The sequence below is a fragment of the Dendrobates tinctorius genome, unplaced genomic scaffold (assembly GCF_039654945.1).
Source record: "Dendrobates tinctorius isolate UK_male_01 unplaced genomic scaffold, ASM3965494v1 ptg000075l, whole genome shotgun sequence".
Classification (NCBI taxonomy): Eukaryota; Metazoa; Chordata; class Amphibia; order Anura; family Dendrobatidae; genus Dendrobates; species Dendrobates tinctorius.
This window is the reverse complement of record NW_027361743.1, coordinates 40085631-40373988: the sequence shown is the minus strand read 5'-3', so window position 1 is coordinate 40373988 and position 288358 is coordinate 40085631. Positions and strand designations below refer to the sequence as shown.

General features: G+C 45.8%; 1 protein-coding gene across 2 annotated transcripts; it reads right to left on the bottom strand.

The window, feature by feature from the left end:
- Nucleotides 1-48731: 48731 nt before the first annotated feature.
- On the bottom strand, nucleotides 48732-287463 carry PDS5B (PDS5 cohesin associated factor B). Of its 2 annotated transcripts, XM_073583193.1 has the most exons (34): nucleotides 287157-287457; nucleotides 231369-231498; nucleotides 227794-227997; nucleotides 226478-226564; nucleotides 225453-225550; nucleotides 224426-224552; nucleotides 222579-222659; nucleotides 219022-219162; nucleotides 218683-218798; nucleotides 205245-205339; nucleotides 204828-204973; nucleotides 191105-191256; nucleotides 180050-180163; nucleotides 167634-167715; nucleotides 164171-164219; nucleotides 163546-163685; nucleotides 159829-159944; nucleotides 158460-158565; nucleotides 156715-156875; nucleotides 156456-156579; nucleotides 143193-143351; nucleotides 131844-131912; nucleotides 125730-125866; nucleotides 125037-125160; nucleotides 123144-123348; nucleotides 108522-108636; nucleotides 86133-86265; nucleotides 85930-86049; nucleotides 79097-79159; nucleotides 78721-78866; nucleotides 61984-62538; nucleotides 50785-50883; nucleotides 49888-50026; nucleotides 48732-49513 (listed from the first exon to the last, which is right to left on the bottom strand). In XM_073583193.1, the coding sequence occupies exons 2-34, from the start codon at nucleotides 231474-231476 to the stop codon at nucleotides 49484-49486; spliced, it is 4341 nt and encodes a 1446-aa protein (XP_073439294.1). In that variant the 5' UTR covers nucleotides 231477-231498; nucleotides 287157-287457; the 3' UTR covers nucleotides 48732-49483. The 2 variants fall into 2 exon arrangements, with proteins under 2 accessions (XP_073439294.1, XP_073439295.1); XM_073583194.1 differs by lacking the exon at nucleotides 61984-62538 and having other exon boundaries at nucleotides 287157-287463.
- Between the last annotated feature and the right edge of the window lie 895 nt (nucleotides 287464-288358).

Genomic DNA, 288358 nt, shown 5'->3' with positions numbered 1-288358 from the left:
GGCGGGGAATGATTCATTGTATAACTTTTTATCATTAATAAGAATCCTTTTTTGTATGGAGATTCCCATCATATTTTTCTATTTTTTTCTAGTTTCATTATAGTGATGTTTAAACCTTTAGGTACAACTCCCCGATCCCCAATTTGGGGATTTCTAGAAGTTATTCTAAAAATGCTGCAATATATCTAGCAGCAAATATTTAACTATCATAGAACACTCACAGAACTTAACTTTTCACTTTAGGGCTGTTTCGGATGAGTGTATTATATGGATGTGGGTTGTCTGAGGGAAAAGTCAAAACAGCACCCTGACCAATGTAATCCAATGGGGCCATCCAGATGACAGTTTCCTCACATGGATCAAGTGTCCATGAGAAAATTGCATTATAATCTTATGAATATCAGATGAGAATTGACTGTACAAGTCTATGGGTGCGCAAAAAAAATCGGATACCATACAGATCATTTGTAGCATATGATAAAAGAAACTGTATTTGATCACGGACAATTTAAAATGTTGATGAAGATGTATTAAAACAGATGTCACACGGACCTAAAATCAAAACAGAAAATGGAAATGGATGCAAACAAATTAATACAGATGAAAAATTGACCAAGTTTCCTGAATGAATCTTGGATGATGGTGGTGGAGAACCGAAAAAGTGGTTTATCAATATTCTATGGAATTTGCGACTAAATGTTGCCATCTACTGACTGATCTAAGTAGGGTGGAACTAGAAGATGGAAGAATTTTCAGAGGGATGAACTTGAAGGGAACATGTGGTATCTGTGGCGGTTATCAAATATAAGAGGCTGGAGTGATTTAGTTGACACCAACCAGTAAAACAGGAAGGAAGTGCGCACAGTGGAACGTAGAGGCAGAGCGACCAAAGAGTGGCTGGGACCGAGACAAGTAGGACTTCAAGGGTCAAGCACTGAAGCCCATCCTTCGGTCGTCAAGACCCAAGGTCCCGGACTTGGACAAGTATTTTTTTTGCTAAGGAGTCTTGAGGAGATCATTTGCATATTCCCAGTGCCTTCTGGGATAAGTGAAGAGTCTCCGCGAGCTCAACGATCACTGGGTTTTGGCCGTTGCAGCTGAAAAGAGGAAATCGGAAAACCAGGGGAAGAGTCTTGAGGAGATCATTTGCATATTCCCAGTGCCTTCTGGGATAAGTGAAGAGTCTCCGCGAGCTCAACGATCACTGGGTTTTGGCCGTTGCAGCTGAAAAGAGGAAATCGGAAAAACCGCGCGCCTATCGGAGTGCGAAATTTGGCTCATCTTTCATCGTTTTTAAGAAATCTCAAGATGGAAGAGGCCAGGAGCCATTTGGTGAGCTGCATTTCTTGCTACATGTTCACAGATTTACCAGTGGAAAAGCCAAACTTCACATGCCACAAATGCAAGCTTGTGTCCCTGTTGGAGGAAAAGTTGCAAAATCTCGAAGAGAGGTTAGCTACGTTGAAGATCATTAAGGAAGGTGAAGAGTTCTTGGACAGAGCAGAATTATCTCTTCATGTTACAGAAAGAGAAGAAATTCGAAGTGCACCTGAAGAAACAGAGGAATGGAGACATGTGACCCAGAGAAGCAGGAGGATCAGGAGGCAGTCAGCACCCATACTGCTCAGAAACCAGTACCAGGCTCTCACGCAGGAAAACGATGAAGAAATACATCAGGATAAGACTTTGCCAACAAACAGCAACCTTGTACGCCCTCAGAGTCCTCCTGGATGGAGAAAGAAAAATGATGTGAAGAAGAAACGGAGAGTGGTGGTCATGGGGGATTCCTTGCTGAGAGGAACAGAGGCCGCTATCTGCAGACCGGATATAACTACAAGAGAAATGTGCTGTCTTCCAGGTGCAAAAATTAAAGATGTGTCTGACAGGATATCAGGACTCTTCAGACCTACAGATGACTACCCATTCCTGCTACTACATGTGGGGACAAATGACACCGCAAGAAACGACCTGGAAATCATCTGCAGAGACTTTGAAGACTTAGGCAAGAAAGTGAAAGAACTGGGAGCGCAGGTGGTCTTCTCTTCCATCCTCCCAGTGGATGGCCATGGAACAAGGAGGTGGAATAAGATTCTGCAGGTGAACAACTGGCTACGTCGATGGTGCCGTCAGCAACGATTTGGATTTCTGGATCACGGAGTGAACTACTTATACGATGGACTACTTGCTAGAGATGGGGTGCACCTTACGAAGACTGGAAAGCATGTATTTGGAAGTTGCCTTGCTACACTTGTAAGGAGAGCTTTAAACTAGAACAACGTGGGAAGGGAAGCAAAAGACCAGAAAAAGCCATACACCTGACAAATGCTATTGAGAACTCTGCTATTAGAAGTGGAAAGGAAGAACAAAGACGAAAGAATCTAATTAATAAAAATATTGGAGAAAGAGAAACCAATCACAAACTAAAATGTTTCTATACTAATGCACAAAGCATGGGCAACAAACAAGGAGAATTGGAACTACTAACACAGGAAAAGAAATATGATGTCATTGGAATCACTGAAACTTGGTGGGACAATACACATGATTGGAATACAAGACTAGAAGGATACAACTTATTTGCAAGAAACAGACTTGATAAACGAGGAGGGGGTGTCGCATTGTATGTTCGAAACGCGTATATCTGCACAGAGATTGAAGCTTCAGAGACTGGGAGTTCTGTGGAAACTGTTTGGGTAAGAATACAAGGACAGAACAATGGAAAGGACACCATTGTAGGCATTTACTACAGGCCGCCTGTGCAAGCCAAAGATATAGATGAACTCTTTATGCATCAGATGGCCAAGTTCTCCAAAAAATATGACATAGTTGTCATGGGAGATTTCAACTATCCAGACATTTGTTGGGAATCTCTCTCAGGCAAAACTAACAGGTCAAGGAAATTCTTATCCTCTCTTGCTGACAACTTTATCTTCCAAAAGGTAAGGGAGAAAACAAGGGGAACTGCTACCTTGGATCTAATCCTTATAAACAGGGAGGAAATGGTTGAGGAGGTAAAAGTGGCTGGGACCCTAGGAGGTAGCGACCATGCTATTTTAGAATTTTGGATAACTAGAGGTGGAAGACCTGTGAAGACTCAGACGTCAAGGTTAGATTTCAGAAAGGCAGATTTTAAGGGATTCAGAAAGAGAATTGGAGGGATCCAATGGCTGGATATCCTTAAAGACAAAAATGTCCAGGAAGGATGGGAAATCTTGAAAAATGAAATTCTCAAAGCACAGTTGTTAACAATTCCGAAAAGAGGGAAGAATAGGAAGCATTTAAGGAAACCAGGATGGATGAACACAGAACTTAAGCACATGCTAAAAAGGAAGAAAAAAATGTTTATAAAATGGAAAGAGGGAGGCATATCTAAAGAAGAATATAATGCTGTCTGCAGAACCTGCAGGGCACAAATCAGATTATCTAAAGCTGAAAATGAACTGAGGCTTGCAAGAGATGTCAAAAGCAATAATAAAGGATTTTGGGGATATGTCAAAAGTAAAAGAAAAGTCAAAGATGCTATAGGATTTTTACAGGATGAAAATGATGAAATGGTAAGACAGGATGTTGAGAAGGCTGAACTTTTAAATTCCTATTTTGCATCTGTTTTCTCTCAGAAAGGAAATGCAACATCAACTGTTATTCACTGTCCTATTAAGGGAATAGAAGAATCCAGGATATCTATAAACAGAAAGATAGTGAGGAAACACTTAGCTAACCTAAATGAATTCAAGTCTCCAGGTCCAGATGAATTACACCCCAGAGTACTGAAGGAGATAGCAGAAGAAATTTTTGAACCCCTCTCCATAATCTTTGAAAATTCTTGGAGAACAGGAGAAGTGCCAGAAGACTGGAGAAGAGCAAATGTTGTTCCTAACTTCAAAAAGGGGAAGAAGGTGGACCCAGGCAACTATAGGCCGGTGAGTCTGACTTCTATACCAGGAAAGATCTTTGAACAAATTATTAAACAACAAGTATGTCAATACCTGGATAAGAATGAAGTGTTTAAACAGAGTCAGCATGGGTTTGTAACTAATAAGTCATGTCAGACTAACTTAATTTCCTTCTATGACGGTATCACTGATTGGGTGGATCAAGGAAATGCTGTAGATATAGTATATCTTGACTTCAGCAAAGCATTTGACAAAGTCTCTCATACAATCCTTATTGAAAAAATGACTAAGTATGGAATGGACAAGGCAACTGTTAGGTGGATTCATAACTGGCTTAGTGATCGGACCCAAAGAGTGGTCGTAAATGGCTGCACATCCAGTTGGAAGAATGTCTCAAGTGGGGTACCACAGGGCTCTGTCCTGGGCCCTGTATTGTTCAACATCTTTATCAACGATTTAGATGAAGGAATTGAGGGTAAACTGATTAAATTTGCTGATGACACAAAGCTAGGAGGGATAGCTAATACTAGAGAAGAGAGAGAGAGGATTCAAAAAGATTTAAATAAACTGGAGAAGTGGGCAGCAACTAACAGAATGGTTTTTAACAGGGAGAAATGCAAAGTACTACATCTGGGCAATAAAAATGAAAAAAGCATATATAGAATGGGAGGAATAGGGCTAAGTGACAGCACATGGGAAAAAGACATGGGTATACTAATAGATCACAGACTGAATATGAGTCAACAGTGTGATGCAGCAGCAAAAAAGGCAAATGCAATTCTAGGATGTATTAACAGAAGCATACAGTCTAGATCACGTGAAGTCATTATTTCCCTCTACTCCTCTTTGGTCAGACCTCATCTGGAATATTGTGTCCAGTTTTGGGCACCACATTTTAAAAAAGACATCAACAAACTGGAGCAAGTTCAGAAAAGAGCGACCAGAAAGGTGACCGGTCTGCAAACCCTGTCTTATGAGGAAAGGTTGCAGGATTTGGGAATGTTTAGTTTGCAAAAGAGAAGACTGAGAGGAGACTTAATAGCTGTCTACAAATATCTAAAGGGCTGTCACATTGTAGAAGGATCAACTTTATTCTCATTTGCACAAGGAAAGACTAGAAGCAATGGGATGAAACTGAATGGGAAGAGACACAGATTAGATATTAGAAAAAACTTTTTGACAGTTAGAGTGATCAATGAGTGGAACAGGCTGCCACGAGAAGTGGTGAGTTCTCCTTCAATGGAAGTCTTCAAACAGAGGCTGGACAGACATCTGACTGGGATGATTTAGCGAATCCTGCTTTGAGCAGGGGGTTGGACCAGATGGCCCAGGAGGTCCCTTCCAACTCTACGATTCTATGATGCTATGATTCTATGATGCTATGATTCTATTATATCACATCTTGGAACTCTTTCCAGGGGCACTATAAGAACTGGGACCAACTCTGCATGTCTTTGTTAAGCTCATTTTCTGGAGCATAGGTTATCTCCCTGAGTGTGTATGTTTGTGTGTTTATATATACAGTATATGATAAAAAGTAAAGGTAATTGACAGCCAAGATTGGAGACAACTCCAATGCGAGCTGTTGAACACCTTAAACTTCACAATCAATAGTGACCACAGCAGTCACAGTCTTGGCAATAAACTTGGCATAAATCAATAGTATAGGCGAATAAAATAAATTTTGTAATAAATTTTATTAGAGAAAAATGCTTACTCCATTCATGAACCACTTCATCACCTCCCCTAGAACTCGTCATTCACTGTGAAAAAAGCTCAAATCCTTCTTAATCAAAGAAAGAGGGAATACCAGCATAGTGAATTGTCAGATTACGCCTCCTATTACACTCTATGGAGAGTGAAGGTTTTAAAAAAAATTAATATATTCACCCCACACGTCCCCCACTGCAAATCCTTCCAACTCCTCTTTTTCTGTTAAGCACTTGCCAGGCTTCATTCGATGTCATTATGTGGATGGCTCCACTGACATTTTTCTTGAGCTAATCAAATCACAAAAATTCATATTCTACCAAATATATATTTTTTAAATTCATAGTGAATTCAATATCCTTAAAATCAATTAGTTTGTCCCACTGTCAAGCTCCTTGGATGACAAAAGCTGAGATCAAATGTAAAGATCACAGTCACCAACCTTATCTATTCCCCGCTGCTCCCATTCTAACAATGTCCAATGTTTGATAAAGCACAGCTGCATGAGGAAGAGGAGACTGTCAGGCAATCATGCAGTGTTAGAAGGTGAGCAGAGTGGTTAGTGAGAAGTTTGTTTTTTAACACCATTCTAATACCTTTCCTTTGCTGGACATATCCTCAAATATTTGTAAAATAACAATGTCAGATGATACTCAACTTCCCCAGCTGTTTCGGTGTCTGTGCTCTGAGGTTGCATCAACATTGCACATCAGCGCTATGGCCAATATAGACAGCATGAGCCACTGAGCTCAGTGATTGGTTGCATTGGAGATGCAAGATGTTGACGAAAAGTCACACTGCATCCCGAACACAGAGACCAGAACAACTATGGCAAGCCAGAGCGGAGGACCGCAAGTCCCATCTGGATTTGTTAGTTTACATGCTTTTTTACAAGCATTTGGGGTCCCAATGCTAAAAGTTGAAAACTTATTATAAGGGTATGTCTGACAACTGGCGTGATCACGAATTCCAGTGATGACTGACTCCATTAATTGCCAGAATAGCTGGTCCTAGTCTAAATAGAGCAAGTCAGAAATAGCACAGTGCTGTATTTGGCCATCTCCGACACCTCACTAGAGATTGTGTGTACAAATCTTCCATTCTGAAGACCAATGGAGGTCTCAACAGTTAGACCCCCAAAGATCTGCAAGTTATCACCTATCCACAGGACATGTAGTACAGTCGTTACATTGATAAATATCCCAATACAGAATATATATAAAATATGAGAAGTTGCGGAATAATACCAATTCCTTCTGTAATAATTTCATTTCTTTACTATCGCTTGTTAAATCTGAATTAAAGATGTGTTTAGCTGCACACGATACAAAAATAAACCCACCTCTGGAAATCCATCCTGTTGAGCTTCCTTGTGAGGCCGGTAGCTGTTGATAAAAGTGTAGCTCTGTAAAATGTAATTATCTGCAGGAAAAGCCAGTTCACACCAGAGCATAATTAGACTCCCCTCCACTTGTCAATGTGGCAGACTAAATCAGATCAAATATAGCCCTGATCTTATCTGCTCTCGAGACTGCATTACCTGAATCTTATTGCAAACTATTATTAGAACAATTAATAACAACAGAAATCTTGTCCTGTCGTTTCCAGTAATGGTTCTAATTTCCATTACATACACACCCTTCGGGCTCTGGAACAGTTATGACATCAGTAGGGGATAATTTTGTGTTCTGAACTATAAAACATTCATATTTATTATACAGTGTTGGACAGACTCTTCAGAAAAGCAGAATTTTGTGCTGCATCCATCATTATTTTATTCATTCACCCACAACGTATGAGATATGCTATAATTAGTCCTGACTATATCTTTCGAATTGCAGTTACACATCAGAAGTAGTGTCACAAAAACCACCCACTCACTGAACGAGTCAAAGCAAGTCCACGCAACAAAACCACACTCCTTGAGGCACCTTTTGGCCTTTTTTTTTTTTTTTTTAAGGCCAGCGGGAGGCCTACCATGGATAACACACTAGTACACCTGCACACCTAGCTTTCTAGCATCAAACACATATACTTGTAGCACTCACAGGGTAACAAAGCCAGACTATACTTCCCTCTTCGAGGTTGTGGGTACGATTTTTTTTTTTTAACAGCAAGGAACTAGCTTATTAAATTGTTTTTTATCAAAACCATTTTTATTATGACAATTACGATTTCCCAACAATACATGTTACATTCTTGTTTTACATATCACTGTAAATCCATCCATTTTCATGACGTTAAGCTTATTAAATGTTTAACCCCTTTCTGACATCTGACGTACTATCCCGTCCAGGTGACCTGAGCCCGTATGACCATGGATGGGATAGTACGTCATGCCCTTTAATGCGATACCGCGACTTAAGTTGCAGTGATTGCATTAAAATTCTGACGCCATCTCACCTTAGGGAAGATGGTGTCGGCCTCCCGGGCTGATCCCGCCCTCCCGAGCGCTGTGATTGGCTGTTCAATTCTGAACAGCCAATCGCAGCATTTTTCATTGGCTGAAACAATGAGGTCTCAGGCTAGGATCGAGTACCGATGTACTCGATCCTAGGCCGGAGCCTGGCAACGCCAGGCATCGGCAAAACCCCCCCGGATTGGTGTGATCGTCAATCGCATCGATTGTGCCAATCGCAGGGCACAGCGGAGGTATTACTGTGCTGTGCTCTGCCGGTACCGGCCCAGATCAGTGCTGTCATAGCATTGATCCTAGGCCAGAGCCTAGGACAGGCCCAGCAGGGCCTATCCTAGGCTGGAGCTTAGGACAGGCCCAGCAGGAGCTGGTTGGCGTGATCGATGTCGTCGATAGCGCCAGTCACAGGGCACAGCTGCGCTCATGCTGTGACCGCTCTGTGCCCTGCTGGTGACCTGCCTAGGAATCGGAGCTGTGAGCTCCGATCCTAGGCAGTTGCCATGGTCACCAGGGCCAGCAGTGATTGGTGGGATCGATATGATCATTCGATCCCACCAATGACAGGTCACAGCAACGGTGTGACCGCTCTATGACCTGCCAGTGACCTGTCTGACTGCTCTGTAGGGGTTCTCACGCTAGCTGAGGATTCCTGCAGAGCGGTCACACAGCAAGAGCTCCTGTGCTGGGTATTGTGGTGCTACAGCAGCCTGTAACACCACAATCCCTGTTGAAGAAAGAAGACAGAAGAAAGAAAAAAAGAGACACTACAACTGTGTTACCTGATCGATCTCTCTTAATCCACCCCAATCCCCCTCTTTTTACCCCCTCCACCCCTCTTTGCACACATTTTCCATTTTTTTCAGCCCCCTTTGCTCCACCTGACTACAACCCTAACTGTTGATCCCTGCCAGATCTCTCTTCATCCACCCCAATCCCCCCTCCTTTTACCCCCTCTATCCCCCTTTGCGCAGCCGCCGAGCGTTGATTTGTGACGCAGTTCACCGATCAACACTCGTTCTCGCTTTTTTCTCAGCCCCCATTGCGCCAACTCCGTACACACATCCCGCAGCCACCAAACTTTGATTAGTGACGCAGTTCACTTATCAGAGCTTGTGCCTGCCGTTTTCCATTTTTTCCCCTTTGCGCCACCTAACTACAACCCTATCTGTTGACCCCTGATCCTTGTCCGATCTCTCTTCATCCCCCCATACCTCTCCCTTTACCCCCTCCACCCTCCTTTGCGCAGCCGCCGAGCGTTGATTGGTGACGCAGTTCACCGATCAACACTCGTGCTCGCTTTTTTTCTCAGCCCTCTTTGCGCCAACTCCGCACACACATCTTGCAGCCGCAAAACTTTGATAAATGACGCAGTTCACTTATCAGAGCTCATGCCTGCCGTTTTCCTTTTTTTTCATCCCCCCCTTGAGCCACCCCCCGTGCGCACGTACAGCTGCTGCCGAACTTTGAGAAGCGAAACAGTTCACTTATCAGAGCTTGTGCCGGCTGTTTTAGACACTTATTTTCGCCATCTCTGTGCGCACACCCAGCAGCCGCCGAATTTTGTTAAGTTCACTTACCAGAGCTAGGGCCTGCTGTTTTAGACTTTCTTTTAGCTTTTTCTTTTCAGAATAGTTTACACCAATCACTATCCCCCTACACATAGTTATCAATAAAGTACACACAAAGCACCATATTCACACAAAAAATGTCCTGCTCATCAAGTTCGTCCCAACAGCGCTATTCAGTGGAGGAGGCAAATTCTTTCCTTGCCTCCAACACTGATAGCAAGGGACTTTTCGGATTCTTCATCCTCATCCTTCTCCTCATCTTCCTCCTCGGGTCCTGCGGAACCGCCACGCAGACGCCCCAGGACAGATGAGGCAGGGCCCACCATTCCCACAGCTGAACCAGCGGACCCCGTATGGACCTCGCCCCCCGAAAATTACAAGCCACTGATTCCTGATTTTGTGTGCAGAATCAGGAATCAAGTTTGACACCACCGGCCTTACAGAAATTGACTTTTTCAGTGTTTTTCTCTGAGGATTTTATTAACCTCATGGTGGAGCAAACTAATTTGTACGCTCATAAATTTTTGGAACAAAACCTGTGTTCATCATTTTCTAACTAGTCTCCTGTAGATGCAGTTTTGGGGCCTGGTCCTTCATATGGGGCTCCTGAAGAAGCCAGAACTTCGGCAATATTGGAGTGTTGATATTTTATATCATGGCCCGGACGTGCTTTGAGGCTATCCACAAATTCCTGCATTATACTGGTAATGCACAGTGTCCCACACGAGATGACCCCAACTTTGACCATCTGTTCAAAGTTCGGGCCGGTCATCGAACACTTCAACAAAAAGTTTGCTAAAGTGTATGTGCCCCAAAGGGAGATCTGCGTGGATGAGTCCTTAGTTCATTTTAAGGGAAGGCTCAGATTCCGTCAGTACCTGCACAGCAAGAGGGCCAGGTACGGAATCAAACTCTGCAAACTATATGAGAGTACCTCAGGGTACAGCCACAGGTTTAGAGTATACAAAGGGAAGGACACCAGGATTGAACCTCCTGAGTGACCCCCTGTCCTAGGAGTGGGAAATTGTGTGGGATTTGGTGCACCCACTGGTGGATAAAGGTTATCACCTTTACACCGATAACTTTTATACCAGCATCCCACTCTTCAAATCCCTCTTCGCGCGAGGTACCGCAGCCTGCGGTACTGTCCGCAAAAAGAGAGGCCTCCCAAAATCGCTACTTGGGTAGATGCTCAGAAAAGCTGACAGCAGAGTCCAATGTAGCAACCACCTGCTGGTGGTCAAGTACAAGAGGGATGTCCTTCTCTTGACCACCATACACGATGATGGCAGTGGCCTCAGCACTGTACGGGGTACCTCTACACAGGTCAGCAAACTGACCTGTGTACTGGGGTACAACAAAAACATGGGGGGCGTTGATCTCTCCGATCAACTCCTCCAACCGTACAATGCTTTGAGAAAGGCCAAGGTGTTGTACAAAAAGCTGGCCATGCACATCGTACAAATGGCAATTCTCAATGCTTTTCTGCTGTCACAATGTGCACACCACATCGATACATCTTACCTTCAGTTCCAGGAGGGAGTTGTTAAAGCCCTGATATTTGGCACTCCGGAAGGAGTGGGCCCCAGTACTTCTGGAACTGAAGGTGCTCGTGTCGTACCAGGTCAGCATTTTCCGGGGGTGGTCCCGCCAACTGGAAGGTAAGCCGCAAAAAAGGTGCAGAGTGTGTTACAAAAGGGGAATACGCAAGGACACCATTTATCAATGCGACACCTGCCCTGAAAAACATGGCCTGTGTATGAAGGATTGCTTCAAGTTGTACCACACCTCCATGCACTACTAATTTACTTTACAGGAAATAGTAGATTAGTTGGGGCACATCTAGATTTGTTCCTTGGGGGTCTAGTATCCAAAAGAATTTCACTTGTGTTTTTTTTTACTGCTTAGGCACATCAGGGGCTCTGCAAACGGAACATGACGCCCGTAGACCATTCCATCAATGTCTGCATTCCAAAATGTCACTACTTCCCTTTTGAGCCCCGACGTGTGTCCAAACAGTAGTTTCCTCCCACATGTGGGGTACCAGTGCTCTCAGGACAAATTGGACAACAACTTTTGGGGTCCAATTTCTCCTGTTACCCATGGGAAAATTAAAAATTAGGGACTAAAACAGTGGTTCCCAAACTCCAGTCCTCACGGACCCCAACAGGTCATGTTTTCAGGATTTCCTTAGCATTTCACAGGTGATGGAAGTATCATCAAGGCATCAGGAATTCTCTCACATGTGTAACACTATGGAAATCCTGAGAACATGACCTGTTGGATTCCGTGAGGACAGGAGTTTGGGAACCACTGTGCTAAAAGATCATTTTTGTGGGAAAAGAATAAGATTTTATATTTTCACATCCGGGCATTATAATCTTTAGTGAAACACTTGGGGGTTCAAAGTTCTCACCACACATCTAGATAAGTTCCTTATGGGGTCTAGTTTCCAAAATGGGGTCACTTGTGGGGGGGTTTCCACTGTTTAGGCACATCAGGGGCTCGCCAAACGCGACATGGCGTCCAATCTCAATTCCAGCCAATTATAGTTTGAAAAAGTCAAACGGCGCTCCTTCCCTTCTGAGCCCTACCGTGTGCCCAAACAGTGGTCAGCCTCACATATGGGGTATCAGCATACTCAGGACAAATTGGACAACAACTTTTGGGGTCCAGTTTCTCCTGTTACCCTTGGGAAATAAAAAATCGGGGACTAAAATCATTTTTGTGGGAAAAATTTTTTTTCATTCACGGCTGGGCATTATAAACTTTAGCGAAACACTTGGGGGTTCAAAGTGCTCGCCACACATCTAGATAAGTAACTTAGGGGGTCAAGTTTCCAACATGTGGTCACTTGTGGGGGGTTTCCACTGTTTAGGCACATCAGGGGCTTGCTAAATGCAACATGGTGTCCGATCTGAATCCCAGCCAATTTTAGTTTGAAAAACTCATACGGCGCTCCTTCCCTTCCAAGCCCTGCCGTGCACCCAAACAGTGGTCCCCCCCCCACATATGGGGTATGAACGTACTCAGGACAAATTGCACAATAACTTTTGGGGTCAATTTTCTCATTTTACCCTTGGAAAAATAAAAAAATTGTTGCTAAAAGATCATTTTTGTGAAAAAAAGTTAAATGTTCATTTTTTCCTTCCACGTTGCTTCTGCTCCTGTAAAACACCTGAAGAGTTAAACTTCTTGAATGTGGCTTTGATCAGGGGTACAGTTTTAAGAATGGTGTCACTTTTGGGTATTTTCAAAGTGACTTCAAATGTGAGGTGGTCCCTAAAAAAATGGTTTTGTAAATTTTGTTGTAAAAATGAGAAATTGCTGGTCAACTTTTAACCCTTATAAATTCCTAACAAAAAAAAAATTGTTTCCAAAATTGTGCAGATGTTAAATAGACATGTGGGAAATGTCATTTATTAACAATTTTGTGTGATATATTTCTCGGTTTTAGGGGCATAAAAATTCAAAGTTTGAAAATAGCAAAATTTTTACAAAATTTCCATTTTTTACACAAATAAATGCAAGTTATATCTTAGAAATTTTACCACTAATGTGAAGTACAATAGGTCATGAAAAAACAATGTCAGAATCGCCAATATCCGTTGAAGCGTTCCAGAGTTATTACTTCATAAAGGGACAGTGGTCAGAATTGTAAAAATTGGCCCGGTCATTAACGTGCAAACCACCCTTGGGGGTAAAGGGGTTTATACACAAAAGTTACAGTGCTTACAAAATATAAATGACATACACAAAATGCAAAACATTAACAAAGAAGAAACTTGTTGCTGATTGTATGGGTGAGAAATTCTGCAATGCCGAACTGCTGAAATTTGGACAGAGCTACAATCCTGGTGGCATCTTTGGGTCTGAGAGTTGATGTTTCAGAATACAAAAGTCCCATCCACACCCCTCACCTCTCTTCCTGCTCAGGTTAGCAGAGGATGGCTGGTTTCAGGAAAATTTATGTCAAATTTTCACATAGGAAATTCTTAGAGAAATAAATTGACGACCATGTTTCTAAGCATATTTTTATCATTCTAGACCAGTGTTTCTCAACTCCAGGCCTCAAGACCCACCAACAGGTCAAGTTTTCAGGATTTCCTTAGTACTGCACAGGTGATAATTTCATCACCTGCTCAAGCATTAATAGCATCACCTGTGAAATACTAAGGAAATAATGAAAACATGACCTGTTGGTGGGTCTTGAGAACTGGAGTTGAGAAACACTGTTCTAGACACACCAAACATGAGATGGATATACTAATAATTTAGGTCAAAAATTATATTTCTGTGGTTTTCCAAGGCCAAAAATCTTGGCTTTTGAAACCACAGAAGCAAAGACATTCACAGATCACCGATATAGCCAAGGATTGTTTTGAAATTGAATTTTTGTAGCGTTGATATTGAAATATTGCATTTTCATAGTGCCATGTGATATCCCCGGTGAAGGCTGGAGATGGCCAGTTTACGTAGGAGCAATAATCTTCAACTAGCACCTCAATGTTAATGAGGAAGCACACAATGAGAACATTTGCTCTTCCTCTAGCGTAAACTGTCGACTTCCAGCTAATGTAATTATCTCCATATTGGCAATGAATCTTAGGGTACTGTCACACTTAGCGATGTACCAGCGATCCCGACCAGCGATATGACGCGGTCAGGATCGCTGGTACATCGCTAAGTGGTCGCTAGTGAGCTGCCACATAGGCAGATCTCACTAGCGACATCGCTGGGGACGGGGGTCGCTACTTACCTGTCACACCAGGCGATCCTGCGTCCTCCCGCCCGGCTCCACGCGTCGCTCGTCGTCACAGCAGGAAGCGCCGCAGGAAGCAGACGACGAGAAACAGTCCTGGACATTCTCGCGCGATCAGCGATAAGCAGCGGGGGAGCGGGTAGTAGGTAAGTATCAGACACAGCGATATCGCTAGCAATATCGCTATAACGTCACTAGTTATAGCGATATTGCTAGCGATATCTCTTAGTGTGACAGGCCCTTTACAGTTGTGCAGTAATATTGTATTTTTATACACCTATTTCAGAATAAGTAGCCTATCATATATGAGGTGTATAGATTGATAGGCACTAGGGGCCTGGTAATGTATACAATGTCAATTAAATAACAATATAAAGTCTTAAAGAAAGTTATCAGCAGGAGTTAAGTTCACTATAATGGCATTTTGTTGTTGTAAATAATTTCTATAGCACCAACATATTCCACAGCATGTTACAAATCAAAGACATGAATACAGCATAATGGAAAAAGAGCAGGTTTAATTGCTGTATTCAAATTGTAATAAGAAGTCATGGGGTGGAGCGGTTTTCCAAAAAAGACAGGTTGGGTAGTTGCCCTCCTGAATGATTGTGTCACGCTTGCTAGTGATGCATGTTGTTCATAGACTCACTGTGCCATGGAGCCAGGCTTACCTAGAAGGGTGTAGCTGAGCAGCTACCTGGTTTTCGCTGGAGCTCCTGATGGTGGAGTCAGGTTTGAGCTGCAGGTAGTCTCCAGGTACCACTTCTAAGCAGACCAAGAAAAAGGAAAAAAAATCAGCTCACCCAACTGAGGCCAGGGATCCGAGGCAAGGACAGGTCAGCACTGCAGCTGGAATATCAATCGATTGAAGAAAAAAACGATCCAGCTCCAGAAATCCATTAAAACGAACGCAAGGATTAGAGATTCTTCTTGGATATCGGTCAGACGCCTCTCACACAGCCAAACGAGATCTTACACTTTGCACTGACGAGGGGCAGTACCCCGAAACACAGTGTCTGCAAATTGAGATTCTCGTTTGGCTTTTATCGTAAGTCATGTAACAAGGCTCGTTAAAGGGTCGACATTGACTTCTAGGATTGCTACTACTATTAGGTGGCACTCGAGTTCTAGTCCTCCTCTTTGAAGAGACGATTTGCATATTTCCCAGAGGAGCATTGTGGCTTTAAGTCTCCTCATCTCGGCATGCTTAGCATGTCAATCTCCGCAAGGAGAAACGATACTTCTTGGATATCGGTCAGATGCCTCACACACAGCCAAACCAGATATCACACTTTGCAATGATGAGGTGCAGTACCCCGAAACACAGTGTCTGCAAATTGAGATTCTGGTTTGGCTTTTATCCTAAGTCATTTAACAAGGCTCGTTAAAGGGTCGACCTTGTCTTTTAGGATTGCTACTTCCAATAGGTGGCACTAGAGTTCTAGTCCTCATCCTCTCTGAAGAGACAATTTGAACATTCTTAAAATCCATTATAACATAGTAGCCACTAACCCTACAGGGGAAAGTTTACACTGGCAGACGCGTTTCAGATCCCAAAGTCTTTAGTCATTGTAGCAGACTCCAGTATTGCAGCTGATGACCCTAAAGGGACAAGTGGGCTGACACGGATTGATTCAGAGTCACAGGCAAAGCTGGATTCGGAGACTGTTCAGACAGGTGAGGCTTCAGGATTCAGGTATCGCTGGAGCAACATCAAGTTTGGGATCCGCCAGAGCAGCTTCAGGATTTAGGTACCGTTGGAGCGGCTTCAGGGGAATGTATGCACTATTCAGGAATACGGGAATAGAATCAGGATAACAAATTAACTACAATGGATTAGGAGAGGGGACCTGGCAACAAACAGTTGCACATACAAGTGCTATAGGGAAACTATAGGGGTTGCTCATTAAATGTCACCTGCTTAACCCAGCAGGAAGTACGGCGGCATCTAAAAATCACTAAAATTGACAAATCCCCGGGCCCGGATGGGATACACCCCCGAGAACTGCAGAAATTAAGCATAGTCATAGATAGACCATTATTTTTAATCTTTAAAGATTCCATAATAACAGGGTCTGTACCAAAGGACTGGCGTATAGCAAATGTGGTGCCAATATTCAAAAAGGGGACAAAAACTGAACTTGAAAATTATAGGCCAGTAAGTTTAACCTCAACTGTGGGTAAAATCCTGGAGGGTTTTCTAAGAGATACTATACTGGAGTATCTGGAGAAGAATAACCTCATGACCCAATATCAACATGGGTTTAGAAGGGACCGTTCCTGTCAGACTAATCTGATAAGCTTTTATGAAGAGGTAAGTTCAGGACTGGACCAAGGGAATGCAGTGAACGTGGTGTACATGGACTTTTCAAAAGCTTTTGACACGGTGCCACACAAAAGGTTGATACATAAAATGAGAACATGGGGATAGGGGAAAATATGTGTAGGTGGGTTAAGAGCTGGCTCAGGGATAGGAAGCAAAGGGTGGTTATTAATGGAGCACACTCGGACTGGGTCACGGTTAGCAGTGGGGTACCACAGGGGTCAGTTTTGGGCCCGCTTCTTTTTAACATTTATTAATGACCTTGTAGGGGGCATAGAGAGTAGAATTTCAATATTTGCAGATGACACTAAACTCTGCAGGGTAATCAGTACAGAGGACAATTTTATATTACAGGAGGATTTATGTAAACTAGAAGCTTGGGCTGATAAATGGCAAATGAGCTTTAATGGGGATAAATGTAAGGTCATGCACTTGGGTAGAACGAACAAGATGTATAATTATGTGCTTATTTGCAAAACACTGGGAAAAACTGTCACTGAAAAAGACCTGGGTGTATGGGTGGACGACAAACTCACATTTAGTGGCCAGTGTCAGGCAGCTGCTGCAAAGGCAAATAAAATAATGGGCTGCATTAAAAGAGGCATAGATGCTCATGAGGAGAACATAATTTTACCTCTATATAAGTCACTAGTGCGACCACACTTAGAATACTGTGCACAGTTCTGGTCTCCGGTGTATAAGAAAGCCATAGCTGAACTGAAGCGGGTGCAGAGAAGAGTGACCAAGGTTATTAGGGAACTAGGGGGTCTGCAAAACCAAGACAGGTTATTACACTTGGGGTTATTTAGTTTGGAAAATCGAAGGCTTAGGGAACACCTTATTACAATGTATAAATATATTCGGGGACAATACAAAGACCTTTCTAATGATCTTTTTACTCTTAGACCTGTGACGGGGACAAGGGGGCATCCTCTCCATCTGGAGGAAAGGTTTAAGCATACGCACAGACGCGGATTCTTTACCGTAAGAGCAGTGAGACTATGGAACTCTCTGCCATATGATGTTGTAATGAGTGATTCCCTAATAAAATTTAAGAAGGGACTGGATGCTTTTCTTGAAAAGTATAATATTACAGGGTATATACACTAGTTTCCTTAATATTGCATTGATCCAGGGAGCTAGTCTGATTGCCATATGTGGAGTTGGGAAGGAATTTTTTTCCCCAATGTGAAGCTTACTGTTTGCCACATGGGTTTTTTTTTGCCTTCCTCTGGATCAACATGTTAGGGCAAGTTAGGATAGGATATGGGTTGAACTAGATGGACTTAAAGTCTTCCTTCAACCTTAATAACTATGTTACTATGTTACTTGTCAACTTGGGAGGGTGCCTTTTATACTAGATGCCTTCCAGCTATTGGCTGGGGGCATTTTCCAAGTGCACACTGCCCCTTTAAGGACAGGGGAGTGCGTATGCACTAGGCGTTCCACCAGGAGGCCTGTGTGGCGTGCACAGGCAGTAAGGACAGGAGCAAGAAACTGGCAGCTCACCGCTCATCACTGCATGGAGGGATGAGAAAAAAATTGAAACGCCAGAATTATGTTTTGCTATTTTTAGTCACCGTAACATTGCAATAAAAGGCAATCAAAACATCGAATCTACCCCAAAATGGTTAAAAAAAATTTAAAAAAAAGGATAAAAAGCCATCACAATGCCTCATACACAAAAAATTGATAATGAGTCTCTGCATTCGATTAAGAGTCTCGGAAAATGGCGACACAAGCAATTTTTTTTCTACAAATTTCAGAATTTTTTTCCACCAAAGAAAAAAAAACTTGGTATCTGCATATTCATATTGACAGGTTTTACCTTAAAGTGACATGGAAAATAAAAAAGCCAAATAATTTTTGAAATTTCAACGCACATGGAATTTTTTTCCTACTTTCTAATGCATCACATGACAAAAAGAATGGAGTCTTTCAAAAGTACACCTTGTCCTGCAAAAACAAGCCCTCATACAGTTAAGTACACGGAAAAATAAAAAGTTATGGCTCTTGGAAGACGGAGATGAGAAAAATGGTCATGAATGGGGTAAAAGAATGAAGAGCAAGAATTTGTCCATGTTTCCTGTGTAATGCATGGGACACATCATAGTCTGTAGTCACCAGCTCAGAGTCAATTGAAAATTCACTCCGAGTTGAAAATGGAAAACCTAAAAGGGAAAACTGAAAGACAAAACTGAGCTGAAAAGTGGGAAAACTCTTGAAAATGCAGGACACAAGTCATAAAATGTCCCAAAAATATATTTAGATCTCATGTACACACAGGGCAACTTATTCTGAACAGTTAAAGTACCGTCACACATAGCGACTCACCAGCGATCCCGACAACGATATAAACGTGTCAGGATCGCTGGTGAGTCGCTATGTGATCGCAGGTGAGCTGGTAACTAAGGCACACATCGGGTTTCTAAGGGATGTGCGTTACTTAGAAACCCGATGTGTACCTTAGTTACCAGCTCCATGCATCAGCGCGCTGGTATCTAAGGTACACAGAGGGTTTCTAGGCACTCAGCAGCGATCTCGCTAGCGAGATTGCTATGTGTGACGGGGCCCTTAAACTGTAACTATACTTTCGTGTGATACAATTGTTAGTCCTTTGTCAGTCTGTGGATAATTATCTACATTATAGTCCAAGCCATGATAGGCCAGCTCAGCTAAAATAGAATTTATAAGCATCACTAATTTTAACCCGTCTAATTGTAACCCCTTTTTTAATACCTCTGGAATGCTTTTCAATATCAATGAAAGGTTTTTACTCTTGTGACACACTGTACTTTGTTAGTGGCAAATTTAGTTTGATATGATTTCTGCTTATTTATGAGATTTTTTGAAATTTGGCCAATTTAGAAAAAATTACACTTAAACCAGATTGTCATACTAGCAAAAAATAGTTAATAAATAACATTTACCATATATCTACATTACGTCAGCTGAGCTCATTGAGTTCACTGCAAGAAATTTTTGTGAACTGCGGTGAACTTTCTCACTGTGCTAGCGGTGATCTCACTGATCACTGCAGTTCATCAGCCTGGCTCACACTGAAGTGAGCGGAGAACACAGCCTCAGTGGCCAGCGGTAACCTCGATGACATTACCACTAGTCACGGACACTGCGCTCCCAGCAGCTCATTATCCTGTGGTTTCAGCCTGGATGGTTGCATCTTGGTACCACCCAGGTTGAAAACCAATTATCGCAGACATGGATTACGGTGTGGGAAAGGTGAGGGATATTTTTTTAATTTTTACAGGAGACCTGGGCTTCAATGGAATAGGCATTAAGTATGTGTTTTTTATTTTCTGTTTTTTACAGGGGACCAGGGCTTCAATGGAATGGGCGTAAGGTGAGTATAATTGTGCTTGTTGTTTTTAAATAAATTTGCAAAACGATGTGTATTTTTATTTCAAATAAAGGACTTTATTCTGGGTATTTTATTCTTTTTACTGACAATATGACTATGGGATTAGTAATGGAGAGGCACCTTAAAAATATCTCTCCATTACTAACTGCCGAGTTTGATGTCACCTGAAAATAGAAAGGGGACATCAACCCCACAAATATAAACCCCACTTGCCACCACCGCAAAGCAAGTGGGAAGAGTCGGGCAAAGCGGTAGAATTGGCACATTAATTGATGCGCCTTTTCTGGGGGTCCAATATCCATGGCCCCTCACCAGCTTGAGAATACCAGCACCCAGGTGTCTGCTTTAGCTTGGCTGTCAAAATGGGGGGGACTCCTCGTCATTTTTAAATATTTATTTAAATCATTTTTTTTTTTAAAATGACGCAGGGACCCCTCTATTCTTTATAACCAGCCATGATAAAGCTGACAGCTGAAGGTTTCAGTCAGCAGCTGTCAGTTTTGCCATGCTGGTTATCAAAAATGAAAAGACCTCACGTCATTTTTTTATTTATTTATAGCGCAGGCACTGGCTGATGAACACTCCCATCAACTGCATATCCTCTTGCTGTTATTGGTGGCAGCAGGTATAGGCTGATGGGACTATTACTCAGGTGACACCTCTGAGTGGAGGTAACCTTTTTACCGCCAGTCACAGCTGCTGGAGCTCTGACTGGTGGTAGTAATCTTAAGAGCCGCTGGTGTTTCTCACAGTCATGCAGATGACAGAGTGGGAAACACCCGATGTTCCAGGTGCTGAACCCGAACAGTAACATGGACTTCTTGGAGAAGTTCATGTTCGGAGTCCATGCCTAAACAGTAGGTGTTCAGTACGGATCCCGAACTTTACTATTCACCCATCACTACTCTGAACGATATTTGCAGCTCTGTTTAAAATCCAAGGGGAATAACCATCTTTTTATGTTTAACTTTAGAATGGAGTAATTTCTTATAAAGCCTGTCACTGTTGCTGCAATTCCTCTTACTTCTTGTAAATACTCCCACTGCTATTGCCTTAACAGAATGCTTCGGGTGACTACTGGATGCATGAAGAATAGTATTACCAGATAAAGGTTTGGAATAAGTGGATGTGATGATCTTAGTATCAATGCTCTCCAATTGGAGATGAAAAAAGGATATCTGTGTGAAATGGATGTTAAAAGTAAAAGTGAGATTGTGATTATTATTATACTGAACAAACTGCGGTATGGCAGACACATGCCCCTAGATATGAAGAGTAAATCATCAATGTATCTGTCATACCAGGACAAATGAGAAAAAAACTAATTATCAGAAACAAAGAATTTTCCTCCCAAAAAGACATCACCAAATTATCCAAAGATGGTGAATATTTTGGCATCTATTTAAACAACTCTGCATTGTAGAAAAAAATTCTTGGAGAAAAGAAAATATTTGTGACTCATAAGAAAATCAGTGACAGAGCACCTGAGCTGTATAAATAGCAAAATCCCAACCACCCCTTTCCTGAACAAGTTACTCTATATGAAGGAAGCTACATCCTCAAAGAATTTATCTAAGGATGTTAAAAGCATCTTGAAGCTACAGGCGCTTCACAGAATTTTATAATATTGGCCACTAAAAGTGAAAACTTAAATTTTTTTCAACTAAAATGAAATTATGATTAGCCTTAATTTTTTTTAATTTTCATAAGTAGAAAATGGGCACCATTTTGGAGTGCAGATTTTGTCGAAATTGTTTGTAAAAGCCATGTCACAACACCAGAGCCTAAGTGCTGTCAGAACAGCAAAACCCAATGCTCCTCTGTTGCCTCCTGACCCAAACAAAAAAATAAACCCATTTTAGAAAGTACTTCCCCTAATAAATCATTTTAGAGGTGAAGTTGGTACCTAACAATCTTGAATTTTGACATCACAGGAGTTTCATAGAATTTTATACCATTGGGCCACGGACATAAAAATGTATTTTTTACCATTAAAGTTATGTTTTAGCCCAATTCATTTGTTGCTGTGCAGTATTGTTTGGCTACACGGCAGTGCTTAGAATGAAGGAGCGCTATGACTGTTTGAGTGCAAATTTTCATTTAACAGTTTGCTGGTAACATATGCAAATCTCCTAACGTGCCAGAACAGCACTCATGAGGCCCAATTTTGTAAATTACATCCTTCTGGGAATTCATCTACAGTATAGTGACTATTTTGACTCCACAGGTGATTCCAAGAAATAAGCCCTCAGCTTGTGTTGTGAGAGTACATCAGGGTACATTCACAGTTAAAGTTTTCAAAGGGAATGCCCCCCTGTCCTGAGTGGGTAAAAATGCTGCAACCACTGCTAGATAAAGGTTATCACGTCTAAATAGATACATTTTACACCAGCATCCCACCTTTTAAGACCCTCTCTGCCAGAGATACAGATGCACGAGGCATCATGCGAAGAAATCAGAAAAGCCTCCCTAAGCCGCTAGTTGCGCAACAGCAGAGTGGTTAGTATACTTAATATATTTGCCAAGGAGAATGAATTGCAACTTGACAAGTATATTAAAGCATATTAGTATGAAGTGTACAGTTTACTTTTTTAAAAACAAGACGTTCCCAATCATGACAAAAACTTGCAATCTATTGTAACACTGGGATCCCCTGTGTTAGTTACATAGACAGTTACATACAGAAAACTGGGAAATGGCACCCAATAGAAAATAGGTTTATGCTTCAGCTATGAGTCTGTCAAGTTTGGGTCGGGAAACTTGCAGCCAGTCAGTACATCATGAACGATACTCAGACAGCAAAATATGGATGTAGGAAGCAAGCGTAAAACAAAATAATCCCCACAACAAAAATGAAAACGGTGTTCTCAGGCTTGAAAAAATGAAACCATAATAAATCCATAGGTCAGCCCATATCTAAATTTTGATTACCAGAACACTTATTACGTAATAGGAGTTGAAACATGTTTTAGAATCATACAACCCAACATCCTATTGTCAGACACTTCCATAATTTGTATACTCTGACAAGCTCCAGCTTTGCAAAAAAACAAAAAGTAAAGGGGAATGGAATATACAGCGGGTGAAATAAGTATTGAACACGTCATCAATTTTCTAAGTAAATATATTTCTAAAGGTGCTATTGACATGAAATTCTCACCAGATGTTGGTAACAACCCATCCAAATCCACACAGGCAAAGAAATCAAACCATAGAATTTTTAAACTACATCATTGCCTCATTCTGCCAACACCATATTGTCCCCGAGTGCTCAGCCATACAGAAACTGAGGACTCACTGTCCCCTGAAGCACTGTGCTGCTGAAGGGTACTGTCATACTTAGCGATGTACCAGCGATCCCGACCAGCGATATGACGCTGTCAGGATCGCTGGTACATCGCTAAGTGGTCGCTAGTGAGCTGCCACACAGGCAGATCTCACTAGCGACATCGCTGGGGACGGGGGTCGCTACTTACCTGTCACACCAGGCGATCCTGCGTCCTCCCGCCCGGCTCCACGCGTCGCTCGTCGTCACAGCAGGAAGCTGACGACGAGAAACAGTCCAGCCTGTTCTCGCGCGATCAGCGATAACCAGTGGGGGAGACGGTCGTAGGTATCAGACAGTGATATCGCTAGCAATATCGCTATAACGTCACAAGTTATAGCGATATTGCTAGCGATATCTCTTAGTGTGACATGCCCTGAAGTCTGCTTTCACATCAGGGAATCCCAAGAGATAAGATATGGGGAGAAGACTCTTTGGCTGAGGTGGAATCAGTGACATTGCTAGGTGCTGGAGCAGCTGTTCAGTCTCTGGGTTGCCCACTACTACCTGCAGTCCTGTACTAACCGATCACTGTAAAGAATCTGCCTGGGACTTGAATTAATGCTGTAATTGAGCTTACTATGATCAAGTACCTGGCTACTGATGATTGTGAACAAGTAATGTGTTCCAATTTACTGCACAGTATTTAGGTGGGCAACTGCTTGTCATCCCCCAACCCCCCCTACTCTGACCATTTATCCTTTCACTGTGTGACCCAATACTGCAAAACTTGAGCTCTCCCATGTGGAGCACTTTTTTTTTTATAAACTAATGCCTGTCACAAGAGGTGTGTCAATGTCATCCCTGATGGTCCTGTGTCTTGATAACTTCTAAGTGTTGTCCTTCCTAAATTGCAGTGATTCGCTATCTTACGGGGAACTAGATTTTTACACATCATTTCTCCTAAACACAAGAAATTTCATGGGCTGTGCACCACTGACATGGAGTCCAACCAGAAATTCTGCTATGGAGATGGAAAGAATCTGCCTGTCATATCCAACGAGAAGTGGCATGCAATCAGGCCCTTCCAGACCCACCAACAGACTCCAGGAAACACACCAGGCACCCCCTGAGGAACAGATGGAGGAGGACAAGCAGACTCAAACAAGTATTCGATAAACTCCCATCTGCTATTGCATGTAGAACTGCCTCCCTAACTGGGAAACTGGAAGAAATCAAAATTGATGTGGGCCTACTCAGACACGAAATGCAGAAGCTGAGATTGAGGTTGCCTGAGGTGTAACATCGGTATCGGCTCTAGATGACCTCACAGCAGGGATGCCTAATGCTATACCAGACCTCAATGAGAGGTCAAAGCTTTGCCATCAAAAAGCAGATTACCTGGAGTATCAAAATAAACAATTCCACATTATCAAAATTCCTAAAAGAGCAGAGGGATAGCGACCTGACAAATTTGCTGAGAAATGGCTCAAAACATTATTTCCCATCGCACCTTTCTCCTTGGCCTTTGCTGTGGAACATAATCATAGGGTGCCCACAAAACTCTCCCCACCTCTGGGGGCACCTGCCAGTCCACTCTTTCCCAAACTCCTAAATTGCTGAGACAAAGATACAACACCTCACATTTGACAATGCCATAGTTTCGCTCTTCCTGGACTTTTCTGCTGAATTACAGAGGCAAAGGGCCACATCAGTCAACATCAAATGTCTCCTGAGAGATCTCCAGATACCATATTCTGTGGCATACCAGGATGGGTTATGAGTGGTTGACGGAGATCAGGTCTATTTCTTTACCGCTCCGAGACTGATGACTGGCTGACGAAAAAACGGGAGGTGAAGCTCTAGAATCCAGCACAGATAACTACATCTTCTGTTTTCCTTGATTTTCTTTTAAAAGTAATTCTGAAGTATTACTTGAATTTGAGTCCACCCCAAACAATTTACTCTGACTAGGAAGGACGGACTTTTCTCCCAATCTTTTCTAGCAGAATATACAGTCCCTGTGGTGATGGCCTTGATGCAACCATATGAACTCCTCTCTTTGTGCCACAAACATGGGACATTTGCTACCTAATGGCTCCAATTCGTGAGTTTAGCTTCAGTGGTTGTCATTGCATCCTTGCAGCTCTGAGGTCCTGGGTTCAAATCCAACCAAAGGACAACATTTGAAAGGCGTTTGCATGTTGTCCCCGTGTTTGCATGTTGTCCCCGTGTTTGCATGGGTTTTCTCCGGGTTCTCTGGTTTCCTCCCACACTCCATGGATTAGATTGTGTCGATGTCTGTAAAGTGCTGTTGAATTAAGGCCGCTATAGTGAAATGGTTTAACAATATCCTTGGATGATATCCCCACCACCTTCAAAAGGAGAAGAGCTGTACTCCTTTCAGTTGTTTTATAATGGCCAAGACACGTTTCTTATCGTGGAACGTAAAGGGGATTGCGAACATGCAGGAAAATGGTTCAAGTCTTTTTTCCCTCTGTAAATATATCCCCCCAGAGGGAGTGCCTTCAGGAGACTCTTCTCACCCAAAGCACAAGTAGTCTCTTGCTGAAGCCCTGGGCACAGAGGTCCTTACATTCCTATCACACATCATACTCTAGGGAAATTTCAGTGCTTGTGCATAAATCCCTCAGGTGGGAAGTATTATCTTCACAATGTGACACCTAATGTCGCTAATCTTTCATTTATGCACACCTTGAAGGTTCACCCCCATTGTAATCCTAGCTATATGAAATCCCCCTTTCAGCTAATTTGGAAGTTTTAAAAGAGGCTGCTCTTTCGTAACCAAATATCCCTCTGTTCTAACATTCTGCTTAGGGGACTTTAACTATTGTACCCTTTAAAAGATAAACTATTAACATTATGCAGGGTGGTGCTCCAAGGCGTTCATGTTTACAGACTTTTGTGGGTGAGTTCAGGCGATTGAACCTCAGGAGGGTGAGAAACGGTGATACTAGTGTGTTCGCTTTACATACCCTACCTAGAAACACTTTGTCTACAACTATGTGTTCGGAAGTGTAGAGACACTTCAGGTGTTGTCACACATGGAATATCTACTATTTTGTATATCTCATTGAATGTACTTCTTGTTCAATTCAATATGTAGGTTGTACAACTTGTCCTCTCAAACAGCGAATACGCAGACACATGTCTGATACTTTAAATCCTTCTGCAGTGAATGTTTCTGCAGTCTCGAGGCATTTTATTACTATTCATAATAGGTGCCTCGATTCTCTCACATTCACTGGCATTGAAAAGGTCTACAAACCAGTCAGGGGAGGGGACCATCGTAGAAAGATTCTCAATCGAGAGTCTTTCTGGATTTATAAATTGGGCACTAGAATACCGCATGGTATGAACAAGAGGAGAGATCCAATCATGCAGTATTCTTAGGTATCTCTTTCTCTTGTTCATGCCATTCAAATGTGTCTTTTTTTTTTTTCCTCTCCAGTAAATAACTTAGACATTTTCACAGTTGGATATACGAGGGGTACTTAACACAGGGTATATATTTGTACATATATATCTTTGAAAGAAAACTGTAAATGAAAGAAACAATGGTGTTTTTTTTTTTTTTGCTGCAGTATTTTTCTCTTTCTTTCCGTTTGTTGTAATGCAATCAATTCCCACCATTTGATAACATGCTACGTACAAATTGTCTGCAAATTATAAGATCCTTGTTATAACGCTATCAGAGTACATTATGGCTTCCTTTAAATACCTATATGGTTTTTTAACTGCTTTATATGTGATATATCAAGTAAGAAAAATTTCTTTATAAAACATTTTTTTTTTTTTTTTTTCCTTGATCTGTTTATTATTATACCCTTCGTATGTGTTGGTTTCCATGCATTGTACACTTTTTTCAAATTTGGTTTTGTCTATGTTAAATGTAATGGGTGTGTTTTTCACCTAATTGAATCACCTGTTTCCTTGACATGTTTTGCACTTAAATATCTGTTTGGAGACCTTCTTTACGCATTCCATGATTAAGCCCTTTCAGGGTGAAACGTGTAGGAAAGTGCTCCCCTCCATATGCCTCTTTATGTTGTTTTTACTTGATGGTAAGAAGATTTTATATTTTCAATAAAGCAATTGTTATTTTATCTCCTGGAGACGCTGGAAAATCTTTTTCTATGTTGTACATGGAATATCTAGGGGCCTTTCAGATCATTCCCCAATATTACTGGAGTTGCCCTCTCCCTGACCTGAAAGGGGTAGTAAATATAGGATACATCATTTCTGGTTGTCGTTAATTGGCAAAAAAAATACAATAACTGACCAAATTCAAGTGTTCTGGGAAACCTACACTGGGGAGGGAGAAGTGACAGTGACCTGAGAGGCCTTTTAAGACCTATTTCAAAAGATGTTTGAGATTTACCATCTTATATTAAAAGGCCTCCTCTCAGGAGGAGGAGGCATTTGCCTCACTAGAGGCTACATTTGTGGCAGATTCCTCTGTCCCAAATAAAGACAGCTGACTTTAGATTAGCAGACAATATCTACAACTTATAAACGAAAGTGGACAGACATCTCCTGCTCCCACTCTCTCTGCTCCTTCTCACTGCCGGCGATATCTCTCCAAATCCTGGTCCTCCTCACATTTCCACAGTCATTTCTACCTCCCATCCACGCCCAATCACAACTTTCTGTAACCACTCCAACCTTATACACATTTGCCCGGCCCCAGCTTCCCCAGTCCCATTAACAGGAGCTCTGTGGAACGCTCACTCTGTCTGCAACAAACTTTCCTTCATCCATGATCTTTTTATTACTAACAAACTTTCTTTCCTCACCATCACAAAAACCTGGCTCACCCCCTCTGACACAGCCTCTCCTGCTGCACTCTCGTATGGTGGATTCCACCTTTCCCACACCCCCCGCCCCAGCAGCAAGCATGGTGGAGTTAGTTTTCTCCTGACAGATAACTGCTCCTTCACCCCAATCCCACTGCCACCCTCTGTTACCCTCCCTTCCTTTGAGGTGCACTCTATGCGCATCTACTTCCCCTCCAGCCTCCAACTAGCTGTCATATACCGCCCTCCAGGGCCAGCCACCACCTTCTTTGACCACTTCACCACCTGGCTACTTCATTTCCTTTCAACTGATATCCCCACTATCATCTTGGGCAACTTCAACTTCCCCATTGACACTTCCTTCTCAGCTGCCACTAAACTTCTATCTCTTACTTCCTCCTTCGGCCTCACAGTGGTCTTCTGCAGCCACTCACAAAGATGGCCACACACTAGACCTCATCTTCACCAGCCTCTGCTCCCTATCTAGTTTCTCTAACTGACCTCTTCCTCTCTCTGACTACAACCTACTTACATTCTCTTCCCTATCCTCCTCAGGTCCACAATCCCCACCTCAAAACTTGCACACCCTCGCAGATATCTTCAACACCTCGATCTACACTGTCTGAATCCCTCCTCCCTCTTACAGACATACTGTAAGGGTAGTGTCACACTTAGCGATGCACCAGCGATCCCGACCAGTGATATGACACGGTCAGGATAGCTGGTGCATCGCTAAGTGGTCGCTAGTGAGCTTCCACACAGGCAGATCTCACCAGCGACATAGCAGGGGTCGGGGGTCGCTACTTACCTGTCAGACGAGGCGATCCTGACGTCCTCCCGCCCGCGTCGCTCGTCGGCGCCACAGGAAGCCCAACAGGAAGCTGACAGCGAGAAACGGCCCAGGACGTTCTCGTGCGAACAGCTATAATCAGCGGGGGAGCCAGTCGGAGGTAAGTATCACACATAGCAATATCGCTGCTGCGTAACAAAATCAGTGACGTTATAGCAATATTGCTAGCGATATATCGCTTAGTGTGACAGGCCCTTAAGTTCCCTACACAATGCGGATGCCGCTGCCGCTCTATATAACACCACAATAGCTGTAGCCTTGGAATCAGTAGCCCCTCTCAAACATACCAAAGCTCGCAAAATCAACAGACAGCCCTGGCACACCAGTCTGACCAAAGAAATGAGGCGGGCTTCCAGGGCTGCTGAGCGGAGATGGAAAAGATTCCGCTCCAATGAGGACTTTATCGCATTCAAACAGTCCCTCACTACTTTCAAGGACACACTTGCTGCAGCAAAACAAAACTACTTCTCATCTCCTCCCTGTCTCACAACCCTACACAGTTATTCAAAACCTTCAATTCTCTCCTTCGCCCCCAGCACCTCCTCCCTCCCCGCTCATCTCAGCTAAAGACTTTGCCTCATTTTTCAAGAAGATTGATAACATCAGAGACAGTCTTGGTCAACAACCCCCAGCGCCCTTCCTCCTAACTACCCTGCCCTCCTCCTCCAAAACCAACTTCTCCACCATTACAGAAGATCGACTCTCCACTCTACTTTCACGCACATCTCACTACCTGTGCACTTGACCCGATCCCATCCCACTTCATCCCAAAACTCACCAGTCTTCATCCCAACCCTAACCCACCTCTTCAACCTATCACTAACAACTGTTTTCCCCTCAAGCTTTATACATGCCTCAATCACACCTATCCTCAAAAAAACCCTCTCTTGACTCATCCTCTGTATCTAGCTATCGCCCTGTATCACTTCTCCCCTATGCCTCAAAACTACTGGAACAACACGTCCATCTTGAATTGTCCTACCACCTCTCTTCCTGCTCCCTCCTTGACCGATTACAATCTGGCTTCCGGCTACACCACTTCCACTGAAACTGCCCTAACTAAGGTCACCTACTAGCCGCCAAGGCCAAGCGACACTACTCTGTCCTCCTCCTGGACCTGTCCTCTGCCTTTGACACAGTGGACCATTTCCTATTACTACAGACCCTCTCATCTCTTGGTATCACAGACTTGGCCCTATCTTGGATTGCGTCATACCTAACAGACCGGACATTCAGCGTCTCCCACTCACACACCACCTCCTCACCGCAACCCCTATCCGTCAGAGTCCCGCAAGGTTCAGTCCTAGGGCCCCTGCTCTTCTCCATTTACACCTTTGGCCTCAGACAGCTAAGAATCTCACGGCTTTCAGTATCGCCTCTATGCTGATGACACACAGATCTAAATCTCTGGACCAGATATCACCTCCCTACTAAACAGAATCCCTCAATGTCTGTCAGCTATTTCATCCTTCTCCTCTAGATTTCTAAAACTTAATATGGACAAAACAGAATTAATCATCTTTCTCCCAACTCACGGGACCCTCCCAACAGACCTATCCATTAAAGTAAACTGCTGCCCACTCTCTCCAGTCCCACAAGCTCGCTGCCTCGGGGTTTTCCTTGACACTGATCTCTCTTTCAAACCATATATCCAAGCCCTTTCCACTTCCTGCCCAACTTTAACTCAAAAATATTTCACGGATCCGTACATTCCTCAACCAAGAATCTGCAAAAACCCTAGTCCATGCCCTCATCATCTCCCGCCTTGACTACTGCAACCTCCTGCTCTGTGGCCTCCCCTCTAACACTCTCGCACCCCTCCAATCTATTCTAAACTCTGCTGCCCGATTAATCCACCTGTCCCCCCGCTATTCACTGGCCTCTCCCCTCTGTCAATCCCTGCACTGGCTCCCCATTGCCCAAAGACTGCAGTTCAAAACCCTAACCATAACATACAAAGCCATTCATAATCTGAGTCCTCCATACATCTGTGACCTCGTCTCCCGGTACTTAAATGCACGAAACCTCCGATCCTCACAAGATCTCCTTCTGTACTCCCCTCATCTCCTCTTTCCACAATCGCATACAAGACTTCTCTCGCGCTTCCCCCCTACTCTGGAACTCTCTACCACAACACATCAGACTCTCGCCTACCATGGAAACCTTCAAAAAGAACCTGAAGACCTACCTCTTCCAACAAGCCTACAACCAGCAGTAACCACTGATCCATCAAACCGCTGCACGACCAGCTCTACCCTCGCCTACTGTATCCTCACCCATCCCTTGTAGATTGTGAGCCCTCGCGGGCAGGGTCCTCTCATCCTGTACCAGTCGTGACTTGTATTAAGATTACTGTACTTGTATGTATTATGTATACCCCTCCTCACATGTAAAGCGCCATGAAATAAATGGCACTGTAATAAATAATAATCTAGTCTTCACCAGACATTCTTTTTTAGAGCTTGGCAATCAGTCTTGGCATCTGCTAACCCATATCATTTATCTTAAGAATGCCTCTACTCCTGTTCTTTAGGTTTAGTGATTTGGATGGGGGAGGGTATCTGGTCCTTGTGAGATTCTGACTTCAATCAGGACCTGTACTCCACTCGAGTTGATTATCCAGGACACTCTAGAGGAATATCTGGACTGTATAAATCTCACTGCGGTCCTAGAGACCCCTGTTACTGAAAAAGAGGTAATAGAAGCAGCCAGAGGGATGACGCAAAGGAAGTCTTTGGATCCAGATGGACTCCAGCTGGAAGTCCATCTAAGATATTTAGACCAACTGGCCCTTCACTTTCTCAAACTATATAATTCCTCACTTAAACAAGGCTTTCTACTCGAATCTTTCTACAATGCCAAAATTGTGATAATACTAAAACCAGATAAGCCTACTTAAGATTGTGCATCATACAGACCCCTATCCTTATAAAACAGTATAAATTTTATCAAAATTCTAGCAAATAAACTAAACAGTATTTCACACAATTATTTACCCAGACCAGTGAGGATTTATTCCGGGTCAGTCTACATCCGATAACCTAAAGAGAGCGCAGGTAATTGTTCAGTTGGGTTGAAAAGGACAAGAAGATTGGGCCTTGGCATCTCTGGATGTTGCTAAGGCATTTGATTCGGTAGAGTGGGCCTACCTTAAGAAGGCCCTTCGACAATTTGGCTTTGGACCAGGCTTCAGAAGGTGGATTACAGTCTTGTATCGATCTCTGAAAGCAATTGTCCTGATTAATGGTTTTATGCCCTTGGTTGATTCCCTTGGGGAGAGGGACCAGACTTCACCCCCTTTGATTGACATGGAACCACTAGCTGTCAAGATCTGTCAGACTGCAGAGTATGAAGGGATTAAAGTGGGTTCCCATGAGGACCGCTTGGGGTTATATGAGGATTATTTAATCCTGTTAATGACCAGTCCAAGAGTTACACTGCCTTTGGTAATGAATCTGATTGATAAATTTGACCAGTTCTCCGGTCTAAAAAACTGAAAGAAATCCATGTTGTTACCTCTAAGCACTATGGAATGGAAAGGGATGAATTCTGCAGGTTATGCATATTATCCCTCTTTAGTTATCGATGCAACTCTGCGATTTAAATATATCCTCTCTTTTGTCATGCCTGAGAGAGAAATTAGAATATGGGGAGACCTCTGTCAGTAGCTGGGAGAATCAATGACATTAAAATGAGAGTGGTCCCTAAATTCCTGTATGTTCTGGTACATCCAGCCTCTATAGTCCCACAAAAGGTCTTTGCCATGATTAACTTCCATTCAGGATCCTTTATATGGGTATCAAACAGACACAAAATGAAAGACTTTTTTTGGAGGCCCAGGGATGAGACAGGTGCCACATTCCCAGACGACTTATACTACTTAGCTGGGCAACTTTGCTTTTTCTCTTCGCCACGACAGCACCCACTGAGAGAGGGGATCTGCCCCAGGAACAGGAAACCTACAGAGAGATAAATGGGGCGGTCCCCCTCGCTCCCTGAGTTTGGTTTCCTGTTCCTAGGAAGGAACCCACAGAGAAGAGGATTCCTGGCCTGGTAGCCGCCCGCGGCATTATATGAGCAACGGGGGCCCCAGAGCTGGAAGCAGCACGGGTGGATCCAGATTAGGAATCCCCCCTCTGCTGGTAATGCGGGTGAGGCCGTGGCGAGGAGTGCCTGGCTCACCAGGAGGTGCATTGGAGGAGCACCTGGGAAATCCCTAGGAGAGGATTATGCATTACAAAACGCGGCACAGCGTCGGGGGTCCGGGGAACCTGGAGAAGATCCCCCCCATCCCTCCCCCCACCTGAAGGAAAACCGGGGATGGCAAGGCCAGGGTGGAGAATGATGCCCTGAGCTTGAGCAGGACTCAGGGTGTGCCACAGGCGCTATGTTGGAATATGCAAATACCTTGCTATGTAGCGGTATGGCGATCCGGCAGTGCAGGGGCAGCGGTCAGGAAAGGACTGCAGGTGAAAGCGCGGCCAGGAGAGTGAATGGCCGGCACCATTGCAAGGAGGCCAGGCGACCCGGAAGTGGTAGGGGCACTTCCGGGGTAGGAAGAGGTAGCGGGCGACCGCACATGCGCAGTAGCGCAAGAAGGGAGAAAAAAAAAAAAAAAAAAAAAGACGAGGAAAGGAAGTGAAACCGGGAGGCTGCATAAAGGCACCGGCCAGAGGCACACCGGTGCGTAGCCATGTCATCGGTAAACGACCCGGTTTCACTCCTCAAGGGACAGCTAGGAGAATCCTCTCAAAGCGGTACCCGAAGAAATAGCAACATCATAAGGAGCAGCAGCTCCAGAAGAGAAACCAGCGGACGCTCTAGACAGAGCGAAGCTTCAGAGAAGAAGTGGAAGAAGGCACCTCATTCCTCACCTCAGCCTGAGCCTCGAGCCCCACAGCCGGTATCGAGCTGACGAAATTCACGGGTGAGTGTTTTGGGTCAAGCTCTTCGCTGATGGCGTTCCGTTCTTTTTTCTGTTTATATACCCTCAGGCCAAGAGAACGGAGAAAAATAAACACAGGGAATGTGCATTACGCTCCCAGCCCCTCCCAGATGGTCACCCTAAACGGTTATGTCAGTTATGTATTGATCAAACCTTGCGGGAGGAGTCCTCCGGTAGAAAGGAGGATATTCGTATGATTATCAGGGAAGAGCTACAGGCTTTAGGCGGTGCTAGTAGTCATGGTGGACAGACCTCCATTAGAGGAGTAAGGTCACCGACATCGGGGTCGCCTTCGGAGACTGGGGAACTGGATTCAGACAGGTCTCAGGAATGCCTAACCTCGGAAGAGGAAGAGCAGGCTTGCTTCCCCACAGACAGCGTGAACAATTTGGTCAAATCCATGCGGAATACCATGGGGTTATGTGACGTTAAAAAACCCAAAACTCCGCAGGAAATTATGTTGGCGGGCATCGCCCAAAAGAAAATCAAAGCCTTCCCCCGTGGTACCAGCTATTAAGGAACTGGTTAAAACGGAGTGGGAGAGACAGGGGCAAAGAGCATTTATTCCCTTAGCTTTCAAACGAAAATACCCCTTTGATGATGACGAGCTGGCGTCTTGGTCTAAACCTCCCAAAGTGGATGCGGCAGTAGCCTCCACCTCCCGCCGGTCTTCCCTACGAGTAGAGAACGCAGGAACTTTGTCCGATCCACTAGACCGCAGAGCAGACACTTTTCTCAAACGGTCTTGGGAAGCATGCATAGGAGCCTTTAAGCCGGCTATAGCAGCCACTTGCACGGCAAGGTCCATGATCGTGTGGTTGGACGAATTAGAGGATAGAATAAAGAGTGGAGCATCTAGAGATAAGCTCCTTTCCTCCATTTCCCTGATTAAGGGAGCAGCCGCCTTCCTATCCGACGCCTCAGCTGATTCCCTCCATCTATCTGCCAGAACGGCGGGTTTAACCAACACGACCCGACGGGCCCTATGGTTGAAGGGGTGGAGAGGTGACGTACAAACTAAAACCAAACTCTGTACTATGCCGTGTCAGGGTAAGTACCTGTTTGGCACACAGTTGGATGACATCCTGACAAAAGCGGGGGAGAGGAAGAAAGGATTCCCTAACCCATACATTCCCTTTAACAGGAGAGCCTTCAGGAAGCCTCCATTTGGGAAAAAGAAAGATTTCAGACCCCAGGAATGTTGGGGTAATAAAGATGCCAAGCAGAGAGGCAATTTGTTTGGAAAGCGTCCCTTTAGGTCAGGGGACAGGTTCCGGTAGCGATAAAACACCGGTAGGTGGTAGGCTACTAAAATACAGTCATCAGTGGCAAAAAATAACATCGAACCCTTGGGCAATTAATATCGTGTCATCGGGCCTAAGGCTAGAATTTGTTCGGTGCCCACCGAACTCCTTCCTATTGACTTCCCTGAAGTCCTCAATGCAACAAGCCTTGGAGATAGAGATAACGGGCCTCTTGGCTAAGCATGTTCTGATAGAAATGCCAAGAGAAGAGTGGGGAACAGGATTCTATTCTCCCCTACTTTTAGTACCTAAGCCGGATGGTTCCTTTAGAACGATAATTAATTTAAAAAAGCTTAATTCGTTTCTAAGGCTGCGGTCCTTTAAAATGGAATCAATTCGTTCAGCGATAAAACTCTTGTTTCCTAGGTGCTATATGGCAGTATTGGACCTAAAGGATGCCTATTTTCACCTCCCCATATACAGAGAGCACCAAAATTTCCTTCGTATGGCAGCCTTGATAAAGGGCCAGATACGACACTTCCAGTTCACTGCGATGCCGTTCGGGTTATCCATGGCACCCCGCGTTTTTACCAAGCTGATGCAAGAGGTGATGTCGTACTTAAGGCTAGAGGACACTTTAATAGTCCCGTACTTGGATGACCTGTTTATAGTGGAAAATTCGGTGTCCCAATGCGAAGGAAGAGTAGCTAATATAATCTCATCCCTGCAGACACTAGGCTGGCTGGTCAACAGGGAAAAGTCCAGACTGCAACCGGTAACCTGTCAGAAGTTCCTGGGCCTTCAAGTAGACTCAGTAAGTGAGAAATGTTTTTTTACCAGAAACAAAAACACGAACCTTAATTAGCAAAGTACGGATGGCATGTGATAAGAACTCGATAACCTTGCGAGAAGCCATGTCCTTATTAGGGTCCCTAATATCATGCATTCCAGCGGTACAATGGGCCCAATTCCATTCCAGAAAATTGCAGTGGGCCATTTTACGTGAGACAGAGAGGATACAGGGGTGGTTGAATGGGAGACTATCCCTGTCAACAGAGGTAATTAGCTCTTTAAGGTGGTGGGTAAACCCTAACAATCTAACAGGAGGCGTTCCATGGTGGATTATCCCCTCTAGAGTGGTTACCACGGAGGCTAGCCCCTCGGGATGGGGAGCCCATTTAGGAAAAAACATGGTGCAGGGTCGGTGGTCTGAACTCGAAACAAGAAGCTCATCTAACGTGAAGGAGCTAAAAGCGATATATTTTGCTATATCTGAATTTCTTCCGCAGCTAAAAGGTACCCACACGAGAATCCAAACAGACATCACCTCAGTGGCATACATAAATCGGCAAGGAGGTACGCGATCAGGACCACTCATGTCTATTGCGGAAGATATTCTAGAGATGGCCGAAATACATCTCCACTCCTTATCCGCCACCTACATCAGAGGAATAGACAATTCCAGAGGGGACTATCTCAGTCGCCAAACTTTACACCAGGGAAAGTGGGTTCTCAGCCGACACATCTTCAGAATAACTGCCAAATGGGGCAAACCAGATATAGATCTGTTTGCGACAAGAGCCAACAGACGCGTAGAAAAGTTCGCTTCACTGTACAGGGAGGACAGTCCAGACGTCCTCGATGCCCTGCAGATACCCTGGACATTTCGACAGGCCTACGCCTTCCCTCCAATGATATTGCTACCGACAGTAGTCAGGAAGATAAGGGAAGGGGCGAGAGTAATCCTGATAGCCCCTTTTTGGCCCAAGAGGCCGTGGTTTTCATGGTTGAGAGCGAAGTCGATAACCGACCCATGGATTCTCCCTCTACATCGGGACCTTCTTTCCCAGGGACCCTGTCACCATGCCCGAGTCAAATCCTTGCACCTAGCGGCATGGAAATTGAAAGGAGGCTATTAAGATTAAGAGGGTTTTCAAATAATCTTATAAACTAACACGCTACTAGAGAGTAGAAAGGCTTCAACAACAAAAATTTATGTAAAAATATGGAAGAAATTTTTAACCTTTCACACCGCAAAGCTTTCCAGTGAGGTACCCATTAGAGCCATTCTAGAATTCCTGCAGAGGGGCCGTGAATTAAAACTCTCGGTTAATACCCTAAAAGTTCATGTATCGGCTCTAGGAGCCTTATATAACCATAATGTGGCAGGCAATAGATGGGTAACTCGATTTATTTCAGCTTGTCAGACGGCGACTCCAGTCCACATCCCCCAGGTGCCTGCGTGGGACCTCAACTTGGTCTTAGATGCCTTAACTCAGGCCCCATTCGAACCTATGCACCTAGCATCATTAAAACACCTTTAATTTAAAACTGCTCTATTGGTAGCTCTAGTCTCGGCGAGAAGGGTAGATGATCTCCAGGCACTATCGTTAGATCCCCCATTCCTGTCAGTAAGTCATGACAAACTGGTATTAAAAATAGATCCGTCATCTCTTCCCAAGCATGCTACCAGATTTCATAGAGCCCAAGAAGTCTGCCTTCCCTCCTTCTATGTGAACCCAGTGACACCAGAAGTTAAATTTCACACACTAGATGTCAGAAGAGCAGTCCTGACCTACATAGATAGAACCAGTCCCTGGAGGCAGTAGGTCTCTCTTTATTCCCTTCCAGGGTAACAAGAAGGGGTCCAGAGTTACGAGAAGCACACTGTCCAGGTTGATCAGAGATGCAATCACGATGGCATATTTGGCAAAGGGAGAAGACCTTCCACAGGGAGTAAAAGCGCATTCTACTCGAGCCATATCATCCTCCTGGGCAGAGAAAGCAGGCGTTCCAATAGAGCTAATACAGTATGTAAGGCTGCAACTTGTTCTTCTCCATCTACGTTTTATAACCACTATAGACTAGATTTATCCTCCTCGGACGACTTAGCCTTCGGTAGAGCGGTCCTTAGCACGGTGTACCCTCCCAAGTGACTATCTCTGAAAGTCTCTCAGTGGGTGCTGTCGTGGCGGAGAGAAAAAACCAGATAACTTACCGGTAATACTCTTTTGTAGAGTCCACGACAGCACCCGTTCACTTCCCTCCCTTAATTTAGAAACTCACACGTGGCTCTCCTTGGTGGTGGGAAAGAAAAAAAAAAAAAAAAGAGGATAAGGGATCTTTTAGTGTGTATAGCAAGTAATAGATGTGTCAACTGGTTAACTATCAAATTGACTAAAACATGTATGGCAGTTCCTCTTGGTTCTCTGTAACCCAAACTGAGGGAGCGAGGGGGACCGCCCCATTTATCTCTCTGTAGGTTTCCTGTTCCTGGGGAGGATCCCCTCTCTCAGTGGGTGCTGTCGTGGACTCTACAAAAGAGTATTACCGGTAAGTAATCCGGTTTTCTACAACACTGGATAGCAAATAATCATTTGCCTCATTCTGACCATTTTGCACATTGTTTGAGTCTTCAGAGACTATGACAGGTCTTGGAGGTACCAGAGCAATACTCAGATTACTTCTTGACAATTAACAGACTTGCAGTTCAATTTTGGAGAGCCACCAAAAAAGACTTAAATTTAAGGACACAGTAGCCGAGTCCCCCTCATGGCATAACAGTGGTCTTCCCAAATTGCTACATTCCCAAGATGCTCAATTTAGATCAAAATAAAGAGGTAAGACACTGGCACATGCATTTTTCCAAGATATTCTTGTTTCCTTTCAATGTAAAGTCCCAGACACATTCTTTAGGTACCTGAAACTAAGGCAAGCCCTAAATACCAAGATATTAAAAATTCTCTCATATCCTCATACACCACTTGGGATTCTATGGAGCCAGGGACCCAAGGGTTTGAGCTCTTTTTTTATACAGCCAATTACCAAGCAGATGTTCTTCATTGCCATTGGTGGTTGAGGCCAAAATGGAGCACAGTAATACCCTATCAGAGGACGATTGGAGTGAAGCCTTAACCACCCCAAAATGTTTCACTGGCAATAACAAGCTAGTCCAAATGTATACAGTCCATCAATGCTACCTGACTCCTAGCAGGTTATATAACATGGGTTGATCCACCACTGCAATCTGCCATAAGTGTGGGGAGGAGGCGACAGATGTTATACACCTAATGTGGTATTGCCCTCCTATTAGCTATCCCCGAGATCAACCAACGGCTTGTACCAATCTACCCTAAAGTGTGTTTATTAGGAATCCTTGATGCAAAGACCTTGCCTCACAACCCTTGCACTCCTTAGGGAAATATTGTTTTCAGCTCGCAAGGCTTTGGCCATGAGACGAATGGATGGATAGAAGACCCCCAAGAACTTCACACTGGGTCAATATGGTAAATACAGCAGCTGTCCTGAAAAATTTGATATGGAAGCCTTGGTTTGATTTCCCTTTGGCTCACATTAATTCCCAGGTGATGAGTACTCTCTTATGATAAGGTATGTGATATTTGGTGCCTTACATGGGTGTCTTTTGGTTTTGGTTAAGATATTAGACCTATGGTATGTTAAGAGCCAGGGTTACTTTGCTAGACAGCATTACTTGAACAATGAGAAATAGGGATTTTTGTGTACTCACCGTAAAATCCTTTTCTCCGAGCCAATCATTGGGGGACACAGACAGTGGGTGTTATGCTGCTGCCACTAGGAGGACATTAAGTAAACCAGAAAAAAAGTTAGCTCCTCCCCTGCAGTATACACCCTCTCGCTGGCTGGGATTTCTCCAGTTCAGTGAAAAAAGCAGTAGGAGCATAAACAGTCAACAATAACCATAACTAAGTCAAAGCCTAAGAATGCTACAGTGAGCCAATAGGCTAAACAGGGTGGGTGCTGTGTCCCCCAACGATTACACAAAAATCCTTATTTCTACTACGCCTTATTGGGGGACAGACAGTGGGACGTCCTAAAGCAGTCCCTGGGTGGGGAGCATACATCTGCTAATACCCCATGTACCACTGAGGTACTGCCGATCACCGGCTGCGTCTGCCGAGAGCTGCATCCACAGAGGCCTGAGAATGAATTAAGCAATGTTTGTAAAGGTATGCAGGCTGGACCAAGTCTCAGTCTTGTGGACAGGCCTGAGAATGAATTTGGTAACGTTTTGTAAAAAGTATGCAGACTGGACCAAGTCACAGCCTTGCAGGCCTGTTCTGTTGAGGCCTGGTGCCGAATGGCCGAAGAGGCGCCCATTGACTAGGTGGAGTGCGCCTTAATCCCTGCTGGGACAGGCGCGTTCCTGACAGTAGGATTCATGACTCGCCAAGCGAATCCACTTGGCTAGCATGCTTTTGACGCGGCTAGACCATTCCTATGCCCCTCTGGAAGCATGAACAGGGCATCTGACTTATGGAAGGGAGCTGTCCGCGAGATATACCGTCTCATCACCCTAACCACATCCAGGGTGTGGAGGGCTTTCTGAATGTGATGGACTGGCGCCGGACAAAAAAGGCAAAACAATTTCCTCGTCGAGATGGAAAGAGATGACCTTGGGCAGGAAGGACGGGGACGTCCTGAGAACTACCTTTTCCTGATGAAAATTTAGGAACGGAGAACGGCAGGACAGGGCTGCCAATTCCGAAACTCGTCTGACGTAATTGCCAGTAGACCACCACCTTCCAAGAGAGGACGGACAGTGACACGTCCTGCAGCGGTTCGAAAGGAGCCTCCTGTAAAGCCCCAAGAACCAGGTTAAGGTCCCATGATTCCAATGGCCTTCTATAAGGAGGCGCCACATGGGAAACTCCGAGAATGAGCGTCTTGACCTGATGTTTGGTGGCAATTATGCGTTGGAAAAGTACTAACAAGGCCGAACTTTGGCCTTTGAGCGAGCTAAGCGCGAGGCTTGATTTTAGTTCAGATTGAAGGAATTCCAATATGGCCGGAATGAAAAAACACCAGAGGTGAACGACCATGATCCTTGCACCGCGAAAAGAAGGTTTTGCCAAGTGCGGTGATAGATGCGCATGGACACAGGCTTCCTAGCACTAATCATGATGGAAATCACGTCGTAAGAGAACTGAGCCTGTGGTAAAAACCAGGATTCAACGGCCACGCCGTCAAAGACAGGACCTCGGCGTTCTGGTGGAAACTCGGGCCCTGCGAAAGTAGATCCATGCAATCTGGAAGTCGCCAAGAGACATCGACAACTAGTTGTATTAGTTCTGCATACCATGCACTGCGCGGCCAATCTGGCGCGACTAGGATCACTGGTACTCCCTCCACTCTGATCATCTTGATGACCCTCGGAAGCAAGGAAAGAGGGGGGGGGGGGGGGGGGAGATGTACGGGAACCAGAACCATGGCAGAACTAGGGCATCCGCTCCGATAGCGCATGGATCGCGCGATCGGGCAACGAATCGAGGAACCTTGTTGTTTATTCTTGAGGCCATGAGATCCACATCCGGAGTTCCCCAACAATGACAAGTCTGCTGAAAGACTTCCGGATGAAGGGACCACTCTCCCGAGGCGATGCCTTGGCGACTGAGAAAATCTGCCGTCCAATTTTCTACTCGGCCCAATGGAAGATGTGACTCACTTCGCGCATGGCCATCCTGCTACGGATACCTCCCTGGTGGTTGATATACGCTACAGCCGTGCCGTTGTTGGATTGGTTCCTGATGGGGTAATCTGCGAGGAGATGGAGGAAACTCCGTAGAGCTAATCTCATCGCTCGCATTTCCAAAATGTTGACGGGGGGGACATGACTCTTGGGTCGACCAGCAACCCTTGTGCCGTGTGGTGACAAAAGAACGCACCCCAGTCGAGAAGATTTGCGTCGGTGGTTACTACCAACCATTTTACTGGGAGAAAAGACTTCCCCCTGATTCAGGGAAAACCTTAGTGTCCACCACCTGAGGGCTTGCCTGACCCACAGGGAAAGAAGGATCCAACGATCCAGGGAGTACGGGTTCTTGTTCCAAGATAACAGCAATGCATGTTGTAAGGAACGGAGGGGGAACTGTGCCAGTGGAACTGCTTCCATCGCTGCCACCATCTTTCCGAGAACTCCCATGCTGAAATGAATAGAGCGAGAAACCGGTGGTTAAAGAGTCCGCGCTGCCTGTAGTAAGGCTTGGGCCCTTTCTGGAGGGAGAATGACCAACTCGCAGGAAGTGTCCAAGATCATTCCTAAAAAGGGCCTCAGCTGAGCTGGTTTTGGGAAACTTTTCGAAAATTATGTTCCAGCCCAGGCGAGAAAGTGTATCACTGTTATGTCCACAGATTCTTCGCAGGCTGGAAGGGACAGGCCCTTGATGAGCAGGTCGTCCAGATACGGTAACACCGCCACTCCCCACGAGTGGAGAATGGCCATGACAGCCGCCATGACCTTAGTAAAGATCCTGGGGGCGTTGGTGAGTCCGACAGGCAAGGCAAGGAAGTGTTGCTTGTGAATTACTGGTGAGACGGGCAGATCCGGAATGTGAAAGTAAGCGTCCTTGATGTCGATGGATGCTAGGAACTTTTCCATGGAAGTGACAATTGACCGGAGGGATTCCATTTTAATGTTGTGACATTGGTATTTAAATAAAGATGGTTTTTTATAAGGTACCATTGTATGGAAACTTCTTGTACATTGTTCTATGAGGTGACCACAAAAGTAATTATAACTTCAGAATCCTGTAGACTGATTCTATAAGAGAATCAAGCAACTCCTGATAAGATGGGGGATTCTGCGGGGCTGACGAGTCAGTCGTGCTCGCTGAGAACCTCAGAAAAAAGGCGAGCCAGAGACAGGAGGCGCCGATGGGGAGGCGCGAACGTGACTAGGGGATGCTGTTATGAATGGGTCACCGAGGAGGAAAAAACCTAAACATGCTAAGCCCAGAAAAAACAGAGAGGTTGGTAACTATGCAGATTGCAGATCCCTGATCCTACCACACAACTAGCAGCAGCCGTGGAGCGTGCCTACGATGAACCTAGACGCCTCGTCACAGCCGGAGGACTAAATAAGCCTAAAGCAAGAAAAGGGAAAACTGCCCCAGAGCAGACCCCAAAGGAATAGACAGCCCCCACACATGTATTGACGGTGAAACAAGATGAAAACACAAACACAGGTAGGAAGATAGGCTGAGCAATCGATGGGGCCCAAACAGAAAGGAGAGGAAAGGACAGACACTGTCTGCAATCTGCCCAAAACCCTACAAAATAATGTCCAACACTTCTGATAACAAAATTAACCCTGAAGTCACTAGACCTCCAACTATATCAGCACTCTGAAATATTCTGAGACAGAGCAAAAAGAGGCCAATCTAATAAGGGACAAAAAGCAAATTAGTGGAAATTCAGCACAGCCCGAGTCGGGGCTGGCTGACCACACAAAAAACTGAATAGAACAACAAAATCAAATGTGAACATTAACAGAGAAACTTATCTTGAGCTGACTGGAACAGAGCTGAGAACCAAGACCTGACAAGAAGGAATCACCAGCAACTGAATAGGGCGTCGGCTGTCTTACATCCAATCTGAGACTCCTGAGATTCAATAGTCATCCTCATTCTCAGGTGGCAGATCTCCACCGATCAAATCAGCCTCACTACCTCCCGTTACCACCAGAGGGAGTCTGGAAGGATAACTTACAACTGGTGAACCAGAGAATGAACTCACAACAGGATGCGTCATGGGTCAGCTTTCCAGAGACCTGACCATCCCTTGAACGAGGATGGCCCCTGCTGGTGGTTCTGACTTAAAGAGTCCTCCCGGAGGGAGAATATAGCCTGGGTCAGAGACTTCACCGACCGTGAGAGGGATGCGGCCCCCTCAGGGGTACTAAGCGCAGGAGGCCCGAAAGCAGCGCGGTGAGTGGCACTGGAGCGCAGGTCGGGGCGCCGGCCGGGTCACAGTCCGTGTATAACGGATTAGTCTGCCCACTGGGTAATGCAGACTTGCAAATGGTGCACACGGTATAAAAACGCAGTGTGCTTATTAACCTCCTGTTTAGCCTCCTTAGATTGAGGCATAGCGCTCCTGAAAGGGTTAACGGCAGTCTGTCTGCAGCTGCAGAGAATATGCCGGGAAGGGGTTAAGCTTTAATCTGAGGGCAGATGCAGCTTACCCACGGTCCTGTGTCCCCTAGGAGGAATAGCGGTGGTCCTGTGGTGTCACCCGGTATCCGGCTGTCCAGAGCAGGCCTAGCACTCCTGAAGGGGTTAACGGCCGCTGATGGAAAAGGACATGGCCCCCGAGATTAGAATTGTGCGTCTCATAAGAGGTGAGAGGCGCCAAGAGGCGGCGCTAGTCAAATTGCGGCCTAGTTGGCCGGAAAACCTGGGGACTAAATTTTTGGCCTACCCGAGCGTGCGGGGGGGCGCCGGTGCACCGCCGCTGACGCCAAGTCAGCGCTTCTCCCGGGGGTAAGGACCCGACCCCATACCTCCACTCCTGAGCTCAGGCAGGTCGCGCTCTGCATTCTTCAGGCTGCAGGGTCTTCATCCTCCGGGCGATGCAGCAGAGCTGGAGGAGTTCTTAAAGGGGGTATTGCTCAATCGATCCACCCTGTGGTAGGGGGATGGAGAGCTGTGGGGCTGATTCAGGGCATCGGAAAGCGCTGCTCAAGTCCTTCTCCATGCACTCCTGTGCTTCGTTCTTTTGCGCTAGCCCTCGTATCCGTGGAGTACCGACCATAAGGGAACCATTGTTAGAGGAATCAGCCCCATTCGTTGCAGGAAAGTGTACGTGAAGGGTTACTCCACGTGCTTGCCTGTTGTTGGTTTGGGGAGCGCGGGCTGTAGAAAGGAACCGTCGCCCCCTTCACTCCGTTAATTAAAAAATAAAAATTTACAGAAAATTCAAAAATAAAGTAAAAACGGTGGGGTCTGAAACCAGACCAAGTGCCTCCTACAGACACTAAGCAAAGAACTGGAGAAATCCCAGCCAGCGAGAGGGTGTATACTGCAGGGGAGGAGCTAACTTTTTCTGGTTTACTCAGTGTCCTCCTAGTGGCAGCAGCATAACACCGACTGTCTGTGTCCCCCAATGAGAAGGAGAAATATGATTTGTTCTTTTGCTCCATGAATTAACCTTGTTATGTTGTATAATCTTCAATAAAACAAGTTTATAAAATATTAGTGTTAATTGCTTTTTTTGTCAATTCAAATACAAAGTAAATGAACAAAAAGAAATCTAATAAAAGTTTGCCTTCAAAACAGCATCAGTTCTTCTAGGGACACTTGCAAAGCTTTTGAAGGTACTCGTCAGGGAGGTATACCAAGCATCTTGGAGAACAAGCCATAGATCTGTGGTTGTAGGCCTGCGCAAATCCGATCACTGTATATAGTCCCGGACAGACTCGATTATTAGATCAGGCTTCTGTGGGGTCATATCACTTCCATGCCTCCTTGTTGTTCTTTACGCTGAAGATATTTCTCAGCATTTAGGACACCATTAATCCTCAGCCAAATCCCCAACTCAATTTCATGAATTCCAGCCCCAGTCTTGCAAGGAACCTCCACCATTAACATTCGTTTACTGCTGCCTGAAGACACTTTCCGCTCTTCAGCCTTTCGAAGAACAAGCTGCCTTCTGCTGCAGCCAAATGTTTCACATTTTTTATCATCAATCCAGAGCACCTGCTTTTATTTTTCTGCAGCCCAGTTCATATATCTTCATAGACAGTTAAGTCGCCTTATCTCCATGTAGAAGGTATGGCTCTTCGGCCACGATTCTTCCATGAAAATCACAATTGATCAGATTTCTCCACATAGTAGATGAGTGTAGCTGGGTACCACTACTTGCTGCTCGATCTGAGTTTAATGGCACTGCTTTCATCTGATACACCGTTTCCATGGCTGATCACTTCATATACAGTCTTCGACGGTGTCCATTTCTTGGTGTCCTCAAAGTTAAAGCACCATTATATTACTAGAGGCACGAAACTTAATTTTTCACACTGCAGCTGCAAAAGAAAAAAAATAAATAAAAATGCTGGAGTGGTGCCAAAAATCTAAGTTTTATGCCTTTAGCAATATACTGACGAGACACAGTCTTCATCTGTTATCAGCGCTGCTATGGTTGGTCTTCTGCAGGTTGTGACTTGATGCATTCTTCCAGCTTGGCGAGACAGAAATCACAAGTCAATATAAGTTTGAGACCTGAACGGTGCTCTGTCAAGATTACAATGAGAGCTTGTGACAGTTATTTCTGACTTCCGATCAGTAAGAAGTTGCCGTCACAAGATGGCAGCGCCGGAAGAGGTGAAAAAGTAGGCTGCCAAGTATAACACTAGGTTTAGGAAACTTCGATTAGTGGCATCACTCCAGTGCTGAAATAAAAAAAAAAACAGCTGGAGTGTTGCTTTAAGAAATACATACACTCTTCACCAAGTAATACCATCAGGAAGGCATCTGGGTTCAAATTTGTTCTGCAGCAGGACAACAACCCCAAAGATACACCCAATATCAAAGACTATCTACAGTGTAAAGAATAGGGAGGTCTGAATGTGATAACATGGCCGCCACACAGATCTAATCCCAGCATCATCCAGTCTGTCTGGTGAAATGGTCTTTTGGCTGGATCAAAAATCATCATTCTAGTCATAACATCGACCAGTGTAAATAGGACTTGTGCTGCCAAAAACAATGGCTGCCTATGTGCACTGAATAAAATATTACAGATAATTCAATAAACATACGGAATGTGGCCGATCAAACAAGTTGTGGGTCAGCGGTCGTTTAGTGCGGAGAATCGTGTACTGTAAAACAGACAATTAGTGCACTGAATTATGTCTATCATTTATCATCTAAAATCAGAAAAGTGATTGTTAAAGAAAACTTTATAATTTATTAAAAATCCTCAATGTTCTCAAGAATGGAGGATTTTTTTTCTTTTCTACAGCTATTGCTAATTGTTTAGGTTAGTGGCCAGTCTCCTAGGCAAGGAGTGCAGCTGGCTTGATTGCTACAGTTGTGGCCAAAAGTATTCACACCCCTGCAATTCTGTCAGATAATACTCAGTTTCTTCCTAAAAATGATTGCAAACACAAATTATTTGTTATTATCTTAATTTAATTTGTCTTAAATGAAAAAACACAAAAAGAATTGTCCTAAAGCCAAATTGGATATAATTCCAAATCAAACATAAAAAAGAGGGTGGACAAAACTATTGGCACTGTTCGAAAAATCATGTGATGCTTCTCTAATTTGTGTAATTAACAGCACCTGTAACTTACCTGTGGCACCTAACAGGTGTTGGCAATAACTAAATCACACTTGCAGCCAGTTGACATGGATTAAAGTTGACTCAACCTCTGTCCTGTGTCCTTGTGTGTACCACATTGAGCATGGAGAAAAGAAAGAAGACCAAAGAACTGTCTGAGGACTTGAGAAACCAAATTGTGAGGAAGCATGAGCAATCTCAAGGCTACAAGTCCATCTCCAAAGACCTGAATGTTCCTGTGTTTACCGTGCGCAGTGTCATCAAGAAGTTTAAAGCCCATGGCACTGTGGCTAACCTCCCTAGATGTGGACGGAAAAGAAAAATTGACAAGAGATTGCAACGCAAGATTGTGCGGATGTTGGATAAAAAACATCAACTAACATCCAAACAAGTTCAAGCTGCCCTGCAGTCCGAGGGTACAACAGTGTCAACCCGTACTATCCATCGGCGTCTGAATGAAAAGGGACTGTATGGTAGGAGACCCAGGAAGACCCCACTTCTTACCCTGAGACATAAAAAAGCCAGGCTGGAGTTCGCCAAAACTTACCTGAAAAAGCCTAAAACGTTTTGGAAGAATGTTCTCTGGTCAGATGAGACAAAAGTAGAGCTTTTTGGGCAAAGGCATCAACATAGTTTACAGGAGAAAAAAAAGAGGCATTCAAAGAAAAAAACCACGGTCCCTATAGTCAAACATGGCGGAGGTTCCCTGATGTTTTGGGGTTGCTTTGCTGCCTCTGGCACTGGACTGCTTGACCGTGTGCATGGCATTATGAAGTCTGAAGACTACCAACAAATTTTGCAGCATAATGTAGGGCCCAGTGTGAGAAAGCTGGGTCTCCCTCAGAGGTCATGGGACTTCCAGCAGGACAATGACCCAAAACACACTTCAAAAAGCACTAGAAGATGGTTTGAGAGAAAGCACTGGAGACTTCTAAGGTGGCCAGCAATGAGTCCAGACCTGACCTTTTTGCTTCATTTTCTTTTGTGTTTTTTCATTTAAGACAAATTAAATGAAGATAATAATACCAAAGAATTTGTGTTTGCAATCATTTTCAGGAAGAAACTGAGTACTATCTGACAGAATTGCAGGGGTGTCAATACTTTTGGCCACAACTGTAGGTCTGGCCAGCATAAGTGCACATACTCTATTTGGATACTGCAGAGGAAAGACTGCCTCATCTTGCAGCATGGAGGATCGCAGAATGTTATGGTAGCAGTGCGGGCATGTCTCTGGAACGAACTGTCAATCATAGGAAGTCATGGGGCTAGGAAGTGGTGCACTCCTCAAGACTGAATGTGGTACTAACCCATTTACCATTGGTGTCACTTACTTTCCACATCTAACACTTCTGAGCAGTCTTACAATGTCAGGCAAAGTTTACCTCTACCTAAACAGAGGTAAAATTCTAGGAGCCAAATAGTGCACCAAATGAAAATCCAAATTACAACAAACTAAAAAAAACGGATAAAATAGGTAGCGTCTTTAATACATTATTTTCATAGCACAAACACTTTTAAAAATTATAATAGTTTAAAATTGTTTTTTTTCATACAGTTTTGCAATGCCACAATACAGCCAGCCAGGTCTGGCAACAATACTGAGGTGAAAAAAGACAGCAATCTAACCAGGTCAGGTTGTGTCACCCTATTGAACATTAGGTTTCTGAATTTAAAAAAAAAAAATGAAAAAAAAAAAGAAAAACATCGAGGGGAGCACCATGAAAGACCAAAAAATGTGGCCAAGAGTTCACAGAGCATTAAATAATTGAAAGTTGAAATACCCTTTTACTTACAACATAACCATGTCGGAATAAAATATGACACTTTCCAAAATGATTTCTTTCACAGTAAAAGGCCAAAGAAATTACTACACACACAATGGCAAATATTGCTTCATTTTCATCCGTCATATTGGAAATTCAGATGGCCATCCATTTTTTTTTTTTTGTCAGTTAAAGCTGCAAAATAAAAGCTATACAAGCACTTTATGAAGCATAAAAAAAGAACTATGTACAGATTTAAGGTCTACATATGTCCAGCACACGGTACAAACCACACAAAATATCCACAGCGAATGATAAACAATTGTGGCTGGAGTTGCAGGGGTATGAAATTCATTCTCGTTGTCAGTGCATGGCCCCACTGTGTACATGAACAGCCCCAGTCCGTTTTCATCATCTACATCTCTTCCAGGACAGCTGTGTTTGTTCCTTCATCGTTTTTTAGCAGATCGACGCCGTACCTGTGATGAGATTAAACTTTAATCATCTGCAACCTGCACGCAGCTCAATAATTATAGCTGCTGGATAACTAAAAGTATAGTGCTGTACCACTTCAAGTGGAATAAAAGCAACTAAAAAATTAATATGTATGTACAACTAGATAACGAGGCAAAAGGTACTTGGTGGCCACTTCATCAATTTTACAGGAAAAAAAAACAAACAAAGCAATTACAGTGACTAAAATTGTGTATAAGTATCTTAAAAGAATTCTCCCATTAAAAAAAGATCACCAGGGTATGCCATCACTTTATGATCAGCTAGGGTCTGACCTCTGGCATCCGTGGATGGACCTCCATTATGAAGTGCCAATATGCTTTGACACTATTGAACTTACAGATGCAGGTGTAACTTCTTCCTCATCTGTATCTTCTTCCCGGGATGCATCACTAAAAGCTGGGCTATTGTGAGATACATCCATTTCTTCATCCGAATCGGGCTCTTTACTTATGACTTTTCGCGGTCGACCTACATTACTAAAACAATTGACATAAAAAAATAAAAAGGTTCGGATTTCTTATGCCAAACAAGCACAACAATCCGACAGAATGCTTATATATGAATCGTATGCTATAAACTACTGTACAAATTTTATCATCTAAAGGGATTGTATGACACTTTTTTCTAGGCTTGGACCATTCTAAAGCAATAAAATAGAGACACTCACTACCCAGCGCTTCTGTGGATCCAGCGCACGTCGCTCTAGAAGGCAACAGTATGATCAAATGACTAGAAGGGTGCGTCATCAGAGAAACATAAGATGACAAGATCTTCTCGTCTTATGATTGCTGCAGCTGACCTGCTTCCGAAAGGGAGCAGACACCACTTTTGGTGCCGGTACAAACCTCTTTAGGGGCATGCTCTGGATCCACAGAGGTGTTGATTCTGCTTGTATTAAAATCATCCATACTTAAAGAAAAGGAATTCAGTGTTGGACAGCCACTTTAACTCTATAGCTACAAAAAAGGGTTTAAAGCCTTAAGAAAAACAGTGCATCAAATTTTAGACAAACCCTAAAGAAAATGGTCGACCTCATCTACTCACATGGCAATATTTTTTCAGCTGAAATTGAGTTGTCCACGAATGGGTACAATTATTTTTTTACTTAAATGCATATATAAATATAAATTTTCTTTGCAACTGGGCTTCATTAAAAAAAAAATGTTTTATCACTTTAACTATCAAATACATGCATTTCAATTACGGGGGTGGGTTGACAGGTTGAATAAATTACCCTTTTTTTTCCTGTGCTGGGCGATTTTTGGGTGGCCTGCCTCGTCTTTTCTGTGGTGTATTTTGAGATGTCTCCAAAGTTGATTCTGACTTGTCAGATCTAAAAGAAAGTTGCTTATTAGTACTATCGTATTATGGAGCACAAGTGTAAGACTATGTTCTGTTCTTACAGAGTTCAAGTGTTATTTTAGCATAATTTCTTTAAAAACCGCCTCAAAAGCTGCTTAAAAAATGCTTGAAAGTCTCATTTACTTTAACCCCTTCACTACCAAGGGTGGTTTGCACGTTAACTCCTGGGCCAATTTTTACAATTCTGACCACTGTCCCTTTATGAGGTCATAACTCTGAAATGCTTCCATGGATCCCGGTGATTCTGACACTGTTTTCTCATGACATATTGTACTTCATGTTAGTGGTAAAATTGCATTCAAATAACTTGCGTTTATTTGAGAAAAAAATGGAAATTTGGCGAAAATTTTGAAAATGTCGCAATTTTCCAACAATTCTTATTTTTTAAAGAGTAACAGGACCCTAAAAGATATTGTGCAATTTATCCTGAGTGCACTGATACCCCACATGTGGGGGTAAACCACTATTTGGGCGCATGGCAGAGCTCGGAAGGGAAGCAGCACCATTTGACGTTTTTGGCTGGAATTGAGATCGGACACCATGTCGCGTTTGGAAAACCCCTGATGTACCAAAACAGTAGAAACTCCCCACAAATGACACCATTTTGGAAACTAGACCCCCCAAGGAACTTATCTAGATGTGTGGTGAGCACTTTGAATGCCCCAGTGCTTCACAGAAGTTTATAACGCCCGGGCGTGAAAATAAAAAAATCGTATTTTTTCCACAAACAATCTTTTAGTCCCCATTTTTTTTTATTTTCCCAAGGGTAACAGGAGAAATTGGACCCCAAAAGTTGTTGTCCAATTTGTCTTGAGTACGCTGACACCCCATATGTGGGAGAAAACTACTGTATGGGGACACGTCGGGGCTCGGAAGGGAAGTAGTGACGTTTTGGAATGCAGACTTTGATGGAATGGTCTGCGGGTGTCATGTTGCCTTTGGAGAGCCCCTAATGTACCTAAACAGTGGAAACCCCCCACAAATGACCCCATTTTGGAAACTAGACCCCCTGAGGAACTTATCTAGATGTGTGGTGAGCACTTTGAACCCCCAAGGGCTTCACAGAAGTTTATAATGCCCAGGCATGAAAATAAAAAACAGGATTTTTTGGGTTGCTTACCGTAAAATCTGTTTCTCGGAGCCTTCACTGGGGGACACAGAGACCATGGGTGTATGCTGCTGCCACTAGGAGGCTGACACTATGCACAAAAAAAGGTTAGCCCCTCCTCCGCCGTATACACCCCACCGACCGGCAGGAAGTTCCTCAGTTAGTCAGAAAGCAGAATAGATTGAGAACAGAACAAACAACTCAACTGTAACAAACCGACAAACATAAGAACAGGAGTTGTAGAACATGGGAGGGTGCTGTGTCCCCCAATGAAGGCTCCGAGAAACAGATTTTACGGTAAGCAACCCAAAAAATCCTGTTTTCTCGTTCGCCTTATTGGGGGACACAGACCATGGAACGTCCCATAGCAGTCCCTGGGGTGGGAAACAAACTTCCATCAGGCCAGTGGACTCGCCACCGCAGCCTGCAGAATCCTTCTACCTAGGCTGGCGTCCGCCGAAGCGTAGGTGTGGACCCTGTAGAATTTCACAAAGGTGTGAACCGATGACCACGTTGCAGCCTTGCAAAGCTGCAGCGCGGAAGCTCTGTGGCGCACCGCCCAGGAGGCACCCACCGCCCGGGTAGAGTGCGCTCTGACCCCTGGAGGGGCCACTCGATGCTTGACCCGGTATGCCTCCAAAATTGCCGATCTGATCCAGCGCGCAATAGTGGCCTTTGAGGCTGGGTGACCTTTCTCGCCCCGTCAGGAATGATGAACAGAGAGTCTGACTTCCGCAAGGAAGTCGTCCGGGCTAGATAGACTCTCAATGCCCTGACTAGGTCCAGCTTGTTCAAGGACCGCTCCCGAGGGTGAGCTGGGCTCGGGCAGAAGGATGGCAGAACAATGTCCTCATTGAGGTGAAACGAAGATACCACCTTCGGAAGAAAAGAGGGCGGAGGCCGCAGAACTACCTTGTCCTGATGAAGGACCAAAAAAGGAGAGCGGCAAGAAAGTGCTGCCAATTCCGACACGCGCCGGATGGAGGTAATGGCCACCAGAAAGGCCACTTTCCAAGAAAGGAGGGAAAGGGAAACGTCCCTGAGAGGTTCAAAAGGAGGACCCTGCAGAACCTGAAGAACCAAATTAAGATCCCAAGGATCCACGGGCGCTCGGTACGGAGGAACCGTGTGAGCCACCCTGGAGGAAGGTTTTGACCTGGGGCCGGGAGGCCAGCGTTTTCTGAAATAAAATGGACAGTGCCGAAACTTGACCCTTCATGGAACTGAGAGCAAGCCCCGCATCCAGCCCTGCCTGCAGAAACGCCCGAATAGAAGGGAGCGAAAAAACCAAGGGCGCGATGTCATTGGTCTCACACCAGGAGAAATAGGCTTTCCAAGTACAGTAATAGATCTTCGAAGAAGAAGGCTTTCTGGCGCGGATCATGGTATGAATCACCCGATCAGAGAATCCTGCCCGTCTCAAAACCTCGGTCTCAACAGCCACGCCGTTAAATTGAGCGACCGAGAATTGGGGTGGCAAATCGGGCCTTGAGACAACAGATCTGCCCTGTCAGGAAGCTTCCAGGGAGCGTCCGCGAGAAGGTTGACAATGTCCGCGAACCAAGACCTTCTGGGCCAATTCGGGGCGATGAGGATGACTGGAATCCCCTCTGCTTTGATTTTCTTCAACAACTTGGGAAGAAGAGGCAGAGGAGGGAACAGGTAGGGGAGCTCGAACTGTGACCAAGGGACGGCCAGAGCGTCGGCGCCCACTGCCAGAGGGTCCCGAGACCTGGACACGAATTGTGGGACTTTCCTGTTGAGGCGAGATGCCATGAGGTCTACATCCGGAGTTCCCCACCGACGGCAGAGCAGATGAAACACCTCCGGATGTAGGGACCATTCCCCTGCCGCGAGACCCTCGCGGCTGAGGAAATCGGCGGCCCAGTTGTCCACGCCGGGAATGTGAACCGCGGAAATCGTTGGAACAAAGGTCTCTGCCCATTGAAGAATTCTGGACACTTCCGCCAGAGCTGAGACACTCCGTGTCCCCCCTTGGCGGTTGATATACGCCACCGCTGTGGCATTGTCTGTCTGAATCCTGACAGGCAGGCCCTTGAGGCGCCTTTCCCAGTGGACGAGAGCTAGATGGATCGCTCGTATCTCTAGGACATTGATCTGCAGAGCTGATTCCTGAGTCGACCATCGACCCTGAACAGTGTGATTGCGGAACACTGCACCCAAGCCGATGAGGCTGGCGTCCGTAGTGACAATCTGCCAGTGAACGGGAAGAAAAGACCGCCCCAAGAGAATGAGGGGAGACGTCAACCACCAGTTGAGAGACCGCTTGATCCGGCATGAAAGACGAACCGGACGATCCAGAGATAGAGCCGACCTGTTCCACCTGGACAAAATGGCCTGCTGGAGTGGCCTGGCGTGAAATTGGGCAAAGGGAACTGCCTCTATCGCCGCCACCATCTTCCCCAGGACCCTCATGGCTGTCCTGAGGGATGGAAATCGTGTGATCTGTAATAATCGCACGCCCTGCTGCAGGGAAAGGATCTTGTCTTGTGGGAGAAATACCCTTGACCGACGAGTGTCGAACAGAAGGCCCAGAAACACAAGGCGTTGAGTAGGGACCAGACAGGACTTTTTCCGGTTGATGATCCACCCAAAACTGGACAGGGTGTCTAGAACGATCGCCACACTTAGGCGGGCCTGTTGAAAGGAGGGAGCCTTGATCAGGATATCATCGAGGTAAGGAAAAAGAACGAGACCTCTGATCCTCAACAAGGCCATCAACGCCGCCATAATCTTCGTGAAGACTCTGGGAGCGGTGGCGAGCCCGAAAGGAAGCGCGACGAACTGGTAATGTTCGTGGTGAATCGCAAACCGCAGGAACTTCTGATGTCCGGGAAATATGGGCACATGCAGATAGGCATCTTGGATGTCTATGGAACCCATGAATTCCTGCTCCTCCATGGAAGCAATTACCGAGCGTACAGACTCCATCCGGAAGTGGCGAAGGCGAACTCTCTTGTTGAGTAACTTGAGATCCAAAATGGGCCGAACTGCCCCGTCCTTTTTCGGCACCACAAACAGGTTTGAATAAAACCCTGTGAAGCGTTCCGATTCGGGAACGGGCACAATCACCCCGGAACTGAGAAGAGAGGCGATGGCCGAACAGAACCCCGGGACCAAGGCCGGATCCCTCGGCGGACGGGATTGGAAGAAGCGATCCCGTGGAAGAGAAATGAACTCTATTTTGTATCCAGTTGATACAACCTCTCTGACCCAAGCGTCCTCTACTGAGGCGAGCCAGACGTCGCTGAAGAAAAGAAGTCGACCTCCCAATTGGAAGGGACCCCCGGGAGACCGATGGTAGTCATGCGGATGTAGACCGTCCAGATCTAGATCTGGACGGTCTTCCCTGGGAAGAGTGGGACCGCCAGGACGGAGTGGGCCTGAAGGAAACCTTCTTTCTTTCCTGACGTGCCTGTGGCCTTTGCTGGTTGGAAGGGTTTTCCGCCGTATTGAAACGGCGGAAAGTCCGAAAGGAACGAAACTGACGCCTTGGAGGAGGTCTGCGAGGCTTGGAGGGGAGAAGAGAACTCGTATCTCCGGTAGCGTCCTTAATAATCTGATCCAATTGTGATCCGAAGAGACGCACTCCCTGAAAAGGTAGATTGGTCAGAGACTTTTTAGAGGACAAGTCCGCCTGCCAGGCCTTGAGCCAAATTGTACGTCGGATTGCCACGATGTTACTTGACGCCTGAACTGCGCAAGATGCGGCATCCAGGGAGGCATAAAGCAGATAATCCCCCGCATGGGAAATCTGATTGGCGAGATCGGCCAAATGCTCTGGTCGTGCCTTATCCAGAATGCCCTGCCGAAGGTCGTCTGCCCAAGTGGATATGGCCTTTGCTGCCCAAGAAGAAGCAAAGACTGGACATACCGCTGACGATGCCGCTTCGAAGGCAGATTTTGCTAGAGATTCTATGATCCTATCATTAGAATCTTTTAGAGACGCCACACCTGACAGCGGAAGGACCGTATTATTAGAAAGTCTGGACACGGGAGGGTCCACCGAGGGAGAAGCGGCCCAGTTGTCCGTGAGCTCTTTAGCAAATGGGTACAGTACGCCGAGACGCTTTCCTCTTTGAAAGCGTCTGGTCGGATCTACTCTCTCCCTTGTAAAAATCTTTCCAAACTCAGAATGGAAGGGAAACACCCTGGATGGTGTTTCCGCCCGTCTGAACGAAACCTCCTGATCTGAGGATTTCGCAGGGGCGTCAGCGATGTCAAAGGTATGGTGAATCGCAGCAATGAGGTTTTGTACCGTAACCTTCATGTTCGCATCCTGGTCCGAATCCAGCTCTAAGACCCCTTCCGATTCCGAAAGCGCTTCGCCTGACTCGGGAGAGGAGGCCCGAGAGGGAGACTGCTGGGGACTATGGGGTGAGGTAGGACGAGGGGAGGACTCCGCCTGGAGGTCCTGCCTGGGCCTCTTGCGACTGCCGCTGGCTGGCTCAGATGGGACGTCCTGAGACGTGCTGGGTCCCGCCGAAGCTCCCAAGGGCAACTTGTCCAGAACGGCTACTAGGGACTGAGACACCTTGGTGAGGTCTGCCACTGACTGTGATAGAGAGGAGGCCCAGCCCGGCATGGGGGGCTCACTCACCACTGGGGCTATGGATGGCTCCTGAGCGGCGTCGGGCTGGATTGGATTGCTACAGTCCAGGCAGAGGGGAGTGGACTGACCTGAGGGAAGTTTGCGATTGCAAGAAGAGCACGCAAAGTACTTGACTAAGGTGCCAGAGGAGGCAGGGGGACGAGCGCGGTCAGACTTAGAATTAGACATACTGACGGACAGTCACTGAAGCCTTGCCGGAAGGTTGGGGGACAGGAGGCAGAGGAGGGTGTCAGTCTGCAGTATGCAGAGCTACTCACGGTCCGGTGTCCTATCGCAGCTTCCAATAAATGGAGATGCACGGTTCGTCCGGCTTGCAGGGGCACGGCTGAGGGAACAGCGTCCGGCTGACAGGCTGTGAAAATGGCGGCAGCCAGAGAGGAGCCGAGCAGGAAGCGCGCGCTTTCCTGCAGATGCAGAGGAGGGAGGTAGGCGGGGCTAGGCGCCGATGATAAAAATGGTGCCGCCCGCTAAGATGGTAGGTGGGAGGGACGGCGCCGCCTCCGGGACACTCAACCTGAGGGGAGAAGGCCGTGGGAGGGCTTAGAGCGGGCGGGAGGGAAGCCCGCCCGAGGATGGAGGCGGGGGGCGTGGCCGCGACGCCGGACAAGGCCCCAGATGAAGCCGGGGCCTGGATTAGAAGAGGCGGCCGCCTGTCAGCACAGGGCGGCGCGGAGGCGTCGCAGAACCGCCGCGGTGGCCGCTACTGAGGACAGCTAGGGCCCGGCAGAGGGGGGGGAAGAGCTGTCCGATAACCAGCCAGGGCCCAAATAGCTGCAGCGGCCGCCTGGAGACGACGCGGAGGCGTCGCAGCACTGTCACAGCGACCGCTGCCGAAGAATCCATGGAATGGCCTGGCGTGGAATCCGCAGGGGAGAATGGGACTCAGGTCTCATACTTACCCTCCTGATCCGTTTCATCCAGCGTACTGTTTCAAGGAGAGTATCCTGCGCCTCACCCGACCGGCCGGCTCTGGTAGGCGAGTGGGTGGGAGACGGGGAGCGAGGACCATCTGGAACGCCACATCCATGTTAGGGGTCTTGGTCCTGCTGTAGACTTATGAGGATACGGGGTGGCAGTACATGCCGTACTCATAGTCTCTTTGTGGGACTACAGATGTGACTATTCACACTGTATCCCTCCGGAAAAACCTGAAAAGAAACGACGCACATCGAGGTAGATATGGGTCTAATCAAAGACCCGTGTCCACCTCCTACTGACACTAAGCTAAACTGAGGAACTTCCTGCCGGTCGGTGGGGTGTATACGGCGGAGGAGGGGCTAACCTTTTTTTGTGCATAGTGTCAGCCTCCTAGTGGCAGCAGCATACACCCATGGTCTCTGTGTCCCCCAATAAGGCGAACGAGAAAAATCGTATTTTTTCCACAAACATGATCAATTAGTCTCCAATTTTTTTATTTTCCCAAGGGTAACAGGAGAAATTGGACGCCAAAAGTTGTTGTCCAATTTGTCCTGAGTACGCTGATACCTCATATGTGGGAGAAAACTACTGTATGGGCACACGTCGGGGCTCGGAAGGGAAGTAGTGACGTTTTGGAATGCAGACTTTGATGGCATGGTCTGCGGGTGTCATGTTGCTTTTGGAGAGCCCCTGATGTACCTAAACAGTGGAAACCCCCCACAAGTGACCCCATTTTGGAAACTATACCCCCTAATGAACTTATCTAGATGTGTGGTGAGCACTTTGAACCCCCCAGTGCTTCACAGAAGTTTATAACGACCGGGCGTGAAAATAAAAATATTGTATTTTTTCAACAAACATCACCTTTTAGTCCCCATTTTTTTTATTTTCCCAAGGGTAACAGGAGAAATTGGACCCCAAAAGTTGTTGTCCAATTTGTTCTGAGTACGCTGATACCTCTTATGTGTGAGAAAACTACTGTATGGGCACACGTCGGGGCTCGGAAAGGAAGTAGTGACGTTTTGGAATGCAGACTTTGATGGATTGGTCTGCAGGTGTCATGTGCGTTTGGAGAGCCCCTGATGTACCTAAACTATTGAAACTCCCCACAAGTGACCCCATTTTGGAAACTAGACCCCCCACGGAACTTATCCAGATGTGTGGTGAGCACTTTGAACCCCCAAGTGCTTCACAGAAGTTTATAACGCCTGGGCGTGAAAATAAAAAAAATCATTTTTTTCCACAAAAATGATATTTTTGCCCCCAATTTTTTATTTTCCTAAGGGTAACAGGAGAAATTGGACCCCAAAAGTTGTTTTGTAATTTGTCCTGAGTAGGCTGATACCCTATATGTGGGGGTAAAACACTGTTTGGGCGCATGGCAGAGCTTGGAAGGGAAGGAGCACCATTTGACTTTTTCAACGCAGAATTGGCTGGAATTGAGATCAGACGCCATGTTGCCTTTGGAGAGCACCTGATGTGCCCAAACAGTGGAAACCCCCCAATTATAACTCCAACTCTAACCCCAACACACCCCTAACCCTAATCTGAGCCCTAGCCCTAACCCCTAACCCTAACGGGAAAATGGAAATAAATACTTTTTTTTAATTTTATTTTTCCCTAACTAAGGGGGTGATAACGGGGGATTTGATTTACTATTTATGGCGGTTTTTATGTTTGGCGGCTGTCAGACGCTAAAAGACGCTTTTTATTGTAAAAATAGTTTTTGCATCACCACATATTGTGAGCTATAATTTTTCCGTATTTTGACCCACCGAGTCATGTGAGGTCTTATTTTTTGCGGGACGAGTTGACGTTTTCATTGGTACCATTTTCGGGCACGTGACATTTTTTGATCGCTTTTTATTCCGATTTTTGGGATGCAGAATGAACAAAAACCAGCGTTTCATGAATTTCTTTTGGGGGGTGCGTTTACACCGTTCCGCGTGCGGTAAAATTGATAAAGCGTTTTTATTCTTCGGGTCAGTACGGTTACAGCGATACCTCATTTAGGTCGTTTTTTTATGTTTTGTCGTTTTTTTTGCAATGAAAACAATTTTATATAAAAAAATAATTATTTTTGTATCGCTTTATTCTGCGAGCTATAACTTTATTTTTTTGCGGATGACGCTGTATGGCGGCTCGTTTTTTGCGGGACAAGATGACGTTTACAGCGGTACCATGGATATTTATATGCGTCTTTTTGATCGCGCGTTATTGCACTTTTTGTTCGGTGGTATGATAATAAATCATTATTTTTTGCTTCGTTTTTTATTTTTTAAGGGGTTCGCTAAAGGGGTTAACTAATGGGACAGTTTTATAGGGCAGGTCGCTACGGACGTGGCGATACCAAATGTGTACTTTTATTGTTTTTTTTTTTTATTTTGAAAAAATGGATTTATTGGGGAATTTTTTTTTTTTTTTACTAATTTATTTAGCGATTTTTTTAAAATTATTTTTAACTTTTTTTTTTTTTACTTTATTACCTTGTCCCAGGTGGGACATCACTGTCCTGTGACAGATCGCTGATCTGTCACATCACAGATCACTGTGACAGATCAGCAATCTGTCACAGGCAGTTCTGCAGACTTCCTTATGCCTGCGCTTTGCAGGCAGTGAGGAAGTCAGCTCCCTACAGGCCCCCGAAGTCCCCAGTCGCCATCTTGGATCCGGGGGCCTGTAGGGAAAGAGCCCCCCGCAGCAGCGCTGCACATTGCGCTGCCGTGGGGGGGCTCAGGGAAGCACGGAGGGAGCCCCCTCCCTGCCGATGCTTCCCTTTAACCCCCGGTACACCGCGATCGTGTTTGATCGCGGTGTGCAAGGGGTCAACGTGTCGGGGGCGGTCCGTGACCGCCCCTGACACATTGTGCCGGGTGTCAGCTGTGATAATCAGCTGACACCCGGCCGCGATCAGCGGCGCTCACCACGTGGGCGCCGCTGATCGCTGGGACGTAATATTCCGTCCATGGTAATTAGGTCCAGGGTCACATGGACGGAATATTACGTCCATTGTAGGTAAGGGGTTAATGATAATCTACTTTCCTTTTCCCTCTTCAGGTTTTGAAAAACACCTGGTGGAAAAAAACAAAGTGCATTCCACTTCTTTGAAGAGAATTTAGCCTTAAATATAGTCCAAATTTGACACAATTAAAAAAATTAAAAAACCACTTGGAATGCGAGAAGGGAAACGCATCTAAAGACACACTCCCAGGGCCTTTTTTTTTCCTTTTGCTAAATCTGTGTAAATGCATTTATAGAGTAATGAGGATGCTATGCTCACCAATAGTCGTATTCCACAATCTCCGGCGCCACTCCAGTCCATTTCTGGGTCAAGTGACAACTACTCAGACTTGCCAGATCACGCTGGTCTCTATGCTTGAGCTGAAAGTCTCTTTTACAATGTAAGCTTATGATATGACATAGTTCTGACGCTCTATGGACTTGCATTGTAAAAGCCACTTTCAGCTCACGCAAATAGACCAGCGTGATCTGGCAAGTCTATGTAGTCATCAAGTGACCCAAAAGAGGATCGGAGAGGCGCTAGAAACAGGGGAAGACAATCGGAAATGATATTATTGCACTTATTTTTTTAATAATCTTTATTTTTTATATAGCGCTAACACATTCTGTAGCGCTTTACAGTTTGCACACATTATTATCACTGTCCCCCGATGGGGCTCACAAATTAAATTCCCTATCAGTATGTCTTTGGAATGTGGGAGGAAAACGGAGTACCCAGAGGAAACCCAAGCAAACACGGGGAGAACTCCTTGCAGATGTTGTCTTTGGTGGGATTTGAACCCAGGACTCAAGCGCTGCAAGGCTATAGTGCTAACCAACTGAGCCACTGTGCTGCCCATACATCACACTATACTGGTTTAGAAAATAAGACTTTTAATGAGAATGATTCTTTAGAGTAAGAAAAAAAAAAGAATCAAAGTTACTTTCAGACACACTTCAGGGGGGGGGAGAATGGAGAACACACATTTCCTGAATTTGGGTCTATACATTTTCCAGTGCCCCTAAACAACTGTCTGAATATTGCCTAAGGCTACACGTGGCATATCTCAATGAATCTGAGTTTTCACAGCTAAATATCCATGTGTTACACAGCGATTCTGCTGTGCAGTCACCATGGAAGTCCTGTTTGTATATTAAAAGTTATTAAGATTATTTCCGCAACAGAATGCGCATGATGTGGAATTGACAATCACAACAAGCTTACTGAAATAGTTTCTGCTATACGCGGATGGCGTTTTCTAATCCATTTAGAGGTTTTGTACTGTAATTTGCTCTGGATTTCTGCCACATCTGAACTGAGTACAATAGGAAAAAGTGGTGAATGATAGACACTCAAAATTAAGACCTACCCACAATTAATTCAACCAGAAGTCCATAACATTTCCACTTACTTCTGTGCAGCTTTTCGCGGTCCCTTTGGTGCACCCCTGCCTTTTCTCTTCTGTTCTACATTTTCAGAATCTTGCTCTTCACTGATATGAAGTGCTTCCTCCTCATCCTCTTGGGAGTTTTCGATCGGGATGGCCTTTTTTCTACCTCTTCTGGGAGTCTTTGGTGCTGGCTCTTCTTTATTAGCAGGCAGTCCCTTAGCAGATTTTGGTGGTCTTCCACGTCTCGCTTTTTTAGGTGGGCTATTCTGTTCATCTTCAAACTCGAGGAGATCTTCTTTTAACCTTTTATCTGGCCACGGTTGGTCGTCCGACTCGGACGCAGCTGCTGCTCTCTTTCTACCTCGCTGGCCACCCCTGGGTTTTGATTCCTGAACAGATTTGGAGAGCTCATCCATGCTTAAACTGTCCTCTTGATCTAGAAGAGATTGCTTTTTCCGCCCTCTCGGCTTATCTATGTCAGAGTCGTCTCTTTTATCACCTTTCTTCACTGGCAATGGTGAAGACATCATTGAATAGTCTTCATTTTCACTCTGGTCAAGTTCTGTGCTGTCAAGTCTTCTCATAAAATAAAAATAAAGAATACATTAACATGTCACGCAGAGTCTAAGCTGTCAAGTGATCGGGAAAATAGACTGCACCCTTACAGGGTTCAACTGACTCAAGGGATGTAAAACATTAACATGCTCCTTATTAGCCTGACTTTTCTGAATAATCAGAGAGAAAGAGTGAGGAAGAGAGAGAATGAGAATGAGGCAAGTTAGCCGACTTTGTGAGAATAAGGGCAGTCACACATTTTATTCCCTGCCCATAGTCACACCATTTGGTAAATTCCTGCTAACTGGCATATTTGATAAATGTAAGACTACTTTACAATTCTACATTCTTAGTTTTCAACATTTTTTCTATACATGCACAAAACATCTGCAAATTACTGTATGTATAAAAACATGGCATGTCTGAAAATCTTGAACTTTTATGTAAGAGGTATTCTGCACTTAAAGCTCTGCTGGGATCAGACTTATCCAAAAACGCATGCAAACTCATGTTTTTAGCTAAAACGTTATGCTTTAATGTACAAGTGCGGCTGTTAAATTGTTAAGTGGCATCATTAAGTGTCTAATTAACGAAAACATTGAATATAGGGGTAGAAAATGATTTTTTTCCCCATATATTATTCAGAAATTTTGGTATGTCGAAAGTATGAACACGATCCTGGAATCTCTAGCAGCATTAAATTTTGTGTATAAATACTGAAACTTTGGAGCCCATATATCAAGGTCTTAGCGTATTTCTTGTAACGTAAAAACTTAATAAGGACTTATGCTTGCACTTCAGTTTTTTATTTGTGCTTTTTCAAATTCTCTTCTCTAGGGTTTTGTTTGCTTTTCTTTTTCTTAACAATGTGAACTGTGTTTTCCTTATCCAGATGTTTTAGCCCAATTCCTCATATGTGACTTTTCAAAATGTTCAAATTTTAGCGAAAAATTTGCCTAGTGTCGGTACGAGCCTGACATTAGATCAAAAAAAGGAATTTGCTGCTAAGGCCTGTTTCACACTTCAGTTGTTTTACGTCCGTTGCAAACCGCAAACTGTGAAAAAACGTATCTGTTTCCGTTTTGCAACAAACGGATGCCACCGGATCTGTTTCCTGGATGGATCTGCTGCAGCAGCTAAGTGCATGAAATATAAAAAAGGAACAGAGGTCTGGAAAAGGAGAGGGAGGGGGAGATAGAGAGACCGTTTAAGGTTAAAATGCTTGAAAGGGGGGGGCGTGGCTATGCAGCGGTGAGGGAAGGACGTACGCCGTGAGAGTTCCTGTCTATCCTCCACACATCCTGCACTTACTGCCTATATACAGCTCTGAACTGGCAGCGCACGGTGCCCGCTGGTATCGGGACCCCCCGGGGACTCTGAGGAGAGACGCAGGATGGCTCTGGTGAGCGGGAGCCTTGAAAGACGGGGGTGGACGACGGGACCAGCAGGGAGCGGCGGCCATCTTGGACGCGCGCTCTATCAGAGGGAGCGCAGTGTCCAGTCTCCAGCGTTGCAGCATCGCAGGGACAGCGACCTATATCCTTCAAGATCTGAGAGGAGTGCGGTGAGTGCCCTGAAAGACATGCCCTGAAAGACGGGCCCTGCATTATTCCCCCTCTCTACACTGAACCGCTGGCCTGCTGGCGCCATTACAGTGGGGGAATCTGCTCCCCCTCCCATTGCTGCTGTCTCTGAGAGTGTATGTCCCTCCCCCCTGCCATAGGAGCCTTGGTGATATTCTATCTCTGTCTGAGCAGACTTTGCTCCCAGGCTATAACTGAGAAGCGTGGCCCCTGCTGTGTATATATAATTGCAACAGGAAGATTTCTGGACTGTATGATTTCAGCTACACTGGGGTATTTCAAGGTTCTTAATCATGAATCGGTCTAAGGGATCGACGGCGGCAGAAAAATTGAAGGAATTTGTTAGACCTGACCCTTCTGAGAGTGCACGCTATCTACGGAATACCTCCTCACAATCTCAGCGCAAAAATCGTCCCTCAGGGGGTGAAGGGGAGATTGAACAGGAAGAAATGACCCTTAAACAGGCATCAGAACAGTTGATGCAGGCTATCTCCCTCACTAGGACAGCTCTGACGGAGAAAATAGAGGATGTCTACACTGAGGTGGGGAGACTCCGTCACGATATGCAGGCCATGAGGGGGCGCATCACGGAGGTGGAGACAAGAGTGTCCCAGGTGGAAGACACCATTACGCCTATGGAGACTAAGCTCACTAAGGTAGCGGGATCTATGAACGCCTGCAGGCAAAAAGCAGACGACTTTGAAAACAGAATGCGTCGGAATAACATCCGTGTCATCGGTCTGCCTGAACGCTCTGAAGGTCAGCACCCTGAGCAATTCCTAGAAGGCTGGCTTAAGGCCTCTCTGGGAGATGAATTCTCCTCGGTGTTCGCTGTTGAGAGAGCCCACAGGGTTCCCACCAAACCTTTACCTCCGGGAGACCCACCTAGACCCTTCTTGGCACGTCTCCTCAACTGTAAAGATAGAGACACCATTCTACACCTCGCACGACAAAGAGCCCCATCAAGTTCAACGACGCCGTGATCTCAATCTTCCCGGATTTCTCCATGGAACTCCAAAAGCAACTTGTGCAGTTCATCAACATCAAGAAGTGGCTCAGGGAAAAGAACATTGTATACTCCATGATTTATCCAGCTCGGCTTCGGGTTGTCCACGGGGGTTCCTCCGTGTTTTTCACGGATCCAGCGGAGGCTACCGAGTGGCTGCGGTCCCATAGAGGATCTCCTGCAAAGGAATCCTAGAGTGTCTACTTTCATCTGGATCCTTTCATTGCAGGCCTAATCGGAGCTCTCCTGACGGACACCCAGAGATCTACAATACCGGACACTGCGTTCAGTGATGGTATCCCCTTGTTTGTTTTTTGATAGAGGACCCAGACTTTGCTCCTATGTTACTAGGTTTATATTTTGTCGCCTTTTTTCCAAAAGCTTTAGTTTTAGCTTTAAGTGTTACTTAGGTAGAAGTTGCAGCCAATGAAGTCCTGCTATTTATGTGATGTCTCGGAGTTCTACCTAGGCACCGACACGCAACATGCCCAGATAAGTGGAGATGGGTTCTGAATTAATATGCATGATGTGGAATGTGAGGGGTATCGGAACCCCCCGGAAAAAGGTTAAAGTATTTTCACAAATCAGGCACTATCACCCTCACATTGTGGCTCTGGTCGAAACACACTTGACAAGGGATACGGCTCGGAGAGTACAGAAACCATGGGTTCAATGGTCTATACACGCATTTCACACCAGCTATTCCAGGTGAGTCTCATTACTAATACACAAGGACGTTAGATGGGAGGTCCGGGAGGCCCGGAGAGACTCTGAAGGGCGCTTCATATTTGTGTATGCACTGATCAACTCTAGGAAATATGCTATTCTGTGTGTTTATAATCCCCATCCAGCGGGTACGTCAATTCTCCAGAAAGCATTGAGTTTTGCTTTGAACTACCCAGACGCAGATGTCATTTGTATGGGGGACTTTAATTTGATTACGAATAATTGTCTCGACAGATTGAGACTGGATGATGGGACACAGGGTAGGACCCCGGCAGCAGCTACATCCCAATTATCACAGTTTATGGAGGGTAGTGGATGGTTGGACCTATGGAGGACGCGCCACCCAGAGATGAGAGTATACTTGCCATTCATCCACTAAGCACTCCTTATCTCGCATAGATTACATTTTTGGGTCTAGTGGTTTGGCGATGTGGGTGGATGGTATTGAACATGGAAATAGAGGGATTTCAGATCATAGCCCAATCATTCTTAAACTCAGGTTTGGCCCGCCAAGTGGTAGGATGACATGGAAATTAAATCCTTTCTGGTTGAAGTTGGTAAAGTCACCCGACAGAACAGTTGACCAATTACACAGCTTCGTCTCCTCCCACCCCGATCCCCGGAATGTAAATTTATTTTGGGACACCCTTAAGGCGTACTTGAGGGGCTGCCTATCTTCTACGATCTCCTACATCAAACGGGTGACGTCGGAGGAGGATGACAAAATAGAGCAACGATTGAAGGATTCAGAGGCCGCTTACATATGCAATCAAACTAGTGGTAATAGAGTGGAGTGGTTGGCTGCCAAAGATTATATACTCAACATATAGACACCAAGTCCAAACGTAAATTTTTTACTCGCCAATCCTACTTTGAGCTAGGGAACCAGTCTAGTAAATTTTTGGCCTATTTGGTGCGGCAGCATAATACAACCAACACAATATTACAGATCCGCAGCTCAGACGGTACATTGGTGTCCTCGACCGGAGAAATAATGATTATTATAGTTCACTGTACAGTTCTAAAAAATGACGTTGATAGCCAAGGGTGTCTAGACTATTGGATATAACATTTCCCACATTGAGTGCTTCTCAGCAAGCCTTTATGGACGCTGAATTCACTTTGGAAGAGATAGAAGATGCTATGAGGAACATGGCCTCTGGAAAAGCCCCTGGGCCGGATGGGTTTCCTATTGAGCTGTACAGGAAATACCGGGAGATTTTGGCGCCACTTTTGTTGTCGGTGTTCCGTGGGATCTGGGAGGAGGGGGGGTCATGCCGGAGTCCTTCTATGAAGCTAATATAATAGTGCTTAAGAAAGAAGGGAAGGACCCTCTGGACTGTGGATCTTATCGCCCCATATCTTTAGTAAATGTGGATTACAAAATTTTTACAAAAATCTTGGCTACTAGGGTAAACTCAATTATTTTGGAACTTATACACCCTGACCAGACTGGCTTTATGCCCAGTAAAAGCACCTCCATTAATATTAGATGGGTTCAATCATTGGTCCAATACAGCTCCCTGGTACCGGACAATAGGTGGGCATTGGCATCGTTGGATGCAGCCAAGGCCTTCGATTCCCTTGAATGGCCTTTCCTCCACGCGTGCTTGCAGAAATTTGGTTTTGGGGATAGGTTCCTAAAATGGGTTAATACATTGTATATGAAACCTAAGGCCTGTGTCATTGTAAATAGTTCCACTTCTGAGTCCTTTTCTTTGCACAGGGGAACTCGTCAGGGGTGTCCCCTTTCCCCGGCCCTCTTTGCTCTTGGAATAGAGGCTTTGGCAATTCGCATGAGAGCTTCCCCTAATATTATGGGTATAGAGATAGTAGATCAGGTGGATACCATAGGCCTATATGCTGATGACATGGTAATATTTATGGATAGGGCGAAGGAGACACTGACGGAGGTGATTACTACTATAAACGAATTCAGTAAATATTCCGGCCTGTATATAAATTGGGAGAAATCTGCTCTGATGCCTCTTTCTCATACCCCGATGCCACGACTTGGGACTCTCTCCTTGCTGCCTATTGTACCACATTTTAAATATCTATGTGTTTACCGGTATATCTCTCAGTCCAGCACGCTTGATCTGCAACTTAATATATATCCATTACTAGAAATGACTAAAGTCAAATTTGCGATCTGGAGCAAACTCCCACTGTCTGTAGCTGGACGCATTAATTTAATTAAAATGATACTACTCCCTAAGATCAGCTATTTTCCAACACAGTGCTGTGGTGGTGCCTAAGTCTTTCTTCACCAATTTGAATTCCCAGATTACGTCTTTTATATGGGGGAAGGCCAGGCCCAAGCTTAGGCTATCCACCCTACAAAGGCCAAAAAAGGGACGGGGGGGGGGGGGGGGTATTATCTGGCGGAACAGGCCAGAGCTATAAATAAGTGTATGCCCGGTAATCATCTTCCTAACTCTGAAAGCCGTCTGCTTCATGCCGCACATGTTGATTGCCCGCTGGGGTTTTTGGAATTTGGAGAAAGCAAATGTTCCACGTCTGCTACCCATGCTTCGTCTGGCAAGATTAATATGGAGACAGATTAAGAGGGTGGCTGGATTTAGTGATATAGCTGAAATGCCCTTATGGAATAATAGTTATTTTCCGACACTGCTTGCCCACCGTGTGCCGAGTTCTGGTCTCAGTACAATGTTTCTACGATAGGGGATTTATGGGACTGCGGTACACTATTATCTTTTGAACAATTACAAGCTAAGAGTAATGCCCCGAGGTCGCAATTCTTCCGATATTTGCAATTAAGATCAGCCTTTCAATCAAACAAGAGATATATCGGTATGAGTAATGCTATTTCGTCTCTACCCTTGATAGGCATTCTTAAATCACAAGGTCCCCAGGGTCTCGTCTCCTCTCTGTATACATACATGCTATCGGTGGGGACAGAATCTGCCATATGCTTAATTAGGGGAAAATGGGAAAGGCTCATCCCTGATGCGGAGGGAGAGGAGTGGGAGGAAATCCTGGAGTCACCAACTAAGGTGTCTCCGTCAATCAACAACAGAATGATACAACTTTATATTATAAACCAATCATATTTGACTCCGACTCGACTCTTTAAGATGGGTCGTTTCCAATCTTCGGAGTGTCCAAGATGTCATATCAGATGCAGATTTTATTCACATGATTTGGCTATGTCCAATTATAGCACACTATTGGAAAGAGGTGACATCATTATTGACCTCCCTGGCACAAATTCCTGTTCCCCTTGAGCCATTGGTTTGTCTGTTTGGGGTGTGGGATGACAAGACATGGGGACATTATACGGGGATTTTCTTACGGGAGACATTGTTTATGGTGCGGAAGGTGCTAGCACTGCGGTGGATGGGGGGTTCGGATCCCTCCCTTAGGGCATGGATTGAATTGGTGAACTCGATCATACCATACAAGCGTACGCTGTACCAAAACAGAGGGTGCCCAGGTTAATTTGAGAAGATATGGGAGAGGTGGAATTCCTCTCATCTCACGTTGTAGGACAGAGATATCGCACGATAGAGTTAACTATATGGACATAGGCTGCAAATAGTTGTTTTGTAGTAGTAGTAATGGTTTAGAGGTTGGCAGGCTTTATTATTTGAATAATAACACAGACTAATGTGAGGCAATTGACAGTATGTTTTATTCTATACACAACTGGTATACGTACACTGTTTGACATTAGTGCTCTGTGGAATGTATATGTATATGTGTTATATGGTATTTTTATCATTGTCAGTTTGCATATTGTATACCCTGGCTTTGGTTCAATAAACGAATTTAAAATGCTTGAAAGGGAAAATCTTCCGGGCATCCTTAGTTTAAAATAGCGGTCCGCCGCTAGAAAAAAACATTACATTGTCAGTCTACTCCAGCCAGCGGACGCTAAAATTCAAACAGATCCGTCAAAAAACGGATGCAACGGGCGACCATCAGTCAAAATCCGCCGCTATTGCAAGTCTATGGGGAAAAAACTGAGCCGCCCAAAAAAATGGCGGATCCGTTTTTTTTTTTTTTTTTAATAAAAACGGCGGATTTTGACTGACGTGAAACAGGCCTAAGCAGTAAACACTCACCGACTGGCACAAATCTCATTAGTGAGAAAAGCAGTAGGAGAAGCAACAAACCAGCTACATACAGGCCCAGCGGATGCCCATAGGCCTACTATAGGCACAAAACCAGGGAGGGAGAGGTACTCCCCAATGAACAGATTTTATGGCGAGTACCACAAATCCTTCTTCAATGGGGGACATAGGTAACCATGGGATGTCCTAATGCAGTCACAAGAGAGTAAACAGATTAGCTTATCAAATCAGGTCGGGCAATCACCGCTTGTAGTACCATTCTACCCAAGCCGGCATCAGCTGAAGCGTAGGTATGTACTCTGTAGAACTTTGCGAACGTGTGAAGGGATGACTAGGTAGCAGCTTTGCAAATCTGGGTTGTAAAGTCCTGGTGGAGAACGGTCCAGAAGGCTCCAACGCCCGGGTGGAGTGAGCCCTGATTCTCGGAGGGGGTGGCCTGTCGAATTCAGCAGTCAATGGTAGACTGGAAGCAAAGAGACCCCCTGTAGTGACACTAAGGAATGATAAAACGTATCAGAACGTCTGAAAGTAGAGGTTTTTGAGCAGTAGCAACATAGAGCTCTGATCAGATCCAGTTTGTGAAGACACCTTTCAAGAGGATGAACTGGAGATGGACAAAAAGAAGGCAGGACAATATCTTCATTGATGTGGAAAGAGGAAACTGGTGTGAGGACCTTTTTGTCCTGATGGAGGACGAGAAACGGAGAGCCACAGGAGAGAGCTCTCAGCTTGGCTACCCTTCTGATGAACGTGATGGCTACCAAAAAAGCAACCTTCCAGGAGAGGAGGGAAGATGTGATGTTCTAAATAAACTCGAAGGGGATTGCTGAAGAATGTTTAAAACTAGGTTAAGGTCCCATGATTCTATAGGAGGGCAATATGGTGGCGCCACTGAGATTTTCTCCTCTGGAAGGAGAACTCTGGAGTACCGTAAGTGGCATCGAACACAATGCCTAAAAATACTAGAGGCTAGACTGGAATAAGGGCCAACTAGACTACCCAGCCGAGACAGCCAAAGCAGTCCAGGGTAATCTGAAGGCTCTGGCAAGTCTTGGAAGGACGAACTCTTGATCAGGATTGTCCATATAGGGGATAATTATGATCCCTTTGGACCAAAGAACGGCCATCAGCTTCGTAAACATCTTGGGAGCACAGGCTAGGCCGAAGGGAAGAGCTGTGAACTGACAGTGTTCCTCCTGAATAACAAAAAGGAGAAATCTCTGATGTGGGACACAAATCTGAATGTGAAGGTAGGTATCTTGAATGTCCACTAAGCAGAGGAACTCCTCGGGTTCCATAGAGGTGACTACTGAGCAAAGGGTTTCCATCCTGAAACGACTTAGACGCACCGGTCTGTTTAGACGTCTGAGATGCAGAATCGTGAGGCGGGAACTGTCAGTCATTGAAACAAAAAGATTGGAATAAAAGCCTGAAAAGCAATTCTGAGAAAGATCAGGCAGGATGACTCCTGCCTGGAGGAGAGAGCTTGAATGAAGCCTCAGCGACTTCCCTTGGAGAGTGGGACATGAAAAACTGCATGCTGGGAAGGGAGGGCGTGGAGAAAAATCCATCACGCAGCCGGTGGTAATGATTTCTCAACTATGGATAGCCACGCATCACGGAAAAGAAGACGAAGGCCAGGTGGGGGTGACCCGTCATGTAGAAGAAAATCTGTTAGAACGGGACCCTGAGGGTTTGGAGGAAAGACCCCTTATGGGCGGGCATGAACGATGGTTTCCTTCTCTCACGCTGGGTGGGAAAACTGTCCTGGTGAGAGGAGGCTCTAGGGGAAAAGTGACGAAAGATTCAAAACTGAAGAACACGTCTCCTGTAAAACGGGCGTTTAGGCTGAGAAAGGTAGGTGCTCTTGCCACCGGCAGAGTTCGAGATGAGCTTATCCAGCTCAGACCCAAAGAGTCTTGGACCCTGGAAGGGGAGATGCGCGATTTCTTGGAAGCCAGGTCGGCATTCCAGGCTTTAAGCAAGAGAATATGACGTATGGCAACAATATTGCTAGTGGCACAGGCTGAACAGCTGGCAGCGTCCAGGGATGTCGCAAGATAGTATTTACCTACATGGGCAATCTGGTCCCCAAGGTCAGTTCGCCGGGGAGGCAGCTGATAAAGATACCCTGCCGGAGGCACTTTGCCCAGGCGGAGACTGACTAGGCTACCCAAGTAGAAACAAAGGTGGGACAAAGGGACTCGCCAGCAGCTTCAAATGCTGATTCAACAAGGGCTTCTAGCTGCCTGTCCTTGAGAGAGGAGCCATCAGGCAAGGACAGGACTGTTTGGGCGGACAGGCAAGAAAGCGGGGGATCCACGATTGGTGACTCTGTCCACTTGTAGTATATCCAATTGTTTTCCACGTTGTGCATAGAAAACATCCGGGAAGGGTGTTTTGCCTTTTGAATGAGACAAAGTAGTCCTGGAGGGACTTGTTAAACGCCGATATGAGGCTGTTGACCATATACTGAAGCTTAGAAGTCTGGTCCATATCTGGCTCAGAGTCTGGTTCGGACGCCAGGGCCAACTCGGCGGAGGTGTGGGATACCGAGGGTATCCTGGAGAATGCGGACAGGGAGCTGGACTAGGAGCTAGAGTGAGCCCGCTTCTTTCTTCTTACCCTTGATCTGCCCTTCATAGAGTTGCGGTGCCTGCGAATCATTCTGAGGCACGTTTGAAGCATTGGTGAAAGCAGACAGGTTAGGTAAACGTTACAGTACCTGCTCCAGTTACTGTGATACCATGGTTAAGTCAAATACTGATTGAAAAATACTAACAGCCAAGTCTGGGCGAGGGAGAGTGCTCTCATCCAGGCAGCTCCTGCGATGCTAACATATTGGAAAGACTGAAAGCTTAGAAGAAGGCAGAGGCCTGGCAGTCACTTAATTTTGCAGAGGGTGAAGGCATAGTGAATGACAGAGTGGGAGGGAGGCTCCCTGGGTCTGGGGATATGTAAGGGCCAGAGGGATACTGCTGAGAAGGGCTAAGCCTATGAAATAAGAAAAACAGCCTGGACAGAACCTACCCAGTCCTGGATGAGTAAAGCCTTGTCAGCTCCGATTTCTCAGGGCAGGTGCTGCAGGGAGAGTCTGGAGCCGTGGCTGGAGCTGCTAACACTGCAGAAACTGAGCCAGAGAAAATAGGGGCGGGGCAAGACAGGGAGCGCTGTGACATGAAACATGCATTCTAATAAAATAATAGAATGCACGAACAAGACTTCGAGCCCTGATTGGCAGGTATGAACGAGGGGGGGTGCACTGGCCGGCAGAAAGAAGAGCTGTTACAGGTCACAAAGCATGCGAGATGCCTCTGGAGCATTGATAGGCTATAGCGAGCAATGGAGGGGGTGTGGACCAGCCACAGGGAAATGAAAGACAGACGCTCTCATAGGGGGAAAAAAAGGCATCCAAGCAAAGTGCCGTGCACTGACTATATGATGTGCTGGAGATGGGGGCATCGCCTGGAACGAAGGCCCTAGGGAAGACTGAGGACTAAATTAGTCTGTGACATAATGCCTCCATCATGGCGCATCGGGAGTAGCTGGATAGGCCTAACTCCTCTGATGCACCCCCCCGTCACCAAGAGGAGGGACTGTGGAGAAGAAGGGGACAGTACCTGTAGGAAAGAACCTGAAAGAGAAAAGATTAAAAACACACAACAGGGTGACCTGAAAAGGAAAAGACAGCTGTAGGATCAGATCCAGGTCTGCCTCCTACTGACCGTAAGCTAAAACTGATGAGCTTTGTGCCAGACGGTAGGTGTTTTCTGCTGAGGTGAAGCAAATTTTTTTAAAACTTAGTGTCAGCCTTTTAGCAACAGCAGCATACACACATGGTTACCTGTGTCACCCAAGGAAGCGATAAAGAAAAAAAATCCTACGGCATCTTTGATTTTGCATAAAATTCATCAGTCCTGCATGCCCAATTTTGATGAAACCAGCACAAAAATGACAATGAATGTCATAAGGTAAAAAAAAAGTAATTTAAAAAAGCAAAGGATGAATCGGGGCTTATTTTTTGTATATTAAAATCAGCTATGCTCAATTTAAAGGGAATCTGTCACCACTTTTTCGAATATGAGCTGCCAGCACCAACATCAGGGGCTTATCTACAGCATTCTGTAATGCTGTAGATAAGCCCCCGTTGTAACCAGAAAGATAAGAATATAGGGATTTTTGTGTACTCACCGTAAAATCCTTTTCTCCGAGCAAATCATTGGGGGACACAGAGACAGTGGGTGTTATGCTGCTGCCACTAGGAGGACATTAAGTATACCAGAAAAAAAGTTAGCTCCTCCCCTGCAGTATACACCCTCTCACTGGCTGGGATTTCTCCAGTTCGGTGAAAAAAGCAGTAGGAGCATAAACAGTCAACAATAACCATAACGAAGTCAAAACCTAAGAACGCTACAGTGAGCCAATAGGCTAAACAGGGTGGGTGCTGTGTCCCCCAATGATTGGCTCGGAGAAAAGGATTTTACGGTGAGTATACAAAAATCCCTATTTCTCCTACGCCTCATTGGGGGACGCAGAGACAGTGGGATGTCCTAAAGCAGTCCCTGGGTGGGGAGCATACATCTGCTAATACCCCATGTACCACTGAGGTACTGCAGATTACCGGCTGCATTTGCCAAGAGCTGCATGCGCAGAGGCCTGAAAATGAATTAGGCAATGTTTGTAAAGGTATGCAGGCTGGACCAAGTCGTAGCCTTGTGGACAGGCCTGAGAATGAATTTGGTAATGTTTTGTAAAAAGTATGCAGACTGGACCAAGTCGCAGCCTTGCAGGCCTGTTCTGTCGAGGCCTGGTGCCGAATGGCCGAAGAGGCGCCCATTGACTGGGTAGAGTGCGCCTTAATCCCCGCTGGGACAGGCGCGTTCCTGACACAGTAGGATTCATGAATCGCCAAGCGAATCCACTTGGCTAGCGTGCTTTTGACGCAGCTAGACCCTTCCTATGCCCCTCTGGAAGCAGGAACAGGGCATCTGACTTATGGAAGGGAGCTGTCCGCGAGATATACCGTCTCATCGCCCTAACGACATCCAGGGTGTGGAGGGCTTTCTGAATGCGATGGACTGGCGCCGGACAAAAAGGAAGGCAAAACAATTTCCTCGTCAAGATGGAAAGAGGAGATGACCTTGGGCAGAAAGGAGGGGACGTCCTGAGAACTACCTTTTCCTGATGAAAATTCAGGAACGGAGAACGGCAGGACAGGGCTGCCAATTCCAAAACTCGTCTGATTGACGTAATTGCCAGTAGAAGACCACCTCCTAAGAGAGGACGGACAGTGACACGTCCTGCAGCGGTTCGAAAGGAGCCTCCTGTAAGTTTGGTGGCAATTATGCGTTGGAAAAGTACTAACAAGGCCGAAATTTGGCCCTTGAGCAAGCTAAGCGCGAGGCTTGATTTTAATTTAGATTGAAGGAATTCCAATAATGCCGGAATGAAACAACACCAGAGGTGATCGATCATGATCTTTGCACCACGAAAAGAATGTTTTGCCAGGTGTGGTGATAGATGTACATGGACACAGGCTTCCTAGCACTAATCATGGTGGAAATCACGTTGTGAGAGAACTGAGCCTGTGGTAAAAACCAGGATTCAAGAGAGGGGGGGGGGGGGGGGGGGGGGGGAGAGATGTACGGGAGTTGGAACCGGTGCCATGGAAGAACTAGGGCGTCCGCTCCGATGGCGCATGGATCGTGCGATCAGGCAAAGAACCGAGGAACCTTGTTGTTTAGTCTTGAGGCCATGAGATCCACATCCAGAGTCCCTCAACAATGACAAATCTGCTGAAAGACTTCCGGATGAAGAGACCACTCTCCCGAGGCGATGCCTTGGTGACTGAGGAAATCTGCCGTCCAATTTTCTACTCGGCCCAATGGAGAATGTGACTCACTTTGTGCATGGCCATCCTGCTATGGATACCTCCCTGGTGGTTGATATACGCTACAGCCCTGGCGTTGTTGGATTGGATCCTGATGGGGTGATCTGCGAGGAGATGGTGGAAACTCTGTAGAGCTAATCTGATCGCTCGTATTTCCAAAATGTTGACGGGGAGACGTGACTCTTGGGTCGACTAGCGACCCTTGTGCCGTGTGGTGACAAAAGACCGCACCCCAGTCGAGAAGATTTGCGCCGGTGGTTACTACCAACCATTTTACTGGGAGAAAAGACTTCCCCTGATTCAGGGAGGACTTCAGTGTCCACCACCTGACGGCTTGCCTGACCCGCAGGGACAGAAGGATCTGACGATCCAGGGAGAACGGGTTCTTGTTCCAAACTAACAGCAACGCATGTAGTAAGGAACGTAGGGGGAACTGTGCAAATGGAACTGCTTCCATCGCTGCCATCACCTTTCCGAGAACTCCCATGATGAAATGAATAGAGTGAGAAACCGGTGGTTAAAGAGTCCGCGCTGCCTGTCGTAAGGCTTGGGCCCTTTCTGGAGGGAGAATGACCAACTCGCAGGAAGTGTCCAAGATCATTCCTAAAAAGAACATCTGCTGAGTCGGTTTTGGGAAAGACTTTTCGAAATTTATGTTCGAGCCCAGGCGAGAAAGTGTATTACTGTTATGTCCACGGATTCATCGCAGGCTGGAAGGGACGGGCCCTTGATGAGCAGGTCGTCCAGATACGGTAACACCGCCACTCCCCGCGAGTGAAGAATGGCTATGACAGCCGCCATGACCGTAGTAAAGACCCTGGGGGCGTTGGCGAGTCCGACGGACAAGGCAACGAGCTGAAAGTGTTGCTCGTGAATTGCTAAAAAAACCCAGAAACTGCTGGTGAGACGGGCAGATCCGGAATGTGAAAGTAAGCATCCTTGATATCGATGGATGCTAGGAACTTTTCCTTTTTCCATGGAAGTGACAACTGACCGGAGGGATTCCATTCGGAGTTGCCGTACTTTGACAAACTGATTTAACAGTTTGGGATCCAGAATGAGTCGGATCGTCCCGTCCTTTTTGGGAACCACAAAAAAATGTTTGAATAAAAACCCATGAACCTCTCGTGATGAGGGCCCGGAATGATGACTCCGTCCTTTATCAGAGCCTGAACAGCCCGAAGGAAGGCTCTTGCCTTTTCATTGGGGGGATAGGAAAGGAAAAACAGAGTTGGAGGGGAGAAAATTCTATCTTGTATCCAGAGGACACCAGCTACCTGACCCACTTGTCGTGGGCAACTGTGAGGCAAGTGTGGCTGAAGGAAAGTAGGCGGCCGCCAACTTTGTCAGTGCTGCCGGAAACTGCAACAAGTCATTGGGTAGATCTAGGAGATCTAGCTCCCCTAGATCCAGAAGCCCTAGACCTGGGTTTCCAAGAGCGGTTAGGTCTGTATGAGACCTGGGAGCCTCTGTCTGCTCGCGGGGACCGACCTGATATGGAAGAGAAAGTAGAGGACGACCAACCAGAATTGTTGCGAGAAGATCGAAGACGTGTCGGCTGTTGGTTGCGAAATGGCCGAACAGCCCTTGTGTTGAGGAAGGAATTTACTTTTCCCTAACGGTAGTATCAGAAAAGAGCTAGTCCAGTTTCTCCCCAAAAGGACGACCCCTTTAAAAAGGGAAGAGGAGACAATGCTCTTATAGATGTGGCATCCGCCCGCCAGCCGTGGAGCCATAGGGCTCTTGTAATGGAGGTCGCATTAGCGGCAGTTTGAGCTGCGCAGTTGGCGGCATCACCAGAAGCATTTAATACAAAGTCCGCTGCATGAATTATCTGCCTGGTGACAGTGGTTGCCTCCGTAGGAAGAATGGTTCCCTGGAGGGAAATAATTAAGGCTTCTGCCCAAGCGGCCATTGCCTTAGAGACCCAAATTGCAACAAAAGAAGGCAAGATAGTCAATGTGACCCTCAGAAACAGATAGTAGCGTTTTAGAAGCAAGACGCGATACAGGAGGGTCCACCGGAGGGGACCGTAACCAATCCTTCATTAGGTCTGTATCAATAGGGTATTTAGCCTGAGTACACTGTTGCCCTGAGAACCATTTATGTGGCCGGTCCCTATGTTTCTGGACGGCTGGCAAACAACCTACGCACACACTTTGTTTTCTTAATGAGATAGCGTGTGCTGGAGCGGGACTATTTTCCTCATCCAATTTCAGAACCCTGTAGACTGATTCTATAAGAGAATCAAGCGACTCCTGATCAGATGGGGGATTCTGAGGGGCTGACGAGTCAGATTCGAATTCAGAGTCGTGCTCACCGAGAACCTCAGAAAAAGTCCTGCAGTGCACAGGCGCCGGGAGAGGTCTGGCGCCTGCGCACTGCAGTATTCTGCTCTGCCCTCAGCAGGGCAGAGCAGTGCGCCTGCGCCACGACAGGCAGCAAAGAAGAGGACGGCATCGTATGAAGATGGGAGGCGCTGGACCGCAACATCCATTGGACCAAGCCCAGACCGCCCCCGGTGAGTATAATATAACTCCTTTTTCTTCTATTTCAGGCTACATCGGGGGCTTATCTACAGCATTACAGAATGCTGTAGATAAGCCCCTGTCGTCGGTGCCGGCAGCTCATATTCGAAAAAAAAAGGGTGACAGACTCCCTTTAAAAGTTACAGATACAAAATTCTGTATATGCACGCTTACTTTAATTAAATGGAATTTGCCATAAGGACTAATGTGGCCATTAATATGCACTGGCTGCCATGTGGCTACGGTACTATAAAACTTCAGTTGATGTCTTGGAGCAAGGATTGGCAAAGGGTCAGCTATTTACATACACTCATTATCAGTCAGAGAAGATGTGAGCACATGATATAAAGATAGGATTGATATCGTTCCATACCTCCCCTTAATCCTTCCGGGAGAGCTTGGATTAGAGCCACTGCTTGCGTTGCTGACAGTCTCCATTCTAGATGACTTGGACTGTGTTTGCTTCCCAGCGGAGGACAGCGGCTTGTTTACTGCACCAAGAACATTTGTGGACTTCGGCTGAAAAAATAGAAAAAATTCAATATGAAACAGTTAAATAAAAACAAAATTCACCAGAAACTCAATATGGTTGATTATACAGTAAACCATAAAATACAAATACTATAATGCAACCTAATCCATTGCCAGGAGCATCAGACAACAGCACAAAGGTCAGTCCAATTGGAGCTGACGTGAATAACTATAATTATAATATAGCAAAGTGATGATTGCACAATTATTAATCTCACCTTTCCAGGAGTGAAAAATGCTTTCATATCGGCAGGAAGATAATTTTTGGTGTTGCTAAAATTCTGTGGAAGAACCAAAGGAACAAGATAAGATTTTTGCACAGAGACACAGTATAATAAATCAAATATTGCTAAGTACACATGTACGACAGAACAAAGCTACCAGCAAACTGTTATTGTTTTCATGGACCCCATTCATTAGTCAAAGGATAAAAGATTGTAAGCAGACTCAAACCAGAGACTGAGGATAAAAGAACAGTTTATTCAACTGTATAGGAAAGCGACCCTCAAAAAAATAAAAATAAAAAAGTAAAATGTCTGGAATACTTTTGATCTACATTTGGGGCCTTGTGATTGACGAATGTCAACTGTGGTCATTGGTTAACCCCTGAGTGATGGAGCCAATTTGCAGCTTAATGACCAGGCCAATTATAACAATCATCACTGTCACTTTATGAGGTTATAACTCTGGAACGCTTTAACGGATCCAGCTGATTCTGACACTTTTTTCGTGCCATATTTCACTTCATGTTAGTGGTAAAATTTCTTCGATATGACTTGTGTTGTGTTTAGTTATGAAAAAATGGAAATATGGCGAAAATTTTTAAAATTTTGCAATTTTCAAACTTTTTATTTTTATGCCCTTAAATCAGAGAGATAATGTCACACACAAAATACTTAATAAATAACATTTCCCACATGTCTCCTTTACATCAGCACAATTTTGAAAAAAAAAATTTTTTTTTTTTGTTAGGAATTTATAAGGGTTAAAAGTTCACCATTTTTACAACAAAATTTACAAAACCAATTTTTTAGGGATCACATCACATTTGAATTTACTTTGAGGCGTCAATAAGACAGAAAATGCCCAAAAGTGACACCATTCTAAAAACTGCACCCCTCAAGGTGCTCAAAACCACATTCAAGAAGTTTATTAACCCATTACGTGCTTCACAGGAACTGAAGCAATTTGAAAGGAAAAAATTTACATTTAACTTTATTTTTTTACAAACATTTTACTTCAGAACCAATTTTTTTATTTTCACAAGTGTAAAAAGAGAAAATGAACCACAAAATTTGTTGTGCAATTTCTCCTGAGTATGCAGATACCCCATATGTGGGGGTATAAACCACTGTTTTGGCGCACGGCAAAGCTCAGAAGGGAAGGAGCGCCATTTGACTTTTTCAATGCAGAATTGGCTGGAATTGAGATCGGATGCCATGTCGCGTTTGGAGAGCCCCTGATGTGCCTAAACAGTGGAAACCCCCGACAAATGACACCATTTTTCAAACTAGACCCCTTAAGGCACTTATCTAGATGTGTGGTGAGCACTTTGAACCTTCAAGTGCTTCACAGACATTTATAACGTAGAGGCGTGAAAATAAAAATCTTTTTTCACAAAACTGATCTTTTCGCCCCATATTTTTATTTTCACAAGGGTAACAGGAGAAATTAGACCCCCAAAGTTGCTGTGCAATTTGTCCTGAGTACGCCGATACCCCATATGTGGGGGTAAACCACTGTTTGGGCTCACGGCAGAGCTCAGAAAGGAAGGAGCGCCGTTTGACTTTTTCAATGCCGAATTGACTGGAATTGCGATCGGACGCCATGTCGTGTTTGGAGAGCCCCCTGATGTGCCTAAACAGTGAAACCCCCCCCCACAAGTGACACCATTTTGGAAACTAGACCCCTTAAGGAACTTATCTAGATGTGTGGTGAGCACTTTCAACACCAAAGTGCTTCACAAGTTTATAACGCAGAAATGCGTTAAAATAAAAAAATCAAAAATGATTTTTTTAAGCCCGCAATTTTTTATTTTCACAAGGGTGACAGGAGAAATTGAACCAAAAAAGTTGTTGTGCAGTTGTCCTGAATACACTAATACCCCATATGTGGGGGGAACCACTGATTGGGTGTATGGCAAAGCTTGGAAGAGAAGGAGCGTCGTTTGGGAATGCAGACTTTGATGGAATGGTCTGCGGACGTCATGTTGCGTTTGCAGAGCCCGTGATGTGCCAAAATGGCAGAAACCCCACACAAGTGACCCCATTTTGGAAACTAGACCTCCCAAGGAGCTTATTTAGGTGTGTAGTGAGCACTTTGAACCCTTAAGTGCTTCACAGAAGTTTATAACGCAGACCGTAAAAATAAATAATAATTTTTTTTTAACAAAAATGATTTTTTTTAGCCCCCAATTTTTTATTTTCCCAAGGGTAACAAGAGAAATTAGACCCCCAAAGTTGGTGTGCAATTTGTCCCGAGTACGCTGATGCCCCATATGTGTAGCCAGTATTCGACTACAAGCAAACCCTGTGAAGTCTGATCCTGCAAGATCAGAAATATCAGGTTAGTTTAGCCCCTTAATGACCACGTCAATTTTTACAATTCTGACAATTGTCACTTTTTGAGGTAATAACTCTAGAACGCTTCAACGTATCCCACTGATTCTGAGAATGACATATTGTACTTCATGATAGTGGTAAAATTTATTCAACATGACTTGCATTTATTTGTGGGAAAAAAATGTGCCCAAATTGCGTCCTAGTCCGGCTAGAAGCCGGGGACTAAATAACTGGCGCCGGCCAAAAGTGAGGATGCCGCTGGTCACCGGAGCACCTGCCCCTGTCGGGACCAAAACCCTGGCGCCGGCCAGGGTGCAAGCTGAGGGGGACCGAAAACGGAGGGGAGAACATCGCCGGACCGGCCGGGCGCAAGCCGATAAGGAGCCGAAAGTGGTGCACAAACGCCGCCGGACGTCAGGACACCTCTCCCCCAGAGACCAGGATCCCTTTCTGCACCCAGATGAAGCCTTTCGTCTACAAGCCGCAGCCACACTCATAGAAGCCAGCTGAATGATGTAGCAGAATTGGAGCTACAGGTATGCTGATCCTAGAGGTTCCCCTCAATCCACCATCCCCATAGACATGGGGGTGGAGACAGACTTTCTGCCTCCTTCCATCATCCGCTTTCAATTAGTGGTGATGCAGTGAGGGCTGCACGGATGCCATTGGGGGGGGGGGGGCTCTGTACATCCTGTGGGTTCACTCCCTTATGATCGGACAAGGCAAGTTGTCAGGCTATAGGCCTGGCTCCAGGAGAGGATACAAGGAGGCGACACTCCATGTGCTCGCCTGTTGCTGGTGTGTGGAGATCGGGACCATGAAGGAACCAGTCCCCCCTAAAGTGAGCTCAGGCATGGCTTCCAGTCGGCGCAGGAGAGGGTATGGGGAGGCGACACTCCGTGTTCTCACCTGTTGATGATTCGGGGAGATCGGAACCCTGAAGGGACCTATCGCCCCTTCACTCCGTGAAGGAAAAAATAACAATGTTCAAAAAATAAAAAAAGGAAAAGAATTACATTGGGGTCTGAAGAACAGACCCAAGTGCCTCCTACAGACACTAAGCAAGAACTTGGTCCGATTAGAGCCAGCAGGACGGTGTATACGGCAGAGGAGGGGCTAATCTTTCAGTGTTCACTTAGTGTCCTCCTAGTGGCAGCAGCATAACACCCATGGTCCTGTCTCCCCCAATGAGGCGTAGGAGAAATTGGGATTTAGAAGGGGTTATCTGAGTAGTGGACAGTTTATTTAAAGCCATGAGAACAAATTGCCTGATGTAATGGGACTGCTAAGAATTGCTTCTGGCATAAAAATATATAAGTGCTGATTTGGTAGCCAGGTATATGAAGTGATGGGCTTATCTTTGTTCACATCAGCAAAGAAGGACTTGCATATTTTATGATGAACTGAGGTGGAAGATGGCTCTTTGGCGTGTTTGGCTCTCTTGTCCAGAAAAGAACATTTATTCTGGCTTTGTGGCTTGGCAGCAAAGGTACAACAAGAGCATTTACAGATTTTGAATGGAAGAACTGATGACAAAAAAAAGTTACTCAATATAACTGGGTGGGAATAGCATTAAGATAAATTCTGCTTGATATGTAGAAAAAGAGAAGGAAAAAAATAAATCAATGTTCAGTGAAGACCTGAGCACCCAATACCACTACTAGAATATCTAGAGTTCAGGACCAAAATTACCTACACTGGATTTAATGGAATCTCAACAATTTGACACAAATCTGTACTGATGTGAATCCCTGCTTCATGTCTTAGGCAGTCGAGTACTTGGTATTGATTGTTACAGTCCCTACCAGGCTGTAAGATCCTGACCATCAGATTGTAGACGGACCACCACCTATGTAGGAAACAGAACCAACTAAAGCTTCAGTAAAATAACCTAACCTTTGTCACTCTGTAGATGACGGATTGCGGTTAAAAAGTCAAAAACTGACTAGTACAGAATATTTATGTGATCAAAAAAATAACTGGATTTATTTTGTGAAGTAGAATGATACATAAAATAAAAAGCAGGTTGTAACGTGAAGGGAAAGGTCTTCAGAAGGAAGAATGTTCCTCTGAACTGTGGTAAAGAATTAGTTCGCTCATGTTCAGCAGCAGTTGAACAGAAAGGGAAATCTGAAGATCCCTAGATTAGCAGACTAATGGAATGCCCTGATTTGACGCCCAGGAATGGAAATAAATGAAATACACCGTTGTATAAGCCACCCTGTGGTATTGCAGACAATGCAAACAGGTGGGCAGCAACTTGAAGATGGCCTGGTAAGAAAAGGCCAAGAACTTAAACCAGGAGAAGGATAGAAAGGTTTAAAAGTATCCACAAGCAGTCGTCTGTGGAAGTCAAGAAACAAATCATTCCTTGAGTGAGAAAAGAGTGAACCATCCAAGGCAAAATAAAAAGCCTGTATGGATCAGTCAGAAAAAGGAGGTCAGGGAATATAAGAAAATTATTTTTTGCAACCCGTGGAGAGACTTTTCCATGTGTAGCTGATGAAGATATTAAAGGACTAGACGCCCCCAAAAAGATGATCCTTCATCTTTATCCAAGAGCAGCTCTTTGAGGAAATCTGCCAAAATGAATCAGCATGGATGCAAGTACTTGGATAAGAATACAGTAATTAATCAGAGCCAGCTTAAGTTTGCAGAAAACAAGTCAGGCACGACTAATCTAATTTCCTTCTATGATGGAATCACTGACTGGGTGGATCAGGGAAATGCGGTAGCTACAGTATATCTTGACCTCAGCAAAACATTTGATAAAGTATCTACACTATCATTATTGAGAAAATAAGTATAGGATTGACAAGGCTACGGTTAGGTGGATTCATAACTGGCTCAGAGATTGTACTCAATGAGTGGTAATAAATGGTTGCACATCCAACTGTGAGTTCCAAGTGGAGTACCACAAGACTCTGTACTGGTCCCAGTGTTGTGCAACATTTTTATGAATGACAGAGAAAGGATTCAGATAGCTCTAGATAAGCTGGAACAATGGGCAGCAACTAATAGATTGTATTTTAACAGGGAGAAATGCAAGATTCTATAACTGGGCAAGAAAAATGAAAATACATAAACAGAATGAAAGGAATAGAACAATGAAAGGAATAGAACAAAGGAACAGCAGGTGTGAAAAAGACTTGGGTACACTAATAGATCACAGACTGCACATGAGTCAACAGTGTTGCAGCAGAAAAAAAGGCAAACAGTTCTAGGATATATTAAGACAAGCATAGAGTCTAGATCACGCAAAGTAATTACCTCCCTCTACTCCTGCTTGGGCCAGGACTTATCTGGAATACTGAGTCTCGTTCTGGGCACCACATTTAAAAAAAAAACTGAAGCAAGTTCAGAGAAGAGCTACCAGGATTGTGAACAAACTGCAAACTATGTTTTACGAGGAACGGTTAAAGGATCTGCTAATGTTTAGCTTGAAAAAAAGAAGGCTAAGGGGAGACTTAATAGCGGTCTACAAATATCTGAAGGGACGTCACAGTGTAGTAGAAACATTCTCATTTGCACATGGTAACTCGAGAAGCTATGGAATGAAGCTGAAAGGGAAATGATACAAATTAGATATTATAAAAAACTTTTTGACTGTGAGGGTGATCAAGGAGTGGAACAGGCTGTCACGAGAGGTGGTGAATTCTCCAATGGAAGTCTTCAAACAGAGGCTGGACAGACATCTGACTGGGATGATTTAGTGCATCCTGCATTATGTGGAGGGCTGGACACGATGAACCCAGAGGTTCCTTCCAACTCTAACATTCTATGATTCTAGTATTCTTGTTTCCAATGATTTCATCCACGGCTAGTACGTGAACCTTATTGATCAAGCAGTAAACTGGATACATTGCTTGAATGAAGAGGACTTATTCCAACAATGACATGGATATGAGAAAACTAAAGAAATGCTAATGCGTACTGGCCAAGTGTAAAGGTACTGTCACACTTAGCGATGTACCAGCGATCCCGACCAGTGATATGACGTGGTCAGGATCGCTGGTACATCGCTAAGTGGTCGCTAGTGAGCTGCCACACAGGCAGATCTCACCAGCGACATCGCAGGGGTCGGGGGTCGTTACTTACCTGTCACACTAGGCGATCCTGCATCCTCCCGCCCGCGCCCACGCTCGTCTCTCCACAGGAAGCGCCGCAGGAAGCTGACGTCGAGAAGCGGTCCTGAACGTTCTCGTGCGATCAGCGATAACCAGCAGGGGAGCGGTCGGAGGTAAGTATCAGACACAGCGATATCGCTAGCAATATCGCTATAACGTCACAAGTTATAGCGATATTGCTAGCGATATCACTTAGTGTGACAGTACCTTTAGCTAAAAGAAATCTGTTAGCACACAATGAGTGCATGTGGGGTTCATGAACACGCTGAATGTGTCAGGGAATACACAAATTTAACTACAATTTATGTGCAGGAAAAAAAAAGTATTCATGTTTAATAAGGGACCGAGTTTCTCAGAACATACCTTGTCTGGCTGTGTAAAATAACGTGCAGGTAATACTGGATCTTTAGGAGATTCTAAACTATAAGTTGTACTCTTAGAAATAATTATGTTCATTGCCACGTCACAAACTGTATACAGTTTCTGCAAAAAAAGGAGGAAAAAAAAACCACTAGTCACCAATTATGTCACTTCTTATTCATTACCAAAATGAAATTTCTCTGTACCTCGTTCATTTTGGGGTCATCTGGAGCTTGGGCATCTTTTGTCTGCTTTATGTTTTCCACCATTTTCCTAATGAAAGCATGGCTGTTGTTCTCATTTTTTGACATTAAGATCTCCAGGATGAACCAAAGACACCTGTTAAGAAATGTGAGATACACGGATGCATTAGGGTCCAAAAAGTCAGCGAGTAACCAGAGACAAACCAAAAAATGCACATGTACAGACTACATATTGGATGATTTTAGAAATACCATCAAATACTGTTTAGCAGGATCCTAGGCTCTAAAGGTTTTGATTAGATCATCAGGCTCATCTTTCTCATGCACCTACTCGGCTACCTCTTTTTTTGGAGGGCAAAGAGATGTCACCCTATCCATTGCGAATGCAGCTGCTCTCCAATCAAAAGAGGAAAGGACCAATTGGAGGTTGAATGATAAACAAATGATTACTCTATCTACACATACTTTATCTGGGTTGGCATCTGGGTTATCGTTTGTATCCAATACCAAGTTTGACCCATTTTTGTGGGTGAAAGAATATCTATTGGAAAAACTCAAATGGAGATTATTTTTTGTTAGCTATCACAAATTAAAAAGACAAAAATTAGACACCCTCTTGGACTCCCTGGCTGATGTCTCCCTGGCTGATGTGAGACTTTTGACTGAACTTCCTGAGGAACGCAGTAGAGGCGTGGGTGAGGGTCCTTTCTCTGATTTAAAGGGAACCTGTCACCTCTTTTTGCCACTATAAGATGCGGCTGCTGCCTTTCAGGGCTTATCTACAGTATTCTATAATGCTGTAGATAAGCCCCGATCCGACCTGCAAAATTAGAAAAATAAAAGTTTTATTATACTCAACCGGTCCGGCACCTCCCATCTTCATGTGATGTCATCCTCCTGCTTGCTTCGTGTCGCGCTCCTGCAGAGACGTACTGATCTGCCCTGTTGAGGGCAGAGCAAAGTACTGCAGTGCGCAGGCGCTGGGCCTCTCTCTGACCTTTCCCGTCGCCTGCGCACTGCAGTACTTTGCTCCTGCCCTCAACAGGTCAGATCAGTACGCCTGCGCAGGAGCACGACATGAAGCAAGCAGGACGACGACATGGCATGAAGTAGGGAGGCGCCGGACCCGGACCTGAGACAAACATTGGACCGCATCGCAACCCCCTCCCCCATCCCCAGGTGAGTATAATAAAACTTATTTTTCAGGTCGGCTCTAGATAAGCCCTGAAAGGTAGTGGTCGCATCTTATAGCAGCAAAAAGAGGTGACAGTTTCCCTTTAAAGGCAAAAAGTACAAGGATGCCTCCATCAGGAGAATACAGCAGTACAGATATCTTTCAGAAACTAGTGACCAAACATTTTAAAAATAACAATCCCAGATTAAAATCTTGTAAATATAATGTCTCAGTTAAGGAAATTGAAGCATTGCACTCTCTAGAACAAAACCCATGACATTGCAATAAAAAAAATTGTATAAGGGAGAATGTGATCATTTTAAATAAAATAATTTTCTGGATTTGTGCTGCTGTATACTCTCAGATAGTATAACACATGAAATTTTGGCAGGTGACCCTACACCAAAATATTCATCTACCCTTCTAAATATTCTCACTAAAGCAATTGACAATGCCCTTATCTCTAAAGGAGAATTTGACTTCATATTCCTTAAATATCCCACGATTGCAACGTTCTACTCATTGGCCAATGTGCATAAAAGGTCTTAACCCCTTCAGATCATACACTTCGCCCCTTCGTTAAAGCCCTGCCCTCGTATACCCGAAACACAACGGATCTGCCTACCAAAATTAAGAATATCCATCTTGAACCTGGTACAATTCTCGCATCAAAGTGGAGTCATTGTACAGTAGTATCCCACATGCAAAAGGAAATCAAGCAGTTGAGCATAGCACACAACAGGTTCCTTGCTGACCTACTCAAATTCATTCTTGGTCACAGCTATTTCCTATTTAATGGAAAATTCAACCACCAGCTCAGGGACACAGCAATGGCGAGACCCTGTTCCCCCACATATGATAACTTTCTCATGGGTTGGTGGGAGGATACTGTTGTGTTACGGGACGATGACATCAAATGGTGTACCCGAATACAATTCTGAGAGCGGTACATAGATGAAGTCCTCGTCCTATGGTCAGGAGACAAATACTCCGTTGAACAATTTGTGACTTATTTGAACAACAACGATCTCAGCCTCAGTTGTAGACAGAATTGCTTTTCTAGACATTTTAATCATGAAGGGTGCAGAAGGTTATCTCAACACCTCAATCTTTCGCAAACCAACGTCATCCAATTTCCTGCTAAGGTGGGAAAGCCATTACCCAACAAGCCTCAAGAAAGTGATCCCTCAGGGACAATTCTTGAGACTCAGAAGAAACTGTACTTCAATGAGGGAATTTGAGACACAAGCCAATAGCCTGGGGAGGAGATTTGCCTATAGAGGTTGTCTACTACAATTCAATGATTGCGGGGTACAGACATGCCTTAATTAGTAATAGTACAGAAATTATCACCCCTAAAACAAAAAGGTACCTCTAAAGATATTACCAGATTGATTGTGACTTATGATACTTAAAATTCTAAAACATTGAACACCTTGAGGAAACATTGGGACATTTTGCGAGCAGATGCGCATTTCTCAGAGTTTATTTCCCGTATCAGTTACATTCAGAAGAGAGATATCGGTAGGGGACTATGTTATGCACGGCCATTGCACTACCCCAAAACTACCGGGCACTTGATTCGACTTGATTGGGCACCTTCAAGTGCAATACTTGCAGTTTCTGTCACTACATCAATGTTTCAAAAACTTTTTCGAGTGTGGTAACTGGGAGAACCTACAACAATAGGGACTTCACAAATTGTAAAACAGCAGGGGTGGTATGCTTATGTACATGTCTTTTTAATTATGTGGGCAATACTAAAAGACGGGTAAGGATAGGTGAACACATTGGCGACATTAATCATAGGAGGGATATTCCTTTAGCACACCACATAGTCAATAAACACTAAGGGGACATAAAATAGTTTTCATTTAGGGTGATTGAGGTAATAGCTGAATGAGACTAGGTGATTGGGATTAAACAATTATAGAAAGAGAATCCAGATAGATATTCTGGCTGGTATCAATGAGTCCATGGTGAATAAATGAGCAACTCAGTCAACACCTATCTTGTGTAGCTAGTGAAGCGATTTATACCATTGTACAGTTATAATGTCAGAGTGTATCAGTCCAGGTAGGCCAAGACATTATTTACTGCTCTTGATTGGCAAGATTAATTACATATGTTCAGTGGACCTTTTCTGACAATCATCCAGCCGATTCCTTTATTGCTAACCTTATGATATTGGTCCTTTAATCTAGTGTCCATGGATATTACATAACTATTTGTGCCATAATAATGGACGCTTTTCTGTCCCCTTTTAACACTCTCTAGGGTGGGACAAGTTAGTGCCCCACCCTCGATATGTGCTGTCAGGCCACCATATGATGAGGGTGGTTTTGCATCCCACCTTTGATAGATATCTCTGGAAAAGCCTGCTGCATGGTGGAGGCGCACTTGCGCTCCACATCCTGATATTCGTCACTTTCGGTGGCGCGGGCATTATGGTGGAGCGCATTTGCGTTCCATCACCCGAGAAACATCACTTCAGGTAGCACGACTCTTTGTGGAGCACATTTGCGTTCCATTGCCTACTAGACGCGATGTGGGGCAGAGCAAACATCCACTTGAGATTTGTGATTATTTCTAGTAAGAAACTGGTGGGATAATTTAAAAAGGGAACAATGCATACTGAAACACATGCAGTGTTCCACTCAGGGCTGTGGAGTCGGAGTCGGAGTCGTGGAGTCGGAGTCGGTGCTCATTTTGGTGGAGTCGGAATAAAATGGACCGACTCCGACTCCTAAAATATATAATAAATTGGGTACAGTAATTCAATGTAGGATGTGCTGAATATTTTTTCATAGGAGTTTGGGAAAGTTATGAAATGTCCTATAAATGGCTGTTCTATTCCTGATCTAAGGCTACATTCACACACAGCGTTTTTCCTGTGTTTTTTGAGGATACGTTTTTCAGCTGCAAAAGCTGATCATCTTTTTAAAAAACTGCATCACCTGAAAGGTTTTTGAGCTCATAGATAATGTTTTCAATAGCAAAAGCAGATTAGAAATCTGCTCTATCTATCCATTTATCCATATCTGTCTATCCATATCGTATCTGTACCAAAAAGAATGAAAACCGGGTAGTACACCAATATATATTCTGTTCTATCTAAATATCTTGATTATTGGATCATAAAAATGATTAAATGTCTGAGGTTCACATTGTACTACAATAAATTTTTCATTTAAATATAAGCAATATGTGTGGGAGTCGGAGTCGTGGAGTCGGTGTAAGGGAAATTGAGGAGTCGGAGTCGCAGGTTTGGCTTACCGACTCCACAGCCCTGGTTCCACTATAATGCATACCATCCAGATGGCAGCAGATTAACACTTCTTCACTCAAAACATATCCCCTGATGAACCCCTTGTGGATAATTAAGGGGAGAAATGCGTCGGCTGGGGTACTCTACTATAAGATAAGTTCATTCTTTATATTTGTACCTTCGGATATGGGTTTATGTTAGCTGCATCCATTATATATTAATCGTATTATGGATAACATACAGTCCTGCTCATCGTTATTGGCACTCATGAAGTGTAAGTACATAATGTGTAATATCTCCTGAAATAAATGAATCAAGTGAAAGTTTTTTTGTATAGAGCACTCAAGTTAAATACAAAAGAGCCAGTGATAAACAATTTAAAACAAAAAACAATGGGTGGGAAAAATAGAAAAACCTAAATCTTGCTTTGACACTGGTATTGGCACCCTTTACTTTAAATTAGAATGGAAACACATTTTGACTGGCCTGTGGTAAATCATAAATTAACCCCTTAACCCACGGAGCTTTCTTCAGTTTTGCGGTTTCGTTTTCTGCTCCCCTTTTTTCCAGAGCCGTAACTTTATTTTTCCATCAATATGGCCATGTGAGGGCTTATTTTGGCGGGACAAGTTGTATTTTTGAATGACACCATTGGTTTTACCATGTCGTGTACTAGAAAATGGGAAAAAAATTCCAAGTGTGATGAAATTGCAATAAAAAAAATCCCACACTTGTTTTTTATTTGGCTTTTTTGCTAGGTTCACTAACTGCTAAAACTGACCTGCCATTATGATTCTCCAGGTCATTACACGTTCATAGATACCAAACGTGTCTAGGTTCTTTTTTTCTCACAGTGATGAAAAATAATTCCAAACTGCTAAAAAAAAATTGCGCCATTTTCCAATACCCGTAGCGACTCCATTTTTCATGATCTCTGGTTGGGTGAGGGCTTATTTTTTGTGTGCCATGCTGACATTTTTAATGGAACCATTTTCGTGCAGTTACGATCTTTTGATTGCCCGTTATTGCATTTTAATGCAATGTCGCGGCGATCAAAAAAACGTAATTCTGACGTTTTGACTTTATATCTCGCTACGTCGTTCAGCGATCAGGGTAATCCTTTTTTTATTGATAGTTCGGGCGATTCTACACGCGGCGATACCTAATATCTGTATGCTTGATTTTATTTTTATTGTTTTATTTTGAATGAGGTGAAAGGGAGGTGAATTGAACTTTTATATATTCTGTATATGCACGAGTATATTGAACACCGGATTTATTCATATTTTTATGATAACGAATAAAAGTTACTTTGTAAGTGATCAAGATTTCCTGTGGATCCTGCCGGAATTCACCTGTCTTCTGATTATCTCTTCCGAGGCCGCTCAGCCCAGTCCGTGCAGGATCTGGAACTTGGAACTACAGCTAATATGGGTGAGCTGATGAACTTTTCCTTTTTTTCTAAATATTTTTGAATATCCATACTGAATCAGGAGCCCATATAATGCTCCACACAGTTCATGATGGCCCCATAAGATGCTCCATACAAAATACGCCCCATATAATGCTGCACAAAGGTTAATAATGGCCCCATAAGATGCTCCATAGAATAATATGCCCCATAAAGGTTATGGCCCTATAAGATTTTCCATAGATTATGCCCCCATAAGATGCTCCATAGAATATGCCCCATAAGATGCTCCATAAAGGTTATGGTCCCATAAGATGTTCCATAGATAATGCTCCATAGAATATGCGCCATGAGATGATCCATAAAGGTTATGGCCCTATAAGATGCTCCATAGATTATGACCCCATATGCTGCTGCTGCAAATAAAAAAAAAATTACATATTCACCTCTCCGTCGCTCGGGTCCTAAGCAGTCGGGGACACTGGGCGCTATGGGGGACAGGTGCCGGTGTCACCGCTGGCTCGGGACCCTGGCTCCTGAGATATTCACCAGTCTCCATTCCAACGCTGCTCGCCACTGTCTGCCGCGTCCCTCTGTCAGTGACTGTTCAGGCAGAGGGCGCGGTGCGCACTAACCACGTCATTGCGCCCTCTGATGTCTGAACGTCACTGACAGAGGACGCAACAGACAGCGGCGAGCAGCGGTGGACTGGGGACAGGTGAATATTGCATATACTTACCCCCATATTGCCGCATATTCATGACTTTAATGAGCGGTACCACGAGACCACTGAAGGAAGGAAGACTGTGGGAGGAGTGGGAGGGAAAGGGGGGCTGCAGAGACCACGCCGGGGGGCAAGTATGATCTGACACCCCCGCTTCCCCTCCGATCCCCTGGCGTATATAACTCTCCTATAAGCCGAGAGGGGGGACTTTCAGCCCCAAAAAAAGGGCTGAAAATCTCGGCTTATACGCGAGTATATACGGTATACAGCGCTGGCAAAAATTAAGAGACCACTTTCAAATTTTCAGTTTGTCTGATTTTTCTCTTTATAGGTATATTTTTGAGTAAAATGTAAATTGCTATTTTATTCTAAAATATTCAGGATTGAGAGTCCTCAGTAGTTGATACCTTTTAATGGCTAACTGAAAAGATGGTAATACATTGCAAGCTTTCGAGACTACTCAGGTCTCTTCATCAGGCTAGACTAATACAAAATCTGAAGTCACATATTTATGCACAATACAGCCTAGAAAAAATGCAATAGATAAGACAAGTGACGTGAAGCAGAACTATCAATATGGGAGAGGGAGAAACATAAATATAAACATTGGACCAGTTCATAGATAAGGAGTCTGGATGTTTTATGGTCCTCTGATTGGGGTCTAGTTCTGTGTTGTGATGCCCCGCAAGGTTTTAAAAGGAAATTCCTTAATTGATGTAAAAAGACATAAATCCATGCGACACATTCATTCCAGCACTGAGAGTGTCAAAGTTCGTCATAAATCTGTACTCCCAAACTCGTCTCTCTCTCTGAGAATTGAAGTTACCTTTCAATACCAGTAATTTCATATCCACGTTGCTGTGATATATATATAGTTTTCATATTTTTAAAAAGCTTTTTTTTTTTTTTTTTTTTTTAACCTTTGGCATTCTTTAATAGCCTCCATGGGAGGCGAGAAGTTGCCACAACTTGATCGGCTCTGCTACATAGAGGCGATGCTCAGATCGACTCTACGTAGCTGAATTGCAGACTTACTATGAGCGCCGACCACTGGGTGGACTCACAGCAATCCGGCATCAACAGCCATAGAGGTCTCAAGGAGATCACTGGTTGTCATGCCGACAGACCGGTGACCCGCAATCATTTGACGCAGGTCACCAGTGTGCGTATTTCTAGCCGTATGAACTTTTTAAATGCCGCTGTCAGAGTTTGACAGCGGCATTTAACTAGTTAATAGCCGTGGGTGGATCACGATTATGCCCGCGGCTATTGCGGGCAAGTCAGCTGTTCAAAACAGTTGACATGTCCCAACTTTGAGGTGGGCTCACCACCGAAGCCCACATCAAATAGGGTAATAGTACGTCCGATGTCAGTAAGGGGTTAAATGCCGCTGTCAGTGTTTGACAGCGGCATTTAACTGGTTAATAGCCATGGGTGGATCGCGATTCCACCCACGGCTATTGTGAGCACGTGAGCTGTTCAAAACAGCTGACATGTCCCGGGAAAGATGTGGACTCACCGCTGGAGCCCACATAAAAGGGAGTCCGACTTTGGCGTAAATATACGCCCAATGTCATAAAGGGGTTAAAATGACCTGTGATTGTCGGTACCTATGTGACATGAATTAGCAATGAATGATGACTTCTATGTTTTAAAAAGCCACATGATAGTAGGCCCTGTTCCTTTGTCTCAATGGTGAAGGCAAAGGAGCACTCTGAGGATATCAGAACTGGTATTATTAGCAAAAACACAAGACTTTCAAGGGGTATAAAGCCATCTCCAAATACCTTGGTATCCCAGTTTTAACTGTGTGCAATGTTAAAAAGTTTGCCAAGCATGGATCCATTTATAACCTCCTTGGACGTGGAGTGGGGGTGGGGGGATTGACAAGAGATGCCTTCTCGAAAATTGGAGGGAATGGTGGAAAAAGCACCACGTCAAACAGCCAAAGACCTGAAGGCCAACCTGGAACAGTCTGGGGTCATGGTTTCATCAAGTACCATACACCGCACACTAACCAAGCAGAGCTTTATGGGCGAAGGCTAAGGAAGAAACCATTGCTGAAAACAAAAAAAAGAAACGAATGAGCTTTACCAAAGACTACCTTGACAAACCACAATCCATCTGGGATAATATTCTGTGATGAAAAAAAAAAGAAGCTTTTTTTTTTAGCAATGCAAAACAGTTTATAGATGACGCAATGAAGCTTATAAGGAAAAGAACACCCAACAGTTAAGCATGGTGGAAGATGAATAGTGCTGTGGGTTTGATTTGTTGTGACTGGTAGGGGAGGCCTTGAATGTATCACAGGAATCATGAAATCAGACAATTACCAAAAGTTTTAGAGCTAAATATCCTACCCAGTGAAAGAAAACTTTGTTTGAGTCGAAAATCATGGGTTCTCCAGCAAGGCATTGACCCAAAACACACATCCAAAAATACACAGAAATGGTTGAAAAAGAAAAAATGGACCGTTTTAAAATGGCCTGCAATGAGTCTTGACCTCAATCATTTAAAATCTTTGGGGTGAGCTGAAATCTGCTATTGAGAAAAAGAACTCTGCAAATATTCAAGAGCTTGAACAAACTGCAAAGGAAGAGTGGGAGAAAATACCAGCTGAGAAGTGCAAGAAGCTTATAGATGGCTACAAGAAATATTTGCAGGCTGTCATCAATGCCAAAGGGTGTGCAACCAAGTATTACAGTATACTGAGTATAAGCAGAGTTTTTCAGCATGTTTGCTGAAAAAGCCCGCCTCGGCTTATACTCGAGTGAGGGTCCCACAAGATGGAGGGGGAGCACCAGCGGCAGATCAGTGGGACACAGGAGGCAAGAGCCGGCTGCTGCGACTAAAGCCTGTGTTCGCTGCTTAAGACAAATGAATATTCACTGTGCTGCTGCTAAAGAGAAATGAATATTGACTGCTGCATGTGAATATTAATTTCTCTTTAATAGTGGGCACAGTCATCGCAGCCGCCGGGCGATCACAAGTGCCCGCTACTTAAAGGGAATCTGTCACCTATTTTTTTCCCTATGAGATGCGGCCACCGCCATCAGGGGCTTATCTACAGCATTCTGTAATGCTGTAGATAAACCCCCGATGTAACCTGAACGATAAGAAAAACGAGTTAGATTATACTCACCTGGGGGTCCGGCGCCTCCTATCTTCTAGCGATGACGTCCTCCTCCTTACTTATGCCGCGGCTCCAGCGGAGGCGTACTATATCTGCCCTAATGAGGGCAGAGCAGAGTACTGCAGTGCGCAGGCGCGGGGAAAGGTCAGAGAGGTCCGGCGCCTGTGAACTGCAGTACTTTACTCTGCCCTCAATAGGGCAAATAAAGTACACCTGCACAGGAGCCGCAGAATAAATAAGGAGGAGGACGTCATCGCTAGCAGAGGGGGGCTCCGGACCCGGACCGCGACACCCATCGGACCGGACCCCCAGGTGAGTATAATCTAACGTGTTTTTCTTATCTTTCAGGTTACATCAGGGGCTTATCTACCGCATTACAGAATGCTGTAGATAAGCCCTTGATGGTGGTGGCCGCATCTCATAGGGCAAAAATGAGGTAACAGATTCCCTTTAAGGGAATGAATAATCACTGCTCTCCACTCCCATGGGCGTGGGCCGCTGCAGGAAGCAGATAATGTGCCCGCTATTAAACAGCAATGAATACTCACTGCTCTTCACGCACATAATCCCAGCGTGGAGAGCAGAGAATATTCCGGCAGCTGTCCTCTGTTTGTAAGCAGCACATGACGTCACTGCCATGCACTTCTTACAATCATAAATCAGCTGCTGGCATCGGAACAAGACACTGTGAGAGCGCAATGTTTTGTTGTTTTGTTTTTTTTTTAAATGTTTTTCTGATGGGGGCCACGCACACCAGGACAGGGGATGAGGGGGCCATGCACACCAGGACAGGGGATGAGGGGGCCACGCACACCAGGACAGGGGATCAGGGGGCCACGCACACCAGGACAGGGGATCAGGGGGCCACGCACACCAGGACAGGGGATCAGGGGGCCACGCACACCAGGACAGGGGATGAGGCGGCCACGCACACCAGGACAGGGGATGAGGCGGCCACACACACTAGGACAGGGGATGAGGGGCCCACGCACACCAGGACAGGGGATGAGGGGCCCACGCACACCAGGACAGGGGATGAGGGGCCCACGCACACCAGGACAGGGGATGAGGGGCCCACGCACACCAGGTTAGGTATGATTGCAAGCACTTTATTGGGTGTTGGTGGTGGCTTGTTTAGGGAGGTCCGGTGAGGGTCAGTTGGGGACGGCTGACGCTGAGCAGAGGCGCCGTGTCGAATCCCTATGGTATCAATCTCCGCTGTCAGGAAGGGTCACTAAAGGGCAAGACACTATTCCCGTAGTAATTTCCATGTATTTTTTTATTTATTATTTCATGATTTTCACCTGACTCAAGACTTCTGTATGACCCTCGCATGTCTCGATTATTATTTTTATTGGGTCCTACATGGTATTTTAAATTTACAAAAAAACTATGTTCTAAGGGTTATTAATTTTGGTTTTCTAGATCACCTGACTAGCCTGCTTATAACAAGGATATATCTTCACTTTAGACAGTCAAGCTCAGGGAAGCTGACCAGACTGGATGCGTCTTGGCGCTAAAGAATGAGACAGACCAGAATCCCTCTCTGAGAAAAGTCGGCACAGGAAGTGTGCACCAAACTAAGTTTTAATGGTTGCTATGGACAATAGTCGTTTTGTGTGACCGAGTCGAAGATAGCTTAGTTATTTATGAGTAGCCACGGTCTATTTTGTGTAATTAGAGGACAAAGCTAGGGCTTTAGATTAGGAGTTTGTTTTTGGTGCTGTGGAAAGCAATAAAAATTGAATGTGCTTGTACTCAAGCTACATGGCCTGTGTGAATGCTATTTAAGGCCTAATGCCTACCGGAGAGAGTGAACCCCTAAAACGGTCAGACCCAAATGTCTTTTAGAAGAGTCCGCGGTGGTACGAGTCATCCTTCATTTTGATAGGAAGAAAAACACTGCATGGAAAGCCTTAAAGAGAACCTATCAGCACAATTTTGTTAATGAACAGTAAAGACAGCTGCAATTACGCAGTAATACAGTTTAAATTGATATATTTGATGAGTGGAGAACGACATAGCAGATTTCTTCTACAAAATCGTGCCAATAGGTTTTCTTTTAGGCTATGTGCCCACGTAGCGTTTTAAAACGCTCACTAAAAACTGGACTCCTTCCCAGAAATCGCGCGTTTTTTTCCGCGCGATTTCACCGCGATTTTCGCGTGCGATATTCAAGCACTTTCCAAGCGATTTGAAGCATCGCTTGGAAAGTGATTGACAGGTTGGTCACACTCGTCAAACATAGTGTTTGACAAGTGTGACCAGGTTTTTACTATTGAGGCCGCCTATGCGGCATCAATAGTAAAAGATAGAATGTTAAAATGCTAAAAAAAATAAAAAAAATCGGGGTATATTTACCTTCCGGCGTCCCGCGCTGCATTCCCGGGCCTCAGCGTTCCCAGTAATGCCTTGCGAGACCTGTGATGACGTAGTCTCGCGTTGCTATAGCGATCTCGCGAGACCGCTAGAGTCACGCGAGACTACGTCATTACAGGGCCTTGCCGCAAGGCATTACTGGGAACGCTTAGGCCGGGAATGCAGCGCGGGACGCCGGATGGTAAATATACCCCGATTTTTTATTCTTTTTTTTACAGGGGTATGGTACCCAGGGCCTGGAGGACAGTCTCCTCTCCTCCACACCGTGGGTACCAACCGCACATGAGATGCTTAACTTCCCGCATGGTGGGCATAGCCACATGCGGGAAGTAAGCGGTTCTCATGCATTCCTATGGGTGCGGAATCGCGGCAATTGTTTGCGATTCCACACAAAAGAATGAGCATGCTGCGATTTTTTCCGCGATGCGATTCCGCCGCGGAAAAAAGCGCAGCATTAGCACAGCATGTGCGGAATGCCATAGGAATGCATGGGGGGCGTTCTGTACACGATTTTTAAACGTTTTCGCAGCGTTGTCGCACCGAAAATTGCGGCAAAAACGCTTAAAAATCGCTACGTGGGCACACAGCCTAAAAGAATCAAACATCGTGGTTTCACACGAAAAAAGTTTTTTTATGTAAATTTTGACCTCAAAACAGAAGTGGATTGAAAAGTAATGAAAGCTTTATAATATATATATATGTACACATACATACACACACATATTATATATATATATATATATATATATATATATATATATATATATATATATATATATATATATATATATATATATATATATATATATATATATACACACACACACATATATATACACACACACACACACACACACACACACACACACATACACACACACACAGTGGGGAAAAAAGGTATTTAGTCAGCCATCAATTGTGCAGGTTCTCCCACTTAAAAAGATGAGAGAGGCCTGTAATTGCTGTAATTGACATCATAGGTAGACCACAACTATGAGAGTCAAAATGAGAAAACAAATCCAGAAAATAAACTTGTCTGATTTGGCAAGGCTTATCAAATTATAGTGGAAACCACCATGGTTACTTACCGGTAGCCGGTTTTTCCGGAACCCATGACAGCACCACATGAGAGAGGGATCCGCCCCGCCAGGACAGGAACCTACTGAGACATAAGGGGCGGCACCTCTCCCCCGCTTCAGTTGGGTTACAGAGCATTGAGAGGACTTCCCGGTTAGTTACATGTTTATCCAACACCACAACACTCAAAACACCCTACTAATTGTGCACACCATACAGTGAAAAAGGGGGGGAATGTACGGGTGCTGTCATGGGTTCCGGAAAAACCGGCTACCGGTAAGTAACCATGGTGGTTTTCCCTTCACCCATGACAGCACCACATGAGAGATTTTTGGAGACTTCGAAACACCTTAGGGAGGGACCACCGCTTGCAGCACCCTTCTACCAAAGGTTAAGTCAGCAGAGGAGGATAGATTTAATCTATAGTGCTTAAAGAAGGTTGAAGGTGAGGCCCAGGTAGCGGCCTTACAAATTTGTTCGATTGATACCTCTGCCTTTTCAGCCCAGGAGGTCGCCACGGCTCTGGTGGAATGAGCCTTGATGCCGTCAGGAATCGGGATACCACTAGCTGAATAGGCTACACTAATGGCTTCCCTGATCCATCTAGCAATAGTCCCTTTTGAAACCCCATAGCCTTTCCTGGCACCCTGAAAAGCTACGAATAGGGACTGTGACCTCCTCCACTGGCTAGTGGCAGATATATATTCTACAAGAGCTCTTTTAACATCCAGACTATGGAATTTTTCCTCCCCCAGATTTTTTGGATTTTCGCAAAAGGATGGAAGAACAATTTCCTGACCCCGATGGAAATCTGACACTACCTTGGGCAGATAACTGGGGTCTGTTCTTAACACTACCCTATCCTGAAAGACTTGCGTATAAGGAGGATTTACTGAGAGAGCCTGTAAGTCGCTTATCCTGCGGGCTGATGTGAGGGCTACTAACAGGATCGTTTTTAGGGTCAAAAACTTTAGGGGTAGCTGATGTAATGGCTCATACGGTTCTTTTGTAAGGGCTTCTAACACCAGGTTTAAATCCCAGGGGGCTATTCTAGGTATTGGAATAGGTCTAGCTCTATGGCAGGATTTAATAAATCTGGCTATCCACCTATCTGATGCCAGTTTGCAATTGTAGAGCGCCCCTAGTGCCGACACCTGAACCTTAAGTGTGTTTACTGCTAACCCCATCTGCAACCCAGATTGTAAGAACTCTAGGATGTCACTAATCGGAGGTTCTTTCCCTAACGGCTTACCCAAGAACTGTAGGAACTTATCCCATGTTCTGCCGTAGATGTTAGTAGTCACCGGTTTCCTGCTTTTTTGCAGAGTGGCCACCAGCCCAGGGGAGAACCCCCTATCTATTAAAAGCGACCTTTCAAATTCCACGCCGTCAGATGGAATCCTTTGACCTGAGCGTGTAATATTGGACCCTGAACTAGTAGGTCCGGGATTTCTGGCAGAACCCAAGGATCGGAGAGGGACATCTTCCGTAGCAGAGCGAACCAGGGCCTTTTTGGCCAAAATGGAGCTATTAGAATCACCCTGGCTTGATCGTTTCTGATTTTTCTTACCACAGTCGGGATCAGAGCTACTGGGGGGGAACGCGTAAGCCAGTCTGAAGTTCCACTGGATGTGCAATGAGTCCACTGCCCATGGGTTTTCCCTTGGGTTTAGAGAGCAGAACCTTTCTGTTTGCCTGTTGTGCTTGTTTGCAAAGAGGTCTATCACCGGTTCCCCCCAAAGCTGAATTAACTTTTGAAAAATGGATCGGTTTAGTGCCCATTCTCCTTGCCTCAGGGTATTGCGACTCAGGAAATCTGCCTCTATGTTTTCTGCCCCTTTTATGTGTAGGGCTGTCACGGAGTGTAGGTGATCCTCTGCCCTGCTCAGAATGTTTGTTGCTGCTTCCATTAAGGAGTGTGATCTTGTCCCTCCTTGGTGGTTGATGTATGCCACTGCTACCTTGTTGTCTGACATGATGCGTACATCTTGACCCTGGAGTAGCGGAATGAAGTGGTTTAGGGCCTTGCCCACTGCCCACAGTTCTCTCAGGTTGGAGGATGCCTTCCTTTCTTGAGGTGTCCAGGAACCCTGACCTATGAGGCCCCTTAGGTGTGCCCCCCACCCCGAGGAGCTTGCATCTGTTAAAATTATATCTGTCGCCTGTCTGTCCCATGGTATTCCTAAGGTCAGATTTGTCTCGTTCAACCACCAGTTGAGAGAGTCTCTGGTTTTTAAGGAAAGCTCCAGCTTTCCTTCCAAACGCCCTCTTAGCGATCTTTGTGCTCTTAGTATCTCCCTCTGGAGTTGCCGGGTGTGAAACTGAGCCCACCTGACCGCCGGAATACAGGATGTTAGGGTACCTAGCAGGGACATTGCTTTTCTTAATGTCATACATGGTTGGTTTCGGCCCGCCAAGGCCAGATTTTGCACCTTCTCTATCTTGGACTCTGGGAGCAGACACTCTTGCCTTTCTGAGTCCAGTATAAATCCTAGGAAGGTCTGTTTCTTTAGGGGTTGTAATTTTGATTTTTTGAAATTGACTATCCACCCTAACTCTTGCAAGGTGTTGATCACCTGAGTCAGCTGTGCTGTACAGTGGTCCTCTGAACTGCCCACTATAAGAAAATCGTCCAGGTATGGTATTATGACCGTATCGTGAATCCGGAGAAAGGCTGTCACTTCCGCTATGACCTTGGTGAAGACCCTCGGGGCTATGGATATGCCAAACGGAAGAGCCCTGAACTGAAAGTGCCTTAGTGTGCCCTGAATATAAAGCGCTACCCTCAGGTATTTCTGGTAATCTGGATGGATAGGGATGTGGTAATACGCATCCTTTAAATCGACTACGGCCATGAAGCCATCTTGATGTAGCAGCTTCACTGCCGTAGTTACTGATTCCATCTTGAAGGTCGGGTTCTTTATCCATAGATTGAGGCGTCTGAGATTTATGATTGTCCTGAATGACCGATCCGGTTTTTTTATTAGGAAAAGGGGCGAATAAAACCCCTTTCCTTCCTGTAAGCGTGGCACCTCGGACAGTACCCGCTTGTCTATCAGGCTCAGGATTTCTGTTTCTAAGGCCAGTTGTTCTTCGGTCATCTTCCTGATAGGTGTGATGACGACCACGGATTTTGGCTGACGAATAAAGGGGATTTTCAGGCCTTCTTTTAGGATGCTCAGAATCCAGGTGTTGGAGGAGATCTTTTCCCAGGCCTGGAAAAAGAGTGCCAATCTCGCTCCTACTGGAATACTGGCGTCACTGTGGTGACTTTTTGGAGGTGGAGGTGCCTCCACCAAACATAAACCCTGATTCTTTCTTCTTTTTATCCTCCCATCTTCTCCTGTCAGCGGGAGGACGTCCTCTATTGAATCTTCCCCTCCGAAAGGGCTGTCTCCTCTGATCCATAGGGAATCTGGGGAAGCCTTTTTTCTTATCGCCTGCTTTCTCCAGAATATCGTCCAAGTTTTTGCCGAACAGGAATCGGCCATCGCAGGGGAGAGAGCACAATTTGGCCTTGGACTGAAGGTCACCCGGACAGCCCTTAAGCCATAACGCGCGTCTAGCAGCATTTGATAGTGACGCTGCTCTGGCTGTTAATCGCATAGAGTCCGCCGAGGTATCTGCCAGAAAAGCCGCTGCCCCGTGCAAGAGATACATGTCTGATAAGATCTTCTCTCTTGGGACCCTTGACGCCAGCTTCTCTTCTAACTGCTGCAGCCAGATCATGAGGGAGCGTGCCGTGCAGGTGCCCGCTATCGCCGGCTTAAGACCTCCTGCTGTTGCTTCCCATGCGTGCCTCAAATATGAGTCCGCTTTTTTGTCTAGCGGGTCTCTAAGAACCCCTGCGTCTTCCAAGGGCAGGGTCGACCTTTTGGAAGACCTGGACACCGCTGCATCTATTTTTGGGACTTTGTCCCATATTTCCGTATCCTTGTATTCAAAGGGGTATCGCCTCTTAGAAGCGGATGGAAGGGCCCCCGATTTTTCAGGCTTTTTCCACTCCTTCTCAATAAGCGCTTGGATTTTCGCGTTTACTGGAAAGGTTCGTTTTTTCCTCTCCTGAAGCCCCCCAAACATGACGTCCTCTAGGGTTTTGGCCGCCCTTTCTTCCTGTAGGCCCATTGTGGTTCTAATGGCCTTTAGGAGGGCATCTGTATCTTCTACAGGGAAACATGGCTTACCCCCTGTGTCACTATCTGAGGAGTCTGAGGAGGATGATTTTTCCGCCTGAGATGATACTGATGCGGAATCTGAGGGGGAACTAGGGAAATCCTTCCTGCTTTTTTTCCCTTTTTTCAATAAGGACTTAATTGAGCCTTCCATTTCTGACCTGAGGGCAGATATTAGATTGGCTGCGAAACTAGGCGCTTCCTCCGCCATAGTTCGCTGAATGCACGAAGCACAGAGATCTTTTTGCCAGTCTCTTGCTAGGGGAGATTTACATATAGCACAATCCCTATTGTTCTTCTTGCTTCCTGCTTTTCTGGGCCTTTCCTACAGGGTGAAGCATACAATAGAAAAACCCCCTATTAATATACTGCTGACATTCACGAAGATCACTCACCACCCGTAATCAAGGGTACCGGATTTGGAGGCTGCGTCGGAGCACCTGACCCGCGCTCTTTGGACCTTGAGGAGTGCCCCGACCTGCGGCTGGGGCGACTGCTGCTTGAATGGCTTCCATGCTTTCTGCCAGAGGGCTGTGAGGGAGGCAGGGACGCTGAACGTTCCTGCTCGGACTCCATCTTGCACTGCCGATCTACCGCTGTCTTCCCCTTTTAATTTGCATGCCTCCGCCTGGTGAGCGTCTTCCTCCCCTCCCCCCTGCGACCGCCGGCCCAGCGCTTCAGAAAGCCGGCCGGCGTCGCACCCGGCGCCATTACACCGTCGCCTTCTGCTGACGTCAGCCGGCGCACCCAGCATTCCAAGCGCCGCTGACGTCAGCGGCCGGAAGACGCCAGCGTCTCTCCCCTGCCACGGGGATCGAGATGCGGCGTGCGCGAGGGGAGGGCGGCGCGGCGGGGGCTTCCCGGAGCCACCGGGATCCCATCCACGCCCGCACGAACCCGGAGCCCCAGGGACCCCGGGGACTGCGCTTCCAGGACCCGACGGCCGGCGCTACAGGTAAGCTACCTGTTCTTCCCGCGCCGGGACGGGCCTGGGTCTTCTTTCTCTTCGCCCATGACAGGCACCGCCACAGTGGGATTCCTTCCAGGACAGGAACCCAACTGAAGCGGGGGAGAGGTGCCGCCCCTTATGTCTCAGTAGGTTCCTGTCCTGGCGGGGCGGATCCCTCTCTCATGTGGTGCTGTCATGGGTGAAGGGAAAAATAAGTATTTGGTCACCTAAAAACATGCAAGATTTCTGGCTCTCACAGACCTGTAACTTCTTTAGGAGGCTCCTCTGTCCTTCACTCATTACCTGTAGTAATGGCACCTGTTTGAACTTGTTATCACTGTAAAAGACACCTGTCCACAACCTCAGTCACACACCAAACTCCACTATGGTGAAGACCAAAGAGCTGTCGAACGACACCAGAAACAAAATTGTAGCCCTGCACGAAGCTGGGAAGACTGAATCTGCAATAGGCAAGCCAACTTGGTGTGAGGAAATCAACTGTGGGAGCAATAATAAGAAAATGGAAGACATACAAGACCACTGATAATCTCCCTCGATCTGGGGCTCCACGCAAGATCTCACCCCGTGGGGTCAAAATGATCACAAGAACAATGAGCAAAAATCCAAGAACCACATGAGGGGGACCTAGTGAATGACCTTCATAGAACTGGGACCACCGTAACAAAGGCAACCATCAGTAAGGGTCCCGTCACACTAAACAATGCACCAGCGATCCCGACAACGATACGCCCTTGTCTGGGTCGCTGGTGCCTCGCTACATGATCGCTGGTGAGCTGTCAAACAGGCAGATTTCACCAGCGATCAGGTCTAGCGAGGACACTGGTATCCAAGGTAAATATCGGGTAACTAAGTGCGCGTGTCACTTAGTTACCCGCTGTGTACCTTGGATACCAGCTCCCAGCGCGAGCACGCAGCTATCCAAGGTACACAGCGGGTAACTAAGCGGCGCGCGCTTAGTTACCCACTATTTACCTTGGATACAAGCTCCCAGCGTCTGCTTACAGCGCTGGGAGCTCGCTGATCGTTGGTCTCCCGCTGCCACACACAGCGATGCGTGCTGGCCAGCGGGAGACCAACGATCAAAAAATGGCTCAGGACATTCCTGCACGATCAGCGATACCCGGCGGGGGCGGGGGGGGGGGTCTGGTCGCTGATGCGTGCCACACACAGCAAGATCGCTGATGCGTCACGGGGCCTTAACACACTACGCCGCCTGGGACTCAGATCCTGCAGTGCCAGACGTGTCACCCTGCTTAAGCCAGTACCTGTCTGGGCCCATCTGAAGTTTGCTAGAGAGCACTTAGATTATCCAGAAGAGTATTGGGAGAATGTCATATGGTCTGTTGAAACCAAACCAAAGCACCGTATTTTTCACTTTATAAGATGCACCTGATTATAAGACGCACCCCCAAATTTATGTTAAATGGAGATATGTCTTATAATGCCAGTGTCCGTCTTTCAAATCATATATATGCCCCTCTCTCTATATGGCCCCCTGCTGACATGCACACGGCCCCCGTCCCTATATTCCCCCCTGCTGGCATGCAGACGGGCCCCCTGTCCCTATATTCCCCTCTGCTGGCATACACACGGGCCCCCCCATCCCTATATTCCCCCCTGCTGGCATGCACACGGCCCCCAGTCCTTATATTCCCTCCTGCTGGCATGCACACGGCCCCCAGTCCTTATATTCCCCCCTGCTGGCATGCACACGGCCCCCAGTCCTTATATTCCCCCCTGCTGGCATGCACACGGCCCCCAGTCCCTATATTCCCCCTTCTGGCATGCACACAGCCCCCCCGTCCCTATATTCCACCCTGCTGGCATGCACACGGCCCCCCCTCCTTATATTCCTCCCTGCTGGCATGCACACGGGCCCCCCGTCCCTATATTCCCCCCAGCAGGCATGCACATGGGCCCCCCGTCCCTATATTCCCCCCTGCTGGCAAGCACATGATAAAATAAACACTTAACTCACCTTCCGATGATAGCTCCTGCTTCCAGCTCCCCAGTGACTCTTCCTGTGTCTGTGCTAACATCCTCCTCCTGCGAGGGCGCGCGGCAGCAGCTGCTCATTCAGGCACTTCATTGTAGCTTCAGGACCTTCTGTCACGTGACTAATAGGACCTGCGGTCACGTGATGGAATGAATGAATGATCCCAAGCACACTGCCAGGGCAACGAAGGAGTGGCTTCGTAAAAAGCATATGAAGGTCCTGGAGTGGCCTAGCCAGTCTCCAGCTCTCAAACCCGTAGAAAACCTTTGGAGGGATTTGAAAATACGTGCTGCCCAGAGACAGGCCCAAAACAATACTGCTCTAGAGGAGATATGCATGGAGGAATGGGCCAACATACCACCAACAGTGTGTGCATTCTTGTGAAGACTTACAGAAACCGTTTGACCTCTCATTGCCAAATAAAAATATTTATCAAAATATTGAGATGAACTTTTGTTAATGACCAAATACTTATTTTCCACCATAATTTGCAAAATAAATCTTGCCAAATCAGACAAGGTGATTTTCTGGATTTGCCTTCTCATTTGACTCTCATAGTTGTGGTCTACATATGATGTCAATTACAGGCCTCTCATCTTTTTAAGTGGGATAACTTGCAGAATTGGTGGCTGACTAACTTTCTTCCCCAATGTATATATAAATATATACATTTATGTATACATGTCCTTCCTGCTAGATCCACAATTGGCTTTAGCTAAAAAGGCTGCTTTGAAATTTGTAGTGACATTTTCAAAGTAAATAAAATTTTGCGAATGCATGCTATGCAGGCTTCCGAAACAAAAAAAAAAAAAAAAAAGAATATCATTTCCAATGATATTGCATAGTAGCAAATTCAACTTTCCTACCTGTGATAACACATAGGTGCAAAAACTGTGTTCAGTTCGCTGCAATTGCATTGACCCAGGAATAAAGTTAACGTGTCGTTTGCACCTCTATATGAGCACTGTTATTTAATAAAAGAAAAAAACAAACTCATGTAGTTATGCAGATAGAAACATTACAATGTCTTAGCCACCAGAATAAAGTGAGATAAAGGGGATTTTTTTTTTTAAGTGTGTTTTTTCCTACATACATTTTTACCAACCAAGGATGAGCAAACGATTCTAAGTTAATCAAATATGCTTACTATTTTAGAAAATTTTTATATTTAGCCAAATCAATTCACATAAATCCATCAAAATGACAGCCAGCAGACTATCTTTCAAGCTGGATTTGTCTGGGCTGTGAAGGGGATGAAAAAAAAACAAAAAAAAACCCATCTCTGTCCCTGCCAGTCTTCAACTGCTTCCTAATGTACCCACTCTGGTTTCTGTCTCCTCTAAACAGGCGCCGGTTGGGCTTCAACGCTGTGACCATGCAAGGTCACATGGGATGGCGTACAATGACAAGGCCATTTATTATGCTTTGGGGTTGCAAGACCTTAACGCATAATTCACTTTTTTTTTTTTTTTTTTTACTGCAATCAAGGAACTTTCAATTTGCATTGAGAATTTTCCGCTTGAATTAAGAAATTTGGCAGATGTGCTGACCTCTAGTTACAGCTGTAATAATAACCATCGACAGAATTAAAGCTAACATTTCATTTATACCACACAGTATGCTGGTGTTCATCAATATGAAACCTCCTTCAGACCTCTTGTTTTTATGTAGGAGAGGAAATTAAACAAACAAAAAAAATTTTTCAGTGTGCTCAATCCTATCTTCAACCATTTTTGGCCTGTTTGTTTAGATTTTGAGTGAGGCATCCGAGTACTATACATTAGTTTTACGATCTATTCAGTTTTATTTTTTGCTGACAATTGGTCAGAAAAAAGGTAAATAAATAATGGACACATGTGAACATGCCCAGGGGCTATAATAGGTATGTGTTTTCTTTATGAAAACCATGGACAGAGCAATGAATGAAAATTATGGACAAAACAATGAATGAATGAATGACACCTCAGCTGTAACCTAAGACAATCAACTACGCAAATACTTGTCAGTAAAAACGGAAGTGATGCATCTGCGTTACTGGTACTTTGATTCAGATAGTAGCTGCCATGTAAATAATTATAGTAGACTTACTCTTTAATATCTTTCAGTTGTTCTATATCTTGGATTTTCACATAGTCCGGATCATGCGCAAGAAGATGAATTGTGTATGGAACAACATATTCAGGCAAGAGAGACAGCAGCTTTTCTGGGAAAAATAATTGCCATGTTATTTTTAGTATGGTAACAAAACTGTGCACGGCTTTATACAGTATGTGTTCAATGTAACAGGAAATTTAGCAGCAAGTCCCAGTATTTCCTGCAAGTCACCCATTGTTACTTTACATTAAATCAAACCTATCTTTATGAGCTCTAGCATTTTCAACTTTGTTTTCAGCCAAAGTGATGGCTATGATATATTTTTTTTAAAGGGAACCTAAAGGTACTGTCACACTAAGCGATATTGCTAGCGATACTTACCTACAACCCGCTCCCCCGCTGGTTATCGCTGATCGCGCGAGAACGTCCTGTACCGTTTCTCGTCGTCAGCTTCTGTGGAGTGACGAGCGTGGACGCGGGCGGGAGGACGTCAGGATCGCCTAGTGTGACAGGTAAGTAGCGACCCCCGACCCCTGCGATGTCGCTGGTGAGATCTGCCTGTGTGGCAGCTCACTAGCGACCACTTAGCGATGTACCAGCGATCCTGACCGCGTCATATCGCTGGTCGGGATCACTGGTACATCGCTAAGTGTGACAGTACCTTAACACCAGGTTTGGCCGATATGAGATACGGTCACCACATTTCAGGGCTGATATTCAGTATTCTATAATGCTGTATATAAGTCCCCAACCTGTAAGAGAAGAAAAATAACTTATCATACTCAACAGTGGGGCGGTCCGGTCCGAGGGGTGTCGCTCTTTTGGTCCGACGCCGCCCATTATGGAATGCTGTATATCAAGGTGATTGTCGTATCTCATACCTACCAAACCTGCTGGCAGGTTTTTGCTACGTATTCTAAATGCAGCATAGTGTAGGGTCAGAGACCCTGATTCCAGAGATGTGTCAATTAGTGTGCTGTGTTTTCAATAAAACCAGTTTTATATCAGATTATCACCACAGGACCAGCTGCCTCATGCCTCCTAATCCAACCACACTCCCAGCACTGATTAGCAGCTGTCGCTATACAGTGTACACAGAAAGCTTCCAATCTGTTGTGTGGCCAGGGTTATACACAGCTCAGCATTCTGACCTCTACCAAAACAGGATTTTTGGGTTGCTTAAAATCTGTTTCTCGGAGCCTTCATTGGGGGACACAGAGACCATGGGTGTATGCTGCTGCCACTAGGAGGCTGACACTATGCACAAAAAAAGGTTAGCTCCTCCTCCGCAGTGTACACCCCACCGACCGGCAGGGAATTCCTCAGTTAGTGAGAAAGCAGTAGGAGAAGTAACAGAATAGATTGAAAACAGAACAAACAACTCAACTGTAACCAAATCAACCAAAGTAAGAACTGGAGTTGTAGAAAATGGGAGGGTGCTGTGTCCCCCAATGAAGGCTCCGAGAAACAGATTTTACGGTAAGCAACCCAAAAATCCTGTTTTCTCGTTCGCCTTATTGGGGGACACAGAGACCATGGGACGTCCCAAAGCAGTCCCTGGGGTGGGAAACAAACTTCCATCAGGCCAGTGGACTCACCACTGCTGCCTGCAGAATCCTTCTACCTAGGCTGGCGTCCGCCCTGTAGAATTTCACAAACGTGTGAACCGAAGACCAGGTTGCAGCTTTGCAAAGCTGCAGCACGGAGGCTCTGTGGCGTACCGCCCAGGAAGCACCCACTGCCCGGGTAGAGAGCGCTCTGATCCCCGGAGGGGCCACTCGATGCTTAACCCGATAGGCCTCCAAAATTGCCGATCTGATCCAGCGAGCAATAGTAGCTTTGGAAGCCGGGTGGCCTTTCCGCGCCCCATCTGGAATGACGAAAAGAGTCTGTCTTTCACAAGGAAGACGTCCTAGACAGACAGACTCATCGCCCTGACCAGATCCAGCTTGTTCAGGGACCGCTCCCGAGGGTGAGTTGGACTCGGACAGAAGGACGGCAGAACAATATCCTCATTGAGGTGAAAGGAGGACACCACCTTCGGAAGAAAAGAGGGCGGAGGCCGCAGAACTACCTTGTCCTGGTGAAGTACCAGGAAAGGAGAGCGGCAAGAAAGAGCCGCCAATTCCGACACGCGCCGGATGGAGGTGATGGCCACCAGAAAGGCTACCTTCCAGGAGAGAAGGGAAAAGGAGACTTCTCTGAGAGGTTCAAAGGGAGAACCTTGCAGAACGTCAAGAACCAGATTAAGATCCCATGGATCCACGGGCGCTCGATACGGAGGAGCCGTGTGAGCCACGCCCTGAAGAAAGGTTTTGACCTGAGGGCAGGAGGCCAAAGTCTTCTGAAATAAAATGGACAGTGCCGAAACTTGACCCTTCAAGGAACTGAGAGCAAGCCCCGCATCCAGCCCTGCCTGAAGAAACGCCAGAACGGAAGGGAGCGAAAAGCACATAGGCGCGATGCTATTGGCCTCACACCAAGTGAAATAGGCCTTCCAAGTACGGTAGTTTTGGAAGATGATGGCTTCCTGGCTCGGATCATGGTATGAATTACTCGACCGGAGAATCCTGCTCGTTTCAAAACCTCGGTCTCAACAGCCACGCCGTTAAATTGAGCGGCCGAGAATTGGGGTGGCAAATCGGACCTTGAGACAGCAGATCTGCCCTGTCTGGAAGCTTCCAGTGGGCGTCCGCGAGAAGGTTGACAATGTCCGCGAACCAAGACCTTCTGGGCCAATTCGGGGCGATTAGAATGACTGGAATTCCTTCTGCTTTGATCTTCTTCAACAGCTTGGGAAGAAGAGGCAGGGGAGGAAACAGGTAGGGGAGCTCGAACTGTGACCAAGGAATGGCCAGAGCGTCGGCGCCCACTGCGAGAGGATCTCGAGCTCTGGATACAAACTGTGGGACCTTCCTGTTGAGGCGAGAAGCTAGCAGATCCACGTCCGGGGTTCCCCAACGACTGCAGAGCTGAAGAAAAACCTCCGGATGTAGGGACCACTCTCCTGCCGCGAGACCCTCGCGGCTGAGAAAGTCGGCAGCCTAGTTGTCTGAGCCGGGAATGTGTACCGCGGAGATTGTCGGTACCGAAATCTCTGCCCACTGAAGGATCTTGGACACTTCTGCCAGGGCTGAGACACTCCGTGTCCCTCCTTGGCGGTTGACATATGCCACCGCTGTGGCATTGTCTGTCTGAATCCGGACCGGCAGGCCCCTGAGGAGCCTTTCCCAGTGGACGAGAGCCAGATGGATCGCTCGTATCTCTAGGACGTTGATCGGCAGAGCTGATTCCTGAGTCGACCAACGACCCTGAACAGTGTGATGGCGGAACACTGCACCCCAGCCGAGGAGGCTGGCATCCGTTGTTACAATCTGCCAGTGAAAGGGAAGAAAAGACCGACCCAAGTGGATAAGAGGTGACATCAACCACCAGTTGAGTGACCGCTTGACCAGGCATGAAAGACGTACAGGGCGATCCAGGGACAGAGCCGACCTGTTCCACCTCGACAGAATGGCGTGCTGGAGAGGTCTGGCGTGAAATTGAGCAAAGGGAACTGCCTCTATCGCCGCCACCATCTTTCCCAGGACCCTCATAGCTGTTCAGAGGGACGGAAATGGTGTGGTCTGCAGCGATCGTACATCCTGCTGCAGGGAAAGAATCTTCTCTCGTGGCAGAAAGACCCTTGACCGACGCGTGTCGAACAGTAGGCCCAGAAACACAAGACGTTGAGAAGGAATCAGACAAGACTTTTTCCTGTTGACGATCAACCCGAAATTGGAAAGGGTGTCTAGGATGATCGTCAAACTTAGGCGAGCCTGTTGAAAAGAGGAAGCTTTGATCAGAATATCGCCGAAGTACGGAAAAAGAACGAGACCTCTGATCCTCAACAAGGCCATCAGCGCAGCCATGATCTGGGAGCGGTGGCGAGACCGAAGGGGAGCGCGACGAACTGGTAATGTTCCTGGCGTATCGCAAAACGCAGGAACTTCTGATGTCCGGAGAATATGGGCACGTGTAGATAGGCATCTTGGATGTCTATTGAACACATGAATTCCTGCTCCTCCATGGAAGCGATTACCGAACGAACCGACTCCATCCGGAAGTGGCGAAGGCGTACTCTCTTGTTGAGAAGCTTGAGATCCAAGATGGGTCGGACCGCCCCGCCTTTTTTTGGCACCACAAAAAGGTTCGAATAAAATCCTGTGAACCGCTCCGAGACGGGAACGGGCACAATCACCCCGGAACTGAGGAGAGAGATGATGGCCATAAAGAACCCCGGAATCAAGGCTGGATCCTTTGGAGGACGGGATTCGAAGAAATGATTCGGTGGAAGAGAAACGAACTCTATCTTGTATCATGACGATACAACCTCCCTGACCCAAGCGTCCTCTACTGAGGCCAGCCAAACGTCCCTGAAGAAGAGAAGTCGACCTCCCAATCGGAAGGGACCCTCGGGAGTCCGACGATAGTCATGCAGATGTAGACCGTCCAGACCTGGATCTGGATGGTCTGCCCTGGGAAGAGTGGGATCACCAGAAAGGAGTGGGTCTGAAGGAAACTTTCTATCTTGGCACGCCTGCGGTCTTTGTTGGTTGGATGGGTTCTCCGCCGTATTGAAACGGCGGAAAGCCCGAAAGGGTCGAAACTGACGCCTTAGTGGAGGTCTGCGAGGCTTAGACTGAGGGAGAAGGGAACTCGTGCCTCCGGTGGCGTCCTTAATAATCTGGTCCAATTGGGATCCAAAGAGGTGTACTCCCTGAAAAGGCAGATTAGTAAGAGACTTCTTAGAAGACAAGTCCGCCTGCCAGGCCTTGAGCCAAATTGTACGTCGGATTGCCACAACGTTGCTTGCCGCCTGAACCGCGCAGGATGCGGCATCCAAAGAAGCAGAAAGCAGATAATCCCCCGAATGGGAAATCTGATTGGCGAGATCGGCCAATCGCTCTGGTTGTGCTTTATCTAGGATGCCCTGACGAAGATCCTCTGCCCAAGTAGCTATGGCTTTTGCTGCCCAAGATGAAGCAAAGCTTGGACATAACGCCGCTGAAGCCGCTTCAAAGGCAGACTTAGCTAGGGATTCTATAATCCTATCATTAGAATCCTTTAGAGCCGCCACGCCTGAAAGCGGGAGAACCGTGTTATTAGAAAGTCTGGACACAGGCGGGTCCACCGAGGGAGAAGCAGCCCAGTTGTCCGTGAGCTCTTTTGCAAACGGGTACAGTACGCCGAGACACTTTCCTCTTTGAAAGCGTCTGGTCGGATCTTCTCTTTCCCTGGTAAAAATCTTTCCAAACTCGGAATGGAAAGGAAATACCCTGGAGGGTGTTTCCGCCCGTCTGAACGAAACCTCCTGATCTGAGGATTTCGCAGGGGGGTCAGCAATTTCGAAGGTCTGGTGAATCGCTGCAATGAGGTTCTGCACTGTAACCTTCATGTTCGCATCCTGGTCCGAATCCAGCTCTAAAATCCCCTCAGAAGACCTGTCTGAGAACGCTTCACCTGACACGGGAGAGGAGGCCCGGGAAGGAGGCTGCTGAGACGGACTATGCGGTGAGATGGGACGAGGAGAGGATTCCGGCTGGAGATCCTGCCTGGGTCTTTTGCGCCTAACGCTGGCTGACTCAGACGGAATCTCTTGAGACCTGCTGGACCCTGCAGAAGTGTCCAGGGGCAACTTATCCAGGGCGGCTACCAGGGACTGAGACACCCTGGTGAGGTCTGCCACTGATTGAGAAAGAGATGAAGCCCAGCCAGGCATGGGGGGTTCATTCTCACATGGGGCCATATATGGTTCATGGGCGGCGTCAGGCTGAATTGGATTGCTACAGTCCAGGCAGAGGGGAGTGGACTGACCTGAGGGAAGTTTGCGATTGCAAGAAGAGCACGCAAAGTACTTGACTAGAGTGCAGGGGGGGACCGTAGAGCGGGCACAATCAGATTTAGAGTTAGACATTGTGATAACTGAGGTAGTGCCGGAAGGTTGGGGGACAGAAGGCAGAGGAGGGTGTCAGTCTGCAGATGCAGTGCTACTCACAGTCCGGTGTCCCCAGAGACAATGCTATCCGGCTTGTCTGCAGCTGCAGGTCAGAGCGAAATCCGGCTGACAGGCCTAGAGAGAGATATCCGGCTGACAGAACGGCATCCGGCTGACAGGCTGGGAAGATGGTGACCGCCTGAGAGAAATGGGAAAACGCGCGCTTCCAGGGGAAGAAGAAGGGCGGCGCTAACTGCCAGGCTGAAGGAGGCACCGCCCGCTGGCCAAGAATAGGCTGGGGTGCAAGAAGGAGGCGGTGGGAGGGCCTGGAACGGGCGGGAGAGAAGCCCGCTTAGAAGAAAGGGGCGGGGGGCGTGGCCGCGACGCAGAGGAAGGCCCGAAATGAAGCCGGGGCCTAAATTAATAGCGGTGGCCGCCTGTCAGCGCGGAGGTCCCGCAGCGCTGCCGCGGCAACCGCTCTGCAGAGCGCCGCTGCTATCTGCTGGGCCCAGGACTGAAGGCGGGGGGGAAAACGGCGGGCAAGGCCCCTTCTGACGCAAGGGCCAGGAATAATTGCGGCGGCCGCAGTGGCCACTTTGAATAAGATTGGAGCCACCGAGATGCCCATCTAGGGATGAGGAGGACGCGACTCGGCCCCCATACTTACCTCCGTCTGGCATTCAATAAAGGTACCTCAATATCCCACGCTGTCTGTCTTCTGTAGTGTCCGTGTCTCATCCAGACCGACAGGCTCTGGTGGGCGAGTGGGTGGGAGACGGGGAGCGAGGACCATCTGGATCGCTGGCACGCATCCGTGCTGAGCTCTTGGTCCTGCTGTAGAGACCTATGAGGATACGGGGTGGCAGTACACGCCGTACTCAGTCTCTTTGTGGGAGTACAGCTGTGACTCTTCACACTGTATCCCTCCGGAACCTGAAAAGGAACGACGCACCTTGAGGTAGATAAGGGTCTAATGAAAGACCCGTGTTCACCTCCTACTGACACTAAGCTAAACTGAGGAATTCCCTGCCGGTCGGTGGGGTGTACACTGCGGAGGAGGAGCTAACTTTTTTTTGTGCATAGTGTCAGCCTCCTAGTGGCAGCAGCATACACCCATGGTCTCTGTGTCCCCCAATAAGGCGAACGAGAAATCTGCAACCGATTCTATCACAACTGCTACTCACTGGATTCAGGGTTTGTCCCTGCATCAAACTGCTATCAAATGTACTTAGAAAAACCTGCTGACATTTCTTTTAAATTTTGCATCTTAACCATGAGGATTAAAAAAAAATATTTTTTTTTCTAAGTTTAGGTTACTTGGGAAATTAGCAATAAAAATTTTTTTTTGTTTTATGTGGCCAATTGAACTGAACACTGCTACAGTAAAACATTACAGAGCATCTCAAGCTCATACATTGTATAGGCAAATAAGAGATTTGTGAGGGCAGAGTACTGGGATACTACCATTGCTGGGATCATGGCATGAGCAGTCAATATTTTTTTTAAATCAGGCTAAAAATATATATAATCATGGTACCCAGCCATAAATCTTTATCACATATCTGCAGGGTACTAGATCTGTGGCGGTCCTAGGACCCCTACTCTTCTCCTTCTACACCTTCGGCCTGGGACAGCTCATAGAATCCCACGGTTTGCAGTATCCCCTCTACGCCGATGACACGCAGATCTACCTATCTGGACCTGATCTCACCTCCCTACTGACCAAAATCCCACAATGTCTGTCTGCTATCTCAGCCTTCTTTTCTGCTTGCTTTCTCAAACTGAACTGGACAAAATAAAATTCATCATCTTTCCCCCATCTCACTCTACCCCTCCACCAGACCTATCCATCAATGGCTGCTCTCTTTCCCCAGTCCCGCACGCTCAGTGCCTTGGGGTGATCCTCGACTCTGCGCTCTCTTTCAAACCACATATCCAAGCCCTCGCCTCTTCCTGCCGTCTCAAACTCAAAAATATTTCCCGGATTCACGCATTCCTCGGCCATGAAACCACAAACACACCCGTGCACGCCCTTATCTCCCGCCTTGACTACTGCAACCTCCTACTCTCTGGCCTCCCGTCTAGCACTCTGGCACCACCCCAGTCCATCCTACACTCTGCTGCCCGACTAATCCACCTGTCTCCCCGCTATTCCACAGCCTCCCCCCATGCCAGGCCCTTCACTGGCTTCCTATTGCCCGGAGGCTCCAGTTCAAAACCCTAACCATGACATACAAAGCCATCCACAACCTGTCTCCTCCATACATCTGTGACATGGTCTCTCGGTACCTACCTGCACGCAACCTTAGATCATCTCAAGATCTCCTTCTCTACTCCCCCCTTAATCTCTTCTTCCCACAACCGCATACAAGACTTCTCCCTCTGCTTCCCCCATACTCTGGAACTCTCTACCCCAACACATCAGACTCTCACCAACAACGGAAACCTTCAAGAAGAACTTGAAGACCCACCTGCTCCGACAAGCCTACAGCCTGCAATGATCCTCAGTCTACTGAACCACCACACAACCAGCTCTACCATCTCCTAGTATATCCTCACCCATCACTGTAGACTGTGAGGCCTTACGGGCAGGATCCGCTCTCCTCCTGTACTTGTGTGTCCCTTGTCTTACACATGTTTATTGTACTTATCTATATTTCCCCTTTTCACATGTAAAGCGCCATGGACTAAAGGGCGCTGTATAAATGAATAATAATAATAATAACTAGCTCTGTGGCGGTCCCCTGCTAGATCTAGCCTGCATTTATATCAGACATTTGCAGCAATGTCTTTTTGTTAGCCAAGTTAACATAGTAACATAGTAACATAGTTATTAAGGTTGAAGGGAGACTTTAAGTCCATCTAGTTCAACCCATATCCTATCCTAACTTGCCCTAACATGTTGATCCAGAGGAAGGCAAAAAAACCCCATGTGGCAACAGTAAGCTTCACATTGGGGAAAAAAATTCCTTCCCGACTCCACATACGGCAATCAGACTAGCTCCCTGGATCAACGCAATATTAAGGAGACTAGTGTATATACCCTGTAATATTATACTTTTCAAGAAAGGCATCCAGTCCCTTCTTAAATTTTAGTAGTGAATCACTCGTTACAACATCATATGGCAGAGAGTTCCATAGTCTCACTGCTCTTACAGTAAAGAATCCGCGTCTGTGAGTATGCTTAAACCTTCTTTCCTCCAGACGTAGAGGATGCCCCCTTGTCCCCGTCACAGGTCTAAGAGTAAAAAGATCATTAGAAAGGTCTTTGTATTGTCCCCGCATATATTTATACATTGTAATAAGATCACCCCTAAGCCTTCGATTCTCCAAACTAAATAACCCCAAGTGTAATAACCTGTCTTGGTATTGCAGACCCCCTAGTTCCCTAATAACCTTGGTCGCTCTTCTCTGCACCCGCTCCAGTTCAGCTATGTCTTTCTTATACACCGGAGACCAGAACTGTACACAGTATTCTAAGTGTGGTCGCACTAGTGACTTATATAGAGGTAAAATTATGTTCTCCTCATGAGCATCTATGCCTCTTTTAATGCATCCCATTATTTTATTTGCCTTTGCAGCAGCTGCTTGACTCTGGCCACTAAATGTGAGTTTGTCGTCCACCCATACACCCAGGTCTTTTTCAGTGACTGTTTTGCCCAGTGTTTTACAATTAAGCACATAATTATACAACTTGTTCGTTCTACCCAAGTGCATGACCTTACATTTTTCCCAATTAAAGCTCATTTGCCATTTATCAGCCCAAGCTTCTAGTTTACATAAATCCTCCTGTAATATAAAATTGTCCTCCTCTGTATTGATTACCCTGCAGAGTTTAGTGTCATCTGCAAATATTGAAATTCTACTCTCTATGCCCCCTACAAGGTCATTAATAAATATGTTAAAAAGAAGCGGGCCCAAAACTGACCCTTGTGGTACCCCACTGCTAACCGTGACCCAGTCCGAGTGTGCTCCATTAATAACCACCCTTTGTTTCCGATCCCTGAGCCAGCTCTTAACCCACCTACACATATTTTCCCCTATCCCCATTGTTCTCATTTTATGTATCAACCTTTTGTGTGGCACCGTATCAAAAGCTTTTGAAAAGTCCATGTACACCACGTCCACTGCATTCCCTTGGTCCAGTCCGGAACTTACCTCTTCATAAAAGCTTTTCAGATTAGTCTGACAGGAACGGTCTCTTGTAAACCCATGTTGATATTGGGTCATAAGGTTATTCTTCTCCAGATACTCCAGTATAGTATCTCTTAGAAAACCCTCCAGGATTTTACCCACAGTTGAGGTTAAACTTACTGGCCTATAATTTCCAAGTTCAGTTTTTGTCCCCTTTTTGAATATTGGCACCACATTTGCTATACGCCAGTCCTGTGGTACAGACCCTGTTATTATGGAATCTTTAAAGATTAAAAATAGTGGTCTATCTGTGACTGTGCTTAATTCCTGCAGTACTCGGGGGTGTATCCCATCCGGGCCCGGGGATTTGCCAATTTTAGTGATTTGTAGACGCCGCCGTACTTCCTGCTGGGTTAAGCAGGTGACATTTAATGGAGAATTTTTAACCCTGATCATGTTATCCGTCATGGGATTTTCTTGTGTAAATACTGTTGAAAAAAAGTCATTTAGCATATTGGCTTTTTCCTCATCCTCATCCACCATTTCATCCAGGCTATTTTTAAGGGGGCCAACACTATCATTTTTTAGCTTCTTACTATTTATGTAGTTAAAGAATATTTTGGGATTATTTTTACTTTCTCTGGCAATGAGTCTCTCTGTCTCAATCTTTGCTGTCTTGATTTGCTTTTTACAGAATCTATTTAATCTTCTGTATTTATTTAATGCCTCATCACTACCTACTTGCTTTAATTCTCTAAATGCTTTATTTTTATCTCTTATTGCACCCCTTACAGCTCTATTTAGCCATAGTGGTTTCCTCCTATTTCTCGCATGTTTATTCCCATACGGTATATATTGTGCACAGGTCCTATTCAGGATGCTAATAAACGTCTCCCATTTTCTTTGTGTATTTTTATGTCTCAGGATATCGTCCCAGTTAATTGCACCAAGATCATCTCTCATCCGTTGGAAATTTGCCTTCCTGAAGTTTAGTGTCCTTGTAACCCCTCTACTACACATCTTATTAAAGGATACATAAAAACTTATTAATTTGTGATCACTATTACCCAAGTGACCCTCAACCCTTACATTTGATATGCGGTCTGGCCTGTTGGTTAATATTAGGTCTAGCAGTGCCCCCCCTCTTGTTGGGTCCTGAACCAGTTGTGAAAGGTAATTGTCTCTCATCGTTGTCAGAAACCTATTACCTTTGCTGGAACTGCAGGTTTCGGTTCCCCAATGTATTTCAGGGTAGTTGAAGTCCCCCATAATAATGACTTCTCCTTGAGTCGCTGCTTCATCTATTTGCTTTATGAGGATATTCTCTGTAGCTTCCATTATTTTTGGAGATTTATAACAAACCCCTATCAGTAATTTATTATTTTTCCCCCCTCCCCTTATCTCTACCCACAGGGACTCTACATTTTCATTAGATTCATATATATTATCACGAAGGATGGGTTTTAAGGATGATTTTACATATAAACACACGCCTCCCCCTCGCTTATTTGTACGGTCATTTCTGAACAGACTATAGCCCTGTAAATTAACAGCCCAGTCATGGCTCTCATCCAGCCATGTCTCAGATATCCCCACCATGTCATAATTATGTTCCAACAACATTAACTCCAATTCCTCCATTTTGTTGGCGAGACTTCTGGCATTAGTATACATGCACTTTATGTATCTCTCTGTACCTCTATTCTTTCTTAAATTATTAACTGTTCTAACCCCACCCCCCATGCCACCTCCACCCCCAATGTCATTATTTGTGCCCAGGTCTCTATCTGCACTGTCTTCCCCTCCTATAAAAGGAATACCCTCCCCCCCATCCCTAGTTTAAACACTCCTCCAACCTTCTAGCCATTTTCTCCCCCAGCACAGCTGCACCCTCCCCATTGAGGTGCAGCCCGTCCCTAGCGTAGAACCTGTAGCCAACTGAGAAGTCGGCCCAGTTCTGCAGGAACCCAAATCCCTCCTTCCTACACCAATTCCTGAGCCACTTATTAACCTCCCTAATCTCCCGTTGCCTCTCTGGCGTGGCACGTGGTACAGGAAGTATTTCCGAAAATACCACCTTGGAGGTCCTTGCTTTAAGCTTACAGCCTAATTCCCTGAAATCATCTTTAAGGACCTTCCACCTACCTCTAACTTTGTCATTTGTGCCAATGTGCACCATGACCGCTGGATCCTCTCCAGCCCCTCCCAGTAATCTGTCAACCCGATCAGCGATGTGTCGGACTCGAGCGCCAGGTAGGCAGCACACCGTTCGACGATCCCTGTCTTTGTGACAGATTGCCCTATCTGTTCCCCTAATAACTGAGTCTCCCACTACCAGAACCTGTCTGGCCTGCCCTGCTCTCCTATTTCCCCCTTACTGGAGCAGACACTCCTCCGGCTTTCAGAGGACATGCCTTGCTGCAGCAGTGCTACTCCTGCACTAACACTCCCCTCATCTGCCAACTTAGCAAACTTATTGGGGTGTGCCAGATCAGGACTAGCCTCCCTGGTGCTCTTCCCTCTACCCCGCCTTCTAACTGTCACCCAGCTAGCTGCTTCATTGTCCTGCAGCTCCAACCTAGCATCCCCCCCTCATCTATCCCATTGAGCGTCTGCTCAGTGAGCAGAAGACTCCTTTCCATATTGTCTATGGATCTCAGTGTTGCCAGCTGCACATTTAGATCCAGTATCTGGGCTTCCAAATGCACAACGTGCTCACATCTTGCACAGCAGTATGCACACTCGACCGGCTGTTCAAGGATTTCATACATGCGGCAAGACGTGCACTGGATGGCATTGGCAATAGTGGAGCACATCCTAATGGGGTTTGCACCAGACAATAAGATAAGCAAAAATAAATTAATTAAAAAAAAAAAAAAAAAAGTATTAATATAACAGCAATTCAGTAAGACCTCCCTTGGAAACTCCCTGAATCTAAAGTCACTGAATTTCAAGTCACACACTTACCACAGTTCGCACTTACACTCAGGTCACACTCAGCTCGTTCACACTCGCTCAGGAAGAAGATTTAAAAGAGTTTTTTTTTTTTTTTCCCCTTTTACCAGCACACCACCTTGCTGCTCAATGCACTTCCAAAAAAAAAACAAACATAAATAAATTAAAAAAAAAAAACAACTTTTCATAACGGTATGAGAAGACAACCAGTGTCTGCCTCCTACTGACACTAAGCTTAACTGCATTAGCTTTGTGCCAGTCGGTGGGTGTACCCTTGCTGAGGAGGACCTAACTTTTTTGCCTAGTGGCAGCAGCATACATCCATGGTCTCTGGTGTCCTCACAATGAAGCGATAGAAAAAAAAAAAAAAAAAAAAAAAAAAAAAAGTAATCCCTACACAATGCTATATAAAACATAGATACCATATACAGTGCCTTGCGAAAGTATTTGGCCCCCTGGAACTTTTCAAGCTTTTGTTTTGGAAACCATTTTGTATCCAAATCCGGCTTTAAACTTCTCCACAACAGAATCACGGACCTGCCTGTTGTGTTCCTTGGTCTTCATGATGCTCTCTGTGCTTCAAACAAAACCCTGAGACTGTCACAGAGCAGGTGCATTTATACGGAGACTTGATTACACACAGGTGGATATTTATCATCATTAGTCATTTAGGACAACATTGGATCATTCAGAGATCCACAATGAACTTCTGGAGTGAGTTTGCTGCACTGAAAGTAAAGGGGACGAATAATATTGCACGCCCCACTTTTCAGTTTTTGTATTTCCACAAAAATGTAAAATAACCAATAAATTTGGTTTAACTTAACAATTGTGTTCCACTTGTTGCTGATTCTTCACCAAAAATTTACATTTGGTATCTTTATGTTTGAAGCATATGTGGGAAAAGGTTGAAAAGTTCCAGGGGGCCGAATACTTTCGCAAGGCACTGTAATTAAATTTAAGAATTATTAAACAAATAAAAATCATCTAAAATTAATGTTTCAGCTAGGCATTTAAAAAAACAAAGACTATCTATGTATACAGGTGTATATATATGTTTTTAAAACAGCTATAAAAGAACCATGCGAGACCTTGCAAAAAGCTACAGGGAAGTGATTGGGGCAGTCTGCCTTTGCAAATAGGTGTTCTCTCACTGCTGATGAACACATGAAGTTAATATACGAGATTATAATATATAGGCCGTCCGCCTGCAAAACTCTGGGATGTGAGATGTGTGTGACATTTCAACTCTGTAAAGCTCAGCTCATGGACTACAGTGGAGTTGGTACTATAGAAACATGAGTGGACCATTGCTTCTTATCCGATGCAACCTCATTAGCATCCAGGACACCAAGTTCAATGAATTATGAGAAATTTATTATGAGCCAGAAAAATATCTGCAGTCCCTTTCTTGATGCTTTTCACAATAAGTGAGCACTATGGAATATTCAGTAGGAGCACAGTGAACAGAAATGAGACTGATGCGGATAAGATAAGAGACCCGGCTCACAGATGAGGGATATGTAAGGATGGCATGTGACATTACTTACCGCTGACGGCAGCATGCTGCTTCAGATACTCCCTCCGTACGTTAATATTCTTCACCAGGCATTGCCTGGCATGTGCCCTTCTCTCTTTCACAGGATCTTTTGCACAAAGGGCACAAATTGCCATATATTCAAGTGGAAGCCTCAGTCTAGATAAACCTTTATGTAGCTTTTGTGCAAACAGCTGTCTGACTTGGTAACACTCATCCTAAGAACCAGGAGAAAACAATCATAAAGAGAGCCCATAGAGAACCTTATACTAGTAAAGCTGCCTTACACATTAGGAGTCAGACAGAAGCGGAATGCAATCTAATGTGTGGGTCTCAAACTGCAGATGTGGAAGAAGAGGGAGAGGAGCAAGAATGTCGAGTTTCAACAGCCTGATCGTTTGTTTGCAGCAGTGCTAAGTTTGTACGCTGGGATTCTGGTTTTTGCTCATCTGCGTAACCGCCACTGAAAACATAACTAAACCACAATGCAGGTCTTTGTGGGAGTTTTATCAATAGAGTAAGCCATCTATAGAGTGTAGTAGTTGATCGGCATATTTTAGAAACCTTGCAGCTCCCACGTACACACACATATACATCATATATGTGAGTAGCAATCACACAGAAGGGAGTGTGAAGAGCGCACCTCCTCACAGAGACACCACAGGCACAGGTACTGTACTCCGAATATCACTTTTAGGCTATGTGCCCACGTAGCGTTTTAAAACGCTCAATAAAAACCGGACTCCTTCCCAGAAATCGCGCGTTTTTTTCGCGATTATGATCGCGATTTTGCCGCGATTTTCACGTGCGATATTCAAGCACTTTCCAAGCGATTTGAAGCATCGCTTGGAAAGTGATTGACAGCTTGGTCACACTCGTCAGTGTGCCCAGGTTTTTACTATTGAGGCCGCCAATGCGGCATCAATAGTAAAAGATAGGATGTTAAAATGCTTAAAAAAATTAAAAAAATCGGTGTATACTTACCTTCCGGCGTCCCGCGCTGCCATCCCGGGCCACAGCGTTCCCAGTAATGCCTTGCGAGACCTGTGATGACGTAGTCTCGCGTTGCTATAGCGATCTCGCGAGACCGCTAGAGTCACGCGAGACTACGTCATTACAGGGCCTTGCCGCAAGGCATTACTGGGAACGCTTAGGCCGGGAATGCAGCGCGGGACACCGGAAGGTAAATATACCCCGATTTTTTATTTTTTATTCTTTTTTTTACAGGGGTATGGTACCCAGGGCCTGGAGGACAGTCTCCTCTCCTCCACACCGTGGGTACCAACCGCACATGAGACGCTTAACTTCCCGCATGGTGGGCATAGCCACATGCGGGAAGTAAGCGATTCTCATGCATTCCTATGGGTGCGGAATCGCGGCAATTGTTTGCGATTCCGCACAAAAGAATGAGCATGCTGCGATTTTTTCCGCGATGCGATTCCGCTGCGGGAAAAAAGCGCAGCATTAGCACAGCATGTGCGGAATGCCATAGGAATGCATGGGGGGCGTTCTGTACACGATTTTTAAACGTTTTCGCACAGAAAACGCTTAAAAATCGCTACGTGGGCACACAGCCTTACTCTATGTATTACTGAGATGAATAGAATACTGATTGGCCCAGGGCTTCACTATAGATTCACTGACAGAAAAGAAGCTTCATTTATACTGCCACTCTTGCCTTCAAAAATGTCAGAAGTAATGGAGAAAACTGAACAACCCAATAATAAACCATTCAAGGTGGTTCCATAGTAATGGTGGTGGTCGTGGCTTGGTAATAAGGGGAAGCTATGACGCCAAAATGAACCGTCTCTTTTATAAGAAGCAACGCCATAGTTTTTCTAAGACCATCAAATAAATAGTTTAATAAGAATAGCGTTCAAAAAAAAAAAAAAAAAAAAATCCTTACATTGACCACGAGGGCGCACAGCTGATACTGCTCCAGAGTGATGATTTCATGGTAACATGGCTCCTGTGCTAGCTTCACAATCGCACAACCGGCTGCTAGTCGGAGCCGTGACATGTCCGGTTTACTGAATGGAATAAAATATTATTTTAACTATAGGTAATAAAGGAGATGTTTACTAAAAAAAACACACTTAAAAGGATTTTCAGCCCATCTGTCAGTGATAGGTTAAAATAAAAGTTGTTAATCACCCTCCCAGGGTTCAGAGCTGCCTCTCTGCCGCTGCTACAGTGTTTGCGGATAGGCTGTAGTGGCAACTTAACAATGACAGGGCATATTATAGCTGCAAGCAATCACTTGGCCTCTCTACAAAGGCAAAGCCAATAAACCTAATGACTGGCTGCAGCGTTGATGTGAACAGCCTGCTATCAAAAAAAAAAAATTGGAGTAGCAGCAGAGATAACATTCTGGACCCAAGGACTGCAAGAAGCATCTCCTCCTATTATTGCTACCTAGCACTGGCCGATATGGTTTTTCAGCCTATTCCTAGAAAACTAAATTGAATAATATTTTACTGTGAACGCATATCATATGTAATATCATGAGAAAAAAAAAAGTTGTAAAGCTGTACAACTACTTTGAATTTGCGACTTTTTACCGATTCTCCCAATAATGTACTAACTTGTGACCATTTACCTCAACTTTCCATGTTCGGTTAGATCTCCATCAGCATGTAAAATGGCTGTTAAAAGCCGCAATGTGGAGGTTCCAGATTTACTAAGGTTATTTTTCATTCCCAATAACCAGCGCACCATCATCTTAATTGCCTGAATCTAGATGAATGAAAAAGAAAAATGAAGATTTTGCTTATGGAATAAATACATATAGTATTACATATAGTGTTATTTTATAACTTATCAATTGGAAATGAGTTATGGGTGAAGGTATATATTTTACAAGAGGGCTGGTGTATTCTCTTATTTGGAGGTGAGTAGAGGTAATATTTTACTTGGGGGAAACTGTGAATGAGAAGGGGTTGTCCAAGTAGTAGGTAACCCCTTTAAGGCTGGTTTTACGTGTCTGTATGACAGTGTGCATCGACCAGTTTCCAGACGGGTCGTTGGTCTCTTGACTGCCTATGAATATGTCTGTTCGGGACAAGAGACTCACAACCAGTCCAGAAACCAAAAATGTAGATGTGTGAAGCCAGTTCAACTGTGCAGAAAATCTGCATAATGATTAGGCACAAAAAATAGACCATTTATAATCAAAAGTATTGGACAGACATCATAATTAAAAAAAAAAAAAAAAAAAGTTCAGGTTTGGTTACCAGAACAATACCCAGACCCCATTCACTTGAATGGAGGGCCCAATCATCCAGTGTGTGCCACACGGTCACGTGCATGATGCGCCAATTATGACACTTTACCCGAATCTTCCCACTTGCCCTCTGGTGGTGCAAGTGGGAAGTCTCACAGTGCAGTACTGCTTTCACAGAGTTCACTGGGAGAAATGAGAAACTGCACCAGACTTTCTCACTATGCTAGAGGTGATCACACGGAGGTTCTCGCAGCTCAAGAGCCCGGCTGGGAACGCAGTCACAGTGACTGGCGGTAACTTCAATGACGTCATCGCTGCTCACTGATGCTGCACTTGCAGCAGCTCATTCCCCAGATCTTCTCTGCCTGGATAGTCGCATCTTGGAACTGTTCAGGTTGAAAACTATTTATCACCAGACATGGATTACGGTGTGTGACAGAATGACAGACAGGTGAGGGATATTGTTTTTATTTTTGTTTTATTACAGAATACGAGGGCTTTAGTGGAATTAGGCGTTAGGTGAGTATAACTGTGTTTGCTATTTTTAAATAAAAGAAAAGTGTGTTTTTTTATTTAAAATAAAGGACTTTATTCTGTTTATTTACAATACAACTATAGGATTAGTAATAAAGAGGTGTCTTATAGACACCTCTCCATTACTAAGCTGTGGGCTTGATGTCATCGGACGATACAAAGGCGACATCAAACCCCTCGGTTCCCTGAAAAATGCCCACAGGAAAAATGCCCACACAGAAAATTGCCAGCATGGAAAATTGCCCATTGCAGCATCACAAAGTTTAAGATCTATGATTTTTGAGGTGCAAGGTGAGAATGTTCACATGGTATGTGATAACTTGTGATTTAGTTGATCTAGTGCAAAACTGCAAAAATGAAGATCTGTGTTTGTAGCAGTCTGTCATTATCAGCAATAGATATAGTCTGCTCTCATCTCTCACTGATTGTGCCTTACTCCTCCCACCAGCCCAAAACAGCAGCACATGCAGAACCAGCAGCAGTGTAATCCAGAGGAGCTATCACTGCTATCAGTACTCACAAAAGTATCACTTATCTGTGGAGTTACATGGGACAGCAGGTCCCATCTAAAGGGCCTGTCACACTAAGCGATATCGCTAGCAATATCGCTATAATGTCACTGGTTTTTGTGACGTTACAGCGATATCGCTATGTCTGATACTTACCTCTGACCACTTCCCCGCTGGTTATCGCTGATCGCGCGAGAACGTCCTGGACTGTTTCTCGTCGTCAGCTTCCTGCTGTGACGACGAGCGACGCGGGCGGGAGGACGTCAGGATCGCCTCGTCTGACAGGTAAGTAGCGACCCCCGACCCTGCGATGTCGCTGGTAAGATCTGCCTGTGTGGCAGCTCACTAGCGACCACTTAGCGATGTACCAGCGATCCTGACCACGTCATATTGCTGGTCGGGATCGCTGGTACATCGCTAAGTGTGACAGGGCCTTTATACATTATCATCTCAGTGGGAGCCCACCAAAAGCAGGGAGCTGCTGGCAGTTGTTCCTGGAAGCCCAGAAGGCACAGCAGAAAGGTGAAATTCTGCCACTCGTACCATCTTGTGTACTTGCTGAGAATGTATGTTTTAGCAGTGGTGTAACTGGAGTCTGATGGGCCCCAGTGCCAAATTTGGACCTGCCCCCCCACACACACGTTGGTCAGATGTATGGGCCCCTGTACTGTTCTAAATTCTATAAAGGCTTATGAATTGCCCCTTTCATTATGTAGTGAAATGTCCCCCATCCTGGTATATATGCCCATCATTCTGGTGAATATGTCCGCATCCTGGTATACAGTATATGTCCCAATGCTGGTATATATGGTCCCCATCCTGGTATGTATGGTCCAAATGGTCTCCATCCTGGTATATATGCCCACTTCTTGGTATATATGTCCCCAATCCTAGTGTGTGTGTCCCCGTTCTGCCCCTAATGCATAATTAAAAACATTTTACTCACCTTTCCTCTGCTCCCACCTCACCCTGTGTCTTTTGTATCCACCGCACAGCCCGGCAGCTGACATCAGAGTGTGCGCCATTGTCATGCGCCGCTCCCTGTGACTGCACCTCCGATGTCAGCTCAGCTAACAGCCACTGCATGTGTCGCAGTGCAGCATGTATCGCAGTGCAGGGACCCGACGGGTCTCTGCAACACCATGCATGTCATCTGGATCTGCGTCTTCAGTGAGGACAGAGATCCAGCAGAAGCAGGCATCTGTACCCCCGTGCCTGCTCGTGGCCTTCATTGCTGCGACCACAGTCGTTGAACCTGTGTTTTTTTCTGTTGGTGAACCAATAGTCTTATCAATGTATGTTCCCCTCACCCTGTGTTGTCTGAGTGATGTTCTACCCATGGGGATCGAGTGCAGGCGTTCAGTGGGATGAGCCCTGGTTTTTGCGGGCTCTCGAAAGACAGCCAGGTCTGCATACAAGAGCACCCACTGACCCATGTGTCTCCATAGTGATGTCACTGACCAACACAGGAGTCGGAAGCGCCAGAGCAGCGCCGCTCTATTGATTTCAGTGGCAGTGAATCGGGTGCCTGCACTTCCTTCCCTGTTCACTTATGACTGCCAAGATTAAGGCCTCTTTCACACATCCGGCTTTTGTAATCCGGCACGATGCGGCGAAATTTTTAATAACCGGATCCAGCACCGGATCCGGTTTTGTCCCATAAACTTTCATGGTCGCCGCATCGTGCCGGATGGTTATGCACGGTTGTTGCCGGACACGGCAAAAATTAGCCGTCCGGCATCTGCAAAAAACGTTCTCTGCAACGTTTTTTGTCAGCGCCGGACCGGCTTTTTCCACAGCGCATGCCTGGACTCTGTGAATGTTAACCCCACAAGTGCCCGGCGAGAGAGAGATCTCTCTTTCGCCGGGCACTTGTGGGGTTAACACTAACAGTATCTGGGTGAAAGAGAGAGATCGCTCTGTGGGGTTAACCCCACAAGTGCCCGGCAAGAGAGAGATTCTCTCGCCTGGACACTGAGTGTTAACCCCACATGTCTCTCTCTCTCTCCACCCCCCTCTCCTCCCTTTCAGCAGCTGTCTCTCTCAGCGGCTGCCTCTCTCATCCACCGGTGTATATGTTCCTCCTGCGGCTCTTTTAAATCATGTCCGAGCCGTATCAGATGCCGCATACACATCCGGTGTCACCGCTGCAGGCCGGATCCGGCGGCCCGGCTTTTCGCCGCACGCCGCCGGACCCCACACACCGGATGTGTGAAAGTAGCCTAAGGGTGAACAGATCCTACGTAGTTATGTATCACACACACATACTGCAGGTGTAGGCAGGCATAGGATGAAAGAAAATGCAGAATGGATTAAGGGTTTCTAGGCCCATACACACCACACAGAGTGGAATTATTTTTAGCACAGTGGACTGACAGTGCTTAAGAACAGAATCTGTACTCTGGGACTAGGTATGAGTGAACCCAACCTGTAGAACCCGGAGAAGTAAGCTGGGCCCAGAGAACTGTGGTGAAATCCATTCTGCATTTTCTTTGCTGCCTATGTTGTGCTGTATTGTATTTCAATGGAGCCTATGGAAGTCAACTTGCTTTCCTTGTTGAAATTATTTCACATGTTCCAGCGCTTCCACAGCCCCATTGTTTCCAATTGGCAATCGTGTCATTCCTTTTGGTACAACCCCAGTGAACAATGGCTTTCCTGCTGTGCCAGCCAATTGTGTTTTGGTTAGTTAAAACATGCACTTTAATAGCTCAATCCCCATATTTTTTAATTTCTTTTCAATAAAAGTGTATTTTGAGTTCATCTAAAGTATTCTAGCCAGAGGAACAACAAAGTTATGATTTACTTGGGGTTTGAATATCTTGCATTTCATACTATCAATGCAGTGGTGACTTAGAAATGCCGACTGCATCGCTCTTCAAAGTGCCATTCAATTCTCAAAACAAAAGATGACAACGTAATTCAAGAACCAACAGAACATTATCATGACTCCTGCCCTCAAAAAGCAGAAGCAAATGTGCTTCTGTGCTGCAGAGCATCTCACCTATACCAGTATACTATCTCCCGTCCTGCAGAGCATTTAACCTATAATGTTATACTATTCTCTGTCCTGCAGAGCATCTCACCTAGAATTCTGTATTATTCTCCTGCCCTGCAGAGCATCTCACCTATACCTGTATACTATCCCCCTGTCCTGCAGAGCATCTTACCTATAATTGTATATTATTTTCCTGACCTGCAGAGCATCTCACCTATACCTGTATACTATCCCCCGTACTGCAGAGCATTTAACCTATAATTCTAGATTATTCTTCTGCCCTGCAGAGCATCTCATGTATACTTGCATACTATCCCCCTGTCCTGCAGAGCATGTAACCTATAGATCTATGCTACTCTGTCTTGCAGAGCATCTCACCTATAACCCGCTACTGTTTTCCAGTGGGTATTCATGTCTGTGGGCATTTTTCACATATCATGTGAAAATCCTCACCTTGCACCTCAAATATCATAGATCTGAAACTTTGTGATGATGCAATTGGCAATTTTCTATGTGGTCAGTTTTCCGTGTCGGGCAGTTTTCTTGTGGGCATTTTTCCTGAAGGCAATTTTCCTGTGGGCATTTTTCTGCTCACCAAACCCCTCATATATGAACCCCACTTGCCACCACTATCAGGCAAGTGGGAAGAGCCGAGCAAAGTGCCAGAATTATTGCACCTAATAGAAACGCCTTTATGGGTGGCAGGGCTATTTTTAAGCTGGTGGAACCAGTATCCATGGCCCCTTAGTAGGACTTTTTATTATTCTAATTATTATTTAAATAATTTAAAAACAACAGCGTGCAGACCCCTCTATTTTTGATAACCAGCCTTGCTAATGCTGTCGGTTGTAGCCCCCAGATGTCAGTTTTGCCAGGCTGGTTATCAAAAATACAGGGGAACCCAAACAGTTTTTTTTTTTTTTTAAATTATTTATTTAGAGCGCAGATGCTGGCTGATGAATACTCCCCTCAGTCGCTGTCTGCTCTCGCTGTTATTAGCGCCAACAGGTGTAGGTTGATGGGAGCAGTAGTCCCATCAGACGACATCAATGACCGGATGTCAACTTTATACCTTGGATCACAGCTGCACGCTCACGCTGTCACTTGACAGCGTGGAACCAGGGCTGTCTGACCGGTGGTAATGTTTTCACTGCCAATAAGAGGCAGTCTTTGCCGCACTGTCATGTGCATAACACTCGGTGTTTGGGGGACTAAACCCGAACAGTAACAGAGACTTCCTGGTGAAGTCTGTGCCTGATCAGTAGGTGTTCGGTACGGACCCCGAACTATACAGTCCGGGTTCGCCCATCTCTAGTTATAATCAGTTAATTGGATGATTGGAGAAAAATTAAAAAAAATAAAAATATGTACACTTCTTTTAAGATGTAACAATCACGTTATGGAGGACACAGGAGTAAAATTTCAGTTAATTTATAGGAGTTTACTCACCTTAACTAAAGTTTCCTGTGAAACTTCGTCATCAGTCACCCAGAGCTTGGTGGTTTTTCTACCTGGACTCTAATGAGAACAGCAAAATATTTAAAATATGAAAAGATATATAAAAATTATCTATTTTCTATTCAAAAACTATTCACTTCACATGCAGACAGGTACTCCCCCTCCTGAACCATGAAGGGCTGAGATAGAAATACTCATCATTCTCTGATTACACATTTCCTATAAATCCCTACATCTTATGTAGAAAAATATTTAGAATTGAGAGTCCTCAGTGGTTGATACCTTTTAATGGCTAACTGAAAAGATGGTAACAAATTGCAAAGCATTTTTATAAATTGACAGGTTTTACATTTTTTCTGGTTGTAAGGAACTACTGTGTTTTAGGCAGACCCCTAACCTAAGAAGCATCATTGTCAGAAGCTCCCTGTCCTCCCCAACAGCTGGTGGAACCTTTCCTTGGAAACAGAAAAAAATTTAAAACCTGTCCATTTATAATGACCACGGACAAGATAAAGATCCCCAATTCACATCAGGACTACAAGTTCCCAGGTACTTTCAGCTGCATCACATCTAATGTGGTGTACCAAATCATTTGTACTAAATGTACAACTGGGGGTCTGTATGTGGGGGAGACCGGGCAAAAGCTTAGAACAAGGATGAATTCTCATCACCACATAATAAGAGAAAAAAGAATGGATCTACCTGTGGCAAAACACTTGAATGCCTGATCATAGCACGATGGACATGAAATTACTGGTATTAAAAGGTAACTTCAAATCTCAGAGAGACAGAAGAGTCTGGGAGTATAAACTCATGACGACCTTTGGCACAATGCAGGAATGACTGTCACATGGACTTATGTATTTTTAAATCAATTAAAAAACAAAAAAGGAAAGCGCACATAGGGTGTATTGTCTTGAAGAACCACAATAGCAAGCAAGCCCAATCAGTTAGACTCACCTGCTGAAGTTGTGTGAGTCACAACAAACTGGGAATCACTCATAAAGGTCCGGTCGTCGCTGGTATCCCGCTGGTAGTAAATGAAACAAATCCAAAGTGGAAAAAAGAGCCGGGCTGAATAAACCGCGCTGACCAGAAAAAAACGCACCTTCGGCAGTCCATATAACAAAAAACTTCTTTAATAAGCCTACGCGTTTCGTGGCAAAACCAGCCACTTCATCAGGGCATGATGAAGTGGCTGGTTTTGCCACGAAACGCGTAGGCTTATTAAAGAAGTTTTTTATTATATGGACTGCCGAAGGTGCGTTTTTTTCTGGTCAGCGCGGTTTATTCAGCCCGGCTTTTTTTTCCCACTTTGGATTTAAATCAATTAAGGAATTTTCCCCTCAGACCTTGTGGGGGTATCACACAACACAGAACCAGACCCCAATTAGAGGACTATAAACCATTCACACTCCTTATCTATGAACTGATCCAATATTTATGACCACAACTGTTTATCACTCTCCCATAATGATAATTCTGAATATTTTTCTATCTACTGGCTAACACGGTACAAAGATATATATCTTTCATACATCTTGTGTATACGTTCTTACACTGCTACAAAATTCTTTCCAAAGGATTTACACCTCCATTAGCCTGATGTCTAAATAGTTTGCATGCTTCAAATGGAAAAAAAAGTGATGACCGTATTATGAATTGCTAAATGGGTCGATTTTTTTTTTTTTTTTTTTTTTTAGCAAGTGATTCACCAATTTACTTTTTATTCATTATTACACAGTATACTTGTTCATTTGTGGCGGATATTCAATTTATTCATGATAATAGCTAGAATCCATTGACCTGGATTTAATTCCGCACGAGTTCAGGACAGCGATTGCGCACATCCTCATAGCTATTAAAATTAAAATTTGCAGGATATGGTAAAAACCCCAAATGTCCGTCATTAACTGAAATTGTGGCATTGGTGAATGACAATTGTTTATCAGAGAAGACAATTGTTTCATCCACCAATAATACATTATCATATCTCAGGAAATGGGACAGCTGGCTATCAGTCAGACTAAACACTGTGGTCATAGAGATGTAAAAATATACGGTATAATAATCTGATATCACCCCTTCCCCTTCTTTTTCCCATAATATTTATGTTAAAATTAATATTATGTTTAACTGTCAAATGATTGAGAAAGATATTGTACCGATGTACAATGATTGTAGGCTATAATTGTTGTAAAATATGACATTATAAAATTAATAAAAAGTTTATGGTTGAAAAAGATAATAGCTAGAAAATAATAAAGATTAAAAGTGAACACCTTCTGTTCACCGAAACAGTCAGGCACAGAGTAAACATGAAAATGTCATAAGCTAAACACAGGCTCACATATAATGGGCAACACGGGGCCACGGTGGCATTTTGATTGTTGCAGCGGCTGTCAAATTAAAATGATTACTTATTGTTAGTAATAAAGCCGTTAACAATAAGCAATCAATCTGCACATTTTGTTGTAATTTATACTACTACAGCTGTAATTGTCAGGAAGCAGCTGTTCAGCAACATGCCAACCTTAATGTGTGACTGTACCCAAAGGTAATACAAGTGCTAAACATCTATAGAAAAATACCAAAATAAAACTAAAATAAACGTATATACTAAAATGTATTTTTTTTTTGTGGTGTTACACGATATAAATACAACAGAAAAACAGAAAAGGAAAATAGAAATTTTAGAAAAATTGTATAATCAATAACGCAAGTAATGAATTGCATTAAAAAGAACAATTCACCTCCAAAATCATTACTTACCTGCAGATACAGTTTAAATCACGTGTAGTCGGCTTGTTTGAGCAGCAGCTGCAGTGAGAAAATGATTTTTTTTGTGCCCATGCAGCCGCTCTTTTTCAGTCATCAGGACTGTGCAGTGAATTGTTAGTCTCCACTACATCGCTGTAGTCACTCCTTGGCACACTGACCGACAGCTTGCTCTGCACACACAGTACACATGTATGTTGCAGAGAACCTATCCTTACTATGCAATGAGTGGAGACTAACAGCTCATTGCACACACCTCATAATTGGAAGCGAGGGGATGCAGGGAGGAAATAATTTTGTCCCTGGAGCTGTTGCTCCAGTAATACAACCAAATATTTATTTGAAGGTAAATTGTGTTTGTTTTTTTTAGGATGCAACAAGTCTCATTTAAACAATTACACAATAGAACCCTATATTTACCTTAGTATGTATTTTAATGACCAGGGCCACCCTCAGGGCATTGCTGCCCTTACTGCTGTATGGGGCCCAGTGAGCAGAAGCAAATAGGGCCCACCCCCTCCATTTTTGCTTCTGCTCACCAGGTCCCAGAGAATAATAATGCAGAGAGCGCCGATGCACATCTCGGTATAGGGAGCTTTTCTGGTGCTGCACAGCCGTCAAATCAGAATGGCCGCGCAGCTACAGGGCTCCCTACGCCTTTTCTGTGACGCGTTGGTGACGGCTCCTAAGTGAGCACATCATCACATACGCGCCAGCGTGTATGTGCACCACTTGCCAGGATAGCAGAAGTGGAGCTGTCCCTGCAGGGTATCGTTTTGAGTTTTTTTCCCTAATAAAATGAATTAAATAAGTGTTGAGAGGGGGAAGCAAATAATCATGAATTGAGACTGGGAGATGGGGAACAGCAAATGGTGATGACCTGAGGGTGGGGGAGAGCAAATGAAGATGAATTGAGGGAGGTGAGAGCAAATGATTGGGGGTGAGTCCTGTTATTGTGCAATGCGGCACTGTGTAATTTTTCTTCATCTGACAGTGTAAACGTTGGTGGAAAAAGTGGGGAATGTGCTCTTGAAGCGTTGCTCTAGATAATTGTGTGTCATTTTCTGCAGAGATAAGTCCTGGCTGGAAGAAGTGATGGAGGTCTACGCTGGATGAAGAAAAGCAGAGATGAAGGATTTCAACTAGAGACGTCACTGGTGAGTCAGTGTATTACCTGGACACTTACACTATATACAAGGCTCATGTGTATTATAGTGTACTGGTAATACCGGGATCACCAGTGACATTATACACAGGAGCTATGTATATAGTGCTAGCGTACTGGTAATACCAGGATCACAAGTGACCTAACACTATATACATAGCTCCTATGTATAATGTCACTGGTGATCCCTCTACTACCTATACACTATATACAGGGCTTCCGTGTATAATGTCACTGGTGATCACTGTATTACCTGTACATTGACAATACACTATATGGCTGTGTGTCCACTGGCTGGGCCCAGTTCTTCTCAGCTCTTATCCACATGCATGTCACTTGACAAACGGTAATGTTTTAATATTACATTTAGGATTGTCCCAATTAGGGTCACTGAAGTGGTGGGATGACACTTGCATTTTTCTTCTTTTTTTTTTTAAATCAAAAACCATTAACTAAGTACTGTATATTATTTTCATGCACTATTGCTATTTACTGTAGAGTATATTTTATTAGGTTTCTGTCCTTGTTTTCTTCTGTTCAGTGGCCAGTGTGAACATACGCTTACACGCTGCATGAACACCAATTCATATCCCAGTTCATACCCTTGGGTTTTTTTTCATTATATCTTATGCACAGTGCTCCTGTGTATAATGGCACTGTTGATCACGGTATTATCTGGACACTGACACTATATACAGAGTTCCTGTTTGTAATGTAACTGGTAAGTCAATGTGTTACCTGTACAATGGCATTATACACTGTATATACTATGAACAGCGCTCCTGTGTATAATGGCACTTATGGTAATATTAGTATTGTGTTTTGCTTTGGTTTCTTTTGAAAGGTTAGTATTGTAGTATTCAGTCACTATGTGGTGGTAATATGTTGTCCTGCCATGGTGTGAAGGTATTTGTTCCTTTTATGTGGCATAATTAATCAATCATTTTACAAAATAAAAAATATACCTAAAATAGGGATTTTTGAGTACTCACCGTAAAATCCTTTTCTTCGAGCAAATCATTGGGGGACACAGACAGTGGGTGTTATGCTGCTTGCCGCTAGGAGGACACTAAGTAAACCAGTAAAAAAGTTAGCTCCTCCCCTGCAGTATATACCCTCTCGCTGGATGAGATTTCTCCAGTTCGGTGAAAAAAGCAGTAGGAGCATAAACATTCAACAATAACCAGCTACAGTGAGCCAATAGGCTAAACAGGGTGGGTGCTGTGTCCCCCAATGATTGGCTCGGAGAAAAGGATTTTACGGTGAGTACACAAAAATCCCTATTTCTCCTACGCCTCATTGGGGGACACAGACAGTGGGACGTCCTAAAGCAGTTCCTGGGTGGGGAGCATACATCTGCTAATACCCCATGTAACACTGATTTAACACTGTGGTACTGCCGATTGTAGGATGCGTCTGCTGAGAGCTGCATCCGCAGAGGCCCGAGAATGAATTTGGTAATGTTTTGTAAAAGTATGCATATTGGACCAAGTCGCAGCCTTGCAGACCTGTTCTGCCGAGGCCTGGTGCCGAATGGCCCAAGAGGCGCCCACTGAGCGGGTAGAGTGTGCCTTAATCCCTGCTGGGACAGGCGCGTTCCTGACACGGTAGGATTCCTGAATCGCCAAGCGAATCCACCTGGCTAGCTTTGCTTTTGAAGCGGCTAGACCCTTCCTATGCCCCTCTGGAAGTATGAACAGGGCATCTGACTTGCGGAAGGAAGCCGTCCGCGAGATGTATGGTCTCAGAGCCCTAACCACATGCAGGGTGTGGAGTGCCTTCTCAATGCGATGGACTGCTGCCGGACAAAAGGAAGGCAAAACAATTTCCTCATTGAGATGGAAAGAGGATACGACCTTGGGCAGGAAGGGGACGTCCTGAGAACTGCCTTGTCCTGATGAAAGTTCAGGAACGGAGGACGGCAGGAAAGGGCCGCCAATTCCGAAACTTGACTGACTGATGTAACTGCCACTAGAAAGACCACCTTCCAAGAGAAAATGGTCAGTGGCACGCCCTGCAGCGGTTCGAAAGGAGCCTCCTGTAAGGCCCCGAGAACCAGGTTAAGGTCCCATGATTCCATTGGCCTTCTATAAGGAGGCACCACATGGGAGACTCCCTGAATGAACGTCTTGACCTGAAGTTTGGTGGCAATTTTGCGTTGGAATAACACTGTCAAGGCCGAAATTTGGCCCTTGAGCGAGCTAAGCGCGAGTCCTGACTTTAATTCGGATTGAAGGAATTCCAATATGGCCGGAATAGAAAACACCAGAGGGGGATCGACCATGATCCTTGCGCCACGATAAGAATGTTTTCCAGGTGCGGTGATAGATGCGCATGGACACAGGCTTCCTAGCACTAATCATGGAGTGAATCATGTCATGAGAGAACCCAGCTTGTGCTAAAGTCCAGGATTCAATGGCCACGCCGTCAAAGACAGGGCCCCGGAGTCCTGGTGGTAAATCGGGCAATGTGAGTAGATCCATGTGATCCGGAAGTCGCCAGGGAACGTCGGCGATTAGTATCAGTTCTGCATACCATGCTCGGCTAATCTGGCGCGACTAGGATCACTGGTACTCCCTCTGTTCTGATCTTCTTGATTACCCTCGGAAGCAAGAGAGGGGGGGGGAGATGTACGGGAGCCGGAACCGGTGCCTCGACAGAAATAGGGCGTCAGCTCCGATGGCGCATGGATCGCGCGATCAGGCAATGAATCGAGGAACCTTGTTGTTTAGTCTTGAAGCCATGAGATCCACATCCGGAGTCCCCCAACGATGACAAATCTGCTGAAAGACTTCCGGATGAAGAGACCACTCTCCCGAGGCAATGCCCTGGCGACTGAGAAAATCTGCCGCCCAATTCTCTACGCCCGGGATGTGGATTGCTGAGATGGGCGAATGGTTGGTCTCTGCCCAATGGAGGATGTGACTCACTTCGTGCATGGCCATCCTGCTCCTAGTACCTCCCTGGCGGTTGATATATGCTACAGCCGTAGCGTTGTCAGATTGGATCCTGATGGGGTGACCTGCGAGGAGATGGTGGAAACGCCGTAGAGCTAAGGCCTGTTTCACACTTCCGTTTTTGTGTCCGCCAAACGGATCCGTTTCCGTTTTTTTGACGGAAACGGATGCAAACGGATCCGTTTTTAAAAAAACGGATCCGTTTTTTGACGGATCCGCAGTAACCGCTAATGGAAGTCTATGGGACAAAAAAAACGGATCCTGCAAAAAATGGCGATCCGTTTTTTAACGGAAAACAACGGATTTTGACGGATTTGAAAAAACGGAAGTGTGATACAGGCCTAATCTGATCAAACGTATCTCCAAAATGTTGATGGGGAGACGTGACTCTCGAGTTGACCAACGACCCTGTGCCGTGTGGTGACGAAAGACCGTACCCCAGCCCAGAAGACTTGCGTCGGTGGTTACTACCAACCATCTTACTGGGAGAAAAGACCTACCTTCAGTGTCCACCACTTGAGGGCTTGTCTGACCCGCAGGGACTGAAGGAACCGACGGTCCAGGGAGAACGGGTTCTTGCCCCAAGCTGACAGCAACGCGTGTTGTAAGGGACGGAGATGAAACTGTGCGAATGGGACTGCATCCATCAATGCCACCATCTTTCCGAGAACTCTCATGCTGAAACGAATGGAGTGAGAAAGCGGTCGGGATAGAATCCGCGCTGCCTGTTGTAAGGCTAGGGTCTTTTCTGGAGGGAGAATGACCAACCCACGGGAAGAGTCCAAGATCATTCCTAAAAAGGAAATCTGCTGGGCCGGTTTTGGGAAAGACTTTTCGAAGTTTAACTGCCAACCCAGGGGAGAAAGTGTATGTACCGTTATATCCACGGATTCCTTGCAGGCTGGAAGGGACGGACCATTGATGAGCAGGTCGTCCAGATACGGTAACACCACCACTCCCCGAGAGTGGAGAATGGCCATGACAGCCGCCATGACCTTGGTAAAGACCCGAGGGGCGGTGGCAAGTCAGAAGGGCAAGGCAACGAACTGGAAGTGTTCCTCGTGAATTGCAAAACAAAGGAACTGCTGGTGGGATGGGCAGCTCGGAATGTGAAGGTAAGTGTCCTTGATGTCGATGGATGCTAGGAATTCTCCTTTTCCAAGCGACAACTGATCGGATAGATTCCATTCGGAATCGCCGTACCTTGACAAACTGATTTAACAGTTTCAGATCCAGTATGGGTCGCATCGTCCCGTCCTCCTTTGGAACCACAAAAAGGTTTGAATAAAAACCTGTGAACCTTTCGTGATGAGGAACCGGAATGATGATCGTCCCTTTGCAGAGCCTGAACAGCCCAAAGGAAGGCTCTTGTCTTTTTCTTTGGGAGTGAGGACCGGAAGAAACATATTGGGGGGGGGGGGGGGGGGGGGGAGAATTCTATCTTGTATCCGGAGGACACCAGCTCCCTGACCCACCTGTCATGGACAACCGCGAGCCAGGTGTGACTGAAGGAAAGTAGGTGACCGCCTGCTTTGTCGGTGTCCACCGGAAACTGAAACAAGTCATTGCGTAGAAGATCTATGGGATCTGGCTCCCCTAGATCCAGATGCCCTTGGCCTGGGCTTCCAAGAGCGGTTAGGTCTGTTTGAGACCTGGGAGCCTCTGTCTCCGCGCGGGGACAGACTTGAACCGGAAGAGAAGGTAGTGGAGGACCAACTGGAATTGTTGCAAAAAGGACGAAAACGCGTTGGCTGTTGGCTCCGAAACGGCCAAGCAGCCTTTTGTTGAGGAAGGAATTTACTCTTTCCCCCTGTAGTATCAGAAATGAGCTGGTGTAGTTTCTCTCCAAAAAGACGACCAGTCTGATAGGGCAGGCAAGTCAACGATCTTTTAGTTGTGGCATCCGCCCGCCAGTCGCGGAGCCATAGGTCTCTTCTAATGGAGATCAAATTAGCGGCCCAAGCGGTCATTGCCTTAGTAACCCAAGTTGCCGCAAAAGATGGAAAAAGTGCCGCTCCTGAAGCTTCAAAAACTGAGCGGGCAAGGTAGTCAATTTGATGATCAGAGTGGTTTCTGACTGAGGAGCCCTCAGAAACAGATAGGAGCGTTTTAGAAGACGCGATACAGGAGGGTCCACCGAAGGGGACTGTAACCAATCTTTCATTAGGTCTGGAGCAAAAGGGTATTTAGCCTCAATAGACTTTTGCCCTGTGAACCACTTATGTAGCCGATCCCTATGTTTCTGGACAATGTCCTTAAACTCCGGATGGCTGGTAAATAACCTGCGTACACGCTTGGTCCTCTTAAATGAGATAGCGTGTGCTGGAGCGGGAATATTTTCCTCATCCAACTCCAGAATCCTGATGACTGATTCTATAAGAGAATCAAGCGACTCTTGGTCAGTTGGAGGATTCTGATGGGCTGACGTGTCAGATTCGAATTCAGAGTCATGATCGCTGCGAACAATAGGAGAGGGAGAGCGAGAGACAGAACTCGCCGATGCTGAAGCGCAAGCGTGACTAGGGGACGCGTCATGGGTCCGCTTCTTAGCCTGACCATCCCTTGAGCGAGTACGCCCCCTGCTGATGGACGGTTCCCCGCCGTCGCCAGAGCCCTGCTCGGGCGGTAAAGATGCTTTCTGACTTAAAGAGGCTTCCCGGAGGCAGTCTATGGCCTGGGTCAGTGACTCCACCGACCGTGACAGGGACGCAGCCCACTCAGGGGGGCTAAATGCAGGAAGCCCTGCAGCAGCGGCGTTTGAGTGCAGGCTGGGTCGCAGTCCATGCATAACGGATTAGTCTGGGCACGGCAGCCTTGCAAGTGGTATACACGATAAAAAACGCAGTGAGCTTCTTAGTCTGGTCTGCAGGAAAAGTGCCGGTAAGGGGTTAAGCTTTGTTCTGAGGGCAGATGCTGCTTACCCCGATCCTGTGCTGTGCCCCCGGGAGGAATAGCGGTGGCCCTGTGGTGTCACCCGGAGCCCGGCAGAGTGCGCGCCTCACAGCCCGTTTCCAGAGCAGGCTGAGGTAAATGTCATGGCCCCCGAGACCAGGATTGCAACCTCTCGTAAGGGACGAAAGGCATCAAGGCGTGGGGGCGGGGGCGCTAGCGTGGGCGGTGCCTCTCCTATATACTGACAAGCTCCTTACCTTAGAGAGATCATTCTCCTCAATGCCTAAAGCACCATCGTCCTTTCTGATAGATGCCTATAAGCTCTACACAATCTATATACCACACGTAACTGAAGAAGGTCACATTGAGCGAAACGTTTTTTTTCGTGTACTACAATAAACCGCCTTACAAATACCTTTAAGTTGAGTGCTAGGTTCATATTTGTTGTGTCCCCCAATGAGGCATAGGAGAAAAGAGTATTAGATATTTAATAAATGCTTAATAGGTTACAGTAAAGTAGGGCCCTGCCAAAAGAGTGACTTGTCTAACTTGTCATGGTGGCAGGTGTAAAATCTTTTAGCCAAATTAGAAGAAACGAAGTTAATTTCTTCATGGTAGCCGTACTTTCAATGCAGTGGCCAAACACCTTTAGAACACCGTTAACCTGCAGATTAACCCCTCATCAGGAGGATAATAGCGTTTAGGGACTTGACAGGTTTGTTTTAAGTGGTCTAAGGTCCCATTCACATATCTTATTTTTGAATTATTTGGATACCACACAAGACACATTAAAGTCTATAGGATACGTGCACTCCTAAGTCCGATTCAAGGACCAAAAATTTGGGAAATAAACAGACCACAACAGTCACAGGCTGGAAACCAGTAAGGCCTCTTTCACACTTCAGTCTTTTGATGTCAGTTCCAAACCGTCAAAGTGTGAAAAAAAGATCCGTTGCAGATTTGCAAATAAACTGATGCACCGGGCCGTTTTTTTGGACGGACCCGTCGTAGCAAGTGTACGGAATTTAAAGGAACAGAATATGAGAGAGAGAGAGAGAGAGAGAGAGAGAAAAATATTTTCTTTTGTGCCAGAACGGCTTTAGGGGTTAACTTTAATGAATGGAAATTCTTCCAGGCATGCTCAGTTTAAAAAAAGCGGAATCCGTTGACGGAATGCGTCATTTGACGGCTTTCAACGGATCTGCCACCCATAGGCTTCCATTCTAGCCAATGGCGTACTGTGAAGGATCCGTTGCAATCCGTCATTTCAACGCAGACAAAAAACGTTACAATGTCCGTTGGCGGACGCTAAAATTCCGATGGATCCGTCAAATAACAGATGCAACGGACGAGCATCCATCACAATCCGCCGCTAATGCAAGTCTATGAGAAGAAAACGGATTCCGCAAAAAAAAAAAAACGGATCCGTTTTTTTCAGGGCGGATTTCGACTGACATCAAAAAAACTGAAGTGTGAAAGAGTTCTTAGTAGTCATCCTATAGTTATCATAGTGGATCAAGAAGTATACATACAAAATAAAAAACTTACTCTATCTGTCATTAACAAGTCCTTTACCACAAAGTTTGCTACCATGGACTTGAGAGGACCCGCAAACTGATCAGGCGCCTGCTGTGCTATGTGACCAATGGTTATGAGGGATATAACGAGCTGCTCCGGATTACTGGGGTCGAGGCTTTTGTGTAATGGCTAAAGAGGGAAATAAAAGGTAAGGAAACCTCAGTAAAATCACAGAACATGAGAAGTACCAGCACAAAGTCAAGAAAATTTCATGTATATAAACTCAGAGATACATATCAGAAAATACAGAGAAAAAAGGAGTTTACCATATACAATAAAAAATAAGTATTTATTAATACAAAAGTTCATCAATTATATAAGTAGTAAAATCACATTGTAATTACAGCACACAGACACACATAAAAAGAAATTAAATATTAGACACTCAGATCTAAAATAACGAAACAATCTGTAAAGTGTATATAAAAAAAAAAATATTTAAAATGTTATGCCAAAAAATGTGTAATTAAGAACACTTGCATGAGCTCAATAAGGTTGTGCTTTGCTTTTCTAGTGCAGTTCTCAGGCTGAAGGGGTTATAAGTCACCTACCCAAATTGTTTCTATGGTCATGTTGCTCTCTGGAAGATAATGTCATCCACACCTTTATTTGTGCAATCTGTTTCTCTGACTCAAAAATTGCTGTTTCAATGCATACGCAAATGAGGCTTGCGTGCTCTGGGTGCGATAAGAGCACTTCCCAACAAGGCTATGGAGTCTGAGCCAGTGTACAATTTGGTGGACTTGGAGATGATATAAAATGGACAGAATCCGACTTCTAAAATATATAATAAATTGGTTCAGTAGTTCAGTGCAGAATATGCTGTAAATGTTTTGATAACAAAAGATGTGAAATGTCTTATAAACGTCTGTTCTGTTCCTGATCTAAGGATCTTGGCTTTTAGTGGAGATGAATATGTGCTGCACTTTATGTTCATGCTCAGTAGTGAGGCCATGCGGGGAGTTGGAGTCAGAGTTGGAAGACAAGGAAATTGAGGAGTCAGAGGTTTGGCTTACCGACTCCACAGCAGTGCTTCCCAATGCCTCGGACTCCCCAACTATATTATCCATCCCCCTGCTTGACTGTCAGCTCGCTGGCTGTGTAATCAGGCCAGAGACGACAGTCAGCAAAGGAAAACTGGGCTGGGCGGGAAAAGTGTTGAGAAGGCAGAGGTTCGGAAAGTGCTCTCATTGCACCCAGAGAACTTAAGACTCGCTTGCATATAAATTAAAATACATATCTTTTCTGTCAGGGGGCAAAAGAATAAAAGATAATGTCATCCACAGCTTTATTCAGTGAGAAACCGGACTATATAAACAGTTTGTTCTGATTGATTCCCTTTAAGAGCATTAGCAGGATTATTGGTGACTAGTCTAATGGGATTCAACAGAGAACCATAATCCCCGGCATTGGATCTAGCAAAAAGATGGTAGAGTGTTAAAGAGTGACCATCTCCTATCTCAGTAATGGGATAGTCTGTCTTCACTGAATACAGATTGTACATCAAAAATGAGAATTTTGATGACTGATCAATTCTAATGGAGAAACAATCAGATTTCTCTGATAAGATATATTACAAAGTTGCTTACTTTCATATGTAATATTCATTTACTCTTTTAAAAAGGAAAAACAATATTTTAACATCCCACAAGGCAACCATACAACAAAACTAAATACCACCTTTCAAAACCTCTAAAAAGCCATGCACTTAGGAAATACTACATGAGGAAAAAAACAATTGCTTATAGACATGGTTCCTGTGGCGATATAATATATTTAGCTTCCTTCAATTCAAAATAAAAGCCACTGAAGGTCCAAACAAAAGCATAGTTATGGAGAATGAGTGTACGGGCAGCTCGCAGAGAAAAGAATAGTATGGGATATGTAGTACATGAAAAGTACTGTGTGAGAAAGGAACAACAGTTGAGGAGGGAAATATGTTATATAAATGAGCCCAAGACCATCAGAGAAGCAAAAGGAACACGAGAGGTCTGTCTGAATACAGAGCACTCCAATCGTAGAGAGCAGAACATGAGAGAAAAATATGCAATCCTTCAGATAAATGGCATAACAGTAATTGGGCATATTACACCTGTAGTGTGCACATAGATATCCCGGGCGTCCTTCAGTCCAGATGCACGTTTCGCACTGCTTCTACTGGAGGCGCCTCCCGAAGAAGCAATGTGAAACGTGCGTCGGGGCAGAGGGACGCCCAGGATTTCCACGTGCACACCACAGGTATAATATGCCCAATCACTGTTACACCATTTTATCTGAAAGATTGCATATTTTTCTCTTGTGCACCTGATTTGCCAGTAGTGCGGCTTATATTTACACTAGCCGCAGCCTTATAGAAGACTGCAGTACCCAGGACATTGAACTCCCTGTTGTCCATACATAGCATGTATGATTACAGCCTATGTTAGCACAGGTTCAGATTCTCGTGACTGCTATTTGTTCTTGCTTTTTTCCTACAGTTTGCTGCTTTACTTTGTCAAATTTTTAGGTTATCACTACACTGATTATTTAATTGCACTGTTTACATATTTGCATTTTATATCCTTGGATTCAGGATCCATTATAAATTCCACAGTATTGGGTTTGGTTATTGGTTAAGAAGCTTGTATTACGTGGCACCCCATTGTTTTTTTCCCTTTTTTAATACTGTTGTATCAATAAAAACTATGAAGTACGTTTTGTTACCAGTGCATCAATTTCTTTTTGCATCAACCGAAATATTGCATGGGTTTATTACTATTGGACATCATTGTGTGATAATATTGTCCACATCATTGACCAACCTAGAAAGGGGCTTCCTAGGACATTTTCTAAACTAGATGGAGGCCCGATGCTATTGCATCAGGAGGGCGGTAATGTCACGATGGGGGCAGGCTTTGCAGCGTTGAGAGTCTCTCCCCCATGTGCTCACCCACCTATCCACTCTCTCTTTTCCCATGTGCTGACTTCTCCCGTCTGTGCTCTCTTCTTTGAACTGTCTACCCCATGTGCTATTCCCCTTGTCTGCTGTGTCTCTCCTTCCTGTGCTGCGTTCTCCCCTCATGTGCTGTCCGGTTTGAACTGTCTCCCCCCTGTGAGCTTTCTCTCTCCCCCATCTGCTATCTTCTCCTCTCATGTCATCTCTTGTTTGACCTGTGTACCCCATCACTAAACAGTCAGTGCACAGCATGTCAGGAGGAATTTCTATTTAAAGGGGTTTTCCCACAAACGAAAGTTCATTTTAAAAATGGTCTGTATCTGACCATGTACAGAACATACCACAGCTCCTGGTCAGGGGAGGAAGCAAAAGACAATACTGACATTACAGCAGGAGATGACAGATTATACATTTTGTGAAGTAAAATATTGTTTAAAAACAGTCAGTGAAATATTTTACCTCACAAAATGAATCCTCTGTGATCCCCTGCTGTAATGTCAGTATTGTCTTTGGCTTCCTCCCCTGCCCAGGAGATGTGGTATGCTCCGTACACGGTCAGACACAGACAATTTTTAAAATGAACTTTCGTTCGTGGGAAAACCCCTTTAATTTGACCGGCTTCCTCTGCCTATAGACACGTCGCGCATCTGCCGCCGGGATCAGCCGAATTATTCACTGCGCCTGCGTGGAATTCGCGCTGGCGTAGTGCGACGCTGTTCCACTGGTGGTACCGCGCAAGAGGTTGTGTGCGTGTGAGAGAGTGTCGGCGTGTGAGAGAGTGTCGGCGTGTGAGAGAGTGTCGGCGTGTGAGAGAGTGTCGGCGTGTGAGAGAGTGTCGGCGTCTGAGAGAGTGTCGGCGTCTGAGAGAGTGTCGGCGTCTGAGAGAGTGTCGGCGTCTGAGAGAGTGTCGGCGTCTGAGAGAGTGTCGGCGTCTGAGAGAGTGTCGGCGTCTGAGAGAGTGTCGGCGTCTGAGAGAGTGTCGGCGTCTGAGAGAGTGTCGGCGTCTGAGAGAGTGTCGGCGTCTGAGAGAGTGTCGGCGTCTGAGAGAGTGTCGGCGTCTGAGAGTGTCGGCGTCTGAGAGAGTGTCGGCGTCTGAGAGAGTGTCGGCGTCTGAGAGAGTGTCGGCGTCTGAGAGAGTGTCGGCGTCTGAGAGAGTGTCGGCGTCTGAGAGAGTGTCGGCGTCTGAGAGAGTGTCGGCGTCTGAGAGAGTGTCGGCGTCTGAGAGAGTGTCGGCGTCTGAGAGAGTGTCGGCGTCTGAGAGAGTGTCGGCGTCTGAGAGAGTGTCGGCGTCTGAGAGAGTGTCGGCGTCTGAGAGAGTGTCGGCGTCTGAGAGAGTGTCGGCGTCTGAGAGAGTGTCGGCGTCTGAGAGAGTGTCGGCGTCTGAGAGAGTGTCGGCGTCTGAGAGAGTGTCGGCGTCTGAGAGAGTGTCGGCGTCTGAGAGAGTGTCGGCGTCTGAGAGAGTGTCGGCGTCTGAGAGAGTGTCGGCGTCTGAGAGAGTGTCGGCGTCTGAGAGAGTGTCGGCGTCTGAGAGAGTGTCGGCGTCTGAGAGAGTGTCGGCGTCTGAGAGAGTGTCGGCGTCTGAGAGAGTGTCGGCGTCTGAGAGAGTGTCGGCGTCTGAGAGAGTGTCGGCGTCTGAGAGAGTGTCGGCGTGTGAGAGAGTGTCGGCGTGTGAGAGAGTGTCGGCGTGTGAGAGAGTGTCGGCGTGTGAGAGAGTGTAGGCGTGTGAGAGAGTGTAGGCGTGTGAGAGAGTGTAGGCGTGAGAGAGTGTAGGCGTGTGAGAGAGTGTAGGCGTGTGAGAGAGTGTAGGCGTGTGAGAGAGTGTATATGAGAGTGTATGAGTGTGAGAGAGTGTATGAGTGTGAGAGAGTGTATGAGTGTGAGAGAGTGTATGAGTGTGAGAGAGTGTATGAGTGTGAGAGAGTGTATGAGTGTGAGAGAGTGTATGAGTGTGAGAGAGTGTATGAGTGTGAGAGAGTGTATGAGTGTGAGAGAGTGTATGAGTGTGAGAGAGTGTATGAGTGTGAGAGAGTGTATGAGTGTGAGAGAGTGTATGAGTGTGAGAGAGTGTATGAGTGTGAGAGTGTATGAGTGTGAGAGAGTATGAGTGTGAGAGAGTGTATGAGTGTGAGAGAGTGTATGAGTGTGAGAGAGTGTATGAGTGTGAGAGAGTGTATGAGTGTGAGAGAGTGTATGAGTGTGAGAGAGTGTATGAGTGTGAGAGAGTGTATGAGTGTGAGAGTGTGAGTGTGAGAGAGTGTATGAGTGTGAGAGAGTGTATGAGTGTGAGAGAGTGTATGAGTGTGAGAGAGTATGAGTTTGAGAGAGTATGAGTTTGAGAGAGTATGAGAGTGTGTGCGACAGTGTTCCGCTGGTGTTAACAGCAGCAGTTTCCATATTGAGACACCCATCACTTGGGTGTCCCAATATGGCGCGGTCGGTGAACTTCCTCCGCTTGGAATTCTGGGATACGGTGACATCTGGACAGAAATTAGAAGAATTATATAGATAGATGAGGTATAATTTCAATCACAGAGATGTGCCCAGAGTAGATCCGACCTGAAGAAGACCTTGAGGGTTGGTGTGTGCTTGGGGAGGACTGCAAAAATTAAAGTTAAGGGAACAATTCGCAGGACCGTGGTTGTCAATGGCGATGCAGAGATTTGCAGGTGTTCGAGTAAAGATCGAGGGAAGATGTGGACAACATGATCACATCTCCCTGGAGCGATGTGGCATTAATAGGAGGATGCTGCCCTGAAAAGAAGCAGACAGACCGAAAGATAACACCCTCCCCTCCATTCAAGCCTGAAAGGGGCAGATGCATGGCTGGATGGAGCAAAATGGAAGTATGGCCTAGTCGGCCGAAAAGCCACCTGCTAGACACCTCCAGTGTGGAAAGGGCTCTCCAAAGGGGAAAAGTCTTAAGTTACTCACCGGTTAACGGTATTTTTCGGAGTCCATGACAGCACCACCTGAGAGAGGGGATCCGCCCTTCAGGAACAGGAAACCTACAGATACAAAAGGGCGGCACCTCTCCCACGCATCATTTGGATTACAGAGCACAAGAGGACCTCCAAGGTTAATGCATGATTTATGTACAGTACTATTATCTAATTTATCACCAGTGGACATATACAAGAGGAAGAAGTGCGCACCCAAATTAAACTAAAGGGAGGGAACATACGGGTGCTGTCATGGACTCCAAAAAATACCGTTAACCGGTGAGTAACTAAGACTTTATTCGGTCGTCCATGACAGCACCACCTGAGAGAATTAGAGAGTAATAACTACTTTAGGGAGGGACCACAGCCTGCAGTACCCTTATAACAAAGGAGAGGTCTGCGGAAGCACCCAGGTCTAGCCTATAATGACTATAAAAGGTGCTCGGAGAGGACCAAGTAGCCGCCTTACATATCTGGTCAATGGAGACTTCCGATCTCTCAGCCCATGAGGTCGCCATGGCTCTGGTGGAATGCGCACTCAGCTTCCCAGGTGCCGACCTGCCTTTTGAGGTGTATGCTATTGAAATCGCCTCTCTAATCCACCTGGCTAGTGTATTTTTGGACGCTCTAAAACCTTTCCTAGGGCCTTGATCGGTGACAAACAGGGCATTATCTTTCTTCCAGGGATCGGTAACTGCCAGATATTCTATGAGGCATCTCCTAACATCCGGGGTGTGTAGTTTCTCTTCCTTCTCGTTAGCTGGATTAGGGAGGAAGGATGGAAGGACTATTTCCTGTGTCCTATGAAAGCTAGAAACTACCTTAGGTAAGTACGCTGGATCAGGCCTAAGTATTACCCTATCGTCTTTAAACTGTATATAAGGAGGACGCCTAGATAATGCATGGATGTCGCATACTCTATGAGCTGACGTCAGAGCTACCAGGAAAGCTACTTTGAGGGACAGCTTTTTTATGGAAGCTGATGAGATAGGTTCAAATGGAGCTTCCGTCATAGCTGAGAGGACTAGGTTCAAGTCCCACGGCATGAATCTATCCTTCACTATTGGCCTGGATCTACCTGCCGCCTTAATGAATCTACCGACCCAGTAATTACCCGCGATGTTGCAGCTAAAGAGGGCCCCCAATACTGATATTTGTACTTTAAGGGTACTGGTGGAAAGCACCATGTCCAGACCTTTCTGTAGAAACTCTAAGATTTGAATTATAGGCGCTGAATCCCAGCGACTACTCCTGAGTTCTGAAGGAATTTTTTCCAAATTCAGACGTAAATTTGGGTAGTAATGATTTTTCTACTTTTAAGTAGGGTGTTAATCAGGTCTGGGGAGAAACCTTTATCTTTTAGCAGTGACCGTTCAAACTCCACGCCGTCAGATGTAGGCCAGCCACCTGAGGATGGAAAACTGGGCCCTGGGATAGGAGATCAGGGATGTCCGGAAGAACCCAAGGATCGAACACCGACATGGTCCTGAGGCATGAGAACCATGCCCTCCTGGGCCAAAATGGAGCGATAACTATAACCCTTGCTCTGTCTTTTCTGATTTTCCTCATCACCAGGGGTAGTAGAGATAGGGGAGGGAAGGCGTAGGCTAGCCTGAAGTCCCACTTTATCAGAAAGGCATCTACCGCCAGAGGATTCTCTCTGGGATTTTAGGGAGCAGAATTGTCTTAATTTCCTGTTTTCTTTGGTGGCGAAGAGATCTACCTCTGGTTGCCCCCACTTTTGTACAATCAGGTTGAAGATGGAGGTTTTTATGGCCCATTCTCTTTGCTTTAGCAGATTGCGGCTTAAGAAATCTGCCGTGATGTTTTTTCCCTTTTATATGTAGAGCTGTTAAAGATAGAAAATGCTGCTCTGCTAGATGGAACAAACGCTCTGCTACATTCATCAGGGGCTTGGAACGAGTCCCGCCTTGGTGGTTGATATAAGCCACGGTGACCTGATTGTCGGAGAACACTCGTACGTGATGGCCCTGTAGATACACAAGGAGCTTTTTAGCCGCCTGCTCCACTGCTGTCAATTCTTTCAGGTTAGATGACATTTCTATCTGATGATGCTCCCATAGGCCCTGGACCAGAATCTCACCCATATGAGCCCCCCAACCGGAAGGGCTAGCATCCGTGGTGACTATGCGGGTTATGTTATACTCCCAGGGTACCCCTCTGGATAAATTATCCTTGTCTAGCCACCACTCTAGGGACTCCCTTGTGTTTCGGGACAAGGTTAGCTGGCCCTCCAAGTAACCCCCATGGACTCTTTGATGTAATAAAACCTCGCCCTGTAGTTTCCTTGCATGAAACTGGGTCCACTGGACTGCCGGGATACAGGACGAGAGAGAACCTAGAAGGGACATGGCTTTCCTGAGGGACATGGTGGGGTTATTGGAAGCGTTCAGGACCTGGTAGTGTAGGCGAACAAGCTTCTCCGGAGGCAGACGGCATTCCTGTTTCTCAGAATCTAGGATTAGGCCTAAGAATTGCTGGACTCTCATCGGCTGTAATCAAGATTTTTTTATGTTCAGCAACCATCCTAACCGCTCTAGGGCAGACAATGCCCTCTGTAGCTGTTCCAAACAATGATCCGCCGTTTTGCCTACAATAAGGAAGTCATCCAAGTAGGGGACTACTAGAATGTCTGATTCACGCAGATGGGCCATAACTTCCGCTACCACTTTCTGCCACCCCAAAGGGGAGGGCCGCATATTGGAAATGTCGAACTGACCCATCTAACTAAACCGCCACTCTGAGGAAACGCTGATGAGATGCATGAATGGGTATATGGTAGTAGGCGTCTTTTAAATCTACACCACCATAAAGCAATTTTGAAACAGCAATTTTATTGTGGCATTGATTGTTTCCATTTTGAACGGACGTATGACCAGAAACTCGTTGAGGGTCTTAAGATTTATTATAGTCCTAAAGGAGCTGTCTGGCTTGCGGACCAGGAACAGAGGGGAGTAGAAACCTTTCCCCCTTTCTCCCTCTGGAACCTCTGTTAGGACCTTCTTGCCGCATAGATCACGAACCTCTGCCTCCAGGGCAGCTTGTTCTGATGTGGAAGACCTGAGTGGGGTGACCTTAAATCGATCTTGGGGAACCCAGGAGAATTCTAGTCATAGTCCCGCAGCTATCACCCCCAGTATCCAGTTGCTACTAGAGATCAGCGACCAGGCTGGGTAGAAGGCAGCTAGTCTCCCTCCTACCGGGGCAACTAGTCATTGGGGCGGCTTTTTAGTGTCGCGTGCTGGACCTGCCTGGTGCCCCCCTCCTCCAAACATAAATCCTGTACCTTTTCTTCTTTTTTCATCCCATCTGCCCTGATCTCTGGACGGCCTTCTACGGAAATATCCTTTCCTGGTAAAGGGACGTCTATAAGAAGGGTTCGGAAGACTGGGGAATTTCTTTTTATCATCCCCAGCTTTTTCTAACAGTTCGTCCAGGACGGGGCCGAATAGATATTCCCCCTCACACGGAATGGAACAGAGTCGGGACCTGGCCTGAATATCTCCCGGCCAGCACTTTATCCAGAGCGCCCTTCGAGCTGCATTAGACAATCCCGCGGTCCTAGCCTCCATCCTTGCAGTTTTCCGAATGGATGCTCTCGAGGCTCCGTGTTTCAGCTGGGAATCCAGTTGATCTAGCCAGACCATCATGGATCTGGCTGTACAAGTGGCAGCTATCACTGGTCTTAGCGCGCCCGCTGACATCTCCCATGTTCCCTTTAGAAAAGAATCCACTTTTTTATCCAGCGGATCTTTCAAGGAGGCCATGTCGTCAAAAGGTATGGAGGATTTTTTGGAGGCTTTGGCTACTGCCGCGTCCAGCTTAGGGGCCTTATCCGATCTGCTTACCACTGGGTCAACAAAAGGGTACCTCCGCTTGAAGGCTGGTGGCATGGTGCCCCTTTTTTAAGGCCTCTTCCATTCTCTATCAGGCTCTGGACTTTATCGTTTAATGGAAAAGCCCTGCGCTTCCTGGGATCTAGACCCCCGAACATCATGTCCTGTGCTGAGAGTTCCGGCTTTGTGTCTGCTACCCCCATGGTTGACCTTATTGCTTAAACTAGCCTATGCATTTGGTCTAAGGGGAAGCAGAACCGGCTAGAGTCTTCATCCGAAGACGACGAAGAGGAGGCCGGGGAGTCTAAGGAGTTATCGTCTTTCCTAGCGGCAACCGAGGATTCCGAGCCTGAAAAACTAGACTCTCTTCTCCTAGAAGATTCCCCTTCAGAAAGGGCTTTCATCTCTGTCCTGATTATCTCCCTCAGGCTTGTAGTGAAGTCAGGCGTCTCTTCCGCTACCTGTATAAACGGGGGAGAGTGTAAGAGCCTGTCAATCTACCCATGGACTAACGTTCCCTATCAACCCCTACCGTCTGTCGCACGCATGGCTGACATAACTTTTTAGGGTGGCCATCTGGCAAGGGGCAACTACAGAGGGCCCATTCCCTGTACTTCTGTTTTCCCTTAGCTTTCCTCCCCTGCGAAAAAACATAAGGGAACACTGCATCAGGGTACATTCACGGAGATCTCTTACCACTGCAGATGAAGCAGGTACCGGATCACGGAGGGAGGCAGGGGGATCCTTTAGTCTGGAGGAACTTCTGCGGCTCTGTCCGCTCATTCGTCCTTGCTTCTTTTGCTGGCCACTCGTATGCTTCACTGTGGCCTGTTTCTGCGGGCGCTCCTGTGCCTCATCCTGCTGGTCTATGGGGGCTTTCGTCGTATCCATTGCTGGGCCTTCGGAAGCACCCCAGCAGCGTCCCCGCCTGCCTTATAAGGCCTCCTGATGTCCAGGTCAGCAGGCAGCAGGGTTCTGGCCGTGGCACCTCCCACCCGGGACCCTCCCGCGACCTCCCCGGTCCCCCACCCAAGGACAGGCACGCATCCGCAGCGCACACCGGAAAGCCGGCCGGCACCCGACTTCCAGTTTCGGCGTTCCTGGCCCCACCCCTTCCACCGCGTCAATTCCGCCGCTCACCTGAGACCGCAGGAGCGCGTGGAATGGAGCCGGCATGGCACCCCTGGCCCGGAATGCCTCCATCCCCCACATGCGCCGCCCTGCGCCCGCCAACGCCTGCCCGGATGAGGAGAGGACCAGACCCCGGGGGGAACGCACCAGGAGGGGCCCACGGCATACATACCTCCTGGTGCTGGCACTCTGGAGGCGGCTGTCCACCGGACCCTTTGCTCCACCTGCTCTGTCCACTGCCGTGGCGACCTACCCGGCCCCACTGTGGCGTTTCCAGGGACCCCGCGCTGACCGAGGTAGGAGATCCCCCCGCTACCTGGGTCAGTCAGCAGGCCTGGGAATATCCTCGATGATCCATGACGGACGATCTGTAGGAAGTCCTGTCCTCTAGGAACAGGAAACCAACTGATGCGTGGGAGAGGTGCCGCCCTTTTGTATCTGTAGGTTTCCTTTTCCTGAAGGGCGGATCCCCTCTCTCAGGTGGTGCTGTCATGGACGACCGAATAAATTAATAATACTAATAATAATAAACAGAGGGCAGTGGAATAAAGTTAGATCCAAAATAAACATCTCGAAGAGCAAGAAAAAATGGAAGGCCCGTGGCTTCTCCCTGTATCTGTATGGGCAGGGGTGACACAATGGCAGGCCAGGGAAGAATGCAGAGAGGAACCCAAGGAATGGGAAAGAAATCCTCCAAGATATGAATAGAAGTATCTTAAGTAGCAACAACCAGAAAAGAGAAAGAGGGAGAGAAAAGATACCTGTCCGGCGTCTTCAAGCGCCCATGAGTTCACTCCTTCATAGACCTCACACAACTTTGCAGACTCCAGCAATTTGCTGCAGCAGCAGAGGACAAGTGTCCCACAAAATATAGGGTGTCACTTATAGGTAGACCTCATGCTGTGTCATCACCGGACTAAGCGAAGTGAAAGAAGATGGGGGACATGCACGACAAAAGAAAAAACAACTAAAAAAGGAGCAGCAGACCTAAGAAAGTAGTGCATCTCCTAAAACTATTAGGCTAAACCTTAGCGTCTAATGACCAAAGAAATGGTATAGCACATTGGGCAGAGTTGATGCTTATTCTTCTTCCTAGGTTCAGCCTTCTAGGAGCAAAACCACTGTGTGCCCCAATATTATAAATCAAATATATAATAAAAAAAAAAACCTTTATTACTTAAGAGGAATAGGACATGATAAATCACAGGAAAGATACATTCATTCATAGCGATCTATGTGCCACATAGACATCAGTCATCTTCTTGTGATAACAGTTAGCAAGGAAGCGAGTGGAAAAACGTTGCCTTTTAATATTTCTTGTCATAAAAATTGATTAAGACAACCCATTCTGGAAACTCTCATCTAGCGCCTATAAAGTCACAGCTTTCCATGAAGGAAAAGGGATGGCCCGAAGGCAAAGTATTTTTCTCTTAACTCCCTATGTAACCCCATAATCTAAGCTATTTTATAATATGCTTGCTTTGAAAATTCCTTGCCATTTCTTCACTGCACTAACTGGTTTTATATTTTTTCCTTATTTCCTGTCTTGATGACTATCTGTCTGAGAATCTCAGTGCATGCAGTTAGAGGAAGAATGCTTTGCCTTCGGACCACCCCTTTAAGTATCTTTTGTTAAAATTTTGAATTATGTCATTCCTCCTCCTACATGGAAACAGGAACAAATTGACAATTGAGTGTTACCTTGCCTCTTATCAACAGTGTCTGCAGGGCAGAGAGCATCCCCAAACTGGTAACATACAGCTGTTAATTTACCCATTCATTTCTAGGAGAGATTCTGAGTGAAAATGTGAAGTACAGTATTCAGATGTACGGGACATCTTGTTCTCCAGGATCCATTTTTGTGCTTGCGACGCCATTTTGTTGTTTACAAGTTAAATTTTGTAACTTAACTAGGGGAAAGTTCACGGTTGTTATGAAACCTGACTGTACCAGCTTGTACAAGATATGAGATATGAGACCCTGAAGAATGTGCTATTGTTCTATTTTCTACGTCACGAAGCTAGGGACATATTCCGATTTTCTTGCAATACTATTGGCTTATAAAGTAAATGTATTACGACGATGTTATTGGTAGCTGTGTACTTTGAATAATTAAGCAAAAAATACTATAAACAGAGGTGACATAATAAACGGGGTTAGCGATCTCCTTTGATCCTCCCATACAGAGACACATCTCCGTCTGGTCATTTCAGTTGCTAGCAATGCCTTGTGGATTAATTTGGAAATCACCTGGTCAACCGTGAAGGGTTAATTTAGTCCTCCCTCAACAAAAATACAAGCATTTATTAAAACAAACATATGCAGAGGTGAACGTTCCTCCATTACTTTAGCTAATGTCTTTAAATCCTACCTCAAATATTTGGGCAAACTGTGTCTCTTTGCTGGAAAATATAGCATGTATACAATGGATAGAGTACTTGGCTTGCCGGAGAGGTCCCTTTTTAGCTTTCTGTTGTAAAACTGGAAGCAAAGCACTAAAAAAAAAAACAAATTTAGGCATTTATAACATTGCAATAAAATGGTAAGAGAGAAAACAAAATGTAGAAATGTCAAATTGTTGATAAAAAATAATTCTAGACTGTTGTTCCTACCACAAAACCATAACTTACGATCTAATGTGAGGGAAGTCGTCCTCAATTTTGTTCCCTGTGTTTCTGAATATCTGCAGAGCAGCCTCCGCTACCTTTTCATCATCCATTTTAAGACAAGCCAAGAGGGATTCAAAAGTTTCAGCTGAATGAAATGAGATGGGATGTGTAAAAGAGAGCACCTAGAGTGGGAAAAACAAAACTACACCTGTGAGAATAGGAGAAAACGATCATGTACAACATATTCCAGGATGCACTCAGTTACCTCACCAAAGAGGGACACATGAAAATTATTCACACAAGGATTTTATGGGTCTTTCTGCAAAGTATGGAAAAATCCACAACAATCAGAAGTTACACTGTAATAAATTAGTACATCAAGCTTGCATCTAAATGTGAAGAGAGCAAAAAATTTAAAAAAAAAAGCAACAGCTTACATGAAAAAGAAATGAGGACAGAATGATGAAAGTCTGCTCAAAACCGGAAAAAGGTTCTGTAGGGCGAGTATATTTTATGTGGCTTCAGAGAAAATACACCTGGCTGCAATCGTGCAGCTAGGCTCTGATTCATGGTGCCCACACTTTAAATAGCATGAAACAAATGACAGGATCCCTTTATAGGTAATCTGTCAGTAGTATTAACCCTCCTAAGCTGTCTATATGGGTGTGCAAGTCATTAAAATTTGCACAAAAAAAATTGATCCCATAATATCTGCAATCCGATGTCTTATAGAAGAGAAACACCTTTTATTACACTCACTGCGGGGCGGTCTGGTCCAAGGGATGTAGCTGGTCTTGGTCCGGTGCCCCCCTTCTTTTTGCTATGCCATCCTTCTTGCTTCGTGTGGATGACAAGTCCCTAAGTAATCCACAGATTCTTCCCCGGCATTGCGCTCCTGCCCAGGCGTAGTTCTCTGCCCTGACTAAGGCAGAGTAAAGTACTGCAGTGCGCATGTGCTGGGGGATTTTAACCTTTCCCGATGCCTGAACACCGCTGTACTTTACTCGGCCCTAGTGAGGGCAGAGAAGTATGCCTGCGCAGCAGCACGATGCCGGGGAGACGGTGTGGATAACGTAGGAACGAGTCGTCCACACGAAGCAAGGAGGACAACATAGCAAAAAGAAGGGAGGCACCGGACCAAGACCAGCTACACTCCTTGGACCGGACCCGTCCCCAGCTGTCAGTTTTGCCTGGATGGTTATCCAAAAAAAAACCAAAAAAAAAAAAAACAGTGGAACCCACGACGTGGTTTTTTTTTTTTTTTTAATTTATTTAGAGCGCAGGTCCCAGCTGATGAATACTCCAATCAGCTGCCGCCTGCGCTCACTGTTATTAGCGGCAGCAGGCATTGGTTGATGGGAGCAGTAGCCCCATCAGTCGACGCCAGTGTGCGGAGGTAAACTTTTTACCTCCGATAACAGCTGCGGGCTCAAGCTGTCATTTGACAGCGTGGGAACCGCGGCTGTGACTGGCGGTAATGATTTTACCGCCGATCAGAAACAGTGTTTGCCGTGCTGTCATGCACATGACAGCGCAGCAAACACCCGGTGTTCGGGGTGCTGATCCAGAAAAATAATACTGACTTCCTGGTGGTGCCCGAACAGTAGGTATTCGGTAAGGATGCCGAACTTTACTGTTCGGGTTCGCCCATCTCTAGTCACAACTTGTGGGTAACATGAAAAGAGTGGCTGAAAAGAAGGACCAGCAACTATAAACAATTAATACTGCTATATTATAATAAAAGCCTGTAAGTTAAAGTCATTTACCTTAAGTAATTCTAGGCCTGCCCTGATTGCTTGATCTGTCGACACACCTTCATCTTCATCGTCAGCTGTGCCGTCTATGGACTTGTTCACCAGCTTAATGAGGGAACTTGTAAAGAAAACAATCAAACAAATGAGTGTATATTACTAAGAGCTAAGAGCATATACAACTGGGGTGATGCACTCCTGTGCCAGCACAGTTCCAAAAGTGAAAACACTAGAACTGCTCTATATAGATACATGAATGTCTATATCCAACCAACATGGATACAATCATGCTGATAATCTTTCATCTATTATTCTAATCAAACCCACAATTAGCTACTTTGATGTTTAAAAAAAAAAAAAAAAAATGCCAGATTTTACAACTCTGTCCAGAGTCACTATATGAGGTAATAACTTTGGAACACTGCAACATATCCCAGTGATTCTGGGACTCTGAAAATTGGAGTTCAGATTTTTCTGGATTGGTGTGAGGATGCCATGTCACATTGGCAGAACCCCCAAAGTGACAGAACGGCGGAAACCACCCATAAGTGAACTAATTTTACAAACTACACTTCCCAATGAATTCATCTAGTGGTGCAGTGATCAAATTGACACCACATGCACCTAACAGAATTTTATACCATAGAGTGATGAAGAAAGGATAATTACATTTTTACAGCTAAAATGTTGTTTTAGCCCCCGATTTTTAATTTTTGTAAGGGCTAATAGGAAAAAACCGACCTCACAGCTTGTTGTGCAATTATTCCTGAGTGCGCAAATACCCAACATGTAATCCGGAACTACTTTTCAGGCACAGTGCAAAAGGGAGGGAGTGCCATATTATAGTGCAGATTTAACCATTACGGTAGGCAGGTTGCCATGACCCACTGGGAGAGCCCCTGAGTTCCCAGAACTGCAGACAAAAATGACAAATGCTTGTTTTTGTTCTTCAACAGTGGACAACGATAAACGCTAGTGGTCCTGAAGAGCCTTTTTCATGGAAAGCTCAGTGGGGGGGTTTCACAACCATCTAAAAAACAACATGTGCACACAGCCTAAAAGGGATTGAGTAAGAGAATTCTTTTTAAGCCCCCGAAATTAGTATTACGTTTTCTGGGAAGGGGATCAGTTTCCTGAGCGTTTAAAAACACTAACGTGGGCACATAGCCTAAGTGAATGGTGTCACTCAAAACTTGCACTGCAAAAAAAATAAATAAATAATAAGCCATGGGGGGAGATGATCTTTCAAAAAAAAAAAAAAGAAACATTGCCTGTCATACAGGTGTTTAATTTATTTACGAGAAAATGCACAATTCCTGCACCTGAGCAGCCCCTGTGCACACATCCTTTCTTTACACAGATAACATAACACACAATTTCTTACCTTATCGACTCTGTGTCAATGTGTACGGGTGCTATCCGTTCAAGCAGAAACTTCATCATTTCCAGAAAAGGATTTGTTGGCTGCTTGGGATTTCCTAGTTTCTTAGTAATGTCACGCTTTTATTGTTAAAGAAAATGGAGAGAAGAATTAGCTTAACCTTTTATATTACATATTATTTATCAAATTATAAGGAGCGTGACTTACAGTCTGTTTGAAACAGATGTTCAACAAAAAGGCAGAAAAACTATTACATGAAAAGATGCTGCAAAAATCTGGACTAGAGCATTAAAATCGGCTTAACATCACACAAACAGCTAGCGCAATGGATGTGCCGTTTAGCGTGTCCTACAAACTGTATTCCGCGCATTCTGATTGAGCCAAGCGACTCTTTGCTTTTTATTGGACTTTCATATCTTTTAGCTGCTTTGCGTCTTTAAAAACGTAGTTAAAAGAAGCTCTAAAGACTGAATACTTGCACAGCAAGACGATTTTACACTGCAGTGCAGATTTCATTCTTTTTACCATTTATTAAGCATTTTTTTCAGGCAGTTTATGGTCAGTAGCCGCCTGAAAAAGATGTGCAAAATGGGAGGACATGATCTGTGTCCTCTGCACTCAGTGAGCAGATCATTGTTAAAAGTGATCCAAATCAGCAAGTATTAAAATTAGATCATCTCTGAGCTGCTCACAGAGGATTGCTGTGGACATCAATCAAGTGATTTTAGTTTATTCCAGACAGATAAAAAATAAATCCTCCTATTCACCGCTTTGTTCCTAGAACTAATCAAAAAAAACAAAACAAAAATGAACAAAACAGATGCGAGGATGCCGCTTGCTTCATTCTTTAGTCTTACTCAGTAGTCCACCACAGTCACCCATATAGAAGGACATACACTAGACTTTATCCTCACCCGCCTATGCTCCCTTATCTAACCACTATTTATTCACTTTCGGATTCCTCTCCTCCTTGCCAGCCACCTAAGTCCGGCAACTAGCATAACGCACCCAGAAGAAACCTCACACACCTGGACATTCACATACTCTCTTTATTCTACCACTGTCCTCAAACTATTCACTCCACAACAAAGACAGCAGCAGTTTTTTGCAATGCCACACTCGCATCAGCTACTGACTCTGTCGCCCCTCATGTGCATGGCAGAGTGTGAGAAACCAATAGACAACTCTGGCACAACAGCCTCAATAAAACGATTTGGCATGTTTCCAAGGTTGTGGAGCAGCGCTGGAAGAAACGCACTAGGTAGATGACAACACATTTAAACACATTTAAACAAGTCAACCTTCACCTCAGGTAAAGTGAACTACTTCACGTCCCTCATATCTTCCTTATCCCACAATCTCAGTTATTCAACACTTAATTCCCACTTCCGCCCACCACTGCGACCTCCATCTCTCTGCAGAAGAATTTGCCACACATTGGAAAAATAAGATTGACCAATCAAAGCAAGCCTCTACTGCTTCAACCACCACAACCCCTCCATATAACTAACAGACCAATGCCCTTCCCTCACAACCTTCCTCCCCGCCATCACTGAAGGAGAGCTTACTCATCTCTCCAAATTGCACCTCACCACTTGTGCACTTAACCCCATCCCACCTTCTTACCAACCTCACCACCACGCTATCTTGGCCTTAAGCCATCTCTTCAACCTATTGTTATCTTCTGGTATCTTCCCTTCTGCTTTCAAACATAGGACAGTCACAACCATCCTGAAAAAAAAAAAAAAACATCCCTCGACCCAACCTCTACATCCTGCTGTCGTCCCAGGTTTCATCCAACTCACTCTTTGACAACCTACAATCGGGCTTCCATCCCCTTCACCGAAACTGCCTTAACAAAATTACTAACAACTTACTCACTGCCAAAGCTATGAGACGATTCTCTATACTCCTCCTTCTAGACCTATCCTCTGCCTTCGACAACGTCAACCACTTCTTCCTACTACAGATCCTCTCTTCCCTTGGTTTCAAAGGTCTTGTGCTCTCCTGGATCTCCTCATATGTGTCTAACTTCACATTTAGTATCTTCCACTCCAATGCTACCTGTTCATCCTGCCCTCTCTGTTGGTGTCCCCTCCAGGCTTTGTCCTGGGAGCCCTACTCTTCTTAAGCTATACTTTTGACCTGGGGCAACTGAAAGTCCCATGGTTTCCAGTAATATTTAGACCCTGATGATGACACTCAGATCTCTTTAGCCCTCTGTCACTTCTGGCTGTCCAGAACTCCTGAGCGTATATCAGCCATACCCTCCTCCTCTTCTTGCTTCCTAAAACCCAATATAGAAAAAATCTGAACTCATCATCTTTCCTTTATCTTACCTAACCCACCTACTCAATCTTGTGAAAAAATATTCCATATTTATTGGTATCTAGAAAACATATACTCTAAAAGTTTTCGGTCCCAACATAGGACCTTCATCAGAGATTGTATCAAGATCTGAATGCAGTATGTAGGTAGCGCTCTAGTATAGCTGTGGGCGCCCTCTGCTCACAGTGAGATATCGCACGCCGGATGAGGTCGCACCACAGCGCCATTCTGCAGCGAGAAATCGCTATGGAATAATTTTTTCACAATACTGAGTGCCAAGTTTTTTATCATTTATACGATTGGCTGGAGACCCTACTTGTGCACCTTCCAAAATATTATGGACTTTTGAGTGCCTTGTTGTTTTCTACCACCTACTCAATCTATCACCATAAATGACATCACGCTTTCCCCTGTACCTGAAATTCACTGCCTCAGAGAAACCCTAGACTCTGCCCTATCCTTCAGACCGCATATCGCAGTTCTTGCCACATCAAACTAAAAAATATTTCCAGAATCATTCCTTTCCACAATCCTCAATCTACTAAGATGTTAGTTCATGCCCTCATCATCTTCCACCTTGCGACTACAATATCCTCCTTGCTAACACTTTCGCCACTCTCCAGTTCATCCGCTGTCCGACCAATCCACCTTTCTCGTTACTCAGTCAATCCATTCATTGACTCCCAATTCCCCAACATATCCAGTTCAAACTACTAACATTGATCTACCAATAGGTGGCGCTGTAGAGTAAAAGTCCTCTTTCTCTCTGAAGAGGCAATTTGCATATAACATTGATCTACAAAGTCAGCCACAAATCTGTCTCCATATCTGGAACTAATCTCGTGATATATTGCAACATATAATCTCTGGTCCTCCCAAGACCTCCTCCCTCCGTCACACTCATATACTCTTAACCCAATTACCTCCAAAACTTCTCCCAAGTATCCTCCATCCTCTGGAGTTCAGTGTTCCAACAAGTCAGATTCCACCACACTTTCAGAAGCAACTTGAAAACGCATCTCTTCAAGAAAGCTTGCAGCCTGCAATAACCCACCTCACCACCACAGGAGATGCCACAACCCCCTAACCTACTGTATCCTTCCTCCATTACCCTGTAGACTGTAAGCCCGCAGTGGCAGGGCCCTCTGCTTTCTGTACCAGCCTGGAATTGTTAGTTTCTTGACCTTAATTTATATTTGTATTTTGTGTGTAAACCCATTCTTATGTACAGACCGACAGAATCAATGGTGATCTAAAAATAAATGATACATACAACAGTGTATTGTAGTGACTTTACAATGTACAATGTGGCAACTTTAATTCTGGAAAAGCAATCAAACAATTTAGAAGACTAGAAGCTGGTAAGAAAGTATTTTAAGGGTTGATTCTCACCACACAAACTTCCGCCTGCTTGCAGGAACAGGTTGGGCTCACAATCTTCTCTAGTTGCCCCCTAATCTTTTCATCTTCCTCTAAAACTTGTGTAAATTTCTTTAAAAAGTCTTGCCCTTTACCAGGATCGGGTAAGTTTCCTATGATGAAAGAATGAAATAAACAATGTAAATAAAGTCCCCTCCCTGTCGCTATGAGATTCACAGATGAAAGTCACCTGCACCTGAGGTCTGTCTATGGGACCCACTCAACTCTCTGCCGACAGATGAGGTTGAAAGATAGATCCAGCTATTGAAATTCTGACATTTGTTCAGCGGGGAGATATGGCTCTACCACAAGAGTCTCACGAGAATACAGCAGCACTTGGCTGTGCTTAGTATCTGTGTATGGGGAAGTCTGGAGCAATCGCTATCTGACGAACTATGTAAGTCAGCCAACACTTACCCTAATGTGTATGGGGGCTGGAAGGACCAGTTTCTAGTTGTACATCACCCATCAACTACTAATAGATCACATACATTCCCATTAGTAGACACATTGTAGAATGTCAATCGAGGCTTTGTATGAAAGACAAGAAGCAATAAAAAAAAGATGCTAAACGATCACATTTCACACGTGGACTTACGTGTAATGACCATCACTTTTGAAAAAATTGCTTTACTTCCAGACTCCGACTGAAAGACAAAATTGTGAAATGTTTAACGAAGTTACATTTTATAAACCCATGAAGTCAACACCGGAGATCATAATGTAAAGCCAAGAAAGTACAATGGTTTTCAATAGTACTGAAGTATGGACTATTGATTCATGTCGATGTAAAGAAAAACTCCACCACGTCCCAGTGAGGGAACTACCTGAAAACAGTGGCTCTGGTTTACTATGATAAATGACTACATGATATGATATGAATTCTGGCTTAATTAGCGCGGGGGGGGGGGGGGGGGACCTTAGACATTCTGCATTAATGTGACTTTTAGAGCCATTTTTAATCATGCAAGCCAACTAATAGACTGGGTAAAAGAGTAGACAATCTAAAAACGCATTACATGTATCAAAACCATGAGAATTGAGCAGTTACCACTCTGAAAAACAGGTGTGAACAGGTTTAGTTCGATAAAACCTACCAGCAGATATAACTGTAAACTATCAGCCAAGGAGAGGTATCATTAAGTTAAGTTTTCAGCAAAGATGGTCGCCATGAAATTCGCTGTTGGGCACACATGAATTGGCTAATTTATGAAATATCGTCTTATGTCTGTCTGTAACCGAAATCCCACGGGGCTGACTGATCAGTGACAGACGCAGCTGTTTGTAATGGTAAGCTGCTCCTGCCACTGATAGGTCGCGGCCGCCAGGCGCGACCAATCAGCGGCAGGCGCAGTCGGGCGCAGCGAAACTGTAAAAAAATAGAATTAAAATTAAAAAAAAAAGCTTATACTCACCTTCCAATGGCCCACGATCTCCACTCCACGCGCCAGGCCTGGCGGACCCAGTAATGCCTTGCGCCTTAGACCGGAGATGACGTCACTCTCGCGAGAGCGCGACGTCATCAGCGGTGTTTCGCAGAAAGCATTACTGGGACCGCGAGGCCGGGGCCCGTGGAGTGGAGATCGTGGACCGTCGGAAGGTGGATATATAACTTCTTTATTTTAACAGAGACCACACATACCAGGAAAGGGGGGTGAGGGGGACCTTGCATACCAGCAATGGGTGGGGGGGGGGTTACCATGTATACCAGCAATGGGGGGGGGGGACCATGTATAACAGGAAAGGGGGGGTGAGGGGACCATGCATACCAGGAAAGGGAGGGTGACTGGACCATGCATACCAGGATTGGGGGGTGAGAGGACCATGCATACCAGGATTGGGGGGTGAGAGGACCATGCATTCCAGGATTGGAGGGTGAGAGGACCATGCATTCCAGGATTGGAGGGTGAGAGGACCATGCATTCCAGGATTGGAGGGTGAGAGGTACCATGCATACCAGGATTGGGGGGTGAGGGGACCATGCATATCACGATTGGGGATTGAGGGGACCATGCATACCAAAAAAAAGGGGGGTCAGGAAAGGGGGGGTGAGGGGGACTATGCATACCAGGAAAGAGGGGTGAGGGGACCATGCATACCAGGATTGGGGGGTGAGAGGACCATGCATATCAGCATTGGGGGGTGCATTATTGCATTATTATTAAAACTTCATAAATAAACTACATACATATTCTAGAATACCCGATGCGCTAGAATCTGGCCACCATCTAGTTTATGAAATAAGTATCTTCATTTTAACTTTTTTCCTAGAACAGCAATGCAATTCCACTTTCATATATTCCATGTTTGCATACTATAGCGATAAAGATAGCAGCTTTAATTTATTAGTTACATATGGAGTTGGCTACTCTTAGCTTGCACCTGTTCACACCTGTTTTTCTGTTTGGAAGTGATGGTCTTTGATATTTGTATATTCATGCTTTCTTACTAAGCACTCCACCCATCAGCCTATGGCAGTTTTAAGCGCAGGTTGATCCTGCTTACCCATATACCGTATTTAAGAAGCACTTTTTTCCTCCTAAAATATGGAGGAAAATAGGGGGTGCATCTTATAGTCCAGATGTACTGGCTCTGGCTGTGGCGGGGTATCGGTTTTGGCGGAGCAGCGGATCACAGAGGCAGGAGTCGGCGGCTGCGGCTAACTCCGGTGCCCACTGCTACAGAGAAATGAATATTCACTGCATTACACACCCATGGGTATGGAGGGCAATGGATATTCATTTCTTAATGGCATCCTGGTATGACTGGCCCCATCCCGTTCCTGGTATGCATGGCCCCATCAGAAAAGATTAGAAAAAAAAAAAACAACAACATTACACTTACCTTCCTACGCTCCCTCGCAGTGTCCTGCTCCGTTGCCAACAACTGCTTAATGCTAGTAAGTAGCGCATGGCAGAGACCGGGATGGGTCCACTCATACCAGGATAAGGATGGGGCAATGCATAACAGGGACGGGATGGGGCCAATCATACCAGGATAAAGATGGGGCCCTACATATCAGGACTGGGATGGGGCCAATCATACCAGGATAAGGATGAGGCCATGCCTAACAGGACCGGAATGGGACGATGCATACCAGGATAAGGATGGTAACATGCATACCAGGACTGGGATTGGACCAATCATAACAGGTTAAGGATGAGGCCCTGCACACCAGGATAGGGATGGGGCCCTGCATACCAGTATAAGGATGGGGCCCCTGGATACCAGTATAGGGATGAGGGCGATCATTCCTGCCAGGATGAGGGGGACCATTCCTACCAGGATTGGGATGAGGGGGCCATGCATACCGGGCTAGGGATAAGGAGGCATGCATACCAGGATAGGGATGAGGGGGCTATGCAGACCAGGATAGGGATAAGGGGGCCATGCACACCATAATAGGGATGAGGGAGCCATGCATACCAGGATATGGGATATTAAGTACAGAATTGACCACATTTTTTGCTTCAGTTTTTTTTCCCCTAACTTCCTCCTCTAAAACCTAGGTGCATCTTATAGGCCGGTAATTATAGGCCACCAGACAAGAGGAGATATTACATTCGGTTAGATTCAAAGCAAAGAAGGTCACCTGCTGGGCACACATGAATTGGCCAATTTATGCACTAAGTATCTTCATTTTAACAGCTCTTCCTAAAGATTACATTAGGCAGAGAAGGAATACGCCTTCCTTGCCTTCGACAATGATTGTGAAGGAGAGCATGCCACCTCCTATTTTTCCCTCCTCCTTTTCTTCCAGTGATAATGAACCCTCACGTAGACGTCCCAGGACAGTATATGAGCTAGAGCACACATTTATTGACTACCTATGGGCCTCACCTCCCGAAATTTATGAGCCTCAGTTTCGTGTTTTTGTGGCCTAATCAGGAAACCAATTTGACACTTACGGGCTCACAGAAATAGATTTTTTCTAATTAGTGGCGGCTGTAACCATGTCCCAGCACCAACCACCAGCTGGCTCTCTACTGATGCACTGGTAAGACGGCTGTCGATTTACATGAACCATTTACATAGCATCTTCTCCTGATAGAAAGACTTACTTTGGGCTGTTTCATCAAGTCCAACAAATCTTTCACATGATGTCTGAGTGAATTCTGACATTTCCACATCTCATTCAATGCTCTGTCACAGGAGGAAGAAAAGAAAAGTTAAATGTAATCTAAAACAAACTGATGGGTGTCTGACACCCAGCATCCTGACTGATAAGCTGTGATTACAACAATGTAACACTGAACTGAGCTGCAAAGTGTAGAAGCATTCCTACTGTAGCAGCCACTGCCAGGTACTGGAGAGCAGCTCCTAGTAAGAGGTATGAGACCTGCTCAGCAGCAACAGATGACAGCAATATATGTTTGAAATCTCTTAGGGTATGTTTCCACAGTCAGTAAACGCTGCGGGTTTGACGCTGCCTTCAGCCGCAGTGGCCAGATGTTACAGCATAGTGGATGGGATTTCATGTCTGTCTATGTTGCGGAGATGCTCCGTAGCATAACTTTCCCATAGACTATCATTAGATGCGGTAAAACCGCATTATCTTTATAGTCACATGCACATTAAGTGCGGGAATGCAGCTTACTACGCATGTAAACTAATTTAAACAATGTCTTATATTCTGCCACAGCCGGATGAGCTGAGCTGACCGTGAGAACGCCCATGCACGTGACTGCCTGGAACGAGGTTATCTCCGGTCACTTGCCAAGTTCTCACGGTGTGCTGATCAGCTGATCGTGAGAACTGCAGTGCAGGTGACCGCCGGGTACCGAGTTGTCTCCGGTGATTAGCTGCAAGCACCGCTGTGTCTGGATGTGAGCCTGAGTTGTGGCATAATGCCACCAAAGGCATCCAGATGTAGCAGAGCTGGACTTGTATACTGGTATACTGTTGCATTTTTTATTTTATTACAGGAGATCGAGGGTTTCAGTTGGATTAGGCGATGCAGTTAAGTATGGTTTAATTTAGAGTATTAAAGGAGCCTGGGGCATTATTTCTATTAAAGGACTTTTTTCTGGGTGTCTGTGTTTTATTACAACGTGACTATAGGATTAGTAATGGATTGGTGTCTTATAGACACTTCTCCATTACTAAGCCGGGGGCTTGATGTCACCGGACAATACAAAGGTGACATCAACCCACCAAATATTACCCTACTTGCCACCGCTACAGGGCAAGTGGGAAGAGTCGGGTAAATACAAAGGTGACAACAACCAACCAAATATTACCCCACTTGCCACCGCTAGAGTGAAAGTGGGATGAGCTGGGTAAAGTGCCACAATTGGCACATCTTTGGATCTGCCAATTGTGGGGCAGCTGCAGGCTGCTATTTTTAGGCTGGTGAGGTCCAAAATACATGGGCCTCGCCAGCTTGAGAATACCAGGCCGCAGCTGTCTGCTTTTTCCTTGGCTGGTTAACAAATGTCGTGGGGTCCCCCTATATTTTTTTTTTCTTTTTAAGGGATCCCACTATTTTTGGTAACCATCCAAGGTAAACAGACTGCTGCGGCCTGGTATTATCAGACTGGTAAGGTTCATGGATATTGGTTCTTTACTAGCCTGAAATACCAGTTCCAGTAGTCTGCTTTACTCAGGCTGGTTAACATATATAGGGGGACCGACGCGATTTTATTTTTTTTACTTATTTATTAAAAAGGAGGGGACCTCTCTCTGTGCTTTCCTCCACTTTCTGTGTGGTGTACTTCTGGCTGTGTTATAAGATTCACCATTATGTAAATTAGTACACATATGTAGTAAGCTGCGTTCACGCACTTAATACGCATGTGACTAGGACGACAATGCGGTTTTACCGCATGTAATGAAAGTCAATGGGTGATTTACGCAGCGGAGACAGAGCGCCTCCACTACATAGGCATGCTGCGGTCTGGAAAGATGCGCCGCATGTCTGTCTCTGCAGGTGTGCCGTGGGCGTCTCTGAACGTATAGTGGGCATAGGATTTCTTGAAATCCCATCCACTATGCTCTAACAGCTGGATGCTGCGGGTTTGACGATGCAGATGTACGCAGCGTCCAACATGCAGCGTTTACTGACTGCAAGAACATACCCCAATATATCTGCAAACAGTTAATCACTTTTTTTTCCTTCCCAGAGGGCAACTTTCAATTAAGCTTTATTTCAAGTGACAAAAAAAACGCATGCAATGAAAAAACGCATCAAAAACGCATGTAAAAACGCAGGTGACCTGCCAGTGACCTCAGATGCAGATCTGAGGTGAAATCTGTCAAATCCTGAGCAAATACTGAGCCATTCCTGACCGTGGAAACACCCTTAAAATTACCAGTGTGTTGGTGGGGAGGGGCTGAAAACAGATTATTAGGTAATTATTACATATATAAAGGAATAGGCTGTAGTAGCATGAAGGGTATACTTAAGGGGAACCCTGTCATTGTGAAAAGGTCATCTGATAAGCGGGCAGGATGCTATAGAGCAGGAGGAGTTAAGACTGATATACATTTTTGTGTAAAAAGTTTCATTAAAATTAACTTTTCTCATTTTATACGATTGTAATGATGCGAGTCCAGTAGATGGTCCTACTCCGCGATCGACAGTATTCCCTGTATGACTGTGCATGCAGTAATAGCTGGGCAACCCCAGGGCGCCCTTCAATCCTCAAGCTTTATCCCTGCTGTACTGTTTGAGTCTATTTGAAAATAAGTTTCTAAAGCTGCAGATTATTTATTATGAGGATCTGAAAATTTACGGTTAGGCTATGTGCACACGGTGCGGATTCTGCTGCGTTTCAATAGTTTGGGTGGTTTCCGCAGCGGTTTCACACCTTTAACATAGTAGAGGTGTGAAACCGCAGGGCAAATCCGCAGACCAAACCGTAGGTCACTTTACCTGCGGTTCCGCGCGGGAAAAACGCAGGTGAATCTGCAGCGTGTGCACATAGCCTTAGTAGGAGAGTTTGTTTATGGGTAGGTGGTGTTATTATGAGTGGTGTTTTGTAAAGCTCTCTTGCCATAATTTCAGTCACATAAATGACTAAAGGTACGTGCACACGCTGCGGATTGGGGTGCGGATTTGTCAGCGCGGATTTTGTAAAATCCGCAGGTAAATCTGCAGGTCACAAGACCTGCTGTTTTACCTGCGGATTAGCCTGCGGTTTTTCATCTCCACAATGGAGATGGCAAACCGCAGCGGAATCCGAAAAAAGAATTGACATGTCAATTCTTTCTGCGGTTTAGAAACCGCGCGGAAAAATCCGCACCGTCTGCACTGCGGTTTTTAATATCCATAGGATATTATGGTACTGTACACCGCAGCAAAAACTGCTGCGGATCCGCAGAGGCCAAATCCGCTGCGGAACCGCAGCAGAATCCGCAGCGTGTGCACACACCCTTATAGCATCATTGTTGATTATCTAGTGCATCTACTATTTATCAGTCTCTCCAGTTCCTGCCGGTCTGTGCGCTCGATACATTTGCAAGTTACTGCAGATGGGTGGGCTTTGAGCACAGGACTGTGCAGGTCTGTTTTGCTGTGGTATATAAGCTCTTATTGTTGCTACACTGGTTAGTGTTTGCTGCGATTTTATTATTTTTGTTTATTTAAAGAGTGCTATTTTTTTCCACAACGCTGATTTTACACTTTGAATGTCATGAGTGTCCATTATTTGAAAAGTCGGCTAAAAATGTGGCAAGGACGTCCATTGAGTGAAGCTAAATTGGAAAAGCTTGCCAACGCCACCTCAGATTATGAGAACATATCCAACTGGAGAAAGATGAGGACCACATAAGTCGCGGGGGAAAGTGATTACGAGAAGTCTGATTCTGAAGTTGGATCTGATAAAGCACGATACCCAACTAATCCCATGAGAGCAATCCAGTCTAAAAACAAAAGCGTAATTTGGAACTTGAAGCCTTTTGCCCAGGCAGGAAAATGGTCCTGTGCTAACAGATAATTCTCTAATAACGAACCGCTATTAGAGAAGTTTGGGATAAAAGAGATTCTTCCAAAATTATACAATACTGGTGAAAAGGTCACTGTGGATGAACTTGTGTTACTCTGAGGTAGGTATCCCTTCAAACAATATATACCGAGTAAGCCAGCAAAGTACGGAATGAAGATATGGACACTGTGACAGCAGCAGTTCATACGCACTAAACGCTCAGGTACACATAGGAAAAGAGGGATTTTGGGTTCTTACCGTAAAATCTCTTTCTTGGAGCCTTCATTGGGGGACACAGATTACCATGGGTGTATGCTGCTGCTAGGAGGCTGACACTATGCAAAACAAAAAACCTTAGCTCCTCCCCGGCAGTATACACCCATCGACAGGCACCAAGTACCTCAGTTGGTGAGAAAGCAGTAGGAGAAGCAACCAAAAACTATCAACATATGTACCAACCCAACAGGGGACTCGAAGACCCAACACGGTACAACTTAAACAGGGAGGGTGCTGTGTCCCCCAATGAAGGCTCCAAGAAAGATTTTACGGTAAGAATCCAAAATCCCTCTTTATCGCCTTATTGGGGGACACAGATTACCATGGGACGTTCCAAAGCAGTCCCGAGGGTGGGAACAGCCATAAAGGAACGAAAGAAGGAAGGGCTTACGTCGGTCGATGTGCTACCGCCGCCTGCAGAACCTTCCAAGAGCTGTATCAGACGAGGCCTGGGTATGAACCCTATAGAACCTCGCAAAGGTGTGCAAAGACGACCAGGTCGCAGCTCTGCAAAGTTGTAAGGCCGAAGCCTGGTGTCGCACAGCCCAAGAAGCCCCTACGGCCCGGGTGGAGTGGGCTCTCACTCCCGGAGGGGGCCGTTTTTCCTGAAGTCGGTAGGCCTCTAGAATGGTAGAACGAATCCAGCGAGCAATCATGGATTTAGATGCAGGAAGCCCTTTCCGGCGACCTTCAGAGATGACAAGCAGGGAATCGGATTGGCGAAAAGAAACGGTCCTGGCAAGGTAGACACGCAAGGCTCTCACTACATCCAGTTTGTGGAGCGACTTTTCCAGAGGATGAGCAGGCACAGGACAAAATGATGGAAGGACGATATCTTCGTTAATGTGAAAGGGGGATACCACCTTTGGAAGGAAGGAACTGGCCTGAGAACGACCTTATCTTGGTGGAGGATTAGGTACGGGGAACGACAGGATAAAGCCGCCAGCTCAGAAACTCTCCTGATGGATGTAATGGCAATTAGAAAAGCCACCTTCCATGAGAGAAGGGACAGAGGAATGTCCTGGATTGGTTCGAACGGCGCCTTTTGGAGAGCGCCAAGAACGAGATTGAGATCCCACGGATCTATAAGAGAATGATGAGGAGGAGCCACACAGGCGACTCCTTGGAGAAAAGTCTTCACCTGGGGTAAGGAAGCCAGATCCTTCTGGAAGAGGATTGCCAGGGCAGACACCTGACCTTTGAGGGTACTGAGAGACAGGCCCGCATGCAAACCGGACTGGAGGGAGCCAAGTATGGATGGAATGGAGAACGACAATGGAAAAACCGTTATCATCGCACCAACGGAAAAATGCCTTCCAGTACCTATGGTAAATGCGGGAGGAGGCTGGCTTCCTAGCTCTGATCATGGTTTGAATGACCCGGCTGGAAAACCCTGATTCTCTCAGAATTGCGCCCTCAACGGCCATGCCGTTAAACTCAGACTGAGAATTCTGGTGATAAAAGGGGGCCTTGTGAGAAGATCTGGATGGTCTGGAAGCCTCCAGGGGACGTCCTCGGGCATGTTCACCAACTCCGCGAAGCAAGGACATCTTGGCCAGTCTGGAGCCACCAGAACGACTGGGATGCCCTCTGACTATCTTTTTGACCACCCTTGGGATTAGGGCAAGGGGAGGAAACAGGTAAGGCAGTTGGAACTGGGACCACGGAATTACCAGGGCGTCGCAACCGACGGCTAGAGGATCCCTGGACCTGGCTACAAAGTGAGGAACTTTGTTGTTCATCCGAGATGCCATGAGATCGACGTCCAGGTTCCCCAACGCTGACATATCTGATTGAAGACTGTGGGATGAAGGGACCATTCGCCTGACGCTAGACCCTGGCGACTTAAGAAGTCGGCTGCCCAATTCTCCACCCCTGGAATGTGAACGGCGGAGATTGCCGGAACGTGACGCTCTGCCCAACGCAGTATCCTTGCCACTTCTGACATTACCTGCCTGCTGTGAGTACTGCCCTGGTGGTTTATGTACGCCATGGCCGTGGCATTGTCTGACTGAATGCGGACTGGTTTGCCTACGAGGAGAGGCTGCCAACGAAGGAGAGCAAGAAAGATTGCTCTGATCTCCAGAAGGCTGATGGGAAAAAAAGCCTCCTGGGCGTTCCAGCACCCGTGGGCCGTTTTCCGATGGTAAACCGCCCCCCATCCCAGGAGACTGGCATCGGTGGTGATGACTTGCCACGGAGGCAGAAGAAAGGAACTTCCCTGGAGAACTGACGCCGGCAAAGTCCACCAAGTCAGCGATTGTCTGACTGAGCGGAAGGAGGATGGGGCGGTCCAGAGAAAACGAAGTCTTGTCCCAGACTGAAAGGAGGAACAGCCGGAGAGGGCGAGAGTGAAATTGTGCGAAAGGCACTGCTTCCATGGAAGCCATCATCTTCCCCAGGACCCTCATGCAGGACCGAAGGGGCATGATCCTTGAGCGTTTTAGGGATTGGATTCCCTTGCAAAGGGTTGAAAACTTGTCCCTCGGTAGAAACACCCGGGCTAGATTCGTGTCGAATTCCATGCCCAAAAAGGTCAGACGCTGGGTAGGGTGCAGGATGGACTTCTCCTTGTTGACTATACATCCGAGGCGGCCAAGAGCATCCAGGGTTATTTGAAGACTTTGAAGACAGTCTTGGCGGGACGAGCCCTTGATCAGAAGATCGTCCAGCTAAGGGATGATGAGAATCCCCCTGGATCGAAGGATGGCCATGACTGTTGCCATTACTTTCGTAAAGACATGGGGAGCGGAGGCCAGGCCAAAGGGAAGGGCTGCAAACTGATAGTGATTGTCCTGAATCGCAAAGCGGAGGAATCTCTGATGTTGCAGACAAATAGGGATGTGGAGGTAGGCATCCGTATGTCGACAGAGCAGAGGAACTCTCCGGGTTCCATCGAGGCTATTACTGAGCGCAGGGACTCCATCTTGAAGTGGAGGACCCTCACATGGCGGTTGAGCAACTTGAGGTCTAAAATTGGACGAAGAGAGCCGTCTTTTTTCGGGACTACGAAGAGATTTGAGTAGAACCCTGAAAACCGTTCGTTTGAAGGAACGGGGACGACAACCCCGGCGGAAAGAAGGGAGGAGACGGCCTGAAGGAACCCTGGAATCTGGGACCGCTGTCTTGGGGGTCGAGACAGGAAGAAGCGACTGTTTGGGAGGGAAGAAAATTCGATTTTGTAACCGGAAGTGATGATTTCCCTGACCCAAGCATCGTCGACTACAGACAGCCAAGCGTCCTTGAAAAAGGAAAGTCTGCCTCCCCTCTGGAAGAATTTCCAGGTGGGGGTGACCCGTCACTTAGAGAAAAATCTGCCGGACCGGGAGCCTGAAGACCTGGTGGGCTGGCCTCTTGACCTCCAGCAGGGAGCGGGTTTATATGATGGTTTCCTCCGGTCCCTGGAAGCGGAGGGCCGGTCCTGCTGGGATGAACCTTCTGTGGAAGCGAAGGGGCGAAAGGACCTAAACCAGGGTTTCCCAACTCCAGTCCTCAAGGCACACCAACAGATCATGTTTTCAGGATTTCCTTTGTATTGCACAGGTGAAGCAATTATCACCTGAGCAATACTAAGGAAATCCTGAAAACATGATCTGTTGGTGTGCCTTGAGGACTGGAGTTGGGAAACCCTGACCTAAACGGCCGAGCAGCCTTTTTGTTGAAAAACCTTCTAGGCCGGGACTGAGGAAGAGAGGTACTTTTACCACCAGTGGCATCCGAAATGATCTGATCCAGGTTGGCGCCAAAGAGCCTAGAGCTGTGAAAAGCCAGGTTGGTGAGCGACTTTTTAGAGGTGGTGTCCGCACTCCACGACTTCAACCAAAGGATGCGGCGTATGGCTACTATGTTGCTGTTAACTCTTGCTACACATCCAAGGAGGCGGCCAAAAGGTATTTACCTGCATGATTAATTTGATCTGCCAAATCTGCCAGCTCGTCCTGAGGTGCTGCCGCTAAGATGCCCTTGCGAAGAATTTTTGCCCAGGCTGAAATGACCTTGGCCACCCAGGCGGAGGCGAAAATAGGACAAAGGGAGGCGCCGGATGCCTCAAAAATTGACTGAGCCAGAGATTCTATTTGCCTGTCCGTCGGATCTTTAAGCGAAGCTCCGTCTGGGAGGGATAGAACCGTCTTAGAGGAAAGACGGGAAACTGGAGGATCTACCTCAGGAGCTTTGGTCCATTTCGTGACTAGATCCGCCTCGAAGGGATATTGGACATCTAAGTACTTGCGGCCTGAAAAACGTTTCTCAGGGTGTTCCCAGTGATTGGCTAAGGAGGTGTCGAACTCCTTGTGATTAGGAAAGGTTCGAGGGGGAGGCCTCGCTCGCTTAAAAGAGACAGAGCATTCCTGAGGAGGTGCCTTATCTTCCTTTATTTTGAGGGTTTGGAAGATAGCTGATATGAGACTACCATGTCCAGAGTTCTAGCCATGTTGTCCGCCTCTGAGTCAGATCCGGATTGGGAATCATCGTCTGACCTATGGTCGTCTGCTGATGAGGGAGACGAAGAGCGAAGCCTGGGTGAAGCGGAAGGACCTTGCGAGCTGGAAGAAGAGCCAGACAGAGCCCGCTTCCTAGAATCTCTACCCGGCCTGTCTGCTTGAAGGTCGCGGTCAGGTGCAGGCGACTCACCGTGAGGGGCGGTCGGCGGACAGGTGGCTGTAGATAGCTGAGGTAACGGTTCTAAGACCTGGACCAGAGACTGAGAAACTTTAGTCAAATCAGAGACTGACTGAGACATTGCAACGGCCCACTCAGGGCGTGGCGTGCTCTCATTTCGGGACTCGGAGTGCTCCTGGGGGGCACACATGGCGGAAGGGCTGCAGGACGGGCAGAAAGGAGACGACTGACCTGATGCCCACTTCTTTTTACAGCGTGCGCAGGCGTAGTGAATAGCAGTGGGTCTGGAACAGAGAGCCCTTGCAGAGTTGGGCATAAGTCTATGCGGCAGTAGCACTAAGCTGACAGGGAACTGCCGTGGGGAGCTAAGTGTAGAGTCAAACTATAGCAGCGCCGAGCCTACCGAGGTTCAGATGCGGAGAAAACACCTTGTGTCCCCCAAGAAGAGATCCGGAGAAGGGAGAGAAAGTGATCTCTCAGAAATGCAAGAAAAACGCTAGCGGTGGGCGGAGCTTAACGGCTGAGCCGCATGATTGGATGAAGATCGAGGGGGGGTGCGGCTAGAGGGGGAGACTGATGGCGCTGAAGAGAAAGCAGCCCCGTGATGGGCTGAAAAAGGCGCGAATAAAGAGCACGCAGGAGGAGGAAAAAGCTTGTGAAAGTGAAAGTTAAAGCGCGTCTCCCCCCGAGGCTAATGTCGGACGGCGTACCCGGCGATGCGATGCTGCGGACATATGAAAGAAGGTAACTGCTGCCCGCCGAGAAGAAACACCGGTGAACTCCCTCAGAGCAGAGCGATGGCAGGGGAGACGTGCGCCCGGGGGAAAAGGAGGCGGGAAATTCAAACCGGCTATTATAGGAGCCAGTCCTGAAAACTGCCATGTGAACAGAACGCAGAGTGGGAGATTCAAACAGGGGCCAGCTCCCCCAGTGACTGCTACTAGAAGCCTGTGTCACGCTGTGGTACTGAGGGGGTCAGCATAGGTCCAGGTGAATGCAGGGCTGTAGGGGGCATTCAGACAGCTTACCTGATGTCCCTGAGGAGGGTGACCGCAGGGGCCCACGAATAGAGAGCAGGCTGCTGGGCGCGAAAGTCCTCTGTACCCGCACCATGTCCCTATAGTGCAGAAGACGGCGCCATTTCTTGCTGGAAGGAGGAATGTCACCGCTGGTGACCGCCGTCTTCCTCTCAGCCCTGTCCCAGGAGAGGGGTGAGGAGGGGAATTGGCTAGGACCAGCCACCGTCACAAGCCCATAGCACCCGAGGGTGATAGGGGAAAAGTCCTGCCTGCGGTCCTGAGAGTTGCGATGTGGGCACTACCACATTGCTCGCTCAGCCACCTGATATGGGTAAGCAGGGTGAACTTACACCCTGATTCCTGATGCTGAATCTGAAAAATAAATGGAAAAGATTAATACACACACAACTAAAGCTTAAGGCTGGGTTCACACGTAGCAGAACTCTCGCGGAAATTACCGGGAGAATTCCGGAATTCCATTCCGCTGGAAAATCGCATTTTAAATTCCCGCGATTTTCCCGCGGAAAAACTAGCATTTAGCGTTTTCCAAGCGATCAGGAGCATCGCTTGGAGAACTGATTGACAGGTTGGTCACACTCATCAAACAGTGTTTGACGAGTGTGACCAACTTTTTACTATTGAGGCCGCCTAAAAAGATATCGTCAAGTGCGGATCTGGGAGATCCCGGTCCGCCTCCTACAGACACTAAGCACAAACTGAGGTACTTGGTGCCTGTCGGTGGGTGTATACTGCCAATGAGGAGCCAAACTTTTTGTTTTGCATAGTGTCAGCCTCCTAGCAGCATACACCCATGGTAATCTGTGTCCCCCAATAAGGCGATAAAGAAAAAGCCTGGAGAGAAACCTGAAAAGAATCAAGGAACGCGAGTCATTTCAGATTAGACGTATGGACTAAGAGGACAAAATGTGACATGACAAGTTTTTTATATCACACCAACTGGGGCAGCTCTTGCCCAAAACGAAAACTTACAATGCCAGGCTCTGTACTGAAGATACAACAATGGTTTCTTACATTCCCAAACAAACATTTTTATGAGCACGATGCACCATGACATGGCAGTAAGGAGTCGAGATGACAAAAAGCCGCAGATGATATTAGGTCATAATTCCGCCAAAAGGGACAGCTGATCTACTAGATCAACTAATAGCCACGTACACAAGCAAACGCTAAACCAACCGGTGGCCGATGGTTTTATTTTATAACATTGTTGATGTACCTGCCTACAATGCATTTGTTTTATGTCGTGAAATAAACCCGATTGGAACGCCAATAAAATGCATAGAGACTTTCTGGAAGAATTAGCAAGTCACTTGTTATGCCATCTATTTTAGGAAGATAAGTAAAACTCCGAAGTGAAGAAGCAGCAGCCATAGTAAGCCGTATTCGGCAGCGTACTCCACAACACGAACCCACGGCCTCCAGCAGCACAGGAGAAAGACTAAAAGGGAAAAGATGCAGCATTTGTCCATCTTCTGTGATAAAAAAAAATCTAAAACAAATGTTCTAGTTGTAGTAAATATCTACGTAAAGCATGTGCGAGTTATTTCTGTTCAGAACGTAAGACTGCCTGAATATAGCAAAAAGTGAACCTGTACATCCCTATGATTATTTTAGAAAACTGAAGCTTTGATTTATACTTCTCGTTTGTTTTTGACCAACCATGTTCTTATACAGTTAAATAATGCAACTGATAGTCAAATAATACGCTTAGAGTAGCTAAATGTCAAAATTAACAGACTTTTGTAGGTCATATTGACCCGAACAGTACAAATGTACAGCCAATATGAACAGGACAGCAGGGTTAAAGGGGTATTCACATGTTTGGAAGTTATTCTCTATCCGTGGTTGGGATAACTTCCCGATCGCTGGGGATCCGACCAATGGGCCCCCCCCTCGAAAAATCCTGAGAAGTGTGAATAGAGAAGTGGTCGATCATGTGCACTATCGCTCTATTCATTCTTAATCGGACTGCTGCTGGAGATAGCTGAGCTTTGCTTTTGGCTGGTCTTTGGCACTGCCATAAGAATAAAAGAAGTGGCAGTGAGCATAATTGACCACCAGGCTCTTCAGAGCTGCAGATCTTGGGATTGATGGGGACCCTAATGGTCAGACCTCCAGCAATTGGGAAGTTATCACCACATGGTTGCTCAGCAGCGTCAAGAGACCTGGGTTCAAATCTCACCAAGGACAACATCTGCAAGGAGTTTGTATGCTCTTTGGTTTCCTCCTATACACCAAAGATATAATAGGAGGAAATTACATTGTGAGCTCCAATAGGAACAGTGATGATGATGTCTGTAAAGTGCTGAAGAATATGATAGCGCTACATAAGAAATGCATTTTGTTATATAGCGCAATTTTCAAGTGATAAGGTTGAAAATTGAGAATACCCTTCTAAATTCTGTCAGTGACGGACAGCCGTACTTAAGTGGTTAACAGCAGTGGGCAGAGCTTGATCGTGTGTAACACGCACGATCTGCTGGTGTTGATGCTAGCTCAATTTCTGAACTTGGATCCAAGTCTGGGATACGACATATGATGTAATAGTTCATATGTTGGGAAGGGGTTAAAATATGTAAAATTTGTTCATTATAAAAGGTTGCCCAAGATACCTACTTAACAGCATTTAAGTCCAATGTTGCGTACAGGTAATACAAGCACTTCATTCTCTCCGTAGTTTCCAAGTTGTGAGGAACCATGTACTGTGCAAAAATTCTTTCCACTAGCAACCTGCAACATAGCAAAACAATTTTTTTTAGTGATTTAGCATGTAAAGCTTAACATTTATTCATAAGAACAATATTTAGGATGTACAAAAAAAGTTTAGTGTCTGCTCACCTCCTCCTGGAGCGCACGGATCCTGTTGTGCAACAAGTTTTCAGAACTTAGAAAAAATTACTCCTGCGCTGTAAGTCCATAAAATCCATTTTTCTTTTATTCCATCACTTCCAGTAAGATAAAAGCAATTACGTCATAGTCCAAAACATTAAAATCAAACGCGTTTCAACGAAAAACCGTGCGTCTTAATCATTGACAAAGATCTAATGGCAGACTGAACATTTTAGACTAGTTCACAGTTCAATCCCACCCACCAGATCCAACTATCTGATAGGGACAGCTGTGTAGAGAAACCTGATAGACAATTAACCCCTTACAGGCTGGGATCATATATGACATCAGATAGGTACTTTTTTTTAATGGACTTACAGCGCTGCACTTATTTTTTCTAAGTTCTGAAAACTTGCTGCACAACAGGATCCGTGCGCTCCAGGACGAGGTGAGCAGACACTAAACTTTTTTGTATATTTTGAGTGTTTTGTGAAGTCTAGCTCCCCCTCCAGAAGTCCATCTCCCATCAGATAAATCTGATTATTTTGGGAGTATATAAATCCAATCTGCATACGTTAATTTTCCATACTTCTTACAAAGAAAAAATGTCACAAGTCCAAGTGATCTCAGATGGGACAGATGCTACGACCTCTGAACTGGATGAGGACAATTACGATGCTAGAAATCTAAGAGTGTCTGCTATTTTTTCAAACAGTAGATCTGAATCTACACCTGACACCCAAGAACTAGACAAACTTATGAAACTGTGGGAAAAACAGATGGTAAAGGAGCTCTGTATTTGGTGGGACTGTACCACTCTAAAATCCTATCTTGATCAGGACATGATCCCTAGGGGATTGAGGATTATTAAAAAAAAAAAAAAAAAAAAAAAAAAAAAAATCGGCCACCACTTTTCTGAGGAGTCTGAGAAAAAATGGTTTAAAACCCTTAGCGAATGCTCCTTTAAACTGATGGACGTCATTATAGCAGAGGAGGAATCCTTGCTATCAGCCATTAAACTTGAGATCCAAGAGACCAAAAATGCATTACAGCAGTACAAGTCTCTTGAAGAATTTCATCAATGGTCTGATAATATTAAAGCCAACCTGGCAAAGTTGGAAGACCAGATCACTAATATTAAAAAATTCAAATATCAAAGAGACTGTAATGGCTATAACTGCAATGAGGTGTATTCCTGGTCTAGTGAGCGTCGCTGGAGAAATAAAAAATCAATCCTCAAACAGAGTGGAAATAAGTGTAATGACCGACAACGAAGAGTGGTATTTTCCGACACGGATACTTCGCGTGAGAACTCTGAGGACAATGATACGGATGATTCATTAGGTCCTTTTGAAAGGAGATTAAGTGGATCTACATCACATCCTACGGAGAATCAGCAAATTACATCACAGAGAAGAACTGATTTACAACATTCAGCTTCAAAAAACGGAGGAGGGGCAGGAGAGCTGGGAAGAGACACAGGTAGGTATTCCCTGAGGAAAAAACAGGGGACAACACCATTATAAACCTTTCCAGTTATATTGTGTCTGAAATGCAGCAAAAAATTCTCTCCAAAAGGACTCTCCTTTTCTCCAACCAAAAAACTAGATGTATATCATACACTCCTGGACCTAAATAAATTTGTCAGAAATTTGACACTGAAATGTCATTTTCTGGATGAGACCAGTGAAAATGATACATAAATTTCCACCATTAGTGATCAAACTCCACCATTGTCTTCAATTCCCACGTTTGAAGAAGTCTGTTGTCTGCAAAATCTTTAAAACACTGGGTGCAGAATCCCTGACTCAAGATGAAGATCTTAACAGACATTTTTGTGTGAAAAAGCCTTTTTACTATCCAATAAAATCAAGACCCCAGATCTTGGACACATTCCAAGAAATTGTTCAACGAGATTTGATTAGCCTGATGGAAAATGCTGACCAGGAGAAGATAAGATACAATCTCAGCAGAGGCGAGAAGAAGGCTCTGAAAGAGTTAAAGTCAAACACTAACCAAACCATCAGAAGGGCAGACAAAGGAGGCGTTGTGGTTCTCCTGGACTCATGTCTTTATGAAAAGTTGAATAAGAACATGCTACAAAATGAGGACATATACAAACCTCTGAGCAACAATCCTACACAAGTCTTCCAAAATAAAAAACTCTCTTGTTGGAAGGTGTAGCATTGGGAGCAATCAGCCCGAAATTATCAGAAGATTTGTACGTTGAATGCCCTATTATTCCAATCCTACACTCCCTTCCCAAAATTCATAAGGAAGTTTTTCCTCCTCCTTTGAGGCCGATTGTGGCCGGGATAGGGAGCATAGGAGAAAAATTAAGTGCCTGGAAAGATATGTACCTGCAGCCTCTAGTACTACAAATCCCAGGATACATAAGAGACTCTAAACATCTTATTTCATCGCTTGTTTCAAACTGTCTGAAAATTGTATGTTTATTTCTTGCGATGTTGAGGCCCCGTATCCTTCGTTGCTCCATGACCTGTCTTTAAGGATTCTATCCAATCACTTGAATAAATTTAGTAACTATAAAAAATCAATTCAAGAGTTTAGTGTGATGGGGGTAGAGTTCCTACTTAAGTACAATTATTTTTCATTCAACAAAAATTTTTATTTGCAGGTTTGTGGAGCACCGATGGGTGCAGGGTTCTCGCCATCGCTGGCAAATTTATATTTGGCAGTCTGGGAGCAGGATTTTACTTTTTCTGGCGCGGATCCCCTTTCCGCTCACATCAGGTGGATGGGTCGTTATATGGAGGACCTCCTCATGGTGTGGGACGGGACGGTGGAATCCATGTCAGAATTTATTCAACATTGTAATGACAATGGAATGAATCTGAGATTTACCCATTCAATTGGAACCAGCTCCATTAATTTTCTGGATGTGACGCTCAGTTTGGATTCCACAAATAAAATCCTAGTGTCCCCTACCGTAAAAGTACAGCCACAAACTCCACTCTATTGGCACAGTCCTGTCACCAAAAGAATGTCATTAAAAATGTCCCCCTTGGAGAGCTGTATAGGTTCAAAAGGAATTCATCTTTACATGAAACTTTTGAAAAAAGGAGATTTTTGTGTACTCACCGTAAAATCTTTCTCTTAGCCTCTAATTGGGGGACACAGAACCATGGGTGTTATGCTGCTGTCCACTAGGAGGCGACACTATGCATAATCTGAAAAAGATTAACTTTGGCTCCTCCTCTGCAGTATACACCCCTGGACGGCGTCAGCCTTCTCCAGTTTTGTGCAAAAGCATTAGGAGGAAGGTAACCAAATAAAATAACCATGCCTGTAAGAAGGCTACTATGTTCGAGCTCAGAGAACAATATGAGAACTCAACCGTAAACAACGGCCCATAAGGGCAACAGGGTGGGAGCTGTGTTCCCCAATTAGAGGCTAAGAGAAAGAGATTTTACGGTAGTACACAAAAATCTCCTTTACTCTGTCGCCTCATTGGGGGACACAGAACCATGGGACGTCCCAAAGCAGTCCCTGGATGGGAAGCAATGGACGAATATTGTGCTAGTAGGTCCCTAAATTTGGGGCACTGCCGCCTGCAGAACCAGTCTACCCAGGCTTGCATCCGCTGAGGACTGGGTATGAACACTGTAGTGTTTTGTAAACGTGTGTAGGCTAGTCCAAGTGGCCGCCTTACACACTTGTTGTGCCGAAGCCTGATGCCGAATGGCCCAGGAGGCCCCTACTGCCCGTGTAGAGTGTGCCGTGATACCGGCCGGAAGAAGGGAACTGTTAAGTCGGTAGGCCTCATGTATGGTGGACTTGATCCACCTGGCAAGGGTAGCCTTGGAAGCCGGCAGTCCCTTGCGACTACCTTCTGTTAGAATGAAGAGTGAATCAGACTTCCGGAAAGGTGCAGTCCTGGACACGTAAATCCGCAATGCTCTGACGAGGTCAAGCGTATGCAGAGCCTTCTCTACTCTATGAACCGGAACCGGGCAAAGGGATGGCAGTGAAATCTCCTCATTGAGGTGAAAGTTGGACACAACCTTCGGAAGGAAGGATGGTACCGTGCGGAGAACCACCTTGTCCTGGTGAAAGGCTAGGAAAGGCCGTCTGCAAGAAAGTGCTGACAATTCCGACACTCTGCGTAACGAGGTAATCGCCACTACAAAAACCACTTTCTGAGACAGAATGGAGAGTGGAACTCCTCTAAGAGGTTCGAAGGGAGGAGCTTGCAATGCTGTCAGGACCAGATTGAGGTCCCACGTATCCAGCGGACGTTTGTAGGGAGGAACCAATCGGGAAACTCCCTGGATGAAAGTCCTTACTTGCGGTTTAATAGCAATGCGCTTTTGAAAAAGGACTGAAAGCGCCGACACCTGACTCTTAAGCGAGCCTAAGGATAGCTTGGCGTCTAGGCCCGATTGAAGAAAACCTAGTACCTTCGGGAGGGAATAAGGGAGTGGGACTTGTCCATGAGATTCGCACCAAGAAAAGAAAGCTCTCCAGGTACGATAATAGATCTTGGCAGAGGCAGGCTTCCTTGCCCTGATCATAGTTGCAATGACTGCCGGTGAAAAACCTGCCTGGGTTAGAATCCAGGTTTCAAGGGCCATGCCGTCAAATTGAGAGCCCCTGAATTCTGATGGAAGAACGGACCTTGAGACAGAAGGTCGTGACGGTCGGGTAGACGCCAGGGGGCGTCTGCTGTAAGTTGAACGATGTCGGCGTACCATGTACGTCTGGGCCAGTCTGGCGCGATGAGGATGGTTGGAACCCCCTCTTGCTTGATCTTCCTCACGACCCTGGAGATTAGGGGGAGGGGTGGAAAAATGTACAGGAGTCGGAACTGGGACCAGTCCTGGACCAGGGCATCTGCTCCGAGCGACTGCGGGTCGTGTGTCCTGGCCATGAAATTGGGGACCTTGGTATTGAGATGGGATGCCATTAGGTCCACCTCCGGGGTTCCCCAACGTTGACAGATCTGGTAAAAAATCTCGGGATGGAGAGACCACCCCCCCCCCCCCGAGTCCATTCCTAGCCTGCTGAGGAAGTCGGCTTCCCAGTTTTCTACACCCGGAATGTGGACCGCAGAAAGTACCGACCTCGTGTCTTCCGCCCAGCGGAGGATATGTGCCACTTCTCTCATCGCCTGGGCGCTGCGGGTCCCGCGTTGGTGGTTCACGTATGCCACAGCCGTGGCATTGTCCGACTGGATCTGTATGTGCGATGCTGCAAGAAAGTGATGAAAGGCTCTCAGTGCCAAGAGGATGGCCCTGATTTCCAGAACATTGATGGGCAATGTCACTTCCCTCGGTGACCACTTGCCTTGTGCCCTGTGATGTAGGTGCACCGCCCCCCAGCCTGTCAGGCTTGCATCGGTAGTCAGGATCTTCCATTGTCCTGAGAGAAAGGGTTTCCCTCGTGTAAGCGAGGTTGGTTTGAGCCACCAATGCAGGGACCTCCTGGTTGACATCAACCTGAACTCCCTGTCGAGGGAGAAGGGATTCCTGTCCCAAGATCTGAGTATGGCTAGTTGAAGGACCCTGAGGTGAAACTGGGCAAATGGCACTGCCTCTATTGCTGCTGCCATCCGGCCGAGGACTCTCATGGCAAACCGGAGAGATCGAGGACTGCGAAGGAGTGTACAAACTCCCAGACGGATGGCCAGTGTCTTGTCCTTGGGAAGGAGCACCAGGCCCCTGGAGGTGTCGAATAACATTCCCAGGAATGTTAGAGTCTGACTTGGGATAGTCGACGATTTCTGTAGGTTGACTAGCCATCCCAGGCGACTCAGTCTGTCTATTGTGATTGAGACACTGACCTCGCAGTCTTTGAAAGTGGGAGACTTGATGAGGAGGTCGTCCAGGTACGGGACGACTAGAATGCCTCTTGAGTGCAGAGCGTCCATGGTGGCCGCCATGACTTTGGTGAACGTTCTTGGAGCCGTGGCGAGTCCGAACGGAAGGGCGACAAACTGGTAGTGGTTTTGGTTGACTGCGAACCTGAGAAACCTTTGGTGGGTGGGAGCAATTGGTATGTGCAGATACGCATCCTGTATGTCTATGGAGGCAAGGTATTCTCCCTGCTCCATGGATGCAATGATGGATCGGAGGGGACTCCATGCGGAAATGACGGATCTGTACGTAATTGTTGAGCTGTTTTAGGTCCAGTATGGGTCGGACGCTGCCTCCTTTCTTGGGGACTACGAACAGATTTGAATAGAACCCTCGGAATCTCTTGTTCGCGGGAACCGGCACCACAACTCCTGCTTGAAGGAGAGAGGAGACCGCTTGGTGGAAAGCACGAGCCTTGTCTGGTGGTGTTGGAGGAATAGAAAGGAAGAACCGGTTAGGTGGAGCGGAAGTGAACTCTATCTTGTATCCGGAAGAAACTATTTCCCTGACCCACCTGTCTTCTGTAATAGGCAGCCAGACTTGCTGGAAGAGTAAAAGTCGGCCGCCTACTGGTGGGGTGTCTTCCGGAGTTCGTGAGTCATGATGAAGTGAAGTTCTGAGGTTTTCCTCCCTTGGGTTTCGCTTGGCCTGCTTTCGACTGCCAAGACCTGTCCGGTCGCTGCTGCGTCCGTGGGTTGTCCCTGCGTGGACAGCGGTTACGGTTTTGCACTGGGCGCGAGACAGACCAGCCCGAGGAATACCGAAAGAATCGGAATCGCGTCTGGTTTCTTCGTTTAAACGTGCGTTTCGGTTTTAGTTGAGGGAGAGAGGTATTCTTACCCCCAGTGGCATTGGCTATCATTGTGTCCAATTTTTCGCCGAAAAGTCTTCCAGTAAGATACGGAAGTCGCGTGAGGGACTTCTTTGAGGCCGCATCCGCTTTCCATTCTCGCAGCCAGAGGATGCGTCAGATCGTGATGGCATTCGATGCTATTCCCGCTACACCTCTTGCGGAATCCAGGGCTGCATGAAGCATGTAGTCTGCTACCACTGCTATCTGGACCGCTTGGTCCGAGAGCTCGGGATTTGAAGCTTGAAGACCCTCCTGTAGTTTTTTGGCCCAAACCAGGATGGCCTTGGCCGCCCAAACTGAAGCAAACGCAGGGCCCAGAGAGGCGCCTGCCGCTTCGAAAATAGAACGCATGGCTCGTTCTACTTGCCGGTCTGCTGCGTCCCTGAGGGTTGAGCTATCTGGCAGAGAGAGTAAGGTCTGCGCTGCTAGCCTAGAAACCAGGGGGTCCACTTCAGGTGGATCTGTCCATTGTTTGGTGTCTTTCTGTGGGAAGGGGTACTTCGCTTCCAAATATTTGCGATTAGCAAATTTTTTCTCAGGCTGCGTAAAATGTTTGGTATTTCCTCAAACTCATGGTGATTAGGGAAGACCTTAGGTGGTTTCTGAACACTTTCGAAGCAAATCCTATGTTCTGGGACTTCCGGGGCCGACTCTGGAATTTTAAGCACCCGATGAATGGCAGAGATTATGTCCTCAACTAGCGCTGTACTGCTAGGGGGAGAAGGTACCACGGACCTCTCCGTTTCGTTATCCGAGTCGGAGTCACAGATGCCCTCCGAATCCTGTGCCTCGCCAAGGTGATCCCTGGAGGGCGACCCGGGTCGGGGGTCTTCTGTGGTGGGGGATCTCTGTGGTAAATTGCACTGTCTGTGAAAGGGGACTGCCTAGGAGACCTGGAATGACGGTGTCTCTCCCTGGGGGGGGGGGGGGGGGGGGGGGGGGGGACGACCTTGTGCTATAGGACGACTCAGGTGATCGTGACCTGTGGGTCCGCTTACGTCTGTGACAGTCGCAAGCAGCATGTTCCTGAGACAAGCTGTCAGTTTGCTGTGTAACGTCCATAGCCGGGGCCCGACTCTGCAGAGCTTGCAGCAATGTGGCAGTTAAGTTGTCTATGGACTGTGTCATAGACTGTGACATAGACTGTGACATCTGAGTTGCCCATTCCGGCGTGGTATGTGACACTGAAGCGTCAGTAGGGACTCCCAGGGGTTCTGACCCAGAGTTCTGGATGCAGTCCCGGCAGTGCGGATACGTGCTGCCACTAGGGAGCGTGGCTTTGCAGGCTGTGCAGAATGCATAGAAACATTCCTGCCTGGTTCTCTTCCTTGAGCCCGGCATAGTGCACAGAGGCTGGCTATTAGGGATCGTACAGGGGTGGCTACGCAGAGGGAACCCACAGAGAGCCTTATAGGAAGTATGGATTCACAGCTGAGTAATGAGAACCCAGCTGTGAGCTTACCCCACCGGTGTGCCCCTAGGTCCAGCGCCGACATATCCCAGTTCTGTGCCCCCCGGAGACCGCTGTGATGCTCCTCTCCTGGATCTCATCCAAAAAAAATGGCCACCGGGACGCTGAGAGGGAGGAGGGGGCGGAGAGCTGAAAAGGGCACGCTGGGCTGTGTAAAAACGCGCCCTTTCTGCCTCAATCCGCCCCTTCTATGACACTCCAGCGTGTCATTTTAGTCATCGGGGGGCGGGGAAAAGGCGTCGGCTTCGGCTAGGCCGAAGCCGCGGTCTAAATTAGAGGCCTGATGCCCAGGAGGGCTCCAGAGCGGCGCGGTAGTCCGGGGGGGGGGGGGGGGGGCGGATTTGTACCAGACCCCCCAGAATGGTCGACTGGATAGCGGTGGGGGTAGCAGGGGAAGCGGTTCTTGTATGGGGGGGCCCCTGGAGCGTTATGGAGCCGCTGCTGCTGCAAAGACAGGGACGCAGAAAAGCCCTGTCTCTGCTGTGCCATGCCAGTCCGCACCCTCCCCCGGCCTCAACAGGATCCCTCAGCTGGTCTGGGGTCCCTGGAAGCTGCGGAATGGTGCCTATTCTCCAACCCTACCTGAGGCGTCTCAACCTAATGCCCCCTGCGGGGGATTAGGGAGGGTGCGTCTGTCGCCGTCAGGGGGTCTTCATCCTCGCCTCAACCTCAACCCAGACCCCAAAGGGGTTGGGGAAGGAGGGGACTCAACTTCAGACCAGTACCTGCAGGACCGGGGAAGGAGCGACAAGGGGAATAGCCATCTCAACTTCAACCGGGCAACTCTAAAAAGGGGGCCAAGGAAGGAGCCATGTCGGGAGTCTCGCTGGAGACCCACTTTTCTTCATCTGTTCCTGACGAAAAAAGAGAACGGAAAAAAAAAAAAAAAAAAAAGGTGTGCCTCCTTGTGACACTAAGCAAAAACTGGAGAAGGCTGACGCCGTCCAGGGGTGTATACTGCAGAGGAGGAGCCAAAGTTAATCTTTTTCAGATTATGCATAGTGTCGCCTCCTAGTGGACAGCAGCATAACACCCATGGTTCTGTGTCCCCAAATGAGGCGACAGAGTAAGTAAAAAATGAGACACGTGTCAGACTGACAGGAAGGGGTTACTCTAAGTGGATGCTAGATAGGGCTGAGGACATAATCAGTAACAAGGACAGAGCAGAGATGCTGAAAGAAACAGGAGAAAGAAAAAATGTCACAAATATAGATCTAATCATGCAGGTAATAAAAATGATGGAGTGGTTTTTACAACTATGTACAGCCCATACTTCAAAAATATTACTAACATCATTAAAAAACGATTACCTATATTATATCAGGACAAAAAATTTGAGAAAATCATGACAAATCCTGTGAAATTTATTGCCAAAAAAGCCTCCACTCTGGGAGATATTCTATCCCCCAGCCTCTGTCTCAGCGATAATAATAAAAAGGACAATTGGCTCAGCACCAGAGTGTCATACAAATGCGGCCACAGTGTCTGCACCTGTTGCAAGTATATGAAAAATACTAAAACTTTTGCCTCTTGTGCAAATAAAAAAAGAGTATATGATCAATTCATATATAAACTGCAACCCCAGTAATGTGATGTCCACTGTGCGCTGCGTGTGACCTCAAGTATGTCGGCTGCACAGGAGGACCACTGAAAATCAGGATAAGACGTCACCTCTCAGATGCCACCAGCAAAATCATTAATAAAAGTTCAGCAATTTCAAAACATTTTATTAATAGTCATGGAGGGGATGTGTCCACTTTTGAAGTGTCAGGTATAGAAAGGGTTAAAATTCCAGCCAGAGGTGGCGATATTAAAAGAAAACTGATAAGCCGGGAAACATGGTGGATTTATCAGCTAAACACCAGGGTCCCGCATGGCATCAATATTAGACAGCATCAGATTTATCATTATGAATAAAAAAAAAAAAAAAGTACCTATCTGATGTCATATATGATCCCAGCCTGTAAGGGGTCAATCGTCTATCAGGTTTCTCTACACAGCTTTCAGGTAGTTGGATCTGGTGGGTGGGATTGAACTGTTAACTAGTCTAAAATGTTTAGTCTGCCATAAGATCTTTGTCAATGATTAAGACGCACGGTTTTTCGTTGAAACGCGTTTGATTTTAATGTTCTGGACTATGACGTAATTGCTTTTATCTTACTGGAAGTGATGGAATAAAAGAAAAATGGATTTTATGGACTTACAGCGCTGGACTTATTTTTTCTAAACAATATTTAGGGACGCGCAAAATGCCAAAGTGTCTTTCATTAGAATGCAGTGGAGGAACTCGACGTTTTAGAACCTAAATATTAAGTCTGTCACTGGATACCCCTTGCCTACAATCTGCAAATTATAATACTGGTGACTGCTTACAGGACAGAAGGTTATATAGGCCTTCCCCAGGTCACACGTGTCCAGAGATACCACGTTTTCATCTCCCACCTGACTCACTACCATGTTACTACATGTCTTGTGCAGTGGCTGCACGAGTATATGAACATTCACATCTTACTCTGATAACGCCAGACAATTTCAGTCTGTTCAGTGCCATATAATTTACAACATGAATGTAACAGAGTTACAAGTAATCCAATACCGTGTCATTGTACCCTAAAAAGAAACATCCTGGCTCACATACTTACCGATCGTCTATGCTGTTCTGGTAATAGATATGAAGAAGTTTATCTTTAATCCAAGAGATTTGTTTTGCGGCTTCTTTTCCAGCTTCTGCTTGCAAAGCATACTTCTTATAGATCTGAGCCAGGCCCATCATGGCTTCTTTTCTTACTCTCCACTGATCAATGAAAGAAAAATCAGTGGGACTTAAATTTAGTGCCAGCTATGTATCTAAACTACAGAACTAAAGACCTCTTTCACGTTTAGTCATTTAGTGGTACTTTTTTTCTACTTTTGGCTAGACTAGTAAAAAAAAAAAAAAAAAAGCCATTTTGAAAAATCAATTGAGATGTTAAACATGTCTATGGCTTTATCAGTAAAGAGTAATACAAAGTAAAGACAACTGTCACAACAGCATTTAACATACTAATAGAAATGTTACTTATGGTGTACCACACAGAACTTAAGTTAGGAGCACATTAAAAAAAAAAAAGAGCCCTCAAAAAACATTGTGTAAGGCTGGTGTCACATTTGCGTCTGTGTGTGCGCAGCGTTTCATCTGCATGAGTCATGTGTACATATCGTTAACATGGTGTACGCAGTGACATGCGTTTCCATGTTTTTGCACATGCATGCGTCGTTTCGCGGTGTGCGGCGGGGAGCAGCGAATTCAACAAGTTGTTTTTTTTTTTCTTTTTGAAGCGTCAAAAATCAGTCAAATATGCGCAGGCATGTGGATGAGTGCGTCAAAAAACCGCATTACTGTCTAAGGAAACGCATTGGTACGCAAGGACATGCATGTACGCATGCCTTCTTCAAAATGTAAATAGAAATCCCATGAGACGCACCCATTTTTGTCTGGTGTCTTAAGGTACTGTCACACTTAGCGATGCACCAGCGATCCCGACCAGCGATATGACGCGGTCAGGATCGCTGGTGCATCGCTAAGTGGTCGATAGTGAGCTGCCACACAGGCAGATCTCACCAGCGACATCGTAGCGGTCGGGGGTCGCTACTTACCTGTCACACTAGGCGATCCTGACGTCCTCCCGCCCGGCTCCACGCTCGTCTCTCCACAGGAAGCTGACGACGAGAAACGGTCCAGGACGTTCTCGCGCGATCAGCGATAACCAGCGGGGGGAGCGGGTCGTAGGTATCACACACAGCGATATCGCTAGCAATATCGCTAGCAATATCGCTATAACGTCACAAGTTATAGCGATATTGCTAGCGATATCGCTTAGTGTGACAGGCCCTTTAAATGAACGAATGCGCATAAACAATGTAAACACATGCAAAAACGCATACAAACACATGCACAAGCAGCGTTTTTTTTCCGTCATGCGTAAGAAGATGCGCATAAAAAACGCTGTGTAAACATGCGTTATGTATGCGTTTGCGTATGATACGCTGCGGACTCAAACGCTAATGTGAACCTAGCCTAGATCAGGTTTTTATTTTACATATCGCCATTTATACAGCGAAAGAGAGGAATTAATAGAGGATAAATAAATCACAAATACTGCAAATTCTCACACTGGCCACAAGGACAAATACTTGACTGAAGCTTCTTGTTATGTACAGAAGACGTTTTAGCAATCTCATCAAAAAACAGGGCTATAATGAAAGGCAGAACCTCTATACACAGTAGATTTTACAGAATCCACCATAAACAGCAAATAAGGCACAGCTAGCCTCCTCTCCGCCTTCACAAGGACCTTTGCCCAAATCAGAGTATGCTCAGATATCACTTTTATACAAACAGGGTCTGAATCAGTCTATATGTGAAGAAGAGGAAGTAAAAACAGGATTTTTGGGTTGCTTACCGTAAAATCTGTTTCTCGGAGCCTTCATTGGGGGACACAGAGACCATGGGTGTATGCTGCTGCCACTAGGAGGCTGACACTATGCACAAAAAGGTTAGCTCCTCCTCCGCAGTGTACACCCCACCGACCGGCAGGAAATTCCTCAGTTAGTGAGAAAGCAGTAGGAGAAGTAACAGAATAGATTGAAAACAGAACAACTCAACTGTAAACAACCAACAAACATAAGAACAGGAGTTGTAGAACATGGGAGGGTGCTGTGTCCCCCAATGAAGGCTCTGAGAAACAGATTTTACGGTAAGCAACCCAAAAATCCTATTTTCTCTTTCGCCTCATTGGGGGACACAGAGACCAGGGGACGTCCCAAAGCAGTCCCTGGGGTGGGAAAAAACAAACTTCCATCAGGCCAGCGGACTCACCAGCGCAGCCTGCAGGATCCTTCTACCTAGGCTGGCGTCCGCCGAAGCGTAGGTGTGGACCTTGTAGAATTTCACAAACGTGTGAACCGATGACCAGGTTGCAGCTTTGCAAAGCTGCAGCGCGGAAGCTCTGTGGCGCACCGCCCAGGAGGCACCCACTGCCCGGGTAGAGTGCGCTCTAATTCATGGAGGGGCCACTCGATGTTTGACCCGGTAGGTCTCTAAAATGGCCGATCTGATCCAGCGAGTAATAGTAGCTTTGGAGGCCGGTTGACCCTTCCGCGCCCTATCTGGAATGATGAAGAGAGAGTCTGACCTTCGCAAATTAGTTGTCCTAATTAGGTAGACCTCCATCGCCCTGACCAAGTCCAACTTGTTCAAGGACCGCTCCCGAGGATGAGCTGGACTCGGACAAAAGGACGGGAGAACAATATCCTCATTGAGGTGGAAAGTGGACACCACCTTAGGAAAGAGGGCGGAGGCCGCAGAACTACCTTATCCTGGTGGAGCGGCAAGAAAGAGCCGCCAATTCCGACACGCACCGGAGGGGTGATTGCTACCAGAAAGGCTACTTTCCACGAAAGGAGAGCAAGGGAAACATCCCTGAGAGGTTCAAAAAGGAGGACCTTGCAGAATCTCGAGAACCAGATTAAGATCCCATGGATCTACAGGCGCTCGGTACGGAGGAGCCGTGTGAGCCACACCTTGAAGGAAGGTTTTGACCTGAGGACGGGAGGCCAACGTCTTCTGAAATAAAATGGATAGCGCCGAAACTTGACCCTTCAAAGAGCTGAGGGCAAGACCCACATCCGGCCCTGCATGAAGAAACGCCAGGACAGAAGGGAGCGAAAAACACATGGGCGCAATGTCATTGGCCTCGCACCAAGTGAAATAGGCCTTCCAGGTACGGTAATAAATCTTGGAAGACGATGGCTTCCTGGCTCAGATCATGGTATGAATAACTCGATCGGAGAGCCATGATCGTTTCAAAACCTCGGTCTCAACAGCCACGCCGTTAAATTGAGCGTCTGAGAATTGGGGTGGCAAATCGGACCTTGATACAGTAGATCTGCCCTGTCTGGAAGCTTCCAGGGGGCGTCCGCGAGAAGGTTGAAGATGTCTGCGAACCAAGACCTTCTGGGCCAATTCGGGGCGATGAGGATGACTGGAATTCCCTCTGCTTTGATCTTCTTCAACAGCTTGGGAAGAAGAGGCAGGGGAGGGAACAGGTAGGGGAGCTCGAACTGCGACCAAGGAATGGCCAGAGCGTCGGCGCCCACTGCAAGAGGATCTCGCGACCTGGATACAAACTGTGGGAGTTTCCTGTTGAGGCGAGATGCCAGCAGATCTACATCCGGGGTTCCCCATCGACGGCAAAGCTGATGAAATACCTCCGGATGTAGGGACCACTCTCCCGCCGCGAGACCCTCGCGGCTGAGAAAATCGGCGGCCCAGTTGTCTACGCCGGGTATGTGTACCGCGGAAATTGTTGGGACTGAAACCTCTGCCCAATGAAGAATCTTGGACACTTCTGCTAGGGCTAAGACACTCCGTGTCCCTCCTTGGCGGTTGACGTATGCCACCGCTGTGGCATTGTCTGTCTGAATCCGGACAGGCAGGCCCTTGAGGAGCCTCTCCCAATGAATGAGAAACACGATAAATTGCCCGTATCTCGAGGACATTGATCGGCAGAGTCGTCTCTTGAGTCGACCACCGACCCTGAACAGTGTGGGTGCGGAACACCGCCCCCCCAGCCGAGGAGACTGGCATCCTTTGTTACAATCTGCCAGTGAATGGGAAGGAAAGACCGTCCCAAGGAGTTGAGAGGTGACGTCAACCACCAGTTGAGGGGCTGCCTGGTCCGATATGAAAGACGAACAGGGTGATCCAGGGAAAGAGCCGACCTGTTCCACCGCGACAGAATGGCGTGTTGGAGAGATCTGGCGTGAAATTGGGCAAAGGGAACTGCCTCTGTCGCTGCCACCATCTTTCCCAGGACCTTCATGGTTGTCCGGAGTGACGGAAATCGTGCGATCTGTAGCAATCGTACATCCTGCTGCAGGGAAACAATCTTCTCTTGTGGGAGAAAGACCCTTGATCGACGAGTGTCGAACAATAGGCCCAGAAACACCAGACGTTGTGCCGGAACAAGACAGGACTTTTTCCTGCTGACGAGCCACCCGAAATTGGACAGGGTGTCTAGGACGATCGTAAGACTTAGGCGAGCTTGTTGAAAAGACGGAGCTTTGATCAGAATGTCGTCGAGGTACGGAAAAAGAACGAGACCTCTGATCCTCAACAAGGCCATTAACGCCGCCGTGATCTTTGTGAAAGCTCTGGGCGCGGTGGCGAGACCGAAGGGCAGCGCAACAAACTGGTAATGTTCCTGGTGAATCGCAAAACGCAGGAATTTCTGATGTCCGGATAATATGGGAACCTGTAGATAGGCATCCTGGATGTCTATTGAACACATGAATTCCTGCTCCTCCATGGAAGCGATTACCGAACGAAGCAACTCCATCCTGAAATGACTCTTGTTGAGTAGCTTGAGATCCAGTATGGGTCAAACCGCCCCGTCTTTTCGGCACCACAAACAGGTTTGAATAAAACCCTGTGAAACGTTCTGTTTCGGGAACAGGCACAATCACCCCGGAACTGAGGAGAGAGGCGATGGCTGCAAGGAACCCCGGAACTAAGGCTGGATCTTTTGGAGGACGGGACTCGAAGAAATGATCCCGTGGACGAGATACGAACTCTATTTTGTATCCTGACGATACAACTTCCCTGACCCAAGCGTCCTCTACCGAGGCTAGCCAGACATCCCTGAAGAAAAGGAGCCGACCTCCCAATTGGGAGGGCCCCTCGGGAGTTCGTTGATAGTCATGCTGATGTGGACCGTCCAAATCTGGACCTGGAGGGTCTGCTGCCTTGGGAGGAGTGAGATCGCCAGGAGGGAGTGGGTCTGAAGGACACCTTCTTTCTATCCTGGCGTGCCTGCGGTCTTTGTTGGTTAGAGAAGTTCTCTGCCGTATTGAAGCGGCGGAAAGCCCGAAAGGGCGGAAACTGACACCTTAGCAGGGGTCTGCGAGGCTTGGACTGAGGGAGGAGGGATCTCGTGCCTCCAGTGGCGTCTTTAATAATCTGGTCCAGTTGCGATCCAAAGAGGCGCGCTCCCTGAAAAGGCAGATTGGTAAGAGACTTCTTTGAAGATAAGTCCGCCTGCCAAGCCTTGAGCCAAATTGTACGTCGGATTGCCACTACGTTACTTGACGCCTGAACTGCGCAAGACGCGGCATCCAAGGAAGCAGAAAGCAGATAATCCCCTGCATGGGAAATCTGGTTGGCCAGATCGGCCAATTGTTCTGGTTGGGCCTTATCTAGGATGCCCTTACGGAGATCCTCTGCCCAGTGGCTATGGCCTTTGCTACCCACGATGAAGCAAAGACTGGACATAGTGCCGCTGTAGCCGCTTCGAAGGCTGACTTAGCTAAGGATTTTATAATTCTATCATTAGAATCCTTTAGTGACGCCACACCAGAAAGCGGGAGAACCGTGTTATTAGAAAGTCTGGACACGAGTGGGTCCACCGAGGGAGAAGCAGATCAGTTGTCCGTGAGCTCTTTAGCAAACGGGTACAGCACGCCGAAGCGCTTCCCTCTTTGAAATCGTCTGGTTGGATTTTCTCTTTCCCTGGTAAGAATCTTTCCAAATTCGGAATGGGAAGGGAATACCCTGGAAGGTGTTTCTGCCCGTCTGAACGAAACCTCCTGATCTGAGGATTTCGCAGGGGCGTCAGATATTTCGAAGGTGTGATTGATCGCCGCAATGAGGTTCTGTACAGTAACCTTCATTTCCGTGTCCTGGTCCGAATCCAGCTCTAAAATTCCTTCAGATGACATATCCGAGAACGCTTCCCCTGACTCGGGTGAGGAGGCACGGGAGGGCGACTGCTGGGAAAGACTAAGTGGAGAAGAGAGGCCAGGGGAGGATTCCGGCCGGATGTCCTGCCTGGGCCTTTTGCGGCTTCTGCTAGCTGGCTCAGATGGGAAGTCTTGCGACCTGCTGGACCCTGCAGAAGTGTCCAGGGGCAACTTATCAAGAACGGCCACTAGGGACTGCGACACTCTGGTGAGGTCTGCCACGGATTGTGAAAGACGAGGCCCAGCCAGGGATGGGGGTTCACTTTCACGTGGCTCACTAGATGGCTCCTGGACGGGGTCATGCTGAGTGGGATTGCTGCAGTCCAGGCAGAGGGGAAGAGGAACATGCGAAGAACCGGACTAGAGTGCCCATAGGGGCCGGCGGATGGCCACGCTCAGACTTAGAAATGGTGAAGAAAAAAAAGAAGGCTGGGGGACAGAAAGGCAGAGAATGGTGTCAGTCTGCAGTTGCAGAACTACTCACGGTCCCGTGTCCCCGAAAGAGACGTCTTAGACTCTAGTAACTGCAGGGGTCCGACAGAGTGCTGGCATCCGCTGTAATCTCCGGCTGTCAGGCTGCAAAGATGCCGGCAGCCTGATGTGAGGAAGCAAAAGCGCGGTTTCTGTGTTAAGAAGGGCGGAGCTAGCCGTCTGCACCAGAGAGAGGAACTGCCCCCCCCCCTCCCTTCCCAGCCATAAGACTAGAGGCGGTGGGAGGGCTTGGGGGCGGGCGAGATCGCAGCCGGCCTATAGAAAGAACGGGGGGCGAGGCCGCGAAGGCCCAAACTAAAGTCGGGGACTAAATTTGAAACGGCGGCCGCTTGTCAGCACGGGGCGGCGCGGAAGATCTGCGGCGCAGCTGCGTTCGTCCCTAAAGACGCCGCCAGAGCCCTGCTCCTAGACGCCAGCCTGCAGGAATACTGGCGGTGGGTGAAGAAAGTCCACACTGCAGTCGGACCCAAAGGGGATGCGGCGACCGTCGGAAGAGAATCTGCGGCGCTATTTAAGGCGCCGCTCCTGGCTTCATGTGCTGGTGCTCCAATAAAGGTACCTTCAGTATCCCACGCTGTCTGTCCATCCTTTAAGTGTTCGCGCCTCGTCCAACCGACAGGCTCTGGTGGGCGAGTGGGTGGGAGGCGGGGGGGGGGCAAGGACCATCCGTTTTCGCTGGCACATCACCTGTGCTGAATCTGTGGTCCACCCGGAGAACTATGAGGATACGGGGTGGCAGTACAGCCGTACTCAGCCTCTTTGTGGGAGTACAGCTGTGACTATTCACACTGTATCCCTCTTGAAACCTGAAAAGGAACGACGCACATTGAGGTAGATAAGGGTCCAATGAAGGACCCGTGTCCACCTCCTACTGACACTAAGCTAAACTGAGGAATTTCCTGCCGGTCGGTGGGGTGTACACTGCGAAGGAGGAGCTAACCTTTTTGTGCATAGTGTCAGCCTCCTAGTGGCAGCAGCATACACCCATGGTCTCTGTATCCCCCAATGAGGCAAAAGAGAAATGTAGAATGTAAGTCCGCAAGGACAGGGTCCTCTCATCTCTGTACCAGTCTGTCATTGTAAAATTCTTTTCTGTTAACGATATCTATAATTTTGTATATAACCCCCTTCTCATGTACAGCACCATGGAATTAATGGTGCTATATAAATAATAATAATAATAATAATAATAATAATAATAATAATAATAATAATAATAATAATAAGTGTAAAATTCTGCCTGGAGGCCAGTGTGAAAATTGCAAAATTATAATTATTAGAGTTTTTAAAGAAAATTAAACTTAAAAACAAAACAAAAAACAACAAAAAAAGTTAAAAAAAATTACATAAAAAGTAAATTTAAACATCATTTGACACATTCCTAACAGGGTGGATTTGATTTAAATCTAACTGATTTAAATCACGATTTAAATCACGATTTAAATCACTAGTCAGTAAGGCTTGATTTAAATCAAAGTTTCTACCTAAACTAGTTCTTGCTACTTTAACATGCAAGTAGATGAAGATTTTTAGAATCACTTTTTATATTACTTTTTTCTCCCCAGTTTAATGGGTTAATCATTCATATTTGGACACCACTGTTCTGTTGTACTTAGGAAGGAGAAAAATAATCCTGACCATAATAACAATTTAAATAGATTTATTCAACTGAAACAATAACATTACAGCATAAGTTATTTGCTTAAACAAACATCCATGTTTGTTAACTAATTTGGCTAAACAAAATATATTTATATTTTAAGAAACTTAGACTGTCAGCCCAGCCGACACATGAAAAACTTAAATACTACTGTCCCTGCTGTCCTCTGTAGCTCACTTGTCGTCATCATCTTCATCATCATCTTCTTCTTTGTTCCTATTCATAATCTGGAAAAGAAAAACAAGCTTTCCTGCTTTATTGGGTCCCAACCGATTTCTCAATTTAGAATGAATGAGTCCAGAGGAAGAGAATATTCTTTCAACGCCTGCAGAAGAAGCTACTGCTGTTAAAAGTGAAATCATTACTTGAACAGTCTCTAAATCCAAGCGCTTAAGTGACTTCCACCAGTTTACTGGTGTGACCTTCCTTAAAATATCTTCAACAAACATATATTTCTTGAATGGTTCCCCCTTAGCTCTGAAGTTTATTATAGTTGGCATTAAAGATGGATGATTGCTGGATACCCATGTCATAGCTAACTCCTCTTCCTCAGCACTTAGGTTTTGACCCTGATATTGGATATTGACAATATTTGCCAAAAAATGAGCTGGAGTCAGTGCTTGTCCCATTCGTTTTTTTACTGCTTGTAATTTAATTCTGTCCATGTGTAGTTCTGTTTTTAAGTGTTCACTCAGTTCCTTCCAAATTTCAAGAGCATCCGCAATAAAACAGCTATTTTTCTGTATTTTGTTTAAAGCTTGAGAGATGGGTTTCAGGAAGCTCAGCATATGTTCAACATTTCTCAAGCCCAATGTTGAGGATTTTGGCCGTGACAGTGCCATCTATTTTATCTCGATTTTCTTCACAAAGTGTCATCAGAATAGGCCAGTTTTTGATATACTGCTCAAAACAGTCCACCACAGAGTTCCATCTAACATCTTGTGGGAGCGTTAGCTTGGTTCCACCCATCCTTTTCAGAGCTGCTGCAGCAAAATGATTATTACGGAAGTATTTAGCAATTTCAACAACATTAGCCTTTATTTCTGGAACACTTAAGTCTTTGGCTAAGAGGTGCAGCAAATGAGCACTGCAACCATATGTTATTAGCAGCTTTGTATTCCCTCCCTGCTCTTCTAAATCTCTTCTCATCTTGGATACGTTTGCAGCATTGTCAGTGACCAAACTGCGTACTAGACATTTGAATTTTTGTTCACATGTCGTTATAGCTTTTACTGCCACTTCTTGTAAGTATTCTGCTGTGTGTGCATTTCCTGACGTATCAGTTGTTTGTGCAAGGAAGACTTTACCTTCTTCTGTTGTTATACAAGCACATACAATAGGATCATTGTGGACATTACTCCACCCATCAATACTTAGGTTAACAATTTTACCCTCCAGAGCTGTTGCACATTGCTCCATTTCTCTGTCATACACTTGATCCAGCAGTTTCCCTGCAACATCAGCTCTGCTGGGTGGACTGTATCCTGGTCTCAGTGACTGAACCATATTAATGAAATGTGGGTTCTCAGTCAGACAGAAAGAAGAGTTCGTTGCATAAATAAACTGGGCAATTTTTTCATCAATCAACTCTTTTTCTAATGTGCTATTTCTTACCACAAACCTATCTATGGTGGTTCCAGGAGGTAAAGGTTTTTTCTTCCTTTTGGGTGATGGTGATATGTGGCTGTGGGTGTCTGATGATGATGCTGCTGCTGCTGCTGCTAATGAAGCACTATCCTGGATGGATAACTCTGAAACTGTAGAACAGGATGATGGTGATCTTGGAGGTGGATAGTTTCCAGAATCCATGAATTCCCCTAAACAAAAAAAGTCAATGCTGTTATTTTATTGTTTATACAATTTCTGCTTATTGTACACAACACATCACTGCCCCTGCCCTAAAAGGAATATTTGTTTTTCTTCATAACTGTACCAAATGACAGTAACATGCAGTAATAATAAGAAATATAATTTTTCTCACACATGACAGTTCAGTCTTTAGAAATAGGATTCAATAAAAATGTTTACCAACCTGAAGATCCTGCCTGTTCAGAAGTGTTTGTTTGGTCATCTTCATCACCGCACTTCTCATGATGTTGCCTCATTCGCGCCACCAGGCCTTGCATCTCTTTGTTGCATCGTTTGCATTTTGCACGCATGCCTGCCTTACCGATAGGCGAAGGAGCTTCATTAAAATATTCCCAAACTGGGTCTCTTTTACGGCCTGCTGCCATTATAAGGAAAGAATGTAATAAACCTCAGATCGTACACACAAACAGATCCAGACTTGTCTGTCTGTGGCTATGCTGCAGTATTGTGCTCAAAGTTTCACTTTCATTTTCTTGTCTGATTGCCCTTCCTCCTCCTCACACTTAGATTCACATTCTTCTTGTGTTGTGCAGATCTATTCCACTCGTTGTGCAGATCTATTCCACTCCAAACAATCAGAAACATATTGTCTAACTTCTTGGACTTGGCACTGAAGGGGTTGATTCTGTATTCATAGGTTTGTAGAACAATAGGATTAAGGTCTTTTTCTCAACTCTGTTCATGTTGTAACATTTTTGCCGTGAAGAAGAGGCTGGGACCTCTGCGGAGTCAAATTCAGTTTTGAGAACTGCTTAAGTAAAGCGAGCGTCTGTGATAATATAGGAGAGAAACCGCCCACTAATCCTACAGAAACCTCTGGAAGAGCATGGCATTGTGAATGTTACACATATACAGCCTTTATTCTACTGAGTTAAACAACTCAGCTTTATCTCATGATGGAAGAACCTTTGGATGGTAAAATATTTTCCTCAAAAAGCAGTTTATTGAAAAAAATCCGATTTAAATAAAAAAAATCCGATTTAAATAAAAAAAAATCCGATTTTTTTGATTTTTTTAAAAAAAACATTGTTTTATCCACCCTGTTTCCTAAACAGCCAGGACTACCGATGTAAAAAAACAGCAAATGTGTTTTCAGAATTTTTCCTCATCTAGCACTATGCCAATTACATGAGAGTTTGTCTAATACGTTAACTACTATGAGCAGAAATAAATTAATACCAATAGTAAATAAATTAAAATTTATAGTTAAATGAATTATTTAAAGTTGGTTGTCCCACAAATAAAGTACATTTTAATTATTAGACATTGGAATTATAATAAGTTTCACAACTGTATGTGCTAAAAAAATGTTTCCTCCGCACCTCGGCCATACGCTAGTGTGAAACTAGCCTTATGCACTGTCCCCTCATCCCTATCCAGGAATGCGTGGCTCCCCCTGTAACTGTCTTTGTATGCATGGCTCCCCTGTGTTGCTGTCCTTGCATGAATGGCTCCTTATCCCCTATCCTTGTATGCATGGTTCCCATAGAAAAAAAATAAAAGATATCCTACATACCTTCCCCTGCCCCTCGTTCATTTCGGCGCCAGCAGCACTTCTTGCAGAGTGTTCACATGGCTCCGCTCATTAAGGTAATGAATATTCATTCCACGACTATGGGAATGGAGATGCGTGAATATTCATCACCTTATACAGCGGAGCCACGTGATCGCTCTGCAGAAGTGCTGATGGGGCTGGAACGAAGGAGATGCAGTCAGGGCGCACAGGAAGGTACTGTATGTAGGATGTGTGCTGGACCGATGGAAGCCGCCGGCTGTGACTGTGCACGCTATAAGAGAAACAAATATTCATTTCTCTTTAGCAACAGCAAAGGCTTTACCCACAGCCATCAGCTCCAGCCTCTTGTGACCCGCTGCTCCCCCTCCCGCTTTCTGGGACAATTCGGTCGTGTAAAAGCCGATGGGGGGCTTTTTCAGCACAAAAAAATTGCTGAAAAACAGCTTATACACGAGTATATACAGTAAATGTATTTGCATTTTGCAGTGAGAAATAAGTTTTTATTTCCTCTGGCAAATAAAACGTAATTCTTGGTGGAAAAACCCTTGTTGGCAAGCACAGAGGTCAGACATTTTTTGTAGTTGATGATGAGGTTTGCGCACATGTCAGGAGGAATTTTAGTCCACTCCTCTTTGCAGATCATCTCTAAATCATTAAGATTTTGAGGCTGTCGCTTGGCAACTCAAAGCTTCAACTCCCTCCATAAGTTTTCTATGGGATTAAGTTCTGGAGACTGGCTAGGCCACTCCATGACCTTAATGTGCTTCTTTTTGAGCCACTTCTTTGTTACATTGGCTGAATGTTTTGTGTCATTGTCTTGCTGGAAAACCCAGCCACGACCAATTTTTAATGTCCTGACAGAGGGAAGGAGGTCGTCACTCAGGATTTTACGGTACATGGCTCCATCCATTCTCCCATTCATGCGGTGAAGTAGTCCTGTGCCCTTAGCAGAGAAACAACCCCAAAACATAATGTCTCCACCTCCATGCTTGACAGTGGTGACGGTGTTCTTTGGGTCATAGACAGCATTTCTCTTACTCCAAACACGGCGAGTTAATGCCAAAGACAAATTTTTGTCTCATCTGACCACAGCACCTTCTCCCAATCACTCACACAAACATCCATGTGTTCACTGGCAAATTTCAGACAGGCCTACGACATGTGCCTTCTTGAGCAGGGGGACCTTGCGGGCACTGCAGGATTTTAAACCTTTACGGTGTAATGTGTTACCAATGGTTTTCTTGGTGACTGTGATCACAGCTGCCTTGAGATCATTAACAAGTTCCCCCCCGTGTAGTTTTCAGCTGATCTCCCACCTTCCTCATGATCAAGGATACCTCCCCTCATGAGGTGAGATTTTGCATGGTGCCCCAGTTCAATGTCGATTGAGTGTAATGTATTTCTTCCATTTTCTTACTACTGAGCCAACAGTTGTCTCCTTCTCACCCAGCCTATTACCTTTTGGTTTTGTAGCTCATTCCAGCTTTTTGCAGGTCTACGATCTTGTCCCTGACATCCTTATAAAGTTCTTTGGTCTGGCCCATGTTGTAGAGGTTAGAGTCTCATTGACTGAGTCTGTTGTCATGAGTCTTTGATAAAGGTGACTATGTAAGACAGCTGTCTTTAATGCAGGTAACTAGTTGATTAGGAGGCCAGAACTCTTATAGGTTGGTAGGGGATCAAATACTTTTTTCTCATTGCAAAATTCAAATAAAAATTTATACAATATGATTTTCTGGATTTTATTCTTGATATTCTCTCAATGTTAAAATTAACCTACCCTTAAAATTATAGACTGTTCATGTCTCTGTCAGTGGGCAAACTTACAAAATCAGCAATGGGATCTTGCACTGGAGAAGCTCTACATGGTCATACAGAGCGAACAATAGTACATAGCAAACGCACAGTAAAACACATTCAGTTGTGGAACTTATTTCAGTATCTATTAATTAAAATGTACTTTGTGGGACAACAATTTTAGTTCTTACGTAATTAAGATAGATATGTTTAAAAGGGCCATGTATACTCGTCCTATGAGGCTTTGGCTTACCCGCTTATCAAGAGTTCTTTCCCGGACAAAATTAAGAAGGTGGTCATTAACAAGAAGAAGATCTTTCTTTGCAGCAGTAACTATAGACACAATAACATCGTGTCTAATGGCTTCTTCCGGGTCATGGGACCTCACTTTAAGGTATTCTGAAAAATAAAAACCCTGCATCATAACATTACTTGACCCAAAATATCTGGGGCATCTTAAAATTAGCATCACATACTGAGCTCAAACACAGCATGTTCACACAGCACATCAGTAGAAAAAAAATTCTGCATCTGAAAAACCCATTTAATACATAGAAATTAGGTTAATCCCTTAGCAGGGGGCAAGGATGTCTGCAAAAATCAGGTGAGTGGGACAGTCACTGAAATATCCTTAAAAAAAGAAAAAAAAACAAAACAATGATTTCAGTACCTGTTAAGTCCTTGGCTAAATCTGGATGGTTCATTAAGCAGTGGCTGGCAAACTTCACACATTCCAAGCGAATGGGTACATGTATATCGTTAAACCTGGCAAAAAAAAAAAACTTTCAGTGCTCACTAGACGATTACTAACCTCTCTCCCGGCATATGATGTATACGTACATCACACTGGAGGAGAGTGCACAAAGCAGGATCCTAGGCTGTATGCACACATTCATGTTAATGTTTACAAACATCAAAAATGGACTATTTTTCTCCTGCGTTATACAATTTTAAAAACAGAAGGAGCTGTCTGAATATTAATGCAATGGCTATTAGCAATGCAAGAGTTAAAAGTTGGATGAAACATGGCAAATTGAAGTACTAAGGATATATTCTGATTTTCATCCATTTTTAATGGCCAAATCCGATCAGCATGATTAATCAGAAAAGGACCTGGTAAAAGTCTCACGGTCCAGAGACATGAACCTGTTTGTAAAACAGATGGGTGTATGGATCCTTAAAATTGTATGGGTCCATGTGCGGTGCTGGTGCTGGGGTTGGGGCAAGGGTCGGGGCGAGGGCTGCGGCTAGAGCTGGGGCGAGGGCTGCGGCTAGAGCTGGGGCGAGGGCTGCGGCTAGAGCTGGGGCGAGGGCTGCGGCTAGAGCTGGGGCGAGGGCTGCGGCTAGAGCTGGGGCGAGGGCTGCGGCTAGAGCTGGGGCGAGGGCTGCGGCTAGAGCTGGGGCGAGGGCTGCGGCTAGAGCTGGGGCGAGGGCTGCGGCTAGAGCTGGGGCGAGGGCTGCGGCTAGAGCTGGGGCGAGGGCTGCGGCTAGAGCTGGGGCGAGGGCTGCGGCTAGAGCTGGGGCGAGGGCTGCGGCTAGAGCTGGGGCGAGGGCTGCGGCTAGAGCTGGGGCGAGGGCTGCGGCTAGAGCTGGGGCGAGGGCTGCGGCTAGAGCTGGGGCGAGGGCTGCGGCTAGAGCTGGGGCGAGGGCTGCGGCTAGAGCTGGGGCGAGGGCTGCGGCTAGAGCTGGGGCGAGGGCTGCGGCTAGAGCGAGGGCTGCGGCTAGAGCTGGGGCGAGGGCTGCGGCTAGAGCTGCGGCTAGAGCTGGGGCTAGGGCTGCGGCTAGAGCTGGGGCTAGGGCTGCGGCTAGAGCTGGGGCTAGGGCTGCGGCTAGAGCTGGGGCTAGGGCTGCGGCTAGAGCTGGGGCTAGGGCTGCGGCTAGAGCTGGGGCTAGGGCTGCGGCTAGGGTTGGGGCGAGCGCTGGGGCTAGGGTTGGGGCGAGCGCTGGGGCTAGGGTTGGGGCGAGCGCTGGGGCTAGGGTTGGGGCGAGAGCTGGGGCTAGGGTTGGGGCGAGAGCTGGGGCTAGGGTTGGGGCTAGGGTTGGGGCGAGAGCTGGGGCTAGGGTTGGGGCGAGAGCTGGGGCTAGGGTTGGGGCGAGAGCTGGGGCTAGAGCTGGGGCTAGAGCTGGGGCTAGAGCTGGGGCTAGGGTTGGGGCTAAAGCTGGGGCTAGGGTTGGGGCTAGAGCTGGGGCTAGGGTTGGGGCTAGGGTTGGGGCTAGAGCTGGGGCTAGGGCTGGGGCTAGAGCTGGGGCTAGGGTTGGGGCTAGGGTTGGGGCTAGGGTTGGGGCTAGGGTTGGGGCTAGGGTTGGGGCTAGGGTTGGGGCTAGGGTTGGGGCTAGGGTTGGGGCTAGGGTTGGAGTTAGAATTCGGGGGGTTTCCACTTGTACATCAGAGTGTCTCCAAAAACGACATGGAGCCTGCCATTGATTCCAGCCTATTTTGCGTTAAAATAGTCCCTCCTTTCTGAGCCCTGCCACGCGCCCAAATAGTGGCTTTCCCCCATATACGGGGTATTGGCGTACTCCGGAGAAATTGCACAACAAATCCTGTGGTCCATTTTCTCCTGATACCATTGTGAAAATTAAGTTTGGTTCCAAAGTAAATTTTTTGTGAAAAAAGTAAAAATGTTCATTTTTTTCCTTCCACATTGCTTTAGTTCTCATGAATCATCTGAAGGGTTTATAAACTTCTTGAATGTGGTTTTGCACACCTTGAGGAGTGCAGTTTTTAGAATGGTGTCACTTTTGGGTATTTTATGTTATATTGATCCCCCCAAACTCACTTTAAATGTGAGGTGGCCCCTAAAAAAAATGGTTTTGTAAATTTTGTTGGAAAAATAAGTAGCTGGTCAAATTTTAATCCTTATAACGTCCTAACAAAAAAAAAAAAATTTGTTTCCAAAAATTGTGCTGATGTAAAGTAGACATGTGGGAAATGTTATTAACTATTTTGTGTGATATGACTCTCTGGATTTAAGGGCACAAAAATTAGAAGTTTGAAAATTGCCAAATTTCCAAAATTTCTGCCAAATTTCCATTTTCTTCAGAAATAAACGCAAGTCATCAAATAAATTTTACCACTAACAAAGTCTTAAGGTACTGTCACACTTAGCGATGCACCAGCAATCCCGACCAGCGATATGACGCTGTCAGGATCGCTGGTGCATCGTTAAGTGGTCGCTAGTTAGCTGCCACACAGGCAGATCTCACCAGCGACATCGCTGGGGTCGGGGGTCGCTACTTACCTGTCACACTAGGCGATCCTGCGTCCTCCCGCCCGGCTCCACGCTCGTCTCTCCACAGGAAGCGCCGCAGGAAGCTGACGACGAGAAACAGTCCAGCCTGTTCTCGTGCGATCAGCGATAAGCAGCGGGGGAGTGGGTCGTAGGTAAGTATCACACACAGCGATATCGCTAGCAATATCGCTATAACGTCACAAGTTATAGCCATACTGCTAGAGATATCGCTTAGTGTGACAGGCCCTTTAGAGTCAGTGGGATCCATTGAAGTGTTCCAGAGCTATAACCTCATAAAGAGACAGTGGTAAGAATTGTAAAAATTGGCCCGGTCATTAAGTACCAAATCGGCTCGGTCACTAAGGGGTTAAGTGCACAGCGCACCTCTGCTCTTGGCTTACACTACTACAGGAGCTTTTCCTGCAACATTGCCATACGCCTCCACCCACCAGACAGAGGCAGAAGGCCTGTTCTTTTGCCCTCTCTCTTGTAGATATGTGCTTACATACTTACCATATTTATTGGTCCATAAGACGCATTTTTAAACAAGAGTTTTCCTTCTTAAAAAAGTGTGCGCGTCTTACAGTCAGGAGGCAGCTTCCTGTGAGAGGAGAATGCAGACACCATGTCCTTCCCGATCACAGAGAGCTGCTGTCACTCCTCCCGTCTCACACTGATCTATGAGATATGTGAACAATGTCAAAAGAAAAGGGGAGAAATGGAGTCAGCTCACCGGAGACGTGGTAACAGGATACAGCTGATGATCTCGCATAGAGTTGCCCGGGACCAGGCTTGTTTTCAGAGAAGCAAAAAAGGGGAATTCCAGAGAGATGGTAGAGAAGTATATGAAATCCACGATTTATTGAAGAAATAAATTAAAAAGATGATGGCGATACAACCAGCGGCACACAATACCAACGCGTTTCAGATTGGAAAGCCTTACTCATGGTTACATATTGCGTGTTAAAGCTAGGAGTACATATAGTAAGACATCAATCACATGATAGTGGATATCCATTGGAACTAGAGCACAATACTAAATACAATAATTAAGGGAGAATTCCTTATAACAGAAAAAAATTCCAGGACTTTTTAAGTTTATTGTAAAATCAGATCCTGTCTGATATTTAGACCTGATGGGGTTCTAGTATTTAACATGAAACTAAGTCCAAAAGAATTCTCTGTTTAAAATCTTCCTTTTGACATTAGCTCCCCTTATGGACCAATGGACATATTGTGTGCCGCTGTATGTATCACCATCATATCTTTTTAATTTATTTCTTCAATAAATCGCAGATTTTATATACCGTTCTTATCTACCATCTCGCTGAAATTCTTGCTTTTTGATCTATGAAATAAGTACAGAGCAGGAAAGGAAACTTACCAGGAACTGTACGGAGAATGCTTTTTTTTTTTTTCCAATTTTCTGCTGTCTAAAGGCTGTGCTCACAATTGCGTAAAGCATTATTGATCTACAGGGCAACGTTTAGATTTACAAAGCTTAACCAGTCAGGCCTAGGTCATTTTACTCCGCTCTAGAGCAGAGATTTTTTATTTTTATCATACGCGCACTTTTAACAGCTTTAACACAAAAAAAAAAGTTCTCATCCCTCCCTACTAGGGATGGGTGGACCCATGGATGTTTGGGTCAGTCAGGTTCAGCCGAACGTTAAGAAAAGGTTTGGTTTGGGTACCAGAATGATGCCGAACCCGGACCCCATTCAAGTGAATGGGGGCCCCGAACATCTGGCGGTTCTCATGCTGCCATGAGACAGTATGGGAAACATCGGCTCTGACTGCTGGTAACCTTACTGAAGTCATGAGTCACAGCCCCTGGTGTCACACAGAGGACAGCGTGTGAGCCAGCAGCTATTTCTGGAGGTGAAAAAGTTACCGCTGATCAGGCGTTGGCTGATTACTACTCATCACCGCACGCCTGGGTATTCACCAGTCAGCGCCTGCGCATATTAAGATAGATATAATTAGAGCAGTGTGTGTAGCTTACTGTTCATGTACTTAGCTAAGAAATTAAATTAAAAAAAAAAGGCAAGAGGGCTGGTGTTATTATTCTGCAAAGGGGGCAATAAACATGGAGCTTCCCAGGCTATGAACTGCAATAACCTGACTGGCGTCAGGGCTCATGGAAGCGGCTGGATTCACACGCTACTGACTGTGTTCCGGCTGTTTTGCTGAGTGGTCACATTACTTTTGTCACTGCATCAAGATGTAGTAGAGTTGGTGATTGACTTAAGATGGATTTACAGTGGACCCCTTTGGATTATTATTTTTTGCATGGTAATAAATGGATAAGAGAGTCGAGAAGTATTTTGTACAATTAAAGGACTTTTCTCTGCGTGTATATAATACTTTTCACTACGGGGTTAGGAATGGGGATGTCTGATAGACGCCTCTCCATTACTAACCTGTGGACCTGATGTCAGTGGACAATACACAGCTGAAATCAACCCCAAAACCATTAACCCGCTTGCCAATGCACCAGGACAAGTGGGAAGAGCCGAGAACAATCACCAGAATTGGCGCATCTAATGGTTGCACCATTTCTAGGGCGGCTGAGGGCTAGTATTAGTCGCCAATATCCATGACCCCTTCCCAGCCTATTAATATCAGCACGCAACTGTCTTCTTAGTCTTTGCTGATTATTAAAAATAGGGGGGCTCACATCATCTTTTTGGGTTCCCCCTATTTTTAATAACCAGTAAAGGCTACGCAGACAGCTATGAGCTGATAATAATAGCCTGGACATGGATATTGGCATCTTTCCATAACAACACCAGCCCTTAGCTGTCTGTTTTCCCTCAGGTGGTTAATAAAAATGGGAGGCACCCCACATTTTATTTGTAATAAATAAATGAAAAAAAAAAAAGCGGAGTGGGGTCCCCCTATTAATAACCAGCTGAGGGAAAGCAGACACGATGATCCCAGTCTTCTTAATCCAGTCTATGGAGCTCCGTTCAGAGAACGCAACTCAATGGTTTGCAGCAAAAGCTACTGCCGGGTCTCACAGTGTGCTTTATGACAACCTGGCTGCTGTGAACTGAGGGGACTTCGCAGTTGCTCATTAGTCCAGTACTTGCAAGAATCGGCACCTGTGAACGGAGGTAACCTTAATGACATCTCCATTCACAGCAGCTGGGTCTTGCAGAGCACAGTGCAAGACCCGACAACAGCTGCTGCTCCAGTCTATGGAGCTGCGTTCTCTGAACGGAGCTCTATAGATCGGAAGAAGACGACTGGGATAGCGGTGGTTCCTCCATTTGGACTACGACGAACTGGTGTGTATTTGATTTTTTAGTTAATATTTTTTTAAATAAACGAGAGAAAGAGGGAAATTTTTGGTAAGTGTTTTTTTTTCCTCAAAGATAGATGCCGCCCCATTACTATCATCTGGGCTTGATGTTAGCAGACATTACACAAAATACATAAAGAAGAAAGTGGATAGGCACATTCCGTCCCGTGCAAAATAATTCTTTATTGTGGCATCAAGTTACCAACAGCAGGCGGATAAAACCATGGAGCAAGTACAGACGACGATCGTTTCGCGCTTACATTGCGCTTCAACAGGTCAAATTACACAAAATACAGCTGACATCAACCCCAAAATATTACCCCGCTTGCCACAGCACCAAAGCAAGCGGGAAGAGCCGGGCAAAGCGCATCTAATGGTTGTGCCTTTTCTGGGGTAGCTTCGAGCTGCTATTTTTTAGGTTGGGGAGGGCCAATATCCATGGGCCTTCCCAGCTGTCTGCTTTTTTTTTTACATGGCTTGCTGGCCAATCAGTCATGCCAATACTTGTGATGGCTGTGATGGGGCCAGAAGTTCCCTCACAGGAAAAGCTTGTTTATTGGCTTGTTGATATGGAGTTAATGTGCAGGTTAACAGTGTTATTAAGCTGTCTGGCTCCTGCACGCAGCCAAATGCAGCGGGGAGAAAACCACCATGGTTACTTACCGGTAGCCGGTTTTTCCGGAACCCATGACAGCACACCTGACACCTAAGAGAGATCCGCCCCGCCAGGACAGGAACCTACTGAGATATAAGGGGCAGCACCTCTCCCCCGCTTCAGTTGGTTACAGAGCATTGAGAGGACTTCCCAGTTAGTTACATGTTAATCCAACACATCACACAAATGTACCCTACTAATCGTGCACACCCATACGGTGAAAAGGGGGGGAATATACGGGTGCTGTCATGGGTTCCGGAAAAACCGGCTACCGGGAAGTAACCATGGTGGTTTTCCCTTCACCCATGACAGCACACCTGAGAGATTTTTGGAGACTACGAAACACCTTAGGGAGGGACCACCGCTTGCAGCACCCTTCTACCAAAGGTTAAGTCAGCAGAGGAGGATAGATTTAATCTATAGTGCTTAAAGAAGGTTGAAGGTGAGGCCCAGGTAGCGGCCTTACAAATTTGTTCAAATCGATACCTCTGCCTTTTCAGCCCAGGAGGTCGCCACGGCTTTGGTGGAATGAGCCTTGATGCCGTCAGGAATCGGAACACCACTAGCTGAGTAGGCTACACTAATGGCCTCCCTAATCCATCTGGCAATAGTCCCTTTTGATACCCCACAGCCCTTCCTGGCACCCTGGAAGGCTACAAATAGGGACTGGGACCTCCTCCACTGGCTAGTGACATATGTATTCTAGCAGGGCTCTCTTAACATCCAATCTATGAAATTTTTCCTCCAGTGAACTCTTTGGATTATCGCAGAAGGATGGGAGGATGATCTCCTGACCTCAATGGAAATCTGATGCTACCTTAGGCAGATAAGCGGGGTCTGTTCTTAATATCACCCTGTCCTGAAAAACTTGTGTATAGGGTGGATTTACCGAGAGAGCCTGCAAGTCGCTTACTCTACGGGCCGATGTAAGGACCACTAAAATGATCGTTTTTAGGGTCAGATATTTTATGGGTAGCGGATGTAAAGGCTCATACGGTTCTTTTGTAAGGGCCTCTAGTACCAGGTTTAAATCCCACGGGGCTATTCTGAGTATTGGAATAGGCCTAGACCTATGGCAGGATTTGATAAATCTGGCTACCCATCTATTTGCTGCCAAGTTGCAGTTATAGAGTGCTCCTAGTGCAGATGCCTGAACATTCAGAGTGTTTACCGCTAACCCCTGCTGCATCCCTGATTGTAAAAACTCCAAGATGGCACTAATCGAGGGTTCTTGTTCTAACGGCTTACCTAGGAACTGCAGGAATTTATTCCATGTTCTGCCGTAGATATTGGTTGTCACCGGTTTCCGACTCTTTAGCAGGGTGGCCACCAACCCGGGAGACAAACCTCTATCCATTAAAAGCGACCTTTCATATTCCACGCCGTCAGATGGAATCCTTTGACTTGAGCGTGGAATATTGGACCCTGAGCTAGTAGGTACGGGATTTCTGGCAGAACCCATGGATCGGAGAGGGACATCATTCGTAGCAGCACAAACCATGGCCTTTTTGGCTAAAATGGAGCTATTAGAATTACCCTGGCTTGATCGTTCCTGATCTTCTTGACAACTGTTGGGATCAGAGCCACTGGGGGGGGAACGCATAGGCTAGCCTGAAGTCCCACGGAATCTGCAGTGAGTCCACAGCCCATGGTTCTTCCCTCGGGTTTAGTGAGCAAAACCTCTCTACTTGCCTGTTTTTGTTGGCAAAGAGGTCTATCACCGGTTTCCCCCAAAGCTGTGTTAGTTTTTGAAAAACGGACCGATTTAGAGCCCATTCTCCTTGCCTCAGAGTATTGCGGCTCAGGATATCTTCCTCTATGTTTTCTGCCCCTTTTATGTGCAAGGCTGTTAAGGAGTGTAGGTGATGCTCCGCTCTGCCAAGAATGTCGCCCACTGCCATCATTAGGGAGTGAGACCTTGTCCCCCCTTGGTGGTTGATGTACGCCACCGTTACTTTGTTGTCCGACATAATGCGGACATTGCTACCCATGAGTAGGGGAATGAAGTGAACTAAGGCTTTGTTCACTGCCCACAGTTCTCTCAGGTTGGAAGATGCCCCCATTTCTTGAGGACTCCAGGAACCCTGGGCCACATGACACCTTAGGTGTGCCCCCCCCACCCCAGGGAGCTTGCGTCTGTCAGTATTACGTCGGTCGTCTGTCTGTCCCAAAGCATTCCCGAAGCCAAGTTTGTACTGTCCAACCACCAGTTGAGAGAGTCTCTGGTCTCTAAGGAAAGCTCCAGCCTTCCTTCTAAACGCCCTCTCAGCGATCTTTGTGCTGACAATATCTCTCCCTGGAGCTGTCGGGTGTGAAATTGAGCCCACCTGGCCGCTGGAATACAGGCCGTCAGGGTACCTAGCAGAGACATTGCGTTTCTCAATGTCATAGGAGGTTGGTCTCAGGCCGCCAAAGCCATGTTCTGTACCTTTTCTATTTTGATATCCGGAAGCAGACATGCTTGCTGTTCTGAATCCAGGATAAATCCCAGGAAAGTCTGTTTCCTTAAGGGCTGTAGTTTTGATTTTTTGAAATTTATTATCCACCCTAATTCCTGTAAGGTGTCGGTCACCCGGCTCAACTGTGCCGTATAGTGGTCCTCTGAGCTGCCCACTATAAGGAAATCGTCCAAGTAGGGTACTATGACCGTATTCTGAATTCGGAGGAAGGCGGTTACCTCCGCTATGACCTTGGTGAAAAACCCTCGGGGCTATAGATATGCCAAATGGAAGAGCTCTGAATTGGAAATGCCCGAGTATGCCCTGGATATAGAGAGCCACTCTCAAGTATTTTTGGTAATCTGGATGGATAGGGATGTGATAATACGCATCCTTTAAATCGACTACAGCCATAAAACAATTTTGATGTTGCAGCTTTATGGCTGTAGCCACCGATTCCATCTTGAAGGATTGATTCCTTATCCACAGATTGAGACCTCTGAGGTTTATGATTGTCCTGAACGACTGATCTGTTTTTTTTTTATCAGAAAAAGGGGGGAATAAAACCCCCTTCCTTCCTGTGTGTTTGGGACTTCGGAAAGGACCTGCTTGTCTATCAGGCTCAGGATCTCTGATTCCAAGGCCAACTGTTCTTCGATCGCCTTCCTGATAGGGGTAATGATAAACACTGCTTTTGGCTGGCGAACAAAGGGGATTCTCAGGCCTTCTCTTAAGATGCCTAGGATCCAGGTATTGGAAGAGATCTTCCCCCTGTCCTGGGAAAAAGAGTGCCAATCTCCCCCCTACCGGGATGCTGGCGTCATTGTGGAGATTTCTTTGCAGTGGAGGTGCCGCCACCAAACATAAATCCTGACTCCTTTTTCCTTCCCATCTTCTCCTATCGGCCGGAGGACGACCCCTATTGAATCTTCCCCTCTGAAAGGGCTGTCTTCTCTGGTCTGTCGGGAACCTGGGAAGCATTTCTTCCTATCGCTCGCCTTTTCCAGGATGTCATCCAAGTTTTTCCCAAATAAAAACCATCCATCACAGGGGAGAGAGCACAACTTAGCTTTAGATTGCAGGTCACCTGGACAGCCTTTAAGCCACAACGCGCATCTGGCGGCATTCGATAAGCCTGCCGCCCTAGCTGTCAACCTCAGAGTCTGCCGAGGTGTCTGCCAAAAAAGCTGCTGCCCAGTGCAGGAGATGCATATCTGCCAATATCTTTTCTCTTGGGACCTTTGACGCTAGCCTCTCTTCTAACTGCTGCAGCCAAATCATCAGGGAGCGCGCCGTGCAGGTGCCTGCTATTGCTGGCTTTAATCCTCCCGCTGTTGCTTCCCATGCATGCCTCAAACAGGAACCAGCTTTTTTATCTAGCGGGTCCATAAGAACCCCTGAGTCTTCTAGGGGTGGGGCCGACTTTTTGGAAGACCTGGACACCGCTGCGTCAATCTTTGGGACTTTACCCATATTTCCGCATCTTTGTGCTCAAATGGGTATCGCCTCTTGGAGGCGGAGGGAAGAGCCCCTGATCTCTCGGGTTTCCTCCATTCTCTCTCAATAAGCGCTTGGATCTCTTCATTCACTGGAAAGGTCTGTTTTTTCCTTTAAGCCCCCCAAACATGACGTCCTCTAGGGATTTAGCCGCTTTCTCTTCCTGTAGGCCCATTGTTGTTCTAATGGCCTTTAGGAGAGCATCCGTGTCTTCTACGGGAAAACATGGCTTACCCCCCGTGTCACTGTCTGAGGAGTATGGCTGTTCGGTCTGAGATAAGGCCGAAGAGGAGTCTGAGGGAGAACTAGGGGGATTCTTTCTACCTTTCCTCCCTTTCTTCAAAAAGGACTTAATTGAACCCTCCATCTCTGACATAAGGGCTGACATCAGGTTAGCTGCGAAACTAGGCGCTAATTCTGCCATGGTTCGCTGAATGCAACTGGCGCAGAGATCTTTCTGCCAGTCTCTTGCTAGGGGAGTTTTATATATGGCGCAGTCCCTATTATTCTTCTTACTTCCCGCTTTTTTAGGTTTTTCCTACAGGGTAAAACATACAACAGGGAACCCCTATTAACATAATGCTAGCATTCACGAAGATCACTCACCACCCGTAATCAAGGGTACCGGACTTGGAGGCTGCGTCGGAGCACGTGACCTGTGCTCTTTGGACCTTGAGGAGTCTCCCGACATGCGGCTGGAGTGGCTACCATGTTTGTGGCCGGAGGGTTGTGAGGGAGGCAGAGACAATGATCGCTCCTGTTCTGACTCCATCTTGCACCGCCTGCACTGCTGCTGTTCCTCGATTAAATAGTGCGCCTCCGACCTTGTGGGTGTCTCCTCCCCTCCCCCCTGCGACCGCCGTCCGACCGCTTCAGAAAGCCGGCGTCGCACCCGGCGCCATGACACCGTCGCCTTTTGCTGAAGTCAGCCGGCACATTAGAATCATAGAATCGTAGAGTTGGAAGGGACCTCCTGGGCCATCTGGTCCAACCCCCTGCTCAAAGCAGGATTCGCTAAATCATCCCAGTCAGATGTCTGTCCAGCCTCTGTTTGAAGACTTCCATTGAAGGAGAACTCACCACTTCTCGTGGCAGCTTGTTCCACTCATTGATCACTCTGTCAAAAAGTTTTTTCTAACATCTAATCTGTGTCTCCTCCCATTCAGTTTCATCCCATTGCTTCTAGTCTTTCCTTGTGCAAATGAGAATAAAGTTGATCCTTCTAGAATGTGACAGCCCTTTAGATATTTGTAGACAGCTGTTAAGTCTCCTCTCAGTCTTCTCTTTTGCAAACTAAACATTCCCAAATCCTGCAACCTTTCCTCATAAGACATTCCTATGATCCTCTGCGCCGCTGACGTCAGCGGCCGGAAGACGCCCGCGGCTCTCCCCTGCTAGATGTCCCGGGGATTGTGATCGTGGGCGCACGCGAGGGGAGGGCGGCGCGGTGGAGCTTCCAGGAGCACCGGGATCCCACCTGCGCCCACACGAACCCGGAGCCCAGGGGGTCACCGGAGACTGTGCCTCCAGCAACCGATGGCCGGCGCTACAGTTAAGACTCCTGTTCTTCCTGCGCCGGGACGGGCCTGGGCTTCTTTTTTTTTTCTTCTTTTTTTTTCTTCGCCATGATAGGCACCGCAGCCAGTGGGATTCCCTCCAGGACAGGAACCCAACTGAAGCGGGGGAGAGGTGCCGCCCCTTATCTCTCAGTAGGTTCCAGTCCTGGCGGAGCGGATCCCTCTCTCAGGTGTCAGGTGTGCTGTCATGGGTGAAGGGAAAATGATCTTTATTCTCCCTGCCAGCATTCAGTCATGGGGTAGCGTTGGTTCAGTCACCGCTCTGAGTATACAGAGCAGCTGCTGTAACTGTGCCCCCGATCCTGACTGACAGCCAGCTGCAATGTACAGCCAGTGTCAGTCAGGGCCAGGGGCACGGTTACAGCAGCCGCTCTGTAAACTGAGAGCAATGACTAAACCAGCTTTGCCCCCCGAAAGCTGGCGGGGAGAATAACGATCATTTTCTCCCCGCTGCATTTAGCTACGTGCATGCGCCGTACAGCATCATAACATTGTTAACCTGCAGATTAACCTCATATCTGCAGGTTAACGGCAATATTCCCAGCGACAGGTTCCCTTGCAGTTTAACATATTAAAGTTCTTTTTATTGTGGATTTTCCCTGTAACTAGGGCTGGCATATTAGCTTCAGTTAAAGCTGGTTCAGAGGAGGAAGCAATGTCAGTGCTTACTAATGTGTATACAAAAGCAATGGTTCAGAACTGTGCATAAAAATATCAAGAAGGTAAAAATGATAGTAGTATTACTCGGCACTAACTAGGATGTGTGGCAATAGGTGTAAATTTATTTACAATTAGGTCAGCCCAAAGAAACAGCTTATGACGTTTCAGTGCTACATGGACCTTGATCAGAAAATTGCTGTAATGTCATGTGATGCAAACAATCACGAATGTGGGTTGAGAATTCACACACTGTGTCAGCAGAACAGGTGCAAGGTGTCTGCGTTGTAGTATTGTGACTAAATCACACATTACTGCAATTATTTGATGAAGGTCCATGTATGAACAATGTATACACAAAACATTATTAACTGTTTCTTTGGACTGACCTAACTGTAAATAAATTCACACCTACACACATCCTACTGAGTGCCAAGTTTTACTACTACTATATACGCGGATTGCAACCCTACTCAGACACCTCACCAACCCCAACCCATACTGTAGTGTCGTATACGATTTTTCTAAAGAAAGTAAATATGGTAATAAACCATGTTTATCTTTTCTGTCAAGAGTCTGGCTGTGTCTGACAGCCGACTCTCTGCCTCCACAGCAGCATGATCTTATACAAGCTGCTTACAATACACTGACATTTAAGAATGCTAGTTCAAAGTGAAGTGTAGGCTGCCTGGACGTTCAAAGTCTATGGGCTGTCCAGTAGTAGATAATTAAAATTACACTTACCTGCCCAGATAACACTGCCAAAGGGGTTTATTCTGAGCTGCCAATTCAGAATCCTTAGCTCCAAACATTTTTGCAAGAAGTTTCACCACCTGCAGTCGCTCTTCATTATCATTACTCTGTGTCAAACAAATGTGATGAGATTCATTGTCAGTAACCCTCATTTCTCTCCCCTCATATTTTCATTTACCTAAGTCTAAGGGAAAAGATGCATTAGAAAAACATGGCTGCTATGTCTGGAAAGTGCACTAGACACGTCCACGGGCTTTGTCGCATACATGTGGACACGTATTTTAGAGTCAGCCCATCAGGATAATCATAATGAACTCCACAGACACTCACCTTAAGCTTAAACTCCAACTGAGGTAATACAGATAAGAGCAAATGGCTGTCTATATTATACAGCTCCAGAATCAAGTCAAAAACATGTTCTGACAAGTCGCTGATTGAAGTTTTACCAAGCATGAGGACTTGGTTAAAAAACTGCAATATAAACAAGAGAAAACAATATATTACAACATAATATTTTTTTTTGTTAAAGTACAGACATTTTATTGTTTTAAAGGTATCTAAAATGTTAGGTATATTGTCAAGTAGTTTTTAGTAAAGAAAAAAAAAAACACACACATATACACACACACACACATACATACACAAAACAGCCTAATTCAGAAGTCAGGGTTTTTCCTCATACACAAAAAAAGTTAGAGTTTCATCAGTGCTTGATCAGTGTATTACTTTTTACCACTAAAGTCATCAGGTTTTCTTGGGTTTAAAAAATAAAAATAATGAACTGATAGAGGTTTCTCAAGCTTCTCTTATCAACACATGGAGGGTATCCGAGTGCTATCTGATTTTTTTTCATGGATCCATAGACTTGCTTTGGCAAGTTTGATCTCAAACTGGAATCTAAAATCAAACACATCCATCTCCCCGATTTTGTGCGGACCTCGAAGTACGCAATCATACATGGACATGTGAGCAGCACCATGAACTAAGTATAAGTTCTCTCCGTGAAAAATACTGACCAAACTAGTACGAGAAAATAGGGATTTTTGTGTACTCACCGTAAAATCCTTTTCTCCGAGCCAATAATTGGGGGACACAGGACCATGGGTGTTATGCTGATGCCACTAGGAGGACACTAAGTGAACATAGAAAAAAACTGACTCCTCCTCTGCAGTATATACCCTCCTGCTGGCTGAGTTCGGTAACAAAGCAGTAGGAGCTTCCAACAACTAACAAGAATAAACTAAGTCAAAACTAAGCACGAAAATAAGCCATTAGGCTAACAGGGTGGGTGCTGTGTCCCCCAATGATTGGCTCGGAGAAAAGGATTTTATGGTGAGTACACAAAAATCCCTATTTCTCCTACGACTCATTGGGGCAAACAGGACCATGGGACGTCCTAAAGCAGTCCCTGGGTGGGGAGCACACAACTGCTAATACCCCATGTACCACCAAATTACAGATGTGGTACTGCCGATTGCAGAATTCGCCTGCCAAGTGCTGCATTTGCAGAGGTCTGAGATTATATCTTGTAGTGTTCTGTAAAGGTATGCAAGCTGGACAAAGTCGCAGCTTTGCAGACCTGTTCTGCTGACGCCTGACGCCGAATGGCCCAAGAGGCACCCACTGACCGAGTGGAGTGTGACTTAAACCCTGTTGGGACAGGTATGCCCCTGACACAGTAGGACACCTGAATCGCCGAGCAAATCCACTTGGCTAGTGTGGCCTTTGAAGTGGCTAGACCCTTCTTATGCCCCTCTGAAAACAAGAACAAAGCATCTGACTTGTGGAAAGGGTCCGTCCGCAAAACGTACCTTCTAAGAGCTCTAACCACATCCAGTGGCTTGAAAGAAGCATCCTGTAGCACTCCGAGAACCAAAATTAAGGTCCCATGGTTCCAACGGCATTTTATAGGGAGGTGCCACATGGGAGACACCTTGACTGAATGTTTTCACTTGTAATCTGGTGGCCATCTTGCGTTGGAACAGGACTGATAAGGCTGAAATTTGGCTAGTTTCACATTTGCGTATGAAGGAGCTGTGGCAACCGCATCAAATTCCAACATGTGTTCGACACGGGTCGGCGCATCGCCAAAACGACGCATGCGGAGGCATCCGCATACATCCGCACAATCTGCGTACCCAATGTTAAAGATAGGGTACTCAGGCCGCATGCAGAAGTATGCGGACGTAGGCGAAGCTGACCGAAGGAGGTGCGGCAGTGGGTGGAGCTTCACGGAGGAAGTCCGCAGCCCTCCGTAGCTCCTCCATACGCAAATGTGAAACCGGCCTAAGAGCGAGACCTGACTCCAATCCGGATTGCAGAAATTCTAGGATGGAAGGAACGGAGAACACTAGAGATCGTCCATGGTCTTTGCACCATGAGAAGAAGGTTCTCCAGGTGAGATGATAAATGCGCGGGCTTCCTAGCACTAATCATGGTGGAGATCACTTCACGAGAGAATCCTGCTTGAGCTAGAATCCAGGATTCAACAGCCACGCCGTTAAAGATAGGGCCCCAGAGTTCGGGTGGTAAATCGGGCCCTGTGAAAGTAGATCCGTGCGATCTGGTAGCCGCCAGGAAACGTCGGCGACAAGTTGAACTAGTTCTGCGGCCAGTCCGGCGCGACTAGAATCACTGGTACCCCCCTCTGCTCTGATTTTCTTGAGGACCCTTGGAAGTAAGGGGAGCGGGGGACATACGAAAGTCGAAACTAATGCCACAGAAGAACCAGGGCAACCGCTCCGATGGCAACTGAATTGTGTGGCAGTGCAATGAACTGGGGAACTTTGTTGTTTAGGCTTGAGGCCATGAGATACACATCCAGGGTCCCCCAGCGACGACAAATCTGCTGAAAGACCTCCAGATGAAGAGAGCACTAGCCCGAGGCAAGTCCCTAGCGACTGAGAAAATCTGCCGCCCAATTCTCTACACCAAAGATGTGGAACGCAGAGACGACCGAATGGTTCCTCTTGGCCCATCGGAGGATGTGACCCACCCATCGGAGGATGTGACCCACTTCGTGCATGGCCGTCCTGCTGCGAGTGCCCCCCCTGACGGTTGATATACGCCATGGCCGTGGCATAGTCCGATTGGATCCTGATGGGGTGACCTGCCAGGAGATGATGAAAAGCAGAAGTGCCAACCTGATCACTTGCATCTCCAAGATGTTGATGGTGAGACACGACTCTCGAATGGACCAACGACCTTGTGACGTGTGGTGGCGGAAAAACGCACCCAGCCAAGAAGACTGGCGTCAGTGGTCATCACTAGCCAACATACTGGAAAAAAGGACTTCCCTGCGGTTTACCAGCGGATTAGCCTGCGGTTTAGCCATGCGGTTTCACACCTGTACAATGGAGAAGGTGTGAAACCGCTGCGGATTCCGCACAAAGAATTGACATGCTGTGGATTTGAACCCGCAGCAAATCCGTGCGGAAAAATCCACAGCATGTGCACAGCATTTTTCAGTTTACCATTGAAAACAATGGTACTGTACAACCACCTAAATCTGCTGCGGAACCGCAGAGCCTGAAGTGCTGTGGATCCGCAGCAGAATCCGCAACATGTGCACATGGCCTAAGCAAGAACTGGATCAATTTCAGCCAGCAGGAGGGAGTATACTGCAGAGGAGGAGTTAATTTTTTTTCTATGTTCACTTAGTGTCCTCCTAGTGGCAGCAGCATAACACCCATGGTCCTGTGTCCCCTCCAATGAGGCATAGGAGAAAAAAATGATGTCTGAATAAACCCCAACAGTTACTGCACTTAGAGGGTGGGACTCGTTTCTCCTCTCACTCACCAAAGTATATTAGTTGAAAAAAAACACAACAACATTTGAGAGGGAGTAGAAACAAAAGCAAAAAAACAAACCATTACAATAAATCTTACGTTAGTAATGTACGGCTCGATAGCTTGAGCAGTTCTCTTCAGCAGAGCCTTAGCCAGATCATACGCTTGCTTGTTTAAATTCTGAAAGGAAAAGAAGAAAATAAATACCATATTTTTCGGATTGTAAGACGCACTTTTATGATTCCCAAAAATAGGGGGGAAATGGGGGAGCGTCTTATAAACCGAACACTTCTTACCAAGGGGTCAATGCTACGGGCCCGGAGCAGGGGGTGTTGCATTGGTGGCACAGCAGCGAGCGGTACCCCTGCGGTGGCATATGGCGGCCAACCTTCTTCTGGGGTCCAGCTTCTCACTCGGCGCAGATGGAGAAAAGCCGAGATCTCCATCCACGTCTGCCTCTACGCAATGTCTCCAGGAAAATGGCCGCAGATGCGGCGCAGATGGAGATCTTGACACCAAGATCTCAGATGAGATCGCAGCGCCAAGATCTCCATCTGTACATGCGCTGCCCCGGCAGCCATTTTCCCGGAGTCCACAGCATAGTAAACAGTGCAGGGGGTTCTGAGCTTTCACAAAATATTGGCGGAACCCCCGCACCACAAAACACCTGCACCGCTACTCTTGCCTCCTCCAGCAGCGACCCTTTGGACCCCGCTTCACCGCAGCCACCACCCCCGGGAAGCAATAAGACGCCTGGATTGTAAGAAGCACCACCATTTTATTAAAACAAGTTTGCTTTTTTTCTTAATTTTCTCTTCAAAATTTGGGGGGTGCGTCTTATAATCTGGTGCGTCTTATACACCGCAAAATACAGTATATTATTTTAATTAGTCTGACAGGGGAGTGTAAGGCTATGTTCACACACTGCCTTTTTAATAAAAAGCTGATTTTAACAGCCAAAAGCAATGAGCTTTCAGAATTCTCATGCACACTTTTTTTCCTGACCGAATTTGAAAGTGGCTGCGCTTTTGAAAACTTCAACAAGTGTAATTAAAATAAATCAAGCTTTTTTTCTTATTTTTATAGCGTCATAGTTAAAAAAAAAAAAATAATAAACTTGCAACTGGTAGCTACAATATTAGCTACAGAGAATGAGGATTCCAGCCCCTCATTCTTGCAGTACAATCCTACAGCTACATGGACTCATGAGCTTCTCAGATCTTCTGGTCGAAACGCGTTGGTTTGCTGTCTGGGACGTCCTGTCTATATTTATGTTCCTGAAATAAATTTGAGGATTGTATTCCACTCACAGAGTGACGGATATCTCATTACTGACTACAATATTAGACTTCTACTTTTTTCCAGCAGCAACAGGGAAATTAGCAGCAATATACCGACTCAGATTCTATTTGCATTACCAGTATTAACTGAGTGTGCTCTGATCTGGGCAAAACTCATTGAGCTGGGGAGAGGGAGGAAGTGAGCTGTGACATCACCTTTTGCAAATAATGGATTCTTTGCCATTTAAAGCATATGGATGTGTTACCTGTTAATCATTTAAACCATACCTGTGATGATGAGACTACTGGAAAGTCTCAAGTATAAGCCTAGTTTTAGGCCTATTAGATAATATAATAATTTATTGTATTTTTCAATTAACATAAAAACACAACCTTTGGAAATTTTTTTAAAGATATTACCTGTAAATGCAAAAGTTTATGAAAGGGCTTGTCCAGTGCTTACTGGAGGACAGCTCCATATCATCTAGTGGCGGATGTGCAATATCCGGCAGCAGCCATTATATAAGCTGATAAAGCTATGCGGTGCAGCACCTCAACTGAGCACATCCAGCTACCGCCGACACCAGTAACAGTTGATCGGAACGACCTGATATAGCGACATTATGCTAAAATACTTAAAATTACAATTAGCGAGGAAAAAAGTACCTTGTGTGCTGGAACCAGATTTACCAGTACAGTATCCAACAATTCCTGAGAGACCGTGTCTCCTTCACATATAATTGAGCTCATCAAATCCACCATATGCATATGAACCTTCTGATTGTGGCCATTGCTGAAATTATTAAAATTGAAAGATAACTAATAAAATAGGAGACCATGTGAATACAAAAGGAAACAGACTGTGTAATTTAAAGGGGTGGCCTCCCAATAACGATGCATGACATTCATAGGATCCTTCCTGACGAGGTCCCCTTGATCATGTGCACTCAGATGAACTCACATGGCCACGAACAGAAAGAGCAACCACTTTTCCGGTCACTAAAAGTGGGAGATGAAATTGAACCGTGGATCAGGAGACCCTGGAGATTGGTGCAGGTCTCATAGGTCTATTTGGCATAAATGTATCATAAGACAACCCTTCTAAGCTTTAGGCTAGGTTGAGTCAAGGCGGCTAGGCTACAGATTTTCCATTTGTGAGGGGAAATTTGCAGCATCACAGTAGAAGAAAAGTGGATGAAATTTTACCTATCTGTCACAGAAAAATCTGCAGAGAATACGCCCTTGTGGTATGAATTGCAAAAATGCAGCATGTGATGGCAACGCATAGACAAATAATAATATTCCAGATTGGTGAAACCGTAGCCGACAGATGTACAACACAGCTTAAGAAAGATAAAAAAAAAAAAATGGTTTGGCATACATCAGAAACAAAAAGTATACAAATACATTCAGCATGTACACCAGAACATACAGTATACCAGATGATGGGCAATATGCCAAAAATGTGTAATGCCATTTTTTCTTTATGTCAAAAAAAAAAGTCATAGTTCAGCTCTCTTGCTTATTATACATTGGAAAGAGTCATCACCATGATGGGAATAATATTGTGCACAATTAAAAATTAAATAAAACAATATCTGACAAGAGTTAAAACATGAAACATTGTACATCGGCTGCATTTCCCTTTATGGGATACATAAAAATAGTGTAATATCTATTTTTACACACTTACTTGATCACAGAAAATAACGTGCGATACAGCTGAGTGAAAATTTCATTACTGTCCTCCAATTCAAAGCAAATGTTGTAAGATTTCACCCATGCAATATTCTGAGGGGAAGAAGAAAATAAATGTGTTTATGTCTAGTTAATGAAGACATACAATTAAAGGGTTGTCCAATAGTGATGAGCGAATGTGCTCGGATAACGTGTTATCAGAGCATGCTCAGGTGTTATTTGAGTGTCTTGGGTGTGCTGTTACACAGCAGCAACACATGCATGGATTGCCCGTTTGTTAGGCAATTCCCTCATGTGTTGCAGAGACTCGAACATATTATCCGAGCACGCCGAAGGCACTCTGATATCACCCAAGCATGCTTGGATAAAACGTTATCCGAGCACGTTCACTCATCACTAATGTCCAAGCTTGAGACCAAAGACTGCAGTCGCCGTGACTGCAGACTGCCGAATAGTGACAATGTACTGACCAACAAAGCCATCAATAACCTGTGTCTTCCATATATCTCTGAACTAATCTCCAGTTATCTTCCATCACGTAATCTCGGGTCTTCCCAAGACCTCCTTCTCTCCTCATTACTTATTCGCTCCTCACCCAACCGCCTCCAAGACTTCTCCCGAATATCCACCATCCTCTGGAATTCTTTGCCCCAACATGTCCATCTATCAACCACATTCGGATCCTTCAGACGGAATCTGAAAACCCACATCTTCAAGAAAGCTTATAGCCTGCATTGACCCTGTTGCCTCCTCACCAACACCAGAGCTGCTGCAACCCCCCAACCTACTGTCTCCTTCCCCACCATCCTGTAGAATGTATGCCCGCAAGGGCAGGGTCCTCTCCCCTCTGTATTAGGCTGTCATTGTTTGCTTACTGTAAGTGATATCTGTAATTTGTATGTAACCCCTTCTCATGTACAGCACCATGGAACCAATGGTGCTATATAAATAATAACAACGTAATGTCCACAGTCACGATTCCCTAGTATTGGCAGTGGGAGCTTGTCCAGGTGCAATTACCTCAAGCAAATAGAAGTATCTGTTAAACTGTGGACTCTTTGTATCCTCAAGGCCTTTGAGTTGTCGCGTTATGAACATAAATATATCCTACGGAAATGAACAGAATTATTGTAAAAACTTAACTCCAATAATTTTAATACCTAAAAGACAAGAAAGGGCTGCAATTTTAAAGAGAAAAACATACTGCAGCTCTTGCTTCATTCATACTTTAGTATCTTGAAAAACTTGACCTTTTTCATACATTTAACTTGCTTCTTTACAAATAGAGTAAATTTATCATGTTCATCTCAGATACAGCAGCATAAAGACGCTCACTGCTCCTATATCAATGCAATGGCAATAATATGATAACTTTGTATTCCTCAGAACAAAAATTCGGGTGCATCGTCTCGCATATATCTACTAAGCTTTGTTCCTGTTATTTAGGAATAAACTGACAACTGGGTGTTACCAGACAGGAGTGTTTTCTACACCAACATAGTCCAATCGGTGCGGATAGTGAGAATTGTGAGGACACAACCTTTAACAAGTTATTTTCTCCATAGTACAAGTCTTTAGCAGATATGATGGCAGAGGTGATAAATCATCTATAAATGTGCTGTCTCATGATTGCCGGTTTCAGATATATGGCCAGAGGAGAGCTTACAAGATCTACTGGAAATAGCATTCCACTCTTTGCCTATGACACCAGCTACCACTAAGATTGAAGAGGTGGCCAGTAAACTAGGCAACGAGCAATACAATTAAATATCTCTTCATTCTTGAGAGCCGAAAGGATTTTTAACAAGTAAATCGTAAAGTTTATTGTTTTCCAAGCACAATGCTATTTTACCCATTCAATACAATGAGAATAACCCGTTGAAGTGACAGTGATACCTGCTTAACCTGGTGAGTTCTCAAACAGGCAGACTCACCAGCGATCAGGACCAGCGAGCACGCTGGTATCCAGGGTAAACAGCGGGTAACTAAGCGACGCGCACGCTTAAGTTACCCGCTATTTACCAGGGATACCAGCGTCCTTGCTGGTCCTGATCGCTGGTGAGTCTGCCTGTTTGAGAGCTCACCAGCGATCCTGACCAGGTCATTTCGTTGTTGGGATCGCTGGTGCGTCGTTTAGTGTATCGGGACCCCAAGTCAGCACATGACTTAGATGGATATTGCAAAACTAATTATTAAGAGGGTCAGAAATCCCACTTAATCCAGCGCAGTAGTTCACATCATGTGCATTACTATTTTGTTGATTTGACAATCACAGGCAGTTTGTCTCTCACACATTTCTCTAGGTAAATAAATATGCAGCCAAAACGGTGACTTACCTTCAGCTTGTCTGGAGACGTGTATGGGGCTTCTGGGGCATAAATCCTAAAAATATCTGCAAGGCAACAGGCTACAAGCAAGCGAACATCTTTATCTGGATGCTTTAAAAAAAAGTCAGATGCTAGATGAAGAGCAAGGTTCAGATAGTGCTCCTTCTCTTCTTCAGAGTCTTGATCCATATCCATAAAGGTTTTAACAACCATCTAAAAAAATACAAAGCACAAAACATTTCTAACAGGTTTTCTCAGGCTGAAACTAAAAATTGGGCAGTCAACCTTGTGAGACTGGCGAATCGTGAAAGTGTGAAATGTGCACATGGTCAAGATTCTCCTCTATCCTCTTTTCCGTTGTTTTTTTTTTTAAATACAAATATCCAAAAGTATTGACACCCTTGAAATTGTTCCAGAAAATGAAGTACCATATTTTTCGAATTATAAGACGCACTTTTTTTCCCCAAAAAATTTTGGGGGAAAGTGGGGGGGGGGTGCGTCTTATAATGCGAATGTGTGCTGCTGTGCTATAGAGTGGGGGGGGTGGCTCTGGCGTGGTGTCAGGGGGCTGAGGTGGGCTGGCTGTAGAGATAGCGAGAGGTCCTGTGCTCCCGCTCACTAAGCTAATGTAATATTCACCCGCTGTCCATCACCTCGGTGCTGAAGTAGCACCGAGTTGGTAGACAGGGGAGCGGTGCATATAACATGTGCCTGCACCCCCCCCCCCCCCCCCGTCACTATAGTCACCTACCGATGATGGCTCCTGCTTCCAGCTCCCCCCCCCCCCTGGCTTTCCTGTGTCTGCAGAGATCATCCTCCTGCAGGGCGCTCGGCAGGAGCTGCTCATTCAGGCAGTTCATCGCTTCAGGACCTTTCATGATGTGACCAATAGGACCTGCGGTCACGTGACTCCCAGTGTGCACTGCGAGTCACGTGACCGCAGTTCCTATTGGTCACATCATGGAAGGTCCTGCAGCTACAATGAGCTGCCTGAATGAGGAGGATCTCAGCAGACATAGGAAAGCCACGGGGGGAGCAGGAGCGATCATCAGAAGTTGAGTTAACTGTTTATTATTTTATCATGTGTTCGCCAGCAGGGGGACATATAGGTACGGGGGGGGGGGGGGGGGGGACGGGACGACAATGTGTGCCAGCAGGGGGGAATATAGGAACGGGGGGGGGGGGAGAGACAATGTGTGCCAGCAAGGGGGAACACATGGATGGGGGGGACAATGTGTGACAGCAGGAGGAATATAGGGACGTGGAACCATGTGAATGCCAGCAGTGGGGAATATAGGGACGCGGGGGCCGTGTGCGTACCAGCAGGGAGGCATATATAGAGAGGGGGGCCATGTGCATGCAAGCATTGGGGCATATAGAGAGAGGGGGCCAGCAGGGGGCATATAGTGACCGGGGGGGCCATATCCAGGATGGGATGGGGGGGCTATGTGCCAGCACAAGGGGGCAATGTGCCAGGATGGGGGTTATATAAATACCAGGATGAGGGACATATACGGAATATGATTTGAAAGATGGACACTGGCATTATAAGACACGCCTCCATTTAACATAAAAAAAAAAACATTTTTTCTCTTTTTCTTCACCAAATTTGGGGGTGCGTCTTATAATCAGGTGTATCTTATAAAGCGAAAAATAAGGTATTTCTCCCAGGAAATTATTGCAATTCCACATGTTTTATTATACACGTCTATTTCCTTTGTGTATATTGGAACACCACAAAAAAAGAGGGGGGGGGGGGGGGGGGGAGGCAAATTGGACATCATTTCACACAAAATCCCAAGAATGGGATAGGCAAAACTGTTGGCACACTAAACTTAATATTTGGTTGCACACCCTTTCGAATAACAAAAATTGCAGTCAATCTCTTACTATAACCATCAACGAGCTTCTTTAGCAAACTGCTCCAGGTCTCTCATATTTGAAGGATTAAGATTTCTCCACAGGTGTTCAATGGGATCTAGATCTGGACTCTTTGTTCGCCACTTCAAAACTCTCCCCCTATTTTTGTTTATTTTAGTTAATTAATAATAAGAGCGGAACCCACGCTGGTTTGTTTATTTATTTATAAGGCTGATTTCACACATCCGATTTCAGGGTTCCGGCGGCGTGCGGCGAAAAACCATGCCACCGGAACCGGCCTGTAGCGGTGACACCGGATGTGGATGCGTCGCCGGATGCAGCCTGGATAAATTTAAAGGAGCCGCAGCACCGGGCGACGAGAGCCAGCTGTAGAGACGGGAGCCGCAGCGAAGAGAGCCATCTGGAGAGAGCGGGGGGACGAGTCAGTCAGACAAAGGTATGGAGAGAGAGTTTTGCGCTTGCCGGGCACCTGTGGGGTTAAATCACAGTGTCCGGGCATGCGCACTTTAAAAGGCCGTTCCGGCGCTGCCAAAAAGCGTTGCAGGGAACTTTTTTTTGCAGACGCCGGATGGCTCATTTTTGCCGTATCCGGAAAGAACCGGGGCCGCCACATGTACATCCGGCACAATGCGGCGATCATTACTTTCTATGTGACAAAACCGGATCCGGTTTTCACACTTTCCGCCGCATCGTGCCGGATTCAAATAGACGGATGTGTGAAAGCAGCCTAACTCAGGCTGCTCTCGCTGTCATTATCGGCAGCAGCCGTAGACTGATGGGAGTAGTACTCTTATGATACGACACCTCTGTGGCCGGATGTAAACGTGGGAAACGCAGCTCTGTGACCGCCGGTAATACTCTTATCGCTGATCAGTTACAGCGTTTGCCACACTGATGACAGCGTGGCAAACAATGGATGTTCGGGTCCCCCATTCAGAATGGGGTCTGGGTCCGGTTACTGTTCTGGCACCCGTTTTTTTGTTTGTTTTTTAACTGTTCGGCTGAAGATCCAGAGTTTTGCCCATCACTATTCTCAAGTCCTCAGACAGTTCTCATCTCCTCTTTCTGTTCTCCATGCTTAGTGCATAAGACACAGACATGCACAATGCAAAGATTGAGTCAACTTCTTCCCTTTTTATCTGCTTTTAGGTGTGGTTTTCATATTGCTCATACCAGTTACTTGCCATGGGCGAGTTTGAACAAGCAACAAATAATTGAAAAAAGTTATTTACCCACAATTTTGGAAAGGTGCCATCAATTTGTCAGGGCCATTTTGGGGGTTTTGTGTGATAATGTAACAATTCGCCTTTTTTTTTTTTTTAATTTTTTGTGCTGCTCCAATACACAAAAAAAAATAAAAACAAAACATGTTATTACAATACTTTTATAGGAGAAATACTTCATTTTCTGGAACAATTTAAAGGGTGCCAACACTTTTGGCCATTACTGTACATTATATTAGATATATCTCTATCACACATGCATCCACACGTGAAGCTTTCCACTGTGTGCCCATAAAAAGCAACTAGTTCAAAACAGACAATGAGGGGGAAATAGTAAAAAACTGTGTACAAAACACACACAAAAAATCCTTAACTTTTATGCCTAAATAGATTTAATGCACACATATATACAGAAGCATTAACAACATTATAATAATGTACGTTTATAAACCATTGGAAGATGGAAGCCCACGACCTTACCTTGAGTCGTCTAACCATTTCCTCTTTTGAAATTTTGTCTGAGATCTCTTTGACCCCTGGTGGATACGTGATTTTCCCATCGTTGCCCTTCGTTTTCGAATGAGCCATGGTGGCGCAGGGTGTTGAGGTCCTTGGGTGAAAATAAAAAAGTTTAAAAATAAATAAAAAAATAAATAAATTACAATTGAAGTCAAAGTTAACATACACAGTCACATTCATCAAAACTCTGTTTTTCACAATTTCAGACATTTAACACATTCCCTCTCTTAAGTCAACACGGATCATGACTATAATTCAGGCATGTGACATGTCTGAATAATGCTAGAAGCAATGATTTCAGATTTTATTTCCTTCATCAGAGTCTCAGCAGTTTCCATACACGTGTACAGTATTTGGTACCATCGCATTTAAATCTAACTTGGATTACTGAAATCTTGGGTCGGGTTAGTAGGCCTCCATGCTTGCACACTTTTTCAACACATTTTTTAATGGGATTCAGGTCAGGGCTGTGTGATGGCTGCTCCGTTACCTTCCAGGGCAGGGGTGGGCAATTAATTTTCCCGAGGGGCCACATGAGAGACGATGACTGTTGTGAAGGGCCGAACCAATAGCTTGAAATTAATTCTACTCAATATTAGTTTATTAATATTAATTGTATCATTTAATATTGAGCAGAATTAAGTATGCTGAAACCCCCCTATACATCGTATCAACCCCCACAGTCCCTTATACAGCATGAGCCTCACACAGCCTCCCCATATCCAGCATGAGGCTCACACAGCCTCCCCATGTACTGCATGAGCCCCACACAGCCTCCCATTATACAGCACGAGCCCCACACAGCCTTCCCATATACAGCACGAGCCCCACACAGCCTTCCCATATACAGCACGAGCCCCACACAGCCTCCCCATGTACTGCATGAGCCCCACATAGCCTTCCCATATACAGCATGAGCCCCACACAGCCTCCCATTATACAGCATGAGCCCCACACAGCCTCCCATTATACAGCATGAGCCCCACACAGCCTCCCCATGTACAGCATGAGCCCCACACAGCCTTCCCATATACAGCATGAGCCCCATACAGCCTCCCATTATACAGCATGAGCCCCACACAGCCTTCCCATATACAGCATGAGCCCCACAGCCTCCCATTATACAGCATGAGCCCCACACAGCCTCCCCATGTAAAGCATGAGCCCCACACAGCCTCCCCATGTAAAGCATGAGCCCCACACAGTCTCCCCATGTAAAGCATGAGCCCCACACAGTCTCCCCATGTAAAGCATGAGCCCCACACAGCCTCCCCATGTAAAGCATGAGCCCCACACAGTCTCCCCATGTAAAGCATGAGCCCCACACAGCCTCCCCATGTACAGCATAAGCCTCACACAGCCTCCCTATATACAGCATGAGCCCTACACAGCCTCTCCTTATACTGCATGAGCCCCACACAGTCTCCCTATATACAATGTATGAGCCCCACACAGCCTCCCTATATACACTTAAAGATGCCCCCATAGCCTCACCATTTGCAACATGTCACCCCCATAGCCTCCCCATGTGCAGCATGACAACCACATGACCTGCACATGGGGAGGCTACCACCACAGCATCCCAATATTCTGCATGTCACCCCCATAGAATCCCCATGTGCTTCATGTCACCCCCACAGAATCCCCATGTGCTTCATGTCACCGCCACAGAATCCCCATGTGCTTTATGTCACCCCCATAGAAGCCCCATGTGCTTTATATCACCCCATAGAATCCCCATGTGGGCCGCACTTTGCACAGGTCTGTTCCAGGGGATAAGTTATCAATATTTGATTGGTGTGGGTGTGAAACCTGACACCCAGAACAGAGCACTTCTACCAAAACCACAGTGGTCACGGCCGGGTGCTACAGTTCCACCCCTTAGTTATTTGAATAGGGGATTGTTCAACAATAACCGACCACCACAGAAATTATGGAGCTGCTGTTTTACGGCAGCGTTCAAGAACTTTTGGCTGTGGAAAGTAATAACTGATAGCGGTCACCTGCACCCCTACCAATCGCATATTGACAGCCCATCCTAATAGGATAGCAATTTAAAAAAAAAGAAAAAAAAAGTAGTGGCCAATCCCTTTAAGTTTGGAAATATGCTTGGTGCCATTGTCCCTTTAGAAAAACGATTTAGGGTCAAACATTTAAAGGGAACCTGCCACCTCATCACATTCTATAATGCTCTAGATAAGCCCCGATCTAACCTGAAAGAGAAGAAAAACAAGTTTTATTATACTCACCTGGGGGCAGTCCGGTCCGATGGGTGTCACAGGTCCGAGGTCTCCCATCTTCATGCGATGTCGTCATCTTCCTTGTTTCATGTCGTGGCTCCTGCGCAGGTGTACTGATCTGCCTTGTTGAGGGCAGAGCCAAGTACTGCAGTGCGCAGCGCTGGACCTCTGACCTTTCCCGACGCCTCTGCACTGCAGTACTTTACGCTGCCCTCAACAGGGCAGATTAGTACGCCTGCGCAGGAGCCGCGGCACGAAGCAAGGAAGATAACGACATCGCATGAAGTTGGGAGGCGCCGGACCTGCGACACCCATCAGAAAGGACCGCCCCCGGGTGAGATCGGGGGCTTATCTACAGCATTCTAGAATGCTGTAGATAAGCCCCGTAAGGCAGTGGCTGCAGTTTATAGCGGAAAAACGAGGTCACAGGTTCCCTTTAAGGCTATGGGATGTCAATGGTTGCCTACATTTCAAGAGTACCTGTTTCAGAGAATGTTTCACATTAGACTGTCATATGTGCCACATGAGAAACAACCATATGCAGTTATTAATGGTTGTCTCAGGAATGCTCTGCCACGCTGAATGCACTTGGGCAAATCATCAAGATACTCTATTGGCATCTCCCCACATGTACACATAGCTACCGTACATAAAGCAGCAACTGGAGGCAGCACACCAATGAGATTTAGGAAAAAAATCAGTGGTTTATTAACAGATAATGGTAATGTTTCGGCTCCAATGTATGAACCTTTCTCAAGGCTTGCCTTAAAAGCACATCTTAAAGGGAACCTGTCACCCCCCCAAGGCGTTTTTAAGTAAAAGTGCCACCTTCAGCAGCACTAAGGCTGCATTCTGTGAAGGTGGCTCTTCTGTTTCTAGGTCCTCATACCTGTAATGCGTCCCATAGGTATGGTGTGTCCCCCTGTATCAGCCATCTGCCAGCCGTCAATCATGCCTCTGTCCTGTGTCTGGGTGCCGCCTCCTCCTGTGTAGTATGCCTGTGCTGTGACAACTCTAGCTGCGCCTTCCTCCCATCCAGAGGTCGCGCTACATATTTTTCAGAGGAGTAAAAATACTCCTCCCAATATTTTTGAGGAGTATTTTTCACCACGGAGGAGTACACACACACACACACACCATTGCACAGACCACCCCACACAAACACACACACACCATTGCACAGACCACCCTACACACACACACACACACCATTGCACAGACCACCCCACACACACACACCCCATTGCACAGACCACCCCACACACACACACCATTGCACAGCCCCCTCAGTGACATAATCCATTTGTTACACATATGATTGCTGACGCTCAGGAGCCAATTGTACACATCGTCCATGATAACAATGGAAACAAATCAGTGCCCCCAGACACCGGTGGTCGGCTCTGCCTATAGCAGTCCGGCAGATGACAGCATACACATACAGGTCACTGGCCACAGGCCTCAGCACAGCGACAATAACAGCCCCCCTCCCCCTGCGAGTCCCCGGGGATTAGTACCGTACAGGCGACCTTGCTATGGATGGAGGTCGCCCTGCGCGACCACTTTCCCAATGTTCCCATGCAGTACACTTACCACGCACCGTGCACGCAGCTGCGGTCCCCGGCCGCGCTCTCCCGCCTCACAGAAGGATGATAACGGTGCAGCCGGTCAGCGTCCTCCTCCCCGGTAATTTCCATCACTGTCCTCACTCCTTAGCTCTGGCCGCACACAAACGCTGTGTGGGAGGGGCTAACAGCACGTGTGACGTAATCTGCGAGACTCCACCAATCCGAAAACGAGGCGGGGAATCACTATACAAACCCCGCCTACTGACGTGAGTCGCTCCGCAACATCTGATACTGCCCTTTCCCCAGCTCCGTCCAACTCGCTGCCACTGTAGCTTAGAACGATTCGTCCCGTGGACGTATCGTACTAATCAGAAGGCGTTTTTTCGCCTGCCTGTGCGTCATAGACGTCCAGACAGGCGTTAATGCGACCTCTGCCCCCATCCCCACCCTCTTTCTTTTTCCTCCCTCAGCACGCAGTGTCTGATGAGCTGACCTGCCAGTGACCTGCTTGTGTGCAGAGAGAGGAAAAAGATGAGGAGGGGGATGGGGGAAGCTGCAGCTAGAGTTGTCACAGCACAGGCATACTACACAGGAGGAGGCGGCACCCAGACACAGGACAGAGGCATGATGGACGGCAGGTGGGCGGTGCCCAGACACAGGACAGGCATGATGGACGGCTGGTGGGCGGTGCCCAGACACAGGACAGGCATGATGGACGGCTGGTGGGCGGTGCCCAGACACAGGACAGGCATGATGGACGGCTGGCAGACGGCTGATACAGGGGGACACACCATACCTATGGGACGCATTACAGGTATGAGGACCTGTTTACAAAAGTCAATATTTCTGCGTTACTAGGGGTCAGAAATAGAAGAGCCACCTTCACAGAATGCAGCCTTAGTGCTGCTGAAGGTGGCTCTTTTACTTAAAAACACCCGGGGGGGCTGACAGGTTCCCTTTAAAAGTTTTCAGGGAGGTTGAGGGGGACTTCAGCTGAAATACATGCCAGAACTTACATAAATCCTATGGTTTCAGGTGGCACAAATCTACATATCACAAAGCAATAATTAGAATAGGACTCTATTCACACCATGTCTGGGTATTACATCCGCTAGAAAACAGTATCTGTTGGGTTGCATGGATGCACAGAAAAACATTTCCTTGAAAGTGTATACTACCGTACATTTGAAAACAGAGAAATAATATTAAAAAAAAAAAGTATGCATGTGTAATATACTTTGCATCACAACACACAACACAGATATAACTCCGGTACATTTTCACTAATAAATACCAGATAACCAAGGCTCAATAAAGGGTACACACAGGGCACTCGCCCCCACGATGCCCATGTGGACTCATAGGACATGGAGCAGCACGGTGGCTCAGTGGTTAGCACTGATGCTCTTGCAGTGTTGGGGGTCAGAGGTTCCTCTGAGTGCTCCAGTTTCCTCCCCCACGTTAAAGATATATTGATAACACTGTTAGTCTGTACTATTAAAAGATTTATCAAATTTCTGGTCGCTGCTCGTAGCTAAAAGACAGTAGCAATTTGTAGTAGGGACATCCGTCCAAATAATAATGCCACAGCACTCACACACGCAGTGTTAATTTTATTGATGAGATAGCATGTGGAATTAGAAAGGACGGACAACGTTTTGATCTGTCCCAGACATTGATCACGGCCTATGTCCTATGGTTCATAGCAGAATCAGGAGCTGACTGACAGTGTTCAAGGTCTGAGAGACCGAAAACGTTGACTGTCATATTTACACATGTTGACTTGTCAATAAAAATTTCATTGTATATTTAAGGCAGATGCGTGGTATTTTGCACTACAGCCAGTACTACAAGTCATGATGAAATGTGACTATACGAGTTTTACTGCATAATTGCATTTAGAAAAAATGGCGGTAAACGAAGTGTGGGTCATATTCTAGCATGCTTTATCAGAGTGGAATACTGCTCAGTCTGGAAAGTAGTCTTCAAACTGGTGTCCACTCAATACTTTGTGCCCAATTCATCAGTTTTTGCCAGAGCTTTGGAGTAAAACTATTTTAAATGTGTCAAAAATGTTGCAACTTATGGCAATTTTATTATTGGCTAGCTTCACTAGCTTTTTGAAAAGAGGTCACCGACTAGTGCGGACAGTAAATGTCAGCCAATGTACGCCTGCCCCCCATGCTAATCTACTGTATATACTCGCGTATAAGCCGAGATTTTCAGCACATTTAACTCTCTCCTCCTCCCACCACTGCCACCTCCAACTCCCCTCATCTCTGCTGAGGACTTTGCCACCTACTTCAAAAACAAGATCGACCAAACAAGGCAAACCTTTACAGTTCCACCACCCCAACCACTCCACATACCAGACCTCTGCCCTTCCCTAATAATCTCCAACATCACTGAAGGAGAGCTTACTCATCTCCTTTCCAAATCACACCTCACCACCTGTGCACTTGCTCCCATCTCTTCCCACCTGCTCCCCAACCTCACTAACATGATCATTCCAGCCCTATCCCATCTCTTCAACCTATCCCTAACTTCTGGTACCTTCCCCTCTGCCTTCAAACATGCCACCATAACACCCATCCTCAAAAAATCAAACCTTGAACCAACTGCTATGCTCAGCTATCTCCCCATATCACTGGTCCCGCTTGCTTTCAAAATCCTTAAACAGCATGTCCATGGCTCAACTTTGCTCCCACCTCTCATCTAACTCACTCCTTGACATCCTGCAATCTGGCCTCCGCCCCCCACCACTCCAATTAAACTGCCCTGACCAAAATTACTAATGACTTACTCACAACCAAAGCTATCACACAGTTCTCCATCCTCCTCGACCTGTCCTCTGCCTTTGACACAGTTGACCACTGCCCACTGCTACAGATTCTTTCTTCCCTTGGCATCAAAGACCTTGCCCTGTCCTGGATCTCCTCATACCTTTCTGACCGCACATTCAGTGTTTCCCACTCCCACACTACCTCCTCATCCCACCCCCTCTCTGTTGGAGTCCCCCAAGACTCTGTCATGGGACCCCTACTTTTTTCCATCTATACTCTTGGCCTAGGACAACTCAAAGTCCCATGGCTTCCAGTACCACCTGTATGCAGATGACACTCAGATCTACCTCTCTGGCCCAGATGTCACCTCTCTGTTGTCCAGAATCCCGGAATGTCTATCAGCAATATCCTCCTTTTTCATCTCTTGCTTCCTAAAACTCAATGTAGACAAAACTGAATTCATTATTTTTCCTCCATCTCACGTATCTTCCCTACCCGATCTATTATGGTAAACGGCATCACGCTCTCTCCCGCACCAGAAATTCACTACCTCGGAATAACTCTGCCCTGTCCTTCAAACCACACGTCCAAACTCTTGCCACTTCCTGTCGCCTCCAACTCAAAAATATTTCCAGAATCCGTCCCTTCCTCAGCCCTTAATCTACTAAAACTCTTGTACATGCCCTCATCATCTCCCGCCTTAACTACTGCAACACTCTCCTCTGTGGCCTCCCTGCTAACTCTCTTGCACCACTCCAGTCTGTCGTCAATTATGCTGCCCGACTAATCCACCTCTCTCCTCGCTACTCCCGTCTCTCCCCTCTGCAAATCCCTCCATTGGCTCCCAATTCCCCAACAAATCCAGTTCAAACTACTAACACTGACCTACAAAGCCATCCACAACCTTTCCCCTCCCTATATCTCTGAACTAATCTCTCAATATCTTCCTTGACGTAATCTTCGATCCTCCCAAGACCTCCTACTCTCTCCACACTTATTCGTTCCTCACACAACCGCCTCCAAGATTTCTCCCGAATATCCAGCATCCTCTGGAATTCCATGCCTCAACACGTCCGATTATCCACCACCCTCGGATCCTTCAAATGGAACCTGAAAACCCATCTTTTCAGGAAAGCTTACAGCCTGCAATAACCATTCTGCCGCCTCACCACCGCCTGAGCTGCCGCCTCATCACCACCAGAGCTGCTGCACCCCCGACCTTCTGTCTCTTCCCCACTATCCCGTAGAATGTAAGTCCGCAAGGACAGGGTCCTCTCCCCTCTGCACCAGTCTGTCATTGTAAATTTGTTTACTGTTAACAATATCTATAACTTTGTATGTAACCCCCCTTCTCATGTACAGCACCATGGAATTAATGGCGCTATATAAATAATAATAATTTCCTTTGTATTTTAGCCAAAAAAAGTATATTATACAGTACAGACCAAAAGTTTGGACACACCTCATTCAAAGAGTTTTCCTTATTTTCATGACTATGAAAATTGTAGATTCACTCTGAAGGCATCAAAACTATGAATTAACACATGTAGAATTATATAATTAACAAAAAAGTGTGAAACAACTGAAAATACTGTATGTCTTATAGCCTAGGTTAGTCACCGGAAATGGTTTTCACTTCATAGGTGTGCCCTGTCAGGTTTATTAAGTGGGATTTCTTGCCTTATAAATGGCGTTGGAACATCAGTTGTGTTGTACAGAAGTCTGGTGGATACACAGCTGACAGTCCTACTGAATAGACTGTTAGAATTTGTATTATGGCAAGAAAAAAGCAGCTAAGTAAAGAAAAACGAGTGGCCATCATAAGAAATGAAGGTCAGTCAGTCTGAAAAAATTGGGAAAACTTTGAAAGTGTCCCCAAGTGCAGTGGCAAAAACCATCAAGCGCTACATAGAAACTGGCTCACATGAGGAACGCCCCAGGAAAGGAAGACCAAGAGCCACCTCTGCTGCGGAGGATAAGTTCATCCAAGTCACCAGCCTCAGAAATCGCAGGTTAACAGCAGCTCAGAATAGAGACCAGGTCAATGCCACACAGAGTTCTAGCAGCAGACACATCTCTACAACAAATGTTAAGAGGAGACTTTGTGCAGCAGGCCTTCATGGTAAAATAGCTGCTAGGAAACCACTACTAAGGACAGGCAACAAGCAGGAGAGACTTGTTTGGGCTAAAGAACACAAGAAATGGACATTAGACCAGTGGAAATCTGTGCTTTGGTCTGATGAGTCCAAATTTAAGATATTTGCTTCCAACCACCATGTCTTTGTGCGACACAGAAAAGGTGAACGGATGGACTCTACATGCCTGGTTTCCACAGTGAAGCATGGAGGAGGAGGTGTGATGGTGGGGGTGCTTTGCTGGTGACACTGTTGGGGATTTATTCAAAATTGAAGGCATACTGAACCAGCATGGCTACCACAGCATCTTGCAGCGGCATGCTATTCCATCCGGTTTGCGTTTATTTGGACCATCATTTATTTTTCCAACACGACAATGACCCCAAACACACCTCCAGGCTGTGTAAGGGCTATTTGACAAAGAAGGAGAGTGATGGGGTGCTACGCCAGATGACCTGGCCTCCACAGTCACCAGACATGAACCCCATCGAGATGGTTTGAGGTGAGCTGGACCGCAGAGTGAAGGCAAAAGGGCCAACAAGTGCTAAGCATCTCTGGGAACTCCTTCAAGACTGTTGGAAGACCATTTCCGGTGGTGACTACTTTGAAGAACCTAGAATATAAGACATTTTAATAATCTTTAGTTTTTATATAACGCCAACATATTCCGCAGCGCTTTACGGTTTGCACACATTATCATCACTGTCCCTGATGGGGCTCACAATCTAAATATATTTTCAGTTGTTTCACACTTTTTTGTTAATTATATTGTTAATTATATAATTTCACATGTGTTAATTCATAGTTTTGATGCCTTCAGAGTGAATCTACAATTTTCATAGTCATGAAAACAAAGAAAACTCTTTGAATGAGAAGGTGTGTCCAAACTTTTGGTCTGTACTATATATGCACGCATACACAGTTTAAAAAGAGAGAGAGATAGCGAGATCTCATCTGGAATACTGTGTCCAGTTTTGGGCGCCACATTTTTAAAAAAGTCATCAACAAACTGGAGCAAGTTCCGAGAAGAGCAACCAGAATGGGGACCGGTCTGCAAACCATGTCCTATGAGGAACGGTTACAGGATTTGGGAATGTTTAGCTTGCAAAAGAGAAGACTGAGAGGAGACTTAATAGCTGTCTACAAATATCTCAAGGGCTGTCACATTGTAGAAGGATCATCTTTATTCTCATTTGCACAAGGAAAGACTAGAAGCAATGGGATGAAACTGAATGGGAGGAGACACAGATTAGATATTAGAAAAAACTTTTTGACAGAGTGATCAATGAGTGGAACAGGCTGCCACGAGAGGTGGTGAGTTCTCCTTCAATAGAAGTCTTCAAACAGAGGCTGGACAGACATCTGTCTGGGATGGTTTAGTGAATCCTGCTTTGAGCAGGGGGTTGGACCAGATGGCCCAAGAGGTCCCTTCCAACTCTACCATTCTATGGATTCTAGAAATGTTTTAAGGCATTTTTATTACTTACTGCAAAGTCAAAAGTTTACATACACTAAGATTACTATGCCTTAAAACAATTCTGGGCTGCCCATATGACGAAATCATGTGTTTGGAAGCTTCTGATAACACACTGCTTTTTTGTGTAGCATAATGGGAAAGTCTCAAGAAATCAGCCAAGATATCAGAAAGATAATTGTGGACTTGCACAAGTCTGGCTCATCCTTGGGTACAATTTCAAGATAAAACAATAGATTCTAAACACTGGCGCTCCCCCAGAAACTCCTGCAATAGCTGCTAGTGAAGAACAGGCGCTGTGCAGGTCCTGAAGAATATGATGGTGAGGCAGTAGTTGAACCACGCATACTGCGCTCTAACCCACACCAATGGATGGCGGTAAGTTGAGACACTTACTTATGGTAAGAGATACCTGAAGGTGCCTCGTTCATCTGAACAATTATACACAAACAAAATGGGGTATGTCCAGCCATCACACCGCTCAGGAAGGAGACAGGTTCTGTGTCCCAGAGAAGAACATGTTTTGGTAAGACATGTGCATATCAACTCAAGACCAAAAGCAAAAGACCTTGTGAAGATGATGGCGGAAGCTGATAATATGTCAATATCTACAGTGAAACGGGTACTGTATCAACATGGGATGAAAGGCCACTCTGCCACGAAGAAGCCATTACTCCCAAAGAAACATAAAAAAGCCAGTTTAACGTTTGCAAATGCACACAGGAACAAAGACCTTAATTTTTGGAGACATGTCCTGTGGTCTGATGAAACTAAAATTGAACTTTATTGGCTTAATGACCATCGTTACGTTAGGAGGAAAAAAGGGAGAAGCTTGCAAGACTAAGAACACCATCCCAACTGTGAAACATGGGTTCGCAGAATCATGTTGTGGGGTTATTTTGCTGCAGGAGGGACTGGCGCACTTCACAAAATAGATGGCATCATGAGAAAAGAAGATTATGTGGCAATACAGAAGAAAGATCTCAAGACATCAGCCAGGAAGTTAAAGCTTGGGTGGAAATGGTTCTTCCAAATGGACAATGATCCAAAGCATACTGTCAAAATGACTCACAAGTTTTGTGACGCAACAGCGATCTCACCAGCGAGATCGCTGTGTGTGACACTGACCAGCGACCGGCCCCCTGCCGGTTATCGCTGATCGTCCTGGAATGGCCAGGACATTTTTTTAATTGCTGGTCTCCCGCTGGCCAGCACGCATTGCTGCGTGTGACAGGCGGGAGACCAGCGATCAGCGCGCTTGTAACTAAGGTAAACGTCGGGTTTCTAAGCGGCGTGCAGCGCTTAGAAGCCTGATGTGTACCTTAGTTACCAGCGTGCGCTGGTGCAGGGAGCTGATAACCAAGGTACACATCGGGTTTCTAAGTGCCGCGCGCTGCTTAGAAACCCGATGTGTACCTTGGTTACCAGCTTCCTGCACCAGCGCGCTGGTAACTAAGGTACACAGTGGGTAACTAAGCGACGTGCGTCGCTTGTTACTCTCCTGTCGCAGGTGAAGCTGCCTTTTTGGCAGCTCACCAGCGATCATATAGCAACACACCAGCGATCCTGACAAGGTAATATCGTCGGAATCGCTGGTGCGTCGCTATTTGTGACGGGGCCCTTAGTGACAGAGTCAATTTGGCGCTTAATGACCAAGCCAATTTTTACAATTCTGACCACTGTCACTTTATGAAGTTACAGTTCTGTACTTCAGTTTAGTAGTAAAATTTCTTTGAAATGAAGTTGCGTTTATTTATGAAAAAAAATGGAAATTTGGCAAAAATTTTGATTTTTTTTGTACCCTTAAATCAGAGAGTGGTGTCACAAAAAATAGTTAATAAATAACATTTCTCACATGGCAACTTTACATCAGCACAAGTTTGTAAACTATTTTTTTTGTTCGGACGTTATAAGGATTAAAAGTTGACCAGCGATTTCTCATTTTTTAACAAAATTTACATTTTTTTTTTAGGGACCACCTCACATTTGAAGTGAGTTTGGAGGGTCAATATAACAGAAAATACCCAAAAGTGACACCATTCTAAAAACTGCACCCCTCAAGGTGCGCAAAACCATATTCAAGTTTATTAACCATTCAGGTGTTTCACGAGAACTAAAGCAATGTGGAAGGAAAAAAATGAACATTTTTTTTTCCATAAAAAAGTTTACTTTGGAATCAATTTTTTTTTATTTTCCCAGGTGTATCAGGAGAAAATGGACCACAAAATTTGTTGTGCAATTCCTCCTGAGTACGCCGATAACCCGTATGGGGGGGGAAGCCACTGTTTGGGCACCTGACAGGGCTCAGGAGGGAGGGAGCACCGTTTGATTTTTTTGAACGTAAAATTGGCTGGAATCAATGGTGGTCACCATGTCGCATTTAGAGACCCCCTGATGTACCTAACCAGTGGACCCACCCATTCTAACTCCAAACACTAACCCCAACACACCCCTAACCGTAATCCCAACTATGAAACTAACCCCAGCATGACCCTAGCCCCAGCCCTAACCCTAGCCCCAACCCTAAAATAAAAATGTATACTTTTCCATTATTATTTTTACCTAAGGGGGTGATAAAGGGGGGTTTGAGTTACTATTTTTTTTATTTTGATCACTGTGATAGGGTTTATCACAAATCAAATGAACCAACTGGAAAAATTTCCTATTGTTGCCGGGTGCCGACCAGCAGATATCAGCAGGCGCACTGCGCATGCTTCCGTAACTTTGTTGCCGGAAGAAGACGCTGACGGCCAGGGGACAGGACCGGGAGATGAAGGAGGGTTCAGGAACACCGGAGGTAAGGGGGACCCCATTTTTCTCATAGACCTGTCCTAGCATGCACATGTACCAACATAAATAAATATGTGCCATTAGGCCGGGATCACACTACTGTGTGTGATGCGAGAAACTCGCACGAGTCTCTCGCATCAACACCCGGCACTGCCACCGGCACTCAGGACTGGAGCTGAGGCTTCATATATTTCTAGGCAGATGCAGCTCTGGTCCTGAGTGCCGGCGGTAGCGCCGGGTGTGTTGATGCGATAGACTCATGTGAGTTTCTCGCATCACAGACGGGTAGTGTGATCCCGGCCTTATTCAGAAAGTTTTAGAGTTTCCTCTTGCTAGGAATGTATGATCAGTGTAATGAAAGCCTCGTCCACATCCTACTGAAACATGGCAGCACCTCCAGAATCTAAAGTCACATTACTAGTTCTCTTCCTATCTGAAGAGACATATTGCATATTTTATTTTGCAGAGGAGCATGCATGGCTTTTAAGTCTTCTCACTCTGACATGCCATATTATCCCTTAGACGCCAGTTCAGACCTTCTCACCTAGCCAAATCAGATCTCATAATTTGCAATGATGAGGGGCAACATCCCGAAACACGTGTCTGCTAATTTAAGTTCTGGTTTGCCTTTTATCCCAAGTCACATCATTAAAGAGTCGATAATGATTTCTAATATCGCTGCTTCCAATAGGTGGCACTAGAGTTACAGTCCTCTTCCTCTCTGAAGAGACAATTTGCATAATTGGTTTTCAAGTAACACCACAAATGATGACACCCATACATCCAATTTCTTAGGAGACCATTGATCTACATTACGGTACTTATTTTTCACCTTCTCTATAAATTTGTGTTTAAAAGGGAACCTGACAACATTATCTGCAATATATCAGTGTATGAAGAAAATGATTATGCATTCTGACAAATAGTATATTACCAGCAGTTCCAGCCCCCCTACTTTTTACTGAACCGTGAATCCATTTTACTGGTTATGTTGCACTTCAAATATATTTTCTTGTATTTTGCTGGGGTGGAAGGGATCGGGAACATATGGTGGTACTCTTGTGTTTTGTAATGTTAATTTACAAAAACTTTCAATCACAAACCTCTAACTTAATATTTAAAAAAAAAAAAAGGAATGTGACAGCTGATAGATGCATGGACAGCATGTCTCAAAAATTGGCTGCATGATTTCAGCCAGGTACCGTATTTTCCGCATTATAATATGCACTTTTTTTCCCACAAATTTGAGGGGGAAATTGAAGGGGTGTCTTATAATGCATATATACCTTACCGGCACCATTGCTGCAGGCTGGGATGAGGGAGTGCCCGGTGCTGCTGCCCGTGGTCTCTGGTGCTGCTGCCCGGGCTCTGCTGACATTTCGTGAAAGGCCAGAGCCCCCCCTCGCAGTTCCGTGGTTTTCTGTGCGGTGGACTCCGGGAAAATGGCCACCGGTGGGCGGCGCATGCGCAGATGGTGATCTCGGCATCAAAATCTCTGGAGATGAGATAGATTTCAGCGACGGACACACCGGGGCAGCAGCGAAGGACACCTGCAGCGGTGCATTGCATATCGGACACCCCCTCATCCCAGCCTGTGGCTGCATCATCACCCCACTCCTGCCTCCTCCAGCAGCGGCCCTGGGAACCTGCTTCACCACAGCCACCACCCCTGGTAAGCAATAAGACGCATGGATTATAAGAAGCACCATTTTATTAAAAAAAAAAAAAATTCCTATTTTTTTCCTCAAAATTTGGGGTGCGTCTTTATAATACGGAGCTGCTTATAATCCGAAAAATACGGAATGTTTTACTCTGAACCGCTGAAAATTCAGACTAAAAGCAGTTTAAGGCTGTGTGCCCACGTTGCGTTTTTTTAAGCGTTTCCGCCGGCTCAAACGCTGCAGAAACGCTTAAAAGAAGCTTTAAATTAATTTGCATGCGTTTTTGGCTTTTTGTGCCAATGCATGCGTTTTTAAACGCTCAGGAATCGCTTAGCGGCTAAAAACGCAGCATGCTCATTAATTTCCGCATAGCTGAGCGTTTTTAGCCTTCCCCAATGTTCCCAGAAAACGCGCGTCAAAAAAACGCATAAAAAACGCGCGGCTTTTTTGCAAAAAACGCTCAAGAAACACGTGCAAAAAAGACGCGCGTTTTCTCGGAAGGGGATCAGTTTCCTGAGCGTTTAAAAACGCTAACGTGGGCACATAGCCTAAAAGTCGCCTGTGACAGAGCCGCACGGGAGACTAGATGGACAGGCGGGTCCCCAGCGGCTTCTCCCCATCCATGGCAGGTCTCTCGCTGTGTGCAAAATAGGAGACTTGTCAGTCCACGGCAGAGAATGAGAAGTAAAAGGGACCTTTAAACAATGTTTTTCTCTGAAAAGCAAAATTTCCTTAACAAAAGAATTAAAACACTAAAGGCCCCGTCACACATAGCGATCTCGCTAGCGAGATCGCTGCTGAGTCACAAGTTTTGTGACAACAGCGATCTCACCAGCGAGATCGCTGTGTGTGACAGCGATCGGCCCCCCTGCCGGTATCGCTGATCGCTCTGGGAAATCTCTGGACATTTCTTTCGTCGCTGATCTCCCGCTGGCCAGCACGCATCGCTGCGTGTGACAGGCGGGAGACCAGTGATCAGCGATAAAATAATAAAAAAAAAAAATAAAAAATATTGTTATTCTCACTTTCCGACGTCCCACGCAGCCATCCCGCCTCTCTCCACGCTCCGGTCCCAGTGATCCTTTGCAAGAATGACCGCGAGACTTCGCGATCCCGCGAGAACGGACATCATTGCGGTAATTCTCGCAAAGGATTACTGGGACCGGAGCGTGGAGAGAGACGGGAATGCTGCGCGGGACGTCGGAAGGTGAGATAACAATATTTTTTATTTTAATTCTATTTTTGACATGAATCAGCGTTCAACACAGCGATGCCGCGCGCGCGGCGTCGCTGTGCTAATCGCTGGTGAAGCTGTCTGTGTGACAGCTCACCAGCGATCACATAGCGACTTACCAGCGATCCTGACACGTTGATATTGTTGTCGGGATCGCTGATAAGTCGCTACGTGTGACGGGGCCTAAACTTCCCAGGAATGCTGAAATATATTGAAATGTAAATAAATCAACCACTTTACTTCAAACACCTGCATTCCCATATATGCAGTTTGAGGGGATTGGACCTACTAAAATGTTTGCTTTTAACAAGGAAATGCGCTTTCAACAAACCTTGTATGAATCGTTAGCAGTGCACATAAGATCTCCCTCTGCCTCCTGATCTCATCATGCACACAAGAGAAAAAAAAGCTCAAAGCAAGATGGACTTCCAACTCAGTGAGTGTTAGGCCTGTTTCACACTTCAGCTTTTTGAGTCAGTCAAAATCCGCCAAAATGGCAGAAAGCGGATCCGTTGCTAAACTGAAGGGAACGGATGCCACCGGACCGGTTTTTTTGACGGATCCGATGAATGAAGAATTTTACAGGAACCGTAGGGGAGAGAGGGAGGGGGGGAGAGAGGGAGGGAGAGAGAGAGAGAGAGAGAGAGAGAGAGAGAGAGAGAGAGAGAGAGAGAGAGAGAGAGAGAGAGAGAGAGAGAGAGAGAGAGAGAGAGAGAGAGAGAGAGAGAGAGAGAGAGAATGATTTCAGGGTTAAATTTCTGACTGACTTCCATCCTCCGGGCATGCGCACTCTAAAATGTGGATCCTGCAAGAAAAAAAAAACGTTGCATGGTCCGTCCGGGCATGTTGGCGGGCGCAAAAAATTTTGGAGATCCGCAAAAAAACGGATCCAACGGATGGCCATCCGTCAAGATACTCCGGTAATGCATCTCAATGGGGAAAAAACGGATCCGCCAAAAAAAATGGCAAATCCGTTTTTTTTAAAAAATTGCAGATTTTGACTGATGGTCAAAAACGGAAGTGTGAAACAGGCCTTACGCTACACCTCCTATTATACTCTATGGAGAGGGAGGAGCAAACAAAAAGACAGATACAAAAAGATTGACCCAAAGCTATGCACAAGTCTTTTACCTCAGCCCAGAGCTGGATTTACATCTAAGGCTGTGTGCACACGGTGCGGATAACCAGTGGATCCGCAGCGGATTTTACCGCGCAGAAATGCTGCATATCCGCATTGTGATGTACAGTAGCATGTTATTCAATGAAAAAAAAAACGCTGTGCAGACGCTGCGGATTTTTCCGCACGGTTTTCCTGCGGTACAAAATCCGCAGCATGTTATTTCCTTTGTGCGGTTTTCCACCTCCCCAGTCTCCAAATCCACAGGGGTAAAACCGCACAAAAACCGCAATAAAACCGCATTAAAACTGGAAGAAATCCGCAGGAAAAATGCAGGTCATTTGACCTGCGGATTTCTTCAATTCTGCGCGGGAAAATCCACAGGGCAAAAAAGTACGTGTGCACTCAGCCTAACACCGCTCAGGACAGCGGTTTCACTTTCTATGTGTTGCTGCTGCAGGTTCTGAGCACCATCTAAGAGATGAAGAGCAGGAATACCTGTGTGTTGTGCATGGGAGAGATCACAGCAGCTATCGTGTTTCCCTGAAAATAATCCCTAGTATGATTTTTCAGGATTTTTTGGGAGTATGCTTAAAATATATGCCTTACTACAAAAATTAGACCTAGTTAGGCCTCTTTCACACTTCAGTTTTTTACAATCAGTCACAATCCGCCAGGTTTTGAAAAAAACGGATCCCCAATTTTCTTATGAGGATCCGTTTTTTTCCCCATTGAATTTCATTAGTGGCGGATCCTGGCGGATTGCTGTCCGTTGCATCCGTTTTTGTGAGGATCCGCCATAAAGTTGCTGTCCGTTTCCATCCTCAAAGATTTCGAAACGGAGCTTGTAACGATTTTTTTCCCCAGCGGATCCTCCAGACACATATTTAACCCGAAATTCTGTCTGGGTGCCGGACAAAAAAAAAAAATCTCTCTCTCTCTCGCCAGCGATTCCTTTAAATTTCCTCATTTTCAGGATCCGTCTAAAAACGGATCTTGTGCCATCCGTTCACATCAGTTGAGAACGGATCCGCTTTTCCGCCTTTTTAGCGGATTGTAACTGATGCAAATAACTGAAGTGTGAAAGAGGCCTTAGGTACCGGTATATATGTAAAAAAGTGAATAGAATACAGCAGGACCATACATCAAGAAAACCAGACAACCCCAAAAGAATCACACTAAAAAAAAACTCACAATATGGTAATAAGGGTTCGGCTGTCACACACAGACTGGGTAGTACTGCAGAAATCACTCCGCTCCTGAGCATTGTGGTTGCTTCTGTTCACCAGAGGGCAATCCACTCCACCTGGCTGCAGTGAAAAGCAAGGAACCTGACAGTGATGAAGATCTGTGTGAGGGCCCATCCACCTGCAAGGTGAGCTTTTATCTTACATAGTGTACAGCTCGTTTCCATGGAGCTTGATCACTAGGTGTCTGCCTAAGAGTGCACACTAACTATTTAAGGAGAGAAGGTGCAGTTAATTTTAGCCAAATAATAGATTGTATCATAAAATTTGTAAATGGTAATTTATATAGCACACAAATATTAAAGGTAACACAATGTAAAAATCGCTAACTACAGCAAGAAACAGATCACTATCAGATGTTAGCAGTACTGTTAAAATAGATCACTGCATAAAATATCTCCACCAGGTGAGCTAAAACAATAGCAGATACAGCATAGCAACCCGACAGGATCTATGATTTATTACTAAGGACTACGCCCTCAAACTACATGTGAAGAAACTAAATCACTGCAGGCTATAGTAATGTGAGCAGAGCAATACTGAAAAAAACAGCTGTATAATGAGGACTGTTCTAATAATTCTCAAATGTCATCCTCATAGCCTTCACATATACACATGTATGGGATTCAAGAAGGCTCTGCAATACCTAGAAACTGCAAAAAAAAAAAAAAAAAAAAAAAAAAAAGAAGATTACAATGAAAATTTACAGACAATACATCAAAAGCTTGCAAGTCTCCCTACACTTTTTTGCGGCAATTTGTCAAACAAAAAAAAAAAAAAATGCAAAGCTATTTTCAGAATTATCTTGTCAAATTGTTGACAGCTCATGCAGACTGGTAAAATAATTTATGAATTACTCGGTGGTTTTACAATTTCATCTGATAAACTAGGCGACAGCCCATGTGGCAACTGAATCAGGGACTGCAGGAAGACAACTGATAATAAGGTTAACAACCCAGTATTTCGATATCGTTGCCATCTACTATGAGAAACAAATATTACTGCTCCCATAAACAGGACAGAAGTAGACATCCTTAAGGGTATGTGTACACGTTGTGGATTTGGCTGCAGATTTTTCCACGTGGATTTTGCTGAATCCGCAGGTAAAACGACCTGCGTTTTACCTGCGGATTTAGTGCAGATTTTGTGCGGATTTGATCTGCGTTTTTACACCTGCGGATTCCCATAATGGAAGAGACGTAAAAATGCTGCGGATTCCGCACAAAGAATTGACATGCTGCGGACAATAAACCGCAGCAAGTCTGCGCTGAATTTTCCGCAACATGTGCACAGCGGATTTGGTTTTCGTATATTTGTGTGATTCACCGCGCTATGCTGAGCAGATGTATACAAAAAAAAATGGGAAATAAATACTTAACAGCAGTTATACGTACTTACTTAAAAATGTAGTTGATGTAGAATATTCTGTGTAAGTTGAGAAGTCTACGTGGTAAGTAGTTTGCAGGTTATCTGATGGTAGAGATCTCGTTTTTGATAGCTGCTGATGCTATTGGAACAATGATATATTAAGGTACCAATAAAACATACAAAAGGTCACACCACTCCTTGCATGTCCACTATACTCACTGGTTGTATCTTAACATTTATATTCTCTTCGGGGTGTTCCCTTTATGGTGGATCAATTGATACAATACTAAATATGAAGAGAATTTCAATTACTAACAGTGACCACAACATTGATATTCAGTCCCAGTTCCTGGGGTACATATGCACTTACTTGTGCTAGATTTGTTATGCTACCCAGGTGTAAATCCTGATTGACTCTCTATAATGGTCTTTGTTGGCTTTATTTAGAGCCAGTGCAGGGACGATATCCACTGTTGAAAAAAATGACAAAGTGCTGGGTAAGGAGGGATCCACTAAACCCACAAATAGTGCTAGCGTTCCAGTAGCCAGTTAGTCCTGGTAGGACTTCTATGCACTTCTGGTAATTGCTCTGTCGCAGTCTGGCTGAGGCAGCAGCTGCTGATAGAGTGATAAGTGATGCAGTGTAAGGGTGTGTGCAGACGCTGCGGAATCCGCTGCGGATTAATCCGCACGGATTTTGCAAAAACCGCAGATAAACCGCAGGTCAAAAGACCTGCGGATTATCTGCGGTTTTGACTGCGGTTTGGTCCTGCGGATTCACCATCTCCACAATGGTGGAGATAGGAACCCGCTGCGGATTCTGCAGAAAGAATTGACATGTCACTTCTTTCTGCGGTTTCAAAACCGCAGCAAATCCGCGCGGATTTTTCCGCAACGTCTACACAGCGTTTTTTTTTTTACCATTCATTTGAATGGTACTGTACACCGCAGCTAAAACTGCTGCGGGTCCGCAGCGGCCAAAAACGCTGCAGAAACGCAGCGGAATCCGCAGCGTGTGCACATACCCTAAGGAGGGATCCACTAGACACCCTAATTATGCTAGCGTTCCAATAATCAGTTAGTCCTAATAGGACTTCTATGCACTTACTTCTGGTGATTGCTCTGGCGCAATCTGGCTGAGGCAGCGACTGAGATAGCGGCTGCTGATGGAGCGATAAGCTATGCAGCGTGTAGTAGGGGAGCGGGTAGACGCCAGTACCTCGTGTACTCCGGCCGGAAGTATTGACGAGGACGCGTAGGAGTATTGACTCTTGCCGCGTCCTCGTCAATACTTCCGGCCGGAGTACACGAGGTGCTGGCGTCTACCCGCTCCCCTACTACACGCTGCATAGCTTATCGCTCCATCAGCAGCCGCTGCCTCAGCCAGAGCCGCTGCCTCAGCCGCTGCCTCAGCCAGATTGCGCCAGAGCAATCACCAGAAGTAAGTGCATAGAAGTCCTATTAGGACTAACTGATTATTCGAACACTAGCATAATTAGGGTGTCTAGTGGATCCCTCCTTACACTGCATCACTTATCACTCTATCAGCAGCTGCTGCCTCAGCCAGACTGCGACAGAGCAATTACCAGAAGTGCAGAGAAGTCCTACCAGGACTAACTGGCTACTGGAATGCTAGCACTATTTGTGGGTTTAGTGGATCCCTCCTTACCCAGCACTTTGTCATTTTTTTCAACAGTGGATATCGTCCCTGCACTGGCTCTAAATAAAGCCAACAAAGACCATTATAGAGAGTCAATCAGGATTTACACCTGGGTAGCATAACAAATCTGGCACAAGTAAGTGCATATGTACCCCAGGAACTGGGACTGAATATCAATGTTGTGGTCACTGTTAGTAATTGAAATTCTCTTCATATTTAGTATTGTATCAATTGATCCACCATAAAGGGAACACCCCGAAGAGAATATAAATGTTAAGATACAACCAGTGAGTATAGTGGACATGCAAGGAGTGGTGTGACCTTTTGTATGTTTTATTGGTACCTTAATATATCATTGTTCCAATAGCATCAGCAGCTATCAAAAACGAGATCTCTACCATCAGATATCCTGCAAACTACTTATCACGTAGACATCTCAACTTACACAGAATATTCTACATCAACTTCATTTTTAAGTAAGTACGTATAACTGCTGTTAAGTATTTATTTCCCCTTTTTTTTTTTGTATACATCTGCTCAGCATAGCGCGGTGAATCACACAAATATACGGTTCGCTCAGACTTTATAACAGGAGCCGACACAGTCCTGTCTCTTCACCAGCTGCATCTGAGTTTTTTGGATAGGTAGCGCCCGTGTTACTTTACCCGGATTTGGTTTTCCATAGGTTTACATGGTACTGTACATCTTATGGGAAACCGTTGCGGATCCGCAGCCAAATCCGCAACATGTGCACATACCCTAAAACAAATCTGTCAGTAGGTTTTTTTCTATTTAATCTGAAAGCAGCATAATATAGGGGGCTGTGACCCTGATTCCGTTAGCAGGGACATCATTATGCATCTCTACAGATAACTTTTGGAGCCCCCCCCTCCCCCCCGGTGACTATAATAAAACTTATTTTTCTTCTCTTGCAGGTCGGATCGGGGGCAGATATAGATAGATAAGCCCTGAAAGGCGGTGACTGCATCTTATATTGGTCAAAACTGCTGACAGGTTCCCTTTGAAGGGAATCGTTACCCCCTGGGACGTATATGACTAGTGATGCGCGAATATACTCGTTGCTCGGGTGACCTCCGAGTATTTTAGCGTGCTCAGAGATTTAGTTTCTGTCAACGCAGCTGCATGATTTGTGAATGCTGGAATACATGTTTGTTAGGGAATTCCCACATGAATTCAGGCTGTCCAGCAGCCATAAATCATGCAGCTGTTGTCCTTGATGGGATTCAAACTCAGGACTCCAGCGCTGCAAGGTTGCAGTGCTATCCACTGAGCCACCGTGCCGCCCACTATTTACCTACAGATGGCCCCTGTACCTGCAGCTAAATAGCAATTCTCAAGCTGGTAGGTTCCCTTTAAATTTACCTTTGCTTGGCTTTGTCTGACTATAGGAGAGCCATAACGCACAGATCAACAGTGTTTTTAAACACATTGCGGCCATGAACTTTAATGGATTCACATCTGCTTTGCTTGAACTGGTAAAAAGTAGCAAATTTTCTGCATAAAAAGAAAATGCAGAGGGAATAACGCAGCATTTATGCCAAGTGAGAAAACGGGCAAAAAGAAAAACGAATTTGCACAGATTCAAACATTGTTCACATGTTCTGATGAATTTGGAGCAAATGTTAACTGTCCAAAAACAATGGGGAAAAAGAAACATGAATAAGGGCCCATGTATGTTTGCCCCATGTACAATAACCACCCTTAAACTCCTCTTCAGTGCTGTCAATGTCTCTCCCCAGGCTTGTGTAACATTGTTACCTTACACGATCTCTGAGGCCAATATTACGTGAGCTGTATTTAAAGGGGCTGTCTCGGTAGTGGACAACCCCTTTAAATACAGGTGAATGCAACAGCCCTACATAGCCTTGAGTAGCAAGCAGGTTTATCTTGCACAAGTCTAGATTGGTTAAAGACAGGAGACAAATACCAAAGATCTATTGTGGGAAAAGGTTTCCCCCAACATGTCATAGGAAAAACAAGGAGTAGGAGAGGAGGATTTAAAAATGTCACGCCAGTCATTTAAATCCTATAATATAGGCGATGCCACCCATTCCTGGCAGACCTCTACATTTAACCCCTTTACCCCCAAGGGTGGTTTGCATGTTAATGACCAGGCCAATTTTTACAATTCTGACCACTGTCCCTTTGTGAGGCAATACAGTAACTCTGGAACGCTTCCATGGATCCCGGTGATTCTAACACTGTTTTCTCGTGACATATTGTACGTCCATCAGGACGACATCGGGTTACCATGGCAGCGATCGGGACCTTGCGTCACGGGGGTTAAAGTGACGGGAGCGCTCTGTGACCGCTCCTGGCACTTAGAGCCAGGTGTCAACTGTGAGAGTCAGCTGACACCCGGCCGCGCACACCAACCGTGTGTGTGCGGCCGATCGCTGAGACGGACTATACCGTCCATGGTCATACGGGCCCACGGCACATGAACGGTATAGTACGTCTCATGACAGAAAGGGGTTAAAGAGAACATTTCAAGTGATTCATGCTGCACAAACAGGAGGTATAAATCAGAGCCTGCTTGCATAACTACTGCCAGGTATATTCTTCTCTGAAACCCTCTGATGTTTCACATAAAATTTAGTTAGAAGTTCTTCTCGCACTGCTCCAGCATTAAAGCATTTCAGAGAAAAACATACCTGGCTGCAATTGTTCCTTTTAACCCCTTTCTGACGTCGGACGTAATGAGCTGTCTATGTGATCTGGGCCAATTTGACCATGGACGGAGCATTACGTGATCGTCCGCGCACACGGGTGGTATGCGGGCAATCGCTGCTCAGTGTGCCGGGTGTCAGCGGATTCTGACAGCTGACACCCGGCACCAGATGCCGCTCTCGACACCTTAACCCGCGAAATGCTACGATCGAACACAATCGCATCATTCCAGAAGCCGGCAGAAGGCTGACAGCCCCTCTGCCTTTGGTTCGGAGACCCCGCAACGTGACGTAGGGTTCCAATCGTTTGATCGTTGCCATGGTGACCTGATGCCGTCATGACATCATCCGGGTCACCAGAGCCAGGAAACTTGCTGATCATGTGCAGTGCATGATCAACAAGTCTCTGGCAGTGCAGAGCTGACAGCTTCTATGGCATGGCGATGCTGCTTCATCTGCATGCTATAGAAGCGATCAGCCTGCAAAAAATGATTGTCCCATAGTGGGACAAAGTAAAAAAGTTAGAAAAAAGTTTAAAAAAAATAAATAAAATTTTAAATAATTGTAAAAATATTTTTAAAAAACTCAAACAATTTTAAAAAAATTATATTCTATCAAATAAATATTTACAGTAAGCGCTGTTCCCCGGCGCCGGGTGCTCAATACGGCTCTCATCATTCTCCCCTGCTCTGCTGGCGATCGGCGTGAGCAGGGGAGAATGAGTAGCATTTAACCCCTTCCCGACCTACGTAGGCGTCATGAAAATTTGTGCCATTACGACCTGTGACGCCTACGTAGGCGTCATGGCAGAAATCGCGTTCCTGTGGGTCGGGTGACCGGGGTCACTGAAAGGTCACCCGACACGCAGGTACAGGAGGATTTGTACTTCATCCTGGGGGGTGGCTTACCAGTGACCCTATCACAGTGATCAAAAAAAAAAAAAAAAATAGTAAATACACGTCTCCTTTAACACCCCCATAGGTAGAGAAAAATAATGAAATTAAGAAAATATATTTTTATTTTTCCATTAGGGTTAGGGTTGGAATTTGGGTTAAGAGTAGGGGTGTGTTGGGATTAGGGTTAGGCTTGTGGTTAGGGTTATTGTTAGGGTTGGGATTAGGGGTGTGTTGAGGTTAGGGTTGGAGTTAGAATTGAGGGGTTTGCACTGTTTAGGCATATCATTTGCGTTCAAAAAGTCAAACGGTGCTCCCTCCTTTCCAAGCCCCGACGTGTGCCCAGTGGTTTACGCCAACATATGGGGTATCACCGTACTCAGGAAAAATTGCACAACAACTTTGGGGGTCTAATTTCTCTTGTTACCCTGAGGGGGAACGTCCTGAAGGACTGCTTTTTCTACTAGATTTAGGATCTCGCATTCTAAAGCTTTTTGTTTTCATGTAGAGGATCTTAGTGGAGTTACCACATATTTTTGATGTGGGAGAGAGAAAGTCTATCCACATGCCCAACTCGATTAGATTTAATATCCAAGGGCTGTTCGAGATTTTTCCCCAGGCCGGAAGAAAAAGGGTTAATCTTCCCCCCACCCGGGGCAAACTAACTTAGGATTTTTTGTCCCAGGAAGAACTGCCGAAGAGGAAACCTCTATCCCTCTTTCTCCCCTCATGCCATCTGTTTTTTTCCCTCAATGGCTTTTTCCGAAAAGTCGTAGTTACTCTCCGGTTAACGGTATTTTTCGGAGTCCATGACAGCACCACCTGAGAGAGGGGATCCGCCCTTCAGGAACAGGAAATCCTACAGATACATAAGGGCGGCACCTCTCCCACGTATCAGTTGGTTTACAGAGCACAAGAGGACCACCAAGTTTAATAGCATAATTTATGTACAATGCTTTACACGACTACTAATTACCCGTGTACATATAAGAGGAAGACGTGCACACCCAAACTAAACTAAAGGGAGGGAATATACGGGTGCTGTCATGGACTCCGAAAAATACCGTTAACCAGTGAGTAACTACGACTTTATTCGGTCGTCCATGACAGCACCACCTGAGAGAATTACAGAGAGTAATAATTACTTAAGGGAGGGACTACAGCCTGCAGAACCCTGACACCAAAGGAGAGGTCTGAGGAAGCACCCAGGTCTAGTCTATAATGGTTATAAAAGGTGCTCCGAGAGGACCAGGTAGCTGCCTTATATATTTGGTCGATCAAGACCTCCGATCTCTCTGCCCACGAGGTTGCCAAGGCCCTGGTGGAATGCGCCCTCATCTTGCCCGGAGCCGGTTTGCCCTTTGAGGTGTATGCTAATGAAATGGCCTCCTTAATCCACCTCGCTAGCGAGCTTTTTAAAGCCCTAAGGCCCTTCCTAGTGCCCTGATAGTAGATAAACAAGGCATTATCTTTTTTCCAGGGGTCGGTAACTGCCAGGTACTCTAGGAGACATCTCCTAACGTCTAGAGTGTGTAGTTTCCTTTCCTTATCGTTCGTGGGATTAGGGAGGAAGGATGGAAGGACTGTTGTGAGTTCATTTTCCCCTTCACTACTGAGGCCCGATGAACTCCCTCTTCTGGTAAAGAAAGGTAGTGAGCCTGATTATCAAACACCTGAGCCTAATGATTTTGACTGGCTGAGTGGAGTTACTGACTGGATATAAGGCTGCCAACGCCCTTCTGCCCTGCGGGTGATTTCTCTGTGGGATCCTTGGAGACCAGTCTGAATTCCTGCTCTTCTAAAGCTAAGTTTTCTGCTCGGCTTTTTGCATTGGTGCTTTGACTTTGTTTTGCTTTGTTTTTCTGGATTTCTGCCATTCCCTGCTGGGGTGAGCTGAATTCCTTTAGCTCTGTCTTCTGAAAATACCTGAGTGCTGATTTAGTTTTTGAAGCCTAGCTGCTTCAGGGTCTTTTTCCATATCAGCTTGTTGGCTTATGTCTTTGATAGGGTTTTGGCAGATTGCAGACAGCAACCTTCCTTTCCTGTTCTGTTTAGTTAGCTTGGGCCCCATCGTTTGCTCAGCCTATCTTTCTATCTGTGTGTTTTTTCATCTTGCTTCACCGTCATTATATGTTGGGGTCTGCCTTTTACTTTGGGTCTGCTCTGGGGCAGTTTAGATTTCCTTTTCTGTCTTTAGGCTATTTAGCTCTCCGGCTGTGATCGAGGGGTCTAGGGCACCGTAGGAACCCCCCACGGCTACTGCTAGTTGTGTTGATAGGTTCAGGGGTCTGCAATCTGATAGTTGCCAACTTCTCTGGTTTTCTGGACGTAGCTTCTATTTTTGTGTCTGCCTCCTATGGTGACTCAATCATAACAAAGGACTATCTCCTGAGTTCTATGGAAACTGGAGGCTACTTTAGGCAGGTATGCTGGATCGGGTGTAAGAATTACCCTGTCGTCCCTGAATTGTATGTAAGGAGGAAGTCTGGACAACACCGGGATGTCACTTACTCTACGGGCTGATGTCAACGCTACCAGAAAAGCCACTTTAAGAGCCAGGTTTTTTTGTGGAAGCTGATGAGATAGGCTCAAACCGGGCCTCTGGCATGGCCGTGAGGACTAGGTTTAGATGGCACAAATTTATTCCTCACTACTGGTCTGGACCTGACTGTTGCCTTAATAAACCTATTGATCCAATAGTTACTTGCGATGTTGCAGTTAAAAAGCGCCCCTAAAGCCAACACCTGTACTTTAAGGGTGCTGGTGGAGAGTCCCATGTCCAGGCCTCTTTGTAAGAACTCTAGGATCTGTGCTATGGGAGTGGACTGCCCAGGTACTACCCCTGAACCCTGAAGGAATCTTTTCCAGATCCTAACGTAGATTTTGGTTGTAATAGGTTTTCTACTTTTGAGCAGGGTGTTAATTAGGGCTGGGGAGAAACCTTTCTCCTTTAGTAGTGCCCATTCAAAATCCACGCCGTCAGATGTAGGCCAGCTACCTGAGGATGGTAAACTGGGCCCTGGGATAGGTGGTCTGGGATGTTTGGTAGGACCCAAGGGTCAGACACCGACATGGTCCTGAGGCACGAGAACCATGCCCTCCTCTGCCAAAACGGGGTGATCACTATAATCCTCGCCTTGTCCTTCCTGACTTTCCTCATCACCAGGGGTAGTAGAGACAGAGGAGGGAAGGTGTATGCTAGCCCGAAGTCCCATTTGATCAGAAGAGCATCTACTGACTGAATATGAGTCAACAGTGTGATGCAGCAGCAAAAAAGGCAAATGCAGTTCTAGGATGTATTAACAGAAGCATACAGTCTAGATCACGTGAAGTCATTATTTCCCTCTACTCCTCTTTGGTCAGACCTCATCTGGAATATTGTGTCCAGTTTTGGGCACCACATTTTAAAAAAGACATCAATAAACTGGAGCAAGTTCAGAAAAGAGCGACCAGAATGGTGACCGGTCTGCAAACCCTGTCTTATGAGGAAAGGTTGCAGGATTTGGGAATGTTTAGTTTGCAAAAGAGAAGACTGAGAGGAGACTTAATTGCTGTCTACAAATATCTAAAGGGCTGTCACATTGTAGAAGGATCAACTTTATTCTCATTTGCACAAGGAAAGACTAGAAGCAATGGGATGAAACTGAATGGGAGGAGACAGATTAGATATTAGAAAAAACTTTTTGACAGTTAGAGTGATCAATGAGTGGAACAGGCTGCCACGAGAAGTGGTGAGTTCTCCTTCAATGGAAGTCTTCAAACAGAGGCTGGACAGACATCTGACTGGGATGATTTAGCGAATCCTGCTTTGAGCAGGGGGTTGGACCAGATGGCCCAGGAGGTCCCTTCCAACTCTACGATTCTATGATTCTATGATTCTACTGCCATAGGGCTCTCTCTGGGATTTAGAGAGCAGAACTGAGGCACCTTCCTGTTCTCTCTGGTGGCGAAGAGGTCCACTTCTGGCTGCCCCCATTTTTGTACGATCAGGTCGAAGATGGACGTTTTTAAGGACCATTCCTCTTGCTTTAGAAGGTTGCGGCTTAGGAAGTCTGCTGTAGTGTTTTCTTTTCCTTTTATGTGCAGAGCTGTTAAAGATAGATGTTGCTCTGCCCATTGGAACAGCCGCTCTGCTACCTCCATCAGGGGCCTGGAACGAGTCCCACCTTGGTGGTTGATGTAAGCCACGGTGACCTGGTTGTCAGAAAATATTCGAACATGGTGACCATGTAGATACACAAGAAGGTTTCTAATTGCCTGCTCTACAGCTGTTAGCTCTTTCAGGATGGAGGACATTTCCAACTGATGGTATTCCCATAGGTCCTGAATCAAGACCTCCCCATGTGGGCCCCCCAACCCGTAGGGCTTGCGTCTGTGGTGACTACTCGGGTTACGTTACATTCCCAGAGCACCCCTCTGGCTAGATTGTTTTCGCCTAGCCACCACTCAAGGGATTTCAAAGTATGTTGGGACAAAGTCAACTGGCCTTCTAGATAACCACCCAGGATTTTTTGATGGCGTAAAACCTCGCCCTGTAGCACCCTTGTATGGAACTGGGCCCACCGGACCACGGGGATGCAGGATGAGAGAGAACCCAGGAGGGACATTGCCTTCCTAAGAGACATGGTAGGGTTACTGGAGGCGTTCAAGACTTGCTGATGTAGGCAAACTCATTTTTCGGGTTGAAGACGACACTCCTGATTCTGCGAATCCAGGGTTAAGCCCAAGAACTGCTGAACTTTCATGGGCTGTAGACGGGACTTCTTAATGTTTAGTAGCCACCCTAACCGTTCCAGAGCTGATTCTGCTTTTTGCATTTGATCCAGACAATGTTCTGCTGTTCTGCCTACAATAAGGAAGTCATCCAGGTAGGGGATTACTAGGATGTCTGCCTCTCGTAGATGGGCCATAACTTCCGCTATAACTTTAGTGAACACCCGGGGGGCGACTGCTATACCAAAGGGAAGGGCGACATATTGAAAATGCTGTAACGACCCCTCTAAATGAACCGCCACTCTAAGGAAACGCTGATGAGACGCATGGATGGGTATATGGTAATAGGCGTCTTTTAAATCCAACACCACCATAAAGCAGTTTTCAAACAGTAACTTTATTGTGGAATTGATCGTTTCGATTTTGAATGGCCGAATGACCAGGTATCTGTTGAGCGCCTTCAGGTTGATTATGGTCCTGTAGGAATTATCTGGTTTATGGACCAAAAATAGGGGGGAGTAGAAGCCTTCGCCCTTCTCCGCCTCTGGTACCTTTATCGGTACTCTTATGGCATAGGTCGTGAATTTCGGTCTCTAGGGCAGCCTGTTCCGCCAGGGAAGACATGAGCGGGGTGACCTTAAAACTGTTCCGGGTGGCACAGGCAAATTCTAGCTTTAGGCCTGAAGCTACCAACCCCAGGATCCAGTCACTGTTTCGAGATCCGTGACCAGGCTTGGTAGAAGGCCGATAGTCTACCTCCCACCGGGGCCGCTAGTTATTGGGTAGGTTTCTTGGTGTCACGGGCTGCCTCCTGGCGTCCCCCTCCAAACATAAACCCGGTACCTTTTTTTCTTTTCATCTACCCCTACGGAAAAATCTCTTCCTAGTAAAGGGACGTCTATAGGAAGGGGTGGGCTGGGAAGGCAATTTCTTTTTATCGTTGCCGGCTTTCTCCAGGAGTTCATCTAGGACTGGTCCGAATAGATATTCCCCCTCACACGAGATGGAGCAATGCCAGGATCTGGCCTGGATATCCCCGGGCCAGCATTTCAGCCATATAGCCCGTCGGGCAGCATTTGATAGCCCTGCGGCTTTGGCCGCCATTCTTGCGGAATCTGCCGAAGCGTCGGCCAAAAAGGCTGCCGCATTCTGGATTGTAGGAAGGGTCTTCAAGATAGAGGACAGAGCCTCGAGGGAATCTAACTGTGATTCCTGCTGGTCCAGCCAGACCATCATAGATCTGACTGTGCAGGTAGCTGCTACTGCCGGTCTCAGGGCACCAGCTGACATTTCCCATGTCCCTTTCAGGTAGGAGTCTGCCTTTTTATCTAGTGGATCTTTTAAAGAAACCATGTCAAAGGGGATAGCGGATTTTTTGGACGCTTTAGCCACTGCTGTGTCCAATTTCGGGGCTTTGTCCCATTTGTTCACCACGGGGTCCTCAAAGGGATAACGCCGCTTAAAAGCTGGTGGTAGGGAGCCTTTCCTTTCTGGTTTCTTCCATTCCCTACTGATCAGATTTTTGACCTTGTCGTTAACCGGAAACGACTTACGTTTCCTGGGGTCTAAACCACCGAACATTAGGTCCTGCGCTGACCGTTCTGATTTTGTGTCTGATATCCCCATGGTAGCCCTGACCGCCTTGACTAGTTTGTCCACTTGTTCCAGACCCAGGCAGAAACAACTGGCGTCTTCCTCTGAAGAGGACGCAGACGAGAAGGTGGAGGGCTCTGAGGAGTCTACATTTCCTCTAGCGTCAGCTGAAGAGCCCGACCCTGGGAAACTTGCTCTCTTTCTTTTCCTAGACGACTTCCCCTGGGATACGGACTTTAGGGCCTTAACTTCAGTCCTGATAATTTCCCTTAGACTTGTAGCGAAGTCAGGGGTTTCTTCCGCCGCCTACAGGAGGGGGGACAGGGTAAGGAAGCATGTACGGTAACTTTTTGGGACTACTCCCTTTTTTTTTTTTTTTAACCGTCTGCCGTATACATGACTGGCATAGTTTAGGGTAGGCGTCCGGAAAGGGGCATTTGCAAAGGGCACACTCCCTGTTTTTTGCTTTGTCAGCGCACTTCTTCCCCTATAAGAGGAAAACATAAAGGGGAACACTGCATCAGGGCACATTCACGAAGATCTCTTACCCTGAGCAGAAGGCGTAGGTACCGGATCATGGGTGGGCGCGAGCTGGATCCTTCGGCCTGGAGGAAATTCTATGGCCTGATTGTCCAGTTCATTTTTTCTTTTGCTGGGAGCTGGCTTGGGACCTCTCTGAGGTACGCTCCTGCTCTCGATCTAGCTGGGTCACAGGAGCTTCTGGCTCGTCCATTTCTGCACCTGAGCTAAAGCCGCTCTGCAGCGTTTATGTGCCTTTTTATCTCCCCCCCCCCGGCAACCCGGGTTCACAGGTGTCCTGGCAAGGGGCTAATTCCCCCCCCCTCCCAACGGCCATGGACACGCCCTCCTGCGCATCGCTCCCTCCCTGCCCCTGCCGCTATGCTGGTGCTCGCGCCGCTGCGCCCGGCGATGCACAGGGGAAAAAAGCCGGCCGGCATCCGACTTCCGGCCCGGCGCTACCGCCCAACCCCGCACAGCGCTCCCCGCACGCCACCGAGGCACAGCCGCTGGACCGCGACCCGGACTGAAGGGAGGAGGCACCAGGAGGACCGGGGGGGAATCCATACTCACCTGCCGGCGCCGGCCCTGGAGACGGGCATCCGCAGGACCCCGCTCCCACCTGCTCCGCACACTGTCTTGGAGCCCTGCCCGGGCCCACTTTGGTGCTTCCAAGGGACCCCGCACTGCCCGAGGTAGGAGATCTCCCCGCTACCTGAGTCGGACAGCCGGCCTGGGAATTCCTCCATGATGGTACGATCTGTAGGGAATCCTGTCCTCAAGGAACAGGAAACCAACTTTTTGCATGGGAGAGGTGCCGCCCTTATGTATCTGTAGGATTTCCTGTTCCTGAAAGGCAGATCCCCTCTCTCAGGTGGTGCTGTCATGGACGACCGAATAAAAAAAACCTTTTTGTTCCGAAAGGACCGTTTGAACACTACAGGCCCCAGGTACGGAAATCCCTTTTTCTTATCCCCCCGCCTTCTGGAGGATATCATCCAGTATCTCCCTAAATAAGAATTTGCCCTCGCATGGGATTAAGCATAATTTAAGTTTAGTTTCTAAGTCCCCTGGCGAGCATTTGAGCCATAGTGCTCTCCCTTGCAGTGTTTCAGAGGGCTGCCGTTTTAGACGTTAAGAGGACTGAATCAGCCGACGAGTCCGCCAAGAAGGCTGCTGCTCCTCTTATTACTGAGATAGATTCTAGAATCTTATCTCTAGGTGTGCCCTCCCCTCAGCTGTTTCTCGAGTTGATCCACCCATATCATCAGGGATCTGGAGGTATAAGTCGCCGCTATGGCCGGTCTAAGTTTTCCCCCTGACGATTCCCAGGCCCCCTTGAGGAAGGCGTCAGCTTTTTTTTTATCCAAGGGGTCCTTAAGTGTACCCATGACTTCAAAGGGAAGGGCAAACTATTTTGAGGCCTTGGCTACGGCCATGTCAAGTTTCGATGCTTTGTCACAAGATGTGGACGCCTCCTCCTCGAAGGGATATTTCCTTTTAAGGGAAGGGACCATGGAGTTCTTCCTGTCTGGCTTCTCCCATTCTTTTTTGATCAAGCCCTGCACATTTTCATTTAGCGGAAATACCCTGTGTGTCTTTTGGCCCAGTCCCCCGAACATTATGTCCTGAACTGACCTATCAGAATGAGGGTCCGACACCCCCATGGTAGATCTCACAGCTTTCACTAGTGTGTCTACCTCGTCTAAGGAAAAACAATGACGCCCCCCAATTCCTCGTCTGAGGAGAAAGAGTCCGATATATCTGAGTTAACTTCTCCAGATATAGAGGGATCCGATTGGGAACCTACTAAGTTGTCCTTTTTTAGTTTATCCCCCTGTTTTAGAAATGTAAGGGCACTCTGAAACTCTGATCTAATTACAGCTCAAAGATCAGAGGAGAAATCCAGGGTTTCCTCGCAGACTACTTCTTGAATACAAGATTCACAGAGCTTCTTATCCCATGATTATGGTAAGGCTCTGTTACAAGTGGGGCATTCCCTGTTCTTCCTTTTCCCCTTCTTTCCCTAATAAGGGAAAAGAAGCCTATTACAATGGTGAACATTCTCGAAGGTCACTCACCAGATGGATGCGGTCGCAGGTACTGGTTCGGGAGGTGGAATCGGAACCTGTATAGGATGATCCAGGGATGGTGACTTGCTCCTTGAAGCTGATCTGCTGTGCTGCGTGGAGTGACTACTAGATCAGGTGTCTCGCCTGTCCCGGTCCTTCTTTCGGTGGTGATGCTGCTGCCGCCACTGTTGTTCGCTATCCTCCTTTTTGCACAGGACACTACCAGCCAGGAGCATTTTCTAATGCCCATTTTTAAATTTCCCGGTGTGTGACATCACTTCCTCCCATCCTGCACCACGTTTACCCTGGAAGCGCACACCGACTCAGGGACCCGGAAGAAGTCTTCTCTTTCCGGGGCAGCGGCCATCTTGGTTCACCGCTGTATACTCCGTCACCGAACCCGCGCGTGCATCTGCCCCGGGTCCCCGGCAGCCCCAGCCTCCATTCTCCCCACCGCTCACCCTTCAGACACATCGGTCCCAGCGGTGGTGGCATCGGGAACCGCACCCGCTGTGATAGGGGCCTCCCTGCTGTCAGAATCCGGACAGGTCAGCCCCGGATCTTCTTCATCTGTCCAGGTACCGCAACTGTAAGGCACCCGTTAGGGACAGGAAACCAACTGGGGGCGAAGGAAAGGTACCGCCCATTTATCTGTAGGTTTCCTGTCCCTGAAGGGCGAATCCCCTCTCCGTGGTGCTGTCATGGGGGATGGAGAAAAAGAGGTCACTTGTGGGGGGGGGGGCGTTTCCACTGTTTAGGCACATCAGGGGCTCTCCAAACACGACATGGCGCCCGCTAATTATGCCAGCAAATTTTACATTCAGAAAGCGAAATGGCACTTCTTCCATTCCGAGCCCTGCTGTGCACTCAGTGGTTTTCCCCCACATATGGGGTATTGGTGTACTCAAGAGAAGTTGCTCAACAAATTCTATGGTCCATTTTCTCCTGTTACCCTTGCAAAAGTAAAAAAAAAATTAGGTGAAAAAGGAAAATTTTTGTGATATAATAACTTTTATATCACAAAAATTTTCCTTTTTCACCTAATTTTTTTTTTACTTTTGCAAGGGTAACAGGAGAAAATGGACCATAGAATTTGTTGAGCAACTTCTCTTGAGTACACCAATACCCCATATGTGGGGGAAAACCACTGAGTGCACAGCAGGGCTCGGAATGGATGAAGCGCCATTTCGCTTTCTGAATGTAAAATTTGCTGGCATAATTAGCGGGCGCCATGTCGTTTGTTTATTTTTTCCTTCCACATTCCAAAATTCCTGTGAAGCACCTGAAGGGTTAATAAAGTTCTTGAATGTGGTTTTGAGCACCTTGAAAGGTACAGTTTTTAGAATGGTGTCATTTTGGGGTATTTTCTATCATATAGGCCCCTCAAAATCACTTCAAATGTGAGGTGGTCCCGAAAAAAAATGGTTTTGTATATTTTGTTGTAAAAATGAGAAATTGCTGGTCAACTTTTAACCCTTATAACAAAAGAAAGTTTCAAAAATTGTGCTGATATAAAGTAGACATGTGGGAAATGTTATTTATTACCCATTTTGTGTGTCATCACTCTACAGTTTAAGGGCATAAAAATAAAAAGTTGGAAATTTTTCAAAATTTTTGCTAAATTTAATTTTTTTTTCACAAATAAACCTAAGTCATCTCAAATAAATGTTACCACTAGCATGAAATACAATACATCAAAAAAAAAAAAAAAATCTAAGAATCAGTGGGATCCATTGAAGCGTTCCAGAGTTATGACCTCAAAGTGAGAGTGATCAGAATCGAAAAAATTGGCCTGGTCAGGAAGGTGAAAACAGGCTTTGGTGTGAAGGGGTTAAAGGACCACATATCAGGCTCCCAAGCCATCAGATGATCATTGGATCCTGTAGGAAAATGTGGGATTTGCAGGCATCTTCTGGGATCCCAAGTTCCCAACATTGATAGCTTATGCTTAGGACAAGCCACCAATTTCAGAATGATGGGTGTCTAAAGGTACTGTCACACTTAGCGATGTACCAGCGATCCCGACCAGTGATATGACGCGATCAGGATCGCTGGTACATCGCTAAGTGGTCGCTAGTGAGCTGCCACACAGGCAGATCTCACCAGTGACATCGCAGGGGTCGGGGGTCGCTACTTACCTGTCAGACGAGGCGATCCTGACGTCCTTCCGCCAGCGTCCACGCATCGCTCGTCGTCGCAGCAGGAAGTAGACGATGAGAAGCGGCCCAGGACGTTCTCGCGCGATCAGCGATAACCAGCGGGGGAGCGGTCGGAGGTAAGTATCAGACATAGCGATATCGCTATAACCAGGGCTGTGGAGTCGGTAAGCCAAACCTGCGACTCCGACTCCTCAATTTCCCTTGCACCGACTCCAACTCCCACACATATTGCTTATATTTAAGTGAAAAATTTATTGTAGTACAATGTGAACCTCAGACATTTAATCATTTTTATGATCCAATAATCAAGATATTTAGATAGAACAGAATATATATTGGTGTACTACCCGGTTTTCATTCTTTTTGGTACAGATACGATATGGATAGACAGATATGGATAAATGGATAGATAGAGCAGATTTCTAATCTGCTTTTGCTATTGAAAACATTATCTATGAGCTCAAAAACCTTTCAGGTGATGCAGTTTTTTAAAAAGCTGATCTGCTTTTGCAGCTGAAAAACATATCCTCAAAAAACACAGGAAAAATGCTGTGTGTGAATGTAGCCTTAGATCAGGAATATAACAGCCATTTATAGGACATTTCATAACTTTCCCAAACTCCTATAAAAAAAAAATATTCAGCACATCCTGCATTGAATTACTGTACCCAATTTATTATATATTTTAGGAGTCGGAGTCGGTCCATTTTATACCGACTCCAACTCCGACTCCACCAAAATGAGCACCGACTCCGACTCCACAGCCCTGGCTATAACGTCACAAAAACCAGTGACGTTATAGCGATATTGCTAGCGATATCGCTTAGTGTGACAGGCCCTTAACTCTGGGTACCCCCACTGATCAGCTACCCACAGGGGCTTTTCAGCATTCAGTATACTTGCACTCTGACTATTGAAAGAGGTATTGCAGGCTAAACAAGTTTTCATACATTCAATGTGATTGCTGATAGCCCACAGCTGTGAAAATACTACATTAACTTACGGTACATTCACTTGCCAATTCTCTTCTGCATTTGTGAAGTATCCAGAAGTAATGACATACCGACCACTGCAGCCGATCACTACATTGAGTGGTCATGGCTGTACAGCTGCTAAGTTGAAAGCGGAGGTTGGTAATTAGTATGAGGTTGGGACATCACTTCTGGACAATTCACCAACCCAAGCGAGACCGCCAGAGTGTCAACACTAAAGAATCAGATTGTTCAGCAGGCAAATACAAGATATTATCACTCATCCACTGCCTATGTGCCCACTATTATAACATTTTGGATCACCTTTTAATGCTTTCCATAGATGAAAGTGAATCTGCCAGCAGGATTGTCTTGTAGTTGTTGTTTAATCTTTATTTACAGTTTTGAGTTACGGTAATAAGATTATCATGCTCTGGGCAGTCTGTGGGCAGGGTCTTTATGTGGTGGTCTGCTTAGGTATTCATACTCATGACAGGTCGTTGATCCCTCAATGGCCTGCCCCCTATTTTACATACTGAATGTTAAATGTATTGAAAAGAAAAAAAATCACCTGTCATAAACCATACAGATGGATAGCTAAGCAGAGCACCACATGAAGACCCCCACACACACAGGCCCGCCCTGACGCACGAGAATCTCATTAACTGAAAATAAAGATTAAACAACAACCACAAGACGGATTTCATCAACCAAGGTATCATTTCAACGGCGCCAACCTGACAGTGTCTGTAGGTTACTCAGCATAATCCTGTTGACAGGTTCCCTTTAAGAATACACATCTTTTATTTATTATAATAGAGACATTTATTCCATGGCGCTTTAGATGTGAAAAGGGTTACACATAACAAAATAGAAGTACAATAATCTTGAAAAAAAAGGAGTCACCGACTGGTACGGGAGGAGAGGAATCTGTCTTTGAGGGCTCATAATATAAAAGCATCATTGTGATAATTAAAACCTATAGGACAGGCATTAAAAATATCCTCAACACAGAAACCACAGACATATTGATCAGTGATGGGTCATCATAGGAATAAACCATTATGACAACCAGGGCTGTGGAGTCGGTAAGCCAAACTTTCGACTCCGACTCCTCAATTTCCCTTACACCGACTCCACCTCCCACATATATTGCTTATATTTAAGTGAAAAATGTATTGTAGTACAATGTGAACATCAGACATTTAATCATTTTTATGATACAATAATCAAGATATTTAGATAGAACATAATATATATTTATTGGAATACAACTTTAGAACACAAAAAAACTAAAATTGAAAATATGTAATACACTATGTAATATCGAATATATATATATATATATATATATATATACATACACACACTCACTGGCCACTTTATTAGGTACACCATGCTAGTAACGGGTTGGACCCCCTTTTGCCTTCAGAACTGCCTCAATTCTTCGTGGCAGAGATTCAACAAGGTGCTGGAAGCATTCCTCAGAGATTTTGGACCATATTGACATGATGGCATCACACAGTTGGCGCAGATTTGTCGGCTGCACATCCCTGATGCGAATCTCCCGTTCCACCACATCCCAAAGATGCTCTATTGGATTGAGATCTGGTGACTGAGGAGGCCATTTGAGTACAGTGAACTCATTGTCATGTTCAAGAAACCAATCTGAGATGATTCGAGCTTTATGACATGGCGCATTATCCTGCTGAAAGTAGCCATCAGATGTTGGGTACATTGTGGTCATAAAGGGATGGACATGGTCAGCAACAATACTCAGGTAGGCTGTGGCGTTGCAACGATGCTCAATTGGTACCAAGGGGCCCAAAGAGTGCCAAGAAAAAATTCCCCACACCATGACACCACCACCACCAGCCTGAACCGTTGATACAAGGCAGGATGGATCCATGCTTTCATGTTGTTTACGCCAAATTCTGACCCTACCATCTGAATGTCGCAGCAGAAATCGAGACTCATCAGACCAGGCAACGTTTTTCCAATCTTCTACTGTCCAATTTCGATGAGCTTGTGCAAATTGTAGCCTCAGTTTCCTGTTCTTAGCTGAGAGGAGTGGTACCCAGTGTGGTCTTCTGCTGCTGTAGCCCATCTGCCTCAAAGTTCGACGCACTGTGCGTTCAGAGATGCTCTTCTGCCTACCTTGGTTGTAACGGGTGGCAATTTGAGTCACTGTTGCCTTTCTATCAGCTCGAACCAGTCTGCCCATTCTCCTCTGACCTCTGGCATCAACAAGGCATTTCCGGCCACAGAACTGCCGCTCACTGGATTTTTTTTCTTTTTCGGACCATTCTCTGTAAACCCTAGAGATGGTTGTGCGTGAAAATACCAGTAGATCAGCAGTTTCTGAAATACTCAGACCAGCCCTTCTGGCACCAACAATCATGCCACGTTCAAAGGCACTCAAATCACCTTTCTTCCCCATACTGATGCTCGGTTTGAACTGCAGGAGATTGTCTTGACCATGTCTACATGCCTAAATGCACTGAGTTGCCGCCATGTGATTGGCTGATTAGAAATTAAGTCTTAACACACAGTTGGACAGGTGTACCTAATAAAGTGGCCAGTGAGTGTATATATATATATATATATATATATATATATATATATATATATATATATATATACACACACACACACACATACATACACACACACTAATAAACTATGTAAGGGACAAAACAGTTTTCAACAAAAACATACTAAATAACATTTGTGCAGTCAAATTCAAGTTCAAGGAAGCTTTATTGGCAGGACTAAATACACATTAGTTTTGCCAAAGCAAGTGTACAAAAGGGAATAGGGATAGGGACTGTAGGGATGTTGGGTAGGGGCTGTAGGAAAGGTGGATGGGGGCAGATCCAGGATGGGGCTATAGAAGTCCATGGCATAGGGAAGGTGAATGGAGGGCATGGGGCAGATCCAGGGTGGGGGCCATAGAAGTTCATGGCATATCATAGTTCTCTTTCTCACAGTCTATGGCATGCGCTCACATCTCCTCTGCTCTCTCTTCTTCCCCCAGCAGGATATATGTTTTCTCTTCCTCCTTCATGGTGATGAAATCCGGGAAGAGATGTGAGAGTCTCCTGAAGTGAGTGTCCCTCACTGCTGAGTATTTGGGGCAGTGTAGCAGGAAGTGGGTCTCATCATCCAGGGCCTCCTGGTCACAGTGTAAGCACAGTCTTTCCTCCCTGGGCTTGTAGCTCTGCCTGTGTCGGCCGGATTCGATGGCCAGACTGTGGGCACTGAGTCTATATCGGCTCAGGATCCTGTCTATGAATTTGTACTAAGAATTATCAATTGCCTCCATGAGATCCTCCTTCATAAATGACCTCAAATATGACCTAATAAGTTTAAGGCCAGAGAACGACCTCCCTACACTAACTTGGGTTGGAGGCAAAGCCGTAACCACATGGGCAGCATCTCTAACAATTTCCAGGTATAAGGGAATTGCCTCATGCACAGTCAGTTTTGATAAACGGTTGAATTTTTCTTTTTCTTAGAGAGCAAGTGAAATATTTTGCTGAAATATGGTCAATCTGCTTGCTATAGGAGACAAAGTGAAAACTTTTTCCTAGCGGCAACGCTTTGCCTGCTCAAGGTCATCCAAATACTTGTCAAAGTCAAACTCCTCATCTGATGAGGATGAAGATATGGCAGCAGTAGCACTGTCAGGACCCAAGTCCTCTTGCGCCTAGCAGTCCACCTGTAGGCCACTCATCCTAACTGCTACCTCAGTCAGAGCTGCTTTTCCTTTAGTAAGCCATTGATCATCAAGCATTATACGATGACTTGGGTTTCACATAAACAGCTGCCAGAAAAATTTTATTTTCCAATAGCTGTGTCTCTCTCCGTTTCATTGAAGCAGAAATGTCATCTGCGATTAAACCACCTCTTTGGGACAAGCAAAATAGCAAGTTCTTCCCCTCCCTTATGAAAATGCCGGAAGTTAAATCCTCAGCTTGTAATTTTTTAGTCACCAGTAAATGGGTGATTAAGCAATTCCTTCAATTCAGCCACCTGTGTCCATTGACCTTCATTTAGGGTTAGGCCTGTTTCACACTTCCGTTTTTTCAAATCCGTCAAAATCCGTTGTTTTCCGTAAAAAAAACGGATCCGCCATTTTTTGCAGGATCCGTTTTTTTTGTCCCATAGACTTCCATTACGGTTACCGCGGATCCGTCAAAAAAACGGATCCGTTTTTAAAAAAACGGATCCGTTTGCATCAGTTTCCGTCAAAAAAACGGAAACGGATCCGTTTGGCGGACACAAAAACGGAAGTGTGAAACAGGCCTTACCTGAGGGTTCGCCATATCTATAAGAAACTGTTTTAGTTCAAGCAATCGCTCTATCACTAAATAAGTGCTGCCCCACCGAGTGGCTTGATCGACAATTGCCCCTTTCCCAGCACGTCTCTTCAAGATGGAATCAATTTTAGGAGTTCTGGCAGCAATAAACAATTTCCTCACTTTTCCAATCAGATTTCCAGCATGTCCCTCTTGCAGACTCTCTTATTGCCAGCTGCAGTGTGTGCACAACACAGCGCATGTGATGAATAGGAAAGTGTTTTGAAGCAGCTTCAACAAGATCATCTATTTCTAAAATATAATTTTGCTGTTCTTCTGTTGTAATATCTGTCTGTTCCTCCGTTACTTGAACAGCACTGTGGCCTTTCATTTCATACTGAATCCTAAATTTTCTTCTAGCTGTTGTTCATTACTCTCATTCATCAGTGTAATTGTACTTATGTTTGAAGCATTGTCTGTTACAATAGCAAGAACCTGTTCTTTTTTGAGTTCGTAATCTTGCAGGACTTTTTCCCCTAAGGCCTGGAGAAACTGGCGGCTGTGATGAGCCTTAGCATCTTTTACTGCCAATATCTTGGTAACAATTTCTTTGTTGTCACAAACATATCGAACATTGATGGCAAAATAGTTCACTCTGTGACGTGTGCAGGCATCCATTTTAAGAAACATGAAGCGTCTTTTGAGAGTTTTTTTAAGATCTTCCTTTTGTTTAAGGGCTTCTTCAATCACTAATTTTCTAATACTTTCTCTTTCCAGAGAAACACAGATGGATGGAGCAGATTTCTAATCTGCTTTTGCTATTGAAATTATCTATGAGCTCAAAAACCTTTCAGGTGATGCGTTTTTTTTAAAAAGCTGATCTGCTTTTGCAGCTGAAAACCGTATCCTCAAAAAAACGCAGGAAAAACGCTGTGTGTGAATGTAGCCTTAGATCAGGAATAGAACAGTCATTTATAGGACATTTCATAACTTTCCCAAATTCCTATGAAAAAATATTCAGCACATTCTGCACTGAACTACTGTACCCAATTTATTATATATTTTAGGTCCATTTTATACCGACTCCGACTCCACAGCCCTGACAACGTCCAGCTATTATTTAGGACCCTCACAAACTATAAACATACAACCCATCACAACTTCTCTGTACAGATATAAATGAGGCTCCACTGACTTTATTTGCATATTCGTATTCCCCAGGGAGCAATGCACCTAGGATTTCACTGATAGAACACCTTTGCCGGCTGCCGCAGTGTTTTCTTTGACTGGTCTCCCTGAGGTCAGTGATTGTTTCGTGCTGTACAGCTATAAGACATATCTCATCCTTAAAATTACTTCTGGGATGGTGGCTGGCTCTGTAATTTTAAGCAAAAAGGGGCATCCATAGTGTGCCAACCCTGCACAGTGTGTGGCATATTAGGGGCAGCTAACGTCACGTGCCTACATTATACACCCATATATACAGCCTACACATATGCATAAATGGCCAGTCCTTGGAAATAAAGATCAGACACATATGCATATATAGGTAAGAAAGAAACACCCAGGGGTTTATATTGGAGCAAGTGTGCACAACTCAGAACACTAACTTAGATAACAAAGAAAATAAGAGTATACGTGCCATAAAAAGTAGATTTGAATAGATATAATAGATTAAAAGAATTTTACTTAAACAATCACAAATGCCAAATGTAAGGCTATGTGCCCACGTAGTGTTTTTTAAACGCTCAGGAAACAGGTTCTCCTTCCCAGAAAACGCGTGTTTTTTTCCCCTACACGTTTATGCCGCGATTTTTGCGCGGTTTTTGCTTAAAAAATGCGCGTTTTTGATGTGTTTTTTCCGCGCTTCTTTTAGACTATAGGAAATAGCCAAAAACGCGGACCTAAGCAGAAATTAATGAACATGCTGCGTTTTTTACCGCTAAGCGTTTCCTTAGGCCTCTTTCACACTTCCGTTTTTTACAATCAGTCACAATCCGCCAGGTTTTGAAAAAAAACGGATCCTCAATTTTTTTTGAGGATCCGTTTTTTTTCCCATTGACTTGCATTAATGGCGGATTGTGACGGATTGCTGTCCGTTGCATCCGTTTTTTGTGAGGATCCGCCAAAAGTTGCTGTCCGTCACCATCCTCAAAGATTTCAAAACGGAGCTTGTAACGTTTTTTTCTCTGGCGGATCCTGCAGACCTTTAACCCGAATTTCTTTCTGGGTGCCGGACAAAACAAGAAAAAAAATTCTCTCTCTCTCGCCAGCGATTCCTTTAAATTTCTTCATTTTCAGGATCCGTCTGAAAACGGATCCTGTGCCATCCGTTCACATCAGTTGAGAACGGATCCGCTTGTCCGCCTTTTTGGCGGATTATAACTGATGCAAAAAACTGAAGTGTGAAAGAGGCCTTAGCGGTAAAAAACACATCCATTGGCACAAAAAGGCCAAAATGCATTTAAATAAATGGGATGCTTCTTTTAAGCGTTTTTGATGCAGTTTGACCCCGAAAAACGCATCAAGAACGCTTAAAAAAACGCTACGTGGGCACACAGCCTAAAGGATGAGAAACACTACATATTAAACAAACTTGCAGTTACCATAAATAAAACTTGTGTGCAAAGTGGATACAGGGAGGACCTGTGCCACTATCGGCTAAAGTGCATCAAATTTAAGGTGCTGCTTAAAGCGCGCATGTATGAAATGTAAGGAAAAGAGAGAGTATACACTTACATTGGTAGCCCAGTTGTAGTGGAGGTGTTCCCGCCACCCCAACGCATGTTTTGTGTGGTCACTTCCTCAGGCATGTGTATATATAATGCCAGCCGACCAAAAGGGTGATCCCTCGGTGTAAGGTAAGTGGAGTAGATGCTCACCAGGTGTGGGTAAGCAAACAGCATGGCTCTACTTTGGCACATGCACGCTGTGAATACTGGCGTCTAGGCGAGCGGTCCACTTGAACGCCTGCGCTGTCATCATGACGCCGTGTCAGTGCTTGCAGTCCACAGGACCGCAAGCCGAGACACACACTGCACAGCGCTGTATTCACAGCGTGCATGTGCTAAAGTAGAGCCATGCTGTTTGCTTCCCCACACCTGGTAAGCATCTACTCCACTTACCTTACACTAAGGGCTCTCCCTATTGGTCAGCTGGCATTATACACACACACTTAACCCCTCTCCCCAACACACACCTCCTGAGGAAGTGACCACACAAAACGTGCATTGGGGCAGAAGGAACACCTCCACTACAACTGGGCTACCATTGTAAGGGTATACTCTCTCTTTTCCTTACATTTCTTACATGCGCACTTTAACCCCTTACACGATCGCGGTGTACCGGGGGTTAAAGGGAAGCATCAGCAGGGAGGGGGCTCCCTCCATGCTTCCTGAGCCCCCCACGGCAGCGCAATGTGCAGTGCTGCTGCGGGGGGCTCTTTCCCTACAGGTCCCCGGATCCAAGATGGCGACGGGGACCTTCGGGGGCCTGTAGGGAGCGGACTTCCTCACTGCCTGCAAAGCGCAGGCATGAGGAAGTCTGCGTCTATGCCTGTGACAGATCGCTGATCTGTCACAGTATTCTGTGATGTGACAGATCAGCGATCTGTCAAAGGACAGTGATGTCCCACCTGGGACAATGTAATAAAGTTAAAAAAAAAGTGTAAAAATAATTTTTTAAAAATCGCTAAATAAATTAGTAAAAAAAAAATATTCCCCTATAAAATCATTTTTTGAAAATAAAAAAAAAAACAATAAAAGTACACATATTTGGTATCGCTGCGTCCGTAACGACCCGCCCTATAAAACTGTCTCATTAGTTAACCCCTTTAGCAAACCCCTTAAAAAATAAAAATAAAAAACTAAGCAAGAAATGATTTATTATCATACCGCCGAACAAAAAGTACAATAACTCGCGATCAAAAAAACGCTTTTAAATATCCATGGTACCGCTGAAAATGTCAGCTTGTCCCGCAAAAAACGAGCCGCTATACAGCGTCATCCGCAAAAAAATAAAGTTATAGCTCGCAGAATAAAGCGATGCAAAAATAAGCCGGATTACTTACCGGTAATGCTCTTTTAATGAATCCACGACAGCACCCACTGGAGGTATCGGATCCGCCCATTTGGAACAGGAAACCCTACAGGAAAGATAAAAGGGGCGGTCCGCCTTTCCTCCTCAGTTTTACGTTTCAGAGTACCAGAAGGACCGCCAAGGATTAGGCAATGTTCTCTTATTTTAACATCTTTCTTATCCATTATTTGGTTAATATACTTTAACTATTGATATCTTTAGGGGGGGAAGTGAGCGGGTGCTGTCGTGGACTCATTAAAAGAGCATTACCGGTAAGTAATCCAGCTTTTTACTCTTCGCCACGACAGCACCCACTGGAGAGATTCCAGAGACCATCACCTGGGTGGGACCACCGTGTCAAGGATAGTCCTGCCAAAGCTTAAGTCAGAGGTGGATGAAAGATCAAGTCTGTAGTGCTTATAGAAGGTAGAAGGGGATGACCAAACTGCCGCCTTACATATAGTTTCAATCGGAACATCTCCCTTTTCCACCCAAGAGGTTGCCATTGCCCTGGTGGAATGCGCCCTGATGTTCCCTGGAGGATCTTCGTTTTTTGCGGAGTAGGCTAAACGAATGGCCTCCCTGATCCACCGGGAAATGGTGCTCTTCGTGACTCCATACCCCTTCTTACAGCCCTGAAATGAAACAAATAGGGCCCTGCTCTGCCTCCAACTGTTGGACCTCTCAATACATTTTAGGACAGTTCTTTTGACGTCCAGAGTATGGAACTTCTGCTCTTCCGGAGTAGAGGGATTTTTATAGAAGGTTGGGAGGAGTATCTCCTGAGATCTATGGTATTTTGTTGCCACTTTTGGCAGGTAGGCAGGGTCTGGTTTTAATACTAATCTGTCTTGGTATTCTTGGAAAAAAGGTGGATCTATTGACAAGGCATGAATATCACCCACTCTTCTAGCTGAGGTCAGTGATACTAAAAGGGCCATTTTAAGTGCTAAGTATTTGAAGGGTATTGTGTCGATCGGCTCAAAGGGGTCTACCGTTAGGGCGTCTAAGACCAGATTTAGATCCCATGTAGGGACGGAGGGTATGTGGATTGGAGCTATTCGTTCACATGCTGTAATAAAACGAGTTATCCACTTGTTGCCTGCTATATTATGGCCATATAGTGCTCCTAATGCCGATATTTGTACTCTCAGTGTATTTACTGCTAAGCCTAAGTCTTTCCCCTTCTGCAGAAATTCCAAGATTGGGATTATCGGAACTTCTGTTGTATGAGGTACTGTATGGAATTGAAGAAATTTTTTCCATGTTCTAGTGTAAATTTGGGTTGTGGACTGTTTTCTACTTTGTAGTAGTGTAGTAATTAAGGACTCCGAGAATCCTCTTGTCCTCAATAACTGCCTCTCAAATTCCACGCCGTCAAGTGCAAGCTGAGCACTTGAGGGTGGAAAAAGGGGCCTTGGGAGAGTAGATTGGCAGTCGGAAGGACCCAAGGATCTGTTATCGACATAATCTGCAGCCACGAAAACCACGGTCTTTTTGGCCAGAACGGTGCTATTAAGATTATTCTCGCTTTGTCGTCTCTGATCTTCCGAATTACTTGAGGTAGGAGGATCAATGGAGGGAACGCATACGCTAGGTTGAAATTCCATGGAACTAGAAAGGCGTCCAGTATGTTTGGGTGATCTGACGGAGATAGGGAGGCAAAAGTTTTTATCTGCCTGTTCTCTCTTGTGGCGAAAAGATCCACCTCGGGTTGTCCCCATGCGGCTACTATGTCCCTGAAGACCTTCCGATTGAGGCACCACTCTCCTTGTCGTAGAGTGTGACGGCTTAGGAAGTCTGCCTTTTGATTGCTCTCGCCTCTTATATGAAGGGCCGAGAGGGACAAAAAAAAGTTTTCTGCTAAGTTTAAAATTCTTGCCGCTGAAGACATCAGAGTCTCTGATCGAGTTCCTCCTTGTCTGTTTATATATGCCACTGTGGTGGTATTGTCCGACAGGATCCTTACATGCTTCTGTTGGAGCTGCGGAAGGAAGTTGTATAGAGCATAGAACACTGCAGTCAGTTCTTTTAAATTAGATGAGTAATCACATTCCTCTTTACTCCACCTTCCCTGATAAAACCCATTCTCCATGTGGGCTCCCCAGCCCTGGGGACTGGCATCGGTGGTTACGATACAGGATGGAACTATAACCCATGGAACTCCTGAACATAAATGATCATCGTCTAACCACCACTCTAGGGAAGTCAAGACTTCTTGTGACAGGGTTATTTTGTTCTGTAAATGACCACTATGTCGCTTATCCTCCTGGAGGATCTGGTGTTGTAGCGTACGGACATGGTACTGGGCCCACCGGACTGCCGGGGTGCAAGAATTTAGTGATCCTAATAGTGACATTGCTCCTCTTAAGGATACACGTGGTTTATCTATAGCTGCTTGTATTTTTTGTTTTGTGAGGATGATTTTTACCTGGGGTAGTAGACATCTCTGGGTCAAGGAATCTAGTTGAAATCCTAGAAATGTCTGGAGAGATTGCGGATCGAGTCTGGACTTTTGGATATTGATGATCCAGCCAAGGCTCTGAAAAGAGGAGATTGCGTCAGTCACGCGTTCAGTACATTGTTTGACTGAATTCCCAATTACTAGGAAGTCGTCTAGATATGGCACAATTAGTGTGTCCTTTTGGCGAAGGTAGGCCATCACTTCTGCCATCACCTTGGTAAATATTCTTGGTGCCGTGGAAAGCCCGAAGGGCATTGCCGCGTATTGGAAATGATGAATCCTTCCCTCGACTTCCACTGCGACTCTTAGGTATTTCTGGAATCTGTTGTGTATAGGGAGATGATAATAAGCATCTTTTAAATAAATCCCTGCCATTACGCAATTTGGGAAAAGAAGCTTTATAGTGGATCTAATTGATTCCATTTTGAACTTATAATTTTTTATAAATGAATTTAGCTTCTTTAAATTAATAATGGTTCTAAATGTACCGTCTGGTTTAGACACCAAAAACAGGGGAGAGTAAAAGCCTCTACCCTGTTGTTCCTCAGGGACATCAACTAAAACTTTTTTAGCTAGCAGGACTCGAATCTCGTCTTCGAGAGCCTTTTGCTGAAGTGAGGAATTAAGGCGAGTTATAACAAAGAACTCATAGGGGATCCGAAGGAATTCAATCTTTATTCCTTCCTTGATTATATTCAAAATCCATGGGTTTAAGGTAATCTGTTCCCACTTGGTAAAAAAAAATTTTAATCTACCCCCAACTGGTGGGTCTAAACTTTTAATTTTTTTCTCTCCTATATGTTGGCCCTCTGAAGATGGTACCCTTCTGCTTTTCGTCTTTCGTGGCCCATCTCGTTCTGTCCGATTGCCTTCTTCTCCCGAATGGCCATCTTTTAAAGGTTTTCCTATAAAACGGAATGGGAGAATCACTGAAGGCCTTTTTCCTTTCTTTTGCCTTGGCGAGAATTTCGTCTAAGGCTTTTCCGAAGAGGAACTCACCCTCGCATGGGGTTGCACTAATTTTGGATTTTGACTGTGCATCCCCTTTCCAGCTCTTTATCCACAGCGCGCGTCTGGCGTTATTCACCAGGGCTGCCGACCTTGCTGCCAGTCTTAGGGTGTCCGCTGAAGCGTCTGCCATAAAGGCAGCTGCCCCTCTTATCAACGGGATGGCTGCACGCAGTTTCTCCCTTGACACTCTTTGCTCAATCTGCTGGTCTAATTGATCTAGCCACACCAGCATTGACCTAGCAGTACATGTGCTGGCTATTGCGGGTTTAAATACCCCGGTGGTGGATTCCCAGGACCTTTTGAGCGAAGATTCAGCCTTTCGGTCCAATGGGTCTGCTAACAACCCTGCGTCCTCGACCGGGATCGAGGTTTGTTTGGAAGTGGAGGATATGACAGCGTCCACCTTTGGTATTTTAGTCCATTTTAATAGATCTTCATCAGTGAACGGATACTTCCGTTTTGAAGCGGATGGGAGAAAACTCCTCTGGTCGTGTTTTTCCCACTCTCTTTTGATGAGATTTTTAATTGCCGGTATCACTGGAAATGATCTCTTCTTTTTCTCTGCCAATCCCGCAAACAATGTCCTGCGCGGTCTGGGCTCCCCTTTCCTCTTCACCCCATAGTATTTCTAACCGCTTTTACCAGGTTATCTACGCTGTCCAGTGGAAAACATGCGAGTCCTTCCACCTCCGAGGATGATGATGAGGACGTGGATGCGGAGCCTGAGATTAACTCCTGTTCTTCCTCTGACTCTGAACTAACAATGACCTGTTTTCTATGACTGGACTCTGCGGGAGTGCTGGCGCGGTTGATGGCTTGTATTTCCTCCCTAATTATGGCTCGGATATCCTTAGAAGATATCGTCGACCCCTGCCTGGTCTCTTTAATGCATTGTTTGCAGAGTTTTTTGGGGTAGGAGTCAGGGAGAGGCTCTGAACATAATGCGCATTCTTTATGTTTTGTTTTTCCTTTTTTCTTTGACTGAAGTAGGAGGTCAAAGGTAAAGAGAGGGGGGAGGGGGGGGGAGGAGAGGAGGTTAGCTTAATAGGTAGAGCATCTGCTTTGCACACTCACCCAGTGAAGCTTAATACCGGTTCGGATGGCTGAGACGGTTTGGATCGGGTTTCTGCTGCCTCGCTCCTGCGGGCAGTCTCTGTCCTGGCGCTGCGGTCCCTGGTGGAGTTGCCCCCAGCTGAATCCCCTGCTGGGGTCTGCGACTCTGCGGGGGACGACATGTTCCAACGTTGCAGCGCTGTTTTATCTGTACACTTATCGTACCCCCGGAAGTCGCCCTGTCACAGGGCGCATGCACCGCGTCATCGCCATCTTACCCCGGAAGTTCAACCATTACTTCCGGGGTATAGGAGCGTCGGGCGCCGGCCTGCTCCCGCGCCACCGCTATTGACACGCGCGGCTCGCGCGCTCATGGCCTCACCATCCACGTTATACCCCCACCGATGGGGGGGGGGGAACCCCCGGATGCCAGACCGGCCCCGCTCCCTGGTAAGACCGGGCGGCCCTCCCCGGACCCGGCCATTACCACTATGCCACCAGACGAGGGGGGAGCCGTCAAACGGAGTCTCCCCCGACGCTGCTTCCGGACCGCAGCCCCTGCCGTTCCCGAAGAGACCGCACAGGCGGATGCATGGCCCAGGTAAGATCCTGCAGGATCCTGCTCCATTTGGAACAGGAAACCAAAACTGAGGAGGAAAGGCGGACCGCCCCTTTTATCTTTCCTGTAGGGTTTCCTGTTCCAAATGGGCGGATCCGATACCTCCAGTGGGTGCTGTCGTGGCGAAGAGTAAAAATTATTTTTTATATAAAATTGTTTTCATTGCATCAAAGCGCCAAAACACAAAAAAAACCTAAATGAGGTATCGCTGTAACCGTACTGACCCGAAGAATAGCTGTCTACAAATATCTAAAGGGCTGTGACATTGTAGAAGGATCAACTTTATTCTCATTTGCACAAGGAAAGACTAGAAGCAATGGGATGAAACTGAATGGGAGGAGACACAGATTAGATAAAACTTTTTGACAGTTAGAGTGATCAATGAGTGAAACAAGCTGCCACGAGAAGTGGTGAGTTCTCCTTCAATGGAAGTCTTCAAACAGAGGCTGGACAGACATCTGACTGGGATGATTTAGCGAATCCTGCTTTGAGCAGGGGGTTGGACCAGATGGCCCAGGAGGTCCCTTCCAACTCTACGATTCTATGATTCTAATAAAACCGCTTTATCAATTTTACCGCACGCGGAATGGTGTAAACGCACCCCCCAAAAGAAATTCATGAAACGCTGGTTTTTGTTCATTCTGCATCCCAAAAATCGGAATAAAAAGCGATCAAAAAATGTCACGTGCCCGAAAATGGTACTAAAAACGTCAACTCGTCCCGCAAAGAATAAGACCTCACATGACTCGGTGGGTCAAAATACGGAAAAATTATAGCTCTCAATATGTGGTGATGCAAAAACTATTTTTACAATAAAAAGCGTCTTTTAGCGTGTGACAGCTGCCAAACATAAAAACCGCCATAATAGTAAATCAAACCCCCCGTTATCACCCCCTTAGTTAGGGAAAATAATAAAACTAAAAGAAAATGTATTTATTTCCATTTTCCCATTAGGGTTAGGGCTAGGGTTAGGGCTGAGATTAGGGTTAGGGGTGGAGTTAGAATTGGGGGTTTCCACTGTTTGGGCACATCAGTTGCTCTCCAAATGCAACATGGCGTATGATCTCAATTCCAGCTAATTCTGCGTTGAAAAAGTCAAATGGTGCTCCTTCCCTTCCAAGCTCTGCCATGCGCCTAAACAGTGTTTTACCCCCACATATAGGGTATCAGCATACTCAGGACAAATTGCAAAACAACTTTTGGGGTCCAATTTCCCTTACCCTTAGGAAAATATAACATTGGGGGCAAAAATATCATTTTTGTGGAAAAAAAATGATTTTTTTATTTTCACACCCAGGCGTTATAAACTTCTGTGAAGTACTTGAGGGTTCAAAGTGCTCACCACACATCTAGATAAGTTCCGTGGGGGGTCTAGTTTCCAAAATGGGGTCACTTGTGGGGAGTTTCAATAGCTTAGGTACATCAGGGGCTCTCCAAACGCACATGACACCTGCAGACCATTCCATCAAAGTCTGCATTCCAAAACGTCACTACTTCCCTTCCGAGCCCCGACGTGTGTCCATACAGTAGTTTTCTCCCACATATGGGGTGTCAGCGTACTCAGGACAAATTGGACAACAACTTTTGGGGTCCAATTTCTCCTGTTACCCTTGGGAAAATAAAAAATTGGAGACTAATTGATCATGTTTGTGGAAAAAACACGATTTTTTTTATTTTCATGCCCGCCATTTTCTACCTGATCACTTTGTTTCAACTATCTCTTGTATTTATGTGTACTTTGTAACATGGTTATACTTATTTCTATTGAAAAGTGTTTAATTGAATAACATGACTTAAAACTCTGGACTGTGCTTGCTCCATAGTTTATCTAATTTTTATATTGTTGCATCTTGGAGTGTCCTATTCTAATGCTCTGCGGCCTGTCCTCATGGCAGTCCACTAATGGCTCCTCATGTGGTCTTTATCAGACAGCCCACACCAGTAGGATCATATCTGTATTTTATATATACTGTCCACGCATAGCTATATACAGCCAGTCCATACCCATAGGAATTATATAGGTAATGACTGGCTGGAAATAGACATGTGTGGACATAATATGATCATATCTATGATTTACATATTAGGTATATGCAGTCACACCCCAGAATACACAGCCGGTCCTCAGCTATATACAGTCACACCGCAGAATACACAGCCGGTCCTCAGCTATATACAGTCACGTCACAGTATACACAGCCGGTCCTCAGCTATATACAGTCGGTCCTCAGCTATATTCAGTCACACCCCAGAATACACAGCCGGTCCTCAGCTATATACAGTCACACCACAGTATACACAGTGGTTCCTCACCTATATACAGTCACACCACAGTATACAGTCGTTCCTCATCTACATACAGCCACACGTATACACAGTCGGTCCTCATCTACATACAGCCACACGTATACACAGTCGGTCCTCATCTACATACAGTCATACACAGGTACACACAGCCGGTCCTCAGCTATATACAGTAATACACAGCCGGTCCTCAGCTATATACAGTAATACACAGGCATACACAGTCGGTCCTCAGCTATATACAGTCACACACAGGTATACACAGCCAGTCCTCACCTATATACAGTCACACACGTATACACAGCCAGTCCTCACCTATATAGTCACACACGTATACACAGCCAGTCCTCAGCTACATACAGTCACACACAGTTATACACAGCCAGTCCTCAGCTATACACAGCCACACACAGGTATACACAGATGCCCTCACCTATATACCGTCACACACAGATATACACAGCCAGTCCTCAGCTACATACAGTCACACACAGGAATACACAGCCAGTCCTCAGCTACATACAGTCACACACAGTTATACACAGCCACACACAGGTATACACAGCCATCCTCACCTATATAATCATACATAGGTATACACAGCCATCCTCACCTATATACAGTCACACACATATACACAGCCAGTCCTCAGCTATATACAGTCACACACAGGTATACACTGCTGGTCTTCACCTACAGTCACACACGAGTATATACAGCAGGGGTCCCCAACCTGTAGCTCAGGAGCCACATGTGGCTGCGCGGTCCCATGAATTGTGGATCGCGGCTGTCTGCCAGCTTGGTGCATTAGCTCCAGTTCTAGTAAACAGGTATGAAGATGATGAATTTTGTGAGTAGACCTGCACAGAAGAGCAGATCTGGATGCACATTCACTGGTCTTAAAGGTTTCGATTTGATTTAAGTATGGTACGCTGAAGACAGGAAGACACTACCTGTGAGAAGTGGTGCCTGAAACTGGATCTGACAGTGTGTTGGGAGTGCTGAATGGGAGAATACTGAATGGGGGTATTGTGGGAATCACTGAATCTTGTTATATGGCTTTGGAGTGATTTTTGTGGAAAAGCTTTGGTTACCATTATACCTGTAATGGGGTGGGAGCTGGATGTGGCTCACGACCCTCTCTCAGAGCTGAATGTGGCTTGCTAGGTCAGAAAGGTTGGGGACCACTGATATACAGTCACACACAGGTATACACTGCCAGTCTTCACCTACAGTCACACATGAGTATATACAGTCACACACAGCCGTTCCTCAGCTATATACAGTCGCATACAGGTATACACAGCCTGTGCTCAGCTATATACAGCCACACACAGTAATACACAGCCGTCCTCATCTATATACAGTCATACACAGGTATACACAGCCGGTCCTCAGCTATATACAGTCAAACACAGGTATACACAGACAGTCCTCAGCTATATACAGTCATACACAGGTATGCACAGCCAGTTCTCAGCTATATACAGTGATACACAGGTGTACACGGCCAGTCCCCAACTATATAGTCACACACAGGTATACACTGATGTCTTCACCTATATACAGTCATACATAGGTTTACACAGCCGGTCATCACCTATACAGTTACACACAGGTATACACAGCCGATCCTCAGCTATATACAGTCACACACAGGTATACACAGCCGATCCTCAACTATATACAGTCACACACAGGTATACACAGCCGATCCTCAACTATATACAGTCACACAGGTATACACAGCCGATCCTCAACTATATACAGTCAAACACAGGTATACACAGCCAGTCCTCATCTATATACAGTCACACACAGGTATACACAGCCAGTCCTCAGCTATATAGTCACACACAGGTATACACAGCCGATCCTCAGCTATATACAGTCACACACGTATACACAGCCAGTCCTCATCTATATTGTCATACACAGGTATACACAGCCAGTCCTCATCTATATACAGTCATACACAGGTATACACAGCCAGTCCTCAGCTATATACAGTCACACACAGGTATACACAGCCAGTCCTCATCTATATAGTCAGACACAGGTATACACAGCCGATCCTCAACTATATACAGTCACACACAGGTATACACAACCAGTCCTCAGCTATATACAGTCATACACAGGTATACACAGCCAGTCCTCAGCTATATACAGTCATACACAAGTATACACAGCCAGTCCTCAGCTATATACAGTCACACAGGTATACACTGATGTCCTCCCCTATATACAGTCACACACAGGTACACACAACCAGTCCTCAGCTATATACAGTCATACAAAGGTATACACAGCCAGTCCTCAGCTATATACAGTCATACACAAGTATACACAGCCAGTCCTCAGCTATATACAGTCACACAGGTATACACTGATGTCCTCCCCTATATACAGTCACACACAGGTATACACTGATGTCCTCCCCTATATACAGTCACACACAGGTATACACAACCAGTCCTCAGCTATATACAGTCATACACAAGTATACACAGCCAGTCCTCAGCTATATACAGTCACACACAGGTATACACTGATGTCCTCCCCTATATACAGTCACACACAGGTATACACTGATGTCCTCCCCTATATACAGTCACACACAGGTATACACTGATGTCCTCCCCTATATACAGTCACACACAGGTATACACTGATGTCCTCCCCTATATACAGTCACACACAGGTATACACTGATGTCCTCCCCTATATACAGTCACACACGGCTATATACAGCCCCCCACCTGTAGGGATCATTCCCGCACAATGGCCGCCCTGTGTGACTGTATACTGTATATACAGTGTCCTGCCCTCCCCGCAACTTGTATGCAGACATATACCCCCTGTACAGCACATGGGGGGAGGCTGGACGCCCCCACACATCACCGTACCCCATCCCCCCGCACAGCGATCCTGTCACCCTCCCGCACTGACACAGCCCCGGTGCCGCTCTGCTTGCAGCCCCCATTCCCCACCATTTACCCCTCACACCGCAGCCCAGGCGCCGCCTCTCACCTTCACTCGCCTGCAGCCCTCAGTCTTGTACTGAAACGGCCCGCACCGACTCTTGTCCGTTCTCTCCACCGTTCGTATCACCCTTCGCCGTGGTTACGGTCCCAGAGCTTCAAAATGGCGCCAATTTGTCTGTGGCGGCTCCGATGCAAGCGGCAGCGGCGGCGACTGGAAGAGCGCGGCCTCAGTCACTGCACAAGACAGCGGCGCCACCTAGCGGCAGAGCGAGGAACCGCAGCGGCCCGCCTCTACGTGACGTCACGGGCTGTGGAGACCCAGGAGTGGGCGGAGGTTGTGCGGGACTTCCTGCTGCGCGGAGGAGCCTGGACCTTGTGTGATGTGTCCATTTACTGCCGCGACCGAGGGACGGGGAGGCCGGGGCTGTGCGAGAACACTCCGCTACCCAGGAGAGGCGGCAGAAAGCGCATGAGCTTAGCTCTTGGCCGTGTTCACACAGAAATACTTATAAGCCATAATAATGAGTGAAAAAGTATAGTAGAAACCCGTCACCACCTCTGTATGTGTCACCCTCTCCTGGCTTTAGCTTACAAATACTGAGGTAAAATGCTGATCTTGTGAACGAGGCTTTAACCCTTTAACGACTGCTGATACACCTTTTAATTGGGCTGCGACGTAAGGGTATAACCCCAACCAGACCCCGGAGAGCACGATCTGGGCTGGGTTTTTAACAGTCCTCTTGTCATGTGAAAAGTCCCATTTACGATTAATTTCTCTCTTCTCTGATAGGATCTAGCCTATCAGAGAAGAGAGAAATCGGGTCCCCCGAGTGCCTTCGCCATCCCCAGGCTGTCCTGATCCATCCTCCAGCCCTCTGCCTCATCTTCAGGGAAGGAAATGGGTGCACGAGCGGAGCACCTTCCACCTTCCGAGAGCTGCAGGTTGGTACCTGATCACATTAGGGAATTTTTCCTATTGGTTCCTTTTGATCACTGTGATAAGACCCTGTCACAGTGACAAAAAAAAAACGAGAATCAAATCATACTTTGTCACCCCTTAGTTAAAAATTATAAAATTAAATTGTTAATTTGTTTCCATTTGCAGTTAGGGTTTGGGATAGGGCTGTGGTTAAGGTTGTGTTGGGGTTAAAGTGTTAGGGTTGTGTGAGGGTTAGGGTTGTGTGGGGGTAAGGTTTGTGTTGGCGTTAGGGTTGTGTTGGGGTAAGGTTTCTGTTGGGGTTAGGGTTG

Bases quoted from the DNA above. Each gene is read 5' to 3' on its own strand.
- PDS5B (XM_073583193.1), bottom strand. From the start codon at position 231,476: ATGGCTCATTCGAAAACGAAGGGCAACGATGGGAAAATCACGTATCCA. The intron at 227,998-231,368 runs GTAAGGTCGTGG...GTATTTTTTTAG, and splicing joins AAATGGTTAGACGACTCAAG to ATGGTTGTTAAAACCTTTAT. The intron at 125,867-131,843 runs GTGAGTAAACTC...TCATTCATCTAG, and splicing joins CACAGGAAACTTTAGTTAAG to ATTCAGGCAATTAAGATGAT.